General features: G+C 50.2%; 4 protein-coding genes across 17 annotated transcripts; 2 read left to right on the top strand and 2 right to left on the bottom strand.

The window, feature by feature from the left end:
• Positions 1–7045: 7045 nt before the first annotated feature.
• KIF12 (kinesin family member 12) lies at positions 7046–15216 on the bottom strand. 5 transcript variants are annotated; one of them, XM_053572940.1, is made up of 19 exons: positions 15077–15208; positions 14915–14980; positions 14745–14823; positions 14339–14466; positions 14123–14198; positions 13618–13752; positions 13336–13471; positions 12243–12334; positions 11902–12058; positions 11094–11212; positions 10904–11008; positions 10238–10340; positions 10066–10156; positions 9773–9859; positions 8769–8850; positions 8591–8695; positions 7952–8052; positions 7745–7863; positions 7046–7401 (listed from the first exon to the last, which is right to left on the bottom strand). In XM_053572940.1, the coding sequence occupies exons 1-19, from the start codon at positions 15103–15105 to the stop codon at positions 7202–7204; spliced, it is 2010 nt and encodes a 669-aa protein (XP_053428915.1). In that variant the 5' UTR covers positions 15106–15208; the 3' UTR covers positions 7046–7201. The 5 variants fall into 5 exon arrangements, 2 of the variants coding, with proteins under 2 accessions (XP_053428915.1, XP_053428925.1); XM_053572950.1 differs by having other exon boundaries at positions 7279–7401; positions 7646–7863; positions 15077–15212; XR_008376263.1 differs by lacking the exon at positions 7046–7401 and having other exon boundaries at positions 7816–7863; positions 7952–8309; positions 15077–15214.
• A 50350-nt stretch (positions 15217–65566) lies between these two features.
• Positions 65567–202885, top strand: COL27A1 (collagen type XXVII alpha 1 chain). 5 transcript variants are annotated; one of them, XM_053564874.1, is made up of 62 exons: positions 65567–65651; positions 73272–73342; positions 76689–78469; positions 86479–86532; positions 90494–90547; positions 99467–99520; positions 100985–101038; positions 109586–109630; positions 110240–110293; positions 110732–110776; positions 113981–114034; positions 115779–115823; positions 123418–123471; positions 125999–126043; positions 133797–133850; positions 134560–134604; positions 138045–138098; positions 139360–139413; positions 140064–140117; positions 143069–143122; positions 143289–143342; positions 144933–144977; positions 146109–146162; positions 147809–147853; positions 152849–152902; positions 155013–155066; positions 155291–155344; positions 159246–159299; positions 164362–164415; positions 164900–164944; positions 165039–165083; positions 165379–165432; positions 166418–166471; positions 167323–167376; positions 168605–168658; positions 170502–170555; positions 174729–174836; positions 179635–179688; positions 179785–179812; positions 180606–180672; positions 180822–180875; positions 181788–181841; positions 185130–185186; positions 185297–185350; positions 185496–185549; positions 185753–185876; positions 186747–186800; positions 186880–186987; positions 187445–187552; positions 188305–188412; positions 189888–189941; positions 190422–190484; positions 190833–190886; positions 191035–191070; positions 191184–191201; positions 191433–191468; positions 191791–191817; positions 193572–193637; positions 195577–195745; positions 196723–196832; positions 198750–198968; positions 200920–202885. In XM_053564874.1, exons 1-62 carry the CDS (start codon positions 65596–65598, stop codon positions 201064–201066), a joined length of 5640 nt encoding a protein of 1879 aa, XP_053420849.1. In that variant the 5' UTR covers positions 65567–65595; the 3' UTR covers positions 201067–202885. The 5 variants fall into 5 exon arrangements, 4 of the variants coding, with proteins under 4 accessions (XP_053420849.1, XP_053420839.1, XP_053420858.1 ...); XM_053564864.1 differs by lacking the exon at positions 65567–65651 and adding an exon at positions 66772–67306; XM_053564883.1 differs by lacking the exons at positions 65567–65651; positions 86479–86532 and adding an exon at positions 66772–67306.
• A 7503-nt stretch (positions 202886–210388) lies between these two features.
• ORM1 (orosomucoid 1) lies at positions 210389–213767 on the top strand. The gene is made up of 6 exons (XM_053578614.1): positions 210389–210546; positions 210913–211055; positions 211283–211353; positions 212120–212227; positions 212381–212484; positions 213597–213767. Exons 1-6 carry the CDS (start codon positions 210433–210435, stop codon positions 213717–213719), a joined length of 663 nt encoding a protein of 220 aa, XP_053434589.1. The 5' UTR covers positions 210389–210432; the 3' UTR covers positions 213720–213767.
• A 2099-nt stretch (positions 213768–215866) lies between these two features.
• On the bottom strand, positions 215867–280559 carry AKNA (AT-hook transcription factor). 6 transcript variants are annotated; one of them, XM_053564829.1, is made up of 22 exons: positions 279848–280559; positions 264255–264638; positions 260318–261381; positions 258027–258101; positions 252787–252943; positions 251928–252082; positions 245824–245883; positions 243810–243973; positions 243121–243328; positions 240821–240969; positions 240528–240728; positions 239441–239687; positions 238421–238527; positions 237535–237746; positions 233126–233285; positions 230177–230353; positions 229709–229824; positions 228937–229083; positions 226608–226703; positions 225012–225128; positions 224543–224735; positions 215867–216974 (listed from the first exon to the last, which is right to left on the bottom strand). In XM_053564829.1, the coding sequence occupies exons 2-22, from the start codon at positions 264523–264525 to the stop codon at positions 216743–216745; spliced, it is 4308 nt and encodes a 1435-aa protein (XP_053420804.1). In that variant the 5' UTR covers positions 264526–264638; positions 279848–280559; the 3' UTR covers positions 215867–216742. The 6 variants fall into 6 exon arrangements, with proteins under 6 accessions (XP_053420804.1, XP_053420785.1, XP_053420810.1 ...); XM_053564810.1 differs by lacking the exon at positions 279848–280559 and adding an exon at positions 270440–270579; XM_053564835.1 differs by lacking the exon at positions 279848–280559 and adding an exon at positions 270440–270579 and having other exon boundaries at positions 237535–237743.
• Between the last annotated feature and the right edge of the window lie 2641 nt (positions 280560–283200).

The following is a 283200-nucleotide window of genomic DNA, read 5'->3' as shown; positions in this document are numbered from 1 at the left end:
TTTGGAAAGTCCCACTGGCCTTTCTTCAATAAAGACAAATGAATTTATCTCAATCAGTTGCTTTGGGAAGGCAGTGGGAACTCTTCCCTGGCTTTTCCTCTTAGGCAGCAGAGTCCTGACTGGCTGCTTTTCTCTCCATGGAAGAATTCTCGTTAGAAGGGTCATACTATCAGATGGAGCCAGCAGAGCTGAATGTCAACAAGTTCATGAGTCTGCACTTGAAAGTCCAGATTTCAACATAATCCCTCCCCTGCAAGTACAGGAATGATAGAATGTACTGAGCACATCATTAGTGATAATAGTAATAGTAATAGTAACTAACATTTATTTTACACATGTGCTAGGCTCTGTCCTAAATAGTTTATATGAATTCAATTTTAATCTTCGTATCATCCCCTGCAAGCACTTGCAAACTCCTCACAGGATAAACCTCCATCTTACAGAGGAGGAAACTGAGGGTCAGCGAGGTTCACCACCTTTCCCAGACTCTTTCAGCTGGTAAGTTGGGCAGATGGGGGTTGAGAAAAGGGAGGGTTGGCTCAAGGTTCCACAGCCTAGAGACCCCCCAGGTCTCCCACTTCCCCTTTTGGGGTGCTGCCGGCAGGCTGGACTTTAGGGCTCCCCACCTAATTCTCTAGATTCCAGCCCAGGCTGCATAGAGTTCTGGGTCATTGGATAACTTGCAAAGAATTCCTTTGTTTTTTAGGAAAAAAAACAAAGGAATTCACTTTTTAGGGTAGTGAAGGTTCCTCCAGGGAGAAAAAAAGAGCTTAGAAAGGCCCTTCCTCATTTCATCAAACTGCCTGTGCATGGTTGGGACTTGCTGGGTTGTGCCAGGCTTTGGACCCCAACTCTATGCAGGCGGTCCTGAGCTGGATAGAAACTGCTCCTCTCTCGGTCCTTCCTCTGTGGCCCCTCTAGGTGGCACTTGATATTGTGGTTGAAAACACCTGTTCAGGAACCAGACCCACCCAGGTACAAATCCCAACTCTGCCATCTTCTTGCTGTGTGACCTTGGGGGAGTTCCTGAACCTCTTCATGCCTTGGGTTCCTCACTGCAAAATGAGAATCTGTATAGTATCTATTCCTCAGAGTAATACATGACTGGGAGCAGATAAACTTGCTAATTGTGATTCTTTATTCCACTGCCCCTGATTGTCCTTCCCCCCATCCCCAATGAGGCTGAAAGCTGCTTGAGAACAAGGCAGTGACTGGGGCTCAGCCTTGTGTTGCTTCTGCCCAGGAGAAGAGCCCCATCTTTGAGTAGGGACTTAGTAAACATGTGCTAAGTGAGAAATCATGTGACCAGAGCCATAAGCTGCATGAAGGCTCTTGGAAAAGACACTTCTCCTTGACTTTCAAAGGCCTTCCTTGGTGGCCCATCAGTGTAGATGTCAGTGAAGGCCAGGGACCTTTCTGACACACACAGTAGAGCTATAGCACAGCAGGCTTTGAATCCAGATCTCCTGACTTTGGTCCTGTTCTCCATCTCAACATTAGCTCATCTACAAGTTCCCATAGCTGCTCCTTGCCTCATCGCAAGACCATGCCTACCTTCCCAACCCTGCCCTGGCATGCTTGTTTACTTAAAATAAAGGAAGATGAGTTCTTGGGAGCTCAACAAGAAGATAGAAATAGAAAAAGTCATTTAAGAGAACACAAACTATCACATATGGGGCTGAAATTAAATATGAGTTGGAGGCAAATGTGTCATTAGGCAGAGAAGAAAGTCACTGAAGGAGAGAGAGCAGGGCCCACCTGGGATGCTGAGAAGAGGCCGGTGTGCCTGGAGCTACTAGATGCTGTTGGCAATAGGGGCTTCACAAACTCTCATGATGACTTCGACTCCCAGATGGGACCTCACTGCCTTTTAAACACAAGGATCCACAGGAATTCTCTTTCTGAAGCTTGTGCCATCCTACAGCAAGGCATCTTGCCATGCTCCCACTTCTGGATTTAGAACAGGCTGCAAGTTGGGGTTCCCAGGGATCTGGATATCCAGGTGACTCAAGATATGCCAGCATTCTAGAAACTCATGGGTGGCTGTCAAAGCACTGGTGACTATTCCTCCCTAGCCAAAGATTCCAGTGACTCCCTCCCAACATCTCACAAGTTCAGAGAGATCTTCTAGGGATTTGGAATTCTGGGAAATTCTTACAGTCCTCAGGATTTCCAAGACCATCCCCCAATTCTAATGTTTCGAGGTAGCAGAGATCTTTTAAATTGGAGGCTGACACAGTGGCTCATGCCTGTAATCTTAGCACTTTGGGAGGCTGAAGCAGATGGATTGCTTGAGCTCAGGAGTTCAAGACTAGCTTCAGCCAGAACAAGCCCTCATCTCTAAAAATAGCCGAGCATTGTAGTGGGTGCCTGTAGTCCTGGCCACTTGGGAGGCTGAGGCAAAAGAATCATTTGAACCCAAGAGTTTGAGGTTGCCGTGAGCTATGATGCTACAGCACTCAACCAAGGTGACAAAGTGAGACTCAGTCTCAAAAATAAAAATAAGGGCCGGGCGTGGTGGCTCACGCCTGTAATCCAAGCACTGTGGGAGGCTGAGGAGGGAGAATCGCTTGAGCTTAGGAGTTCGAGACTCGCCGGACTCATGAAAAAAATGGAAAAACCCAGCTGGGCGCCGTGGCGAGCGCCTGTAATCCCAGCGGCTTCCAGAGGCTGAGGCAGCGGGGTGCCCGCAGCCCGAGTCTGAGGTTGTGGTGAGCTACCACGCCCACTGCACTCTGCTCAGGGGCATAGGGTGGGACCCTGTCTCAACAACAACAAAAAAAATAAATAAAAATAAGGCTCAGCGCCTGTGGCTCAAGCAGCTAAGGCGCCAGCCTCATACATACTCCTGAACTGGCAGGTTCGAATCCAGCCTGGCCCTGCCAAAACAACGATGGCTGCAACCAAAAAAATAGCTGGGCGTTGTGGTGGGTGCCTGTAGTACCAGCTACTTGGAAGGCGGAGGCAGGAGAACTGCTTGAGCCTGGGAGTTGGAGGTTGTTGTGAGCAGTGATGCCACAGCACTCTACTCGGGGCAACTGCCTGAGGCTCTGTCTCAAAAATAAATAAATAAATAAATAAAAATCAAAAATCGCCAGATGTTGTGGTGGGTGTGTGTAGTCCCAGCTACTCAGAAAGCTGAGGCAGGATGATCACTTGAGCCCAGGAGTTTGAGGTTGCTGTGAGCTATGACGACACCACTGCACTCTAGTCCAGGTGACAAGAGCTAAATTCCTATCTCAAAACGAAATACACACATACATATATTTGACAGTTCTTAAGAACTACTACCATGTTTCAGTGGGTCAGAGAACTGTCCCTAAGTTCCAGCAACCTAAATAAGGCTTTCAGGGTCCCAGAAATGCCCTCTGCAGTCTAAAAGTTCTTGGTAAGAAGCAAATGGATTTCAGGAGCCTTGGTACATTACTGGGGATCTCCCCAGGGTTTAGGAAGCCTAGAAAAGTGGAAGTTCTAGAGTGAGGATGCTGGATTGAGAGATGTACACGTGGCTTATGAGATGGGGGCAGTGGTAGCTGACCCTTTGAACCCTGGGTTTATCACTGGAAAAGGATGTGGGGATTTTGCTGAGTGGGAGCATGAGCTGGAACTAGGAAACTGGAACATCATGGCCGACTCCAGCAGGAATCGTCCAAACACAAGTGAACGAGCAAAGGCCAGGATCCCCCTGGGTGGTCCGAGCATATCCTCCCGAGGCAGCTAAAGAAAGCTCTCACAGCTCTTAAGTTTAGTGCCAGGAGCTTCCCTTGCCTGAGACTGAAGACCTCCCAGCAAGCAGGACCAGTGAGATAAGGGTTCTGGAGAACATGGAGGAGCCTAAACATGAACCCACAAGAGCCACCCAAGCTGCTGCGGCATCAAAACAATCAATCTCAGAAACAAAGGGGTTTTTCCCCAGTGACCAAGCAGAGATGAAGGGGAAAAAAAGAAAAAGAAAAAGAAAAAAGAGGGACTCAGCACCTGTAGCTCAAGTGGCTAGGACACCAGCCACATATACTGGAGTTGGCAGGTTTGAATCCAGCCCGGGCCAAAAAATAGCTGGGCATTGTGGCAGGTGCCTATAGTCCCAGCTACTTGGGAGGCTGAGGCAAGAGAATCATTTGGGCCCAGGAGTTGGAGGTTGCTGTGAGTTGTGACACCACAGCACTCTACCCAGGGTGACAGCTTGAGACTCTGTCTCAAAAAGAAAAAAAAAAGAAAGAAAGAAAAAGGGTTTATGGCATTAAACAAGCTCACCGTCCCTGTCAGGTTGCTGTACAAATGTCACCTCCAGGAGGCCTTTCCAGAACTCCCTGTTCAGGGTTGCATCTCCCACCCTCCCCCTGGCGAGGCTCCACCCTCTTGCTCCGTTTTCATTCACAGCATCTATCGCCATCTGACATGCCATGTATTTTGCCCACTTTCTTGTTTGTTGTGTTCCGTGAGGGTAAAGATTCTTACGCATGAGTAGGTTCTCAATAAATATGTGTTGAATGATTATTTTTTGAACCTGTATTGTCAATTCCATCAAACCGTCACATTGCCTCAAAGTTGCTTATGGCTAAATTGTCTGCAATAGGCGAAGCCACATGCTGGACTCTTTCCACATGCCAGGGAATCTAGTCCACCCAGGTTTCATAAAGGGACACTATTGTGCCCTTTCTGGACACAAGGTGACCTGGGCTTGGAGCAGTTGCTTGCCCAGGGTCCCTCATGGATAAGTGATGCTACCAGGATTTGGCCTGGGTGGCTCAGTCTCATAGCCCACTATGCCTGGCACAGCTGCCTGTGGTGTCTGGCCGTCACCCTACATCCCCAGGCTCTGCCTCCATAGACCTGGGCTTTGCGGGAAGCTGCCACTGTCGAACGCCCCTCATGCCCAGTCACAAATTCGCCTCTCAGTTCCTGGCCACTGGTGGCTCTAACTTGGGCTCACACTGCTGGTCCCAGCTTTAGGGATCAGCCCTGCCGGGACCCTCAGGAGTCAGAGGTTAGCAGTGGAGAAGGCCCAGAAAAGCCCAGTACTCTGCCTCAAGTCATACAGCTCACTCAAGTTGCCTGGGGGAATGTTCCTTTTATTTTGGGGTCCTCACCCCTCTAGGGAAAAGGGCACACATTCCCAGAGCTACTTTCCAAAATGATGAGAAGAACACCAAGTCTCTCCTTGATTGGTCTTGCACTGGAGAGTGTGATGGGGGAAAGTGGTCCTATCTCCTCAGGCCAGGACCTCTGAACACAGTGATCCTCTAAGCACTGTTCCAGATGATGGCTATGACCTCCTTCCAGCATTCCTAGGCTCCCTAGCACTCTGCTCTCTGGCTGGCCCTCTGGCCTCAGCCTGTTCCTCCCCAGCATGCCCTAAGCCTGTGGCTAAGGTAGGGTCCATGGCTAAGGCCTCAGGCAAAGTCTGGTCTGACACCTGGCTCAGGTGCTGGCTGAGGTGTCTCACTCCCTCTCTGTGCTGGTCTCTTTATGGTGCCTGCCCCCAGCTCACCCTTGCCAGCCAGGCCACCTCCCATAAGTGGTCTGTGTCATCTAAATACAGATCTAGGCTGGGCTGTAATCCTAGCACTCTGGGAGGCAGAGGTAGGTGGACTGCCTGAGTTCAGGAGTTCCAGACCAGTCTGAGCAAAAGTGAGACCCCATCTCTACTAAAAATAGAAAAACTCACCAGGTGTTGTGGCAGGTACCGTGTAGTCCTAGTTATTTGGGGAACTGAGGCAAGAGGATCACTTGAACCCAAGAGCTTGAGGTTGCTGTGAGCTATGATGGCATAGCACTCTACCTGGGACAACAGACTAAGACTCTGTGTCAAAAAAAAAATAAAAAAGAAAGAAGGAAGAGAAGAAGAGAGGGAGGGAAGGAAAGAAAGAAAAAGAAAAGAAAAGAGAAGAAAAGGAAAGGAAAAGGAAAGAAAAGAAAAGAAAAAGAGAAACTAATGCAAATCTAGGCTGGTGACACCTTAAGAACCTTCCATAGCTCCCTTTTGCCTTTGCCAAGTACGAACTGTGGATGTGACCTAGAAAGCCTTGTACTTCCTGCCCTGACAATCTCTGTAAACTCAGGGGTCTCCAAGCCTTTGTCCCCACCACCCTGCACCCACCTTCCCTGGACTGAATGCTGCCCACCCTCTAAGCCAGCGGTTCTCAACCTGTGGGTTGAGACTCACAGGAACTGTATAAAGGGCCGCCACAGTAGGAAGGTTGAGAACCACTACTCTAAGCCTTCATCACAGCTTTCTTGGTAAACCTTCCCTGACTCCCTCCATAATCACAGACTGAGTAATCCTCCTCTGTGCCTCCACAAGTCTCCTGGCTCCTCTAGCAAAGCCCCGTGAGCTTGTAAACTTCTGTCCCCCACAGACTAGACTGTCGGCACACTGGGAAAACTCACCTTGGTCCTTGCTGATTATATTTTGCCACCTTACAGCTTGATTTGCAGTTGATGTCAGTGGTGTTTATTGAATGAATGAAAGATGTGGGTCTCAGTTTCTCTAACTATGAATGGGCAGATTAGGTTAGCCTCATGGCTGTCTGTAATGAGCCCCTTCCAACCCCACCCCAGTTCCTCATGTCACACCTGGACTTCTCCACTGTCACAGACCCACTGCATCCTATGGGCCCTTGTGCCAGGAATCATGTTTCTCACACCCTTGACCTTCACTAGACCACAAAGGGATGGGGAGCCACATCCACCATTTAACTGACTAAAGATGAGAAAGTGGTCCATGAAAAGCCAGGCCTCCTGAGCCCCACCAGCACATGCAACACAGAGTGAGTGAGTCCCCAAGCTCCTGTCTGCCCAGCCCATGGCCAGAGTGGTTTGCCTCATGCCTCCTTCATGGAGACATGCACCACTCAACTTCCCCATGACCCCCAGTGGCATGTAGTAGTTGCTCAATCAAAACTTATACAGTCCATGAAAGGAGATGGGAACCAGGGACCTCACAGACCAGGGGGGTGCACACCTGTGCTGAGAGTCCCAGCCCCTTCTCTCTTGGATTCCTGGCAGGGAAGCAACTGACTCTTCAGAACACAGAACCAACCAGGCCTGGACTGACGCCTCCTTCTTTATTCATATGTTCATCATCTGCTGCCTGGTTTCTCCTGAATTCAGTCTCATGTCTTGTGGTCTGGGGCAGCACCCTCCCCGTGCTCCCCTGAAAAAGCTGCTAATCCCATGCACTAGCTGGAGAGAGTGAGGCCTAGGGACGCAGAGCCCAGTCTGAGGTCACACAGCCATCTTCTGGGTTTCCACTCTGCCTTGAGCGGGGAGAGAGGACTGGGCCCGGGCTCCGTGCAACCTTGCTGTGGGGTGGCTGGCTCCGACCACGTCGCAGGGAACTACCAATCTGGTCTCTGAGGGCCTCCAGTCTCTGGGCCAGGTTTTGAACTCCAGCTCCACCTAAGAAGCAATGAGACTTGAGGCCTGCCTTTCCTTAGACCTTCCTTTCCTTGGACTTTCCCCGACCCACATCCATCTGGGTCCCAACATCCTCTAGGGAAGCCTCAGGGGTTAAGTACCCTCCATCCTTCCCTCTACCCTCACTATGGGCTCCAACGCACATCTGGGCATGCAGGTGGTCCTACAAAAAGAATCCTAAGTTTGGGAACTAGGAAGATTTTAGAAATCACCTCTCAACACCCACCCCATTTCAGCAGTGGGAAGACTGAGGCCTAGAGAGGATGGATTTCTGGCTCAAGATCACATGGAACACTAGGAGCCCTTCCCTTCCTTCCTTCTTCACCTCTCAGCACTGGTGATGTGCTCGGTGGCGCTGTGGGCAGGGGAGGTGCAGAGGGTACCACATCCTCCTCGGTCAGCATCTCCGCCAGGACTCTGGTCTGAGTCCAGTCTCTGTGGCTCCTGGGCCAGGGGAGTTGGGTGGTAGGAGGTGAGGCTTTGGGCCCAAGCCTCCTCCTCCCCGACCCCAGTGCCCTAGAGGTGGGCCCACCTCTCTCTTGGGCACTTGGCAGAGCTAGGGCTGCATGGTGGTGCCCAGAGTGGGGGTCGGGCAGACAGGGACCTGCCTCCTGGAGCCTCAGGGCCCAACACCTGTGGGAAAAACCAGAGCCCACAATGGTAACCCCAGCCTGCCTCTCTGTGTCCCACTTCCCTGGTAGTGACTGTAATCCTGGCCATGCCTGCCCACAGGGTGCCAAGAATGTCAGGTGGGCTAAAGGAGTGGCGTCTTGGTCACTTTCCTCTGTGGGCAGCAGAAAGTTTTCGTGACAGTCTCTTCTGAGAGCAGGAGCGCCTGAGGGCAGGAACCATGTCTAGCCATGTTCTGAGTGCCAGAGAGAGGTAGGCACCTAGCCAGGAGTGAAGGGAGAGTTACTGGTGGAGCGAGTGAATGTATCAGTGAGTAATGATGGAGTAAGTTCCCGAAAGAAGGCAGGGTGGGAGGAGGGTGAGTGAGGCGAGTAGTTATTCCAAACCCTGGGGGTGGGGAGACAGAAGCTAGCCATTCCCTCCCTGTGAGCCAGGCCTGGAGTCCGGGAAGCCCCTGCCTGGGAGCCTCCTGGACTGGGCTCTCCTAGACCAAGGTCTCTAGTGTTCCCACATCCCACATCCCCAGCCTGAACTTTCCTACCTGCTGCACGTGGCACTCCCCCCAAGGGCAGGCCCAGTGGGCCAGGGGCACTCGGCACAGCGGGCAAAGGTGACGCCAGGGGCAGGAGGAGAGGGGCGGCAGTACCTACAAGACAGGAAGTCAGAGGCGCCACAGCACCCCGGCTTGTCACCCCTCTAGGTTGGGTAGTGAGACTCACATGGCAGGAGGGAGCTGGTACCATCAAGCAGGGACACGGTGGTGCTGGGCCCGGTTGATGGTGGTAGCAGGCAGAGAGGCGCCTGGAAAGGATGCTGGGGTCTATGCCTGCAGCCCCAACCCGACCATCAGTCTGGCCTCCTGGAGACTCACCAGTTGCCAGGCTCGTTCTCAAGGTTTTACAAACCAACACATTCCTTCCAATCTTTTTTTTTTTTCTTTTGTAGAGACAGAGTCTCACTGTACAGAGTGCTGTGGCGTCACACGGCTCACAGCAACCTCTAACTCTTGGGCTACGCGAGTCTCTTGCCTCAGCCTCCAGAGCAGCTGGGACTACAGGCGCCCGCCACAATGCCCGGCCATTTGTTGCAGTTTGGCTGGGGCTGGGTTTGAACCCGCCACCCTCGGCATATGGGGCTGGGTTTGAACCCGCCACCCTTGGCATATGGGGCCGGCGCCCTACTCACTGAGACACAGGCGCCACCCTCCTTCCAATCTTTAAAACAAGCCTATAAGGCTGGGCGCGGTGGCTCAGGCCTGCAATCCCAGCACTCTGGGTGGCCACAGTGCACGGATTGCCTGAGTTTAGGAGTTTGAGACCAACCTGAGCCAGAGGGAGAGTCCACCTCTAAAAATAGCTGGGCGTTGTGGTGGGTGTCTGTAGTCCCAGCTACTCAGGAGGCTGAGGCAAGAGAATCACTTGAACCCAAGAGCCTGAGGTTGCTGTGAGCTAAGATGCCACAGCACTCTACTGAGGGTGACAGAGTAAGACTCTGTCTCAAAAACAAAAACAAAAACAAAAAACAACAACAAAAAACCAAGCCTACAGAGCAGGCACTATGATCCCCATTTTACATAAGAGGAAATCCAGGCAGGAGAGGTCAAAAAACTTGCCCAAGGTGATACATCTAGCAAGTGGCAGAGCTGGAAATGGAACTCAGCTGGTGTGGATCCAGAGGTCAGACCCTATCCCAGGCCTGGCTCTAGGCTGGTGGCCGCGCTCACCTCTCTAGCTCCTGGACCTGCTGGGCCAGGACCCGCTGCTCACTCTGGGCCAGGTCTCGGCTGCTCTGCAGCTGTCTCTTTTCTTTCCTGAAGGAGAGTAGACGCCAGGGATGGGACAGGAGGCAGGGCTGGCAGGGCTGTCAGTCAGCCTCTCCTCATTGCAGTGCAGTATCAGCCCAGGAGGCAGGTGGGGCAGAGTACAGCAAAGGACCAGAGAGGGGAAGCAGTGTGGCAGAAGCAGCCCAGCAGTGAGGGGTGGAGGACAGAGTCCCCTGGCTGAGGTCTGGACCTACCTGAGCCTCTCATTCTCCAGCATGAACTCCTGCAGCATCCCGTAGAGGTTCCGCTGGGCCCAGGCCATCTGGGTGCCACTGAGCCCTGAGGCTGCAGGGAATCAGGAAGTCACTGGATCCACAGGAGCCTTAGGCCTACCCACATCCCTCTCTGCCCCCAGGGAGCTCATACCTTTGCGTTCCATTTGGTCCAGCTGGAACTGCAGGTGACGGTTCTCCTCCTGGAGCTGCAGCCTATCAGTCTCCACACGCTGGGTCTGCTTTGCCACAGGGGACTGCAGAGACAGAGGCCCAGAATTGCCCCTTACAGTGGTACAAATTGTGCACTGCACAAGGGTTCCAGCCATGGGAAGTGAGTGAGGTCTAAAATCAAGCCCATGCTTCACCTGCCAGCCTTACCTCTTGGCACAAGGCTGCATCTATCTGGAGGGGACACCTTGTCCTAATTGCACCATCCTAAAAATCCCCACTCTGAGCTGGGCTTGGGTCAAGGCCAGCTCCAAACTCAGTTCTGTCCAAACTTTGGCCAAGATTCTGACCTCAAACAAGACTTATATCAGATCCTCCACTCAGCTCACACTTAGCCATGATACCATCTGGGATCCTGGCTACACCCTAATCATATCATAACTCAGACTCTAACCTACCTCCTGCTCTAAGCCCGGCCAGGACACAGGCTGGGACCCTGACCCCACCTTTCCCAATCATGGCACCATTTCCAAGATTCCAACCCTAACCCCAACTCTGACCCAGTTCTAGACTTCAATCACAATGTCATCTAAGGTTCCAACTATTGGCTGATCTCCCCAGCCTGTCCCTTGTGTCTCCCTTCAGTCACCTTGGGGGCCTGCGGCCGGGTGGTGACTCGCTGAGCTCGGCTTGCATATCGCAGGGTGCTGAGAGTTTCAGGAAGACACTGGGCTGAGGGGGACACGCAGGCCACCTGGGGAGGACTCCCCCTGAGTGCTGCTGTCTAGGAGCCCACTCCTCAGGACCCAGCCTTCCCTGCCACACCCCCCCTTGGATACCATGAGGGTGACCCCACGCCCCCCAAGGGAGTCTGCCAGCAACTTGGTGAGCTTGCTGTCCCGGAAAGGGATGTGGCTCTGCTTTCGCTGTGGGTCCAGCAGCAGGGAGATGCAGTGACCTGGGTGGGAGAGCAAGGCCCAGAAAGGTTACATCACTTGCCTGAGGCCACCCAGCTGGCCCCCTGCAGAGTGAGGATCTCCACCCAGGCCTGTGTGACTCTAAAAACCCATCTCTCCATGTGATGACATTACTCAGTCATATTGGTCTCCACCAGCTCATTGGGGCTCCTTATGGGGTAGAAATGGCCCTGTTACCCTTGATCCCCCAAAGGGCCTAGCACATAGCATGGGCTCAGGAAGTTTCCAGTGAATGGACTGAATGAGAAGGAGTTTTGTGAGCAGCTGTCATGCACACCACCAGGGAATGTGAGACCCCATCCCTTAAGGATCTCAAAGTCCAATAATCTAGAATGGGAGGTGAGGAGACAGGTCTTGTTACTGAGCCTCAGTCTTCTCAACAGCACAAGAGACAGGATGGACGTCTCTGAAGAGTCATCTTCTGACATTGAGTGTTTCTACACCCAAATTAAAATGTAACTATACATCCATAGAGTGTACAGACTCATAGATAATCGATGTTCTGAGAAGGGAGAAGCCAACAGGAGCTAAGGCCTCTGGTTCCTGGATCATAGCTCTGTCACCTCATCCGTGCACTATAACTCCTCTGGTGTTCCCCACTTTGGACAGAAATAGGCCAGGTGCCACAGAAGGGCTCAGAAAGTCAGACCAGCTGGCCCCCAGGTCTCACCCAGGGCCAGCAAGCTGCGGTTGATGCTGTTGGCCTCAAGCATCAGCTCCCCACGGGATCCTGTGGCTGTCACCTTCTCGCTGCCAGCCAGGTCTACGAAGCACAGCTTCCCACCAACAGGGGGCTCCCCAGGGCCCACAGGAGGCATCTGCTGAGCCTGGAAGATCAGGGATTCATGGGGACTTGGGAGGGACCATCCTTATCAAGGTCACAAGGTTCACAAGGCTAAAGGTTTCCATGATCACCCCACATGCATGCCTATGTTGGTTTATATAACCCGGTGCAGACCCTTGTGGCTGGGTGGCCCCAGGCCAGCTCCTTCCCCAAGCCAGGGCACTCACAGTTCGGCAGCTGATGTAGACAGTGAGCAGGGCATGGCTCCGGCTAGAGGCCTGGTTCAGGGTGTGAGCTGACCTCCTCCGACGGCTAAGACCTGGGAGGGAAAAACATCAGGAGTGGAACTTGGTAGGAAGAACAGGAAGAAAAAGGAACAAAGGAATCCTGAGAGCAGAGGGTGGGCCTGTGCAGAGACAGAGAGGCAGGAAAGTTAGTGTTGGTTCAGGAAACGATGGAATATTGGGGCAGATATCTCTAGCCCAGATAGGTGAAAGAGGGGATAGAGAGAACGGAGCAGAAGAATAACAGATCTGCATTTTTCTTTTTTTTCTGAAAGCATTTCAAGATGTCACCCTGGGTAGAGTGCCATGGCATCACAGCTCACAGCAACCTCAAACTCTTGGGCTTAAGCCATTCTCTTGCCTCAGCTTCCCAAGTAGCTGGGACTTACAGGCACCCGCCACAACGCCCAACTATTTTTTGTTTGTAGTTGTCATTGTTGTTTGGAGGGCCCAGGCTGGATTTGAACCTGCTAGCTCTGGTGTATGTGGCTGGAGCCCTAGCCGAATGAGGTACAGGCACTGAGCCGAGATCTGCATTTTATAAACATTTTATTGCTGTGCACAGGGAGGGAGAGAAAGTGAGGCAGAGAGATCAGCTGAGAGGTGTGGCATAGCATCCTCAGTGCCTATCAGAGGATGGGTGCCCAATGAATATTTGCTGAAAAAATGAATAAGACTGGAACAGAAGGGCTTTATAGCCTAGGCTGAGATCTGACCTTTATCCTCAAGGGTGGAGGGTTTGGAAAAGAGGGATGTGTTTTGCGAAATAGAGGAAAATGGATTGACAAGGGAGAGTCTGGAGATGCAGAGACCTCCCTAGGGAGCCAGGACTAGGCCTGGCTGAGGCAGAGGCCTGGGCTGGAGAGGAGTCTGCCTGGAAGGCAGAATCAGCAGGCTCTGGGCAGCGGTGGAGGTGGGGGACATCCTTGGGCTGTGCCTTTGAATTGCTGGTTTCTTGGTCCTTTTCCCCACAACAGTCACTTCTCAAGCCAAAGCTCCAGCTTGCCTGGCCCATACTCAGAGAAACAGCACGCACCCATCTGTAAAAGTTCCATCAGGGCCTCCAGACTCGAAAACTCCACGACCCGTAGTTGTTCCACGTAGAAGCCTCGGGTCTTATTCCAGCGAACAGGGAGAGGCCGGGGAGACCCCAGGCTCAGCAAGTCCTGAACCTGGGAGGTTAGAGAGGAGGGTGAGGGAAAGGACTCTCCGAGTCTCCGTGCCCCTCTCCCCCGACCTTCCTGACAACTGTCCCCAACTCCTTGGAAAGAAACTCCTGGGTAGCCTCGTGGGCTTTCAATCTCTCCTATTCCCTTACCTGATCATTGTAGATCTCCAGATAGGAGGCGCGGAGGGTGACAGGGGCAGGCAGGTGCTGCACGCGGTCTAACAGCCAGGCGAAGGTCCTCTGCATGATGCCAGCCAGGCTGGGGGGTACGGGCTCCCCCTCCCCCTAAGGGCCAAACCAGCTCAACCTGAGGCTGGTCATCTCCATCTTCACCACAATAATGATTACCCTTTGTAGAGCTGGAACCGCACCAAGTTCCCGTACAACAGCTCATGTAATTCTCACAGGTGGTACTGTAGCCTCCATTTTACAGGCAAAGAAACTGAGAGCTAGTTTAAGGGGCCAACACTTGAACCCAAATGCTCCAAATGGGGAAGCCCCTTCTGCTCTCTGGTCCTCCGTGTCCTTGTCTGCAAATCAACTGCGCGGGCTGCACGGTTCCAGCCACTTCTTTGTGAGAGTCGCGCTGCCTGCGGCTCCCCAAGCCCACAGAGGCCCGACGGGGGCTGGGGGAGCTCCCCAGCGCTCGGCTCACCTGGGGCGGGGGTCCAGTTAGGGTGTAGGTCTTCCCGGAGCCGGTTTGGCCAAAGGTGAAGACGGTGCAGGAGAAGCTGCGGGGAACAGGGGAAGGCCACGGGCGGCGGCCGGTGGTGGGCGTGGGTGAGAAGTTAGAGGGGTGGGCGACTAGGGGCCGGGGCGTGGTTGCGGGCAGGACTCCGCCGCGCTTTCCGCCCAGCCGCGCCCCACTCACCCGCGCAGCGCCAGCTCGCCCAGGCGCCGCACGCCGCAGGCCCGGAACACGTCCTCCTGCGTGCGCGCCCCGTCCAGCACCGCGCCGAAGCGGAAAGCCACCTCGGGGCCTCCGCCCGGAGGGCTCACCTGCGGAGGGGGCGGCAGAGGGGCGGGCACTCTGGTCGCCGCGGGCCACTCTGGGGCGGGGGGGCACTCTGGAGGGGCAGGGCATTCTTGGGGGGCCTCCAGGGAGGGCTGCACTCTGGAAGACCCGGCATTCCGGAGGGACTGAGCACTCTGAAGGGGCGGGGCACTCTGGAGGGGAACACTCTGGGGGGAGGCTTGATTCTAGGGCAAAGTTGCCTGGGCAAGCCCCGAGGATGGCCTTTCTTCCCGGGGTTGGGAGGAAGAGAGGGGTTCCTCACCTGCAGAGTCCGGGTCCCTGAGCAGTGCAGCACGCTCTGCTCCCCTCGACGCAGCTCCGCGGAGCTCATAGGACGCACCCTGGGGTCCGACAAGAAGGCGGATCGGTACGTCCTGACGTCTTCTTTGGTCCCTGCCTCGCCCGGGTGCCTCCCACCCAACCTACACCCACCTGAGCACTACTTGAATGGGCGTTTCCGGCCCCTCTGGTCCCAGCTCCAGGCTCCGCGCGGGGTCCCTAGGGCAGCAGCGCGAGTCACCTTCCCTGCCCCCAGCGGCTGGCTGTCGGCTGGGCGTTCAGGACCCCCCTGAACCTCTCTGAGGCGCTGCTTACCCGTCGGGTGACCCGCGTTCCTCCTCCATGTCCTGCTCCGCACACGGAGTTAGCTCCGCCTGAGTCTCCTTTCTTCCCCTCCCCAGTACCCTACCCCTCTCCTCGACGCTGCACTGTCTGCACACATCTTCCGCTCCCACCCCCATCCCCCATCCCAGGCAGCCATCCATCCGGAGAGGTTCCGGCCTGCCCAGGGCTAGCTAGTTAAAGATTTACCCACCCCACTGCAGTGGTGGAGAAAGTCTCTCCCAAGCCAGGGGACCCCTAGCCAGGGGGGTTCCGGAGTCTGAGGATTCCTTGCTCTTGCCCAGTCCCATCAGGAGGGACTGACCTATGGAACTCGTACACAGCTGAGGATACCTAAGCAGGGATGGAAAAACTCCACCAAGACCACAGAGGTAACCTGTGTAGAGCAAGGACAAGGCTCTTCCAACTCTCTCCACATATGCTCACCCTCCCCTCTGGTTTCATAGTCACCTTCCACCCCAGCAGCTGGGGTATCTTCTCAGCCCAGGGTCTAGGGAGGGGCCGAGGTCTCAGTTCTGGGGAAGACCTCGCTGGATTGAGTCTCCGAGCTGAGCTGAAAACACGTTTCCAAACATCTGGTTAAACACTGGGGCACCTGCTGTCTCTAATCCCAAGGTTAATACAAGGCCCAACACAGTTGTTTAACCCTCTCCTGGTCTGGCTTATGAGTGCAGCAGAGGCAGCTGCAAGTGTGTCGGGATGGAGCTATTGCTCATTCTGTGCCAGTCTCCTGGCTGGGCGTCTGGGCATAGGAATCACATACAGACTTGCCGCTTCCCAGCTCACAGTCTGGCTGGGGAGAGGGATAAGTTCAATCCAGTATGTAGGGCCTTTGAAGGAGTGCAGAGCCGTGTAGGAGCCAGGGAGGCAAGGAAGTGGAGCTGGCAGGTGAGGATGTTGCAAGAAGAAACTACTGGTGTGGGATGGGAGATGTGTGTGGCATAGGAGATGTGGTCTGAGGCTGGACCCAGCTCGTGGAGGGTATAGAAAAAGTCTGGACTCCTTAGAAAGCCATGGAGCCATTGAAAAATTACAAACAGGGATATAACACCATCAGATTGTTATTATTATTGCTGTTCTGGCTATCTCTGTATGCTCTGAATATTTTTGCAAACTCCCCCAAGCACACATTAGGGCAAATCCCTACAAATCATCTCCTCTCAATGTAATACACTTTATACCACCACAAATGATAGCCAACTATCAAAGCCACACTGCTGGGGAATAGGCTATCTTGGGTGGCAGTGAGCTCCCCGTGCACTGGAGGTATGCAAGAAAGAGCCAACTGACCTTTTGAATATAGGACTTTCTACCTGTATTTACAGGGAGAGTTCTGTAGAGCAAAGACCACTGCCTCCATATCTGTCACTAACTTCCCACAGAGCCTTGGTCTTTCTTAACCTGGCTTCTCTCGGTAAAAAGGGATTAATGATCTGTCTCCTATTTTACATGGTTGTTCTGAGACTTCAGTGGGACAGTATAATTGAAAGTGATTCATAAGTTGTAAATAACTACCTAAAAGCAAAAATAAAAATTCCTAGATGATCACTAAGATCCCTTTCAATTCTGAAGTTCCTCAATCTTTTATATTTTTGAATCATTGAGATGGATAGGAAAAGAGTTACCATCCCTGCTTTTCAAATTAAAAAACAGGAAAACAGGTAAGCAGGGGAGGTTGTCTAAGGCAAAAAGCAGCTATAAATGGCAAAACTGAGAATTAAAACCCAGAACTAAGTGCTCTAAGTCCTAATGCTGTCTGTTTTGGCAGGTTGCTTTTTTCAGTTGTAAACCCACTAAATACACAGGTTGCTCCTTTAAATGCCCTTAAAAATGTTAAAGACTATCACTCATCTGCATCTGAGAGTTCATTGGTTTAATCACATTGCTGTCCCTGCTCAAGCTGGACTGAGATGAGCCACATTGAAGGGATTTTATATGTGAATGTTGGGGATAAGGTGAGTTGGGCGGTGGGTACTTGTTCACTGGCCTTCCCAACCTGATCAGAATGTGTACATCAGTGGATGTCCACAGGCAAGCAAAGTCCTTGTTCTGTTCTGAGTGCAAACACCTGCTACCCTTAAACTGAGCACCCCTGAGCAATTTTTTATTAAGTCTTCTCTGGGTGCCAGGCTTGATCTAAATGACAAAACAGACACAAATCTAAAAATCCTGTCCTTGTGGAGCTCATCTCTAGTGAAGTGGGAGAGGCAGACAATAAACACGAGCATATAAATAATTTCCACAACATGTTACAAGCTGAGAAGTGCTATGAAAAGAAAAATCCGTCTGGATTGGGGTCGGGATTGAGAGTGCTGGAGATGGGAAAATGTGGTTTAAATAATACGGTCATGAAAACCTTAAGAAGGTGTCATTTGAGGAAGAACTTCAAGGAAGAGAGTGAGTTAGCCAAACAGACATTTTGGGGAAGATCATCCTATGCAGAAGAAACATCCCATGCAAAGGTCCTGATATGAAGCATCAGTGTGTTCAAGAAATTGAAGAAGGCCAGGGTAATAGGGACCTGATCACTGCAACCTTAGATACCCCTTTAAGGTCTTTGACTTTTGCTCTGGATTGATGATGAAGGTAATGAGAAGTGGTCAGATTTTTGAATATATTTTCACTACAGCGTCACAACGCTGAAGTGAAAGATGAATTAAAACTACTAGATTGATTAAAATGAGAAATATTGAAATATCGAGTGAAGCATGTGAAAAAATAAAGATAAATATAAAGAACCAGCTAGGGTATCTTAAACTGCTAAAAACCCCAGCAAAGAAAAATACTGGAAAAACAGCCACAGAGAGAGAGAGAGAGAGAGAAAAAAAAAAAAGACATAATGTTCAAAGCAGCACTAATAAGGCTAACAGCTACTTTAGAATAGAATTTTGGACACAAACAATATAATGACATCTTTAAAGTGCTGATATTTAAAAAGAAACCTAGAAAAGTGTTTTTCAGGAATGCAGGTAAATAGACACTTTGAACAAACAAAAGCTGAAAGAATTCACCTCCAGTTGATCACCACTATGAGAAATTCTAAAGGAAAAATTTTTAATGTTGAATGAAAATGACTCTATCTGGAAACATAAAACTGCAGGAAGGAATAAAGAACACCAGAAAGATTAAATACAGGGTGCATATAAAATCATTTTGACTGTTTAAGAAAAAGTAATACTAATTTCTTGCTGCAACTCTGCATGTAGTAAACATACCTGACACTAGTATAAAAAATAAGAGTGGTGAATGGAGTTAAGCTGCGGAATTGTAGAAGTGGTTCTTCAATTGTTCGGGAAATTTAAAGTAGACGGTGATAGATCAGGGATGCACAGTGACGTCTTCAAGGTAATTTCTATAAAAATAAAAGAGTTGCAACTAAGAAGGCAATGGTAGAAAAAGGTGAATTAAAACTACTAGATTGATTAAAACGAGAAGTAAAGGCACAAGGAAAAAATGGAACAAATTGGAAATAACAAGGTTTTATTAAAACCAATTAAATCAGTAAGGATATTAATCGTACATGGGCTAAGCATTCCAAATAAAAGACAGAGATTCTCAGACTAGATACAAAAACCAAAATATTACTCTGTATTAAAAAAAAAAAGCCTACATCAAATTAAAGAAAAGAAATAGATTCAAAGTAAAAGAATAGAAAAAGTTACACGGTATGGAAACCCTAACCAAAAAAAAAAAAAATGTGATGTAACTACGTTAAAACTAGGCTCTAAGGCAAGCTGATCAATGGAGAAGCATTTTATTATATGATTCAACAGGAAGACATAATAATCTTCAGTTGTATTCATCGAATAACAGAACTAGAAGGAAAATAGACAAATCCTTTATCACAGAATGTCATCTTAACACAACTCTTCTGGGAACTAACAACAACAGGTAAACATCCAATAAGAATATAGATTTGAACAACGTTGCTACCCACTTGATCTAAATGACAAATACAGAATACCAAACCCAATAACTGCAAAATGCACGTTCTCTTCAAGTTAACATGAAACATTTTCCAAAATAGATGCTAGGCTGTAAAGCCAGCCTTAACAATGTCAAGTGATTGAAGTCAGATTGCATCTGTTCTCTGACCATGGAGGAAATAACCTAGAATTAGTAAAGGAAAAGTAAATTAAAAATCTCCCAAATAATTCGGACATCCATCAAAAACACTTTAAAATGACCTCTGGATCAAAGAAAAAATAACAATGGTGCTTGGAAAATATTTTGAAATTAATAATAATGAAAGTACAATATGTAGTTAAGCAGTGCTTAGAGGAAATAGATAGCCCTGAATGCTCAGAAAAGAAAAGAGGTTGAAAAATCAATCATTGAAGTTTCCATCTCAGGAAACTTAGAATAGTACATTAAACCCAAAGAAGGAAGGAAAGAAATTACATAGCTAATAGCAAAAACCAATAAAAGAAATAGCTCATGTACAGTAGAAAACATTAACAAAGCCAAAACTTGTTTCTTTGATAAGATCAATAACCTATATAAGTATTTAGTAAATGAATAAAGACAATAAAAGAATATGCAAATTACCAATATAGAAAATAAAAAGATTTTGCTATATAGATCCTATAGACCAGTGCTTCTCAACCTGTGGGTCGTGACCCCTAAGACCATTGGAAAACACAACCTGCATATCAGATATTTACATTATGATTCATAACAGTACATTTTAGTATGGATAATAGAAAAGAGTGGAATATCCAAATAGTTTTATATCTGTTAAACACATTGGATATATAATTTAAAATCCCCCTGCAAAGAAAACTCTTGGCCTAGATGGCTTCACTGGGGAATCTTCTAATCATTTAAGGAAGTAGTAATATCAATCTTAGACAAATTTTCAGCAATAGAACCAGAGTGAGCATTTCCAAGTTCATTTTTTAAAAAAAATGAGGCCAGCTTAACCTGATATCTAATCCCTACAGTGACATCATAAAAAAAGAAAATTGCAGTCCGTTATCTCTCATGAATGCGAATGTTCAGATCCCAAATAATCATTAGTCAATCAAACCCAACAATATGTAAAATGCATAAAACATGTGGATTTATTCCAGTAACTCAAGGTTGCTTTAACATTGGAAAATCAATCAGTATATTTCAACACATTGATAGCATAAAAGAGAAAATCAAATTATCATCTCAATAGATACAGAAAAGACATTTAGTAAAATTTAACACTTGGTCATGATAACCAGCTCTCAACAAACTAGGGATACAATGGAAATTCCTTAATTTAACAAAGTTTACCTGCCCCCCAAAACTCCCTACAAATAACATCAATTTAATGATGAAAATAACTTCTTTTTTTTTAATTAATTAATTAATTTATTTATTTATTTGCAGTTTCTGGCCGGGGCTGGGTTTGAACCCGCCACCTCCGGCATATGGGGCCAGCGCCCTACTCCTTGAGCCCCAGGCGCCGCCCAACTTCTTCTTCTATCACTACCCTTCCAGTTAGTACAGTAAGTCAAGAAAAAGAAACAATGGTTGTAGCAACTGGAAAGAAAGAAGCCAAGTCAGTAAAACTGTCATTTTTCATAGTACATTCATACACAGATGTGTGTACATATTGAAAATTTAATGCTGGGGACATAGCAAGATCTCATCTCTACAAAAATAAGAAAAATTAGCTGAAGGTAGTGGTGTGTGTTTCTAGTCTCAGTAACTCAGGAGGCTGATACCAGAGGATCCCTTGAGCTCAGGAGTTTGACATTGCAGTCAGCTATGATCAGGTCACTGTGTTCCAGCCTAGATGACAGAGAAAGGCCCAGTACCTAAAAAAAAAAAAAAAAAAAAAGGACATTCACAAGAATCTCCAGACGAGATACTAGAACTATAATAGATGGATTTAGCAAATTCAGTGGGCATATATTATACGCTATTTGTTAGTTACATATAAAATGCACAATTGGGAATTAAAATTTTAATATTTAAAGCACCATCAAAAAATTAACTTGTTAGAAATAAATTTAATAAAAGATGTGCAAAACCTACACATTGAAAATAGCAAAACATTGCTAAGATATTTCAGAAGATCTAAATGGAAAGAATCACCACATTCATGAATTTGTAGATACAACATTGTGAAGTCATCACTTTTCTGCAAACTGACATGTGTAGATTCAAAGCAATTCTAATCAATACCCCAGCAGGGGCCTTTTTGAAAATTCACAAGCTGATTCTAAAATTTATATGAAAGTGCAAAGGACTACAACAGCCAAGATAACAAAGAAGAATAACCAAGCTGGTAGGTTTGTACTATCAGTTTTCAGGACTTAATGTAAAGCTAGAATAATCAAGACAATATTACCTGCCCCCCCAAACTCCCTGGTACAGGTGCAAGGACAGGTGAATGGAACAGAATAGGTTCAGGCAACACATTCATTCATGTGTATCACCCAATTTATGACGAAGGAAGAGCCATAATTCAGTTAGAAAAAAATGTTCTTTTCAATAAATTGGGCTGGATTAATTTTCTTTCCATATAGGGAAAGAAAAAATCCTTGACACCAAATTTCACATCATTCACAACATTAATTTCAATGAATGATGAACCAATTTTAGAAGAAAATTTGGATAATAGATAATACCTTCATGACACTGGGAAACAAACATTTCCTAAACAAATCACAAAAAAGCACTAACCATAAGGAAAGTATTGATGCATTGGACCACGATGAAATTAAAAACTTCTGTTTATCAAAAGACTTGTAAAAAGACAAGCCACAGGGTGGGAGAAATTACTAGTAATACATATATCTGACAAAGGACTTATATCCAAATCATATACAGAGCTCTTACAAGGCGATAAGAAATAGACTGAAGGCTCAGCGTCCGTAGATCAGTGGTGAGGGCGCCGGCCACATACACTGGGGTTGGCAGGTTTGAACCCAGCCTGGCCTACTAAACAATGGTGACAACAACAACAACAACAAAAAAAAAAATAGCCAGGCGTTGTGGCTGGCACCTGTAGTCCCAGCTACTCGGGAGGCTCAGGCAAGAGTTTGAGGTTGCTGTGAGCTATGACACCATGGCACTTTACTGAGGGTTGACAAAGACTCTGTTTCAAAAAAAAAAAAAGTAAAGAAAGAAATAGACTGAAATTGACCAAGGGATTTGAACTGGCATTTCACAAAAGGCAATAACCAGATGTCTAAAAACCATGAAAATGTGCCCAACATAGTCACCAGGGAAATAAAATTAAAACCATAGTAAGATACAATTACTACACACATACCAGAATGAACACAATTAAAACAATAGATAATACTAAGTGCTTGTGAATGATTTTCTGAAAACTGTTGAGCAATATCTACTAAAACGAAAAATATCTATCCTGGCAGCGCCTGTGGCTCAAAGGAGTAGGGCGCCCGCCCCATATGCTAGAGGTTGCGGGTTCAAACACAGCCCCAGCCAGAAACTGCAAAAAAAAAAATATCCTGTGATCCAGCAACTCCACTCTAGGTCTGTGCCTAAAAGAAATGAGTGCGCACCTCCAGCAATAGACAAGTGCAAAATGTTTACAGTAGCTTTCTAGGTCATATTAGCCACTTCCTCCATCACTGTTACTATCACCAACCCAGTCACCATAACCCCATCACCATTTTCACCAAAATTCTACCATCACCACCAATACCTGCAATAACCACCATAATCATTTAGTTACTGCCCCCACCATCATCAATATCTCTACTGTGACCACCACCATCATCACTATTATCATAATTACCTTCCTTTGGAATATGGGCTCATTAATTTGCGGATGCAGCAAGCACTTGGGCCTCCTGGCAGTGGTGACACCACCCTCACCCCCAGTATAGCCATCAACACCTATGATACTGCCTATTCCCATAGCTGGGACCGAGGTGCTGTGTGTCTCTCTCCCTTCTTCACCCTGTTTTGAGTCTGTCCTCTATTGGCAGACTGCATCCTTCCTGGAGAGCAGTGGGATCGCCCACAGTTGAGGGAGAGACAAGGGCAAGGCCTGCCAGGGAACTCAGCATCCTCTGAGGCTGACGGGGTCCTGTATGAGTACATCCAAGCCCCCACGAGAGGGCAGCAGAGCACCACACCACTGTGGCCCCAGCCCATCACAAAGGAAGCTTTGTGGAGTGGCCCTGCTCTTTCCATACTTCCCCTGAGCCTGTGCATTGTAACGGAGCTGACCAGGCCTTCCAGATGCACTTTCTGAGGTGGTTAATAAAGCAGCATTGACTGATCAGGGGACCCTTCCAACGATCCGCCTGCCCCTGGGTCCTTGCCCTTCAGTCCACTGTCCTGTCTTCAGTCCTGGCCATCCTCCCCTGGGAAAACCCTCCCCCGACTCCCTCGGGCTGTGAACACAGTCTGAGCTCCCCAGCCTGAGACTCAAGGCCGTTTGGGCTCTGTGTCTTGCTGACTCCTCTGGCTGTCCCTCTCCACTGCCCCCGCCCCTGTATCCTGTGTTCCTGTCCCTAAAGCTTTCCTTCAATCCATCTGTACTTGTGCCCATGTTTCCCCCCCACCCCCACCCCAGCTGCCAGGAGTGCTCCCCCCCACCCCCAGTGGACTCTCCTGCAAGCTTTCCCCTAAAAATCCTTCCCGGCTACTACACAGCAAGTCAGAGGACACAGCAGGTCAGGGGAGAGCCCACATCTGTGTCCCTGCAGCCTCCTGGGCTGACCTCGGCTGCAGGACTGATCATGCTGTGTTCTTCCTGTCTGTCAGGGGGCAGAGACTGTGACTGCTTCACCCTGTGGTCTCTGAGCCAGCACATACCAGGGGCTCCAGAAATGTGGGTGGAAGGAAGGAAGGGGCCAGGGAGGAGGGTGGGAGACGGGTTTGGGGGCTGTAGATGTACCACTGCAGCCCTCCTGCCCTCTATCTCCATTCCCTTCCTCTTGGGGCTAGCCACAAACACTCAACTCCATGATGGAAGGACTCACTCAAGCAGGGGCTCATTTATCACGGTGATCATCAGCTCCTGCCATAAAACGGCTCTAAATGTGCCCAGAAATGGGTGACATCCCAGCCTGGGCCAAGCTGGCCTCTCACAGCCAACCATCCGCCTTAAACACAGAATTCCCAGAGGGTGGGGGATAGATGTTTCTAGGCCCAGGTAAGCGCGTATGTCCCTGCCCTCTGTTGGTTCTAGCACATGGAGGGCTCGTCCCCATTTGCCAGGTGCAGAGACTGAGGTCTTAGTGGGAAAAGTCCTAGCCCAGTCTGTGGCCCACCCTCCAGACAGCATTGCTTGGCACTGAGGTGGAGCAGAGATGAGAAAGAAGGTCCACAAGGAAGGAGGTCCTCCCTTTATCACAAGATGCTCATTTTTCATTACTCCAATGCGCCCCCCTCCCAGTGGAGGAAAAGCCAGATGGGTCCAGGGCCTGCTGTAAAATTTTCCAAACAGAGCTTGCCAATGTCTTAATTAAAACATGAATGTAGGGTATAGGACTCATTTCATTTCACAAAATTCTCTAAAGCAGAAATCTTTAGAGATCATTGAATGAACTTGCATCTGGTGCCATACCCCATTTTATAGATGGAAAAACTAATGGGGCCAGTATGGGCTGGAGCAGCAATTGCATTCTTGGGAAAGAACAGGGATTTTAGAGAGAGAGGGAGAGAGCCATAGTAACCTGTTGGCACCCCTGGGGTATCAATCTTTCCCCTAAATGCCTGGTCCCTCTCCTCCCTAGTGGATGTTGGCAGCCATGCCAGGCTTTTCACTAGACAAAGAGCTTTGTGAGTGTGGAGATCACATCCCAGTGCCCAGACAGGGGCTGACGCAGCCAGGGGCAACCTCTAAATGTCTGTCTGATGGAGGGATGATGGACCAGCAAGAGGAAATACAAGACCTTCCCCTTTAGTGAGGATAAGCCTCTATAGGTGGTTGTGAAATCAAAAGACTCCAGGGTAGTTGAAACTGCCTGTCATTTCCAGGATGGAGCTTTTCTCCCCTGGGACCGTAGAAGGCTTTCCTCTGAGTCAAGGCTTACCCGCTGTTCATCCAGGAATAACTTACCTACGAGCTGGCTCGTTTCCTCTAAAAATGAGAACGTTACTATGTAAGAATGTTAAGGGGCATTAAGGACCATCTCTTGCACAAGGATGCCTTGTGTCCGGGACCTTCTGGGTATTGAACAATGGGTATTTTTTTCTATTTCATTTTAACTCATTATCAAAGCAAACCTCTACGTCTGGCACAACTGCCCTCATTTTACAGATTTGGAAACTGAGACTTGGATATGTTCAGTAGTGTGTCCAAAGAGTGGGGATCTTTCTGTCACCAGCACTTGGGTTCTGTCCTCTGTGCCCTGCAGCTCCTTCCGTGAGCTGTTTTTGTGCAGTAAAACCTCTTGGATAATTGAACCAAATCTCTTAGATAACTGAAGTTGACTTTTAACATGCAACTTGGCCTTCATCAACCATCTCTGTTGAAACATGTTTCCATATCGCCTTTCACATGGCCCTGCCTTCTTCCCTGGGGGATACTGAGTGAACCTTTAAACCAGTGGATCTTCATGCCAGCAGCAGATGACCTGGAGACCCTGAGATTCTGATTAATTGATTTGGGAGGTGGAGTCAAGGCATTTGTATTTTGAAAGCACCCTAGGTGATTCTAATGCCCAATCAGGGGTGACAACTGTGGCTTTGGGTTTTTCTCAGTGACCTAAGTCATCTCATCTAGTATATGTATTGGACTAGATTCTGATAGAGCTTTTTTGGGGGGGTCTTGTGAGAGATGTATGTCTGCCTTTCTAGCTCATCTACCCTTCTCTTGGGATCAAATCTCCTGTGAGCCATCCTAATGAGGCTCCTGCCTCCCTCTTTGCATTTCTAGCTTGGGATCCCAGTGGAAAATCACAAGCCAAACTGAGAAAAACTGCCCATAGGCCCTTCCTGAGTGGCCCTTGGGATCCTTTAAGAATTTTCCAGAACTCTCCTCCCTCCTAGGTTGCCTTCACACAGGTGACAGGAAGCTGTCAGAAGCACGATGTGCAGCTGCACATTCAATTGAATATGAATCTGGGACACCCCAAACACTATAATGTGTCCCAACTGACCTTGGGATCCACTGTATCATTTGGTTGTGAACAAAAGTAGCTGCATTCTCTTCCAAGAAGCCCTCCTGCTTTGGGATGGGGACCCCCCTCCGAGGCCCTGCAGCCTCCCACATTAACCAGCCCCATGTCCTCACATATTTGGTGGAAGTGGGGTAAGGTGTCAACATTTGTCTGCTTCAGAGAACGCTAAGCTCTCCGAGGGCAGGGACTGCTACGAGAATCTGAGTAGGTGCTCAGGGCATATCCATGAAGCTGAACTACTCTTACAGCTGGAACTGAATGCTGTGCGAGTACAGGAGAGGAGCGTGACTCCTGACCACAGAGCAAGTGCTGGGGAAGGCTTCCTGGAGGAGGTGGCATCGAGACAGGCTTGAAAACATGGATAGAAACTGAGACAGACAGAGGAGAGAACAAGGGTATTTCAGGCAAAAGGGACTAGTGCAAGCAAAGGCCCAGAGGTGAGAAAAGTTGAAATGTGGGATGGGAGGCTGGGAAGATTGGGCTCATACTTCAAACCTTCAGAGGACAGGCGCTTTCTGGGAAGTCTGAGAACAGTCCTGGCTCAACACTTGTTTCTACAACCCTCACTCTTGGGTAAACAGAGTGTGGGGATGCCTCGCCTTCAGGCTTTTCCCAGGAAGCCTCCACTCCCACCTGGTCTGCACAGAGGACACTGAGTTCCCTGGGGGCTGGGTGGGCTCCAGCCCTGTTGCTGACTTGCTGCTCTAGCAAAAGAAGCTAGAACGTGGGGCTGGGACTTGCACTGCCCAGCAGCCAAGCCCTCAAAGCTGGTCCCTCCCGGGCAGCAAAGAGCACATCCCCACAGCTGGAGTCATCATTCCCTGCTCTGTTGCTCAACGGAACCCCCAACATAGACAACCTCAGTGCCCCTGTAGGTTAAACAGAAGGAGGCTGGGCCAGAGGCATTGAAGGCCCCACCTGCTCCAGGGAGCTGGGATTTCCAGGAACAAACACTGCCTCTGCCTCCCAGGGAAAGTTGGGGTTGGGGGAAGACACAGTCCCCCAGAACCATGAGGCTCTCTTCAACCCCCAAGACAGAGCCCATATCCTCTCACCAAGCTTAAGTGGATTTGATTAGCACCAATTTAGGGGGCTCTGTACCCTTAGCCACACCTCTCTCCCGGCACGTGCGCTCACATTGGCATTCCCACTACCCCCACTGCTGCCACGACTCCTGCTACGATGGCCACGGCTGACCGCTAGTATGCTAGTGCTTTCCTACCGTCCCCCAGCACTTATTACTACCACCCCTGCCAGTACCTCTGCTACCATTAGTATGTAAGTATTAGTAGTACTTCTTACTATGCTACAACCAGTCCTGAACCACTACCGTGATCACTGGTGGTACTCCTACTACAATTACCACTAAAGCTTCTCCTCCAGCTACCGCTATTGCTTCTGTTAATATTTATACAACTGCTATTTTAGTATTGCTAACACAATGGTTACCACGTACTATGTGCTGCTCCTTCTAATATGGATATACACCAAGGGCCAAGGACCAAGCTAAACCCTCCATATCCATGAATGTAGTTAGATCATAGCGATAGGCTTCTGTGGTATGACTATTCTCCTGCCTTTACAGGTAGGGACACTGAGGCTAAGTAACTCGTCCAAAGTTGTAGGGACAGGAAAAGATTGAATCAAGACCTTCACCAGTAACCTGAGTATGAGGGCCAAGTGTGAGATCTGGAACCTTTCCTTATCCTTTGTCTGGGTTCATGAGTATGTCCTCATCCTGAAACTTCTGGAAAGAATTCTTTGAAGTAAAGAAGGAGAGGGACCTACCAGATGTCCAGAAGGGCGTGAGCAGTGTCCATGGTAGATTCTCAGTACATGTTGTTTGAATAAACTCGATTCTAACAAGAGCCTTTTGGGGTAGGGATGAGGACCCAGATGTTGCAGCTGGGGACATTGAGACTTTCAGTAATGCTATGAGCTATCCAGAAGGTGAAGTTGGGACTGGACGCTGGAACTCAGTCTTTTCGTGACCTCGACGGCAGAGTGAACTGTCCACCCCAACCCTGAGCCCTTCTGTGCACATCTCACTTGGATCTGCAAAGCTCCTGCGTCTGTGATCTAATTCTCACAACAACCCTCAGAGAGGTGATGGACTCCAGCATATAAATGAGGAAAATGAGGCTCAAAATCTTGAGGCAGCTTCCCAAGGACTCCTAAGGAGGCCTCAGTATGTCCAAGACTGAACTGACCCCTTCTCACTAGCCTAGGGGGTGCCTTCCATCTGGAAGAATCCAAGACGTCCCTCTTGGGATGGCCCTCATGCTGCTCCCTGTCCAGCCACCTCAGCCCCTGTAGTGGGCAAGCCCACAGCCCTTAGGAGAGAACTGGTTATTTCCAGCCTGGTACTTAAGGACTGGCCAGGGAGGAGAGTGTGGGCAGGCTGGTGGGTTCTGTCCTTCCAAGAGGGTCTGGCCTGAACTGTTGTCCAAGCCACCTTGGCTGCTGAAGCTGGGCGGGCATCCCTGGAGAGGATAGGCTGTGCCCTTCCCGCAAAGGCAAGAGTAAGCAGCGAAATGCACATGGGCAAGCTCGTTCAACCCTGGCAGCTTCTTGGCCTTGGCCTGGGGGGAGAGCCCCTCAGCTGGAGGCACTGCCCCTGCTGTACTCAAGAGATTGAAAGAGCACATGGCAGTTCTGACTGGGGCCTCAGGGTCAGTTAAGAGCAAACCCCTCCGGCTCTGAGCACCTACGTGGTGCCATTCTTCCTCCCACTAGCTCGAGTAAGGCAGAATTTACCCTCCTGGGTCCCTCTCTTTGTGTGAGGAATGCTATCACCACACTGACCCTCCAAAGCCCCCAGTGTTTCCTGCCTCAGGCCCTTTGCACATGCCGTTCCCTCTGCTGGAAGCTGTTCCTTGGCTGCTCGTATGATTGGCTCCTCTGTCTTCAGGTTTGAATTTAAAATGTTACCCCTCTAGTGATGACTTTCCCTGCTCCCTTGACTTCTAAGTTCCCCCACCTCACATACACATGGCTGGTCTCTGTCACCCTCCTCTGCTTTCTCCTCAGCATTCATGTTTATTTTTCTTGTTCGTCTCTCTCCCCTTGAGGGCAAGGACAAAGTATTTTATAGACTGTTGTGTCCCCAGATCCAGTGTAGGGCCTGGCACGTAGAATAAACTTTTATTGAATGAGCACAAAGAAGGGAAGTAAAGGTATTTGCCCCTGTTCTCACTGCGAGAGGGGGCATTCGAACTCAAGTCTGTGTCTAAAGGTACCACTAGGCCACCACATTCTTCACACACAGGGCTTAGCTCCTTCTCCAACCTCCCTCAACTCCTCCCACCTCTCCTTGCATATTTCCAAAAGACAAGGAGCTCATCCCATCTATTGCAATATTAGAAGGTCACTGCCAGTGCTCTGTGAACTTCAGAGTGATGGCATGGGTTATTCTTCACGATTTCCTCAAATGCTGAAGAGACTTTCTATCACTAGCACAAGTCTTCAGAATTTGACAACACACCTTTCTGGTTTGTTCATTTATTTTCTGAGTCCAAACCATGAACCAGGACCACAAAGTAGATAGCAAAAAAGCTGGTGATTGCCTTTCCAATGCTATTAAAGTCTGTTATGGCCTTTGAGTCATAGCACAGGCATAGGGGTGGTGGAAAGGGCAGGTGGTAATAGAGCGGGTGCGTGGTATAGATTAGATGCTTCTGGAAGTTTATTATGCACACAACTCACTCAGAGATCTAAAGATGCAAATTCAGGTATAGCAAATCTGGATAAGGATTCTGTGTTTCTCCCATTATCAGCTCTCAGGGAATGCTGATAATGCTGGGGTATGGACCACACTTTGAGTAGTAAGATATAGACTCATCTGACAGGTGGGCACAGTAAAGCCCAGAGTCAGTAAGGGATTTGCCCAAGGGTCACCTGGCCAGGCAGCAGGAGATAAGAAGGGATTGTCCACCTCCCCTGGCCAGGGCTCTGGAATTCCCGGGCCAGGCTGGGCTCAGTGTGCCTTTGTGAGAACAGCATACCTGGACTCACCCAGGCCGCCCGCCCCTGCCTGTGAATAGCGGGCCTCTTTCCTTTCTGCACAAGGCTGGGCGGGCGCAAGCCCACGGCTGCCCCCTCCACGCGCACGCTCACACACACTCACACACCCTGGCCGGCTCGGCTGCCCTCCCTGTTTGGGGAAAGTCAACAAGAGCATTTGAAAAGTCTTTCTGTGTGGAGAATCTGTTTGTATAGGGGGAGGAAACAGAGAGCTGGCCAATAGGTAGAAATATTAATGAAGCTTGTTATAAAGGGCCCATTCACGGCTCTCCGAGTAAATAGAGCTCTTGTCGGGCTGCCACGTTATCTGCCAAGTTCAAGAATGTGGTTTGAAAAAATAGAATTTAAAGGGGTGAGGTGGAGCCTTCAATGGCTGGCCTGCTAGAGCTGGAGCCAAGTACAGGAGTTGCCGCTGTTGTGGGGGGCTAGGGCTGGGGGTTCTGGGTGCTGGGTCTTGGGGTGGAGGCTGCCCAGGAAGGGGCTGGGGAGGGGAGTGGGCTGCTGGAATGGGCAGCCCAGAGAGAGTTCCCGTCCCCTGGCGTGGAATGCCCTGTGCCGTCCCTCTTTTCCTTTGGTGCTTGGCCCAGGGCTGGCAATTTCTCTGCTCAGCCCCCCAGCCAAGAGTACCTCAAATCCCCTGCCTGGAGATTTTGCCTCTTGGGTGCTGGTGGAGCGGGGGCATCTCTGAGTGGTAGGAAGAGGACTTTGTAGTAAATTTCAGCCTTAACTCCATGCTGGTCCACCAACCTCAGCCATCTTCTCCACCACTTCCAAAGTCCTACTTTGTAAATTGTTACCCAAATACTACTTAAGAAAGAGCATAAAAGTCTGAGATATTTGACTCAGAGAAGAGAATGACCAACTCAAGGTCACTTAGCAAGTCTACAGTAGAACTGGGACTTGCTTCCACAAGTCTCTTGTTGGATCAGTGTCCCTAGAACCAAAGACAGCGCCTGGCATGGAGGGGCTGCCTTGTCATTGCACACATATGATGTCTTATTTTCAGCCCTGTAATTAAAGCAATGTGTGAGCAAGTGTCGTGTCTTATGCTCACCCGGCACCTGGCCAGCTGTGTGGCCTTGGGCAGGTGACTTTGGCCCTCTGAGCCTCAGCTTCTCCATTGGTAAAATGGGGTCACTGAGGCTCCTCCTGTCTAGAAGACTCAATGAGAGAAAGTTGGTGAAGTGGGTGGCCCAGGAATGGCGGTTGAGAGCATTTCTTTTTCTGTCCCAACCTGTGATCCAAGGGTAGAGGCTCCAGGAAGACTGTCCCTTTGGCTTTGGGTTTCAGGGGATGGTTTCCACTTGGGCCCTAGAAGACTGGTCTGTGCTAAGGGTTACAGGAAGTTGGTCCATTGGGAGTCAAGGGCTTCTGTCAGGAGGCACGGCCACACCTGTGTGTGAACTATGACAAATGTCTGCGAAACTGGTCCTGCAGGAAGCCATAGCAACCAGTGATGACCTTCCATTCCCTCCCTTAGGGTTGCACAGAAGCCCCTGTGTCAGACCAAAGTCAACCTCTGTGGGGAGGGGACTGGCTTTCTTTGCAAAAAAACTAGAGGGAGGGGATGCCTGTAAAACAAAACAGAAATAATTAATGCAAAAATGAAAGAAATATTTTAAAGGACTCTGCCAGGAGCTTGTAGTGTGACCTTGAATGGTGAGGACTTAAGGGGAAATTGGTACCATCCCCTGTAAGGAGAGGTGGAATAGGCTATGGCCAAGAGCACAGGCTTTGGGGATCACAAACCCTGATTTAAACCTGGGCTCTGCTCCTCACTGTCTGTGTGACCTTGAGTAAATGATGGGCCTCTCTGAGTGTCCATTTCTTTGATCTGTACAAGAAAAGAGAAGAGAGAGTTAAAGTAGTTGAAGGCCCCTGGCACATCATGGCTGCTCATTAAATGTCAATTTCCTTTCCTTTCTGGGCCTCTTGGCAAGTTGAGGGGAAGCGTCTGACAGGTTTTACCAGCCAGACTTGAGAGAGACAGCTCTGCGGGCCTCAGTGCCTGCACACCAGCCTGGTAGCCTGATGCTGACTAAAGTCTACACAGCCCTTTACAGTTTGCAAAGCATCTGCCTACTTGCCTTCAGGGACTCATGAAAATCCCCTGAGGTGCTCGCGACAGCATTTAATACCCTAGGGCCCAGAAACTGAGAAAGGGTAAGGGGTAAGAACCCAGAGCTCTTGGGCAGGCCCAAATCTGCCTTTATTCCTTCAGCAAATATTGACTGAGAACTTGTTATGTGCCAAGCACTGTGCTTAGAGTAGGAGATATAATAGTGAGTAAAAACAGACACCCATGGATAGATAATGGATATATGAGGTAAGTAATGAATGGATGGATGGATGATGGATGGATGACGGGTGAATGGATAGATGGATGGATGGATGGATGGATAAATAAGTAAGTAAAAGAAGGATGAAAAGTTTCTTGAGGGAAAAGCTCTGGTCTATTCTTTCCACCACTGGATCTCTGATACTGAGGATGGTGCCTGGCACAGAGAGATTCTAACATAGCCACATTCTAACATACCACCTTCTTCGGTGGTATAGACTCAAGAACCAGGCTGCCTGGGGGTCTGAGACACAACTGCAGAACTTATCTGTGTGACCAACAGGAAGTTACTCAGGGTTCCTCAGTTTTCTCATTTAAAGTACAGTCGCAGGGGCTGACAGTACTTTATAGATTGTTGTGAGTATTAAATGAGTTCATACATGAAAAGCCCTCAGAACAGAGCTATGCCTGTTATACACATGAAGTGCCACGCAAGCATTGGTCATTGTTGTTATTTTTAGGGCTTCAGGTCTAAGCTCTTTCCTTCTCCTGAAAAGATGATAAATCCTCTGAAGGCAGGGCTCTGGGTACCCTACCTGGAATGCCTCTTAGTAAAAATATCTATTGATGCTGTAGCTTCAGAGAAGGAAAGATCTTAAATTCAGGGTCAAAAAAACTCCAGGGTACACATTCCATTGGGCCAAAGGCAGAGCTGGTTCCTGGCTGAGAGAGGGAGGGTGGCAGGATGGTCAGAGCTTTGGGCTGGGAGAGGAAAGGTCAAATTTCCACCCTGGCCCTGACGTGGCCCTTGTCACAGGGCCCAGCCTTCTTTGAGCCTGGGTCTCCCTAACTCAATATTACAAGAGATAGTCTGGTCTGAACCATTCAAGTCACAGGCTGAGAAAACATGAATCAGGCTATCTTCGGCTTCTCATCCTCAATTTTCTCTTCTTTGAATGGATTTTTCCGGATTGGAAAAACTGAGCCTTTGCTAGCCTTGGAACACACACACGCTCTCTCTCCCCACCAAAATGCTGTGTCAGCCCGTGGTTGAGGATGGCACCAGATGGAGTGCTCATTAACGCCCCCGAGCAGCGAGCCAGGGTCCCCCCGGGTCACCTCCCCAGAGCACACAGGCCAACCTTTCTCTCCGAGGGCCGCCCACAGTCCCACCTTGTCCTACCCCTGCGATTTACAGGAGCCAGTGGTTGACACCAGTTCCCGCCCGGCGTGGGCCCGTGGGCCCGTGGGCTCTGCTGGACGCCAAGAGCCACAGAGACAGCTCCCGCCCGCCTGCCCCTCACTCTGTAAGTGACTCACTGGGGTTTGGAGTGGGCCACCCTGGGGGTGGCTCCTTGTTGGAATAAGACAGTCACCCTCAAACAGAGCAGGCAAAGACGGCATGCCAAACCCCTCGCCTGGCAAGACTTCGGGCCAGAGGGCACCAAGACATCTCCTTCCAGCCAAGGAATTGCAGGCACTCGAGCTGGCACGGCTCTCCGGGAGTCTTGAGCTCAACTCCCCAGTTCAGAAGGGGAGACAGAGGCATAGTCAGAGAGGGGAGTTATTGAGGCCACCATCACATGGCAGAGCAAGAACCCTACAGATTGGGTTCAGGGACATCCCAGGCTCTGCTGGCAAAGGAATGGGAGTATCTCCTGGGCTGGCCTTCTGGGGGCCAGGTAGGGTGTCCTGATGTCTGGTTTTCAGGGCAGATTTCTGGGTCTTCTAGGCTTCCAAGCAGGCCAGTTTGATGCCCCCCTGTGGATGACAATAAGAGAAAGAGAAGTGGTGTGGGACAAAGGCTGGGCTTTGCAGTTGGGCACGCCTGGGTCTTAGTCCTGTCTCTGTAAGTTACTAACAGCATGATCACAGGCAGGTTACTTTAATCTCCCTGAGCCTCAGCTCCCTCACCTGTATGGTGGGGAACATGATTGCCTACACTTGGGGTTGTTAGGAGGATTATGTGATATCAAGCATCCAGCATGTAGTAGGCCCTCCATAATGGTAGCCACAGCCACAGCAAGGACTTCTGCTCCCCCTGGGTGGGGCAGCCTGAATGGAGTGGGTGGCTGGGACATAGAGCACCATCCACTAAGCACAGGCAGAAGAGCCGTGAGGATGAAAAACTGGTGGCCTACCAGGGTCACCAACTAGCTGGAGAATAATTAGTTGGCCAAGTCTCATAGCTCTCTAGGACTCAGGCTCCCCATCTGTGCAATGGGGTATCAGAACAGAGGACTAAGCACTTACTATTACAGACTCCAGGCTGGCCCAGCCAGCAGGGTGAGGACAGCAGCCCCACTGGGGCTGTTCTCGGTGTAAACTGATGTTTAAGGAGGTTGGGACGTGGAGCACACAGGCAGCAGGGGTCAGTGGGTGGGTTGGATGGGACTAGGCTGGCCTGACAGAGTGGGGCTCCTGTCTCAGTCCCCTATGCTGATCGTCCAAAAGGCAGTGAAAGCCCAGTCCTCTTGAACCAGAGGTACTCAGTGCCGAGGGCCCCTTACAACTGTGAGGAGAGAGCCTCCGCCTCTGCCTCTAGTGCTGGCTGTCCTGGGCTGCAGCCACCCTGGATTGGGGCTCAGGCCTGCCCCTCTAGGTTGTGCCCAAGCAGCCCTGTCGGGTCTCTAAGAAACAAGAAACACCCTAAGCAGCCTCAGGCCTCGTGGGCCAGGCTGTCACAGCCTCTCTGCCTGACAATTAAAGCCGCGCCTCTGTAGATTCACTGTCCTAAAGTGCAGTTTCAAGTCTGCCATCTCCTCAGCTCTAAAACCTTTAATGGCTCCCAAGGTCAGGAACTAACTTCCTCTTCTGTGTGTCTATGGCTCATGAAGGAGTTTCAGAAGCCTTGCTGTGGGTGCCAAACATTGGGCAGAATACTAGGGTTTCATCACTTTCACATGAAAACTACCCATGGACTGAAGTCTTAGCTCTTGGTTGGCATTCAAGGCCTTCCATAAGCTGGCCCCTGGCTAGATCCCCATGCCTCCACCACTCTGCCTCACCACCCGACTCACAGACTGCACTTTAGCCTGAACGGCTCCTGGCATTTGCTGACACTGGGCTCTCCCCTTGGTCGCTGTCCCTCCAGAAAGCTTTCCCTGACTTCTGGCACTTCTAAGCCCTCAAACACCAGGTGGACCCCTCCTTGACAGCCTTTCTCATAGCTGTCTTGTCCTCTCCACCTCATTGCTTCCACGGGGCTCAGACCTCACCATCTCTTGCCTGGACTCTTGCAGTAGCCTCTTGTCCACTTGCCGTGCTCTCCCCAACCCCCCAGCCAGGCCCCTTGGCCAACCTCACAGCTCATCTTATGTCACTTTCCTACCCTGGTCCCCTATCTCCTCTCAGGGGAGGTGAATGATAGGGAAGAGGGAGACAGAGGAGGTAGAGGAAAAGAGAGGCTGAAAGACAGAAACAGGAAGGGAAGGAGAGAGAGATGTTGGAGAGGAGAGAATAATGGAAAGTCAGAGGCAAAACGAGGCAGAAACAGAAAGATTCACAGAGAGAGATGGCGAGAAAAGGGGGAGGGGTGAAACAGGGAGACAGGATAGAGAGACAAAGGGAACTAGAGAGGGACTCAGACAGAAAGAGAAGTGCAGATGTCACAGACAGTCTGGGCCAGAACAAGAAGCCAGACAGGGAGAGAAAGGGGACTGAGGCTGGAGAGCCCTGCCTCTCCTAGGAAATGCCTCTCCAGCACTCCCACCCCTGGAGTCCAGCCCTCTTCTCCTCCTCCCCTTCTCTGAGCAACTGATCCTCCCCAGAGCCCAGCAGTGGGCAATGGAGCAAGGCCTGGTACCTGATCCTGCTGGCTGGAGGCTCCCCTGCCCTCCCCACTCTGGAGGCTGTGGGCTGGCCTCCTGTCTCAGACCCATGTGGGGTCTCCAGGAGCCTTCACACTGTCTCCCCACCTGTCAAGAAATATTCTTAATCTGGGTAAGTGTGTGGGTAGGTGGGTGTCACACAGTTCCAGAGTTAGGGCCCTCCAGGTTCAGAAAGCCCAACAGACCGCCAGAGGAGCTGTGTGACACTGGCCCAGGACCTTAACCTCTCTGAGTCTCTGGGGAAGCTGAAAGGCAGATTTGGTGTTATCTGGGAGGGACACTGAGAGAGCTTGTGTTACATGCCCCCCAGCCTGCCTGCTCCCACCTCCTTATGCCCTCCTGGTCCCAGGCGTGCTAGAGGCTGATCCTCTTTCACCATATCAGTGACCACTGCTCTGGAAGGCGGGAGAAGAAAGTGCTGGAGTGAGAGCGCCAGGCATTTAGCTGGGGAGCACACGGCCCAGGGCCTATCTCCCATTCCAGCCTCACCTCCGTGCTGGCCCCTGCCTCTGCCTCTGGGAGATGGGAGTTAAGTTACCTGTCACCAGACAGAGGCTGGTTAACTGTTTTTTGCCCGGGAGGATAGCCTGGTCCCTGCAAAGCCAAGGTCCTGTTGAGAAATCCGGCTGGGTTATGAACAACAGAAATAATAACAGTAATGATAAAAGTGGACTCTGTCTAGCACTGACTCTACTAATTTCAGTAACAGACCATGAGAGATGAGACCTCTGATTTTCCTGCAACAGTTAGGGAAACTGAGGCTCAGGGTTGGTAAATAGGTTGTGCCAGGATTCAACTCCAGGCAGCCTAACTTCAGAACACTCACACCCTGTTAAAGGATGTGACAAAAATGATACCGTTGTTGGTGCCACATCTAATCTGGGACTGCTTCAATGGACCCAGCCCAGTGCTGGGCCAGGTGGAGCAAGAGTCAGCAGCCCTACCCTATAAGCACTCACCACTCAGTGTGGCAAAAGGGACAGTGACCTCTTGGTGAGCTCCTGCTGTAGGTCAGGCTCTTTCAAGTACATGCAAGTGCAGGCTCGGACACCACTCTGCTGTGGTGACCTATAGCAAGTTACTTAACCTCTCTGTGCCCCCATTTCCTCATCTGCAAAATGCTTCAGGGTATAGAGTTGTTATGAGGGTGAAATCCACTGATTCCTAGTGGGCTTAGAGCTGCACTTGCCCTGTACCAAGGGTTTAGGCATGTTGCCCACATCATCTTCATTTTCCTCAGTCTTTTTTTGAGACTTCCAGCAATTCTATAACATTGGTATGGGCTGGGCATGGTAGCTCATGTGTATAATCCCAGCACTTTGGGAGACTGAGATGGGAGAACTTAAGGCCAAGAATTCAAGGCCAGCTGAGCAACATAGTGAGACCCCATCTCTATAAATATTTTTTAAAATTTAGTCGGGAGTTGAGGTGGGTACCAGTAGTCCCAGCTATTTGGGAAGCCGAAGCAGGAGAATCCCTTGAATCTAGGAGTTTGAGGTTGCTATGAGCTATGACGTTACCACTGTACTCTAGCCTGGGCAACAGAGTAAACAAACAACGCGAATAAACAAAAGATTGTCATGATAATCCCCATATTACAGATGAAGAATGTGAGGCTCAGAAAGGTAAAATGACTTGAGACTCAGGAAAGTAAAAGGCAGGGAACCAAGATTTGAACCCCGGATTATGGAAACGAGATCCTATATTCTTAATCAATGTTGTACATCGGAGAGAAAACCAGCCAACCCTCCCTCCCTTCCTCCCTCCCTTCCTTCTTCTCATCTCTCCTCTCCTCTCCACTCCTCCCCTCCCCTCCCCTCCCCTCCCATGCCATCCCCTCCGGTCCCCTCCTCTCCTCCCATCCCCTCTTATTCTTTTCCTTGCCAGGCCCTGCATTGGTTTGGAATTCCTGGCCTCCCTGGAGGATCTGGCTTCCCTGTGCTGACCCTGGGGACCAGAGCAAGGCTTTCTTCTGCTCATTCCTGAGTGGCTAGAGCTGAGGCCTCCTCCCCCTTGGCTGGCTGGAGCTGCAAAGGGAAGACAGCTTTGATTGGGCCCTGAAATTTGGGCGGCTGGGCTGGCCTGGAGGTATCCGGTTTTCCAAAGACAGGCGCCCCTGTGAACACTGCCTCCCTGTTTCTTCCTGGCTGTATTTATCTTACCGAGAGAGCTTACTAGTGAAGCCCTTGGGTAACTGGGTAAGACTTCATCTAGTGGGGCTAGCGAAAGGACGTCTGTGAGGACGGGCTGGTAACCAGGGATGCAAAGAAGGAGCTGACCCCAACCTGAGAAGCAGGAGCCTTTACCCAGGTCTGCTCTGGCTGTGGGCACTTGCCTGGGCACACAGGCCTGCGGGGTCTGAGTTCCAGAGGGGCCAGAGTGAGAAGTGTGTGCCCTAGGACTCAGTCCTCTGATGGGTGGTGTGGGCATGGAAGGGAGGGGTCTCCAATCACTAGCCCTCTACTCAAACACCCCTTCCTTCAGGAACCTCTCAAGCTGGGGCCCCTCCCATCACTCTTCAAGCCACTGCAGTATCCCTTGTCATGCGGATTAGAATTGCCGGGTGTTTGCTGCCTCCTCCTCACCTCTGGGCTTTGCCCTCATAGGCTCAGCTCTCTGCTTTCTTCATTCACTCCTTCCAGGATCTCTCCAAATGCTCCTCCCATCAAAGTGTCTTCCCTGGCCACCCTAACTAAACTAGCCTTGTGATGATTTTTAAAACATGACTGAATTCTCTCACCCACCTCCTATCAAGATGGGTCATGAAAGGCCATGGGATGGCTGCATTTTTTGCTGAAAAATATGTTCTTGGAGCTCTGAACTGCCATAACAAGTTCAGTCACCCTCTGAGGCTGCCATGCTGTGAGGAAGCCCAAGACACACGGAGAGGTCATGGGTAGGTGTTTGGGTCAGCTGTCCTTGCTAAGCTCATTTTTCAATTATTCTAGCCAAGGAATCAGACATACTTATATTAGCTTCCTCCGGCTGCTGCAGCAATTTCCATAACCTTAATGGTTTAAAACAACACAAATGTATTCACGTATACAGTTCTGAAGGTCAGAAGTTCAAAAGGGATCTCACTAGGCTGAAATTAAGGTATCATCAGGGACAATCTGTGTCTTTGCCTGTTCAGCTCCTAGAGGTCATCTGCTTTCCTTGGCTCATGGCCCCTTCCTATCTTCCAAGGCAATAGAGGGGCATCTTCTGACTTCTGCTTACAACCCCTGTTTCTGTTATCAGCAATTTTTCTGACTTTCCTGCCTCCTTCTTTCTCTTGTAAAGACACTCATAATCACTTTGGCTCCACCCCCATAATCCAGGAAAATCTCCTTATGTGAAAAATTTTCATTTAATCACATGTATAAATCCTTTTTTCCATGTAAGGTAGCATATTCACAGGTTCTAGGGAATAGGATGTGGACATCTTTAAGGAGGAATGGGGAGGGCATTATTCTGTCTACCATACATGAATACACCTCCAGATGATTAAGCCCCTATTGTCCCAGTCACCAACAGCCATTTGAGTTTTCCCAGGTAAGGCCCCAGACCTCATGGAGCTGATGTCTGCAAACCCTTCCACCACAGAATCCATGAGCATGGAACTGGCTGTCATGTTCCACCACTAAGGTTGTAGTTGTTTATTACAGAGCAATTGACAACTTTAACAAGCCCACTTAGCCTGCTTTGTTTTTCCTCACAGCACTTAGCAAATTGTATTATGCATTTATGGCTTTCCTTGTTTATTTTCTGTCTCCCCCAACTAAAATATAATGTCAGGGCAATCAGGAATGGTTGCTATATCCTAACCATGCCTGGCAGATATTTGTTCATTGAGTAGATTTGTGTCTCCCCTCTCAGGCTATAAGCTCCCTGAGGTTCAGTACTAGGTCTGTCTTGACAATCCTGTGTCCTCAGAATCCTGGCCGGGCTCAACACAGAGCAGGGCCTGAGTACGTAGTAAAGAAGTGACTCTTCTCTCCATTACACCTCTCCTTCCTTCGAATTGTGAAATCACAGGGGGCTTAGAAGGTCCACCTGTCCAGGCCTCCAGGGGCCAGCTGGGAACATAGGTCCAAACTGGACCAGTTGAACTATAAGGCAGTTGGGACTGCCAAGGCCTGGGGCCAAATGGTGGACACATTTAGACCACCAATTAACACACATATTTTCTGGTTATTCTCTTTCCTCTCTCTGGTACCCTTGTATTAGAGTTCTCCAGAGCAACAGTGCAATAGGATACACACACACACACACACACACATACACACACATGAGGGAGATTTATTATGAGGCATTGGCTCACATGATGGTGTAAATATCAGTCCAAGAACAGGAGATGACGTGTCCCAGCTTAAGCAGTGAGCAGCTAAAAAAGTGTGTGTGGAGGAATGTGAATTCCTCCTTCCTCTATCTTTTGTTCTTTTTTTTTAAGAGATGGTATCTTGCTCTATTGCAGGAGCTATGATGATAGCTTACTGTAATCCTGAACTCCTGGGCTCAAGGGATCCTGCACCTTTTGTCCTATTCAGTCTCTCGAACGACTGGATGGTACCATCCACACCAGGAGGGTTGTCTACTGTGCTTAATCCACTGATTCCAAGGCTAATCTCACAGACACTCCCAGAAGCAATGTTTAATATGGGCACTCATCGCCCAGGCAAGGTGCCACATAAAGTTACACATCACGAGCCCCATCCACTCTTTGCCCCAGCCAGTGCCCCAGGAGGCTGGCCTCTCCAGGCTACATTGTCTGGCCCTTGGCTCCCTTGTGCCCTGACCTCTGAATGGGTTGGGCCTATGGGAGGCACTGGCCAATCAGAGTGTGTGTGGGAGGGGCGAGGTCAACGCATTTGCTTCCTCTCCTTCCTGCCATAGCTTTGGTGATGGCTCCTCTCCTAAGGGCACACCTCCTTCTGGGCATCCCTTCTGTGGCTGGCATCTTGCCTTGCTCCAGTAAGACATTCCTTCCCTGTCATTCCAGGTTTGAGGGGCCAGGGCTTCCTGCTGTTGCTAACCTAGGATGCTTGGCTAGCCCAGGTTGGTGCCTATAAACTTGTCCACTCCTTTGTGGATGCCTTGCTTTGATTGTTTCCACTGAGAAGTCCATTCCTATTCTTTTTATTATAGTCAGTAGTGGTCGTATCATTATTTATAAGCTACTTGCTCTTTTTTTCTGGAGCATTAAATGCTCTTTCAGTTGACCCCTTTAGCGTATGCTGCCTCCTGCCAGGATCCTGAGTGCAACAACATCTGTAGACCTCATTTGGCCCTGGATTCTGGTCCAATTCCATACCTAGGCCAGAAGTTTCCCCTCAAATCTCTGCCAGAGAGTCACTGATTTCTGCATGCCCCTCCTGTTTTCAGGACCAGGGGTTTCCCACCTTTTATTTTCACCCTTTTGTTATTTGATCCCCTTTCTCATCATGAGCTTCCCAGACCGCATGGACCGTCTTATCATCTTATACAGGATGGCCAGCGCTGCCCTGTAGCGATCATGGCTGCCAGTCAGACTCCCTTGGAACTTTTCCTGTTCCTTGGAGGACCTCCCGTCTCTGCCTACTCCCATCTCCTATCTAGACTTACCATAGTTTGTCCATGTCTGTTTATTTTACTCCTAGGAATTGGTGACCAAGGGTCGAGGCAGAGACCAAGAGGTGGATGAGATATTTCTGCCCATGGCTTGGCCTGGGTTGGAGTTTTTGGTAATAGTGGCTGAGTCAGATTTCCATCAACAGACAGATTTCATCATCTTTGGAGACAACTTTCTTGTACACTTGGTTTTAATGCATGTAATCAATAAGTTCTCCATACCCTGATCTTCATATATTCCCCTACAACCAAGGCCAAGACTACTGGAATCCTGCCACTGTCCATATTGGTCTGCCATAGACCTGCCAAAGTGGGTGGGGACAGCTGTGTTTCGGGGACCCTTTCTGGGTTTCTGAGAGTCACTGTTATTATAGTTACTTTTGTTTTTTTGAAAAATGAAGTGTTTAGATTGCGTGTTTTTTTAGAAAGCCAATGTCTGAAATCCTCTGTATCTGGGTTCTCTTTTCCATAATGCTGTATCCACAGTGTAGGTTCCTACTTATATATATGTGTGGTCATCTGACAAGCGCCTGTCTCTCTGCTACACCATAGACTGTGCCAGGGTAGAGCCTTTTATTCTTGGGGTGTGGCACGTCATCTGCCAACTCTCGGTGTTCAATAAATGTTGGCTAAGTGAGTGACTGGTTGGCTGGTTGAATCAAAAAATGCCCTCCCCAGCTCAGCATGAGTAGAGATCCCAGTTTAGTTTTTCAGATCACCTGGGGACTCTGTTCGGGTCCCCATCCCAAAATGAGACACTCAAGAGCTTCCTTGGGGGAAGACAAAGTATTTTTTCCTGGTGGCCTGCCCGGCTGCCAGGCCTCCTTAAATGCCCCAGGAATATTCCTCTGAGGCTGTACTGATGGAACAGTCCAGAATTCTGTGAGGAGCTACATTGGGTTGCCTTTTTTTCTCTGCTGCCTCCTAATATTAACCTGGCGCTGGGCCCCTGGCCCCCACACAGTGATGGGAGGCCCTGGATGGAGCCAGCAAACGGATCCATCTGGAAATAGAAAAATAATCCCAACACTAGCGGTTTTGTCTGGCCTTCCCAGTGGGGTGTGGAGCAGGCCCGTGAAAGGGGCTTTGAGGGCCGGCCATGAGGGCTGTGAAAGGGAAAGCCTCTGCCCCAGCACCAGCTGGGTACCTGTGCCCAGGCCCCCAGGGCAAGGGACAAATCTGCAGGGAAGGGGACGTGCACAGCTTACTTGTCAGTGTTCTAGCTTGGTCTTGAATCTGTGGACTTCAAGCAAGTGGGTTAGCCTTCTAAGCCACATTGTCCCTGGATTGAAAATGGGGGTTCTAATGCCTATGCCTTGAAATTGATGTGACAGTTAAATAAGACTCCATAGCTAGAGCACCAGCACTGCCTATTACTGTTATTTCTAATTTCAAGGGGTACGTTGACAAAGCACATGCCATCTTACATGGTGACTTTGGGCAAACCCATTGGGTGTCCATCTTCCCATCTGGGTAATGAGAAATGGCTCAGGGCTGTCAAGTCCTGTGAGGGGACATTCAGCAGCTATTTGTCTGCCTCGGGGAGGGAAAGAGATGCCTCATTCCCCTAGCAGCCTGCCATGTGTACAGTGCTTAGACAGGCCTCTAGGGAGAGGGTAGGAGCTCCCAGGACATTGTCTCCAGATTCCAAGAGAGCACATAAGAGTCCTTGGGCCTATTCTAATTCTGCTCACTGGAGAGAGAGGGCTGGGCTGAGAGAAAGGTGTTGTTCCCAGAGAATCAAAAGGCCCAGGATGGGGACAGACATTGTCTTGGGTTGGCTTACGCCTGCTCCATACATGGAAGCCTATGAGGAAAGGAGCCCTGCGTCTGAGGTCCAGTTTCCTTGTGCATGTTTGTCCTTAGGCAAGTTATATCCTTCCTTGTTGAAGTTTTCCATTCACTCATTTATTCATTCATTCGGCAAACATGTGTTGAGTATCACTCCTTGCCAGATTCTGTCCTTGTCATTAGAAATATAAATAAATGACATAGTGTTTTCTCTCCTTGAGGGTGGGCAGATCACTATGACAGGTAACTTTTCATGGCAAGGGAGACCATTCAGGATGTGTTCTAGATTTCTGTCTGGGAAAATGGTTGGAATGGGGTGCCAGGAAGTGGGGTACAGGGAGATGACAGCTTAGTCTTAGACAGGTTGAGTCTGTGGTATCCATGGGAAAGCTGACAGGTATGAAGTTCATGGGTGATACTGTGCTGGAGACAAAGCACAGAACAGAAGAAGGACCTTTCCCAGACCCCTCTGCAGTGCTGGTGGTGAAGGCACTGATGATGATGGTGGTGATGGTGACAACGGTGATGATGTGATAACAGATATGTGTCAAAGACTCACTCAGTGTCAGGAGGACTCCATATTAAGTGCTTTGCATACCATCTGTCATTTAATAATCAAAACAACCCCAAAGAGCAGATCATCTTACCCACACTTTCAGAAAGAATTGAAGCTGAGAGGTGGGCACCTTTGTCTGAGTTCCCTAGAAACAAAGGCTGCAAGAGATTGGGATGTGTGGGGTTTGTTGATCAAACCCAGAAGCAAGTGATTGACAGCAAAGGGAAGCAGGAGAGGGAAGCAAAGGGAAGGGGCAGAGGCAAGAGCTCTGAGGCATAAACCGTGCACCTGGCATGGCTGGTCTTTTGTCCCCACATCAGACATTGGCATCTTCTCCAGAGTGTCTGGAGAAGTCCCGTGGACTTGTGTTAGCTCTGAGAGTGGTGCCTGTCGGTGATGAGGAGCAGCTAGCTCCTCAGTGGTCTGTACAAGTTCCCACAGCTCTTGAGGGACAAAGCCTTAAAGGCAGAGTCTGGGATAGTCTGTTCATGCTGAGTCAAGCATATGTTTAGGAGATGTTTGGAGAATGATGCCTGGAACTTTCCAAGAGTTCTGATCCAAGAAGCCCCTTTCTCTTGCTCTTCCTAGAGCACGGGACCTTTGACTCTCTGGAGAGGAGGTACTCCGGATACAAGACCTATCTCCTGGGCCTCCAGCTTCTGTCCCCATGTTGCCTGAGGGCACAGCCAAGTCCTCAGTTATCAGAGTCCTGATTGGCTGCCCAAGATTGGGCTAAGGGACTGTGCCTGGTGAGGAGGAAGATGTTGTGGGAGGAAGTCAGAGCCAGGGGCAGTAGGACAGCTTCCCCCCAGGCCCTGGGCTACCTTCATCCCTGGTGGCTGAAGGGAAGGGTTTTCTCACCCAGGGGTGTGATGGTCAACGTTCCCTGGCTGGTGAGAGCTAACTGGGCTCTCAGCATCTGGGGGCTTCTGGGGGGCCTCTGGAGGTCATCGCTAGTCTGGTGACCTGAGTGTAAAGGACCCTCCTGGCTCGAGGTCTAATCCTGTGCCGCCCTGACTATCCTCCTGGCCTGTCCTTGGAGTGTGAGTGTTTCTCTGTGTGTGCATTCTTGCCTTTCTCTCCTGGGTCTGCACGTCTCTCCACTTCCCCGAAAGTCTCTTCTCCCTTTGCAAATTCTCTTTCTCTTAGTGCCAGTCTATATTGCTTTTCTTTTTTTTATTGTTGGGGATTCATTGAGGGTACAATAAGCCAGGTTACACTGATTGCAATTGTTAGGTAAAGTCCCTCTTGCAATCATGTCTTGCCCCCATAAAGTGTGACACACACCAAGGCCCCACCCCCTCCCTCCGTCCCTCTTTCTGCTTCCCCCCCATAACCTTAATTGTCATTAATTGTCCTCATATCAAAATTGAGTACATAGGATTCATCCTTCTCCATTCTTGTGATGCTTTACTAAGAATAATGTCTTCCACTTCCATCCAGGTTAATACGAAGGATGTAAAGTCTCCATTTTTTTTAATGGCTGAATAGTATTCCGTGGTGTACATATACCACAGCTTGTGAATCCATTCCTGCGTTGGTGGGCATTTAGGCTGTTTCCACATTTTGGCGATTGTAAATTGAGCTGCAATAAACAGTCTAGTACAAGTGTCCTTATGATAAAAGGATTTCTTTCCTTCTGGGTAGATGCCCAGTAATGGGATTGCAGGATCAAATGGGAGGTCTAGCTTGAGTGCTTTGAGGTTTCTCCATACTTCCTTCCAGAAAGGTTGTACTAGTTTGCAGTCGCACCAGCAGTGTAAAAGTGTTCCCTTCTCTCCACATCCACGCCAGCATCTGCAGTTTTGAGATTTTGTGATGTGGGCCATTCTCACTGGGGTTAGATGATATCTCAGGGTTGTTTTGATTTGCATTTCTCTAATATATAGAGATGAACATTTTTTCATGTGTTTGTTAGCCATTCGTCTGTCATCTTTAGAGAAAGTTCTATTCATGTCTCTTGCCCATTGATATATGGGATTGTTGGCTTTTTTCATGTGGATTAGTTTGAGTTCTCTATAGATCCTAGTTATCAAGCTTTTGTCTGATTGAAAATATGCAAATATCCTTTCCCATTGTGTAAGTTGTCTCTTTGCTTTGGTTATTGTCTCCTTAGCTGTACAGAAGCTTTTCAGTTTAATGAAGTCCCATTTGTTTATTTTTGTTGTTGTTGCAATTGCCATGGCAGTCTTCTTCATGAAGTCTTTCCCCAGGCCAATATCTTCCAGTGTTTTTCCTATGCTTTCTTGGAGGATTTTTATTGTTTCATGCCTTAAATTTAAGTCCTTTATCCATCTTGAATCAATTTTTGTGAGTGGGGAAAGGTGTGGGTCCAGTTTCAGTCTTTTACAAGTAGACATCCAGTTCTCCCAACACCATTTATTGAATAGGGAGTCTTTCCCCCAAGGTATGTTCTTGTTTGGTTTATCGAAGATTAGGTGGTTGTAAGATGTTAGTTTCATTTCTTGGTTTTCAATTCGATTCCAAGCGTCTATGTCTCTGTTTTTGTGCCAGTACCATGCTGTCTTGAGCACTACGGCTTTGTAGTACAGACTAAAATCTGGTATGCTGATGCCCCCAGCTTTATTTTTATTACTAAGAACTGCCTTAGCTATACGGGGTTTTTTCCGGTTCCATACAAATTGCAGAATCATTTTTTCCAAATCTTGAAAGTACGATGTAGGTACTTTGATAGGAATGGCATTGAATAGGTAGATTGCTTTGGGAAGTATAGACATTTTAACAATGTTGATTCTTCCCATCCATGAGCATGGTATGTTCTTCCATTTGTTAATATCCTCTGCTATTTCCTTTCTGAGGATTTCATAGTTTTCTTTATAGAGGTCCTTCACCTCCTTCGTTAGGTATATTCCTAGGTATTTCATTTTCTTTGAAACTATGGTGAAGGGAGTTGTGTCTTTAATTAGCTTCTCATCTTGACTGTTATTGGTGTATACAGAGGCTACTGACTTGTGGACATTGATTTTATATCCTGAAACATTACTGTATTTTTTGATGACTTCTAGGAGTCTTGTGGTTAAGTCTTTGGGGTTCTCTAAGTAGAAGATCATGTCGTCAGCAAAGAGGGAGAGTTTGACCTCTGCTCCCAGTTGGATTCCCTTTATTTCCTTGTCTTGCCTAATTGTATTGGCTAGAACTTCCAGCACTATGTTGAATAGTAAAGGTGACAGAGGACAACCTTGTCTGGTTCCAGTTCAAAGGAAAAGCTTTCAGTTTTACTCCATTCAGTAAAATATTAGCTGTGGGTTTGTCATAGATAGCTTCAATCAGTTTTAGAAATGTGCCACCTATGCCTACACTTCAGTGTTCTAATTAGAAAAGGATGCTGGATTTTATCAAATGCTTTTTCTGCATCTATTGAGAGGATCATGTGATCTTTATTTTTTACCTCTGTTAATATGGTGGATAACGTTTATGGACTTGTGTATGTTAAACCAGCCTTGCATCCCTGGGATGAAGCCTACTTGATCATGATGAATGACTTTTTGATGATAAGCTGTAATCTATTGGCTAGGACTTTGTTGAGAATTTTTGCATCTATATTCATGAGTGAGATTAGTCTGAAATTCTCCTTTTTGTTTGGGTCTTTTCCTGGTTATGGTATCAGGTTGATGTTTGCTTCACAGAATGTGTTGGGGAAGATTCCTTCTTCCTCAATTTTTTGGGATAATTTCTGCAGTACAGGAATAAGCTCTTCCTTGAAGGTTTGATAGAATTCTGGAGTGAAGCCATCTGGACCAGGGCATTTTTTGGTTGGAAGATTTTTTATTGTTTCTTTAATCTCAGTGCTTGAAATTGGTCTGTTCAGGAGCTCTATTTCTTCCTGGCTAAGTCTAGGGAGAGGGTGTGATTCCAAATATTTATCCATTTCCTTCACATTGTCAAATTTCTGGGCATAGAGTTTCTGGTAGTATTCAGAGAGGATCTCTTGTATCTCTGTGGGATCAGTTGTTATTTCCCCTTTATCATTTCTGATTGAGGTTACTAGAGATTTTACTTTTCTATTCCTCATTAGTCTGGCCAATGGTTTATCTATTTTATTTATTTTTTCAAAAAACCAACTCCTTGTTTCATTAATTTTCTGAATGATTCTTTTGTTTTCAATTTCATTGATCTCTGATTTGATTTTGGATATTTCTTTTCTTCTACTGAGTTTAGGCTTAGATTGTTCTTCTTTTTCCAATTCCATAAGATCTCTTGTGAGATTGTTGATGTGCTCTCTTTCTGTTTTTCGAATGTAGGCATCTAAAGCAATGAATTTTCCTCTCAAAACTGCTTTTGCAGTATCCACAGGTTTTGGTAGCTTGAGTCTTCATTGTTGTTATGCTCAAGGAAGTTAATGATTTCCTGTTTTATTTCTTCCTGCACCCATCTGTTATTCAACAGACGATTGTTTAATTTCCATGCCTTTGGGTGGGGTCGAGCATTTTTGTTAGAGTTGAGTTCCACCTTTAGTGCCTTATGGTCTGAGAAGATACAAGGTAAAATTTCAATTCTTTTGATTCTGTTGATATTTGTTTTGTGTCCCAGGATATGATCAATTTTGGAGAATGTTCCATGGGGTGATGAGAAGAATGTATATTCTTTATCTTTGGGGTGGAGTGTTCTATATGCGTCTATCAAGCACAGTTGTTCTAGGGTCTCATTTAAATCTCTTATATCTTTGTTTAATTTCTGTTTAGAGGATCTGTCCAGCTCTGTAAGAGGAGTGTTAAAGTCCCCTGTTATGATGGTATTATCAGATATCATATTGCTCAGACTGAGTAAGGTCTGTTTCAAGAATCTGGGAGCATTTAAATTGGGTGCATAAATATTTAGAATTGAAATGTCTTCTTGTTGTATTTTTCCCTTGACCAATATAAAGTGACCATCGTTGTCTTTTTTGACTTTAGTTGCTTTAAATCCACATGTATCTGAAAATAAGATTGCAACTTTCTTCTGAATTCCATTTGCCTGAAAAATTGTCTTCCAACCGTTGACTCAGAGTTTTAATTTGTCTTTTGAAGCCAGGTGTGTTTCTTGCAGAGAGCAAATGGATGGCTTGTGTTTTTTAATCCAATCAGCCAATCTATGTCTCTTCAGTGGGGAATTCAAGCCATTAACATTTATTGAGATAATTGATAAGTGTGGTAGTATTCTATTTGTCTTATTTTGTGAGAGTCCATTGCTTAGTTTTATCTTTTGCATCAGCGTGGAGGTTAGGTTCTATCCTTTAATTTCTGAATTCTTACTTTGCTGCTGATCCATTGTGGTGGTCAGTGTGCAGAACAGGTTGAAGTATTTCCTGTAGAGCTCGTCTTGTTGTGGCGAATTTCCTCAATGTTTGTATATCCGTAAATGATTTGATTTCTCCATCAATTTTTAAGCTTAGCTTAGCAGGGTACAGAATTCTGGGCTGGAAATTGTTCTGTTTAAGTAGATTAAAGGTAGATGACCATTGTCTTCTTTCTTGGAAAGTTTCATTAGAGAAGTCTGCGGTCACTCTGATGAATTTGCCCCTGTAGGTCAACTGGCGCTTACTCCGGGCAGCTTGCAGAATCTTTTCTTTTGTCTTGACTGTGGACAGGTTCATCACAATGTGTCTTGGAGAAGCTCGGTTAGAGTTGAGGCGACCTGGGGTCCGATATCCCTCTGAAAGCAGTGTGTCAGAATCTTTGGTGATATTTGGGAAATTTTCTTTTATAATATTCTCTAGTATGGCTTCCATTCCTCTGGGGCATTCTTCTTCCCCTTCTGGAATTCCTATAACTCGTATGTTGGAATGCTTCATAAAGTCCCATAATTCTGACAGTGAACATTCTGCTTTCTCTCTCTTCTTTTCTGCCTCTTTTACTATCTGAGTTATCTCAAGAACTTTGTCTTCTACCTCTGAAATTCTTTCTTCTGCATGGTCTAACCTGTTGCTGATACTTTCCATTGCATCTTTAAGTTCCCTAATTGACTGTTTCAGTTCCTTCAGCTCTGCTATATCCTTTTTATATTCTTCATATCGTTCATCTCTGATTTGATTCTGTTTTTGGATTTCCTTTTGGTTATTTTCCACTTTATTAGAGTTTCCTTCATTGTTTCCATCATTTCTTTCATTGTTTTCAGCATGTGTATTCTAAATTCCCTTTCTGTCATTCCTAACATCTCTTTATAGGTGGAATCATATGCAGTAGCTACCTCATGGTCCCTTGGCGGGGTTGTTCTGGACTGGTTCTTCATGTTGCCTGGAGTTTTCTGCTGATTCTTCCTCATGAGTGATTTCTTTTATCTGTTTCCTTGCCTTAATTTTCCTTTCACTTCCTCTTGCTCTTTAAGTTCTCGTGCCTGCGGACTAAGGGTCACAGGACCAGAAGGGTGAGAAGATTGAAGAGCAAAAAAGGGATGAAAGAAAGGAGGACCGAGTGATAAGAAAAAAAAGAAAAATAGAGAAAGGAGAGGGGGTGGATAAAAGAATATTGACAAAAAGAAGAGAGGCACAGAAAGAGGGAGACAGAGCAATATAGGTGTACAGTAGGGTACTTTGACACAACCTTAAAAAAACCTCACCTTCTGGGGGTGCCCAGTTGGGTGGTTCCCTTGAGGTCAGCAGCTCTTTGCTAACCTGATCAGACACAGTACCCCACCTCCACCAAGTAGAGAGGAAAGACAAAAATGCTATAAATCAAACCAAAACAAGCAAACAGAAAACTTTAAGGGATAAAATTGGGTGAAAAACCAAATAATAACAGTAGAAACACTAGCAAAAATGAAGTTCTAGTTATTGAAAAAGGCAGTAATGGGAAATTATAATTAAACTAGAAAAATTGAGAAAGAAAAAGGATCTGTATGGAAAAGGTTGAAATTAAAAAACTAAACAACATCAACAACATCAAAATAAACAAAAAAAACAACCGAACCAAAAAAAAAAAAAACACAACCAAAAACAAAGCAGTATGTATATGTTATTGAATATTGTCTGGGCAACACGTGGTCTTCTGGGGTATGAGATGTTAATCACAGTTCTGATACGACTGGAGGCTGCTGATTTCTCAAACCCCAGCAGGTAGACACCCTAAATCTCTCTTCAGCCCACTTAAAAGGCACTTTGAACTTGTAAACTTGCTGAGCAGAAGCTTTCCCAGCTTTCTTGCTGGAATCACTGCTGAAGTGGCTATCCACTTACCCAGTGTGCCAAAACCGGTCTCACTCTGCCCCTGAGGGTTAGGGCTGCAAGGTGGCTCAGACCCCACTCTTAGGCTGCTTTGTCGCTGGGTTACCAGCTCCCACCCGATTCTAGCTCTGCGACCCTGAGGGTGCAGCTTGCCGGGGCAGATCGCTCACAATGGCTCCCTGTGACCCAGAGCCAAACACCATTAGCTCTGTCTGGCTCAGCGGCTCAGACTGGGGCCCTAGACAATGGCCAAAGTTCTCCGCACTCCCGCTCAGGCTCTCCCCAAGGCAGTTCAACTGAGTGCCAAGTCCAAAGACACCAAAACAGTTCACAGGTAAGGCCTTTCTGGTTTGCAGTCTTGTTGCTACTGAACTTACAGTTGCGGGCGGGTTTAGACGGATTGAACACATGCGACCACTTGCCATTTTTCCACTGTTTTAGTCCTCCTCTTGGGGTCCAGAAGTCTCTTGCTGACTCCCTGTATCCTCACAGGGGTGATGATAGGCAGATCCCACCAGCCAGAGATGCCTGGAGTCCTATCTCCCCAGACTCACGGTGCCCAGATGCAAGGAAGCTGTTACTCGGCTGCCATCTTGCTCCGCCTCTCCTATATTGCTTTTCTTTCTCTCTCTTTCTGCCTTTCTCTTTCTTCCAGGTAACTCTAACTCCTTAGCTGTCTTCTCTCTCTCCACCTCTCTTTCTGTTCCTGGCTCCCTTTCTGCCTTTGTCTTGCTTGAATTCAGCCTCTATCTGTCTTTGTCTCTATCTCTCTGTCTCTTTCTTTCCTGCTACTGCTCACAGCTGGCCATGATCCCATGTGGCTGGGCTCCTCAGGGTTCAGACAGGGACTAGTGATCTTAGTTGGGAGGGTGGGGGGTGCATAAAGGCGTGATGGGGCTGGGTCATAGGGACCTTGGAGCTTGTGAGGGCATGTGATGCCTGAGGGTGGCATTCAAGGCTCTGAAGTATTGACTCTTTGGTTGGCCTCCTTGTCAAGCATGGCTCACTGTCCTCCGGAGGGCCCAACTATGTTTGCATGTGGAAAGGGTAGTGTGTGTATGGAATGTGGGGGCCCAGCCTTGCCCTTGCATCAGGGTGGGGGGAGGACAAAGGAGCCAGGAGATGCAGCCACTTCTGATGGTGTAGGTGTGTGCCACCCCTTCCCAGCCACCCTTGAGCTGTGATTCCAGACCAGACTCCATCAGATAACATCCCTTGGCCAACTTTATTCAAGATGGCAAGAGGAATTCAATGGAGACCAAAGACAAAGATAGTGCCAGGTAGTCAGTTGGAGACATGCAATCATGGGCATCTTGTAATTAGGATCCAACCCTGCAGGAGAGGACAGCTTGTGTAGACCAATGCTCTTATTTACAGATGGAAAACCAGGTCCAGAGAGGGAACTTGTTCAAGGTCTCACCGTGAGCTACAGCAGATCCAGGGCCAGAAGTCAGGGCTCCTGACTCTAAACCCAGTGCTTTTGGCATAGCTGACAGGTCCCCCTGGACAGGTGTGGCTTTCTCTCTCCCTAACAGTGGTCAGGTCCCTCCCTAAGCCTTTAGGCAGAGCCTGGAGAAGGCTGAGTCAATCATGCCTCCCCAAATGGCCAGCCTCCCTTCTAGACCCCTCCTTCACAACAGTGCTACAGCCAGCTTTAATGTCCGCGAGAGCCCCAGTGCTCAGGCCTTGCCTCTTTGTTGACCCCACACCATGCTGCATCCCTCCAGCGCCCACCCAGCTCTTGTCTCTGTTAGCAGAGAGCCAGACAGCCACTCCAAGAAATCTTCCAAAATGATGTGCAAATAAATGTGTGTGGGGGGATAATTGTGTGCTTTTCCCTTCATTCCCAATTCAGGCACGTGGTCAGCCTTTGAGATATTATGGTTGCTGCAATTTTGGAAAAGCTGAAAGCTAGAGCTGCATGATGTTAAGTCTTTTGTGAGCTCAGTGAGGAGTGGAGGGTTGCAGAGGGGTAAGGAAGAGTCTGGTACCTTTCAAGGCAAGAAGAAGAGAAGGACCAGGTCCTTAGGAGGGTGGGGAGTGGGTAACAAAGCCTTGGGGATATGCTTCATGGTATCCCTGGGAAGGCTGGACCCAACTTACAGGTGTTCCAGCTTCAATAAAGCTTCTCATGTCCAAAGTGTGCCACTAGGTCACTGGGTATAAAGTGACATCTGGCACAATGAGCTCCTCAAGGGCCATAGGTGGGAGCAGAAGGACAGAGACCTCTTAGAATGTGTTATTCTGCATAAGACCCAGGACCTCTGCATAACCAGAGTAGGGGCTGTAAAGGGGCCTCAGTAATGACCAAGATGAATTTTCTGCCAGCATGGTGGTATCTTGACTCAAAGTAAGATTTTTGTTTATTAATGAAAAGAAAAGAAGGTCATATATGTATTTCACATGACCTGAGTTGCAGACTGAGATTTATCTCTCATGCATGTTGAATACACAATCCAGATGGTGAAAGAGGAATGAAGTGTCCCTGTCTCTCCTTTGGCTATAATAGTCTTTCCAGAGACCTCAGATAAGGGAACATCTCCCACAAATAGTGTTTCCACCACGGGTAGGGCATGGAAGGACTATTTTGAGGTTAAAAGAACCTCTAAATTACCCAGAGGTGGCCCTTCTGGTGCTGGATCAGGGCAATCAAGATGAAACCAGTTAGGACTAGGTCCAGGGACAAGCCCGTCTTCTCTGGTTTCTTTCTCCCTGCCCCATGGGAGTGGATGCTGATAGAGGGAGGCAAAGGCATTGGTGCCAACTGCTGCAGCATCTTTGCCCACACCTGTGACGTGGGTTAGGGAGTGGTAGTCATGTTTAAGTGGGGGGCAAGCGAGGGTATGTTCAGGAAAAGGTCAGAAGGTGAGTTGGGCTCTGGGAGCCTTGGGCCATGGAATGCTGCCCATCACAGCTGGAAGAGCGGTCAGCTGGCCCCACGGGGCTCCTCCACACGTCATCCTTGCTAGGAATGAATGCCCCCTTGTGTGAGGTCCTTGTCTGCCTTGAAATAGGTCACAAGGATCGCAGAAATCTTAGCCACAGAAGTGTGGAATCATAGAAGCTAAAAATCAGTGCCAGGTAGGATTCCAGGATTTTTTACCCTCTGAGCCCTGGCATCAACAGACATTAGAAGTCTAGCACTTTTGGCCTAAAATGTTATGGCTCAAGTGATCTAGGAACCACAGAATTTTAGAACCTTGCACTTAGTTGACCCTTAAAGGTACTCAAGTCTGATTGACCTTCAGATGAGGCATTTTTCCCTTTCGGAAATGTTCAGAAGGCTACAGATAGGCAAGGAGGTTATAGCAAGGAAGCTTTCTGTGGGGGGTGATTTTAGAAGTTCTGCGTCTGGACTTCTGATCCTATATGTCTTTGTCCCTGGCCATCACTGAAATTCTGCCATTAGCTGTTCTTTATTTGGATCTTGAAAATCTGTTAATCTCCAGTGTGCTAAGGACTGCCTCAACATGGCCCTAATGAACAAGCCAACCCAAGATCCAGGCAGCAACCCTAGGCCTCTCCCTGCCCGAGGCCTTGGGCCCTCTCCTTGCCCCCCAGTGCCATCTTCCAACCCCAGCGCCATATCCTTATCCCAAGGGCCATCTCTGGGTCCTCCTTCCCTTTGCTGTGACCACCCAGCTCTGGGCAGGAAACCAGCTGCCTGGGAGAGCTGCCTGTACCCTGAGGCCAGCCATAGTGGTGCAGTGTGGTCCCACCTCTAATCCCACCACCTCCTGGGGCAGACGGCATGGGCAGCAGCCTGTAATTTGGGGGTGGGAGATGGGACACATAGGTCAGCTTTGACCATGGAGTCCCTAGGGAAGGGAGTGGTCCAGTGGTTGGAGAATCAAAGCCTTCCTCTCAGCTCTCTTGGTGACCATGAAGATGAAAATATTTATGGACAATTTTCCTCACTCTGGGGACAGGCTGGGCACAGAATGGGACTGTTTTTTTCCCTGGCTCTGCCTGACTGCTTGGGATGGCAGGAGCTGAGACAAACACAGGTTGTTTACCAGGTCCACAGAAGCCCCAGAGAGACACGGCCGCATAAAGTTTCTCTTTTTCAACAGGGACGTGAGCCTCTGGAAAGTTGCCCAGAGGAACAAGGGTGGGTTTCTGTCCTCTGTTAGCTTAGTTCTTGGTGGGGTTGAAGGGAATTTTTTTTCTTCCCTGAGAGATGGGGCAAGGGTGTTTTGGTGAATAACATGTTTCCCATAATTTGCTTTTGAAAACACAAGGAAATTTGCGTATGTGGCTGAAACAGCTTGGACAGAGAGCCTTCTGGAGAGGCTGGCCCTTCATTTCCCCACCGTGTCAGGCTGCTCAAACTCAATAAACACTTGTTGACTGAATGAATGGGTCATAGAAATGGCAGATCAGAGCTGGAAGGAAGGCCCCATGGAAATTCTCCCAGCCAAACTGCTCAGGTTTCAGGCAGGGAAACTGAGGCCTGAAGAGAGGGAAAGATGGGGGAGGCATGCAATTTTAGATCTCACAGTTGATGGTGATGATGATGATAAAATCTTTCCCAGGCATTGGGTTTATTCCAATTTACTGAAAGCTTAGTCACTGGCCAGACTCCCAGTAAGACTATGGAGAAGGCAAGAGAAAGATTAGAATTCTCTGCGTGTGCACTTGGGACAAGAAGCTCAAAGATTTGAAGCTGCTTGCCCGCTCAAGCAGAAAGGGGTGATGTGCAGTCCAGCAACAAAGTCATGCCGTTTTCCATCATTCGACAGATACCCCAAAAGGAGAGATGTAGCTAAGCCTGAGTTTGAATTTCAGCTCTAACACATATGAGCCATTGAAACAGCTCCCTGCAACCATGTAAGCCTCAGTTTTCCTAGCTCTAATTCGAGGCTTACACTGATTACTCTGATGGCCTCGTCAACTGGTATAAACCTAGCATTAGAGAATGGATATGAACCATCCTTAGAAATTGTCAAGCAAGAGGGCTTGTCCTGATGTCAGTAGATCCCTCTATCCATCCATGAGAGACCGTGTTCCAATTCCAGCTCTTGAGATAAAAATAGCTGTAAGGGAGGAGGGGGAACGGCTCACTAGGATATATGGGCAGGATAAAAATAGGCCTCAAGGACAGCTGGCTCCTTTTCTTCACTTTGGTATTCACCCACAGTCTTCAGATCTCTTATTTGGTTTCCCAAGTTGACCTACCATCCCAGGCAAATGATCCTCCTTGTTCTGGGGCCAGGCAGTGGCAAATATATTCCAAGCTCTGAGAGTAGAAGCTTTGGAAGCGAGAAATATGGGTCCAATCCCAGTTCTGTTTACAACTCGCTGTGTGGCTCAAGGCGAGTCATCCTCAGAGTCCTCTCCCGCTCTTTCTCAGTACAGTGCTGTCCAACAGAACTTTCTGTGAGGCTGGAAATGTTTTACATCTGTACTGTCTGGTACAGAGGCTGCTGAGCGCTTATAATGTGGCTAATGCAACTAAAATTTATTTTCTATATATTTTTTTATTTTAAGGAATTGAAATTTAAATAGCTACATGTGGCTTGTGGCAACCATATTGGAAAATGCAAACCTTTAAACTGGGGATGGGAAAGTCCCTGCCTTCTCATCCTGGGGTTAAAGCACTCCTGATGTGTATACAGAGCCTGGCATGTGAGTGATGCTCACAGCTTCTGCATGCCCTTCCCCTCTTCTGGCCCCTCGAAATCAGAATTTGCAAGTGTCTTTGAGCTGAATAATCCCCATTTAGGGGCTTAGGGACATTCAACTCCCCATTGGAGACTGGCTGGAGAGGTAGATGGGGACCCTGGGGTCTTCTGTCATGGGTGGGTGGGAGAACAGGGAACATGTTTGGAGCAGGGCACAAGGCCAGGTTTTTGGCTTTCACAGGCACCATTGATGGAAACATTGAGGGAAAGCGGGTCCAGCTTAGAATTTCCTTTCCTTTGCATAGAGGTGTTTCAGATCACAGGTTGAAAATGTGATGGTTCTAGATCAATATTTCAGTTCCATGAATTACCAGCTGTGAGACTCTGGGCAAATTGCCAACCTCTGTTTCTTATGTGTAAAAGGGTAGAATAAGGACTCCATCTGAGGATTTTGTGAGCAATCAATAAGGTAATACATGTAAAACATTTTCCAGTGTGCTTAGCAGATATGAAGTTCTTAAGATACAGAAGCCATTTGTGGCTGCAGTGGTGTGTGCCTGTATTAACAGCTAATAGGGAGGCTGAGGCAGGAGATCACAAGTTGGAGCCAACACTGGGCAACCTAGTGAGACCCTGTCTCCAAAAGAAAAAAGAAAGACATGAAGGCCATGGCTTTAATGCCTGCCCCCATGCTGACTGTAGTCTAGTGAGACATCTTAAAAGCCAATGGTACCACATCTCCAGAGGACCTCAGTTTTGGTGGTCCTCAGAGTGAGGAAGTGGCTGGGCCCAGAAACTAGTTCTGGTGCCCTCAGATGCCAGATGACCCATCCAATTGTAGACTTGGAAGTCATCCTGCAGAATCTAGTGCTTTAATCACCTTTCCATTGTCCCTGCCAACCCAACCAGAGGCAGGAACTCTGCCACCTCCCGAGGCTTGGCCTTTCAGGGACGACTGCCTCTCTGTGACTTCCCATCCCAGTCCTAGTGTAGTCTCCACTTTCCAGACACAGCTTCCTTCCAATGCTGCCCCAGGCTGGAGGCATCTGCAGCTCAGCCCTGGTGAAAATGCCCAGCTCAGGAACTCCTAGGTCAGGAGGAGAGTTAATTTTTGTTGAATTGGAGCAGCTGGCACTCAAACACTCAACACCTGCCCCTGGTTAAAAGCAGAAGATGTCTTTCCTCAGCGTGTTATTTTATGGGAAAAGGAACTGAGTGTTCATCCATCTTCCATCTAGTCTGTGTCTGGGTAATAGTTATTGAGCGCCTACTGTGTGCTAAGTCCTAGGAACACAGGAATAATCCCTGTCCCCAAGCTTCATAGCCTGGTGGGGGAAACAGCTTTGCTGAAGGGAATTATAACAGTGTGATATGGATTCTTATGTCAGGGCCGGTCGCATCTCAGGAACGAAATTCAATGTGTGTCAAAAAAGTCAGTGATCAAGACAGATTATGTTTTAATGTGGTAGTCTTTTAAAACTCAAAATTAAAAAAGTTCCAACTTTTAAAGAGAGACAGGATAAGTGTTACTGATTTTTCCTTTTGCTCTAGGTTCCAATATAATCTGGCAGGATGTTGAATTATTTGGGAGGCATGGGGGGACTTTTGTGAGACAGAAAAGACCTCTGACCCAACCAGTGGTGTGCTGGGCCTGGCTCCGACCAGCTGGCATGCCTCTTCCCTAAAGTCACACTGAAGGACAGCATGTTAGTATCTTGAAATTGGACACCATGGGGATATTTACACCATGGAAACTGGCAGATACTAAAAATCAGGGCTGTTCCCTTGCTTTCTAGAGAGCTGCTGGTTAAATACTTACCAGCACACCACTCTATGCAGCATTCAGTGGGGGTGGGGTTGGGAGACTTTAAGGCTTCCCAGCGGAGATACCTTCTGAATCTTGCAGAATTAGAATCTAGAAGAGGAGAGAAAGAACATCCCCCCACAGAAGAAACTCAATACGAAAAGCACCAGAGTAAAAGAAATAACTATCAGCGGCACCTGTGGCTCAGTGGGTAGGGCGCTGGCCACATACACCAAGAGTGGCAGGTTCAAACCTGGTCCTGGCCAGCTAAACAACAATGACAACTGCAACAACAACAACAACAACAAAATAGCCGAGTGTTGTGGCAGTCGCCTGTAACCCAGCTACTCAGGAAGCTAAGGCAAGAGAATTGCTTAAGCCCAAGAGTTTGAGGTTGCTGTGAGCTATGACGCCACAGCACTCTACTCAGGGCAACATAGTGAGACTCTGTCTCAAAAAAAAAAAAAAAAATGAAAGAAAGAACTATTGTATTTAAGGCAGTGTAAAGAGCTGAGTGTAGCTGGAATGTGTGATGTTGCTAAGAAGGAACTTTTAAGAATGCAGAGAGGGTCACAGCACTAAATGATGTCCCCAGATTAAGATCTAGGTCTATGCTGAAGAAACAAGACTGTGGATCCAGAGGATGAAGATGCTCCCTGCTTCTGAAGGGCCGAGAGTACCAGCCCAGGTCAGAGACAGTACCAGCCCAGTGGTGAGCTAATTACTGCTTAATATTAGGTCTTAGGAGAAAAGAGCCCTGATTGATAGCATTTGCTAATGGCTAACTACTCCTACCACAGCCAATGTCAAGCTACCTGTGTGATGTCACTGAATGCTGAGTTGAGAAGAGACAGTCAGGAGTATATCATCATACATAGTTATTGCTACCCCTTATTACTATAGATATAAATGAGCTCCAGGGCACAGAATTAGTAAAATGTAGTAAAATGACTGGAAAGAGATGAGTTTGCAGTTTATTATCCCATATTTTTAATACATCTTACTTAATTGTAAGTTTATGCAATTTACTTTTTTTTTTTTTTTTGTAGAGACAGAGTCTCACTGTACCGCCCTCAGGTAGAGTGCCGTGGCGTCACACGGCTCACAGCAACCTCTAACTCTTGGGCTTACGCGATTCTCTTGCCTCAGCCTCCCGAGCAGCTGGGACTACAGGCGCCCGCCACAACGCCCGGCTATTTTTTTGGTTGCAGTTTGGCCGGGGCTGGGTTTGAACCCACCACCCTCTGCATATGGGGCCGGCGCCCTACTCACTGAGCCACAGGCGCCGCCCTGCAATTTACTTTTTAATGATAGCTTGTTTGATCAAAAAAAATCTTGAAAATTTATCTCACAAACCAGTTGGAGCAGGTATGAGCTGGTTCCAGGACACCACTGGGAGGGGAGATTTTGGTCGTGACTTGCTGCATTTCTACGGCAGTGTTGGGGGCTCCCCGACCCTGTGGGCTTCGTTTTGCCAACTTGAGGGACTAGACCGAGTTTATTAAAAAGGGCTCTTTTCTCTGACCCACTGTGCCTAGGGACGTGGATCTAAGCCTCTGGGTGGCTTCCTGGGGCAAGGAAGCAGTCCCTGGGACATCAAAGTTAAGAATGAATGATTCTCAGAGAGATTTTCATCTAGAAAAAGGAGCAGCCCAATGCCAGTTTTGGCAGAAGATTCGTGTTTTTATCAGGCGTTCATTCCAAGAATGCTGTTTTATTCTGAAGCCACTGGCACCTAACCCATCCGAGAGTGTGGCAGCAGCAGTAGTAAATACAACCTATATTTATTATACTTTTACCATGTCCTGCACACTGTTTTGAGGGCTTTATATATGTGTGTATACATTAACTGAATTAACCCTCAAATCATAGGCACAAGGTAGGTATTTTTAATATAACGCCAATATAAAAAAATGAGGATTTTATTACTGTTGCAACTCAAAAGATAGAGAAACTTGGGTACAAAAAGTTAAATGCTTGAGACCACAGTGACTGGATTAGAACTTGGATTTTCTTTTTTTTTCAATTATTAAATCATAGCTGTGTACATTTATGTGATCATGGGGCACCATACACTGGTTTTATAGACTGTTTGACACATTTTCATCACACTGGTTAACATAGCCTTCCTGGCATTTTCTTCGTTATTGTGTTAAGACATTTACATTCTACATTTACTAAGTTTCACATGTACCCTTGTAAGATGCACTGCAGGTGTTAGAACTGGGATTTTCATCAGGCAGCCATCTGTTGGCCGCTACCAACAGGGGAAAGAAGGAGGGCACTTCTGCAGGCCAAGGCAACCGGAGGAGACCCCGTTAGCTTGAGGGGCACATCATGCCAAGACCAGCTGGATTTGACCAGGTGACTTATCTCCCAGGATGGACAAAATTGGGAGAAATGGATAGTCACCATGGAGGTGCGGGTTAGTTACCCCAATTTCGTAGATGATGGAATAGGGTCAGAAGGGTAAAGGGAGTCTGTCTCCCAAAGTCCCATGACTAATATAAAGTGGTGCAGTGACATTAGCCCAGGTGTGTCAACTTGGTGGCACCTTACAGCCAGCCTCAGTGCTGGGAAGGCATGAGCTTCCTATAATGTCAAAGCTGTGGACAGATACCTATATTGGTGAGACCCCTACATGAGACTCTGGTTTAAAAACTTCAGAAAATAGGGGGAAACTACTCCCCAAGGAATAAATTCCCTGTTCTAAGAGAGGGGAGTGGTGAATTGCATCTCTCTGCTTACCTGTCAGAGCAATTATCACAGTTTCCTTTTTGCCTGCACAAATGCCTGTAGTAGGGTCCTGTGCTAAGAACAGCAGTTAGACAGGGCTCGTGCTAAAGAAGACTCACAGGACTCAAAATGACAACACTTACACATCTGTAGTTTTTTGCAGGAAAAGAGACAATACTGCAACTCACTGAATAAGAATGTGCTTTATAGACAAACTCTGCTTCACAGCAAGAAATCTGGAGAGGCTAATTGTCCTCCCCAGGGTGGACAGTACCAGGATGCATGTTCTCTCTCAGGTCAGGGGCCACTTGTGCACAGAATTCCTCAGAGCTAAGAAGCTAAGTGGTGTCTCGTCTGTGGTTTCTTATCTCCAGCTTGTAAGCATATTCTTGCTCTGTAAGAGCAGAGTCTTCTAGGCATCTCACCAAGACTGCATACAAATCATTAGTCTCATCATTATTAATAAATAATGCTGATGAGTTGGTACAAACTTCCCTAATCTCCTCAGACACATAGGTACAAAGTAACCCTATTAATCAGTATGTTTCATGCTTTCATTGGTGTTCAGTGCCATGCAGTCATAGACCCATAAGCCTCAAAGACAAGAAAAACATATTCATAGGCATTAGTCCAAATAGGCTAAAAGGATGGACCATACTTAATAAGGGCTCCATGCAGGGGGACAAAACACTACTGTCCCAGAAGAAGCACATGGGAAAGTCTTAGGGGTTCTTAGGTCATCAGCTTAGTGTGAATACTGTGGTATGGAAGTGAATATGCACTCAAGTTGTATTAACAGGAGCATAGACTATACATAAGAAGAGGTGATAGTCTTGCTCAACTCTGTGCTAGTCAAAGGCCACCCAAACTCTTGAGCTTTGCTCTGGTCACCTGGCAGTAGTTGTGAACTGAAAAGCTGCAATGACCATGGAGTAGACAAAGATGGAAGACATGAAGGGGGTGCTAGATTAGGAATGGCTGGAAGAAATGAGAATCCTGGGCCTGGAGAAAGGATGGCTTGGGGAAAGCAGGGGACTGTTGATTTCAGAGTGATTTCAGCTATAGAGTCAGCCTTTAGCTGATTTCAGATTTGTCTTTTTTAACAATGTCCAAGAGGCTTTGGCATGATACTAGTTGGAGATGAATCTGAAAAGCTCCTTGTGAAACTGGCTTCCTGGATAGAAGGCAGAGTGGTGTGTGTATGTGGCACCTCTGTCCTCACTTTGTGACAAAGGGAAGCATCCGAAGGTGTTTGCATTGGCCTACTTTTCCTGTAACTATCGCAAGCAGGAATATATTGCACCCTGTGGTCTGGGCATAGGGTAATGAGGCAGCAGGATCTTGGGGCTCAGACTGCAGCTGGTGGAGGGGGGTGATGAATCCCCTATACTGATGTCTCCCCAGTGAGTCTGACAGCAGATTTGCCACATGTGAGCTGACTGCCGAGATCATGGCACCTTGGAAGCCACTGTCTCCCTCCAGTTCCCTGGCATTGCTCTTTGCCCCAGAGATGGCTTGCTTAGGCTGGCTGGTGAGTGCCCTGCCCAGATGGTGTGCAACAGCTTAGTGTCTTCGAGACTCAATCTCCATTAGAACTGCTCATGCCCAGTCACTGGCTCTTTGCCAGGAAACTACTTGGCAGAAAGACTGGGATGAAGAGGCGGCAGAAGCAGAATGCAAGACCCCTTTTCTGGAATTCTGATCAGTGTCCATTCATGTCCCCTCTTTTCAGCTGACCGTGAGCTCTTAGACAGCTATGAGCCTCATTTCCCTCCCAACCTAGCAAAGTGCAGTTAGCTCTCAATAATGATTCACTTAATTGGGTGTATGATTGAATAACAGTGTCATACTCACAAGCTCAATGGCCCATGCAGATTATCCTGTCTGATGCACCTATTTTACAGATGAAGAGAGTGAGGCTCTGAGAGGGGATGCCTTCAATTCTTTTGGGTAGTCAAGGAGTCCCCATGGGTCTTTTTGGGCTGTTCTCAGTGGAACAGGTTTCCCTGGTACTGACCATTGCATACTAAGATTTGTGGGTGAGATTTGGAAAGGTCTTAGCACTCAGCCACTGACCTGCTGCCTGATCTTTAGGAAATACATACCCTGCCTGGAAATGGCTTTGTGGCCAGTGAATTGCATGGAGTCACCCATCTGGCATAGTAGGGAGAACTGGACAGTTTTCCCACTGGTCCCCTTCTCATTCTCCTGCCTGTCTGTGACTCTTCTGTCAGAGATGTCTCTCCACTATGGCTGCATATTTATCCAACATACCCTTTGGGATCCAAATACCACCTCTTCCTAGGAGCCTTCCTTGGTTTCTCTCTATATTTTTAATATGCTTGACAATTCAACTGATTCCATATCTCATTGATTGCATATATCACCTTCTCCTTATATTGTTATCTTTCTATCACAGTTTCCTTGTGTTATGTAATTGTAGGGGGTTATCCGTGACATACTGGTGTCTGACATCTCCCATTCAGACTCTCTTTCTTATCCCAAGTTGCCATGCAGTACAAATGCGGATGTGCCCATGCATTACAAGTGTGTATATGCCAAAGGTTAGACCATGTAGAAGTTTCTCGGTCCTTGTTTTCATAGTGGCAGACCCTCTTCCCCCAGAGCCTTGTTTGGGGGTTTGCATACTGTAGGATTTAAAAAACTAAGCATTAAAATTACCAATGGTTTGAGCATCTCCTGTGTCCCAGGCTCCATGCTGAGGTGGGGACACAGAGATGGATCTGACAATGACAACACCACGTAAGGGGTACTGTAATTCGGGAATGGGGCAGAGTAGCTAACCAGAGTCAAGTGAGCTTTGTGCTGTACTGAAAAGGATAACGAGGTTGTGTACAGGTAAAAATGGGGCAGAGGAGGATAACCTGGGAGGAAACGGTATGGACAAAGTCCTTGAAATGGCCAAGCCTGCCTTAGCCTGGGAGCAGACATCAGAAAGACTGGAGCTCAGGGGCAGGATATGAAGTTGGGGAGTCCAGGGTTGGGGGATCGATTTGGATGGTCATGCCAAAATGCAGAAGATAGGAGTTAGGCTACCTGTATTCAAATACCACTTCCACCATCTTCCAGCTATGTTAGCTTTTTCATGGACCAGGGTGTAGCAAATGCATATGCAAAATACCAGGGGAAGAAACTCAGTAATAAAGGTAAATATCTAACAAAGTGCCAAGAGAAATCCCTAACTAATCAAGATATATATGTATATTTTAATGCAATACTTTACGTGTCAAAAGTAATGCAAAAATTCCACAATGAGCAAAATATCAAAAATGTAAATAAAGACTGGCACAAAGTATGCAGCTCAGAGAACAGCTATGATTGGATGGGCACTTCTGAAAACCTGAGGAAAACACATGGCCCCTCTCCTCAGAAGAACGGAGGAACATGCACAATTTGTGCACAGTAATGGGGTGCTCCTTCACTCCCCGGGGTTCATCCACACGGAGGTTGGTAATTCTGCCAGCGGGGCTGGTGATGTTGGTGGTTCCAGGAGCCATACAGCCGCGGGCTGTTCTCCAGTACCACGCTGGGCCTCCCTCCTGGCAGCTGTGGGTGCTCTGCCCCCTGCAGGAAGCAGCGCACAGCTACGCGGCTCCCCGCATCTCCCGCCCCCCACCTCCCCTCTCTCTGGCTTGGGACTTTTCCTAAAGTTTGCTGAAACCAGACACCTTGCTCGACCGAGCCCGCGTGCAGCCGTGGTTTAAAAGGCTGCCTTCAGCGCCCCCTCCCCGCCCCCAGCGGAGACTTCAAAAGGCCCGGCGGGCGCCGCGGCCCCGGCACCTATGAGCCGCCCCCCGCACCCGGAGCCCGCACTGGAGTCCTTGGACGCAGACAGGCCGAAGTTTAAGCGCAGGCGGACCGGGCCGGCGGCGCAGTACCGCGCGCCCATGCCCCTCCCGGTGCCGCTGCGCTCCGTGCGCCCGCGCTGGGTTTAGGGAAGGGGACCTCGCACCCCCGCCCCCGCGCCCACGGCTGCGGGGACCCATGAATACAAATGCCGTTAGGCGCGGGAGGAAGGACGGACCCGCCAGCCTCGCAGTTAAGGACCCAGTAAGTGCCCGGGGCCTCTCTGAAGTGCGGGCTTTAGTGGGGTGTGTGAGGTGTGTGCGCGCACACACGCGCGTAAAGATGCGCGCTATGGGGGAGGTGAGTACACGCGTAGGGATTGAGTGTGCGCACGTGTACGGTGGGCGCTCTCGGATAGCTGTGTGCAATGGTTGTGTGCGCGCTTGAGTGTTTGCACTTCGGTTGTGCACGCACGTGGGGGGTGCGCCTGAGTGTGTAAGTTGAGGGGGATCTGGCGGGCATAGTGTGCATTTATTTGTGAGTGTGTAAGCATTTATGTGCATGCATTTCGGTGAGGGGAATCTCAGGGTGCGCTCCAGTCCAGACTTCAGAGGATATGTTTCGTGTGAGCCCGGGAAGAATGCGTGGCTGTGTCTATATGTGAATGAGGGTGAGTGCGTGTGTAGGGTATGGGGGAAGGTGTGTGTGTGTGTGTGTGTGCGCGCGCGCGCACACCATTGAATGAACGTGCGAATCTGTTTGCTCATAAACGAGTTATGGAGGTACAGGAGGAGCGGGCTGTACTGGGGTTCTGTGAGATTTGCCGGGGTGTTTGCAGTGGGTCGGATGTGCAGCTCTGCGCTCTACTGTGGGATCCGACCCTGGTGGCGGGGGTTAAGTTCCCATTTCTCACAAGGGAGGACGAAGAGAAGAGGGTGACTTTTAACCAGCCCACCTTGTAGTGGGGTTAGGGTTAGGACATTCTCCAGGACGCTCTGAATCTGGTGGTGTAATCTTTTTGGTGGGTGATGGAGGTTAGGAGACCAGTTGTCGTGAAAGTCTGGACACCAAGTCCTGGTCCTGGCTCTGTCCCTGGAACTCTAGGCTCCTTTCAGGAGTAGAATCTGTCCCCTTTCTCCTTCCATCTCTACCCACCAATTCGAGGACCCCGTCTCACAAGTCATAAGTTCCTAAAGTCGGATTGTGTCAGTCATGGTGCAGCCTTGGGCAACCCCTTCCTCTCCGAATGTTTGCCCATCTTTACAAGGGGAAGGGGGGCGGATGTCCCGGCGGGGCTGTCGCGGGCCAGCTGAGGCTGTATCCCTGGCTGCGGCCGGCAGGGGGCAGCAGGGGGGCAACAGAGGGCGGCCGGGCGCTGGGAGGAGGGAAGGTGGAGAGCCACAGCCGGCCGAGACTTTAAATCGCCTTCATTTCCCCCAAATCCTTCCTTTTCCTCTCCTCCCCCAGGCCGGCGGGGAGGCAGCTTTCACCGCCCTCCGCGCGCTTTCGCCCGGCGTTGCTCTGCCTCCGGGGGCCGCCAGCAGCCCGCCTCCAAAAGTTTGATTACCTCTCTCTCTCTTTTTCCTGCTTCTTCTTCCTTTTTGGTGGAAGCAGAAAAAGAGCGAGGCAGGGGCGAGCGCGGCGCCCGGACTCCTGGGACCATGGGCCTGGCGCGGGCGCCTGCGGGGCCCCAGCCGCGCTGCCTGTCTGCTCCGGCGCCCCTGGGCGCGGGGCTGCGCTGGGGGCGCGGGGGCCGCGCGCTCTGAGCCGGCCTGGCGCGGCGGGGCGGGGGGCTGGCGGCCCCATGGGGCGCGCCCACACTTGCCCCCCGGGCTCGGGAGCATGAAGTAGGGTCCTGCCATGGGAGCGGGATCGGCGCGGGGGTCTCGAGGCACAGAGACGGCGGCGGTGCGTGGGGGGTGAGTAAAATCGCTCCAAACTCTCCCTCCCCAGCTTCCTGCTGCTTCTATCTCTGGGAGGGCTGGGGTTCCCCGCCACGCGGACGCTTTCCCCGGAACGTCAGCTTCCTGTCCCTTCCTGTGCCCCTGCGAGGCGGCATGCCAAGGGTTAACAGGGGCTGCGCCCCCGGCGGGGCGAGGGTTGGCGACCGCTGCCCGCCCTGCCGCGCCTGGCCCGGCTGCCCGATCCTGCTGGGGCGGGGACAGAGCCAGCTCGGGGGTCGAGGGCGGGAGTGGGTGGTGGCGCCTGGAACGGCCTGCGAGGGGAGGGCGGAAAGGGGGGCTTTGGGGATACTTGGGGGAAGAGTGGGGTCTCCGTTTGGGGCTGTCTCGAGGTATTACGGTATCTCCGTGTCTGCAGGTTCCGAGCCTGGACGTCTTGGTTTCTATCTGTTCTTGTGAAATTGTCCGCAAGTTTCTAGGTCACCGGGTCTCGGGTTCTGCTCCGGTCTCCGTGTTTGTGTGGCTCTGCACGTCCCGGAGTTGCTGGAAACCTCCGTGTGTATGAGTCTGCCTGGGTCTGTGTGCCTCAGTGCTTCCTGCTTCTCCCGGGGAGCTCAGAGAGAGGAGTGAGAGCCAGTATGTCAGAGCAGCAAGGACCCTGGGACAGCACTAAGTGGAACCCTCATGGTACAGATGGAGAACCAGAGGGCCAGAGAGGAGGAGGGACTCAGGATTCCCAGCTCGTGCACGGGAGTTGTAAGAGAGTGATCCTGTGTGAGAGCGGTCCATGCCTGTGAGTGTGTGGGGGTGTGAGCGTATGGGAGCAGCCCTGCAGGCCCAGGGCTGCAGTTTAGGCATGGGAGTCCCTCCCCTCTGTCCATCCTGCCTCCAGGACCCCAGGACACGCCCAAGAGGCTGGTCAGGGCTATAGCTCTTCCCTGCCCCCTCTGAGCTGGGAGTCAGGGGGATGGTGCCCCCCTTCTTCCCCATGTCTTGGAAAAAGCTGGCTGGTTGAGATTCCCCCGCCCCCTCCCCACCGCAAAACACACACACACACACACACACACACACACAGCACCAGTGAGCACACTGCTGATTCATTTTCTCCAAAAGCCCCTGTGCCAGGGAAAATGCCAGCGGTTGGGCAGGGAAGTGGTACCAGGAAAGCACCCCATAGTGGGGCCCAAGCTTTGAGCAAGTGGGCAGTCACACTGCTTTGAGGCCCAGCCTCTGCCTTCTTCTCCCTCCCTGCATGTACTCAGGGCATCCTCCTTCCCTAGTGCTTCCACGTGCCCTGCTGTCCCATAGCAGCTGTCAGCTCCCCTGTGGTGGCCTGAAAGGGGCCTGCCCTCAAATGCAACCTATTTTCTCTGCCCCCTTGTTGGCATATTCTCTCCCTGATCCCTGTGTCCCACGCCCGGCTTTGCTCAGGGAGTGCCATATCAGTTGTCAATAGAGGGTGGTAGTAAAACACAGATTCACATCAGTGGACACAGGTGGTAGGGAGAAAGGAGTGAGCATTAGCCTTGCGGTCAGGCAGGGTCCGGTTTGAATCCTGACTCAGGCAAGCCAATCTCTGCTTCCCATTCCATCCACAGAATGGGCATCTTCATTCCCAGCTGGCCGGGTTTTGTGCAGATTAATGAGGCCATGCTTGTAAAGGGCTTAGAGCAGTGTCTGGCATGTAGTAAGTGCTCAATAAACAGCAGCTGTTTTTGTATTATTCCCTTCATCTTGAATGGGTGTGTGAGTCAATGGGAAAGTTCTGGGTTCCATCCTGTCCAGACAGATGACCTGTCTGTGTTCCCATGGAGGAAGTGGAAGGTGTGAAGAAAGCCTGGGCGTGGCTATATGGGCACAGGGGTTCTGGCCAGCCCATGGGTACAGGTGGGACAGGTCCACCCCCATTGTTGCTCCGTGGTTCCCAGCCAGCCCCAGCTTACCCGTGGGAGAAGAGTCATGTCCGGTGTCCACAGGGCCTCTTTCCATTTGTATTTCTGTGCCCTGGGCCTCAGTTCCGAGCTCTCAGTGACCGTTCAAGCTGGTATGGGTTTCCAGGATCCTGTGTGTTTCCAGGTAACAAGGATGAAAGAAAAACCATCCAAACAGGCTACAGGTTCTGGCAGCTCCGTTGTCCAGGGGTGGCCACGTTTGGTGCCCTGGCAGAGGGACTTTTGCAGGGCATGGAAACACCTGGGTTCCCTTCTTAGAGGGCTGTTTTTCCAATGCTCCTTCCCTTGTGGCTCCCGTTTTAGCTGCCTCCTGGCCTCCCTGGCCCCTGTGCTCTGGTCTTCCCGACATTCTGGAGCCCAGGGTTCACCGAGCCAAGGCCCATGAGGCAGTGGTGAAAACAGAAGTCTGGAAGAACAAAGCCCTGAGCCAGCGGAGGCACTAAACATTATTAGCAGTAGCCTAAACAGGATTGGAACGGGAGCAAAAGAATCAGCAGGGCCTCCCTGCAGGAGCCAACTTTCCAGGCCTGGAGCTTACTTAGATGGTTCAGTTGGCTCCCTGGGCTGCATCTCTGTTCCTGTTGGTGAAGCCTGGGACTTTGGTCTCTGGCAAGTAGGAAGTCCCAGGAAGTCTCTAATGTCTTCTCTGTGGGAGACAAGTCAAATGAAAAGGACTGTCTGTTAAGTCATAGAGTCAGAGCACTGTGTGACTTTGGGCAAGTCATTTCCCCTCTCTGGGCCTCAGTTGCCCATCTCTTTAAAGAGGCAAAGGGACTAGAGTCTGGACCCTGGATGCTCTCGAAGGACCTTCTCCCACTCAGATGTACTGTATACTTGGAAAGTTTGTGAGTCAAGTGCACACAGAATCCAAGTCCAAAAGGATCAGCTGCATTTGTGAAAGCGAATGACTAGGGGATGAAGACTTTAGTAATAGGTCTTCAGGGGTGAAATTCTGTAGTGGGAGGCCATGGCGTTAGGAAGCTTAATTAAAGAGAAGATTGTCATTCTGTGTTCCCTTTTTCTTTCTCCTGACCTTCAGGGATTAAAACTTTTCTCCCTGGTTTACCCACTAATTCTTACAGAGTAGTCACCTATGTATACCCACAGCCAGAAAAATTGACTGAGGACCCCTTTCTTTTCTCACCTGGCTTCTCTTTATCAGCTCGGAAAACAGCATAGGAAGGGTGGATGGGACATAATACAGGACTCACGGAGTGAGGGCAGATGCCCCGCAAGAACCAGAGAGGAAAGAGGCTGGACAGAAACCACAGAAACTGGTGGGGTCACAGGAACACAGGAAAGCAAGGGGCAGTGTCTCCTGAGGATGCATGCTCAGGATAAAGGAGTTCCATGGTCCTCTAAATTTGAGGACTGCTGAATGACAGAAAGTACAGTCAATTTCTTTCCTGCAGGACTTCTCAGAATGTTTGGTATGCAGTTGTGCTTTTGCAAACTGCCAAGGCTGGGATGCAGGAGGCAGCTCTTCCCCAGTGTATCTGCCCACAGTTTTTTGGGGTGTCTCTAATGGATGTGGGAAATAATACTGAAGACTTATGAGTCCATGGCTTGCACAGGGTGACTTTGAAGAGCCTTCTCTGAGCCTCAGTTTTCTCCATTTGTCAAATGAAACAAAGATGCCTATCATTTCTTTGCAGGGATGATGATATGGTCATTTACTTCAAGTGGGTGGTCATGCCAGAAGGATTAGCTCTATCCTTTTCTCCAGGAATACCCCTGGGCAGTTTGGCACACTGACCTTTAGTTGTTGCCCCTGCTAAGCCGGAGGACTGGTCCCATGAAAAAAAGCATTTTTATAGCAATGTCAGCAGATTGGAAAGGACAAAGAAGGACCAAGGATTATCCAGGAGCAACCCTGGAAATAGAATTGGGGGGTTAAGGCTTCAAGAAGATACTTTTGGAAGTCCACAGTCTTGTAATACCATGTAATATTTGTTCATCTTACAAAAATATACTGGACACTTACTATGTGCCTGCCAGGTGCTAGGAATATAAGAAGGAACAAGACATGTTCTTGCCCTTTTGGGACTTAGTCTAGAAAGGGAAATAGGAAAACAATGACTGTACATTTGATACACGCCGTGGTGAGATGTGTATAACATGCCGCAGGAGCTGACAGCTAAGCTGGGGTCTGACAGATGTATAGGAACTGACCAGGCAAAGGGGAGTGTCATGGGAACAGCATATGCAAAGGCCCAGAAGCTAGAGAAGGCTTTCCAGGGGCCGTCATCATCACTTGTGTGTGAGCTAGTTTGCTTTATGCTGCTAGCAACTGAAGACCTAACTTGAATGGCTTAAGAAGAGAGATACTACTTCCCTTATCAAGAGGTTCCAAGGAAGACCAGTACTAGTATTGGTTAACTCAGCATCTCAACCATGCCATCGAACAACCACTATTCTTCAGTTCTGCCATTCTCACGTACTCAAGGGGCTCGCTCCCTCATATGCACAAAATGCCTGCAGCAGCTCCAAACTGTATGTTCTCACTCAACAACATGCAAGGGCTAGAAAAAAATCATCTCGCTGTCCTTTTAAAATGCTTTTCTGGGGTCCATAACAGGTGTCCCTTATACCTCATTGGCCCCATTGGGGTCATATATGTATGCCTAAACCAGTCACTGGCATGAGAAATGAAATTCCCAGGATTGCCTAAGATGGATCCAGATTCATCCTCTGAAGTCCACCTTCATGAACAAGGAGGGAGGGAGGGATGACTGTAACCACTGGTGTCTTTCACAGCGCCCAAGTCATTGCTGCTATTGATCACGAATGATTGCTATTCAATTTGAAAGTAGGGGAAGTTGATAGGAGGTGTTAGCCTGTCCTTCAAGGTGCCCAAGGACCCTGGGTAGAACCTGGGGTTATGGACATCAGCCTTGGCAGATGGGTTTCCCGGATTATGTGAGTCCCCAGAAGCACACCATCCTAGCTTTCGTCTTAAAAATGCAACCTTGGCCTGTCTATCTCAGCCTTAGCCCTCACCACCCACCTGGTGCAGCTCTCTTGCCCAAGTCTTGGCCTTTTCTGGCCACGTGCCGCCCTCCCCTCTACCTGCCTGGGGATCAGATGCCCCCAGTGGCTTCAGGTGTCTCTGGTGGCTGCTCCCACAGGTAGATGAAATCTGATCATTGCCCTTGCCCATCTTGGCAGAAGCCACAGAGCAGAGCTTTAATCCATCTTGGCCCCAGAGCCTAGGGCCAGCAGAGACTGTCTAGGGAGCACTTTGTGGCTGGCTCTCAGCTGAGCCCTTAACATGCATGAGCTTATTTAATCCTCATGCTTGGTCTGCAAGTAGGGAGTGTCTGCCCATGTTGCAGAGGATGAGACAGGCTCAGGGAAGCTAAGCAACCCATCTGGGGTCAGAAAGCTGATAAGCGAGAGGGCCAGTTTTGCACCTGGGTGTGCATGACTCCTCCTTATCTTCTGTTTTCTTTCCTCCCCTTTCCTGTTAGAATAAAGCCTAGTAGGCAGCTGCCTTAGCGCTGGTCCTGGTTAGGGGGTATCCTTCCATTTTTGCCTTTTGAGAAGGTGGGTCATCCAAGCAGAACTGTCCGGTCTTCCCACTGACCTTGCAGCCCTGACCCTGCTGCCCATGGACTGGGGTCTTGGGGAAGGCCATAGTATAGATGGGAAGACAAATGAGTCAGCACCAGATTTTGGGAAAAGGTCTCAAGATATAGGGCCGTAGTACAGATGGGGAGACTGAGCCCCAGAGAGGGAAGGTGCTGGACCCTGGATCTCCTGAAGCCTAGGGCAGGGCTTCCTGTGTGCTGCTTCCTGCCTGATGTCCTTGTCTTGATCTGTGCAAAGTGAAGTGATGTTTGTACATGTGAGCAGGTCCTGATTGAGAGGCCATTCCTGAAGACCTGAGAGCCTGGGCCCAGCCTCCTGCCTCCTATGGGCGGGCCTGGGTGGGACTGGGTCTGGGCAGTCCACTCCCAGCACCCCTAGCCGGATCTGGGCGCAAAGGATGGAAGCTGATGCCACGTCTGCTTGTGTCTCCTGGTCTCTAGGGGGTTTCTCTTCTCCTGGATCGTAGTCTCGTTTGCTTGTCAACTGGCCTCCACCCAAGGAGTTCCTGAAGGTAATTCTCTCTTCTCTTTGTCCAGGGGCCAACAAAGGAGGAGGAAGGGGCCTAAAAACTCACAGATGAGAGACATCCGTGCCTCTAATCGGAACTCAGTGCCTCAGTTTTCCCATCAGTGGAATGGAGCCAATTGTTGGCAAATTCTCTCTGGGCTTAAAAGAATCATGCTTGGAGTTTTGTAAGGGGCAGGAAGGGCTCATGTGGAAATATGGAAGGGTGATCCTTGCATTTTGGTATGGGGCAGAGTTTGAGTGAGTCACTTTGCTTCGATAAGGCTCAGTTGCCCACATTTGTCCCATGGGTGCTCTAAAAACTGCTGAGGACACAACTGTCATTGCCCAAGCCTGGGATCCCACACACCCTTTCCCGTGAAATCCTTCTTTCCTCTCTCATCCCTGAAGAGCTGTCCAGGGGGCCAGGGTGGCAGTGGGCCAGCTCCACAGCTGCCCACAGAAACTGAGACCTCTCCCACATATGTTTGTCAAGCAGCCACAAAACCTCTAACATAACCACCCTTCCCCCTCCTTCGTGCCTGACCTGTGTGTTGGGACAGGCAGTGGGCATGCTGAGAATCTCTGTGGCCTGAGCTGGCCACCAGGCAGGGGAGGGCCGTGCCCAGAAGAGACTTCTGCTGCTTGGCAACATTTTGTGCAAATGTCATATTTTCCAAGCTTGCTGTTTCCCCCACAAAGTAGGTGAACAGCTGTCCAGAGTCCTGAGTCAGGCCCTGGGGGTGGGGTGGGGGTTTGGGGAGAGGCCGGAGCTGTGTGGAGCCAGGTTTATGTAATAAAGGGATCTGGCTAGGGCCAGCTGGCTTGGTCCGTCCATCTTGGTGTTGAACTGAATTCATTCCCCTGTCCCCATGTCCTTGGCCTTGATGGTATTCTGGATGTGTCTCCACCCTCCCTTCCCACAAGTCTGGAAGGCTCCAGAGCAGTATAACATTGTGCTTAAGAACACAGACCCTGGGGTCAGGTGGCTTGAGTTCAAACCCCTGCTGTACCTTTTTCCCCCCTTGCCTTTAATGGAGACCCCAGCTGTGCTTTTTATAGGCTGCATGGCTTTGGGCAAGCGCTTGTATCTAATTCATCTGAACCTCATCTATAAAAGGAGGATAACAGAAAAGACTCACCTTATAGATTGTTGAGAATCAAGTGAGATAATGCATGCAAAGTGCCTGGTATGTAGGAAGTGCTCAGTAAATATTCATTGTTATTATTGTTCATTATTAACTTGAGAAGTCTGAGCAAGAACCTCCTACAGGGGACAAAGACGCACAGCAGCTTTGCTCTGGCCACTTGTGCTGGGTGCCTGGTGTTCGGGGTTTTGCCCCTTAGTCACAGACACAGGTGGTCTTCAGGGGACACGTGGAGACTGGATGGTTGTCAACTTAGAAACTCACCTACAGAGGATGACAAGGGTTACCTTGTACCTGCCATATGGCTAGTTGTAGTTTTCTCCAGGTGGGTCCAAGCCAGCTCTAGGTGTCAGGGGTAGGGAGGGAGGTGAGCAGCCCAAGAGGCTCCCTGGGAGGCTGCTGAGGTAGGGCTCGGTGAAGGGGCCATATGGCTTCCTGCCCCCACCTCTTTTTCAACCAAGTGGCTCTTCCCATTCTAAGCTGCTGATAGTGAATATAGTTCATGATAGTAAGAGGGTTCCATGATTAGAACATAGAAGATTCACTAAGAGAAACCTTAAGTTTATTTTAGCTTACCACCTGGGGACAGACAGGTGGGAGAAAGGAGGAGGAGAGATCTGAAGTGAAATGAAAGGCCCTTTCTTGGTTCTAAGGAAGCATAAGCTCTCAAATCCAAGCCGTCCTGAACAACAGCATTGTGGAGCTATATAATTCTTGGAGCATTGTTAACACCTGTGTCATCTCAAGGTCTTGGTTCAGTTATCTCATCTTACAGCCAGGAAGAGACCCAGCAGAGTTGCCTGGTGTGAGGCTTGGGTGAGGAAGATGAGCAAGACTATTCATCTTCTTAGCACTCTTCTTAGCCTTATTTACAGTGAAAGGAAGTGAGGCTTAGCATCCAGGCTCACAGGTGGTCTTGTCTGGCTCTAAATTCTGGCTTTCTAACTCCAGAGCCTGCTATAGAAGTATATGCCATGTTGCCAGTGCCCCCTCCAGTCCCATCTATTTGTCCGTCTGTCCATCCATACATCCATCTCAGAATGTCGACTAAGGACCTCCAAAGAGCCAAGTGCTGCATTTAGCTGTCACTGCAGTCTTTGCCTGGGTGGTAGGAAAAGAGCATTCAGCACTCAGGGGCCAGCTTGCTGAGCTCAGGGAGGGGCCCTGAGGACCTGATCCAGACCCCAGTTCTGGAGGCAGCCCATCTTTCCTTGCTGAGATGGAACTCAGGAGCCTACTTCTGTACACACTGGCTGTTCAGCCAGCTGAAGAGGGTCCAATGGCCTGGCTGAGGCAAGGTCAGGAAGCCTTTCCATAAACACTCTGGAAACCCTCCTTTTGCTCTAGCAAGTCGCACCGATGTAATTACTGGGCAGATGTGACCTGGCCATTCCATGGTCAGATGTCCAAATGTTTCGCCAGAGGATAGAGGTTGCAGGGATGCCTTGATTACTCCTTAGGCTCTCCCCAGAGCTACACAGGGAGGAAGGGGAGCCAGTAGAAATGCCATCTCCCTTTTGATGGCAGAACATGCGGCTCCTCCAGCCTGCTCCAGCCAGAGAGAAACCTAAGGTCAGGGGGAAGGGACTGGTGGTAAAACCAGTCAGCCCCCTGCACATCCTTGCCAAGCTCTGTGGACACATCTATTCCTATCACAGTGGTCCCTCACTTACAGCTTGTCAGGTAGAGAAAAGAAGATATAACAAGTCCTTGCTGGGCAACCTCTCACACTTTTAGCACTAGCATTTGGTGATTACCATTATTTTTAGTGTTGGTAGCTGTTGTTGGAAAGTGCTTATTTTGTTCCAGGCACTTTTAAAAAAGCGTATTCCCTCATTTAATAGTCACAACATCCATTTGAGATTGGGACTGTTATTATCCCATTTAGTAGATGGCAAAACTGAGGCACAACACTCATAGGGTTAGTAAGTAGCAGAGCTGAGATTTGAATGCAGGACATTTGTCTCCAGAATCTATGTTTTTCACCCCAATATGCAACATCATGCAGCCAGACATGGTGTTGGTGTTTACACTGGACGGTGCCAACATTGCCCTTAGCCACCATCATGGGGCAGGGTTATTTTTAGATGAGTGAATAAATGACCAGGTAGCTGTGGGTGGACCGTCCACACTGCCCGTGTACCTGGGAGTGTCGGGGGCTAGAGCAGGCCCTGACTGTCTTTTCCCTTCTTCCCTTCCTCTTAGATGTGGACGTCCTCCAGCGACTGGGCCTCAGCTGGACAAAGGTCGGGGCCGGCTGGAGCCCCGCACCCATGGGGGTCATTCCGTTCCAGTCGGGCTTCATCTTTACGCAGCGGGCCCGGCTCCAGGCCCCTACAGCTGCTGTCATTCCTGCCACCCTGGGCACAGAGCTGGCGCTGGTGCTAAGTCTCTGCTCCCACCGGGTGAACCATGCCTTCCTCTTCGCCGTCCGCAGCCGGAAGCACAAGCTGCAGCTGGGCCTGCAGTTCCTCCCCGGCAAGACGGTCGTCCATCTGGGGCCCAGGCGCTCCGTGGCCTTCGACCTTGACATGCATGATGGGCGCTGGCACCACCTGGCCCTCGAGCTCCGCAGCCGCACAGTCACTCTGGTGACGGCCTGTGGGCAGCGCCGAGTGCCTGTCCCACTGCCTTTCCACAGGGACCCCATACTTGACCCGGAGGGCTCCTTCCTCTTTGGGAAGATGAGCCCGCATGCGGTCCAGTTTGAAGGTGCTCTGTGCCAGTTCAGTATCCACCCCGTGACGCGGGTCGCTCACGATTACTGTACCCACCTGAGAAAGCAGTGTGTCCAGGCTGACACATACCGGCCCCTGCTGGGACCCCTTCTACCCCAAGACTCTGGCAGAACCTTCACCTTCCGTACTAACCTTGCCCTGCAAGGGCTAGAGAACTTGACCACTGCCACACCCATCCTGTCTCAGCCAGCAGGCAGGGGGCCCAGGGTGACTGTGGCGCTCACCATGCCCCCCAAGCCCCTAAGGACTAGCCCTACAGCCCTTCACCAGCATATTGCAGCGGGAAGTCCAGCACAGCCCCCACTGCCACCTGCTAAGCTGTTAGTCAGTAATGCACTTGTCCCCGTGCCCCCAGCCTCTCTGGCCATCACCACCAGAATTCCTCTCCATGGAGCTATCCAACCATTGCCAAAGATCAAAGCCACCCAGATCCCCAAAAGTCTCCCTGCTGAGCCTCCAGCCTCCTCTCCTTCCGTTGCTCCCATCAAAAGCCGCAATCCTACCCAGAAAATAGCTCCGCCTTCATTCACAAAGTCAGCCCCACCCACCCAGAAGCTGGTGCCACCCACTTCCCATCCATTTCCTACCAAAATCTCCCGTCCCGTGGTGAAGCTAATCCAGAGGAACTCCATAATGGCCAGGCCCCCACTACCCAGCGCCCGGCCCCTACCTCCCACCACTGGCTCCTCTAAACAACCCATTCCCACAGCAGCCCAGACTGAGGCCAAGATGAGCAACCATGCCAGCAAGTCAGCCTCTGCCTACATCAGCACCCACAAACCGCCCCAGCCTACCGTCTTGCCCTCATCTCCTGTCCCCAGTCCTGGCTCCACCAGGGCTACCCAGCCAGCAGTCACAGCTGTGCCTCCAACATCACGCACCAGAACTCTCAGCACACGGCTTCCCACCCCAGCTGCTGGTTCACTCCCCGCTAGAAGCAAGAAACTCACTGGATCAGAAGCTTCAAAGAAAATCAGATCCAAGAGCAGCCCCCGGAAGCCCGTGCCTCTCAGGCCTGGGAAGGCAGCCAGGGATGCCCCGTTGAACGACATGACCACCAAGCTCAGCCCCATGCAGTCTCAGCCCCATCTGCAGACCACCTCGGCCTTGGTATTGGCCCCAGCACAGTTCCTATCCTCCAGCCCGCGGCCCACAAGCAGTGGCTATTCGTTTTTCCACCTAGCAGAACCTACACCTTTTCCTCTGCTGACGGGGCCTCCAGGGCCCAAGGGCGACTGTGGTTTGCCGGTAAGACTGGGTGGGGTAGGCATGCTGCTTGGTGCTCTGTTGGGTGACCGGGGCATGGGTCCTTCCTCCTGGAAAGGGGAGGGAGAAGGGGCAAGTAAGAGCAGGGAGGCGCTTATGGGCACAACCTTGACTTGGACCCAGGTACCGCCTCCTCTGCCTCTACTCTGTCCATTATTGCACACCTTGCTCCAGACTCATGGTCTCCTGGGATAGACTCAGGTCTGGGTGCCACCCCCAGGTGAAGAACACCCCTGGACTTTGGTTGCTTTATGTCCAAAGTCACTCTGCTAACCCAGTGCAAAGGTCAAATGGCTTAAGGAAAGTCACAGGCTAACTAGCCCCAGGTTATGCAGCAGGTGAGCAGCTGAGTAGCCTCCAAAGTCCAGCTCTCTCAGCTCATAGAGAAGGGCTCCCTCTGGCCCATCAGCTTGTCTAGGAGTTGCAGACAAAGGTCACACATGGGTGGCCTTGAATATGTTTTGTTTGGCACATGCATTATATTCTTTTTTTAAAAATCGAGTAAGTTACTAACATTTAAAAAATGTGAGAAATTTCTTATAAAAGATTGCCAATCAGCTTCTCTTGGAAAGTGGGAGAGGCTGTGGCCCTTGGGCCACCTGTAGAAAGGACAAGCCTGCCCTGTCTGCTCTGGTCCTCACTTCTCCTGACTGAGTCTTCCAACCAGAGTCCTTTTACCATTTATGCTACCTGTCTGGCTGGTGCCTGAAAGCATTTGATTTGCGGCTGCTGGTAGAGGAGTTTGGGATGAGGAAGGTCAGTGTGGTCCAGAAAGAACAAGGAAGAGAAAAAGAAAGAACATTCCAAGTGCAGGAGATGGTCTCCGGCTTGCCTGGGACCGTCTCCAGGGGCAACGACCTTCCCACAGCTGGAGGCCAATTCTTCCGGGTGGGGAATGATGGGATGGAGTTTCCAGAAGGCTTGGGCCTCAGCGCTATTCTCCCGCCTTAGGGATGACTACCATGGGGTGGCCTCTTTCTTGAAGCTGGCTTTCCCACTGGGCTGTGTTTTGGATTAGGCTTCCCTACTATGTGGAGATGGTGGCAGATGCTGGGAATTCCCAGGCCTTACAAACACACTTAATGAGTTTTAATAATCATTAGCAATAATATTTATTCAGACTGTCTCCAAGGGGACCAAGAGTCCACTTTTATTATAACCATATTGTAGAACTTATGGAAATTGTATGCATTGCTTTGCAATTATGTCAACATTCTGCTTAAGTTCTGTGCTGTGAAATTGGCAGCGTAGAGAGTTGGGAGCCACCACTTTCCCAAGGAGGGAACGAGGTATCCTTTTCACCTCTCTCAGCAACCCAGCCCAACTCTGGCACCAGGTGCTTTGGGCCCTTGATAGCTTTAGCTTCCCAAACTGTGTGTGTCCTGAGATTACTGGCTGTGAGGTTAAAAGCGGGTGAATTGTCCCCTCCTGGCAGAAAATGGTGAATCTGCGGTCTCAACCCTGGCTATACAGTATAACCTGGCTGAGTGGAGGAGGCCAGCCCTCCCTCCCAAGGCTGCATATGGTGTGGAGAAAGAAAGGGGCCAGCAGAGCTGGAGCAGGAGTGGTTTTGTAGAGTGTAACATCTGCCTTTGGGCCTGCTCTGTGCCTGAATCACATCCTTTTCCCTAGGGCTTGGGATTCCAGGTCAGCAGGAAGGGAGGCCTCCTGCCAAATGTCCTCTTCCAAAGGAGGTGCTGGGGTAAACCCGATCATTCAGTTCAACCCTCTCACCGGGCAGGTGGGGAGACAGGAGACTGCCCAGAGAGGGCCAGGACTTGACCAAGGCCACAAAGCACATGGGAGGCAGAGTTGAAGTTTATATCCCAGACTCTAGACTCCCAAGACTAGCACATTTTTGTCTCATATCCCTGAGTGTCCCCTCTGAGGCTTGGGAACTCAGGGATGGAGGCATGGGAGCTTCAGAGATGAGTTAGATCCTATCCTTGGCCCCAAAGTGAGAGCTCAATGTCTAAAGAATCTTCTGTTTCAATAACCTGCCAAGTTTATGATGCCACTTGTGTGGCATCTCCCTTTAGGTTTAGGATCTCAGGGAGGGCAGGATGTCTGTGCTCATTCCTGCCCTGCAGATGATTGAACAGGTTGGAGAGACAGAGGACTTGGCCAAGGGCACCCAGCATATTCCCAAAAGGTTCCACTTGGGGTCCCTGACTTCTAGCCAGAGCCAGAGTTCTTCCTGCTCCAGCCCTGACTGCTGAGGGTCAGAGGGAGGACATCAACCTGCCTGGGTGGCATCCCTGCCTCTCATTTTTTGCTGTCCCCTGTCTTTACCCTTCCCCACCTTGGGACCTAGCTTTATTCCAATAGGAATCCAGAAGTAGAATCTTTGTCCACTGGGTAGCAGGTGGCAAGCTGGTCACCTCTTTTTCACCAGATACCAGAATAACGTAATGGAAGTGGCATCTTTGAGCAGTGATTAAGCACGTAGACCTGAAATCAAGTCCTGGCTCTACTAGCTTCATGACTCTTAACTGCTCTGAGCCTCAGTTTCTGTAGAATGTAAGATAATAGAACCTTCCAACCTCCTCTTGGGAGGAGGACTGGAAAATTTACAGAGAATTTGCATATGAAGCTGTACTAGAAAGGAAGCAAGTTTTGCCTAGTGACTTTGAGGAATTCTTTCCTCCCCCTAGGGCTCAGTTTTCCCTGTTATGTTTTGGAAGAGCTTCCCCCTTAGAAATGACTAGGTCTTGCCAGTACCTAAGAGGGGTGCAGTGGCTGTGACTACACATGTGGGCCTGCTTCTCAGGGCTCTCAGGGTACACGAGACTAGCTGGCAGAGGCTGAGACAGGGTTCTGGGCTGAGCCAGCTGGGAGCTCTGTGGGAGCCCCAGGCGGGGGGAGCATGGAAAAGCTGAGCTTGGCCCTGGGTCAGTTGGGGTGGGGAGGCTGCGGGAGCTGCACAGAAGCTGCACAGAAGCCCCACGCCTGGGAGGAGGCGAGTCAAGACCTTATTTATTCACGATCAGGCCACTGGCATTTGCACGCCCTTGCACTTTTTGCAGGCGTCACCTCGGCTAAGAGCCTGGCCCACAGCAGATGCTCTGACTATGTGAAATGAATGAAAAAATTTGATCCTTACAAAGCAGGTTGTCCTGACTCACAGGCCGGACTCCTTGAGGTTATGCAGAACTCTCCCGTCAGGGCAACGAGGAGTCTGTATGCTACAGAAGCACGCAGCCTTTGGATTTGGAATGACCTGGGTTTGAACCATTCCCTTATCCTGCTGTCCACTCGTTCTGTGCATAAATGTTGATGGCAAGCCTTTTAGGGGCCAGGTGCTTTGTGGTCTTGGGCAAGTCACTGTGGCTGTAAAATGGGAATACGGTACCACCTACCTTTTCAGGGTCATTGTGTAGATTCACTGGGGTGAGGGATGTAAGCACACAGGGCTAGAACCTGGGTCCTAGTGGACTGTCATGGTTATGATTGTGGACTGATGGTGAGTGTGAAGGCAGGGACAGTGTTGCACTAGTAGAGAACAGCAGGCACTGAACAACAATCTCACATTTGTTTGGAGAACTGTGCTATGAAAATATTAACTAACCTGGGGCTTATCAGTAGCGCTCAGGAGCCTGAAGGATTAGGAGTTCCATGGCACTTGTCATCTGAGCAGGAGGAGCTTTCCCAACTCTATACTCATGGCTTCTCTCAAAGTTCTTGTCTTGTTTTCTTTTGCTTGTTTTTTCCAAAATAGCCCCACCCCAGGTTGTAGCTAGAGGGACATCTTGTTTTGTCTCGGAGCCTGCATGCTTTTGTTCATCAGCAATCTGAGCAGGATACTGAGAAATTCATCCCTATAAGGCAAGATCTAGAACTCAGGAGAATGGAGGGGTGGTTTGCTTTGTCTTTTGCGCATCATGTTCGAGCACCTACTGAGTGCTAAACAGTTTTCATGCTGTGTCCAGTCAGCTCCAGGCAGGGGCCAGGGGCACCAGGAAGAATTTAAGGGAGAGACTATTTCCAGAGGTATGGGCAGCATCAAAGGGACCAGCAGGGGCTGCTGAAGCACACCCCTATTACTACTCCCAGCCCTGAAGGTCCCAGGGGAAGGAAAGGTTGTTCCCAGATCCCAGCAAGAGTTACAGCCTTGATCAGGGGTCTCCCTGATGGGATCTGGGACCAAACCACAGCATGGCGAGGAGGGAGCAGGGAGAGAAAAATCCTGTTCTCTTTCTCCTACTCTGCAGCTTCTTTCCCAGGTCTCCCATTGAACAACCCAGCTGGAAGTTGGAGGGCAGGGAAACCTGGAAGTGTGGTCTGTAGCAGTCAGCGTCTCAAGGCACAGCATGGATCTGGGGAGTAAATGGGGAACAGCCAGCGTGCCTACAAGTTATCCCAGAAGGCATATGGTTCATGCCCATTTTGCAGCTGAGAAAACTGAGGCCTGGGCATAAGGAGATGCAGTCACTTGTTCAAGGCCTTCTGGAGCTGTATTTATGTTAAGAAGCCCTGTCCCATCAGGTCCATCCTAGGACAGAGACTGTGACAGGTTCAGTGTCCTGTGGTAATTCTTGGGAATAATCACATGCTTAGTTGGTCAGAGATGGGAAGCCCTTTCAGACCTCCTGCCTAACTCTATAAGGCTATAGACATAGATCATAGGCCCAGAGGCCCAAAGGTCATTGCTTAGGGTCACAAGGCAGTTAGCAGCATACCCGGGCCTGGACTCCAGTCCCCCAAATCTCAGGCCTATAAAATTTCTTATTGCTCACTGCCAGGGAAGATGCCAACCAGGACTTACTTCTTTCTATGAGGTTTGGCAGGCAGGCTGTTACAGCTGGACACAAGGGTGGACTTGTTCCGTGGGATGGGGTTTCCCTAGGTCTGGCTGTTGGAGGCCAGGACCCTTGGGGGAAGCCTAGTGGGGAGCTGCTTGTTTGTTTCCATGGCTCGGCTTGTGCACATGGAGCCCAGGCCTCCTCCACCTTCCCCAGACCGGCCTGCAGCCCCCGCTCCGCTCCCCCTCAGCTCTGAGCCCTCTCAGAGGCCCTGTTGTTTGCAGCGTGGAGTGGAAAATCCCACCCTGGCCTCGTGAATCATCCCAGAGTCACTCTCTCAGGCTTCAGGCCCTGGAAAGAAATGGCAGCGTTTTTCCACTGCATAGAGAACAGGCAGGGTCTTGGATAGGGAGGAGGGGGCGGGGGAGGCTCCTGCTCACCCACTACTGACTTGAGCAGTGAGTGGGGAAGGGTCAGGCCTGCTGCTGGAGCAGGGCAGCTGGTGGTGGAGTAGAGAGGCTGGCCAGGCCGCAGCTGGGGCCTGGGCTGCTATGTCAAGGGGCTGGCCCATGGGCTGACATCACCAGGCTGGACCTCGGGTCCTGACTGGCACTCAGTCTGCTCTGCAGATGTGATGGATGAGGTAAGAGTCTGGCCTGGATGCCCCATTTCTGGGGCAGAAAAAATGCCAAGGAGTGTTCAGGTCTCTGTCCCCATCAGGGCCCATATAATGCTTGATGTCCTTCGTATCCCTGAACATGCTGTTCCCTCTGCCTGGAGCACCCCAGGGCCCCAGGGAGTGGGTGGCCCGTGAGGGAGCAGCACTCCAGGGAGCCTGCCCCTCCTAGAGCCCTGGATGAGCCCTTCACCCCTCTGGACCTGGCCGTCCTTCTCATGTAAGACGGGAACTTACCTTTCCTCTCGCCCGATAACCTACTAGGGGAAATTACCAACTCTCCCCTCAATTCAGGAAATGCCAGTGCTGGATGTTCATTTCACCAGTGGCCACAGAGGGGAAGGGACTGACCCAAGGTCACTCACTTAGAGACACACCTGACCAAGATTGTCTGTGTGCATGCTGCCCAGAGTAGAAAAGGTCCAATGGTCCTGAATTGAATCTAGGCTTTACCTCTTATTAGCTGTGTGGCACTGGGCAAGTCACTTTGCCTCTCTGGTTTCTCATCTGTTGGTGTGGTAATCTTGCAGTAATGCTTACCCTTAGCCCCATGCCTTTCCCTTTAATTCTGGGTCGCCTAGGAGATTTGGATCAAGGAGGGCCTTCTAGGAAGGGACATTTTTTGCTATCCCTGTGAAACAGATGTGAAAAAGGTGACTTAACATTTTGAGTTCGGAGTTACCAGGAGATTGCTTAACAAAAATAACAGCTAACATTTTTTGAGCGTTAAGTGGGTGCTGGGCACTGAGATTGGCACCTTTTGTAGATTATCTGTTGGCTGGTTGCCATTATTATCCTCATTTTACAGTTATAGAGATGAAGACTCGGAGACTGGAAATAGCTTGTCCAAAGCTACCCCACTAGCAGGTGGGGTGCCAGTGTGACCCCAGGCCCCCAGCCTTACACTATACTCTACCACCCCTACCAAAGGCAGCTGGTGAGGAGAGGGTGTGGACTGGCCCAGAGTCATAAGCCTGCAGAATCAGACATGGGACCAGAGATTGTCACTCAGCCCCTGAGCTCTTGGTGGAAGGCAAGCTATTGCCGAGATACTGGGATGCCCAGAGGGTCTGGGATTTGCTTGAGGTCATGAGCAGTCCCTCCCCTCTCCCCTTGGGGCTCTTGCCTAGTGACTGTGGGCTGTTGGTGCCCATATCTGCCTGTCTGCATCTCCCCTCTGACTTTTATTCATGGACAAGCCAGCATGTGGTGTTCACAGGCCAGAATTGTGAGCTGTGGCTGCCCAGCATGAGATCTGGATTAATTACCAGCCAAACCGTACAGGGTTTTCAACACTGATTTTTAACTCTGGGCAGGAAACCTGGAATCTCATTGATGGTTATTTGAAACAAATGAATTTCCCAGGCCTCACACATCCTCGAAAGCCTGGCTTCCTTCGAAGGCTGCAAGCTCAATTCTTCACATCAGGCACTTAGTTAATCCTCATTTACTGCTTTGGGGTAGATGAGATAGTAACTATTGGACCCATTTTAAAAGGGAGCATCTGAGACGCAGACAGGTGGAAGGAAGTACACAAAGTCTCCAGCTATTAAACATGAAAACCAGGATTGAACAAAGGTCAGCCCGTAGCTTAGTAAGTCTTCTCAGCTGCCTCCCCCCCATGTGAAGGGAAAAGAGATGAGGCCAGACAGGTGCTGGGTTAGGCCTTTCTCTTGAGAGAAATGGGGAACCATTAAACCTTGTTGAGCAGGGGAATGCCTTGGAAAGGTGAATGAGATGTGTGTGGAGGGGGACTGGAGAGGGGAGGGAGTGAAGGAAGACAGGTAGAGGCAGGAGACCACTGAGGGGGCTGTGAAGGTTGCTCAGGAGTAATGCTGATGGCTGGACCAGACTGTGGCCTTAGGAACAGATCAAACATTTGCATACCAATGGTGTTCCAGGCACTGTGTTAAATATTTACCATCTCTCATATTGTCCTTAAAATAACCCTGTTATTGCCCCTATTTTTACCTGCCCCAACCTGGCATTCAGAAGACTATGTATGCGCATGCTCTCTTTGCTTCACCACCTCTCCATGTTGCAGAAAAGCTGAGTGTGACCTTGGCCTTGTCCCTGCTTTTGACTCTGCAGAGAACTTGGCTGAACTCTGAGGTCCTTTGCTGTTTTGTTATCAAACACTTGGCTGAGGCCCGGGATAGAGAGATGACTCACAACCCATTATTTCCTTTGAGGAGACCATGATGTGATGAGAGAGATAAACTTCGAAGCAGATAATTCCCCAAGCAATGTAGTAGTTTTTAAAATAGTATGAAAGAGGGAACTTGGCTCAACTTGGGGAAAGGATCAAGGGAGGCTTCTTGGAGGCAGTGACACCGTAAGTTAGCTGGGCAAAAAAAGATGAGGGCTTCAAAAACTAAGAAACAGCAGCTACAAAGGCCTGGAAGTTCCGAAGAGCATGAGTTCCTCAGGGCAGGGACCTCTGGAGAACCCCTCTTCTCAACCATGAGGTGTCCATGCCCAGAGCTCTGGACAGAATTGTTAAATGACTGCTTGAACCCATTTTCTCCTGCCACGTGACGCTGTCTGACACTGTCTTCTTGCTTTCTCTTCAGGGTCCCCCTGGGTTACCTGGGCTACCTGGATCCCCTGGTGCACGAGGGCCTCGGGTGAGTTATTGCACACTGTCCTGTGGCGCTCTGGCCGGCTCTTTGGCCTGCATTCCACTGCCCCTGAAATCCCAGGCTGGACTGTGTCCTAGGGCTTTTTTCTGCCCCTCTTTGGAACCTACTTTCCATTTAGAGTTCTTGGAGGTGCTTTCTGGACAGACTTGGCATGGGACAGCAGTGACTGCTTACAGGTCTCAGTTTTCCACTATGGGTATCACCCTTTGCTGCCTGGGGTGTGGAAGAGGCTCCTGAAGGCCACATCCCCTGAGCTGATGGGCTTCAGTATTTGTCTAGAAAAGAAAAAAATGACTTGGGAGGAAGCGACCCTTGCATTCCTCTTCCCCCTTCCCCCTTCTGCAGAACCATCCTGGGGTAGGGATGCTGATATAGGCACCTGGACGGGCCAAGGAGGAGGCAAGCTCCCCATGCTGGAGAGAGGCTGGAGGACAGCCTGGCAGGGCTGCAGTGGCTGATGTGAAAATAGCTGCTCTGTGTCTTGCCTGGCCTGTCACTTTATGCTGCCTAACTTGACCCTCCTACTCCACCCTGAACCCTTGCGGGCCAGTGTGATCATTCTCATTTTAGGGATGAGGAAACTGAGTAGAAAGTGGCAAAACCAGGCATGGAACCCAGGCTCTTACCCACATACTGGAACCTGGAGGGTCCTCTTGCAGAGAAATCTGCCTCCTTCCCCAGAGGGCTGAGACCAGCAGCACCCGGCGTCTGTGCCGAGGCTGAATCAGCCTTTCCCACGCTGGGTGCCTGGTGAGGCCCTGGCAGAGATAGCTGCCTGGGGCATATTTTTAGCTCTGAGCCTAGCGAATGGTTCTGGTTATGCAATTACCTAAGCCCTAGTTCCCTCCAGACCTGGCCCTGTGCTCCCTGGGCCCAGGGCTGTGGAATCTGCCTTCTGAAGCGGTATTTCCTCCTGGCTCCAGAGCCTTCATGAAGCACATGCCCTGGGGACGACATAGGTATAGCAGATGCTGCTAGTCCATGGGACCCTGCAGCCTGGGACTGGGAGGAGGTCTCTGACTAGCACTCCAGGCCCAGGCAATTGGCCCCCTTCCTTTAAGCTCCTCCGAAGCCGGCCAGTCTCTGCACCTTGGTCCTGACTATCCACTCTACCCCGCACGATGCCTCTGCAAACTCTCCTCTGGTCACAGCTAAGAGTAAAGGCCACTTCATTTCTGATAACCACCTGCTTCTTGGGGCTCCTGCAGCAGTTTATCTGTGTCATCTGAATGACAGGGGTCACTTTCTAAAAGCTCTTGCTAATTCTTGAACTCTGTATGCCAAGCTGCACATGCATGATCTCACTCCATCTTCCCAGCCATCCTGGGAAGCAGGTTCCAACGTTGAGTCCCATCTGATAGAGGAGGGAATGGGCTTAGACAGGTTCCGTTACTCTGGTTGAAGTCCAACATAATAAGTGACAGAGCTAGGGCTGAACCCAGGCAGTCTGACTCCAGGGCCTACCATCTTCATCATCTGTTGTCAATTTTTCTTCCTATTCAGCAGAGCCCCTTTGGGCCTTATTTATCTCTCTTAAATGATGCCTAGCAGAGTGCCCTTCATGCAGGAGGTGTTGGGCACATGGATGGTAATGAGTTCAATCTGGAAGTTGAGAACATCTCTACCAAGAAGCTGTGTGAGCTTAGGCAAGTCCCCTGCTTCCTCCAGGCCTCAGTTTCCCCATCTATAAAGCCTGGGATCATGGTAAGGCATTTCTAAGGTTCCTCCTGGCTCTGGGTAGATTGACTCTCCTGACAGGCTTCTAGGCTCTCTGCCTGTCCCAACCCCCATCATCCTGTTTCTAGACTGGAAATTCCATAGATCATAAAATTCCAAAGATAATGGAATGCTAGATTAAACAATCCCAGTTCCTCTCTGCATAGATGGCGGCTCTGGGGCTAAGGGAGGAGCAAGGACTTACCTGAGGTCACCTAAAGTTCTATGGCATACTCCTTCTCACCTCCACAGACTGCCCAGCCCACTGAGGGATCATTGGGAATCCCTGAGCCCTCCCCCATCTGGCTCTCTGGGCTGCAGCATTTATAGACTCGGTCTGCTTGGCTCCAGGTCAACTATGTGCCTTGTTTCTCTGCTAGGCAGTGGCTGAAGTGGGGTGGGGAGGTGGGGGCAGGAGAGCAGGAAGCCCCCACCTTCACAAGCTGTAGATGGGGTAGCTGAGAGCTCTAGCCCATCCTCTGTGAGGCATAACTGGGGAGAGGCAGCTAGCTACCTTTGACCTTGCACAGCCCACACATCTCTTTCTGGGAGAGCTGGGTGTCAGTAATCCCTTTTTTGGACACCCCTACCCAGGCTTTGCCCAATTCCAGCTGAGCTCTGTGCTTAAAACCCAGGGACCTGGGCTGGAGTGAACATCTGAAGTTTTTCAGATTCCTGAGGGACCTCTGGGTCCCAGTCATTCAGAGAGATGATTAGATGGAAGCTGGAGTGTCAGGGTGAGGCTCAGAACTAGGACCAGTTCTTGGCACTTCCAGGTTTTATCCAAGTGCCAGGAGACCATGTTCAGTGGTCTGTAGTGAGGAAAGGAGGGCTGGTTATTTCAGAGGGAGGGTCACACGTGGCATTTAGAAATTCCCCAGGCCGAGAGTACTCTGGACACCACTCCTTCCTGATATATCTGGAGAAGGGGAGGGTCCCAGTTTAGGCATGGAGGAAGAGCGGAAAAGGGAGGTGCCTTGGCTGGAATGTGACAGGCTGCAGCTGGGAAGCTGGCCTCTGTGAGGGAAAAAGGAAACGGTTCATATACAGATAGCCTGATGAGTCAAGAGGGACACGGGTGAGGGCAGCATGTCTAGCTGGTGGGGTGGAAGACCAGTAGACTCCTTGGGGTGCTTCTCCCCACCCCTCGTGCCCCGGATTATTCCTGCTGCAAAAGGACCTTTGAGTGTTACCTGACTCTCAGGGCTCTGTTTCTGTTTTGGCTGGAAGACTGTAGCCCAGCACCCTTGCTGGAGAAAGTGGACATAACAGGGCCCATCTGTTGTAGGAGGATTCAGATACAGCCTGGGAAAACCCAGTGCCATGAACAAGCTCTGGACTTGAAGCTACCAAGCCCAGGATGCTGATCTTTCTTGGCTATGACTCTCCCGTGTGACCTTGACCAAGTCTCTCACACTCTCTGGGTCCCGTCTTCCCAGCTGCTCCATGGTCTCTGGGAGGACCTTGCAAGCTTGGAGCTTGTAGGAGCCTAAGGGAGAGCTCTGACAACATGCTGTAGCCGCAGGAGGAGTGCATCTTGTTCCCAAGAGGTCAAGTGTACCCTTCCTTGAGCTTTCAACTCCAAAGGCTCAAAGAGAAGTCCATTTGGCGTCCCAAAGGTAAAAAGGCCATTTGAGCCTGGAGGAAGTCCTAGACGTTTCCCTGGAAGAGGTGGCATTTGAATCAGGCCTTGAAGGTTGGATTAGGTTTCAGCCAGAGGAGCTGGATGGGAAGGCATCTGGATGGCTGGAACAGTGTGGGAGAGGTGGCAAAGAGAGAAAGTACCAGGCATGCTGGACAGAAATCAATAGCTAAGTGTGGTTTGAGCCCAAGGAAGCCAGGAAGGGCTGATGGGACCAGACTAAGGAAGAGGTGGCCAAATTCAGGGGCCAGACATCTGAAGTCAAAGTCCAGCTCTGCTTCTTAGCAGCTGGGTGACCTGGGGCAGGTACAAACCTCTGTGAGCATCATCTTCTTCATCTTTAAAATGGGAATAATGGTGGCATCTACTTTGTGGGTTAGTCGGATGAGATGAGATGGCACATGGAAAGTGCCTTGTGCAGGGGACACTCCGGAGAGTAGATTTGTAGCCATGATGGTGCTGCTAAGACTTGGCTTGGAGAGGTGACCCTAAACCAGTGGGTGGAGAGAATATGCTGGGTGTTGCAGTCAGAAGCGGATGGCCCCTATTTTCTGTCACCTTTTTGTTTTTGTTTCTTTTTCCTTTTAGGGTCCTCCTGGGCCTTATGGAAATCCAGGTCTCCCTGGCCCTCCTGGAGCCAAAGTGAGTATTTACTGGAGCTCTGGCTGTGGAGTGGGTTTGGGTGCTGGGGCCTTGCTTGGGGTGTTTCCCAGGGGCTTCCAGTGGGAGAACCCCTGGAGCGCCTTCCCAGGGTTAGGTCACCTACCAGGCCTGGAGACATGGCAGGGAGTCCTGGGTTCAGTTTCTGGTTGGGAAATTGTGGGAGAAAGGGCAGCTAGAACCTAGAGCCTGGAAGGAGAGTGATTTGCTAAATAGAGAGGGCCTTGAATGTCAGACTAAGGACATGAGGTTTACTGGGTTGTAAGATGCACCCTGAGGAAGGACATGGAAAAATCACTGGATGCCACAAGGAGGATGAATTGGAGGGTGGGGCCCAGAGCCAAGGAGACCAGGGTGACGTGGGGGAGAGGGGAGTCCAGCCTGGGCCCTTAGGGTGTGGGAGGGGGTGAGATAGAGAGGTAGAGAGGATGGCAGTGGGTACAAGGAGACAGTGGCTCCCTGGCTTCAGCCTCAGTGACTGAGCTAAGAACCCAGGAGTAGTAAGACTTTGTATGTGGGAACCTGCAGCAGCCAGGTGGACATTGTTCATGACCAGGCATTCTGGAACTCAGGAGCTCTCTAAAGCTGGAGGTGGGAGAGTGTAGGTAGCCGGCACAGAGATGCTACCTCCCCCTGGGAGCCTTCTAGGAATACTCCAGTCAGTGATTAATGAGATCTTAGTGGCTGGTGCTCTGGTGACGCGGATACTCCAACCGCTAAGCTCCTCAATTCCTGGAGTTCCAGCAGAAGGCAAAGTTGTCAGGGGTTCTGTACTGGAAGTGAGAAGCTCAGAGGAGTGCCAGGGCCAGCCACATCTAGGTCGTGGGACAAAGGAGGCTGGGGTACGACTAGAGAGATGTGACGAGGGGAAGGAGTATGCAAAGTCACAGAAGCTAAGACAACAGCAACTGTGCCCAAGGAGCTGGGAGGGTCATAGAGGGCCTGTGTCTTCTGTAGGGTAACCGGGTCAAGAGCATCCCTGGGCTTTGATTGGCCTAGGCCCAAACCCAGCTGCAAAGGTGCATGACTTAAGGAAAGCCATTAACCGACTGGCTCCAGGCCACATGGAGTGAACAGCTGAGTGGCTTCTGAGGCCCAGCTCTCCTGGCTCCAGAGCAGGGCTCCTTCTGGACTATCAGCTTGTCTGTGATCTTTGGACAAAGTTTGCACATGGGTAGCCCCAGATATATGGACATGTGGCGCCAGAGTCTTCTGTGCAGAGGCTTTGCACAAAGCTGCAGGAACACCAGCTTCAGCTCCTCTAGGACTGTGACCCTTCAGTCAGGGCTGGGCTGGGCCCCTCCTTAGAAGACCTTGAGGGGCTCACAGCAGCTGCCCAGGGGTGCTGTGGGTTTTAGCAAGATGCACACTGATGATGGCAGCTGCCATGTACGGGTCCCTTCCCGTGTGCCAGGCACCACGCATGCACTTGATGTAGCTTACCTCATCTGATCCCCACAAAGCCCTAAGGAGATGGGCAGAGATACTGTACCCATTTACAGATGAGGAAACTGAGGTATAGGCAGATTAAGACACTGGCTAGGAAATGGAGCGGAACCTCCTAGGGAGAAGAAATCCTTTGGAAACTTGTGCTTTGCAGAGTCCGTGGGTACTTTAAAATGCTGCTTTGGGATGTTTTCCCCCACCCCTAGTCTGAGCTCCTGCTCCCAGAGCAGCAGATGGCCCATCAGCTACTACTCCTGTTCCTTGCTGGCCCTATTTACCCTCAGAGTTATGCCGGACCTCAGTGCGGGCCATGGTGGCACACCCCTGTCCTGCTAACAGATGCGCCATGGCAGGAAGGGGACCCCCCCAGCCGCTTCTCCCCCATTTTGAAAATACTCTGGGTGTGGCTCCTGAGGCTTATCTCCAGCAAGCAAGTCTTCCCGCCACCACACAGAGTTGGGAATTGTGTATCCGGGTCCCCATGGACTGGACTCCCACCTGCTTCTGTGCATAACAATCACCACTGGTGGGTTCCAGAAAACATACTAGAATCTAAAACTACTTCTCCTATCAGGATTTGTGTAAAACACCAAGGGGAAATGTCATGCTCTTTTGCCTGGACACTAGGCCCTGAGCCCAGGGGTGAGCAAAGGTTGCCCCAAGGCAGGCTGTTTGGGTGGGATGTCCAGGTTACTGAGCCTGAGCCCCACGCTGATCTGTGGCATGGGCAGGACATGGTTAAAGCAGGAGCTCTCCCTGGTGGAATTCAGGACTTGGCTGAGATAGAGCGAGAAAGCAGTGCCTCCACGTGAGTGGGTGGGATCCTTGGCAGAGAGTCCTCACTGTTCGCCAGATCCCCTCTGGGCTTGGGAGGTAACCTGGTGGGACTGTAGGGGTGGCCTCCCCCAGACCCGTCCCAGCTCCTCCTCTTCCAGGGTAGTGTCGGCTTCCAGAGCACGCTCTGGGGCCACCTACCTCTTCACCCACCTCCAGGCAACAGATGTGTGCTGAGCACCTGCTGTGGCCTGCCCTGGGGCGCGGAGCTTGCTCTCCTCTGATCAGCCTGTGCAGTCACCCCTGCAGGCCCCCAGGATCTGTGGTTTGTGGGAGAAAGATCCCCCTGCCAGACTCAAGGGTGGGAGAGACACCCTTGTTGAGGAAGATCAAGAAAGAAAGAAAGCAGAGGTGAGAGACCTCCTCCCTCCCAAGGGCGTAGAGGAGTGAAAGTCCAAAGGGCCATGGGCTATTGCCTGGGCCATGCACTCAGTAGTGAGCAGGTTGTATTTCGGACCCTTGGGTTTGGCTGTGGGATTATGTGTCAGGGTGCCCTAGCAGGTACAGGCCAGAGCCAGGCCTCACCCCCTGTACCTCCTCCTGCCCACATACCATAGACTTACATATCCCATCCCAAGTCTGGCAAGAAGAGGGCTCCTTAGCTCCTGAGAGTTGAGAGCCAAGGCTTTGAGAACAGGGCAGAGAAGCCAGAACCCTGGGAGGATTGTTTTGGCTGACCTCAGAGGCCCAGGGTTGAGTCACTGGGTTGAATCATTTGCCCAATCGACCTATATTTGTTGCTTCAGAAAAGCACAGCGATTAAGGGCACAGACTCTGGGAGCCCAGTGGCCCAAGTTCACATCCCGGCTTTGTTATCTCCTAGTTCTGTCACTCTGGGCAAATTATTTGAACTCCCTATGCATCATGAGTATTCTCTTCTGGAAAATGGGGTAGTAAGAGGAGCTGCCTCCCCAGATAATGGAGAGGAGTAGCTTAGAGCAGGGCTGGCCTGTGGCAGGCGTGGCAGAAGGGTCAGGTATCAGCACATGTGAAGGACTGGGACTATCAGCCACAGACAAGGCACAGTCCCTGCCCTTGGGGAATGCACAGGGGACTGAGAAAGAACAAGTCAACCACACTGACAAATGCCGACTCACACCTTGATTATGGCTCTAGGGCTCCCTGCTAGAGGCCTGGGCTGCCCAGAGACCCCCCAATGTGAGGTTTGATCTGGTCCAGGAAGGGAGGGACGCTTCGCAGAGGGTGGGGAATTGAACTGAGGTCTGAAGTGTAGCAAATGACCAGGCAAAAGGGCTAGAGGAGATTAGGGAGGGCAGCAGGCCTGGTAGTTGGTGGTAAGATTTTTAGACTTTATCCAAAGGGCAACAGGAAGAGCTGAAAAGGCTTTCAGTGGAGATGATTATTGTGAGGATTAAGCAGTATATGTGTGTGTGTATTTATGTATATATATGTCAGGACATATACCAAGATATATTATGTGTATACATAGACATTGATACATACATATGTGGAAATGATTTACATGAGGTTGTACACACATGAATATTTAGCTATTATTTTATTAGCAATTACCTCTAGAAAGGTTGAACCAATTCATGCGGTTGCTAGCATTAGAGGAATTGTTGTTTTTCAAGGCAGAGTCTTACTTTGTCACCCTTGGTAGAGTGCTGTGGCATCATAGCTCACAACAACCTCAAACTCTAGGGCTCAAACGATCCTCTAGCCTCAGCCTCCCAAATAGCTGGGACTACAGGTGCCAGCCACAACGCCTGGGTATTTTTAGAGACGGAGTCTCATTCTTGCTCAGGCTGGTCTCAAACTCTTGAGCTCAACCAAACCACCCTCTTTGGCCTCCCAGAGTGCTGAGATTACAGGGGTGAGCCACTGTGCCCAGCTGCATTAGAAGAGATTTTTAAAAAGAAGATAATTCATTACTGTTTTTACTTTATTTCATTGACCTTCTATGAGATGTTTTTCTTACATCTGTTTTCCATTTGCACTTCACCACTTATGAATTGGTTTATTTGGGGGGGGGGGTTATAGTGTTATCCTTTCTTAGTGATTTGTAAAAATTATATTTATATATTAAAGTCATTAAGGCGTCACTTACCTTACGAATATTTTCTAGTTTGTCATTTGACTCTTAATAATGTTTATGATGATTTTAACCAATGGAAGTGTTATCTTTTTTTTTTCGATACACGGGCTGTCTGGAAAATATCCAGCCATACACGCCTCTATTTTTTCGTAGCACATGGCTGGATACTTTCCGGACAGCCCTTGCATGTCACGATTTGGACAGGGCTCTACTGATCCGTAAACATATGGTTTCTAACTTTGCTTTTATACATACAATGTTTTTCCCATTTTAAGATCAAAGAACTATTCAGGTATATACCTTGTCATTTCATAATATCGTTTGTACTCTTAAAAATGTTAAAGCATCTGGAATTAATCGTGATGAGAGGATGGATATGAACTTGGGTTCTAACATTATTTTCCCCACAATAGGTAACTGTATTTATTAAACAATCTTTATCCACTGATTATTATATGATAGACAAGAGTTTCTATTACAGGCTGTTCTATTATGCTTCATTGTTTATTTTTATGCTAGTAAAATACTGTTCTGTGTGACATTTACTATCTTTACACTATTTGCCTTTCCTCTCTTCTTTTAAAATACTTCTGACTATTCTGTCAGATGAACTTTGTGCCTATCTTAACTATTTCCTTAAAAAATAAAAAAAACCCTTGGGATTATTACTGGCATTGTATGAAATATCTATATTACACATGTGTGAAGAATTATCATCTTTAAAACATTAAGTTTTCCTGTCTACGAACATGCCGTGTCTTCTTATTTGTTTGAATTTTTATGATGTCTCTTAGTAAACTTTTAATTTTTAGTGCATAAGTCCTGTACATTTCTTATTAAGTTTGTACTTAGAAATTTTATACTTTTTTTGTTATTACAAGTGGAATATTCTTCCTCATCATATTTTTTTCTAGCTTGTTCTTAGCTACTGAAGAAATCTGATTTTTTGTACTTTTTGCCCTTTGTGTTTTATTTACAACCATCCCCCTTACTGACTTATCTTATTCATTCTAATAGTATTTAGGTTAGTTCTCCTGGATTTTTTATCAGGAGAATAAGCACTCACACTGTGTGCAAGAAAAGAACATATTCTTGTCTCCTTTTCCTCTAAGGTTAGTAGTTTGTATTTCTTTTTCCTGTCTTATTGCATTGGCCAGAACTTGTAGACCCATGAAATAGTGGTTATAATGGGAGACCCAGTGAATCTTCAGAGGAAATTCTGGGACTAAAATCAGATCTGACTCTACCCTAGTCCTCGTGTCATCTCTTTGAGACTCCGTTCACCTATTTGCTCATTTGTGAAATAGTTTATGATGCCTTCCCTGGGCCCCAGGTCCTGTATTGGGTATTTGAGATCAGAGATGATTTACATAGGGGGCGTCTAGCCCAGTTTCCCAACCCCTGGTGATTGAGTCCTCCTTTGTCTCAGTTCCTCTCTGGGCCTCAGCCACCCAAGCCTTCTTCTATTCTCTCCACCTCCCAACCCACTGCAGGAAAGCAGCACAATAAAGTTCCCATTCCTGCTGCGTTCTTAGCTCTCAAGGTTCCCATCTGTCCTGTAGTCCCACATAGCTCTTTTAACTAGTCTCCTGTGCAGAGAGGGAAAGTGGCTTGCTTGAGGTCAAACTGCCTTGTTGGCTGGAGAGCTGGGTCTGGCAACCAGATGTAAATGATTACTTAGACTTTGTAAATGCCTTATATCTCTCATCGGGGGATTTGTCAGAGTCTGGCTGGGAAGACACATAGGCTTCTCTATCCCAGAAGTCATCCCTTTACCTGACTAGGGTACCTTGAGTATTTTTTTCTGGCTCGTCCTCCATCTTCCAGCCTCCGCCTGGCTGACACTCCCTTCAGGGATTTTCCTTCAGTCTAAGTGAAGTGCTCCCCAGCTCCCTCTTGTCCTCAACTTTTCCCAGGGTTCTAGTTCTTTTATCTGCTGCAATTAAAATGTAACAAGCTTGGTTACAAGTAGGGCTCTGCAACCATACTGTCCAAGTCTAAATCCCACTACTGATTACATGACCTTGGACAAGTGACTTATTCTTGTTCTTTAGTGTCCTTTTCTATAAAATGAGGGTAGTGGTGGTTGTTCCTTAAAAGTTTGGAAGATTAAATAAGTGAATGTTAGTGCCAATTATCATAACCAGTCCTGCTGGTTTCTCCCTTGCGAGTGCCCCATGTCTTTTCCTCACTGTAGTATTCCCTGGGTTCTGTTCATCTGGAGACTTGGCTTATAGCAAATGTTTGATAAATATCTGTACTTGTTAATATTATACTCACAGCAAGATCCCACCCCCAGCACTGTTCTGGCTGCTGAGAATGCAGACAGAGAAGTCCATGAAGAACTAAAATGCCAGGTAGGGACTTCAGGCAAGGGAGCAAGTCTATTATCTCTTTCAGTCTCAGTTTCCCCATTTTATTAAATGACATAATTGGATACACAAAGGCCCACCAGGAGAAAGGTTTTTAAGCCCAACTCCTCTGTCAGTTGCAGACTGAGGTGGGCAAGGGCGGGGTGAGGAAGAGTTGCTGTCCTTTTTTGGCCATTGGAATCCTTGGTAGCCCTGGGCCTGGCCTTGCATCACAGACATAAAAGGCATTAAGCTGGGTGGCTGAGGGTGGAGAGTACCCATGAGGAGAAGCTACTGTGCAAGGCAGAGCTCAGAGGTGAGGTTCTGTAGAAGTGATGTGGAGGAGCCGGGTACACAGAGAGTTGGGGTTCTGGGGCCTTCAGCCTGGGACAGCTGCAGGAAGGGAGAGGAAATGTGGAAGAAGCTTCCATGATTTGCAAATGGGGGCTTGGAAGTCAGACCTAACCTGGGGAGTCTTACCTACTGGGCCAGCCCAGGCTGTGAGTTAGGGTCTGTGAACCCACCTTCATCCTTCCTTGGGACAGGCCTATGCTATGAGGTCCAAAGGCATTGGTGCATTAGAGTGGGCCTAGCATAGTATCTACACACAAGAGGTGAGCAGCAAAAGGCTGTTCTTTCCCTTTTGGAGACTCTTTCTGGTTCAGAGTGCAGTGATTTCTGGTGGGGAGTGAGTGACCTAGTCAGGAATTGAAAGATCTGAATTCTGATGAAGAAAAGAACCAAGTGGGAATTAATTAAAGTCAGCCAAACCACCCCTCCCATGTGTCACGGCCATTATCCCACTGGCTCCTTGCCTGGAAACCTGGGAAACTGTTGTGTGTGTGTGTATACATGTGCTGTGTGGCCCCCATTTTTAAGGTGAGGAGTCTGAGGCTCTGAGAGGTGAAATGACTTGCCTGGGGTCCCACTGTGCATCTGTGGCAGGTCTGGGACTTCATGCCAGGACTGCTGACGCTGGCAGAAGTGGAGACAGAGAGGGGAGGGAGCCCAGGGCAACAGGGGAAGGCCCAGGGATCAGGAGATCTTAGAAGGTGACAACAGAGCAGACTGACTTTTCAAAAGGCTGTTTCCTGAGAAATTTAACCAGCTTGGCCAAGTGGGAGGAGCCGGGGCCTAGAGCACTCTTGGCCCTGTGACAGACATGGCTGGAGAACGCCATGGTACCTTTTCCTGAGCCCCAGGCTCTTAGGAGCAAGGCTCTGTGCGATAGGGACTGTCTCATATGCGAGGCACAAAGAGAGCTTGCCTCTGGCTGAGGACCCACTGCTTGTCAATTTCTCCCCAATTTACTGCCTGTTCTAATAACTCATCTGGTCACAGAATATTCTAGAACACAGGTCTAGGAGTCACAAATCCTGAGTTCTTGTCTCAGCTCTGCCAGTTTGGGGCCTGAGACATTCCCTTTCCTTCTCCTGGCTCCAGTTTCCCCGGTGTTAACAGGATAGTGATGCTTCTCTTGTCTGCTTCATCGGGCTATGGGGGGAATCTAATGATGTGTTGGGTATTGCAACCTGTGGAGGGCCGTACACAGATGTAGGTGCTTTGAGCTGTCAGTACACTGATGTTAGTGTACTAATGCACCGAGTCTCAGGTTATGAGATGCACGTCAGCATTCTGGAAAATTGAAGGATCAATGTGCCTCTTGGATGTATCTCTCAGAAAGTCCTGAGAGCCCCAGGGGAACATCTGGAGATGATCTGGCAACATGCACAGGCAAACACCTGCCACCTGTGTGGCGGGCCCAGAATCCTGCAAATCAGTTGGGGAGGGCATATTCCAGCTGCGTTTGCAGAGTGTTTGTGGTTTAGCTAATGATGATTGGAGGAGGGTTCCTGGGTGGGGGTGACTGCCCAGGGGAGAGCCTGGCAGAAGGATGGGCATGAGTGGGGGGTAGAGCAGAGGGGCTTTCTCTGTGGCTTGACTGAGGAAGGAGAGTTTAGTCTGGACGGCATGTTTGGGGCCAGATTACAGAAGACGTGGGACATCTTTGTCATCATGTAGGGAGTGGGGAGCTAAGAAAGGTGTTATAGCAGGGGGGTAATGGAATTGGAGAAGACCCCTCTGGCGGTGCGTGCATTGGGGAATGGGTGGGAAAGATTTAAGCAGAGGAACAGGACGTAGAGCAGAATTTGTTGGGAGACATCCTTTCCAGATGACTCGGTGGCCAAAGCGGAATTGTTTTTGTTTCAGGGTCAGAAAGGGGACCCGGGGCTCTCACCAGGAAAGGCTCACGATGGGGCAAAGGTAGGTTCCAGGGACCCCAGTGCTCAGGGAAGAGGGGAATGGACAGTAGTGAAACCGCTACGCCCTGTGGCGTGCTGTCTGACGGAGGCCATGCGTGACAGAGGCATGGCAGTGGGAAATCTCAGACGGGAGGTGGTTTGGATTTTTTTCTTCAACCTCTCCCAACACCAAACCTAACTGTCAGGCTCCTTTTTCCTGGCGTACAGCCTACAAAACTGGCAGAAGACTTAGCCTGTGGACACACCCTCGTGAGCGTCCATTTGCCTGTTGTCCTACATGGCTTTCTGTAGAGCCTGCTAGGTGACTCTGGGCATCCAGAAGCTTCTTGGGTAGCACCTGCTCAGGAAGCTTCTAACAGACATTCAAAGGCCTCCCTGAGCTTGTTAATTTGAGCAGACACATCTGTGGATTTCTAGAGGGTGGGAAGATAGGAGCTAGAGAATCAGGGCTCCCTCAATCTGAGGGTCTAAGAGACTGGAATGTTTGCCCAAGGAAAAGAAAGAAACAGTTTGACCAGAGGCCTTCATCCATGCCTGAAGCATCTACCCCAGAGACTGGGTGAGGGCCCTGGAGAGAGTGTGGAACAGGAGGTGGAAGAGGGAAGCCTAGAGCTTCAGCATCTCAGACATCCGTACGCTAGAAGCTCAGGTCTGTCTGGCTTTCTGTGTACATGGCCCATCCTAACAGACCACTGCTTCTCAACTCAGCCTCCTGACTTTGGGACCTGGAAGTAGCCACTTCTTTTGATTGCCTGAAGGCACGGGCAACTCATTACTTTACATCCTCCCTGCTAAGTGTTTACATTCAGCAAACACTTACTAGGTGACCCAGAGTCCCAAAACAGTGTCCACATGTGTACTCATCTGATACTTATCTTAACGTTACAAGCCAGGGCAGATGAGCCCAGCTTACAGATGAGAAAACAGGGGCCTTAGGTAGGGGTGGTTTGCTGGAGGACATGCAGCAGAATGACAGAATGGGATTTGTCCCTGGACCCAGGGGCCCAGGCTTCTCTCCTGCTCCTTGTGTGGCCTATTCATAGGTCTTGGGATGGTGGCAGAAATACCCCTTGCTTGGTGACCACCATGCCCAGTGGTGGGAAGGCATCTCAGGAATGAACACCAGGAGAGAGAGAGCTGATTGGTATGGGACAGACGAGGCCCCCATGTCCTCTGGAGTGTGGCTTTCAAACGTTTCAGTATTGGAACCCATTCTCCACACGGCATCTTCTACTGTAGCCCAGGATATTAAGGAGGTGAAGTGGAGCTACTGAGTGGAGTGGGAGGGGGCTGCGTACACTGCCCTCTCTTCTGCTCTCACCCTACTCGGTGCCCCGAGTCTCCTCTGAAGCCTCCAGTCCTCAGTAAAGCCTATCTAGAAACAAACATGGGATTCACACTTCCAACTTAAGGCGTGTCTCTGCTCCTCTTCCCCCACCTCACCTGCCTTGTCTGTGTCTTACAGGGTGACATAGGCTTGCCTGGGCTCTCCGGGAATCCAGGACCTCCAGGACGAAAGGTACACCTTGATTTTGATGCCTTGCCCAGGGGGCCTGCTAGCACACGGGGTCTTCAGGCAGGAACTAGGCAGGCCAACCTGCCTCTCCCATTCCTCAGCCTAGCTCGTGGCATGTGGCAGGAGGTGAGAGAGGTTTTGGAGGGTTGTGCTTGCTGGAGCCAGGGGGCACCTTGGCTTGGAGTCGGTGCCTCCCATCATGGTTAATGAGGCATGACCAGAAGTGTCTGTCCTTGCCTTGCCACTCCTGGGGAGGCTGCCTTCAAGAAAATGTGTGGTGGCCGGGCATGGTGGCTCACACCAATAATCCTAGCACTCTGGGAGGCTGAGGCAGGTGGATTGCTTGAGCTCAGGAGTTTGAGACCACTCTGGGAGGCTGAGGCAGGTGGATTGCTTGAGCTCAGGAGTTTGAGACCACTCTGGGAGGCTGAGGCAGGTGGATTGCTTGAGCTCAGGAGTTTGAGACCAGCCTGAGCAAGATTAAGACCCTGTCTCTACTAAAAATAGAAAAGTTAACTGGGCAAGGTGGCACATGCTTGTAGTCCCAGCTACTCAAGAGGTTAAGGCAAGGGGGTCATTTGAGCCTACGAGTTTGGGGTTGCAGTGAGCTATTAGGCCTTGGCACTCTAGCCTGGAGCAATAGAGTGAGACTGTCACACATACACACACACAAAAAAAAAAAAAAAGAGAGAGAGAGAGAAAAGAGAACTGTACAGATGGATGTGCTCTGTCTGCAGAGCTGGGAGGGCCCCGAATGGGCCCCAGCTCCACTGCCCACTGGCTGAGTGGCCTCTGGCCTGTGTCTCCCATCTCAGCCTCAGCCTCCTTCTTTGTGAGATAGACAGTGATCGCCCAGTCTCACGCTGACAGCCTGGGGCTGTCTGACCCAGGGCCAAGGATAGCAGAGCTCTTGCAGGAATGGGCTTGGGGGAGGGGGACCTGGGTCCTACTGCTGCCTCTACAATTTCCTAGTTGTGTGACCTTTGGCAAGCCAATGACCTCTCTGTGTCTAATATTTTCCTGCATGGATGTGCTGCAGGTGTAAGGGGGTGCTGTGAAGGCAGTGAGTACATTCCGGCTGTTTTTTTTTTTTTTTTTTTTTCCGTAGAGACAGAGTCTCACTGTACTGCCCTCGGGTAGAGTGCCGTGGTGTCACACGGCTCACAGCAACCTCTAACTCTTGGGCTTACACGATTCTCTTGCCTCAGCCTCCCGAGCAGCTGGGACTACAGGCGCCCGCCACAACGCCCGGCTATTTTTTTTTTGTTGTTGCAGTTTGGCCGGGGCTGGGTTTGAACCCACCACCCTCGGCATATGGGGCCGGCGCCCTACTCACTGAGCCACAGGCGCCGCCCTTTTCCGGCTGTTGTTATGGTGCCCTCCATCCTATGCCCTCTTCATCCATGCTGGGAAGAGTTACTTCTCCAAACACCTGTGGGGGGACAGACTACCCTGTCCTAGCTGGTGGGTCTCCATCTTACAGTGCTGCTGGGCTCCTCTCTGACTTCTCAAGCTGGAGTCTCTCTTCCAAAATGCTACTGTGGTTGTGCCTACTCCAGGAAGCCCTCCCAGAGCACCCAGCTTCAGGGACAATCCTCCCCTCTGCTCAAAGACACTCAGCTTATCTCAGCTTGGTTATTTTCAGCCCTGAGTGTGCCTCAGTAACCAGGGTGTGCAAATCCGGCTTGTTGCTCTCCTACTGAGCCTAGCATGGGGGCCTGTGCATAGCAGGTGTTCAGGAAATGGGAGGGCAATGCAGGCCAAGAGCCAGTTGCCTTTTGTAGGAAAATCTGCCACTGCTGATAGGTTGTCCAGTAGATACATCGGCCTAGTGCCATGGCTCAAGCTTCCGCCTTGGCTCCCAGCTGTAACCACAGCTGCCCTCTCTCTGGGCCATCTGGTTCTCATCTGGACAGCTGTGGTGTCTCCTGGCTCCATCCTGTCCTTGCTTCGAGAGCCCAGTGACATGGGGACTGGGAGGACCGTGTCTTCCATCCCCTTCTCTATTCTCCGTGGCCAGAACAGGCCATGCCTTCAGTCTAAGAGGCCAGCCCTAGACAGCAGCAGTGGCTGTAAGTTAGGAAATGTGGTCCCTTTCCCCACTCACTTCCCTTCTGGACTCTAGCACTTTCTGATGAATGAGGTGTGAGTGGAAAAGGCTCCTTCCATTCCCAGCTCATAAAGCAGCCTGTGGTGGTCTCGCTGTGCATGGCGGTGGCAGTCTAGCAGAGGTGGCAGGAGATGGGGAAACCAGACTTGGACCAGCTCCTTCCTGGAGTTCCAGGGCTCCTTGCACTCAGCAGATGTCCTAGAGGCAAGAGCCCCCAACAAACAGGAGCCAGCTCACTTGAGCAGCAAGAGGCAGCTAAGGAAGAGCCTCTGTGCCACTGGAGAACGATCTGGCAAAGCTAGTTGCTCTGAGTTCCCATCTGGCCCTGGCCCAGGCACACACAGAGGAATGTAGTCTCCATCACCCACACAGAGAGGATACTAGGCACAGCATCGGGGACTCAGGTCCTGACACAGGGACCCTTGCCTGGTGGGGTGGCATGAGTCAAAATAGAGAATGAATGGGGAAGAGAGCTCTCTTCCTACATACATCTTCGGTGACAATAGTTGCCACTTTGCCCTAATCCTTAAGTGTGACTTTTCTGCATGATCTCATGGGGAGCCTTGGGAGAGAAGGGCATGGGTGGCTGAGAGGTAAGGTCAGCTTCTCCTTTCTCATCAACAAGCCGAATTCTTGTGTCACTGTGAAGTGGTACCAATAATCCCATTCATTCCACTAGCTTAGAGGCTGCCAGCACCCCATGTGCACCTGCCATGCTCTGTCTCGTCCAACCTTCCTGCCTTCTTTCTTATAGACTGGTGGTCCTCACTCTAGAGTGATTTTGCCCTCTGGGGAACTGTTAGCAGTGTCTGGAGACATTAAAGCTGGGAGGAGGTGCTAGCAGCTTCTAGTGAGTACAAGCCAGAGATACTGCTAAACATCCTACTGTGCACAGGAGAGCTGCATCCCCCTACCACAGACCCTCCAAAGATGGATCCAGCCCACAATGCCGAGGTTGAGAACCCCTGCTGCATAGAAACCCTCACTCCATCCCATCCCATGTGTCCTGGGCCTTCCTGTCTCCCTGCATTTGCTCCTGCTGTGCCCTCCCCTGGTATGCTCTCTCCTCCACACTCATCTTCATACATCTGTCTCCTGGATCTGTTCTCAAATGCCACCTTCTCCAAGAGCACCTTCCTAGCACCTTCAGGCAGAAGTCATGCCTTCCATCCAGATGTGGTGGCATGTGCCTGTGGTCATAGCTACTTGGGAGGATCGCTTGAGTCCAGGAGTTCAAGGCCAGCCTGGGCAACATAGCAAGACCCTATTTCTCACACTTCTTTGGCCATCCAGCCCATCGTCTCACCTTCGTGGGGACTCTGCACTTTCTGGCTGCTGGGCAAACCTACTAGTGTTCTTGGCACATTGCTCAAACTAGAGCAAGTACACAGGGGATAGGACCCGACCTGTTCATCATTGTGTCCCCACATGGGGCTTAGCACAGCACTGGACATGCCCATCAGCTCCGTTTCTGTCCCCTTCCCTCCTTCCCTCTGGTGAGCATCACTGATGGATCTTTCTTGTCCAGCCCTGATGCTCCAGGTAGGTGAGACTTCTGGAATGAAATCAGGACTCAAGTTAAGTCTGACTTGCTTTCTCTAGCCTGACATCCCCCTGGCTCCCTCTGACTGCCCTCCCTGTGCTGTCTGAGTTGGCCACCATCTGTGGGAAGCTGTAATGAACTGGAGGGCAGAGGGGGGTCATCAGGGAGTGTGTGATTGAGGCTGCCTGTGATGATCTCCTGCCGTTTCATGTAACTGCTAGTTTTGCCTGAGGGTGGCATCCCCGGGTCCAGAGTGACCCTCTTGAGAATCTTCCCCAGGCTCCCTTGCTGTGGAGCTGCTCTGGGCTTCCACTGCTCATCACTGTGTGAATTCTTTCCTGTCCACCCCCTCCTCTCTAAGTCCTGTTCTCCCCACCCCAGCCTGGATCTACAAAGCTGCCACCCCCACTCTCTAGCGCTTGCTTCTTTGTTTTCATTCCACTTAATATGTGTTTCATGCCCACATCCAATTATTGAAGGGCGGAGATGAGTTTATTCTGTTCATCAGCATATCCCTAGGAGCCAGAGAGGGTCTTGGTCATCGTTAGGGCCAAGCAAACATTTGTTGACTGAATGAATAACTGGGTGAATGGAAGCATACCTTCCTGCCCTGCCCTGTCCCAGTTATCCAGTGAGCACTGAGCAAAGCCGAGTGTGGGGTTTTCCACCTGGCTGTGTCATGGTGGACCATGCTAGTTTCAGAATCCCACACTTTCTCGGCCAATTGGACATCCCTAGAGGCCAGCTGGGGAAACCAAGGCCCAGAGAGGTGCCTTGTCCAGTATCATGTAACAAGTCCCTCTTATCTCCTGGCAAGTGTTTTTACCTCTTTGGTTCTTGCTGCCCTGCTGACACCCTTTCCCTCTGTGAGATGTGTGCTGCCAAGGTGGTAGATAAAGTCAGGGGGAGGCTTCGTGGAAAGTAAGCAAGTTTGGTTGGTTCCATTTTACTAAAAGGGAAGCTGAGGCCTTGCACAAACTGAGGTAGAGTCTGGGTGAACAGCTGAGGTCTGGGCGCACACTGGTCCAGGACCCCCAGGCCAGGCCAGGACCTCTCCCCTCCCTGCCCTAAGCCCAAATAGCATCCCAGCCAGATGGGGAGACGGTCTGTAGCAACAGTGAGGTGATGTCTGGTTTCTCCTTGCGCATTGTAAGCAATGATTAATCTGGCTCCCAAACCAAAATATAGACCAAGTTCTATTATAAACACAGGTCCTGTGGAGACCCGCCTGTGGGGCAGCCAGAGGCCCCCTGCAGACACCCTGGTCCCTGGAGCTCCCCAGAGCATTCCCTCTCCCCCAGTTCCAGCCAGGCACCAATCACAAACTGGAAAAGCATTGCCTGTGGGTCCACCTTGCGGTCAGTGCCCACCTCATAATTGCTGGGGACGCAGAGAAGATAATGGCTTGGATCTTTCCAGGTCATGGGGCCCTGTCATTTGGAGTTATTTGCTGGCCCCAGTTTGGTAAACACCATTAAGGTGCTTTCAGGGAGCATGGGGACCTCCCCCTGTCACCTCCCACCTTGGCTATGCTTGGTCTTTGCTGCTCCCGCCTCCCAGGAGAAACTGGGGTGTTCATGGAAATGTTCGACATCCTTTAGGTTTCACTGATCAGGAGAGACTGAGGCACTATGGTCTTGTGGATAAAGCACATCCCAGTGAGTCTACAGTGCTAGGAAAGAGTCTGGGCTTGGCCATAACTTGCTAAGTAACTTTGGATAAGTTTCTTCCCTTCTCTGAGTCTTAGTTTCTCCATGTGTTCAATGAGAAAGGAGGTTGTCAAATGGATAGTGTAGGTCTCTTCCAACTCGATACCCCAGCGTTCTGTGACTGACTTCTGCCCCAATATGCTGCAGTGATCTAAGAGCTTCAGTGCCAGGGATGTGTGTCTGTAAGGGGATCTTTGCTTGGGGGACCCCGTGGCTCTTCCAGGCAGGCCTCAGGTCTCGAGAGTATGTCGCATCCCATGATTAGGTGGTTAAGGACCTAGGGATTGGAGTCACAGGCCTGGTGTCATTCCCGAAAAGCTGTGTGGCCTCAGGAAAGTCTCTTTACCTCTCTATGCCTCATTTTTCTCAACTAGCAAGTGTGCGTGGTAATTCCTACCTTCTAGGGGGTGATTGAAAAGAGTTAATGAGCCGATGTATTAAGGCTTTGGTGCTTTAGGCATAGGCCCAGCCACTGTATATGCCCCTAACGATCATTCACTGCCTTTTAGCTGCATCCTGAGCAAAAGGTTTATTTGAAATCTCCTCCTGGGATTTCACTGGGGACCCTTCTCTGCTTCTTTTGTGAGGGAGCTAAAGAATCCATTTTCAGCAGTGTTCTCTGTGGCTACAGAGGAAGCCACAGGAGCTGGTGATGGCTAAGGGTCCCCTGGACCCCATTTTGTGGTTCTCTTGGGTTCCTTACCCGGTCATTCCATTGACTCTTTGTAGTAACCCCTTGAGGCTGGCAGAAGATGGCAGACTGAGGTTCAGAGAGGATAATTGCCCGTGCTGAGTCCCACAGCCAAGAGTGCAGGGCTCAGTTCAGCTCTTCACAGGAAAAAGCTTGTTCCTCCTCATCTGCAAACTCCAAGTGGAACAATGATGACCATGGCTATTAGTCACATTGATCTCCTGTGGTGCTCTGATCTCCCGTCCCCCACCCCAGTCACTCTGTTCTCGTCACTCTTTTGCTTCCTCAGAACCACTGAAGAACATTCTCGTGTCAGGGCCTTTGCACCTGCTGCTCCCTGCCTGGATGGCCTTTCCTTCCCTGATGCCCCTCTAGGCACTGCCGTGCCTACATTGCCATTCTCTGTCCCTTCACTTTGCTTACTTTTCTTCATAGCACTGGCCACTACTGGATTCTCTCTCTCTTTTCAATTTTATTTTTCTTGTGGTAAAAAATATATAACATAAAATTTACCATCTTAACCATTTATAAGTGTACAGTTCAGTAGTGATAAGTATATTTACATTGTTGTGCAACCAGTCTCCAGAACTTTTTCCATCTCGTAAAACTGAAACTCTGTAATCGTTAAACAATTCCCCATGCCCCTCTCCCTGCACCCCAGACATTATTTTTATGTTTATTTTGTGTTTATAGCTCCTTAATGAGAATGTAAACTCCATTAAGGCAAAGGATATTGTCTGTCTCATTCTTCCTGTGCCCAGAACTGTGCCAGCGCATGCAAACTCAGTAACTGTTTATTGAATGAATGAATAAAAATGAAGATCATGATGATAACAGCAGCTAGTTGTTACAGGGCTGTTGAATTCATTGCTTTACATGCTTTATATCATGCAATCCCTGCTCCAATCTTATATCACCATTTTATAATTGAGATAAAGGGTATTCAGAGAGGTGAAGTCATTGGCTTTGGGTCATACAGCCAGCCAGTTGGTGGAGCAGCATCAGAAACCAGATCAGTTCTGCAACAAGAGATGGTAATCACTGCATGCTAGCTGCCAGGTAGAAGAATCTCACCCAGCCATGTTGCATCAATCTCCATAGGCCTCTGGATTTGAGATGCTATCATGTCGCTGAGGGGTCTTGAGGCGTGAGTAGGTACAAAAGGAATGCTTGTAAACTCCCCAGACCTCTCAGATCAAAGCATCTCTGTTTATAATTAAGAGTCCCCACTTCTTGGGAGTCTTCAGGGGGTGCTGAATGTGTGTGTGAGGGTACATGTGTGTGGCTGTGCATGCCTGGGGATGTTTGCAAGGCTCTCAGTGTGGCCTCAGGTGTCAGCAAGATCTGGTAATGAGTGGGCGCCTGCTGCTTCTTAGCAGTGGGACCCCAGGCAGATGGCTTCAGTTCTCCAAGACTCACTTTTCTCTTCTGTAAAATAGAGATGATAATTGCACCCTTTATGTCATCTGGCTGCCGTAAGGGCCCAGATGAAGTCACTGCCTACCTGTGTAGTTTCAGTCTCAGGCACTGCATAGAGAGGGTATATGGGAGTGTGAGTGTGTGTGTGTGTGCGCGCGCGCATTCTAAAGACTTGTCACGTATCTTGAGTCTCATGTGTATTTTAGATGCTAGGGGAGTCCACAAACTGCAGGGTTTTAAAATATCAGACCTGAAGGGGCTCAGAGTTCTAACTCCACCATCTGAGGTCCTAAGAAGTGCAGTAACCCACCCAAAGTTGCGTAGCAAGTCAGGGACAGGGAGTCTACTGGGGATCAGTGTGGTCACTGTCTGAAATGGAAGGCCCTTGCTCAGTCTTATTTTCACAATAGCCCTAAGGTGATGGAAGCTTGAAGTCTGGGGTTTCCCTCCATTCCTAATGCATGAAATGGCTTAGGTAGTCATCCCAGGGGCCTCCTGAAAGTGCACACTTGTCTTGACCTTCTTGGCCTGGAGACGTGGCCAGAAGCTGCCTTAGACCATGGTAGATGGGCAAAAGGTCAAGAGTGGTACTAGGGTGTTGCCGGAGTTCTTCTCGATCTGTACTTGGGTGGCCTTTTTCTCCCTGGAAGAGGAGCTGGGACTGGTGCGAGGAAGCGAAGCAGCTATTTTGGTTGCTAGATGTTTCCATGTGTGTTGGAGCAAGTCCTGATGAGTGGGAATCCCAGCATCACATGGCGATTGAAAGTATCACAGACTTTGCGCTCTACACAGTACCCCCCCAATCCACTGGCAAATCCTTCCATCCCTGAGATATGGTCTGATCCTCTCTCTGGATTCAGAAAAGGAATGGTGATACAGTGTCTTTTGGTCATAGTTGCTGCATCCCAATACAGCCAACAAACTCTGCCAAAGACGTACTGAGAACATAAATGAAATCGTAGGCTCTGCTGAGCCTCACATGGCATCTCCGTCCATTTGGGCAGACAGGGAGACTGGGCCCCGTGACCTGTATGTCTGGATGTGTCCTTCCTGCCTGATGCATTTCTCCCTCTCACAGGGACACAAGGGCTATCCTGGACCGGCAGGGCACCCTGGAGAACAGGTGAGGGCCTCGGCTTCAGCCCCAGGGCACTTGCTCCCTCCAGCCCCTCCCTGTCTCTGGCCTCCTCTCTGGATCCTGCTCTCTGAGCAAACCCAGAGCCAGGCCATTCTGCCTCCCATTCTGCTGGGGCCCCCAGCCCAGCCCGGCCCACCTCTCCCCTACCTACATTTGCCTGAGAGAGCCAGAGTCCACACCGGCCCAGTGCTGGCACGAGCCGCTCGGCTCTGTTTGGAGCCATGAATAGCTGGCCTGTTCCGGGCGATGTTAGGGGATATTATACATGCCGCCATGGGGTTTGCAGGAATTTTGGCTGCCCTGGCCCAAGTCAAACAGCAGCCCTGCCAGCATGGGAGAGCTAGCCAGGCCTCCTCAGTGATTTCTTATTCCTGGGCCGCAAGCAGAGGGATTTTTGTCCCTTCGAGCTGGTCTGACCGGTTCCACAGAGAGGTGGGCTTAGGGGCCCAGCACGCCCTGGCGCCCCCTTTCTCCTGTTCCATCTCACATTCCCCCCCATCTTTGTTCATTGTGAGCCCCAGTCCCCCACTGACCTGGGACCCAGAGCTGGGCAGGGTCTCTCCTTTCCTTATCGTCCTCTCTGTTCCTTTGCAGGGGCAGCTGGGACCTGAGGGCAGCCCAGGGGCCAAAGGTTACCCTGGCAGGCAGGTGCAGTATATGGCTTCTGGAAGCTCTGTGGCCATGGCCATGGTGGTGTGGAGATGGCCATGGGTGCCCCCAGGTGGAGGGAGGCGGTGGGCTGGGGGCCAAGGAGATGCACCCACCACGTGGGCCCTAAGGAAAGGGCTGTTGGGGACTGGGCCAAGGAAACCTCTTTTTGCAGGCAGAGGGACAAGGCTGCTCTAGTCCCTTGTAAGACCCTAGTAAGAGGGGTCCTTTCTGGTTCAGGGGGGCTTGGCCCCAGAGGCTCCTCTCACTCCGTCTCCCCTCACCAGAACCCTCAGGCTGTGGGGGCTCAGGTTGAAGACTGCTGGTCCAATCCCACCAAGGGAACAGCTGAGGCCCAAAGAGATAGGCGTCACTGCAGGATTGGCAGCAGCTGGAGCATCTCCATATGTCCTTGCCTTTCTGTCTTTTGTATTTCAGGGGTTACCTGGACCAGTAGGAGACTCCGGCCCCAAAGGCAGCCGGGTAAGTGGTCTTTGGCCAGAGATACACAGGTGGGGCCTAGGTGGGCATCTTCTGCCCCTCCAATGGGCTTGATGAGAGATCGGGGCTGTCAGACCACTACCCAGGCCCTCCCACCTGAGTGTTCCCTGGAGATCAGAGGGGCAGCAGGGGCCAGGTGATGGGCCCTTGAGCCTTGAGCCAAGTAAGCTGGCTTGGTTCCCGTGATAGAGCAGTCTGGTCAGGAAAGGCTCTTCTAGGCTTCCATGCAGTCTATCTGCAGACAGGCATTTGCTTGCTGTCCCTAACTCCTCCTTAGCCATCAGGGAGCCAAAGCCTGGGCCATTGGAATTGCCAGTCACTGGAATCTTCAGAGGCCTCTTCCTCCTCCCAGCTGAGGGCTGTTGGGGGCTATCCATTTTGGAGGGCAGTGGTGCCTGGTAGGTGAATTTTGCCCAGGCCTGGAGACTGGTGGAGTTCCTGATCTCCCCTTCCTTTAGGATCCCCACAGAGGAAACCTGAATAGCTATCAGCCTCCGTTTGCCTATCTTTATAATGGGAACAATGCCCACCCCTGCCTCTAGCTTGGTTATGGGGCTGCCAGGGATTTGACAGCAAGCGCCACTGAGGAGGAGGCAACCAGGTAGGGGAAACCCTGAATAGCCATCAGCCTCCATTTGCCTATCTTTACAATGGGAATGATGCCCACCCCTGCCTCTAGCTTGGTTATGGGGCTGCCAGGGATTTGACAGCAAGTGCCACTGAGGAGGGGGCAACCAGGTAGGGGCTCCCATGTGGGCCGTGGGGAAGCAGAGAAAGTTCAGGGTGAACTGAATGGGAGTAAATGGAGTTGAAAAGACTAGTAGCTGATCTGGTAGAATCTTTTCTTTTGCATACAAAGAAACTAGATTCACGGTGGGGACTGGGCCACTCCAGCTCACACTGCACGCCCAAGGGTGGAACTGGGATGAGGACCCATGTGTTCTGAGGCCTTAGGCTTGCTGCCTCTCTGGGAGCACTCAGCAACTGGGTCACATAGTCCTTGGTCAGAGCAGGTCGCATGTGACATCCTCTACCCGAGCTGTATCCTGGCAGGAGGGCAAGGTCAGAATGGCTGCAGTTTGGGCCCTGATCCCTGCAGGAGATGGTGACTGTTAGGAGAGTGTTGGGAAGTGGGTGGGTGAGTTCTCCAGGAGGTTATTGTGACAAATGGGCTCTGAGCAGGCTCCTGTCCTAGGATCTGGGCCCTCCTTCCTTTATACAGCTGCTCCCATGAGCTGTAGCCCCATAAAGGCCTGCTAAGCCTAGGGAGAGAGAGGGGTCTTCTCGGCCCGGCCGCAGGGCTCAATCCGCTAGGACGGGCAGTTCTGGGGCTTCTTGATTTGCTGTGTTGGTAGAATCTTGAAGCCACACACAGGGAGAGGACTGGTCTGGCCCCAGCACTGTTGTCTCCTTTGGGTCATAGGGCTCTGGGCAGCCTGGGCGAGCCAGGTGCTGCCCTTCAGCCCTGCCACTGCCAGCCTCATGTTTATGAAGTAGGCAAAGTACAGGCTGTGGCTTTGAGACCTACTCTGCCATTAACCAGCTGTGGGCCCTGGCGCAAGTCACTAGGCCTCTCTGATCCCATTTTCTTACCTGTGAATCTGGGATAGAAGCTGTCCTTGGAAGGGTCAGTAAATGTCCCTCTTTTTTTTTTTTTATTGTTGGGGGTTCATTGAGGGTACAATAAGCCAGGTTACACTGATTGCAATTGTTAGGTAAAGTCCCTCTTGCAATCATGTCTTGCCCCCATAAAGTGTGACACACACCAAGGCCCCACCCCCCTCCCTCCGTCCCTCTTTCTGCTGTCCTTGGAAGGGTCAGTAAATGTCCCTCTTTAACATCATGAATATTGAGCACACTGGATGCCAAGGAGGTGGCCCAGTGGCCTCCTGGCCTTTCAGTAGGAGAGGGATGACTGTGAGCCTCCAGAGGTTGCTTGTCTGTGGGAGGCAATATAGCAGAGAAATTAGGAGGCCGATGATGTGCATTCAAAAGCCAATTCTATCACACTGCAGCTGTGTGACTCTGGGCAAGTCACTTCACCTTTCTGCACCTAAAATTTCTCACTTGTAGCTGACCAATAACACCTATTTCCTCTGGTGTGATGAGGATGCTATAAATGTTTTAGTGCATGTAAAGCTCTGAGACTGGGCCTGGCCTGCAGTCTGTGCTTTAAAATCATTAGCTTTAGTTATTGTTAAATCACTCCACAAACATCTAGAGAGTGCAGATAGTGAGAGAAGCCCTGGGGCACCTCTCTGCCCTTGAGAAGTTTCCAGCTAGTGAGGACAGGAAGCATGCATGCAAATAAGAAGCGACAAGGGAGAAAGTGGGGAAGGTGATAGGTACAACTGACTCAGGTGGCTGGGGCATCAGGGATGGCAAGCGTCCCGAGGACAGTGCATTAGAGCCGGGCTTTCAAGGACTTGGCCCTGCAGTCACAAGGGGTGGGAAGAACATGCCTGGTGAGGGGACAGGCTAGGAGGCAGGAACTCAGAGGGATTCAAGGGGGACCCCCATCGTGTTGGAGAATCTGGTCTCTGGAGAGATGTGCCTTGAGAGGGAACACTCTGCTCTACTTCTGAGTAGCTGTGTTGCCTTAACTCTAGAGCCTCAGTTTCATTGTCTGTCCAGTGAGGAGCGTGATGGCCAATCCGTGGGCCCTCGTGAGGGTTTATTGCAGTAGCACATGCATGCCTGGTTGACGTCAGCATGCTGGGCTGGCACCTGCTATTAATGCCAGTGCTTAGGTGGATGTGAGCTCCATGTCTGGGGGACTTTCAAGGCCTAGGAGATGCTATTGCAGGGGCCATTGCCACCCGCAAGCATCCCTGCGGGTGGGCAGGACTTGGTGCCCCTCTGGCGCCTAACCCAGCCGAGAGCTTCCTTCCACAGGTCCTGGAGCCCCTGGCGCGGGGTGGGCCTCCCTCCCAGCGAGAGCCCGCGCCCTTCCCTGGCGTGAGGGTATGTGCCTTTGGACTACATCGTGGAAGCCAGCACCATGCAGTCCATGGGCATATACACTTGCCTCAAGGCCTATGTCATCGAGGAGCCACTGGAGTCACCACAGCCACCAGCGAGGAAGAGGAACCAGGGTGTGGGATGGCAGCAGTGGGTGGGCTGGGATGGGTTGGGCTGGCCACACACCCCACTCAACCTCTCTGACCCCCTTCTGCTTTTTCCTAGGGCTACATTGGACTCCCAGGGCTCTTTGGCCTGCCGGGCTCTGATGGAGAGCGAGTAAGTGTGCTGCTTTGGTTACTCACCTCCACCCACCCCACAGCCCATGCAAAGCAGAACCTGCCAGGTGCCAGCCCGGGGAAGTCATGGAATTCCTCCTGGAGGAGGCGCCCTTGAGCTGAGTAGGAATCTGCTACAGGGTCAAGTTGAGACAGACCCATTCCAGGCATAGGGAACAGCCCATGCACAGTACAGGATGTGTGATGGCTTGGCAAGTTTAACAGTCCACATCGTCAGAGTGCTGAATGAGAGGGCAAGAGTGTTGGGGATTGAGGCTGCAAGGGGGCCCTGGAGTGAAGTCATGCGGCACCCAGGCAGGAAGGTCAGGAAAGGGACTTTATTCTGGGGGAAAGGGGAGCCTCCTGAGGGTTTCAGCGAACAGGAAACAGGCCCACTTCATAGTCTAGGTCCGGAGTCTGCAAACTTTGGTCCATGGATCCAATCTAGCCAATTGTTTTTGTAAATACAGTTTTGTGGGACACAGCCATGCTTGTGTGGTTACTAGTCATCTGTGGCTGCTTTCTCACTATAGTGGCAGCACTGAGTAGTTGGGACAGAGACCTTGTGGCCTGCAGAGCCAAGAATAATCACTCTCTGCTCTTTGTAGAAACCACTTGCTGACCTGTGTCCTATGCAAATCAGTCTCTTTTCTGGGTTGGAGACAGGAGGAGCAGGTGGCCAGTGTGCTAGCAATTCAAGAACAAGGGGGTGCACTGTGCCTAGGTGGAGATAGTAGAACCAGGACTGGTTTTGGGGGACAGTGAAGACATGCCCTATAGACACAAGACAACTGGGAGACAGCTCTGTGGGGAAGCTGGTGGGTCTGGTCTGGGGGGAAAGTGAGTTCTAAGGTTTCCTAAGATGCCCTGTCCTTCTAGACCAAGTATCTATATCAGAGAAGCCCAGGGGTAGGGGCAGGAGCTCTCACACCCGCTGGACCAGCCTTGATGTCCACTAGAAGCCCCAGGTTGGAGGCCTCGGGACCTTCTTCCTTGTCCCCTCCCAGCCTGAGCCCATGTATAGGAACTCAGTTTGTAACTTTTTCTATAAGCTGAGTATAGGCCAGATGCGGTGGCTTACAACTGTAATCCTAGTACTCTGGGAGGCCGAGGTGGGTGCACCACCTGAGTTCAGAGGTTTGAGACCAACATGAGCAAGAGTGGTCATGGAAAAACTATTCTAGCAGGTGCCTGTAGTCCCAACTACTGGAGAGGCTGAGGCAAGAGGTTCGCTTGAGCCCTAGAGTTTGAGATTGCTGTGAGGTATGACACCACAGCATTATACCAGGGCAATAGTGAGACTTTTTTTCTTTAAAAAAAATAAGCTGTGGGCGGTGCCTGTGGCTCAAAGGAGTAGGGTGCTGGGCTCATATGCTGGAGGTGGTGGGTTCAAACCCAGTGCTGGCCAAAAACTGCAAAATAAATAAATAAATAATTAATAAATAAATAAATAAACAAACTGAGTATAGGGAATCTTAGGATTCTTAGAAAAATAGGAGACTGAGTACTTAGGAAGCATCTGCTGACTACAGGGGCATAGCATGTGCTTTCTTCTCTTGGCACTTCCCAAGCCTGCCATCCCTCTGTCGTGTGTGTGCATAGATGTGCATCCCACTATGTGTGGTGCATAGATCTCAGGGTCCATGCGCCTTTCTGCCATGGTGGCTCTGAGGTTGGTTTGGGAGCAAGCCTGGCTGACCCTGCTGGTCTTCTACCCTGACCTTTTCCCTTTCTCTCCCCCGCAGGGCCTGCCTGGTGTTCCTGGCAAGAGGGGCAAGATGGGTATGCCGGTAAAGATTTTCCGTGTCTATTATGCAGACTCTAGGGGGACCCCACCTCCCATGGCCACGCTGCTCTGGCCACCTACTGCCTGGAACCTTCTGCTTCTCCCTGCTTGGCCATGGCTCTGCTTTTGAGTGTGGGGGCTGCACACAGGGCTGTCTGGGCCATGAGTCCTGCTGGAATGCTGAAAGCCTGTAGCCTGGCTGGGGCTGGGGCTTCCTTGGGCTCTGGGCCTCCCTGGGATGGCTCTTCTCTCCCTGGGGCGACAGTGACTCTTGGCGCAGCAGTTTTGTGTCTGGGAAGCTTCTCTCTAGGGAATTTGTATCCACGGGCCTGGGGGACACCAGCCAGGCCAGGGGACCCTGCTCTCATCTCCCATGCAAACTCAGTCTCCATGTCGTCTGGGTGTTCCTCGGCTCTGTCTATTCTCTCTTCTGCACACACAGGGCCAGAGGACAGTAGGTATGTGGGCAGGTCCACAGCAGGCATGACCCCTAGAGGGGCTCAGTGGCGACCGCCAGCCCTCCAGCTTTGTCTATGAGATTCTCTATGGCAGTAGGACATTGTAGCCGTTGTCATTCCTATTTGTAGTTTCCTGGCTGGCTGAGGGGCTCTTTGTGTTGTGTGACTGAACCAGTGGGTCTGGTTTCCTATAGTTTAAGCTGCAGAGTGAGGCAGTTGACATACTTGGATTATCTCAGTCTAGCCCTGTTCCATCACCCAGGCCACCTCCAGAGCCACTGTTGGGGATTTATTCAGACTCCATTCTGGGAGCTTTGCCAAGGGCCAGGCATTGCCATGTAACAGATGAGGAGATGGAGGCTCAGAAGGTGAATGATTGGGCCAAGGACATGTGGCTGCTGAGAGTCAGAGCTAGGTTAGGAAGCAGTGAGAGCTTTCCTCTGGCTTCCGAGTATAGCTGATCAGAGTGGTGATTCTGTAGGCTCCTGGGCGTGGAAGGGGCAAGATGCTTAAAGCCCTGGATTCATCATGGCTTCTCCTCTAACCTGACACAACGAAGAATGTCAGCAGAGCCGTCATGCCTTAGATTTCCCCTCCCACCTGCTCTGCGTCTGCTTACCTCTCCTCCCAGGAGCTGACAGTCACTCGCTTCCTGGCAACTGCAGTCTGGGGTGCTGGGTACCACAACTCCATCTGTGTGTGAGATAAGGCTACTCATTTCATTTCTTATTCAACCAAGGTTTCCTGAGCACCTGCTGTATGCCAAGAGCTAGGGATAATGTTGTAGCCAAAATAGACAGAAAACTCTGTTGGAAATCAGCCAATATGTCTCCTGGCACGAAGGAGTTCAACTCATTCTCCTGACACTTCCTCTTCTTAATAAATGCCTTGAAATCATCTGGCCCAAAACTTGGACAAGGAGGTAAAACCATTCATGGAAGGAGCCCCTTGCCCACCAGGCAGATCAAGGGGTTGGGAGGACTGGTGACAGAGAGATGGCCCTGAAAACCACCCAGGGAATGTGTGGGCTGTGGGGTAAGGCAGACTTGGAGGCCAGGCCCAGGCAGAGGCAAAGCCCTCAGCTGATATGAAGTCCCATTACGTACATGTTAAATTATATCTGATGCAGACCATGCCAATTTGCTGGCCATGGTGGCTAGACCAGAGTCAAGAGTCTTTTCATGGCTCTCAAGAGTATTATGTGGGCAGAGAGCTGTTTGTCTGAAGAGATACGTCATGGACTTTAAGGTAAAGGGTGAGGACACTCAATAAACAGGATAAATAACCAGAAAAGAGTATTGCTGTGACCCTAAGTCCCCTTTAAGAGAAAGGAAGTGCCATTTATTAAGGCACTTTATGTGCTTGATATTGGAACCACATGGGAATCTCCTAATGAACTTTAAGGCAAAATTGATTATCCCTGTTTTCCAGATGAAAGAACTGAGGTTTAGATGGTCAAAGCTATTTGTCCAGAGACCCGCCAAGGCCTCACTAGACTTGAACCCCCACAACTAACAACTCCTCTGCTCCCTTGCTGCTTGACTTTAACTTCCTAAGATTCAGCCCTGACCTCTAGGATGGGGGTATTCCCTGGCACTGGGGTGTCAGACGTGGGTGGGAGGGAACGCCTTCTTCAGGCAAACAGCCCTATGCCCACGCAGTCCCCTCGAGAGCCATGAAAATGCCTTGGCTCTGTCAAACTGCCACAGCCAGCAAATCAGCAAGGTCTGTATCAGATCCAAACTAACAGGCACGTAACAGGACTTCATATTGGCTGAGTCCTGACAGCTTTGTCTCTGCCTCAGCTGGGTCTTCAGGGCCATCCTTCTGTTGCCCATGTTCCCAACCCCTTGATCTGCCTGATGGGGTGGAGGGGCTCCTTCCATACAAGGTTTTTCCTCCTGGTCTAAGTTTTGGGCCGGGCAATTTCTAGGCACTCTTATTAAGAAGAGGAAGTGTCAGGAGAAAGCTGAATTCCTTCGTGCCAGATTGCAGCTGGCCTCATTTCTGGCAGGGCTGGCGATGATCTTGCTGTAGTCAATCTTTCCCCAGCAGGCAAAACCTCAGGCCCATGCATGTGGCCTCCTCAGTATCTGATTTGGAAGGAGGGCATGAATCTTTTGCTCCTGGGAGCCAAGGAAGAGACAGAACTGCAAAAACCTTTGTGATGGGCTGGCCCAACCTCTTTGATAAGCAGATAGCCCAGGGAGTGCAAGTAACGTGCCCAGCAGACTCAGGACTTAAACCCAGGACCCTTACATGCTAGTTCAGGATGCCTTCTGCATAGCTTCCTTTTCTCTCTGCTGACATCTTCAGCCTCCAAAGGAAAATTTAGTCTATAGCTGTCATCCCTCCTCACATGCCCTGCTGGAAAGAGAATGTGTTGTGGCTGTCTGAGGAGGGGTCCTGTTATAAGATGTTACCAACTTGGCTGGAGCTGATTGGGTCCCTCTTGGCCTGTCCTAGCTTGTTCCAGGCGTGGCACAGTGTCACTTATAGTAGGAGTGACCGGCTGGGAAGATATTGAAGTGAACCCTCTTGCTCAAGCCTACTGCAATGCCTGGCAAGATTGACCAACATGCTCAGCTTTGCACACAGCCCTGGGCCAGGCCTGCAAAATTGGTCTCATGAAGTGTGTTGGGGGGGAAGACCCTGAAGCTTATAGGTGGAAGGGCCTGGCTGTGGCTCCAGTTCCCTTGGTCTATGGCTCAGAGAGGAGTGGGACTTGCCTAAGGCCACACAGCCTTCTGGGGTGGGACAGGGCTTCTAACTTGGTGCATTTTGTCTTCAAGTTCATGGCTCTTTCCAGCTCTCAGACTATGGGAAGCAAGGAGCCAAATGAGAGAGAACTCCTATTTCCAAGGGAGGGGGACCTGAGGCCAAAACAGATTGAAGTTCTTAGCTATGGTGATGCTGTGTGCTATGTGGTCTCCAGGCTCCCCAGGGTGAGCCGGAGCTGTCCTGGGGCTGTTGGTGCTTCTGGAATCCTGGTGAAAGCTCTTCCTACCTGTCTCCTCCTTGTTCCATGAAGTGAGTCTTCTTAGATGGATTCCTAGTGGAGTTCAGAAGGGCAGATTAAAAACACGTTCAGCATCATGAGAGAAGGGTACTGGGAGACCTCAAAGGTGCCTTCCATGTTAGTACACTTGGAATACACTCATCTAGAAAAGAATGTGGGCTGCTTCAAGTGCAATAGGAAGGATGCAGGTTAGACTTGTGCAGGAGCATCCAGACTTTGGAGAATTTATACCTTGTGAAGAGTTCTCCAAGATCCTTCTCCAGGTTCTTTCTAGAGGTTATTAAATATCCCCACTGTTGGTACAAACCCTAACTAGCATCGATGACTTACTAGAGTTGCCCAGGGGCTGGATTATAAGCATCTTACCCCTTCTTCAGCCTAGCCCTACCAGTGAGTGGGGCAGGGCTGAGTGTTTTGCAGGCCAGGGAGCTGGGCCTTGGAGGCATTCCCAAGATTCCGACTCCAGATGCTTTTTGCTTCCCTGCCTCTACATCTCATCCTCTGGAGCAGACCATGGATTGATACTTCCTGGAGCCTGGGGAGTTGATGAGAGCACCTTTGGGGTCGCCCCAGGCATTGGCTTCCTGCTTTGATGTGGTGACGAGGACTATTCCTCTCCTTACCACTATTCCTCTGAGACTTCGTAGCCAAGACAGAATGTGGAGTCTCACCCCTGAGCCTTGTTCTTTCTCCTCCTGGGCCTTGTACTATCTAAAGTATGAGGCGTTCAGAGGGGCCTGACCTAGGGAAGCAGAGAACCACGTGACTGGGGCCTCGGCAGGGAGGCGAGCTCATTCCTTGGGCCTCGGGCCAGCCTCCTGCGGCTAGGAGCTTGGGCATGCGGAGGAAGGTCCCTGCTGCTGGCCGGGCAAACCATGTGGTCACCTTACATGAGCAGGCGTGGCCAGAGGGAAGCAGACAGGGTAGAAGCAGGCGGCCGCACATCTAGCTTGGCAGCCATCTCTCTGAGATCCAGAGGGGCCAGGCCTCAGGGGCCCTGGGGTGATTGCTGGAAGTGACTCTGCTATTGGCAGTGGAGGGATGAGGCAAGCCAGTGGGGTGATGGGGCCTTGGGCGTGTTCTGGGCTGCAGCCCCACCCTCGGCATAATAAGGTGCTGGATATCAAGAATATCTAGGGTCTTTCTGTCTTAGACCATCTGTGATTGTTCCTATCAAAGATTTATTTTGGTGCTTTTAAAGCTCTATCTTTTTTCCAACTGCTGGACACTTAATTACAACCCCGAGATTCCTAGAGGTCATCTGCTTGACCCCTCCATAGGAAGGGAGACTGAAGCTGGAGAGAAGGGGCAGGTACTCAAGGCCACCAGCACACCCAAGCAGACCCAGTCCTCAGCCCCAGCAGTGACATTCCTTTTTGCGCATTAGCTCCGGGCTCTGAACCCTTTGAGAGCACACAGGCCTGCACTGGTTGGTTGTGTTCATGTGGTGTCTAGTCGTAGTTCAGAGAAAGGTTCTGGAGTCAGACTACCTGGGTTGATAGCCCCGCTCTGCTACCCTAGAGCCGTGCGACTTTGGACACATTCCCTAACCTCTCTAGATCTAACTTTCCGCACCTCTCAAATGGGGCCAGTAATAGGACCTATCTCCTGGGGTCACAGTTGGAGTTTGCTGTTGCTGCCATTGTCCTATCCCACCACATCACCCACTGGCTGTATGCAGCTGTATTTTGTCTATAGAAGTGACTTGCTTTGGGATTTTGAGTCAAAATTCTGATGACAATCTCTCCCTGGTTGATACCTAAGAGAGGTGCCCTCACATGGCTGCGGCATCTCAGCTCATCCTCATAGTACTCTCCACTGAACCGCAGAGAAAGCTGAGGCTTGCAGAGGCCCATGGGTGGTGCAGCCAGGACTGGCAGGGGGCAGCTGGGCCTGAGAGGAGTCCTTGAGCTGGCCTGAAGCAGCCTCTGAATTCAGGTTTGAGACACGCCTGATGACTGCTGGATGGAAACATATTGGGCATTACAGCCAGGATGAGTATTGGGGTGGGGTACTGTCAAAGTCTCCATCTTGCCCTCAGCTGGGTGGCACTCCTGTGATTAGGGGAAGAATTTCCTTCCTTCCAGGCTTTTCCTAAGGGTTGGGCCAAGCCGAAAGGGCCCTTATAGATCACGTCCCCCAACCTCATGGTCAGGTGAGGGCCTGCCCAAGGTCACACAACTAGCCAAGAGGAGAGTTAGGCTCATCTCTGGGCTGTCTCTAGATGCTGGACTTGGAGAACAGAGCAGGGACTTCTTGAGCCTTGTCCCTAGTAGGCCATGTGGGGGGGGCCAGGTGCCCTGCTGGACAGCATTCCTTGGTCCTCTGAAAGATTGCCCTCCTCTCCTGCTAGGCCTCTCCATCCCAGCCTCCAAAGGCCAGAGGGGGGAACTCAGTGCCTTCCAAAGGCGCTCCTGGCCACAGCCTGCCTGGCTCATATCTCCTGTCCCAGGAGGTGAGACAGCTCTGCCTTGTAGCATGCTCAGGAGGGGCTGGATTGGGGTGAGACAGGAATCTGATAGGGGAGACCCTGAGATGTGAGGAGAGGAAGCTTAGGGAGGGGCAGATGTGTCCTGTGCATATGAGTACACGCACAGGTGCACACATGATACCAGTACACCCTTCTGCCACCTTCTGCAACCAGTTGGACACGCATTCGAGCAGCTTCCACATGTCAGGCTTTGCCCATGCAAAGACTCATATGAATATGACAGAATCTAGAGAGGTGGGACCTGGGCTCAGTTTTGCAACAAACTTGTTATATAGCTTTGGCCAAATGACATTTCCTCTCTGAGCCTCAATTTCCCCATCTGTTAAGTGAGACAAATCATCTTTCCCCCAGTGGTAGATGTCAAAAGCAAATGACATTTTGCATGTGAAGTATCCAGTGTGGTCAGAATTTCATTATTGTGTCCTGAATGTAATCACACCTTTTGTTGGGTGAATGTCAACCCAGGAGGGCTTCCTGGCAGAGGAGGGGTTTGAAGGGAGCAGGACTGCTGGGCAAGCCACAGCTAAAGGCCTGGCCATAGACACACTTTTCACAGGTTCTTTGCTCATTCAATAGAGGCTCTGGTTTGGGTTTTGTTTTTAAGTTTGATCTTTTTGGTTTAATCTACTCACTGGATTCCCCTAGTATTAGAAACCAAAAATATGATTATCCTCCATGAGGAATCTTCACTGTTTGAACAGCTCAGGCATTCTTGGTCAGGAAAACATGTGCTTTGTTTTTTATTAAATTTCCCTGGAAAAACAATGATTTGAATTCAAGGAGGGAAGGAGAGTATAGGTTTCCCCCAACTCCAAGCTTGAGGACTTTCTTTTCCTTTTGAAGTAGAAATGGAGTTCTCTCCCTGGCCCCTGGAGGCGGCCCTGCAGCTGCTGTTTCTCCAGCTGCCTGTCTCCCCAGAGTGCAGAGAAGCCTCCAGAGTGGGGTCAAGGAGGGGGCAAGAAGGCCAGACCTGCGTGGGCTGGGCGGCTCTGCCTCTCTCTGAGTGGCTGAAACTCACCTACAGAGGCTGTGCTGACGTTCACTGGGAGCGTAAACTTATGGGACCCCGTGAGACCTTGTGTGACCTTGCCGGACCTTGCCACTTACCCTTTTGCAGCCTCATTTCCTTTATCTGTAAAATGGGGATCACAATTCCATGGGGTAGCTTTTGGAGAACGTGTCATAATCAGAGAAGGTCTGAGCTGGTAAATGCCACAGAGGCCATCCCTTCTTTGACCAGTGGGGAAACTGAGGTCCATAGGAGAAAAGGATGCTCTTAAAACTGGCCTAGACCCCAGCTTCCTGACCTCCACTTGTATCCTTCCCACTCTGTTAGGACCAGATCCCAGGCTGGGAGGTGGGTAGGTGGTGAGAAACCAGGTACTATTTTCTTTTCAGAGGCTCTGCATCAAAAAAAAAAAAGAGGGCTCCCTGGCCATGGCCTGCCCCTGGAAGTTTTTATGTGCAGGTGTTTGTTGATGGTAGGAGGTGACCCCACTGTCTGCCCAGAACCAAGAAGTGATACTGCTTGGACATTGTCCTTGCGTCCCCCCTGGAGATCTGGATCAAAGCTTACCCTGAAACTGTCAACACTAACCTACAGATGTTTGTTCTCTTTCATGCCGTCAAGGGGTTTCCTGGAGTCTTTGGGGAAAGAGGACCTCCAGGACTGGATGGAAACCCCGTAAGTATTTTAAGTTTTTAGGAGAAAGACAGAGACTTGGCAACTGTGGCTCAGTGGCTAGGGCACTGGCCATATACATCAGAGCTGGCAGGTTCAAACCCCGCCCAGGCCTGCTAAACAGCAATGACAACTACAACAAAAAAATAGCCGGGTGCTGTGGCAGGCACCTGTAGTCCCAGCTACATGGGAGACTGAGGCAAGAGAATCACTTAAGCCCAAGAGTTTGAGGTTGCTGTGAGCTGTGATGCCACAGCACTCTATGGAAGGTGGCATAGTAAGACTCTGTCTCAAAAAAAAAAAAAGAAAAAGACAGAGATTCAGAGTCCAAACTCTAGGGTCAGACAGACCTGGGGTGAATTCCAGCTCTGTGACCTCCTCGCAGGGTGTTCTTGAACACATTACATGACTTCTCTGAACTCCAGGCTCCTATCTCCTATGCATGTCTTGTGACCTCCCCAAGAGAGTTTCTAGTCCACTGAGTCCCTGGGCACAATGCCCCAGCCTGCACCCCATCCTCAGGGCTTCAGAAGGTTCGCGGGTCACCCCTACTGGAGAGGCCCTGCCTGCCACCATCTTACAAAGCATCAGAAATGTTTATGGTCTGGCAGAGGTCTGGAAAGGCAAATGGTTTACAGGCCCTGTTTGGAGAGAGGAGCTGAGTTCCAGAAGAGTCTTCACTACAGGCATGTTTATAGCATTTGTAAATAATCCGAGACCCAGGCTCTGTCCCGTCAAGGAGCCAGGTCAGCCTGCCCTAGGGAGCTGAGTCTGCCTTTGCCTTCTCTCCCAGGCTTCAGGCTCGGGTGAGAGAAGGTATTCATTCTTGGCCTGGGGATACAGACCATGTCCAGAGCTCTTTAGAAACACCTGTCATGGTCCCCCACCTCTCCTTGGAGGTTTCTGCCTAAGTGCCTGTACCAGCTATGCCCTCTGCAGAGGTGGCTGCTGAATCGACAATCAGCACCTGATTTTGTGTCAGTTCAATTCCACAAATGCTCCCTGAGCCTGACCTAGCCTAAGCCAGGCTGCTTGGGAGGTTAAAGCTTTGATCTCAGAGCCAGTCAGACAGACCTGTGTTTGAATCCTGCTACAACACTTATCAGACATATGAGCTTGGACAAATCCGTTCACCTTTCTGAATCTCAGTTTCTTACTTCTAAATCAGGAGGATCAGGATGCCAGCTTCATGAAGCTATAAACACTAACTTACTGATGTTTGTTGGAAGGAGGGCAGGCAAGGCGTCAGCCCCCTATACGGGTTCCATAGGTGAAGCTGTGTAAAATACTAGGAGATAAGGGGCACAGTCCCTGCCCTTGAGTTCACTGGCCACGGTCCCAGGCTGTTGCAGAAGACACAGTGAGATGGGTGTGATCAAAGAGGTCCTGGGTGCCCTGGAGGAGGGCACAGGAAGGCACTTGGAAAATCAGGATGAGGAAACAGGTGAGGGGACATCCCAGGAATGCCTGCAGAGGAGCAGGGAAATAAGACCCTTTATATCAATATGTCACTTATAGGATTAACTGGCACAATAGGTAGTGTCACTCTGGAATTTTCCAGGGGAGGCCCAGGGATGTCCAAGTGACCCTGGATGAGTCACTTCCCCTCACTATGCTCTGGTGTCCTCATTTAAAGCTGAGGCTCCTGTCTATCTCTTGGTTTCCTTGGTAGCTATAGTGACACCCTTCTGTCTGGGGAGACTGGGGATGGCACCCAGGGGGAAAACAACCACCCTGGGGATGTTGGCAATTCTCATTGCTAGTCACAATTTCTAGTCCCCAATTTTTATTCTCACCTTTCTGTTTTGACCTTGATCCAGACCCCTCCACCTGTCTTCTGGTGTGAGCAGGGAAAACTGAGGTTTAGAGGGAGCGATCCCAAACACAGCCTCATCTCCTGATGTGCAGGGATCTCCAGCCTGTCAGGGGCCCTGGAAGGAGGAAACCGGAACGTGTGGGGCTTGGGGAGGGTTTCCCAAGGGTCCCTCCACCACCTTCCTTCACCTCCCAGCTGAGAGAGGAAGACGACGGGCCTGGTGGCCCTTAACCTGGAGCCCTCACAGCTTTTTATTTCACTGCACATGACCTTGGTGCCTAGTACATAGTAAACACTCAAGAAGTATTAGTTATAATAGTAGTAGCTATTGTTTTATTACACACACATGTACACACATCACTTAAGCTCTGGAGCCTCAGTTTTACTGTCAATAAAGCAAGAATGAAGTGTCCAACACCTGCACATCTCCATTACCACGGTCAGGGTTCTGCCCATTTCTTCATACTTAGAATTGGAAGACACTAGATTTGCAAGGCCCAGCTCCTCATTTTACAGGCTAGGAAAGCTGATAGCAGAGGGGAGAAGGGTCTTGTTCAAGGCCAAGTACAGGAGGGTCACTGGACACTGTGATCAGGAACAAAGAAGGGTCGGCTCTGAAAGACACAACCAAGTGCAGCGTGGAGGGCGGCGTGAAGGAAGGGGCCCTGGAGGGAGATAGAACAAGTAACCACCCTGGTTTCTCTCTCTTTACAGGGAGAACTGGGCCTGCCAGGGCCCCCAGGAGTCCCTGGCCTCATTGTAAGTAAACGGGATACTGGGGGTGAGGGGAGGCAGGGTAGCACCAGGGCATGGGAAGCAAGTGGCAGGCCCTGCAGCCCTTCTCTCATCAAACCACAGGAGGGGCTGAGGGAACAGGACAGACCAGCCTGGGCAGGGGAACGAGGGAGGATAGCCCTGCTGTGTGACCTCAGATGGGTGACTTGCCTTCTCTAAGCCTGTTTTCTCATTAGTTAAATGGGATGGGCACTTGGAGCATGAGACTACCAATGTACTTTCACCCCTGCTGCCTGGCCATCATGACACATGAGCTCTGGGTAGGTGATGGGGCACCCACCAGGCAGGTCTGGAGTGGGGAGCTGGCCGCCAGAGAAGCTGAGCATCTGGAACACATTGGGCCATTTTCTGGGTTGCCTGGGTTCAAGTCCCAGCTCCACCACATCCTAGGCCAAGTCACTTACCCTCTCTGAGTCTTAATTTCCTCATCTGTATAACAGATGATAGTAGAATCCTGTAGTGGTTGCGAGGATTAAGTGAGACATCACATTTGCAGTCCTTGGCACAGAATCTGGTACCCAATAAGGGCTAGCAGAAAATACTGGTGTATTAATTATTGTTACCCCTCCTAAAAGGCCTAGCACTGAGAAAAGCCCATGTGCAGGGAGGTGGGAGGTGATCTGATCTCTGACTCTGTCCAGCCTGAGCATGCCTAGAGGACTGGTCCTATTAGCCCAAACCAGGGCTGCCTGCTGTGTCTCCAGGCACTGAGTCTTGACCTTGGCCAGCCCCATGGGCCAATGAGTGGCCAGAGTGTAACCCTACACTTTGATTTCCTCTCTGCTGTGTCCTCTGGGGCATTCCTCAGGGGCTTTGAGTCTGGGGGGCTGTGGAGGGACATGAGTTGGCTCTCCCCCAGCTTGAGAGATGGGCTGTCAGCAGCTACAACAGGAAATTGTGTTCTGAGGGAGGCTGGAGGAGGCCTCAGGGCTCATGAGAGGCCAGTCCTGGGGACAGGACGCAGAGATCCCTTGTGGTAATCTGCTTCTGCTCAGGTGCGTGAGAGCCTGGGTGGGGTACATAGGTCAGAGCCATCTGTGTCTGAATTTGGGCCTTGCTGCCTCCTGCTCTGTAAACTTCAGTTAGGAGCCTCAGGGACCACTCTGTAAAAGGGGATCATTGTACCCACTCTTATTAGGACCACAGATACACTCAGTTCAGCCTTGTCTAGTGGCTAAGAGGGCAGTTTCTGGAACCAGACCACCCAGGTTCAAATCCCAGCTTTACCACTCATTTAACAGGAATCTTGAGCAAATTTCTGAACCTCCATATGCCTTGATTTCTTCATCTATAAAATGGGAATAATTTTAGTACCAATTGGAGGATAGTAGTGAGGATTTAAAGGAATGAACACATTAAGAGGTGCCTATTACATAGTAAACACTCATGAAGTATTAGTTTAAATAGTAGTAGCTATTGTTATTGTTATATTATACACACACACGATATTTTATGCCTAGTAGTAGCTGTCTGGATTGCTGAATTGAGAAAGATTTCACAGTCACATTGGAACTTAGTGAGAGAGTGCTGCGATTGATTGGTGGTGTCTGCCCTGGTTGGGGATTAGGAAGTGTCAACACATGAGTCACAGACTTGTCGTTCCTGATGCCCATTCAACAGGACTTTGCTAAGCACCTTCTTTGGCACAAGGTGCTGACCTAAATGCTTTGGAAAAATAAATTTCTGCCATGAGAGTTAGAGGAGTCTCTAAAAGACTCTAAGCTCTGCAGGAATCGCTTTTGGAGCATTTTGGTCATATGGTCATTAAGTTGCAATTTGAACACCTCTGGTGTTAGAAACTCCCTGCTTCTCAGGAGCCCAGTTCATTTTACAGAACTCCCATTATTTGGTGTTTTCCTGGAGATTGAGCTCAAGTTGTCCTTGCTGTCCCCAAGGAGAAGATGGCCTTTCTCTGTGCTTCCCAACTCCTTCAGCCTAACCAATCTCAGTTCCCAAAGACTTTCCAAAGGAATGTTTTTATATCCTGGCTGCCATCCTTGGGACGTGTTCCTCTCTGTCATTTTCCTGGTGTCCACTAGGTTGGGTCCCTGATAGTGACAAGAATTTGCTTTTCTAAATAAGTATAGATTCTGGAGACTTGTACTAAACCATCTCAGTTCTTGACCTTCCAAATTCTTTATAAAGCTTGTTCCCACCTGTGCTGTCCTCTTTGCTGCAGTTTATAAAATATAAAGACACCCAGTTACATTTGAATGTCAGTGGCAGTCTTTAGAACACATTTATACTAAAATATCCCTCATTGTTTATCTGACATTCAAGTTTGACTGGGCATCCTGTCTTTTTACTTGTCCAATCTGGCAGCCCTATTCACAGTGTCTCTTAGGATAATCTTTTTTGGCACATGGGAAAATTGAGGCCTTTGGTCAAGGTCACATGTAAGGTAGGGAAGGATAGAGGCCTGTGAACAGGCCTCCCAGCTCCTGGTCAAGGGCACTTCTCTTCCTGCCCTCCTTCCAAGGGGGTCTGAGCTGGGATCTGAGCCCTGGCCACTCCTGTGTTTCTTGTTCCCTGCATGACACCCTCCCCCAAGAACTGATCTGTTCTACCCTGTGGCTCCCTCTTGCCCGTGTCTTTTTCTTGTTCCTTCAGCCTTAATTCTGTTTTTGGATTCTTTTCACTGCCAATGTGAATTTCTATCTCTTCTTGTGCCTAGAGGTCACAGGGCTAGACCCGAGCCCACCAAGGCACCTCTGCTCCTTCAGTGAATGCCCCCTCCCCACCCAGATTTTTGGGAGCAGCAGCTTCTGTGTCTGGGGAAAAATCTGTCTCCCCCAAAAAAATTGGAAAGGGAAGGAATTTTCTAACCAGGAGTTATAAGAGGAAGAGGAATTGTGAGTCACCTATGGTTTTCCAGAGGATGTGGGTTTTTAGCTGAGCGAATGGGAATTCCACATATTGATAATTATTTCAGTGGAGATTCAAATTTATTCAATGTCTTCTGTCTAGTCCGTTGAAGGGAGGGGGGAGGTTAGGGTGGAGGGAGGGTAATGGGTGGGGCCACACCTACGGTGCATCTTAGAATGGGTACAGGCGAAACTTACTAAAGGCAGAATACAAATGTCTACATACAATAACTAAGAAAATGCCATGAAGACTACCTTGAACAGTTTGATGAGAATATTTCAGATTGTATATGAAATCAGCACATTGTACCCCTTGATTGCACTAATGTACACAGCTATGATTTAACAATAAAAAATAATAATAATTTGCATGCAGACTGAAGCTGAACCTTCTCTCCATCCCTTGGGTACTCACAGCCCGGAGGCAGGGCGTGAAAGGGCAGACTAACATTTATTGAGCTTCTGTCTGCTCTGCGTGCGTGCATGTTTGACATGCACAAGGCTCAGAGCCTCGAGATGCCGAGGTCACCAGTCTGGAAGTGGACTCATCAGGCTTGTAGCTCAGGTCTGTGTGTCCTCAATCCCAATAAGCCACCAGTGGCCCCCTGCAGCCTCTGAGGTGAGAGTGTCTCAAAACAGTCTCTTCTGAGTAACTGAAAGCCTTTGGCAGGCCCTCAAGAAAACTGTGCCTGATTCCAGAATCTGCTCAACAAAGATAATTTCTGTCCTTTTTATTCAAAGTGACACAGAGGGAATTTTAGCTCCTCTATAATTTAATGAGACCCAAAGGCCAAAACCCTGCATGTGGGGTGCTAGATGGTCATCTGTCCTTGTTTCCTAAGTCAGAAAAGCAAAGTCAAGAGCCACACCACCTGATAGTCACCAAACCCCATGTGCCCGGCCCTGTGCTACGTGTTTGTCACAGCAGCCATCAGAGGGGAGGGAGTGGGATCCCAAATTTACAGTTAAGGAAACTGAGGCTCAGAGAGGATAAAGCACCTGTCCAAGATCACACAGCCGATGAGCTGGACCTGGCCTGTCCCCACACACAACTTGTACTCTACGCCACTGCACCATCCAGCCCCTCAGGGCTTCTGTGATGAGCAGAGACAGCAGATGCATGTGAGCTTGAACTAGGCAGTGCTAGGGCTGTTCTGGTGTGAGAGATGGTGCTTAGTAGGCCCACACAGGAACCAAGGCTGGCCATACCCCCCCAGGTCCCTTCGCCAGTTGGGGAGGGAGGGGTGTAAGTGAATTTCTTTTTCACCGTTTATTAAGTCACTTGTCCCAAGCACCTCCTTGGGGTCATGCTCTGTGCTAGGTACTGAGGTCACAGAGGTGAGATCCCCAGACTGGGCACCTGCTCTTGGAGGCCTCAGAGACACACTTATCAAGGATGGTCAGGGTGGGAAGGCATGGGCTCTGAGGCCTGACAGCATGGGCATGACTTGGTCTTAGGGTCAGACAGGTGATGTCATCTCTGGGGACCGAGGGACAAATTGTGTTACCGTGATGGAGGGCAGAGCACCCTGGACATAGGAAACAGCTTGAGCCAGGGTCTCGGGGGGTCAGTGGCTGAATATGTCACAATGAAAGGGGAACATGAACGATAGTTCCCAGAAGCACCCCAGGTTTTCCTTCAGGGCTCCGCGGGCTGAGGGACAGAACTCACACCTACTTGTGAGCATGCAGCTTGTCCTTATCACGCCTGTCACTTATGAATGACAGAAATAAGGAAGGACAGCCTTGGGTTCTCTATTAGCCAACAGCCAACCCAGGGCTTGAGAGCATGAACTGTGGGGTCAGACAGGCAGGCAGACCTGGGTTCTGGTCCCGCTTCTACCACATGTGGTGGCTCATCTTGGACGGTCACTTCACCTTTCCCTGAGCCTGGGTTTTCTCATCTGTAAAATGGAGTGGGAATGACAGTGGTGCTGACCTCATGGGGTTGCTGTGAGCAGCTGGTGAGTGTCTGAGCCATCAACATTGTCCCTGACATGGTGAATTTGCCCAAAGTAACATTTAGCTGTTGTTAATGAGGGTTCAGCGCGGGTAGCGTGGTGTCTGGCACACAGTAGGGGCTCGTTAAATGGTTACAGATGCGGTTGATGGTGTTCTTGGTGGGAGTCGGCGAGATGAAGGGCAAAGTGTGCCGCGCAGTGTCTGGAAGCTTAGAGAGTGGAAACAGGATCCAAATTAAGCGGCTTACTCATTGTTCTTTCTTGTGGGGACACGACATTCTGAGCGTCTCTGGCCAAGCTGCCCTCAAGGGCATCTCGTGTGCGTAGACAGATGCTCTTCCAGCTGCACCCAGGGGAAGGCGGCCTGGAGTTTTTCTCTCTTCTTTCCCCAGTTCTTGTATAACCCGGTCTGGGGGTCCTGCTGATAAGGGAACCTGCCCTACACAAGCTGCCTCCTTCTCTCAGTGGGCCCTGCAGCCAGGACCCCTTTGCTACAAATCCTGCCCACTTGGGGTTAGATGTCCCTGCCAGGTCCCTATCTCCACCACACACAGACCTTTTCAGAGAGGCCTGCAGAGGTGGCGAATGAGCCCCAATCCCCAAGCCTCCACACAGGTGATCTCCAGCCTGCACAGGATTCAGCCCCCACAGAACAAGACACCTCAGGCCTGGAGGGAGGAAGAATGAGCCTGTGTTCCCGAATCTGCTGGCTGGTCCTCTGCCCAAGGCCCTGCTGTGCTGGCCCCACTTGGAGCAGCAGAGCCTGCCTGTTTATTTGCACACCACAGGGAACTCTGGGCGGACCAGCCCTTGTTCCCTCCAATAGGGACGGAGGGGGGAAAGATGCATTGGCCAGAGGGTCCTGTAGGAATGCACTTTCTGAAGAGGGCCTCACCTTGGCCACTGATCTGGCTTCTTCACTCCCTTCTTCCTCCTCTCCAAAGGCTGCTTCAGAATTGCCTGGGAGCTCTGGATACAGGTCCTCTGGTGTAAATCCCAGTGCTTCCCCAGCTCTGTGAGTTTGCTGGAGCCCCAAGCTCCAGTTTCCTCATCTATAAAATGGGGAGAGTAGTAAAAGCAATCTTTGAGAAGAATAAGTTGAGGCGTGTGTTTATAGGCAACTAGTGTCAGCATTGTCGTCATCTGTGAAACTGAGCCCTCCCTTTCTCAATGAGAAGATTGCTTGATGGGATTTGAGAGCAGAATTTCTTAGCAAATGGTCAGCTGGGAGTTTTTGCTGAGAACCTAGTCAAGTGGAAATCCTGAAGTCCTGGGGGCGGGGCGGGGGGGAGTATTTGCCCCAGATCACAAAGCCATGGCATGGGTGAGTCCAGGCTCTGGGCATTCTGGGGGAGGGGCGCAGAGGCCAGACTGGTCATTCTGGAGGAGTCAAGGGGAGCAGAAATCAGCATTTCCTCAGCCAGGTCACCTGCTGTCTGTGAACTCTATGCTGTCCCTCTGAATTTCTCCTGGGGGACATTCCACTGCAGGGACCCCTGGGCCCTTCTTGCAGGAGGCAGGCAGGAATGTGATTTCTCATTTTCCGTCCAGCCTCCCTTCGAGACGTCTCCAGGCAGCTCAGATAGGAACTCAAGTCCCCATTCTCAAGCCAGGCTGCCTGGGGCAGCTTTTGTTCCTCTGTGGCTCCAGAACTGTGCCCCCACCATCCAGCCTGACTCGGGTAGTGGGAAACTGAGGCACATTGAGATCACACAGCAGCCAGACACTTAGATCAGTCACGGAGGGTAGACCAGAGAGAAGACAGTAAGGTCAGGCTCTCCCTTTCTGTGTTTGGCTCAAGGTCATGGCTGTGACTGAGCAGGGTACTGATGGGCTGGGCAGAGTCAGGAGAGCTGAAGGAAAGGGGAGGCTTAAAAAGAGAAATTTCAGTCTCTTCTTCACTCTAAAACAGGGTTTCTGGACCTCAGCAGTCTTGGCATTTGGGGCTGGATAATTCCTTGTTGCGGGGCTGTCCTGTGCACCATGGGGTATTCAGCAGCGTCCCTGGACTCTGTCCACTAGATGACAGTGGCACCTCTTCAGGTGTAACAACCAGAAATCCCTCCCAATGTTGCCAAACATTAATATTTGCACATGTTGAATCAGTTATTCCTCGAAACAAGGCGAGGAGGTACATAGTATTGTTAGCCCCCATTTGTTACACGAAGAAACCGAGGCATGGTGACATTGAACTCCCCAAATCACACTTTGGGAGAGTCACAGAAGAGAGTATGACTGGGTGGTACCCTCTCAGCCTTTCCAGAGCCCTCCTTGTAGAGCTCCCCCAGGGTTAGGAACTTCACTGTTCTCGCTTTGGACAATCTGATCTGATCTGAAGCTGGCTGGGTCTCTCCAGCCTGTGGTCCAGGGTCTGCCAGCTGATTGAAGTGTCCTACTGGCCCCATCACCAACCCTTGTGTTTCTAGAGTAGAAAAGCCCCTCTCCTCACTTGCTGCCCCCACCCTCCCAAGGAGACAGCCAAGCTTCTGGGAAGCAGAAAGTGCCCTCACCTCACATAACTGGAGGAATCGAAGCTCCTACTTATGTTTTATTTCATTCTTGCAGCAGCTCTAGGGGAGGGAGATTCATTTTATAGAGAGGGACACTGAGGTCCGAGAAAGTCGTATGTGAAGTCTTGCGTACCTTAGCTGGTATGAAAGGTAAGGGAGAGAAATATCTAGTATCCAATATGGAAAGAAATAGGGACAGGGGAGGGGCAACAATCAAGACGGGAACTTGGGAAAATGTCTCTGTGAGGTTTCTGCTAGCACTTTAGCTGAGGTGAACAGAATGAAGGACACTCTTATTCCATGATCAGTCTCATGGCCTTGCCTCCCAGGCCGGCCTCTTGGGGTCCCTCTCTCATGGATCCTCTTCTCTTTCTCTCCCCAGGGTGACTTGGGAGTGTTGGGTCCAATTGGCTACCCAGGACCCAAGGGCATGAAGGTAAACAAGGGCAGCCCCTGATTTTGGCCTCCTCCCAGCTGGGCACCCCTGGCCCATTTCAGCCCAGCAGGAGGGATGACCTCAGCCAATGTGGTGGAAGGGAGAATGAGGGATGCTCAGAGGGGTGCCGGGATTTGGGGGAAGCCAGGCAGGCCAAGAGCTCAGTCTTCTCCAGCCTGAGAGCGGTCATCATCTGTATATCATTAAGGCCAGACTGTCTTTACTGGACACTAATCCTCAAGCTAAGCATGTGTCTGACATGGTTCTGGGTCTCAGGGCACCGGAAGTCCAGTGGGAGACATCATCAGGGCCACAGAAACTATAATGCAAACCAGTGACCTCAGTCTGTCCCTGAGTGGGCTGGATATGCAGAGGACAGCAGGCCCAAACTGCTATGAGCATGTTCCGGGGACAACCATTTTGGCTAATGTGCATATGACACTGCCCATTAAGCCCTTCCCTCCCCATCAATACCTCCTTCCTCTGGACTAGCCCATGGTGCTGCGGTTCACTGGCCTGTCAACTGCCTCTTCTCATAGCTCCTTCAGTCTGCACCCTTGCCTATGAGATGGGGGAGGGGGGGAACTGAGCCCTGGGGCATGGAGATCATGTATGGGGTCTGCTGCAAGTTGGTGGGTTTAAGCCAGGACTCCTGACTTCAGTGGCTCGGCATCTCCATCACAGCTGACCTTGGGCCTTTGTCTTGTAGGGACTGATGGGCAGCGTGGGGGAGCCCGGACTGAAAGGTGATAAGGTGATCTGAATACTCCCTTATTGCACTGTGGTTTCTCTGCATGCCACCCCCCTCTCCGCTGGAGGCTGACACTGATTTCTCGCCAGGTCCACTCCCCTGCACTCTTCCTGCCTCCCCTCTAGCCCCCTAAATCTATGCTCCCAACTTCTTCCTGGTCACTCTGGGTAAGGCTCAGGCAGATGGTTCTGGGGGCCTGAAAACCTTGGCAGAAGTGCACGAGCAGCTGTTGCAGCACGGGTGGGGGGTAAGTTAAGGCAGGGTTCTGAATCCAGAGAGCAGGGCTGAGGCCAGTGTCAAGGCTTTAAGGGCAAAGCCACAGAGCAGGGAGGGTGGTGGTGGTAGCACAGGAGGAAAGCAACCCACATGGGTCATCCAACTTGGAATTAGGAACCCAACCCCACAGAGCATGCCAGCTTCTCCTCCAGCTGCCATGGGGGCAGTCACCCTTGTCACGTGCCCTCTGTATAGCTCTGTCACTGACCCCTTGCTATCCCAGCCCAGGCAAAGCCAGAGCTGGAGGTGGGTAGAGAGGCCCAACGTGGGGCAGGATCTGAATGGTGAAAGTAGGGCCCAGCCCTCCTTGTTTTCTGCCTGCCCCCGCTCAGACTCTCAGCAAACCAGGAACTCCAGAGAGGGGGACAGAGGGCTTTAAGACATTATTCCTAGTGTCCACGAGGGATCTGAGGGGATTATGCCACACAGCCACTCCTGTGGTCAGACTCCTTCTGCGCCTGTCTCCAGGGGACTCTGCTTTCCCCTACACCTGAGTCACAGGAACGGGTACCATGCGCAGGGCACTATCTGAGTGCTCTATGCAGATGAACCCACTAATCCTCCAACCTCAAGGCCACACAGCTCCTAAGTAAAGGGTTAGGAGTTGAACTCAGTTCGGGAACCTGTGTCTAGAGTCCTAAACCACAAAGCAGAACTGAGATCAGAAGGTTGGAACTAGCAAGGCTCTGGGAGGTCACATTGCACAATGCCTACATTTCACATCTGAGAAAACTGAGACCCAAAGAGGGGAAGAGAGTCATCAAAGGAAACTTGGGGATTTACTCAGGGAGGCAAGCTAGGCACCTGGACTCTTAGAAAATTAGAATTTTCTCCACTGGGTGGGGTGTCTCTTGCCTATAATCCCAGTACTCTGGGAGGCAGAGGCGAGTGGATTGCTTGAGCTCTGGAGTTGGAGCAGTCTGAGCAAGAGCGAGACCCTCATCTTTAAAAATAGCTTGGCGTTATGGTGGGTGCATGTAGTCCCAGCTACCTTGGAGGTTGAGGCAAGAGGATCTCTTAAGCCCAAGAGTTTGCGGTTGCTGTGAGCTATGATGCCACAGCACTCTACTGGGGGGGGTGGGTGGCAAGAAAGTGTGACTTTGTCTTAAAAAAAAACAAAAAGAAAAGTAAAAGAAAATTAGAGTTGCTAGGAGAAAAGGACACACTCAGATTATTTTATGCAAGCCCTCCATCACCCCCCACCCCCAGGTTGCCAGCTAAGTGCAATGCCAACTCAGGCCTTTCTCTAACTGTTTCTCCCTGTTTCGTCTCCTCCTGTCATGCCCACGCCTCCAGCTGCAGCCCACCTCTGCCCAGCTGCATCCCTCTGCCTGCTAAGCCCCTCTACGAGGGCCCTCCCTCTTTGAAGGGGCTTTCTGTTGGAGGTGTGTGTGTGGGTCTCCACACCTACCTGTTTATCACGAGGCTTGAGACATCAGTGCTCTGGTAATGTTGAAGCCATGGACGAGGAAGAAAGGCAGTTGGGGAAAATGAAAGCGTAGGCAGTGAGTTTTTTATAGGTCCTTTTGTGGAGCTGGCCTCAGCTCAGCATTGCTCCAGGAACATGGAAATAAATGTGTTACATAGAACTCGGCTGGCTCACTGGTGGGAGTTGCCTGGGACATTCAGAGATGTGAAAGCCCTGGGAAAAAAAAGGAGGAGGAAACTATGTTCATGCCCATAGTTTTTAGGAAAATCAAGTCTTTGGGATTAAAAGAAAAAGAGAAGTCTGTTTTCGGTCTCTGCGGGGGGTGGGGGGGAAGAGGCAGCACTCTCAATGTTGTGTTCTGATCGGCCACACCATACATATGTGCCCCGTGGCCCTCCCCAGATGACAGAGCCATCCCTTCGTGTTCTGAGTTCAGTCACTCCTGCCTAAAATCCCAGATTTTCCATGACCCAGTCTGGACTCAGTCCCACTTACAACCACTTGGCTCCTCCTAGCATGGAGGCGCATTCTAGAACCAAGGCGCCTGCTCTGGGCCCAGCTCTCTCCAAATACATTATTTGATTTTCTGGGTGCCTTTTAAATGTTCCTTTTTTTCCTGTTTTTTTTTTTTTTTTTTCCTTTAAGCCCCTCACTCCTCTTTTGGACATTAAAAAGAAAAAAGTTCTTTGGATTCCCAAACTCCTGGATGTTGTATACGGTTTTCCAAATTGGAAGAATCAAAGTAAATTAAAAAACAATTTTTTTTTAATTCTGGTTTTTGTTCTACTAAGAAAGTTCTTTTGCTGGGTCATGGCCTTAGCTGCACAATGTGGATTAGCAAAGATTATCCTTTCTTCTTGGGTTTTTCTTCTCATTTCCCCACTGCCATTCTCAGGGCTATGGATGTTTTCTGAGTCCCAGAACAAATAGACTGTCAGTCACGTCCGACATAGAGGGCTAGAGGTAATGAGGGCTGTGAGAGGTGGTTCCGGCCCTTAAGGGAGACATCTTCCAGTCTGGTCTGTAACTACGCACTTACCAGAACATGGCTAAAAACAGGCGGAGGGCGGAAGAGGTCTCCAGTGGCCAGAATCCATGCCACCAAGCTTATGTGATACATCGTTTTAGAAGAGAAACAACCAGACTTCAGTCAAGACTAGTTTACTGACTGTTTGCACATAGTCTTAACAACCTAGGAAATCTGGTTTTCTCCTGGTATAACCTATTAAAAGCTGCTAGTAAGAAGTAGACCAAAGCTGATTGCTGGCACAAAACTCCCCATAGAAGGAAGAAGTGACAGCTGACAGGCTGGTGTTAAACAATAACAAACTGCAGACGGAAGCTCTTAGAAGCTACAGTAGCTTGGGGCTCGTGTACAGGTTGTCCTTATCCGCGTGTGACAGCATCAGTTGATAATGAAGAGGTTGGAGGTTCAAGAAACAGTTCGTTTGCTCTGCAGGTGTCAGTTTTCCATGGAAGGCCAGGTGACACTGAGCAGCTTAGTTTCTGCCAGTGGTGTTTTTAGCCAGGCAGGACAAGCCACATGGGTAGCTCATCCGCCAGCACCTGAATCCCCTCCCTGGGGGCCCACCTGTTACTCTAACAAGGCTGCTGCTGGTCAGATCCGACTTGGGGAACAGCCTCAGCACAGCTGTACTCGCCAGTGGGTCTGGAATTGGGGGGGCTTACAGAGCCTGCATGGTCTCCATTGTAACCTTCTTTGCTGCTGTGTACTTAGGGTGAACAAGGGGTTCCAGGTGTGTCAGGAGATCCTGGATTCCAAGGAGACAAGGTAATTGCATCAGTCTCACCCCTGCCCCTGCCCTGCTGTTCTCCTGGTCCAGCTTCTTTTCTGGGCCCTGTCATGGGCCTGGACTCACCTGTGAGACTCACTCGTCCCTTTCAAACAGTCCTATCTTCACCATTCTCAGTTGACCCATGTGGCATCTCTTTCCTGGACTTTATAGTAGCCTCCTAACTTTTTTCCAGGCCTCCAGCTTTGCCTTCTCTTTGTCTTTCTCAGTGCCAGAGATCATTGCTCAGAGGGCATATCTCTGCTCTGTGCTCACACACCATCCATGGTTCCCTATTGCCTACAGGCTAATTGCACCCAGGCATTTTGGACCCCAGAGAGTGGGTGTCTCTGATACTCTACTGCCCCTTCCTTATAGCTCTGTGCTGCAAGCCTCCTGAGGTACCTACTGTGCCTTAGGCCTTGGCACCACTGCCACCCCTCCTAGAACACCCTCCACTGAGCCTCTCCTTACAGCCCTGCTCAGGGACCACTTTTCCCACCTGCTCAGAAAGTGGTTGCTTCCCTCTCTAAGTATCCGGAGCAGCATGTCTGCCCCCCCTCCACTTGTGGTGTCACCTTTCTCCCCTCCCTGGCTTTAGGGAACTTACCTGGGCTCAGCCCCCTGCCAAACAGTGGGCTTTCTGAGGACAGGGCCCCAGACTCCCCTGAGGGAGCCCGGCTCAGGGTCCTGCACTTAATAGTGAATATTTGGGATAAGTTTGGTAAGGGAGGGAGGGGGTGGCTGACCTACTAAGGGATGAACGGAGGTGCCCTTGACTTCCAGCACTCAGCTGTGGGCCTGCTGAGACCTGCTTCTCCTTGCCTGTGTCTTGCACCATGTGGCCACATCTAGACGTTTCTCCCCCAAACTCCTTCTCTGTATCCAACAGACCCAGATGTTTGCTAGCTTTCCCTTCCTCTTCCCTCCCTCCTCACTGGCCTATCTTGACCCAGCTTCAGTATCTCTGGGTTGTGAGCCATATAGGCTTGGCTGCCTCCTGCCGGGCCCGGTCTCAGAGCCCCCTGGATGTAAAGGATGATGCAGAGCCTGTTTGTAGTCCCATGGTCCTTGGTTTCTGGAGAGGACAGGAACTGCTTTTCCCTTTAGCATTTCTGGGGCCTGGCCTATTGGGGTGCCAGGCGGGTGTGATGGAAGCCGGAGCCTGCCGTGGAGATCGTCCAGCAGGAGGCCCAGGCTGCTGTTCGCCTGGCTGTTTCTGTTCCTTACTAACCCTGGCCTCCTCTGGGTCTTTTCCAGGGGAGCCAGGGGTTGCCAGGGTTCCCTGGTGCACGGGGGAAGCCAGGGCCTCTGGTAAGTACCTTTTCCAGCATCCCCCAAACTCCTTCTCTCCAATTGGTCATGGAATGTGGCTGGGAAGGCCTACAAAACCAGGATCTCATTTTTTCCTGCAACAGCCCTGGGGGCCAAGCAGAGCAGGGCAACAATGGTGATTTACTCATTTTATAGATGAGGACACTCAGGCCCAGAGTGGGAGCAATTCACCCAGAGTCACAGACAGGCCTTCATCACCGAGCACACTCTGATGGGAGTGTGGGGCTCCTGACGCCTTGTAAACAATAGCAGTGTTATCAGTAGCAGCAGGGGGTGTCATTTAGGAAGTGCTACTGTGCCTCAGACCCTTTGTGTACTGAGTCTCTTTGAAGGCTGCCAACAACCACAGGAGTTAGAGAATTATTATAGCTCCCAGATTTTTTACAGATGGGGAAAGCTAAGATTCTGAAAGATGAAGTGACTTTCCAGGGTCCCAGGGCTAGTAAGAGTAGGAGGCTGCATTTGAACAAATAGCTCCTTCTGGTTGTTTAGACAGATTTTATTCGTATGCTCCTGAACTTTCCAGCCACCCAGAGCCAGGGGGATAACACAAGGGGTGGTGGAAGGTCAGGTGGAAAAGCAGGCCCTTGCTTAGCCCTGCCTCCCCCCAACTCTCTCCTCTTCCACAGGGCAAAGTTGGAGACAAAGGATCTCTTGGGTTTCCTGGGCCCCCTGGACCCGAGGTACGTGACGCTCCATTTCTCTTTCTGACTACAGCTGGGACTGGTAGTTGTCTTTAGGAAGCTGAGGCCCAGAGATGGGGAGGGACTTGCTTGAGGTCATGCAGCAAATGAGAAATGAGGCAAAGTAGAAATTCCTAGATGATCAATCTTTTCTTTTTGCTTCTGCTTTTCCTGTATTACCCACGGGCTCCCAAAGGCAGAGGGGACAAAAAGCTGGCCCCAGAGTTCTTGCCCATCAGGAGAGCCCTGTGTGCCCATGACAGAAAGGGGACCTCATGACAGAGGGGGGCCCCAAGATGGAGGGTGGCCTCATGGGGAAGCCGCTGCATTCTCCTCTCTCCGACTCTCTCTCTGAGCCTGGGACCTTCCTAACCGCTCACAGATGCTTGGGAAAGGTTCAGGGCTCAGAGCTCCCAGGTATGAGGAGCAGGAAGTAAATGCAAAAATCTCATTTTGAAAGAAGAATGACACATAATGAAGGACAGATCTAGCAAATGATATAATAACTCTAGCCAAGTAAGGAGAGACCTGTGATAATAAGCACAGGTAGGCTAAACCTGAATTATCGACTTAGAATTCATATACAACGGCGTGAAGCAAGCCGGCTAAGTTCTTCCTGGCCCCCTTCTCTTATCCCAGTGTTTAGAGAACTGGGCTGAGCAGGAGCCAGGACTGTTGTTAGGCTCAGGGTTGCCAGCACTCAGGCCAACCCCAGCCAGAGCTGCCTACCCACCCGTTCATCCACCTGCATCTCCCTGGCCGTGGGTCTTCCTCATCCATGAAGTCTCTGTATCCAAGATAAAAGTTTGGCTTTGCAGGTTCTCCAGACCTTTCCAAAGATCACTCGTGGCATTGCCTGGATGATTGAGGGAATGTTTCCTAAAAGCTACAAGTTCTGACTTTCCACTGTGTTGACTTTGGCTGTGACGCAGCCCTATCTTTAGACAAATGCACTTGGCCTCTTCTCTGTGGCCCTGATTTCCTCCTCTGGTCACTGTGGAAAAAGACTTTCCCAGCAATCTGGCCAGGGAGGGTAGAAAGCACACTCCCTCGCATTTATTAGGCACCTTCTGGTGCCAGGATGCTGTTTAGTGTCTTCGAGATGAGAACTTGCTGAGTTGCTACCACAACCACAGGAGAGAGAGAGGTGACTGCCACTGTTTTACAGATAAGGAAACTGAGTCACACGGCAGCAAAGTGGCTTCCTCCATATCCCTCTGGTCCACTTTGGCCCTCTCCTGGGTCCCTGGACAAATCAAGAGTTTTCCTCCCCCGCCTTTGTGTTCTGTTTTGATTGGCCGCCTCTGTGACTGGGAGGTAGCTCTGCTGTGCTGAAGACAGAAGCTGATGAGTGTATCAGCACCTTCCCTGGTTCTTTGCTTGCTCAACCAGAGGCCATGGGAAGGGGCTGCAGCTCTCCAGCACCTGGGTGCATTGTCTTTTTCACTCTTCAGTGGGGCCTATAAGATGCACGGGAGTGGGAGGATTTGCTTAGCATCCTGATTGCCAAGTTCTCACTGGAGATGGGCCCACCCCAGGTAGACTTCTTTTCCTAGGACATAAGACCCAGAAGCATTTGGATGCAGATGTTTATTGAGCACTTACTAGGTGCCAGGCTCCAAACTAAGTGCTTTGCTTGCATTGTTCCATTTAAGGCTCAGCATAGCTTTGTAGGATGGGTGTTTTGGTCACCATTTTATTGATGAGGAAGTTGAGGTCCAGAGAGGCTAAGAAACTTGCCTGGGGTTGCACAGTGAGAGAGTGGCAGGATGAGATTTTGAGCCTCTTGTTTTCAGGAAAAAGACATGGGCTTCAGCTTCCTGTGTTAGTTCCAAATTCAGGACCATTCTTGCCTCTGGCAGTGAGAAAGGTGAGAAGGTCTTTGAGCCAAAATTTAACATAGAAGGTTAAAAGTGATAGGAAGAAAAAAAGCCAGCTTATGAAGATAAAGTGGGAAGGTACATTTTGGTCACAAGGACTCTTTAAAAAATGGATTTGATTTCTATCTGGCAGGAAACTGGAGGAATAGTGGGGCTACCTACAAAATTAATGGGGTTCTAGGCTAATTAAGAGAGGTATTACACCTAAAACAAGGAAGGGGATGTTCCTACACTGGCTTGTGCTGGTGATGCACACCCAGAGAAGCATGGGGGTCCTGGTGATCAGTAACAAGGGACACTGGATGACTAGAGACAGCCAGGCTGAGATACCCTGGGCCCTGACTAGAAGGACAAGCCTTTGGGAACTAGGTTTCTGGTCTCCAAATCATGCAAAGACCCTTGTAGGGAGAGAGAGCTCCTGTGCTTTGTGGAGCCCTGTGGGGCAGCACAAGGATGAGGAAGAAGGGAGGTGATTCTGCTCCTTGCCAGGAAGACCCTTCTGCTGTACACATCCCGTGACACAGGTCTCCTCGGGGAGCAGTGGCCTCCATGGGTGACGCAGGGCAGAGTCCAACTCACCTGGCCAGGGTGCAGCAGGGATTTCAGCTTCTGACAGGAGGAGCTGAGGTTAATTAAATCAGTACTTTCCAATGCTTTCAAGGTCATAGCAAACCCAAAACACAATCCTGTCTGTAGGGTCACTGCAGTCAAAGGACAGGACTTCTCAGAGTGGGATGTGGCTGTTTTTGGAAGCCATATCCCAGGACATAGCTTTGAACCGGTGGCAGCAAAGACCTTGGGAAATTCTGGGTTAGATGACCTTGTGTGTGGCCTTGCATGTGATGACCTGAATGCTTTCCTGCACAGTCTCATTTGTTCTCTCAGTAACTCTGAATTGTTAGGGCTGGAACTACGACCAGTTCCTGTTTTAGAATTGAAGATTGCAGGAGCCAGGTGGCTAACTGCCCTGGCCAAAGTTGTATCCCAACAGGATGGGATAGAAACACAGCTCCAAGACCCAGGCCTATAGCACAGCCCCCACCGGTGACCCTGCTCTCTGCTTTCTCGCAGGGATTCCCAGGAGACATTGGCCCCCCTGGGGACAATGGCCCAGAAGGCATAAAGGTGAGTCCCTGTCCACAGCAGCTCCAGTTGGAGAAGCTGACAGCCGTGCGGAAGCCACAAGCCTTTAGGGCTGGCTACTTGGCTTGGAAGTAGAGGGTATCTGGCCAGCCCATGATGAAGATACAGGTGCCGCCTCTGAGACCCCACTTTGTTCCTTTCTCCCCAGGGTAATCCTGGAGCTCGAGGCCTGCCGGGACCCTGTGGGCAGCTGGGGCCCGAGGTGAGACCACCTGGCTTTGCCCTCTGCCCATACCTGCAACTCCCCCTGGCCTGACCACAGACCCCCGCCTGTCCTGTCCTGGGGACTAGGGCCACCTCACACTTGCCCTCCAGCTCATCCTCTGCAGCTCTGCCCTGTGACTTTTCCAGGGATCTACTCTGCCCTGATGTTGTCCCTCCCAGGGCTGCTGCTGCCACCGCTCATAGTGGCTTCATTTATCTGGTCATTGATGGGAGGGTAGGAACTGTCCGCTCCCTTTTATAGGTGAGCCCACTGAGACCCAGAGATGTCAAGAAACTCTGTCGTGTCCCATGGTTAGTAGCAGGCAGGGCCACGATGCAAACCCAGTTCTGCTTGAGCCAAAGCCATGGCACAGGTCCTGTGCGGTTTACTTCTGTGCTCCTGGGAGCTGCCTGAGGCATCCCAGAGAATCGCCTGACTTGCACAGCTAGTAAGTGGCAAAGTAAAAATTTGCTAATTTATTTGCACTTGATGAAGGAGATTGGAAAGGGTCTCTGTGGGCCTGTTGGAGCAGCAGGTGGGCATTGCATGGGTGGGTCCCCAGTTTTGTCCTGTGCATGAGTCCCTGTCCCCTACCCTCCTTAGCTCAGGTCCCAGGCCCCAATGATACAAAGCTCTGGGTGAGGGTGCAGGAGATCCAGACTCACCGCAGCCACGGGTGGGCACCCGGCTGACATGGATCCCTTCTCAGGGCTGGTCCTGGGGCTGGCGGGGTCCCAAAACTGGCTCTGGGAGCCACCACATAGTTCTGTTTTCCTGAAAGCTGGGGGAGAGGAGTTCAGGTGGGGGCAGCTCTGGAGGGAGCCCTTTGGTCAGGCCTGGCATGCTGGAAGGAGCCAGTTTGGAGGCTGCCTGTGCTGGGAGGGGGTGGGGAAAGAAGGGAGGGGAGTCGGGAGAGTCCTGTGGGCCAGAGGTAGGAAGAGAAGAGAGAGAGGGAAGGGACAGCACCAGCCACATGCTTCTGTCTACACTCACATTACACTAGAGGAAACCCAGCCCTTCGTGGGCCTGCCGCTTCTCACGTCTTCATTAATTCATCCCTCACTCACTCATTTGTTCACCAAACGTCTGCCACACACTGCCCCATCTTGAGTGATGTTTGGGGCAGGTGAGGGGGCGCCTGCCAAAAAGAATAAGGCATCTTCACTGTTCTCTGGGAGTCAACTAAGATCCATCACCAACCTCTAGAATGATCTTCTGCACTCTGGGGACACAGAGGCACAGCAGGCTGAGGTCTGCCAGAAGGTCCATGGTGGAACTCAAAATAGAGCCCCTATCTTTGAGCTGCAGTCCACAGCTCAGTTCCTCACAGCACATGTGGGGTTTAACCCACCTGCTAAGGACTGCCATGATCCCAGGGGTCCCCATTCACATGTGGCCTGGCCTTGAGGGCATGACTGGTGGAGACCCTGCCTTGGGTAGGACCAGGCAAGTGAGCCAGGTCTTCCATTCTCTGTCCAGGAGGGCTCTCCTGTATCCACTCCTTCCCCTCCTTATAGGACAGGTTCTCCAAAAGTCCCACTGGATTAATTTCCCCCTTTTTTCCTCTCTCGTGTCTCCCAATTCTAGGGAGATGAGGGACCCATGGGGCCAGCAGGGGCCCCTGGCTTGGAGGTAAGTGTCACTGGCTTGGGGGAGGTGGGATTTGTTGCACCTGAATCAGCTGTGCACAAACTGGGCAGTATCTGGCCCATGCTCTGGAAAGAAGACATCAGTGAGGGCCTCGGGCCAGCCAGAGAGAGGTCGAGAACAGACCCTAGAGGAGAAAACCCAGGTCACTGCCCACTTGCTAGGTGGGGGTGCTTTGTATCCATTCTCTGTGTTGGTTCTCCCGTGAGAGAGGTGCTGCTTTTCCTGGTTTTGTTGGAGAGGAGGCACATGAACGCCCAGTTGGTGTCTCACAGCCAGCAAGTGGAGATGCCTTGCTGGGAACCTCTGTTTGAGTTCTCTCCACTGCTCCCAACAGCTTTGCAGAATTCACTTGTTCCACACCCACCCCCCACCCCCACTTTATCCCTGCAATTGCATAAACCAGCAATTCATGACTTTTGGTATCAGGACCTCTTTATACTCCTAAAAATGATTGAGGACCCAAAGAGCATTTGTTTGGGTGGGTTACATCTTCTGATATTTGTAATTAAAACCAAGAAACTTCAGATGTATTTATTAATTCATCGAAAATTAATAATAAACCCATTTTGTGGTAATACAAATGTTTTTATGAAAAATCTCTGTCTTTTCCAATGCGAGATAAGTGAGTGAGAAGAGTGGCATTGCTTTGCCATTTTTGCAAATCTCTTTAATGTCTGGCTTAATGTGAGTCAGCTGGATTCTCAGATTTGCTTCTGCGTCCAGGAGGCAGGTGATACCACATGTCAGCTCTGGAAACTCCACTTACACTCAGGAGAATGAGGGTGACAAAAGACATCTTATTGTTATTATGAAAATAGCTTGGAAAGGCCCACACTTGGAGGACCCCCCTGGACTCTGACATTCCCCCAAGTCCCTTCCCCTCCTCATTCCCTGAAGGCAGGTATCATCATCCCCATTTACAATGAAGAGACCAGCCCGGGGCGAGGAGGCTTCTCAGAGGTCATGCAGCTGGACCCTCCTTGTGTTCTGCGATAGCTGGCTCCCTGGTGGCATCTGGTCTCTATATCTCACCCTCCTGGGGTATAGGGGCTCTCTGCAGTCATAGACACTCCTACCCAGCTTCTCCCACTCACCTCTCTCTCTCTGTTGCAGGGTCAGCCTGGCAGGAAGGGGTTCCCTGGGAGGCCTGGGCTGGATGGTGCCAAGGTGAGGGGACCTAGGAATGGCTGGTGATAAGAGGAAAGCGGGGAGGTCTAACATATGTGGGCTCCAGAACAAGTTCTGAATTCCCTGGCCAGTTGTGAAAAGGGAGAAAGATTGGTCTCATTTATCATGAAGTGTGGACCTAAGAAATGAACATAACCTATGTGTCCAACAGTGGGAAATTGTTCAAGTAATGGGATACGGTACAGCCACACCACAAGACAGCGTTGTGGGAAGATGCCTGTGTGGGAGCAGGGGGGTGGTGTTGGGAGGCAGGTTATGAGACAGAATTTTAAATCATGAGCCTGTTGTAGGGACTGGGCTGCACCTGTTGCTGTATGCACAGGGCAGAGGCTAGACAGTTGTCAGGGGTTATCTCTGATAACCCCTAATAGGGGATTTTCATTTGCTTCTTTGGGCCTCTGTATTTTCCCCATTGTGAACAGTGAATAGGTATTACATTTGTTAACAAGTCTTTTTTTTTTTTTTTTTTTTTAAGTTATCAAACAAGGACTAGCCCAGGGCAGCAGAGTCATGATCCTCGACTCATAGGTGTCCTCAGCTAATGGCTTTCCAAGGATTCCCCCTGAGGGTTGGATTGTCCTAGCCATTCTGTGTAAATTTTGTTGGGTCAAGTTCACAGATGGGCAAACCCATAGCAAGTTGGAGCAGGACCAGTGGGAGCCTAGGTCGTGGTCTCCCTCCCTCAGGGGAATGGCCCGTTTCTCTGTCCTGACCTGTCTAGTTTCCATCAGCGTGAAGTCTGAGGAGTTTAAGAGGTGGATGAGACTCTAGCCGGGACGGCAGTGAGCCACATCCATCTTTGAGCCAAATTCCTGGCTAGTCTGAGCCTAGCTCCTGCCCTCCGAGGTCTCGGCCTCTCTCCCTCAGATACCAGCTAGGTTTCTGTGGTGGGAGCGCTGACCTAGTAGGGTGGATTTATCCCCCCTGTACGCTGTGGGGAGACCAGTACAGCTGTGGCTGCCAAGGAGCAGGAATTACCCCAGCAGGGGACAGAACTGATGGATAGGGCCACAATAGGCCACTGAATATAAATGCAGGCGATGGCAATGAAGACAAATTCCCTTATGTATAGCTGGGGAGAGCAGAGATGAGACCCTCCAAGGTCACCCATGAGCTGGTAGCAGAGCTCTGGTGGGTTGAGGTCTAGGGCCCAGGTGCCCTGACTCTCCAGTTCCCTGCTTTTCTTGCAGTAGGGGCCTCCTGATATGGCGGTCGGGGGCATTTCAGCCAGGCAGACCAATGTTCCAGTTGTAGCCCTGCCTCTCACTTGCTGTGTGACCTTGGGTAGGTCACTTCATCTCTCTGGGCTTCTTCCACCTCTATGAAATGCTATATGTTGTTGAAGGACCTGAATACAATGTACACATCATGGTGCTGAACAATTTGCCAAGAGCCACTCAGGGAATGATGTTATGGAGATAGGGAGTTATGTCCGGGGCTGTAGTTTCTGTCCTAGTGCCCCTTTGTCCCTGCTGTCTGCTTGGGGTCTTAAGGGCCAGATTCCAGAGATAAGGCCTCTGGTTCATCCCCACCGATTGCGAATAAGGCCATTAACCCTGGAGAGTTCCTTGAGAGGCTGAGACACTCAGCTCCATCCCAATCCATCCATCTCTGTTTCTTTGCAGGGGGAACCAGGAGACCCTGGACGGCCGGGGCCCGTGGGCGAGCAGGTAACTTAGTAATAGTCTCTGGACACAGTGGCTCCGTTTACTGTGTACCAAGTCCTTTGCTGTGCGTCCTACAACCACCACCTAATGTCATTCCAGAAGCAGCTTTGCTTCCTTGCCATTGATGTGGACTGTGGTGACTCTCAGGCAAGGGCTCTGAACGAGAAAGTTGTGAATCATAGTCACGATGGCCACTCCCCAAGGCCGGACTCTGACAGATGTTCTTGGTGCATTTGCCCACAGCGGTTATGTAACTTTGCTCCCAGGACGTTAAACCGGAGGAGCCCTTCACACTTTTTGCCCATGTTTCTCTGTGTTGATAGAGCAGGGAGCGAAGGCCACAGAAGTGTAACCACTTGCCAGGCATCCTTAAATTATAAAGAAAATGAAATTTAAATCAGTGGCTCTGGCTGATTGGGAAGTGAGGCCAAGGTCTGAAGAAGAGAGGAGGTTGCAACTAGTCATTTAAAAGGAGGTTTGATCACCTTTAATTATTAAAGTCCAGATTTCAGCTCTCAGCTAGGGGCAGACTGATAACTTCCATCCCTCCTCTTCAGCCCTCGCCCCTCCTGAAAGCTAAGTCTGTGGGCTTGGAGGAGGAAAGGTAGCAATCTCCTCTCCTCCTTTAAATACCAAACTCACCCTGAGAACCCTGGAAGGGGCTTCCGTAAGCCGGAAGGAGGAGCGATGTGGGGACCCAGCAGGATCTGGCTGCGCAGACAAGTACCATCAGTGGCGTGAGAGCCGCACACGATGGGCTTCCTCACCAGGCCTGCAACATCTGTTGGGGGAAGAAAGGAATTAAAGCAGGAGGAAGCCTGGATTTTTGAAATCTTGCCAGTGTCATCCGAGCATATTCTGTGGGAAGCCCAGGAGTTTGGAAAGGCTGCCGCGGCCTGGATGTATTTCCTGATTGGGAGGGAAAAAAAGGCAATATGATCAGCAAATTCAATTTCATAGTTATGCTAATGATAGGGCCCTTGGGGAAATAGATACTCAGAATCTAGACTGTCAGAACACAAAGGGTCCTTGGAAATAACTGTATCCAAAGGCTCTAACCACTTTTTGTGCTTTGGATTCTTTTACCACCAGCCGAGCGTGGACTTCCTTTTCAGAATAGAGTTTTTATTGTGTCATTGAGACAGGGTCTCAATTTATTGCCCCAGCTAGAGTGCAGTGGTCTCATCATAGTTCACATCAGCCTCTAACTTCTGGGCTCAAGTAATCTTCCTGCCTGAGTAGCTGGGATTACAGGCACATGCCACCATGCTAAGCTAATATTTCTAATTTTTGCAGAGACAGGGGCTTGCTCTTTCTTGCTGAGGCTGGTCTCAAACTCCTGAGCTCAAGCAATCTTCCCTCCTCAGCCTCCCAAAGTGCTAGGATTACAGGCATGAGCCACTATGCCCAGCCTGAGAATAGAGTTTTTAAATGTATAAAATAAAAAATTAAGTATTATAAAGGAAACCAGTTATACTGAAGTATAATTACAAAAATACATTAAAATGTGAGATATATACATATATGTGTTATTAATGCATTAAATGATAGGGTCTAGCAGCGGGTCTAAGAACCACCTCAGTTTTGAAGTGGTGACGAGCCTTAGAGTGTATTTTGAGATCTCTGCAGCAATGTTGTGTGTGACATGTCACTTTATGCAGCAGTGCTGTAATGTGAGATGTCACTACACTCGTATTTGATGGAAATGCTAAATTTCTATTAGAAAGTCATAAAAATTAAAGTTGTAATTTTTTCCATTCAAGTTCATAGATATGAATTCCACCCCTAGCACATGACAGAGACCCTAGGTTAGGAATCCCTAGATTCTAGTCCGCCTTGGCAACCTGGCATTCACAGAGGAGAAACAGGCTTGCACAGTGTGACCAAATGGGACAGTGACAGAGTTGGGACCAGGAGGGGTGGGGACCTGCCTGAGTCACCCCACTGTGCCCCAGGTAGCTTGGACCATATCAGGAAAGAGAGACAGAGCTGGGCCCTATGGCTACTATAAGGCACACTTGGGCACCACGCCGGCTGTTCCCTAGCCCCTCCCCTATGGTCACAGTGAAAGGGTGGGATTTCCTGTCCACCACAGAATCAGAGGATCCCTTGCAAAGAGTACTGACACTCGGGCCACAGGACCTCCTTATAATCCTAGTAATAGCTACACTTGCTGGTTACTTGTTTGATCCCAGGCTATATGCTGAACACTGTGTACACCATCACCTGAATTCCCTCCCTCCGTCTTAGGGCAATAGGTAGTATCATTCCTGTTTTGCAGGAAATTGAGTCTCTCAGAAGTTATGTTACTAACCCAAGGTCTCACAGGCAGTAGCATCACCATCAGAGACAAGATGACAGGGCTGCCTTCCCAAACCTGCCCTTAGGTCTGAGAAACTCTTTGCCCTTCTGAGCACTTGGTGTTTAAAAGAACATAGACAGCCCGACAGGCCCTGTCCTAGGTGCTGGGGACAGGCATGGGCCCTGTCTTCAAGCAGCTCTGTCCAGGGCAGGCCAAGCAAGTCAACACTTAACCCTGGGTCATCTGATCCAACTGAGGGCCCACAGCTATCTTGTTCTCATTTGTAGCCCAGTGATTAGCAGAATGTTATAAGAGAGAAAGGAGAGAGAGGAAGCAAAACTCCCCCTGTAGACAAAGGCCTTTTATCTGTAAGCAATGGGGTGACAGGTCCTGCTTGTGCAGTGCCTGCTGCAAGCAACGGTGTTGCCTCCTGCCTGTGCCCTCTTGCCAGCCTGCATGGAGCCAGCCATGCCCATGGCTATCAGAGCTGTTTTTCCACCCTGCCTGCCAGGTAGAAGCCCTGGGCCAGCCTCATCCCTGTCCACCAAGAGGATGTTCCAGGACAGTGCCTGGAGGTGGGGAGGTCCCAAGGGTGGCAGCTGGGGGAATGGGGCACTTACTGTAAGGCGCTTATTCATTAGGATCCTGTTTGGCTTCTTGTTTGAGGTTTAGGACCTGCCTGCCTTCCAGGACCTGACAACTCATAAATTTAAAGTAGCTATGAAATTTTTGTTTTCTGGGCCAGTGAGGCAGGGGCTTTCTAACAGAGCAGTTTTTATTCCCTTCATTTAACTCTCTGGATGTCTGACTGCTCCCTGTGGGAAGCTCCAGCCTTTGCCTTGCCTCAAGCCCTTTTAAGATGAACAAGGACGGGATAGGAGAGAACTGACTTCCTGGGGCTAGATATACCTGTCTTATCTCAAATGCTCAGAACAACACCAAGAGGGAGGGACCGACCTCTACTGTCTCCCATTCACCTGACAAGCAAATGACAATGATGTAGATAAAGTGCCAGGAACAGGGCTTTGCAAATAGGAAGGGCTCAGTATTTCCTGTTGTTATTAATATTACCATCACTTTGCAAATGCTCTTGTTAATTTTTTTAAATTAAGTTGTTGCAGAAGTCAAATACTTGTTTATTTTCTGTAACATGTTAGCCATGACCTTGTACCTCAACCCTCTCTCACCTTGTACTTCACTGTGGTAGGGTCCCTGGGTCCAAGGAACTGATGGCAGGCCTGCCTCTCCTCTCCCCCACAATGTATGGCACTGGTGCTGGGATGACTGGGAGACCTGCGTCCTGTTCACAGCCACATGATTTGGAGGCCTTGAAATGTGGGCTTTAGAGCCATGCAGACCACATCTCAGGCTACAGAAGCAAGTTGCCACTTTAAATCTGTCTTTGGATAAGGCACTGTGGGTCTCAGAGTTAAGCCTTGAGAATTGGAGGGTACCCTCTCACCCTAGTTGACTGACACCTGGGCCAGCTTTACTGCCTGAGTGTGCAACTTTTGGTCTGTTACTGAACCAAGATCCTGTTTCGGTCTAGCAGAGTTTGGGGGACAGGGAGCAGATTTTCTAGAACAAATCCACTCATCCCTCAGTTTTTCTTAATTCTCCCTGTATGTCTTAGCTGTAAATCTGGGTTGTTTCTTTTTTTTTTGTGGAGACAGAGTCTCACTTTATGGCCCTCAGTAGAGTGCCGTGGCCTCACACAGCTCACAGCAACCTCCAACTCCTGGGCTTAAGCGATTCTCTTGCCTCAGTCTCCCGAGTAGCTGGGACTACAGGCGCCCGCCACAACGCCCGGCTATTTTTTTTTTTTTGGTTGCAGTTTGGCGGGGGCCGGGTTTGAACCCGCCACCCTCGGTATATGGGGCCAGCGCCTTACCAACTGAGCCACAGGCGCCGCTCAAATCTGGGTTGTTTCAAAGCTGCTTTTTGCACTCCTGAGCCACATAAGACCCCCCTGCCCCTGCTTGCATTTTCCTTAGCATGGAAGTGGGTGGGACCCAAATAAGAAATTGATCTACCTTCCTGGGTGACCATTCTAAACTATTCCCTCTCACTGTGTGTGTACGCCCGCTCAGCCACCTAGAAGAACCCCCTGGAACACAGAGGCAAGTTGTCACCCAGTGGAGTTAAAAAGAGCAACAGGAGCCACTCTGTGCGTGTGTGTGTGTGTGTGTGCTCTCTCAGAAATAGGTGAGGAAGGCTTTCAGAAGACAGTAAAGAGCTCTTGGCGGAGACTGTTACAGTATTTCTATCCCAGCCAGCAGGTTTGTTTCTCTCTTTGAAACAGACCCAGAGCCCCAAAAGATGGGGACAGATGGCCTCTTCCCAGCACAGCTTAAGGGCCACCCCCACCCCACCCCCCACACACCCCAGCTCTCCAAATGTGGCAGCCTCCCAGCCTGCTTCTGGCGCGGGAAGAATGTGTGGCGCTCCCAGGGATGTTGGCAGCGGCCCCACCGCTTGGCTCCGAAATCAGAACCATCTGGTGGAGTGAGGGAAGTCAGGACGGTGCCTGGAGAGAGGCAGTGCTCTCCTCAGTGGCAGCTGGTTGGATTACCAGGCACTGCGCAGGAGACCCCTGGGAGCTTGAGCTCTAGAGGAAGGGAAATGCAGAGAATTGCCTTGAAACTCAGCACTTCCCGAATTCACGGTATATCCTCTTTTGCTAATGTGTCTCGTAGGGACTTATGGGATTCATTGGTCTGGTCGGGGAGCCAGGAATCGTGGGAGAAAAGGTGAGTTGTACTAGAGGAAGATGATGAACGGGTAGAGGTTGGGTCTCCAAATTTTAAAAAGGTGAAAGGGCCTGTTGTCCTGGGCATTCCAAGATCACCCTCCCCTAGTCTTTCTCCTGACCTAGCACCTGGGACCTTCCAGGGACCATTGCCATCTTTCCTGTCATCCCTCAGGCCTCCCAAGGCCTTCCAGTTGTCACCCTCAAGCAGAATACGGCAACCAGTGGTGCATGTGACCTGGGCCCCTCATGCTACCCAAGGGCTCTGTACAGGGGCAAACAATAGAGGGGAGGGAATATCCATCTTTTAAAAAGATGAAGGAGGAATGTTTCCTTAGCTGCTGTGTTAGCCCTCTGAGCAGCTGTTTTACAGATGAGATAACAGAGGCTCAGACAGGGGAGGCTGCTTGCTCAAGGTCACCCAGACAGTAAGTGGTGGAGCTGGGATTTGAACCAGGTTCTTTACCAAAGGGCACCTTTGCCCACTGACACACTATCTCCTGTTGGCTCCAGCTTAGAAACAACTGTGCCTTCCCATTTCCCCATAGAGGGCAGTCTGGGAGAGCCAATGTGATTCCCATGGGCTGGATAGAGAAACTGAGGTCCAGAGGGAAGAAGAATCCACCCCCATCTGGCCCCGCCTACCTTTCCAAGCGAATCTTGGCATCGCTCTTCATCCCTCTCTGTGTCCCAGACCTCTGGCCTCTGCCTTTCTCTCCTCCTCTTCCTCTTTCTTCTTCCTCCTCCCCCTCCTCCTCCTCTTTTTAAATTTACTTTTTTTTTTTTTTTGTAGAGACAGAGTCTCACTGTACCGCCCTCGGGTAGAGTTCCGTGGCGTCACACGGCTCACAGCAACCTCTAACTCCTGGGCTTCCGCGATTCTCTTGCCTCAGCCTCCCTAGTAGCTGGGACTACAGGCGCCCGCCACAACGCCCGGCTATTTTTTGTTGTTGTTGCAGTTTGACCGGGGCTGGGTTTGAACCCGCCACCCTCGGCATGTGGGGCCGGCGCCCTACTCGCTGAGCCACAGGCGCCGCCCTAAATTTACTTTTTATTTTGAAATAATTTAAAGATTCACAAGAAGTTGCAACAAATACTACAGAAAGCTCCCACGTTCACCCTTTTTCCTCCAGTGGTAACATCTTACATAACTACAGTACAACATCGAAGCCAACTCTGGCCTTCTTTTGTTGCTTAAATGTCCCATGTCCCTCCTCATGTACAAACTATTGCCCAGACCATTCCCATATACTCTTCCTTCTCCCACCCGCCTCCACCCTTTTTGCCTAGCTAACTCTTAATTTCCTTCAGCCCTTAGTTCAAGCAAACTTCAGGAGAGAAGCTTTCCCTGACCACCCCTACTTCCAGGCAGGTCATATCTGCTATTATAATGCCTTAGTGCTGTGACCCCCTCCCTCTGGGCAGCTGCCCTGGTTGGATCTCCCCTCCAACACTCGGACCTTCTTGTTCCAAGGGAGCCTGTCTGTTTATGTCTGCTCACCATGGTAGATTCAGGGTCTGGCATATGGTGCCCAGAACGTAATAGGTGCTCAATAAATATTTGCTGGCTAGGCAGATACAAGAAACAGGGCCTCACAAAAACAGAGCCAAGATTTGAACTCAGAGCCCCTGCCTTTTGACCAAGCCCTGTCTACTACACTTGTCATCTCTGCCCAGTCTGGGTTGCTGAGAAGAAATGAATTTATTCTCTGATTCTCCAAAACCTTTTGTAGTTTGAATAGGGGGCAAGGAGAGTAAAGGAAATGCCTTCTTTTGCCATTTGTGTCTTAGCAAGTTCTGCCCAGGGGATTCCAAGCCCAATGAGGAGTGGGTGGGCCAGGCTCAAAGGAACAGTGGTATTAGCACATCCAAGCTCGGAGGGGTATGTCCTCGCATGTCAACCTGCAGGGAGTGCTTAGGCCTCCCAGGCCTTTCTAGAGGTCTTGGTTTCCACTCAGTGAAATTCTAGATCTCTACCTGGACGATGTGGCCATGAGTCAGACAGGGCCTCTCCTGCCTCTCTTTGGGCCTCTGGATGGTCCTCTGCACATCCCGACCACAGAGACCCCACAGCCATAGCTGACCTCCCTGCATTGCTTTCTCCATCACAGGGTGATCGCGGCATGATGGGACCCCCAGGCGCACCTGGACCCAAGGGGGTGATGGTAAGGAGTAAGTCTACGTCCTCTTGCCTTCCTCTGTGGCTCCTGGGGTGCCAGCTCTGTTCTCCTCTGCCACCGTGTACTCCAGATGTTCAGGGTGATGGGCTCACCCTTTCTCTGAGTGGCCTAGGCTGGGGCTGAGCCAGCTGGGATGGAACTGGAGGAGGAAGAGGACCCTCCAGAGCCGATGCCCCCCGTGCCTTCTCTCTCTCTCTCTCTCTTGCCAGGGTCATCCTGGAACACCTGGTGATGTTGGGACCCCTGGAGAGCCTGGACCCCCGGTAAGCAAAGTCTCCTGTTCAAATACACTGTCAAATAAGAATCACACAGACCTTGGTATGAGTCCCAGCTCATCATCGAACTCCTCTGAGCCTGAATTTTGCTTGTCTGAGAAAGAAAATAATCATCGTCATAACAGCGTGATTGTGTGGGTTAAATGAAACCGGGGCTAGTGTTCCCTACACAGTGATGCTCATTCCTGGGGAGCACCTCAGTCATTAGACTGTTGTCCGTTCACTCAGTAAATGCATAGTACTGAGTAATAAGTGCCCAGGCAGGTGCAGGAGCTGGGATGTGCTGTGAAGCAAATCGGAAGGCAGGCCCTGCCTTCAGAGCTCATGCTCTGGCGTGGGGGGTGCGGTAGAAAGAACTGGATAAGTGATGCTCGCTGGAAGGAAGCAGGCACTGGGATAGGAATGCTGTGGGAAAAGAGGATCAAGGGTCTGAGCTGAGGGACCCAGGGGTCCTGGGTCTTGTGATAGCCAAGGGAGCAAGACTGTTCCTATGATCTTGATGGAGAGTGGTGAGAAAGGTGGGGATGAGTGTGGCTGGAGCACCCATGTTCAGGGGCCCTTTTCCCTCACCAGGGTAATGGGGGATGGGTTGCTCACATTTGGAGCAGGTGGAGCTTGCTTCAGGGCTCTCTGCTGCTGCCGGTGGGGGATGGAAAACTGGGAAAGGCTCTTGGTTCAGTGTAGGTCAGGGCCCAGGACTGGGAGCCCCCTGCTGAGTGTGGGCAGAGGGCACCAGCCCAGGCTCAGATCCTGAGTTTCTGCAAAGCCCAGGTCCCTGCCAAGGCTATGCTGAGGAGTTCCCTGGGGTCTAATGAGGAGGGCCAGGAGCCTCCAGAGGTTTGAACCCAAGGGAAGTTCACCTAGACTTGTTCTCTGCATCAATGAGGGAAGCAAGGCCAACTCATTTCTCAGGTTTTCATGCACCAACTGGGTGCTGGGCATATGCTCAGCCCTGAAGGTGCAGACGTGGTAAGACAGAGATCCTGCTCTTAAGACTCTCTCTTTCTAGCAAGGTGTCAAGTCTAAACATTCTCCCAGACTAATTGAGCACCTACTATGTGGCAAGCCATGGGTGCTGAGGAGGGATAGAGAGGGGCTGGTCCAAGGGTGAGAAGCCTGGGCCTAGGTAACCGTCATTCATTGAAGATGGTGCCAAGTGCCAGGTGGCTCTGTCCAGGCTCACGATCCTTTTGAGAGATGGAACGTTCCACAGAGCCGAGCACTCTGGGCTCATGGAGACGTGTTTTTTACCCCTGTTCATGAGGAGGAGGAATAGCCTGGCCCAGAACTGGAGAATCTGGCGATGTGCACATGGGACTGTTGGGGGTAGAGGCAGGCGGTCGGAGGACCAGCGACTACTGGGTGGGGCTCACATGGTGGCTGAAGCGCCCAGTTCAGAATTCAGGTGTCTAGCCCCCCAATCTGAAGGCTGCTGCCCAGCCCCCTTCCCAGTGGGCAGAGATGGAGTGACTGGAGCCTGTCAGTGTGGGCAGTGCCTGGGTAGGGCTGAAAGGAAGAACAAGGGTGTTTGGGTCCATCATTAAATTCTGTCTGCTGAGCGCCTGGACCTCAGCGTCCCTGTGCCGCAGTCTCTCCATCTGTCTAGGGGGAGGAGGAAAGCCTGGAAAGGAGTCATTGGGACAAAATGGAAGGCCAGTGGGGGATGGGAAAATAGTGAAGACATTTAGGCCAGTGCAGAGAAGGAAGGTGCCGGCCCGCTCTGAATCCCACCTCCCTGGCCCCACTCCCAGCCCCACCCTGCTTCCTGTGTGCTTCCACCTGTTCAGTGAGTTGGCTCAGAATTTGTGAAATTGGATGGTCACTTTCTGCTTTTGGCAAGTGTTTTCTCCCCTACTACAGCTTGGGGCGGGTCCCTTGGATCTCAGGTTTCAGAACTTCTGGCCAACCCCTTCTCCTACTGCCACCAAAGAAGCAGGCCAGCCCAGAGTCCTAGAAAACTGGCTTCAGGATCAGGCACATAGGGGTGAAATCCTGGCTCCCCCGCTTACCAGCTGAGAGATTATTGCCAACTTTCCTAGCTCCTCTGAGCCTCAGTTTCCTCATCTGTAAGGCAGCATGACATACCTTGACGGTGAGCTTGTGAGAAAGGGTATAGTGCACGACTTTGTGCTGGCAAACTGCCTGCATGTACTCTGTGCTCAATGAATGGTGAGCGCTATTTGTTAGAGATGATCATTACCACTGTTACTGGCAAATCTGTTACCACTGAAGTGATGTTTCTGGTGATGCTGCTTGGCATTTTCCCACTACTCCAGTCACTTTAACATGTTCTCCTATGGTCCACTGAGGTCAGTCGAGGTTATTATCCCTAGTATTGGGAGGCCCCAGGGTCCTTCAGTGGCCAGAGCTGGATCAAGCATCCTGTCCTGACATCTTGCCACTTTGAGCGAGCAGGTAGCTACCTCTTACTGAAGACTTGCCTTGTCATTTCATCTGCTCCGTAGCCCACTTTCGTAGATGATGAAACTGAGGTCCAGTGAGTTTTTGTGCCTAACATGGCACAAAGAATAGTGGTAGAGACAGGATTTGAACCCAGGTTCTCTGGTATGACACCCTGCTTTTCTGAACACTCTACAGCCTGACACCAACACTTGGCTCTTGGGATTTCCCAGTGGTGGGTTGCATGCCTTCTGTACTCTGAGATCACTCTATAAAATGGTCCATCCTCACCCAGTTTGTGTTCTCCACTAGCTGGAAGGCAGTTCTGTTTTTGTTGGGCCAAGCAGTGGCCACACCCTGCCAGCTGTCCTGACAGGGATCAGCCTGGAACGCAGCCCCTCATATCAGCCTCTCTGTAGCAGTGTCAGAGGATGAGTGAGTGATAGCAGCTGGGTTTGCACCGCGAGGCTGTGGGGAGACAGAAATGGGAGCAGCAAGAGTGGGGCTGGGCCTCTCCCTGGTATTTGGAGGGGGGATGGACGAGGCTGGCTCTGCCTTCTAAAAGGCACGCCCAGCCTGAGCATCACTGCGGAGCTGGCAGAGGGTCCTGGCCGGCCAGTGGAGGAAGTCACTGCTCCAGGTCAGTCAGAGAAGTTCGGCAGCAGGGCAGCCTGCTTCTGCTCTTTGTCTTCTCTGCTCCCTTCCTCCCCTCACCCTCCTCATCACTCATGGGGCCCTTTTTCATTCAACAGATTCCTGAGTACTTGCCGTGTGTCTGTGCCTGGCCAGGTGCTGAGAATTCAGAGCAGAGCTGCCCTCCTTCCTGTTCCTCTCCTGGCCTCCCCCCTGCTCCTTCTTACACCAGGGTGCTGGGCCACGCCTGTGCCTTCTCGGTGCCTCCCCCACCTGCCTCCCTCCTCCTGACCCTCTCCCATCAGAGCAGGTTCTCCCTCTTCCTCTGCTCTAAGGGGATATATTTGGGGCTCTACTGGCCATCAGGACAGAACTTGGCGGCCATATTCTCCTTGCTGATGGTGGAGAAGAAAAGGGATGGGAATTTAAAGAGGGAGGCCTTTTGTCAGAGGTGCCATCGTAACTTCTGATTGATTAGAGAGAAAGAAGGAGGAGGTGGCTCACCTGGGGGCCTTCTCCCCACTAGCCGGATTCCCAGGAATGATTAAGGCTGAGCTCCATGTAACCCCAGGCAGGGACTATGCCCAGGACTGGGGCTTGGCGGCTGCTTTCCCAATAGGTCAGGTGCTCCTGTACTTCAGACAGACACGGTAGGCTGGGCTGCTCCTGAGCAGCCTATCTGAGGGCTGTGGGAGTGATTGGAGCAGCTGTTCTCAACCTGTGGGTCACAACCCCTTTTTAACAATGAAAATACATTACGGCATTAGGAAGGTTGAGAACCACTGGATTAGAGAGAAAGAAGCCCACTGCACTTCTTTAATAGGGGGCTTCTCCAAACCCTTCCTCTTTCCACCAGGGTCCTCCAGGATCTCGAGGTCCACCAGGCATGAAGGGACCAAAGGGACGTCAGGTAAGTCGGGCCCAGCCCCCGGGGCTGATGCTGGTGGGAGGGGACATGCTTGGAACAGAGATACCTGCTGGAGATCACCTCCCAGTCCCTGCCCCTACCTTGCTCTGAGAGCTGTGATGTTTGCAGCACCTCTTGCTGTGGGCCTGGCTCTTGGTGTCACCACATACCCCCCCCATCTTTTCAGCCCTTTCCCAAGCCTTGTCATCCAGCGGGCACAGATAGTCTCTCTGGTACTAGTGCTTTGTTCATTTATGCATCCAACCACCATTTATTTAGCACCTACTATGTGCCAGCCACTGTTGGTGGTTCTGCAGATACAGAGGTGAGCTATCTGGCAGACACAGACGGTACAGTACAAGGTCATCCATGTGTGGATAGGGGGCTTCCAGAGTTTGGAAGAGGGCAGTTCTGGACCTGATGCCAGGTTTCAGGTGGAGCACTAGCAGGAAAGATGAGAAGGTATGGTACATTTAGCGTCACCGGAGGGGAGCAGGGAGAGGGATGGGGCCAAGACGTAGCAGACACCAAACCAGTCAGGGCCTCAGAAACCATAGCAATGCTCCAAAGGCAGTGGGAAGGTCTTAAACAAGGGCTGGCCTGAGCATGGTAACAAGAGGTCACTGCCAGCACTTGCTGTGTGTCAAGTTCTGCCTGTCACATGCATGAGCCCATTTAATCCTCAACACATCCTTGTCGTAAGTGCTATTCTTATCCTCATTTTATAGATGAGGAAAGGGAGGCACAGAGAAGGTTAAGTCACTTGCCTAAAGTTGCACAGCTGGAAAGTAGCAGGGTTGGGATTCCAACTCAGGGAATCTAGCTCTTTTGTGTGTGGAATTCAGCCTTATTTTCAATCATACAGGCAGGGTCGATGGAATGGCCTTCTGCTGCCAACTGGTGTATAGGTACCGGGCCACACAGCCTTGGCACAGAGAGGAAAGATGGTGCAGTGGAGCAGGCAGCCTGGGCCTGATAGCCAAGCTCTGTGCAGGGGATCTGTGATAATTATTCTCCTCTTGGCTGGATTTCAAGTGGTTTTAAAATTTCCCCCAGACCAGATGGCCCAAGCAGCCGGCCTGGGAGAGGGGAGATTAAGAGGCATTCCTCCAGCCAGCCCATCTAGTGCCTGTATCCTCTGAGTCTCTGAGTGGGTTGTGGCTCCAGGGCAGCCAAGTTCCATCCTAATCCTGGATACATGACCTCTCACCCCAGGAAGCCAGATTTGCTGATGGGTGAGCTGTGTTGGCCCAGGCCCCCAGCCCGGCCCCAGATGTGAGACTCAGACCCCTCTCAACGCACTGGGCTCCCCCCATCACCGACCTTCTCCATCGCCCCTTCCCAGCAGTGGCTTGAAAAATGCCTCTCCTGCTTGAGGAAACCCAGGCTTCCAACCACATCAAAGACTGTGAGGCTGAAGGGGGAGCATCAGGAAAATGATGCCCTCTCCCTGCTCGGTTGGCAGGAATGCAAAACCTGTAGAATCAGCCCCCACCCCAGTCCCCTGCCCAGTAGGCTGCCCTTGGCCACCTCCCCAATGGGGTCACTGAGGTGATAACCCAGAGGGGCACCCCCTGAGCTTGTGAAAGAGCTCACTTCTGGGCACCTGGCTTGCCCTGTGCCTTTCGAAAGGCCTTGTGACACTCTGTACCTCAGTTCCCTCATATGTGCCATGGGAGATGGGCCCGGAGGTGTGCAAGGCCCTGCCTGTCTTCCTGCACCTGTGTGGGAAGCATCAGGAAGGGCAAGCCCTGAGGCTTTGTGCCCAGGGTCAGGGAGTGCTAGGGCTGCTGACTAGGGCCTGAGCTCACTGGCCCCAGTCGTAATGAGGGGGCTCTGGGGTCAGACAGGCCTGGAGGCAAGTCTCAGCCAGCACACTTACCGGCTTTGATGCCTCAGCCTGGTTTCTTAACCTCTCTGAGCCCTCTTCTCATATGGTCAAGTGGTGACTAATTCCTCCTTCCAGGGGGGCTGTGAGGATTCTGAGGTGTGCTTCAGGCCGATGTTGCTCCTGTAAGGTGGAGGTAGAGTTTAGCGGCCCTGGCCTCAAATCCTCTTAAACCTTAGGCAACTGATTTCCCCTCCCTGGGCCTCTAGTGCTTTCTCTGTAAAATGGGTGAGCAACAGATCCAGCCTGGTGGGCTGGCTGCAGGAGTTCAGTAACTTAATGAGGACCTTGAAGCTGGTGAACACCACTTGGGCAGCAGCAAAAAGTCACATGTGTCATTCCCTCTCATCTGTCCCTTTTTCATAAGAATTGTGGCTGGCAGATTTCCTGGCTGGCAGGAGCTCTTCCCCACCAAGCCTGACCCTGGGCCTGGCTGGAGGGAAGCCCCAGCCGAGACTGCAAACATCTTCCTTGGGGAGCAGATACAAGAGAGTAGACTTGTGGCTCAGATGGAAATCCAGGCCTGCCTCCAATGGGGCGGGGCGGGTCTGCCCCCGTTCATTGAGGAAGGTGGGGCAGGCTCCTCCGCAGAGTGGCCAGAGCTAGGGTCGGAATATGCAGCTTCCTTGCTCCTCCCCCGGGCAAGGGAGCTGGAAGGGAGGGGACAAGGTGGCTGGAGGTCTCCTCCCTCCCAAGCCAGGCTAGCTCTTTCCTGAGCTCTCTGGTGCTCCTGCTTTGATAGTAGTTTCTCCCACGTAACAGGGATTATAGACATTTCTCCTCTCCAACACCCTGTCCCAGTGCTCAACCTCCCTAGACTCCTAGACTCTGACTTGCACACCCCCAGTGACAGGGAACTTCCTTCTTTTCTGATAAACAGTGGCCCCGTAGAGGTGAAAAAAATGGGCATCCAGCTGACTTCCAAATTCTACCTCTTCCCCTTACTAGCCGTGTGCCCACAGGCAAGTTCATCTCTATTCTGAGCCTGTATCCTTATTTGTAAAATGAGGACAAAGCTTTTTACTATTACTTGCTGTTGCTGCTGTTACTGTTATTGTTAGATCACTTCATCAAATCGGAAGGCTTTGATTCCTAGGACAAGCAGGGTGCTGTGTGATTCAGGCTAGGTCCTAAACTCCTCTGAGCCTCCATGCCATTCCCAGAGCTACCCATCAGCTAGACATAGAGCCCGAGCCCAGATGCCACCTCTCAGGAGGGCTCAGGTGTCTACCATAAGCTCCACCTCCGTCCCAGCTCCCTTGACCTGGAACATCCCACCCCAATCTGGCTCCAGGCCTGTGGCCATGAGATCAGGGTGTTAAGTCTAACACATGGTCTGACTGTATCTATGGGACCATGAGACTGAGGCCCAGAGAGGGAAAGGGGCTTTTCTGGGGTCACCTAGCACACCAGCTGCTATACCAGAACTAGCACCCAGGCCCTGTGATGCCCACTGGAGATGGCTTGTTCTGCTGGAACCTGGCCTGTTCTCTCTTCATCGAACTTCTTGACTCTGTGAAAATGCTCAGCTGGTTTTGTCTGGCATAATATAAGCTGCCTATTCTGAGGAAGGGACTGAGCCTAGTTTCGCCAAGCCACTCTTCCATGTCCCTGCCTCCAGGGAGCCTGCAACTTTCTCTGGCAGAACCCAGCAGAAACAGAACCGGCCCTTACTGAGCACTTCCTACACGGCAGGCACTGAGCTGTCTGCGCGTTCTCTCCTGCCTCCAGGGAGAAGTGAGAAACTGAGGCTCAGTAAGGAGCAGTCATTTGTCCCCAAGACACATTTCCTGAGCTCCCTTATGTCTAGCTCCGGACCTCATGATGGAGCCTGCGCCTGAGCTGCTGGCCTTGGCCCATGGCCTTCAGTCCCTGGTTTATTTAACTATTTCTGGTCTGTTTAAGGCTGTGTGAGAATCTGAGGCATTGGAAGCTCCAGACAGTTGAGAAGTAGGATTTTCACTTTTTCTGGCTCACTGATTAATTGAAAATTCATTTATTTGATTTTTCTTTTTTTTTTTTTTTGTAGAGACAGAGTCTCACTTTATGGCCCTCTGTAGAGTGCCGTGGCCTCACACAGCTCACAGCAACCTCCAACTCCTGGGCTTAAGCGATTCTCTTGCCTTAGCCTCCCGAGCAGCTGGGACTACAGGCGCCTGCCACAACGCCCAGCTATTTCATTTATTTGATTTTTCAATAATTTTTCTTTGTTTAGTTTTCTCATTTGTCATCCTGCCTTTACCCAGACACTTCCCAGGTCCTTTTGTCTGAGGGCATATTACAGGCTGGTCTCTTGGGCTCCTATGCTGGAGTGGAACAGCCTCTTCTTGTCCCCCCAACACGGGTCTTTTCTGGCCCCTGCAGAACAAACCCCACACTGTTCTCTAGGGACCTCTGCTTGGAGACCCCATCCCATCTGCAGCAGTCCCCATGGAGGGGATACTGAGGGACCTTGGACAAGCTACTTCCCTTGTCTGGGACTTAGTGCTCCCATCTGTGCAGTGGAAGGCCGTGCTGGACTTCACCTGTCCCCAGGGTACCGTACCCTATCTCAGGGGTCCAACCTGAGCCCAGGGCTGCAGGGAACAGCAGCCTGATTCTTGCTGCATTGTCACACCCCTGCTCCACCCCTGCCTCCTCCTTATGTCAGATTGTCCTCTGTGAGGTGGCCATCTCGCTTGTACATCTGGCTAGAGAGGGGGCTGATGTACACATCTGGCCACATGCAGACCCTCCCAGGTCCTGCCCCTTTACTTTCCCCAAAGGTCTGTGCTCCACACACATTTCTGTCTCACGAATGCTCTGGGAAGACCATGTAGCAGCAGAGTCTGAAGAATGGTCAGTGGGGACCTGGCCATGTGTATCTTTACTCTGGCCCTCAGTCTCCACATCTGTGAAATGGGTTGGCTGGTTGACCTCCCCCCCCCCCAATAAAAGGTCTCTTTAAATAGGGCTGCTCATGTACCAGCCCTGTTCCAGAAGGGTTGAGTCTACCTGCAGAGTAATCTCAGCAGGCACTGCACGAGGGTGGCCTCAATCAGGTGGGAGGTGGGAGGAAGGGGGAGCCCAGGCTGGTGCAGAGAAAGGCCCACAGTTGGGAGCAACCCTACCTTCCTGGTTCCCAGCCCAAGGGAGACCCCTGCTGTCCAGTGTGCTAGTCTCTTTTTCCTATTTCAGGGCCCCCGAGGACCAGACGGACCAGCTGGGGAGCAGGGGTCCAGGGGCCTGAAGGTACCTACCTCTGTGACCTGCTCTTGCTCACACCTCTGAGACTGGGCCAGGAATCCAAGAACCAAGGCTCACACTGTTCCCAGTGCCAGGCCACCTAGGATGCAGGAAGCCCCTGAGAAGCTGCAGGGCATGTTCCGGGGAGCTCCATCCTTCCCCTCCCCTGACCCCCTGTGTAAGCCTAGAACAAGTGGAAGCAAGAGAGAGAGAGAGAGAAGGAATCATTTATGTCCTGGGACCCATTTTCTACACTCCACTCCCCACCAGGACCCCGGGAGCTGAGATGGCCTCTGGCAGCCCATCAGTAAGAGGGTCCTTGGTGCCCCACCCAGAGCCCAGTGAGCCACTCCTCTCGCTGGGCCTTAGTTGTTCCACCTGTATGATAGGGAAAGGGGTGGACTCTGTGATCTCGTAGGTTCTTTTGATCTCCCATGGAGGGGTCCTCCAAAACACCCACCCCCTTCTTCCTGTGCTCTGCTTCCTGCAGGGCCCTCCAGGACCACAGGGCAGACTGGGTCGGCCTGGACAGCAGGTATGTCAGGCCATGGCCGAGCAGGCAGCCGCCGGGCCCCTCCCTGTTCCCTGCTCTGTCATAAGTGCCTTTAATGACCCACATGTGCTTCCAGGGTGTGGCTGGTGAGCGAGGCCACTTGGGCCTGCGTGGCTTTTCTGTAAGTAGCCCCAGTTCTTGAAATTCTTTCTGGGGGCTTTTGGGGCGTAGGTGATAGCCACTTTAACCAAGGTTCCATCCTCCTATGGAAATTCCAAAGGCTGTAGCTGCCCACCCCCTGCACAGAAGCCCCTTCAGCATGTCTCATCTCCAGGGTCTCAGCCTTCCCATCTGTCACCTGGCAGAGCGGGGGTGGACCCTAATGCCCTACAACCAAGGCTTCCCTGAGGTTAACTGGACAGGAGGGTGCAGCAGGCTGTAGTGGGACTACAGTCACCTTTGCCTTGTCTCTGCAGGGCATCCCAGGTCCTTCGGGCCCCCCAGGCACCAAGGGCCTCCCAGGAGAACCGGTGAGTTTGCTTCCCTCCCTTCCTAGCATCTTTGGCCCTTGCACCTGTGGGTATAGGCCAGGTGCTCAGACGAGGAGGCAGGTGGACTGGGACTCCCACAGGGCCAGGCCTCAGCTGGTAGAGAGAGCGCTAAGCTAGGAACTCTGGGTTGGATTCTCAGATCACTCACCCTCCAGTCTGTTTTCTTGCAAGCAAATGGAGGCAAATGTCTCTACCTTGCCATTCTGTTGTGAAGATGAAATGAGAAAATAGAGAATGCTTAGCACAGTGAAAGACAGAAGGAATGAAAGAAGGACGGAGGGAGGTGGGAGGGAAGATAAGAACAAACTAACAAGCTGACCAGGAGCTGCAGAGTCAAGCATGACTGGAGCAGGGAGAGTAGGACCTCATGGAGGCGGGAGGAGGCACACAGCATCTGCTCCTTCTGTCAGGGAAACGGGGAGCCATTGAAGGGCTTGAAGCAGAGGGAGCGATCAGCTTGCCCTTCAGAAGATGCCCCTAGCAGGACAGGTGCAGGGGACTGTTGGGGAACCCCAGGAGAAGGCTGAAAAGTAGTGTTCGTGTAGGTGGTGAGGACAGAGGCTTCTACCCCCAGAACACTGCTGCATTCCCACATCTGAAGGCCCAAGGAGTTGGCCTTTTGAACAATGGATTGGCTGGGGATGGGTGTGGGTGCAGATTTCTAGAGTAAGATCCAAAGTGGAAGGGCACAGAGTGGGCAAGGCTCGAGAGCTGGGAGGTTTCTGTGCAAGGGAGAGCACAGGTAGGAGGACAGGCGTGCCTGCAACTGAATCAGAGGGATACGACAGGGATCAGTGGTGAGGGGGCGCTGCAGACACCAGGACCCTCAGTGTAGCTGGGGTAGGCTGTAGAGTCCTAGGTCTGGGGTCGTCTCCCTTACTCACCCCTTCAAGCTGCAGTATCATACCTCACACACCAAAGAGGGCCTAGGGTGGCTTCTCCCAACTGTGTATGTGTCTTTCAGGGCCCTCAGGGACCCCAGGGGCCAATCGGGCCTCCAGGAGAGATGGGACCCACGGTGAGTGTAAGGGACCCTTGGTCATCCTGTGATGCCACCAAGGATGCATCAGTCCCTGCCAACCCTCCTCCCATGTGCAGTTCCCTGTGCCAGCCCCAAATTGTTGCGAGCCGTACACTGTAGAGATTGAAGGGTGGACACCCTGGCAGAGAGGGTAGATCCATCCCTGTGGCTTAGAGCAAGGCTCTAGACTCAGGGACACTGGTGGGATGCAGGGGTGCCGGCGTCCTCGTGGGAGATCAGCAGTGCTTTTGGCACCACTAAAAGCAGCACTGCCTCCTGTGTATGACCTGGCTGGGGCTTTACCTCAGCACAGAGGTTTAACCAAAGACCCAGCCCCTGGGGGTTGTGCAGCAAGGAGCTTGGAAGGGGCCCCAGACACCCCTGCCTTATCCAGAGGGAAAACGGCCTGGGGTTTCTGCCAGGGCTGCAGCCCTGCCCGTGCTGATTCCTCAGAACCCCTCCCACCCAGCGTCCTGGCTGCAGAGAAGGGTAGGATCACTTGGCCCCGAGCATAGCATCCTTTGGCTTCCTCCCCTGTCGTTATGTGAACCATGAAATTTTCCTCCTCGAGCTTGCCAAGGGGTTCCTAATGTGGTAAACCACACTCCTGGGGAGGGAGAGGATCTAGCAGCCTCTGGGTAACTCGAGGCTCAGCCCCTGTGGGCCCAAGCCCCACCCCCAGTCCCAGCTCTGAGCTCTGAGAAGCATCAGCCTGCTCCCATCTCTGCATCTCTCATGCTGTATGACCTCAGGCTCGTCTCTTGCTCTCTCTGGGCCTCAGTTATTCACTTGCTTACAACCAGGGACCAGTTCTTACTCTAGGAGGAACCAATGGCATTTTCTTGCAGGGGCCACCGGGTGCAGTGGGAGAACCAGGCCTTCCTGGGGAAGCCGGGATGAAGGTGAGATGGGATAAAAGAAGAGAAAAAAGACTTGTTGAAACCAACTCCCAGCTGGTGGCCATATCCTCCCCACGGCAGAGAAATGGGCCTTTCTTGTGCCCAGGATAATGGGTTCTCTGTACTCCCTCCTGGGGAGCCGGGGCATGGCCGTGGCCACAGTGGAGCCCAAGCGGGCTCAGAGCCCCCACCTGCCCCTACCCACTGCCCAGCAATGTTTTCTTGGGCACCTGCCCCAACCTTGTACGATACCATCTGCATTTCAGCACCAGCCCTCCTTGTTACCTGCCAAGAAACAGGCGCTCATTGATAACCTGGGCTCTGGGGATAGCTCCCCCCTGTTCTGCAGTTGGAAGACGACCCTATTCCCTATGCAGGCCCCAGAGCCGATGAGTGATCCTGGCTAGCCTAAGGACATTGTTGAGGCAGGGCCTGGGTAGCTGGCAGACCACCCCCCAATCTGTGCCTGAGTCTCCCTGCCTTTCAGGAAGGGAGTTGGACCAGGCTTGGTGCTGTTGGACTTGACCTAGTTCCAGAATCCTTTCCTAAAACACGGATGAAGGAAAACACCCCAAATGCAAACCTGATAGAAGTGGGGTTGATCCAGTTGGAAGAGGACTGGGGGTTCAGAGCTCTGCCTCCTCCTTGTGCCCCCAGATGCCCACAGTGAGAATAGCTTGGAAATCTCTAGATGACAAAGACCCTTTTAGGGGCTATGGCGGGGAGGAGGTAACATTTACTCTTGCTCATTTAGGGCTTCTTCCTTGTTTGGGTTTTCAAGTCTTTCGAGGGAAAGTAAAGAAGGTGACTGGTTATGTAGTTACCATCCCTGCATCTGACACTCCCGGAACCAAACTGCCCAGGTTTAGACCCTGAATCATGAGAACTTGGGCTGCTAACTTCACCCCCCAGGGCCTTTGTTTCTTGTCTCTAAAAGAAGAACACCTCTCCATGCAGACTTGTTGTAGAAGTCAGTGTGTTAATACCAGAAAATCCGTGGAGCAGGGCTGTGTGTTAGTGATGACGGTGTTGGTGGCACTAGAGGACCTTCTGCCCTGGCATAGGAGAAGCCCATGGCTGGAGCAGGGGCTTGGTTTGATATTTTACCATTTCTCTTTGGTCCTTGGTTCTCCTCCCCAGCCCAAGTCAGAGCTGGTGGAAACAGGAAGGGATGGTGAGAGGTGTGATTGGCCCTACCCACCCTCATGGACTTGTGTTTGGCCTCTCCTAGGGTGACCTTGGACCCCTGGGCACCCCTGGGGAGCAGGGCCTCCTTGGACAGCGGGTAAGTTGAAGCAATTCATTCTCCCTGAAAAGCTTCTAAGGTATTTGGGTGCAGGGTTGTTGGGTGGGTGGGGGGGTGGCTAGAAGATTTTTACTGACTCTCCTTTGAGTCTCAGTTTCCTCAGCTGAAAAAATAAACTATGAATCTATAGCCTCATCCAGTCCCTCTTGATAGGCCATTATTCCCGCAATATAGAGAAAAAAATTTTTGTGGTTAAAATGTTGGAACAGTATTTCCACTTACACATTAACAGCATTTTCAAGGCTCTGAGAAGTCCTGCAATCAAGAAATTGGTTTCTTTTGGATGAGTCCAGGGGCTTCAAACTTACTTGATCTCTAAGTGCCTTCATTGAAAAACATGTATTCTCCTCAAAAACAATCTCACAGGAGGTTGTCTTCCACCTTTTCAAAAGAAATCCACACTGTCTTGCTCTGAGGCAGTCTATAGGCCCCGTGTCACCCTCTCTGTGCAGTGTGCTGGTTTTTCAGGTCCCTGCCTGAATGAAGACACCTGGGGCACTGTGAGGATACAGAGAAGGCATCCTGTAGCCCCTGACAGACGTGGGAGGTGGAGCTCAAGAGGGAGGGGGAGTTAGCATGGGCCTCAGTTCCTGGGGCCACCAGGACCCCAACCCAAGTCTGCTTGTTTCTTCCCTTTTTTCCCATGCCTCATACAGGCGCTCATACTACTTATGACACAAAGGTTACTGAGGCTAAACTGAGTTAAGACCTAGGATGAAAAAGAAGGCCATAGGGCAAGAGAAAATGAGTGTGGAGCTCAAAGCTGCAAGATGGAAAATCTTTTGTGTTAACAAAGTTTGATCAGTAGAGTCTAAGGATCATGTTAAGAAAGATCCTGAGGCCCAACTGAGGGTCAGTAGGAAAGAGAACGATGAGCACATATCTCATGCCCATGCATGTCAGGCATTTTTCCCAAGGCACTGGGAATGTAGCAGCGAGTACCAGGAGGCCTGTCTCTGGAGCTTATGTTCCAGTAGATTGATTAGTGATGTCTGCTATGGGAACAATGGTAGATGCACACCTGTTACATCTTTGCCATCCCTGCATCTAATGACCTCTAAGGCCCCTTCTAGCTCAAACAGCTATGAGTTCCAGAAGCAGAGAGAGAGAGAGACCCAAACTTAATTTTCTGGCCACTAGAGAACTGATCCTTGCAGAGGGGAGGGTCAAGGGCATCTCTAGAGCTGGAAGGACAAGACTGGTTGAGGATCAGATGAGGCCTCAGGGTTCCTGCTGTCATTCCTGAATTTTTGGCAAGAAAGTTTAAAGACTGGCTTCACTTTCCTCATCTAAGAAATGGGATTCCACCAAGGGGTTCCATAGAACTTTAAGTTCCAGTAATAATATCACAAATGTACCATTTGTGTGGTACCCACACTGTGCCTTAGAGAAACCCTGAAGGAAGTAGTGTCAGCCCCATTTTTCAGATGCAAAACCAGAGTCCCATGGGACTAAGTAGTTTGCTTCTAGTCAAACAGCCAGTGAACGGAAAGCCTTGACGTGGCACTGGGGTCTGTCTGAATGTCAGAGATGTTCTTAACTAACAGGCTTCACTGCCTCCCTGAGCACATCCTAACTCATGCCCTCATGGAGCCCCCACACCGCAACACCCTGTGAACAGAGCCATCTGTGGCCCTGGGGGGAAGTTCGACCCTCCTAGTCACTCAGCCCCTGACAACGTGCACTCGCTGTGTGCCAGGGCCTCCAGATCCCACTGTCTGGAGATCTGGGGGTCAGGGTCCTGCCTTTGAGGGGGAGCAGGAAAAGCACAGTTGTTTCCCTTTCACAGTAATAGCTCTGTCTTTGCCCATTACCGTTGCAGGGAGAGCCAGGCCTAGAGGGTGACAGCGGCCTCGCAGGGCCTGATGGACTGAAGGTAAGGAGACTTACCCTTCAGCCCATAAGGAGTCTGGGGAAAACCAATGTTCTGGCCGGGCATTGCCCTTCCAAAACCTAAGTTTCCTCCCCGAAGCACCATGTTCCAATAAAGCTCTGGGGTCAGACCTCCAGCTCCCATTGAGAGCAGTGTAGGGGTGAGTCAGCAGTGTCCAGTGGCTGCCCCCACCCTGCCCATGGGCTGCCTGCTCAGCTGGCTCTGGGAGCTATCACCTCCTTCCAGTCTTCCTTGCTGCCCTTCTTGAAAGGTCAGCTTCTCTTGACTAAGCTTGGTTCCTGAGCACCCCACTGTATGCCAGGCCCAGAGCCAGAAGCTTTGATGTCTATTATCTTCCAAATATCTTAAAAGATCAGAAAAATAATAATCACCACGAATGACCTATAGACTAGTCACACATGTACCAAGTACTATGCTAAGCCTTTTATATGTACCACCTTGATCAGTACTACGAGGTAAGTTGTCTCTTTAAATGAGGAAACTGAGATCCGGAGAAGTTAATCAATTTGCCCAAGGACACACAGATAGTAATTGGCACACCCAGGACCCACGTCTGACTCCAAATCCTTGGCTTATTTTGCTGCACCATGTACCCATGCTAAAGGTGAAAAGACTGAGCCTCGCAGGAAGACTGAGATTTATTCATCCAGAGTCTATGGCTGTAAGTGGAGGTTCTGAAATGCAAACCCTTGGCTCACAGATCTCAAAGCCTGTTGGACTAATTTGGCCCTGCTGCTTCCCATAGGTCTTCTATCAGTAGCAAACGTGGGAGCAAATGTAGGCTCACCTGAACTGCCAGTGGGTACTGCTGTCTGACTTACCAACCCCCACCTCCAGCCCAGCCCTGCCCCTGGCCCCCCTAGTGGGGACTTCCCCAGGGTTTACCTGTCACCCTGTGCAAGTCAGTTCCCCAGCTCTGGGTCCTGAGTGCCATTCCCAGGATCCCTTCCCTTACCCACCTCCTATCTTTGTGACTTCAGATAAGCTCCCCTTTCTCTGGGTCTGGAGCTTCCTGTCTCCCAGGGTGCCTTGGTGACTGGCCCCTGCTGGCTCCGTGTTTTCTAGCAAGGGTGAGAGTGCCCCCTGCCTGTCACCTGCGTCCCTTCTCTTGCCCTCACCTTCCTGTATCATATGGGACAGCTGGGTCCTGGCCCCGGAGACCTGGAACACTTGACGGCCCCTCCATGCCCTTTGCCGAGTGCCCACTACATGGTGGGCTGCTGATGAACATTGTGGCTAAAAAGCTTTGCACACTTGCCATGTGCCGAGCATCACCCGCCTTAAGGGTTTTACGTGAATCAACCCATCTAATCCTTCCAGCAACTCTCTGGAGCTAGACACATTGCCCTCCCCACTTGACAGATGAGGAGACTGAGGCATGATGCATCAGCCTCCTCACCCCACTTCTGGGTGGCTACCTTTTCCTCCTAGGAGGCTGCCAGGATGGGAAAGGAGGGGGGTCTTCCAGGCTGGGTGCCTCATGCAGGTCTTCTTTCTCCACTTGTCATGCTTCCTTGGCCTGAGCTTCATCCTCTTTTATTCCCTCCAAAGCCAGTTCTACCCCAGTCCTTAGACCAGAGTAGTCGCTCAGATGCACAGCACGTCCTTGTGTGAATCCCAGGAGACACTGTTATCTTTATGGTGTTTGTTCAGGAATCACCTCACGGGGGTGTGTGCACTTTATAAGAGTATTTTTATGCCTATATCTCCTTGCTGACAACCAACTGATGGTGGTGGTGACTAATGTTAACCTTTATCCAGCACTCATGCACCAGATGCTATGCTAAGCTATTTATGTGGTTTATCTCTTTCAATCCTCTCAGTAATCCTTTGATCCTTATTTTACAAATGAGGGAACTTGCCCAGGGTCACACAGCTATTGAGTGTTGGCAGTAAGATTTGAACTTAGGCAGGATAACCCCAGGGATGAGGGGATATTGTCCCCTGAGCAGAGAACTGCAGAATTAGAAAGAGTCAGAACCCTAGATTCTCATCTGTGCTTTGCCACTGACTTACATGTGGTGTTGGGGAGCCCCCACCTCTCTCTGGGTCTCAGTTTACCCATTACAAGAACCTTACAGGCAACTTGTAAGGTTCTTCTGAGCAACGGCAGATGTCTAAGGACTTTGGGCATCTCCAGGACCCGCCCCCAGGCCCATTCTGCATGGGATCCACAAGAATGTCCCCCCAGGGGTCCAGGTAGTCATGCAGGGCCCTTTGTTGAAAATCCATCCAACTACCCAGGATAGGCTGCCTACCTCCGGGAGTTAGGAGAGTGGGTAGCTGGGGTGACAAGCCAGAAGTGGAGTCCTGGGGCCAGGGAAGTTCACAGGAGAGTCTTCTGGGCCAGCCCCTGTCTCCATGCCAGACTGTGCTTGGAATCTAAGAATGTCAGTGGGAAAGGACCTCAGAAACCCACCTGGTGCCCAGATCTGCTCTGTGTGGGCCCATGCTTCCCTTTGGAGTCTCCCTCCCTCATATTTGCTATCTGCAGACCCACTCCATTGGAAAATCCTCCCAACTGAGCTAGAAACTGCCCCAGAACCCCCAGACACCTGCCTCCTGCCTAAGCCCAGGCCCCAGTAGGCCCTGCCTGCCAGGACAAGCTCCTAGCAGTCACACCCTTAGAACTCTCCTTTCAGGCAAGCTGAGCCCAAATTCCAGCTTTATGCCCTCCACACCCTGCTGTCTCTTCTCTGGACACACTCCAGTTTGTCACCATCCCCCATAAAGCTTGGTACCAGAAGACAAAACTGGCAAAGACACCCTTCACTTTTCCAAGCCTGCCACCACCCTCCTTCCTGCACTGCCCATTCCTGTGACATCATGCCCTCTCCCACGGGCCTCCCTGAACAGTCATAGCCGAGCCATATGCAGACTGGCCACAGGCCCACCAGGCCAGCCAGTCCTGATGGGGACAACCTTCTGATGGATACCACCCTGCGGCCACACCCATGTTACCCCTCCCACCTGCTCTGCCTGCAGTGGCAAAGAGCCTGCCTGTCCCCACTCTCCCCAGGAACACGTGGAGATGGCAGTGATGGAGGTTGCAAGCTCAGCAAGACACTGGCTGTTGGTTTTAAAACTCCTTTGCAAAGCCAGCCTTGCCTTCTTAAGGAAATAACCTCAGGTCCCCCAAATCCCAGGAAAACCTTGCTTATACCCCTACTAACTGCGAAGAGGGCATCTTCGGGCTCCAAGCAATCAGCAACTGACCAAGTGTGTAAGTGCCCACTTCAAATTCCAGCTCTTTCGCTAGCAATTTGTGGGACTTTGGGCCAGAAGACTTAGCTTAGCTCTGCCTCAGTTTCCTTATCTGTAAAATGGGGAAAAGAAAACCTACCAAGGATTAAGTCATTTAATACAAGTAAAGGTTCCAGAATATGGTGGAGACGTGGTGAGTGGATTAAAATGTTAGCTGCCATCCACCCGACAGAGAATGTTCTACAGCCAATAAGAATGATAACCACCCATTCACTACAGAGCAAAACATTAATAACATCAAAAAGATGGCATCCTGCAGTCTGGTCAGATTGTGCCTTACAAATTTAGTTTACTGCTAACGAGCTTCATTGCCTTGGAACAGTTGCTTCCCTGCTCTGGGCCTGGTATACAAGCAATCAAAATTGTTACTTCTTATTTGTTTTTATTATTATTATTGTACACAGTTTTTGTGTCAGCAAGGGTTGAAAATGTAACAGGAAAATGGAAATAGTTGGTTCTGAGAGGTAGAATGGGGTGGATTTTTTTTTTTCTTGATGAAAATGTCTTTGAGCTTATTGAGACTCTTGTCCTGCCAGTGTGTCTAAGTTGGGAAAAATTGCCCTTGTCTCCCAAACCCGACTCCTTCCTGTGAGTCCATAGGGTGTGTATGGTCAGGATTCTGGCTTCTCTCTGAGCCACCCTGTCGCCACCCTGGCCTGGGCCTGGCAGGGACATGCGGAAACCACGTGAGGATGTTTCCTGCGCCAGCCTGGCTGTGCCAGCCCTGACCCTATTGGCAGCTCAGGAAACTGTCAGGAGGGTCTGTGGCTGGTTGGCTGTGGACACTGTAATGGATCCCTGCGGTGTGGGGCCTCTGATGGGCTTATGACTAATTTATTCTCTCTCTCCCTCTCTTTCTCCCTCTCTCCCCCACCTCGCCCTCCCACCCAGGGAGACAGGGGTGACCCAGGGCCTGATGGCGAACATGGCGAGAAAGGCCAGGAAGGGCTGATGGGTGAGGATGGGCCCCCGGGGCCCCCTGGCATCACTGGTGTCCGGGTGAGTGTGCAGATGTGTCAGCACCTGGGGTTCCAGGGGACACAGAATGTCCGTGCCTGTATAGGTGGCTGGGTGAGAGGTCTTTTGGCAGCAGCCACCTAAGGGGTCTTCCGGTCTGTTTCTTTCTTCACCTGGGAGGTTGCCAGAAGACCCGTCTGAACACATCTGTCCCCTACTTCGCCCTCATGGCTCCTAGGAACAACATCTTTTCCTTATTAGTCTTGCTTCCTTGTCTGGCATAGACCTGGCCCCTGCCCACCTCCTCCCATCCAGCCCCACATCTAAACAGTTCTTTGGATGAGCCATGGCTTATACCCCTGGGCCTTTGCACATGCCTTTCCCCAGACACACTCCCTTCCTCACTGCCCTGGCACCTGCTTAATTCCTGTTTGGCTTTCAGCCATCATTGTGGATATCACTCATCCCACAAAGCCATCCCTGAGTGCCAGGCCGGGCCTGAGCCTCCAGGGCTGTGCGTAACACCCAGTGTATATCTTGGCCCCACAAAGGCTAAGACCTTGTCTGTACACACTTATATCTTTAACATGCAGCCCAGTGCTTGGAGGACAGAATGTGACCAAATTCAGTTTGTTGACTGAAAAGATAAGTCAGAGAAGCTGTGCTCTTCTCCCCCAGTAGAAATGTATTTAGTCCATAAATGCTTCTGAGTGTCTTCCCTGAACCAGGTTCCCTGAGACTGTAGAGATAATCACAAAGTATCCCCGCCCTTGAGGGACATATAACCTGGTAGAGAAAGGGACAGAATTGTCCTGTTCCAATATGTATAGACAACTTGCTCAGTGCTTTCCAAAGTGTCCCCTCTTTGATACTGATAGTAACCCTTAGGACTTGGAAAATTGTAGAGGTAAAGGAACTTGCCCAGGCTCACACAGTAAGAAATGGTGGAGCTGGGATTTGGACTGACCTGCTTGCCTCTACACATACCGCCTGGAGTCAGGGACTGGGTGTTGCAGGGCTGGGAGGATGAGGCTGGGAGGCAGGTAGAAACCCGATTTTATAGTGCCTCAAATACTAGAACCCAGTGACTTGGAACTTGACTTTGTAGGTAGACTTTCACAGTTGAGCAGGGTGTGAGGCCTGTTCAGCTGAACTGCTTGGGACCAGTGAAGATTAGGTGGCCCTGCAGACAAGCCACCCAGATGCACAGGCCTGCTGCCATGTAGGCAGGTGCTGAGAGCTCATACCTCTGCAGCCGGCCTGTCTCCCTGGCTGCACGTTTCACCCTTCACCCCCCAGCAGAGAGATTGATGCCGTTACCTGGACACAGAATTCCAGTTTTATTAAGGCCTGTCCTTGACAATCTTTTCCCTCTCAAAGTGTTTATATGACTAACCCCCAATAGATCCAAATTAGCCTGCAATGAACTATGGTTGTGGGAAAATATTTGTTTCCTAAAAATAGCACCGAAGTGCTAATTCTCCCTAACAGCTGCAGCAGAATGAGCTCACAGCAACTAGAAGACTCCGAGGGAGGCTCTGTCAGACTTGCCATGCCAGGAGGCTTCCCCAGGCTTGACTCAGCACAGGGGAAATGGGCCAGGGGAATTTTGCAGGAGGGGGGCAGGCCTGATTCTCCATCAGTAACTTGCTCTGCGACCTTTCACTTGCCCCTTATCCTCTCTGGTCTTGCCCTTGGTCTGTTGAAGGATTTGGAAGGAATGTGTGCTAAGATTACTTTGAGTTCCAGTATCCCAGGGACCCTCTTTTAATGAGTTTGGAGTGTCTTGACTGTGGGATGAGCAGCAACATGTGGCAAAAATAGCCTTGGAACCAGAATTCAAAGGTTGAACATGAGTTTGTGGCTTGAGCAGCCCATTCTCTGTGTGAATTTAAGAAAATCATTGCCCCTCTCTGAGGCTTGGTTTTCTCATCTATAGAGTAAGTGAAATTTGGGGTGGGAAAGCACATTTAAAAATGCACCAGAAATGTAAAAGTTTGTCTTTATAAATTTGGAGGATAAAATGACTAGAAGCTGTTGTGGTGGTGGTGACGGTGACAGTGTTGATAATGATGGTGGTGGGGGTGGTGGTGGTAACGGTGGTGCTGGTGAAGATGCTGATGTTGGTGACGGTGATGGCGGGATGGTGATGGTATGGTGGTGATGGTGGTGCTAGTGGTGGTAGCAGTGGTTGAGGCAATGGCCATGGTGATGGTGGTGGTTTTATTGGTGGTGGTAGCAGGGTGAAGGTCAGTATTTTTCGTCACTCTCAATTCTCCTATGCCAGCACTGGAAAGAAAGTCAGTGGGGTCAGGCTGAGTGTGTGTCGGGGTCATGGAGGCAGTGAGAGGCCTGTATTGAGTCTCTTTGGCATCAGGACTGCAGAACAAATACCTCCCACTCTGTGGCCTGGAAGCAGTCAAATATTTAAAAATAGAATTTTATGAGCCATCAGAGCCTTTCTAGTAATGCATCTATATGGATGAGGCCCAGTCAGAGTCTTCTTTCCAGGCCCAGAGCCTCTTCCACTGGATGCTCCAGCCCTGTTATACTCAGGGCTGTCCACCATAGGGGTGCACTTAGCTGGGGACAAACAATCAGAACAAGAGGCCATCTGGGCAGAGACCCAGTCTCCCATCTCCTTGACCCTATAACCAGATGCTTTGGTGCTGACTCATCTCTCCTCTGACAGGGGACCGGTCAGCCATTGCAGTCACTTTTGCACTGGCAAATTCCACCGTCCAGTGTCTCATGAGTTCACCATTGCCCAGTGAGGATCGGCCAGGGCCAAGAAACTGAGGATCCATGTCTCAGTTCTCCCTTAGCTGGGAGGCCCACACAGAGCACTTAATCCACTGAGCCTCAGTTTCTCTAGCTCTAAAATGGGGTAAATAATCCCTTCCTCCCAACACTGGTGAGAATGTGATGAGAATAAGTAGAGTGGAAACACAGTACCTGGCGCCTGGTCAAGGTTGCGATGATTATTAGTATTTCACCACCAAAGAGACCTTGAGATTGCCTTGCATTGTCCAATAAAAACAGAATACAAGCCACATATATAATTTTAAATTTTCTCATAGACACATTTTTAAAAAGTAAAAAGAAATAGGTGACATTAATTTTAATAATATAATTCATTTAGCCCAGTATATCCAAACTATTATAATTTCAACATGGAATTAATATAAAAAATCACTTGCGAAATATTTTGCTCTTTTTTGTAGCAAATCTTTGAAATCTGACGTGTAGCTTACACCCACAGCATATCTCAATTAAGATGTAGATTTTCATTAGAAATGTTTGATCTGTATTTAGATTTCATTAAATTCAGTCAAAAATGTGGATTCCTATACCCAAGTTGCTCCAAATGTACTTGAAAATTTTTCAGTAACTGAATTAGGTATCAGCTTTTAAATTTAATTTTAAGGTAATTAAAGTTAAATAAAATGAAGAATTTGGTTCCTCAGTCACAGTAACCGCATTTCAAGTGCTCATGACTGGAGGCTACTATCAAAGCCAGTGTCCCCATAATTTCTGTACGCTGGCCACCCACTGCTGTCCTGTACACCAGCTGCAGAAATCTGCATGCAGGAATCAAGTCCCTCTGGCTCTTTCCAGGTGTTTCCTTGTTCCTCTAGGGCCCCCCTCTTCCTGCCCCTCTTTCACCACAATTAGTGCATCCTCTTAAAGTGCAACACCTATTCTAAGATGGAACTGTCACCTCCCTCATTCCACAGATTATGCCTCTGTTAATGCAGCTAGAGGAATTGCAGCACACCAGCTCTTTAGTGCTTGCCAGGAGCACAGATGTTCTTTCCAGTTCCCATGAGGCCTGTAGTCAGGAAGCCCCCTCCAGCCCAGACACACTGCCGACCCTACTCCCTGCATCTGGGCCTAGTGTGGCTCAGGGTTTGCACTCTCCTCTGTCTCTGTGTCCAAGCCCACACATGCACACTTACACACACTCACCCCTGCTGAGCAATCTCCCTCACTGCTGTGGAGACAAAGCAGCACTGGCCTTTCCCTGGGGCAGTGTGGGTGAAGGCAGCATTTTGGGCTGACCTGTTGGGGGGTGCAGAGTGGCCTGCTAGAAGGAATGGCCTGAGGACCCCAGGGGGAATGTTGGAGGGCGGTTGACCTTCACAGCACAATGGCCTGAGGCCCCCCCAGCTCAGTTCCTGAGAGAGGACAATCCTGGCGGTGGGGCTTGGCCTCAGCGATTGTACAGAAGTGATGCACAACATCTCAGAGATGGGGGGAGAACCTGCCTTGCACCATCAGTGGGGACCCTGGGGGTGTGGGGAAGAGGTGCAAAGGACTCTGGGCATGGAGCCAGACAAAGCTGGGATTGAACCAGGGCCCCGTGCTGGGACCCTGGGCAAGTTATCTCACCTTTGGGAACTTGGCTGCCCTAGTCTGCGGAAGGTGGTCTTGCTGGGGCCTAACATTCAGGGTCGTGGGGAGGATGGAACAGTGTGGAGCCCCACAGAGAGATCAGTGCAGAGAGCTGCTCCCATAAGGACGGGCCTGGACACTTAACAGGAACCAGGACGGCAGTGACACCAGCACTAGAAGCCTGGGGTTGCAGAAGCCACATCCGACTTTAACCAGTCACTTCCTACGGGCCAGACACCATTGTCAGCATGTTCCCATGTCACTAACTGCACAGCAGAGGGCATTGAGCACAGGAGCTTAGGCAGGCGCGAGGTCACACGGGTACCAAGTGGCAGGATCAGCTCTGCCTCGCCTGTCTCTGAAGCTAACCGTCCAACCGCTTTGAATCCACCTCAATTTCCTCTCAGTTCTTATCTTTCTCTTGTTCTTCCCCCTCTCCCTTCAGGGTCCTGAAGGAAAGTCAGGGAAGCTAGGCGAGAAGGGCCGGACTGGAGCCAAGGTAGGACCCCCCCGTCCTGAGGGGCACAAGTCTCCCTTGGTCCCCCAGTGACTTCTGCTGGGACCTGCTGACAACTTGTCTCTCCTCCTGCTGCAGGGTGCCAAGGGCTACCAAGGACAGCTGGGTGAGATGGGCGCCCCTGGAGACCCCGGATCCCCTGGCACCCCAGGCCCTAAGGGGTCCCGGGGCAGCCTGGGACCTACGGTGAGGACTCTCTGGCTGGGGTGGGGGAGTTAGGCATGGAATAGAGGGGACCAAGGGCAGAAAAAGAGGCACCAGGTCGCCCTGCGCCAGTGCACCTGGCTTCACTATGGCTGGATGCGTAGCTGTTTGTTGTCCCAGCCACCTCTTTTGAATCATGGATCGCTTTAGAAACCTACAGAAAGTTCCAGCCCTCCACTCGAAAAGTATACACAACACCAAATATTTCTTCTTGCAATTTGAAGAGATAGATTTTTTTCATTAGAAATAGATAAATTGCTATAGAATGCCTGGATGACTCCAGGGGTCTCTCAGGGCACTGCTGGGCCACCCTGAAGGAAGTGGGCAGGAAGGTTTCAAATACCTGCAAGGAGGTGAAGACCCTGTCCCCTCCAAGCTGGCTCTATAGTGCTGGCTTGTGGCATTTACCACTTTCCATGATGTAAATGGTCCCTCCATGGCTGACGTAGGCTACCTGTGTGCTGTCACATTCGCAGAGTTGGGGAGACGTGCAGTAGCTCCCCATTCTATAGTGTTCCCCCCATGCAGATTCAGTGGATGGAAATGGCTTCAGGAGCATAGGTGGTAGGAAAATGATCAGGAAGAGAGACGTTTCGAATGTTATCTTTGTTTTTAATAAAATTGATGTAAGTCCATACAATTTAATTTTTAATACAGTTCTGTTTAACTGGCTTGTTAAAGTTCTGAAAATTTAGCAATCAGCTGCCTTGAACCTCTGGAACCTGGAAGAGGAGGGGCTGGAGCAGGAGTAGGGGGCTCCAGGTGATGCCCTTTGCTTTCTGCCTTGGTTCTGGGCAGTGTGGACGTGCCAGGTTGCTGGCGGAGCAGGGCTGGAGCCTGGGGGAGAGACTGCCTGTGTCCCCACTGGGGGACCCAAACTCTATACCAACGAGGGTCTCCTCCTCTTGTAGGGTGCTCCAGGACGGATGGGGGCCCAAGGAGAACCAGGACTGGCTGGTTACGATGTAAGCAGATGGCACCTTGGAGCAATCTTGTCTCCTCTGTCCCCAACTGTCCCCAACTTTGTCCTGCAGGCCTGGCCTGCCTCAGCCTCCATTCCCAGCTGAGGGCTGGGCCCTGAGCCACTGAAGATATGGGGTCTCACTTGGACCCATAGTGGAGGTGGGGTTGGAGGACCACAGATGTGAGGGGGTGGTCAAAGTGAGATCAGCCATCCCTAAGCCCTCCTGAGTCTCTTCTGCAGGAATGGGCACTCATGTGCCTCAGGGGGCCCCATGGTGCTCTCTGTGCAAGGGAATAGGGCTCTCTGTGCAGCCCATTTTTGTATCCAAGTTGGCACCTCCTTAGAGGTGGCTGGGCCATACCCCTGTTACATGTTTGAGGAGACCAGAGCTCAAAGAAGGAGGGGTCTTACACAGAAAGGGAAACAGTCTCAGACAGGCCTGACAGCTTGCTACACGTGGAGGTGGGGTCCTATCCCTGACCTGTGGCTAGATCCAGTGTCTGAAGGAGGGGCTGCAGGGAAGGGGGCACAGAAGATGGGGGCACGGAGATGGCGGCACTGGGAGCCAAGGGAGATGTCTGCCCCTGCAGTCCTGGCGGCAGTCTGTCGTACCAGGCACTTTGCCTCCATTTCTCTCCCTGACCCAGAGGACAAAGCTGGCTCTCCCAAGCTCCCCTCTGTGTCTGCTCCTGGGCAGGGCCATCAGGGCCACAGACCATCCAAACTAGAACACCCTGAGGGGCGTGTCTGGAAGGCTGGGGCCCAGAGAGGCACAGGACTTGCTCAGAGCCACACAGTGAGTTGGGGCAAATCTGGACCCACCTTCACAGCTCAGTGTCCCCATCTCTGAGTCTCCGTCCTTTATCCCTCTTGAGTCCTAACTCCCTATCCTCTCTATCTTGTGTTCCTACAGGGGCACAAAGGTATCATGGGACCCCTTGGACCTCCTGGACCAAAAGGCGAAAAGGTGGGTGTTTGGTCTAGGGAGCAGCTGTGCCCTTGTACCTGGGGCCAAGGTCAATTCTGGGGTCAACAGGCACAACTTCTAGGGTACCTGTGGCTGGGGAAGTGTGGCTCACTTCCTGCTCACACCACGGCTAGCTGGGGGCAGCCACTGCAGCCAGTGTCCCAGCTGCTGTGCCCAGGAGGCAGGAGCTCTTAGGTCCTCCTTCAATACTGTGTAAGGGGTGTCATCTCTGTACCCAGCACTGGACTAGATAATGCAATCCTGCCCTCGTGGGGCTTACAGTCAGTCACATGGTGACTAGCTCTGTAATCCCATCATCTACGTGAACTTGGGAACTGAGGACTTGCTCGGGAATGAAATACCCTTGAGAGCGAGGAACCCCAAAGATTAGGGGAGGTGTATGCAGTCTTCACCCTGTGGCTCCAGGTTTGGTAGAGGAGGGGAATTGCTGGAAGGAGCCTCAGTGATCACTGGACCCTGCCCCACCATGCAGGTTGGGACATGGAAGGCCAGAAAGGCCACGGCATTGGCCCTGGGTGCCATCCCAAGGCAATGCCAAGAGGGGCCCAGACCCCAAGTAATGTCTGAGTCCTACATTAGCAGGTCCGAGTCCCCCTTCCCCCCTTCCCATCCCTCATTGCTCAGCTAGAAGGTACGGCTGCTGCTGTCTTTCACTGCCCCCTCCCCCACTTCCCCAGCCTTCCTTTCTTCTGCTGAGTCAGCTTCCCACTAACTAAACCCTGCTGTTGGGTGAGTAAGCTGGCCTGGCTTGTTGTCTAGCCGGCCCCTTCCTCCTCCTGCTCCGAGGAGCACACATCTGCATTTGGAGTGGGCCGCAGGCTCCAACAGCTGCCACAGGTGGCTGCAGAAAGTGGCACTAGGTACCTGAAGCCCCTCCTGGACCCTCACACTCACACTGCCAGGAAGGGGTTAACAAGGAGCCTGGAACCAGGAGGAGCTGGTACCCCCAGGGCCTCTGCTCTGGGTCCTCTGTAGCAGGCTGCTGAGAGTGAAGCCCTGATCCTAAATCTGCCCCAAGTTCTTGGGATCCTCAGTGGGTCCCCAGGATTCCCTGAGCCTTGATCTCCTCATCTATTATGTGGTGGAGACCTTAACGAGACTTGTGTCAGCCAATGTGTATGTGATGCATTTTCTGACTTACCAGATGTTACCACATTAGTTCATTCCTTCAGCTCTCCAGGTATTCAGGGAGGACATAGTGTATTCTAAGCCCTGAGCTAAGCGGCTGGGAAAGATGCTCTAAAGAGCTCAGAAATAGAAATCGTCTCACGAATGAATAGCCAAGTGCAAGGTCAGTGTTGCTGGGAAGACCCACCAGAGCACACAGCCCTGTGCAAAGCTCCCTCCCCAGCTTTTCTGATAATCCTCCAAGACCCCAGCAACCCCAGCGTGTAGGTGTCACTGTTCTACAGGCCAGGTGGGGAAACCGACTCTCCATGATGCTCAGTGACTACCTTAGAAGCAGGAGAAGGAGGTGGCGGGGCCGGGACTCAGACCCCTTCTGTTTGACACCAGGGCCTACTCCCCTAATCAAAAATACCCCGGATGAGGAACCAACATGCTATTTAACCTGAACCCCCATGGGGCACATGTCTATAGAGCTGGTGGCCAGGGGATGGGATAAGACTGAAAATGGGGTCCGTGGAGGGAGGGTTCTACCACTTTCTGGTACTAAAACATACCCTCAAACTATATCCACATGTGGGAATCAGCAAAGCTGGCTTTTGGTCCAGACTACCCCTGTATTCCTGAGTGGTGTTGGCTAAGACCCTTCCTTCCCTAGGCCTCAGTTTTGCCAGCTTTAAAGTATGGATGATACTCCCTAGCATCGGGGTGCTATATGGATTCTGTGACACAGTGTACAGAGTGGCTGGCAGAGCATAGTATGTAAACACAGGCCCCTGTCCCCAGCCCCCAGTTTAGCTGCTTCCTCCTGAGTGCCAGGTCAGGGAGCCATGGAGAGTGGACAAGGAGGAGAGGGAATTCCTTAGGTACAGCTGGTTCTAGGCCTCAGGCCAAGTCCCACCTGCCTCCAGCCTCCACCCATAGGAACCCCAGAGGCCTGGGACCAAGGTGTCATAGCCACCAGCCCTCAGATCCTCTGGCCAGGGGTGACCTATGTTCCAGGCCCTGGTCTCTTCTCTCTTGCCTATTGGGGCCCCTCTTTGATCCCTCTGGACAACCAGGATCTTCAGGGGTGCCCTCACTTGAGTCTCCTGCCAGAATGGGCTCCCAGGGAGCTTTCTGGGCTGCAGTCTTCTGAGCCCTGTGGTTTGCAATTCACCTATCCACCTTCTCTGTCATTGGCAAGTGGCATCCGTCTAGCCACCGCAATGGCTGCCTCCTGGTCCTGTGAGCAGGCCTGGGCCTTGAGTGGCCATGGCACCAAGATCTGAGTTCACAACTCAGCTCTGTCCCCATCTGTCTCTGCTCACATCCTGGGACACATCCTCACTGCTGTCATTGTTAACAGGTATCACAATTTTAATGGCCATTTACTGAGCCCTACTATGTGGGCAACAGTGTGCCAAGCACTTACTGTGCTTTTCCTCACCCAGTCTGCAGCACAGCACAGGACACATCCCAGTCCCACTCTGCACACAGGAAGCTCTCAGGGACAAGCCCCCGAGCTGGCTGGCTACTGAGTGCAACTTGGGGCTTCTATGGAAGGCTGGGGAGTTCGTCCTCAAGCTGGTCCTTTGTCCACTTCCTCCCAGCAAGGATCAGAGACTCTGACGGAGTGTGAATAACTCAGAGCAGGTCATATCACCCTCTGTGCCTCAGTGTCCTCATCTGTCAAATGGTGATGATGCAGAGAGAGCCACGAGTTGGCCTGTCTGGCCATGTGTGCCAGCTGTTGGAATTATTGGTACTTCCTACAAGGCATTGTGAAATCCTCACCAGCCCCTTTGCTCCACCCCAGCAGTCCCCAATCCCCACATGAGCCAGAGACAGAAAGGGGTTAGTGTTAGGGTTAGGGTTAGGGTTAGCCTCTCTCTGAGGGCTCTCTTAACTCTAGAGTTCAGGCTGAGGGGTGCCCAGTAGGATGGAGGGCATAGAGCTCTCTTCCGTGTTCCACAGTCCTGGTTCCACACCACAGCAGGGACTGGCTCAGACATGCCTACCCTACCCTCTCTGGCCTCAGTCTCCCCATTTGTGACCCAAAATAGGTTAGACTTTGTCTCTGATGAAGCTCTTTCTGTCTGGAATTTGCCAGATTCCCCCAGGAGCAGGTGGTTTGTCCTAAAACTGGTTCTGTGTCCACAGGGAGAACAGGGAGAGGATGGCAAGGCCGAGGGGCCCCCCGGGCGGCCTGGAGATCGGGTAAGCACCCTCACCCCCAGGAGGGAAGCCCTGAGAGAGATCTCTAGGGAGTATGACCAGCATCCTTTGAGCCTGGTGGCACCAATTTTTCTCTTCTCCTTGTCATTCAGGGCCCTGTGGGTGATCGAGGAGACCGTGGGGAACCAGGGGACCCCGGATACCCTGTAAGTATCAGGAGTATCCTTCTGGCAGGATCAGGAGTGTCCAGGATGATGACACATGGCTAGAAAGAACAAGAAATTTCCCAGCTCCTGCCCTGCCCAGCCCCTCCAAGGTGGGCCCTCTTCATCTGTCTCTCTTTGCTTCTAGGGACAGGAGGGTGTTCCAGGCCTCCGTGGAAAGACAGGCCAACAGGGGCAACCTGTGAGTGGCATTTCCTGTCCCATCCCCTGTCTGGTCCTGATGCGAGTAGGGCAGCGGGAATTAAAGAACTGGGCCCTTTAAAGCTTAAAGGGACCCTCCCCTGCAGGAGGGCCTGGGGCGGCCATTCTGTTTTTTCCTGCCCTGACCCTGGGGGCACCCCCAGAGCCTGCACCCCCAACCCCCTCCCCACCCTCCCTCTCCAGGTGGAGATTGGCCACCCTCCCCGGGAGAGAGTCCTGGGGCTGCCTTGTGTCATCTCACCTTGGTTTGCAGGGGCATCCAGGACCCCGGGGGCGGCCGGGACCCAAAGGATCGAAAGGCGCAGAGGTAAGAAGCTGGATGTTCACCAGGGAAACTGAGTCCCAGAGATGGGAGGAGCTTGCCTAAGGTCAAACAGCTATTGAGAATCCTGCACGGTGCTCTGGCCCGGGTCCCATATCCCTTCAAATAGCCTGAGGAGGAGGGATGATCAGCCCATTTCTCTGGGGCCCCAGGATAGACACCACCTGAGGTTAGCCAGTGGACTTGAAGCCAGTGCACAATGCAGAAAGACAAGAGCGGTCTAGAGAGAGTAGAGAGAGACAAGGGTGCTCATGGAGCAGGAGCTTTCTCCCTCGGATCTTGGGCCCCTGCACCTCCCTCTGCCAAGGTAGGGCCAGTGCTGCTAATGCCCCTTCCTTATTGCACCCCCTCTACGTGCACCCTCTAGGGCAGTGGTTCTCAACCTGTGGGTCGCCTAAATACATCCTGCATATCAGATATTTATATTATGATTCATAACAGTAGCAAAATTACAGTTACGAAGTAGCAACAAAAATAATTTTATGGTTGGGGGTCACCACAACATGAGGAGCTGTATTAAAGGGTCACGGCATTAGGAAGGTTGAGAACCACGGCTCTAGGAGATCAGATGGAGCTATGGGCTAGGGCTCCAACCAAGAGATGGTTAAGGTGAGGGCCTCTGAGTGTAGGAGCCAGTGAGGGTACCTCCCAGCCTGGAGCAGGCTCCATGGCAAGTCTCCAGGCTGACCCTGAACCTGGCCCTGACCCTGGGCTTCCAAGCCAACATGCTTTAAAGCCCCTTTGTGGAACCTGATGCTCACACAGGGCCCACGTACTCAATACCTCCCTCCCAGAGCCCCTAGGGTCCTGTACCTCCTCCTAGTAGCCTCCAATATGTGGTCATTTATTTTTCAGGGGCCAAAGGGAAAGCAAGGCAAGGCCGGGGCACCAGGCCGGAGGGGGGTCCAGGTGAGTGACCACAGCTGCTGCTTTCCCATCAGCCTGCTCACCCCCACCACAGCCTCATCAGCTTCTTATGTACCCCCAGGGCCTACAGGGGCTGCCAGGACCCCAGGGTGTGGTGGGGAGACAGGGCCCTGAGGGCATCGCTGGACCAGATGGGCTTCCTGGCAGGGACGGGCAAGCGGGACAGCAGGTAAGCAGGGCTTGGTGTTAGCAGATGGCATCTCCAATTGGGATGAGAGATGGGGAGACTTCCACAGGCCATTTACCAGGGGAGCTGCTTTAGAATCATGGGAGGGGCAGAACAACATACCCAGAAGTTTTCCTTCAATGCCCTGGGGTGGGCATTTGTCACATCCCTTGGGACCTGGTGCATACCAGCACCCAGGTTTCATTTAGTTCCTCCCCTGCCCAGTGGATAGAGCTCCTAGGTTGTAAGAGGCATCCCCTCCTCACTGACAGACCCTCAGCTCCTCCTGTCCCCCTGGGCTTGTTCCCTCACACATAGGCAGTCTGGCCTCTGTTCTGGGGTGTCACCTCCACCTCCTCCCTCCTGCTGCACCTGAAGTTCAGCTGGGCTTTGAGCCATCCAGTCTTCCTGGCTATTTCCTGAAACATATAAGACCCTCCTTTGCTTACTTTCTTTCCAGGGGGAGCAGGGAGATGACGGGGATCCCGGCCCCATGGGCCCTGCTGGGAAGAGAGGAAATCCAGGTGTGGCCGGCTTACCTGGAGCACAGGGGCCCCCAGGATTCAAGGTCAGACACTTCCTGGTGCACCCATGTCCCAGGGCCTGTGGGTAAATGAAATGCATACTGTTGCCTTTTCTTGGGGTTCCCTGCCCCAAGCTTGTACCAGATCTAAAGGATAGTCTTGTCCAGGAAGCTGTAATTCTGCCACCCCCTCTACCAACTAGATCCTCAAAACCTTCAACTGGTTGTTGCATTATCCATAGGTGCCCTCTTGTGGGCATCTTTGGAACAACAGATGTTGCTTGTGGCCAGGATCCTTCAAAGCTGCCTCTAGTCACTTCAGTGGGGGAGGTTGATGTGAGTCAGTCTGAGCCCCGGCTAGGCACTAAAGGGAGGATTCAGATGGATGACCCAGATGTGGTTCTGGCCCTCCCTGAGCCTGAGGTGTAGCTGGGGAAAGGTTGGATCCCCTTAGGAGGAGGCAGGCAGAGTGAAAGATGGCCTTGACCCAGGGAGGATCTGAATGAGAAAAGAAGGGGAGAAGACAGTCTAGGTGAGAAGAGGGTTTGGGCAACTGCTTGCTGGTGGGCAGAAACAATAAAGCAGAGAGGCAGAATGGGAGGGGAAGGGGAGGTAGGACCCTGAGTGTCAGAGTGGGGAAAGAGACCTTCCTCTTCAAGAGGAACACCCCACTGCCAGGCCTCCATCTGTTGCCCCAGCATCCTGAGATCTCAGGGGACTCCGTGGAATCACTGTTCTGCTTTTCTTAACTGCCCCCCTTCCCTTCATGACTGGTTATTTTGGTGTGTTTCTTTAAGGGTGAAAGTGGGTTACCAGGACAGCTGGGCCCCCCTGGCAAGCGAGGGACAGAGGGCGGAACAGGGCTTCCTGGGAGCCAGGGGGAGCCTGGATCCAAAGGCCAGCCAGTGAGTATGTCCCAAGGAATGCACATGCCCCAGACTCACATGTACATTCTTGTGTACACACATGGATTCTCATGTGTACACACTTTTGCACACAAAAATAGACCTAGAAGCCACCTCCCTGCGCTGTGACAAGGGCTGAATGACATACTCTCTGGATACCAAATACTGTTCTCCCTCTGCTGAGTTGGATGGTGGGGAAGGCTGAAAAGAGAGACCTGAATGATCCTTTCAAGATGAGAAGAGGTGCCTATGTGCCTTTGAGCAAGTCCCTGCCCTCTCTGAGATGCAGATTCCTCCTCTGTGAACAGGGTATAGCGTATCTCCCTGATGTGGGAACATAGAATTCATGGTGGTGCCTATAAAGCACCTGGCCCATGGCAGGTCTCAGGGAATGGGGTTACTTTTAAGGGATCATTTCCTCTTCTTCTTTTTTTTTTTTTTGAGACAGAGTCTCATTTTGTCTCCCTCGGTAGAGTGCTATGGGGTCATCATAGGTCACAGCAACCTTAAACTCCTGGGTTCAAGCAGTCCTCTTGCCTTGGCCTCGCGGAGTGCTAGGATTATAGGCATGGAGGATGGAGGGGAGGGGATCCTTTTTTTCTTTCTTTCTTTCTTTTTTTTTTTTTTGAGACAGAATCTCACTTTGTCGCTCTTGGTAGAGTGGCGTGGCATCATAGCTCACAGCAACCTCAAACTCTCAGGCTCAAGCGATTCTCTTGCCTCAGCTTCCTGAGTAGCTTGGACTACAGGCACCCATCACAACGCCCAGCTATTTTTTTTAGAGACAAGGTCTTGCTCTGGCTCAGGCTGGTCTCAAACCAGTGAGTTCAGGCAGTCTACCGGCCTTGGCCTCCCAGAGTTCTAGGATTACAGGCATGAGCCACTGCACCTGGGATCATTTCTTTTTCTTTCTTTTTTTTTTTTTTTTGTAGAGACAGAGTCTCACTGTACCGCCCTTGGGTAGAGTGCCGTGGCATCACACGGCTCACAGCAACCTCCAACTCTTGGGCTTACGTGATTCTCTTGCCTCAGCCTCCCGAGCAGCTGGGACTACAGGTGCCTGCCACAACGCCCGGCTATTTTTTTGTTGCAGTTTGGCCGGGGCTGGGTTTGAACCCACCACCCTTTGCATATGAGGCCAGCGCCCTACTCACTGAGCCACAGGATAGAGCTTTTTGGACAGGTCGGGGGAGTCTGCGGGTCCTTTCCTTCTCTCCCCTGAAGCTGTAGGACAGGTACTCCTGAGTCTCATGGAGCCTTCCCTGTACAATACCTGGATAGGGCCCCCAACGTGACAGGGCACAGGCTGACTGGGGTCTAGTTTGTGAGCTGTTTGCCCTCATCTGGTCACCTCTCAGTGGAGTCACTGCTATCCTTGGAGAGGGCAGGAAGGAGGAGGCAGGTTCAGGGTCCTAGGGGACTGGCTGGGCACACTGGCTGACCCCACATGCCCTCTCTTCCTGTTCTCCCTGCAGGGCGACTCCGGTGAGATGGGCTTCCCAGGAATAGCTGGTCTCTTTGGGCCCAAGGTACAGACTCCCCCTCCTTACTGGTCTTGTGGGGTCCCATTCATCCACCTACTCATTCATTCATTTATTCATTCAACAAACATTTATTGAATACTTAAAAATGTGGGCGGGAGTGCAGCTGGGATCAAGCATGAACATCACTCTCCCCCACCCCTCTACGCCCAGCAACTGGCACTTCAGCAGACCCAGCTTCCAAGCCCAGCTGTTTTGTGCCTCAGGCCCATCATTTAGTCTCTCTAAGCCTTGCTTTCCTCATCTGTAATGTGAGAATAATAACTTTAGAGGATTGTTATAAAAACTAAGACAAGAGGCGTATACCACCGAGCACTGAGTCAGCATGCTGCTGGCACCTGGTAGAATAATTGTGGGCATTCATTCCTCCTGGGGCCCCTCAGGTAAGGGCTCCCTTGACAGGGAGGGTGAGGGTTGGCAGACCCCAGGGTGAGGGAACTGCCAGGACCCTTCCTCTGCCTCCTGCAGGGCCCTCCTGGAGACATCGGCTTCAAAGGCATCCAAGGCCCTCGGGGGCCTCCTGGTTTGATGGTGAGTCCCCTCCCTGTCTGTCCCTGCAAGTACATCAGCTGGTCACACGGCCTCACCCTCTTCTTGCTCCTTGAGTGCCCTCTGCCCACCGTCCTTGTTCCTTCCTCTACACCTTTGCTCATGCTGTTCACCCCCAACTCCCCCCCCGAGCTGCCGTCCGTCCCTCCTTCCTCTCCACTTCACCCTACTCTTGATGGAGAGCTCAGGAGATGCATGGCCTGGCCCCTGCTTGTGGCAGTTTCCCCCTACCCCTGTGGGACACTCACGCTGCCATCCACCCTGCTGTCGCTGTGACTCTATTCACCAGGCCCTGGAATAAGGACACATAAGCCTTTCTGTCTCCTTTAGGGAAAGGAAGGTATCATCGGGCCCCTCGGAATCCTGGGACCTTCTGGACTCCCGGTAGGTGTAGGGGCTGGGCAGGAAGACTGCTGGGTCCCCTTCCCTTCCTGGCTCCAGATGATCTCCGTGATCCAAGGCCAATCTGAACCTCACAGTCCCCATCTGGGCCCCTCTGAGCACTGTTTCACTGGGCTGTATTCTATTGCAGGGTCCAAAGGGCGACAAAGGCAGCCGTGGAGACTGGGTGAGTGGATGAGCGGGGGGCAGTGCTGCAGGGGCAGGGGCGGGGTGGGCTGTTGGGATGGTCCTGGCTCTGCCAGGTCCCCTAACTCTTTCCCCACTTCTGTCTCCCTCCAGGGTTTGCAAGGTCCGAGGGTGAGTGGGCTGGGCCTGGGGGGCTGTGGCTGGGCACTCTTGGGTCCCCTCCCCATGACTGCTGATGTCCCTGGGTGTGTCCTCTCCCACTGGACCTCCATTGTCCCATCTATCCTTGTGTGTGCCAGGGGAACCGCTGTCCTTGGGTCTCAGGTCTGCCTGGAGAGGGCTGGGATGGGGTGATGGAAGGCCCTCAGGGACCAGGATCTCACTCTTCTCCTATTCCTCCAGGGTCCTCCTGGCCCAAGAGGGCAGCCCGGCCCCCCGGTAGGTAACTCAGTGCTGGAGCCTTTTGTGTTCCCGGGGTAGGAGACGGAGTTCTCGTGGATGAGACACAAGGCTTTTTAGGCAGATTAAGCCTAAACCCTGACTCTCCTGGGACTCCCATGCTTTTTGTAGTTCACAGACTGGTGGGGCTGGACCTCTGGGGGAGTATAGTCCAGCCCAGTGGAACCATCCAGGCCTTCAGGGGAGCAGAGACCAGCTTGGCAGGTCCTGCCTTGCTGGGCAACCTCTCCCATCTCCTGATAGCCTCTGAGACTCTAGCACACAGTCCCTGTCAAATATTAACCTATCTTCTTCTTTTCAGGGTCCTCCAGGGCGTCCTATCCACTTTGTAAGTTGGAAAACATTCTCTTTTCCTCCTCAGGGCAGGGCCTAGTGGGTGGGAGGGAGGGAGGGAGAGGCAGTCAACCCTCTCTGGGCCCTGTGGCTAGAACCTCAAGCTGGGTCTGGGAATACCCATGTCCTTTTCTCACTTCTTACTGGAACCCTGGACCCTGAAGCAACAGAAAGAGCCCTGGGCCAGAAGGAACCCAGGAAGATGTTCCAGCCACTGGGTTCCTGGTCCTGTCCATGTATTCTACACAGATGGGCTGATTGTTGAGGTCCCTTTGTCTCAGATTCCGAGTCCAAGAAGGGATAGGCATGGGGGCACATTGGGGCCCCTGCATTCCCTAGGGGGTCCACAGCCCTGTCTGAGAGCACAGCCCCACCGAGCCCTATGATGGCTCCATCCCCGTTTTACCGTTTCTTTGCTTGCTGGTTGGAATTAGGCCCAACAGCATCCCAAGGTGTGGCCACAGGGAGAAACTGGGCAGGGCAGGAGCCCCTGGGACGCATCACTCAGAATCTGCACTTTCTCCTTCCACTCTTACTGTCTCTCTCCCTGCCCTGTCCTCAAAGACAGAGGGACAGTCCTAGCCTCTTCCTCTGCTGCCTTCCCTTGTCCTTCTCATCCATAAGAAAGATGGCTAGGGGAAAGTGTAGGAATCCAGGAAAAATGGAAAATTAGAGTATTTTGAATGTCTGCTGCATGCTTGTTCTATGCTGAACATCTTGAGCAGTGCTTTTTTGTATTAACTCATGGGTTCCTTCCAACAGTTCTATGAGAGCGTCTTATTACCTGGCCTATTTTCAAGATGAGGGAACTGAGGCAAAGACAGGTTAAACAATGTGCCCCAGATTGTGGTGGGGCTGGAGTGTCACCCTAGAGCTACCCCCAGAGTCCAGACCCTAAACCTGGGCTTTTGTTGCATTTCTGGCAAGACCACAGCTACACTTCTGCCGAGCCTGGTGTTGTGATTGGAGATATAGGTTTAGATCAGGCCATTACAGTGCAAGGCAAGGGAAAAACACAGGGACTGGGGACAGAGAGATGAGTCCTCCTCCAACCTAAGGGCAGGAGCCTTGGGAAAGGTGTTCCACTGCAACTGACATCTGCAGGATGGGTGGAAGGCAGGGTTTCTTAACCTGTTTTCATAATTCTTTGCTGCAAGTGACTTGCATGTAAATCATGCCCCTCCCCCACTTGGAACAATCAACAATGTCTCCAGATATTCCTTCATGTCCCCCAAGGGCATCATTGCCCCAAGGTGGGATCCTCTGGTACAGGAGGTAGACAGATTACCAATTGCATGGGAGGGAGGAAGAGTTTTCCAGGCTATGGGAGCAGCAGGTGCAGAGGCCCCATGGCAAGCTAGAACATGGCATATAGGAACCTGAAGTCTGTCGTGTGTCTGGTGCTCGGACACGTGGGGGGTGGGGGTGGGGGTGGGGGGGAAGAGATAGCTCGAGAGCACAGTACTCACACTGGGTCTTGTAACCATGATGAGGAGTTTGAACTTAATCCTGAGGGCAATGGGGAGCTATGGACGTGCCTGGAGGAAGGGAGTGGCACGGTGAGGTTTGACTCTGTCTGCAAGGGGAGAAAAGACAGAGAGTTCTGCAGAGGGCACATGACTTGGCCAAGATCCCTGTGGGAAAGATAGGGAGAGATAGGGGGTCATTGGGCCCTGGGGCTCCCACTTAGTGGATCTGGGGGACTTTAAGGAGGGGACAGGATAAACACCTTGTCTTTTCCCTGCACAGCAACAAGATGACCTTGGGGCAGCTTTCCAGACGTGGATGGACACCAATGGAGCACTCAGACCAGAGGTACCTCCAGGAGCTAGACCTACATGGAATCCCTTTCAGGGGAAAACACAAATAATGTCCCACTGGTGGTCACTTCTCTCTATGTGGCTTGCACCAAGCATGTCAAAACCCTGTGGACGTTGTCTCACACCACAGACTGGGCTTGTTGCTGAGACTTAGCATGGGCAGCAGCAAGTCCAAGGTCCCACGGCCAGTGCAAGCAGAATAGGGCCAGAGCAAGGCCAGTTTCAGGCCCCAAGCCCTTGAGCTTTCTCCAAAGGCCTCTCAGAATTCAAAGCTCTTGCTGGCCAGAGTCAGGGAGAAACATTTGCCTGGACCCAGAGCCCACCCTGCTTCTCAGCATTCACCCCCTAGGAGCAAGAAGCTCACAGTCAGCCCACAGGACTTGGCTAAGACCCCAAGTTGAGGACAGCACCTCAATTCCAAGATGCCGCACCGAGAAAGGCCTTCTGTGTCCTTTAGTCCAACCTCTATTGGGAGCTTGCCTCCTTCCCATGACAGGGAACTCACTGCCCATAGCTCCGACGTCCTATAAACATTTCCATCTGGCCCCTGGGCAGGGTGCTGGGGCAGGCAGATGCCTGGAGACAGCCTTGACTTTCTGAAGGCTCACAGTCCAGGGGGAAAGACAGCATGGACAAGACCCTTACCATCTGTTTAGGGAGGTCAGTGGAAAGGCAGGGACATCCAAGACTCAGTATGACCATATCCAGAGATCAGTTAAGCTGCACGCAAGGGGAGCGCTGACCTGCAGCCGTCCTTACTGTTATTAATGGAAGGAGCCCCACCATGCAGCGCCTTCCACCTGCTCTTCATGGGCTACAGAACAAAGTAGAAGTTTGTTTCTTGTGCACATAAAAGGTAATTAATTGGCTTGTTAATGAGGGAGCTCGCCTGCCTATCAGGGGCTCTGTCCTCTTCTTCTCCATTGGTCCCCAGTGTCACCTCCTGTCATGAGAAGAGAGACTGGGGAATCACGCCGGGGGTGCTTTGTGCCAGGCTGTTAGGATTTACACTGCTCTGTTCCCATGCCATGGTCTGGAGTGTGGTCAGAGGAGTTGGGAAGTGTGGTCTGTGTGTCCAGACAGAAGAAATAGGTCGAGCAGCTGCCTGTCTCTGATGTACACACGCACATGCCACCTCTGCCACCTCCTGTGGGGGGAGAGTTTATTTAGCTCTGATGTGTAGTTCTGGAAGCTGAGGCTTGAAGTCACACAGGAGGAAGCTCTCTGGTCAGGGTTGCTTTGACGCCTGGCTCTTTAGCACTCTGAGATCCCCACCTCCCCACTAGTGGTGACCTGCTCCCAGGGGGACCTGCTAATAGGGGGAGACCTGCTCCTAGAAGGACCTTCTCCTAGAGGGGACCTGTTCCTGGGGGCATCTACTCCTGGGGGGACCTCTTCCTAGGGGGGACCTGCTCCTCGGGGGTCCTATTCCTAGTAGACCTGTTCTGGGGGGACCTACCCAGGGAGGACCTGCTCCTTCTCCGAGTGGACATCATCTTTCTAGCCTCGTGACTGCTGGCCCCTGTTCCAACTCCTGGTGCCTCCGTGGAGCCCCCACTTATACCACAGGGGAGCCCAGAGGGGCTCTCTCCATACTTCCTCCATGGACACTTTCTGGATAGGGATTCAGGGCCACTCCCCAGTATCCTGTGCACCTTTGCCTGCCTTACAGGGACTGTGCCTGCCCTTTGGGAGGACATAGGCTGACCCCACAATCTTCTCAAGGCTCTGATCCACTGTGGCAGCCCCACCTCCCACATCTTGTTCCTGGACCCCAGTTTCTTATTTGTGAAATGGAGGGAAACCTACTCCCTGCCCAAGTCATGACCTGGGACCTCGGCGGCATCTTCCAAGGAGCCTGGGGCTGTAGTGGCTGGGACAGTGGACAGGCCACGACCTTACGGGCTGGTGGCTACTCCCTCTCTGTGTGGCAGGGCTACAGCTACCCCGACCGGCTGGTGCTGGACCAGGGAGGGGAGATCTTTAAAACCTTACACTACCTCAGCAACCTCATCCAGAGCATTAAAACACCCCTGGGCACCAAAGAGAACCCCGCCCGCGTGTGCAGGGACCTGATGGACTGTGAGCAGAAGATGGCAGATGGTGAGCGGGCTTCCTGCCCAGCAGGGGCTAGGGCTGGCCTGGGGGTTTGGGGAGGACTGGGGAAGGTGGAGTTCTTGATACTCTCTCTCCTTGGCCAAGGTTCTGTCCCCGGGAGACAGCATGTGGGTAGTCTATCTACTAATTTATTCATTCAACACTGAGCCTTGTGCTGTGCTCGGCTTTGTGCTTCTGGAAGGTGGGGTGTAGTGGGGACCACCAAGGAGTGGCCTCACCCTTCCAGAGTTCCAGGTCCACAGCTGGGGTTACCATTTAGTGCAGTGAGACAAGAGTTTTGATAGAAAAAGCCTCCAAGAGTCCCAGCACCTGGGGGCCGGTACATCAGGCTTCCCCATCTGTCTTCACCTTACTGAACTCTCTCATCTATGAGGACAGGTGGTTCTGGCAGGTTCCAGCATCAGCCCTTCTTTAAATAGACCCTGAGCCCAGCAAGCTGTGGCCTAGCCCAGGCCACCCTTACCTCCCCAGCTGCAGAGTGACTGGTCATCCCACTCTCCAACTGCAGAGCCCCTGGCTCCCTGGGAAGCCCACTGGGGAAGCCCGATGTGAGCAGCAGTGCCCAGCTGGCAGGGTAGAAGCCCTAACCCCACCCACCCCTGGCCAGTCCTAGGAGGAGCCTGAGGCCTGGGAAAATCCGCTCAGCTAAATAACCTGTCAGACTCTAGGACAAGTGGCTCAGCCTCTCGCAACCTCAGTTGTCTCCTCTATTAAATCGACATGTCCCAGTAGCAACCAAGCCAAATGCTTAGCTGTGTGACCCCCTCCAGGGGCTCTGCCAGCTGTGAGCTCTGTCCAAACCTTCCATCTCTGAGGCTTGAGGGACCCCTTTTCTACTTATCCACCCTGACTTCATGCCAAGCTGGGGCTCAATGGGTCACAAGGTGCGGTGCCCACTGCAGAACCCAAGCTTCGCCTCCCCCCACCTCCAGATACATCCTCTCCTCCCCTGCTACCCCTAGGTACCTACTGGGTGGATCCCAACCTAGGCTGCTCCTCCGACACCATCGAAGTCTCCTGCAACTTCACACATGGCGGACAGACATGCCTCAAGCCCATCACGACCTCCAAGGTACCTGTCTGCTCCCTACCACGCACCAGGCTGTCGCTCTCTGCCCCCAACCCTGCCTCAGGCTGTAACAAAACCAGGTTCTATCCTGAGGCCTTCTTGCCTTCCTGCACGGCCTTGGCAAAGTCATCTCCTCTTTCTGAGACTCAGTTTCCTTACCTATCAGTTAGGGATGAGCTGGACGCCTCTATGGTCTCCAAACCCTTTCAAGTCGTATGATGTTGATGATTCCTTCTTCAAATAGAATCTTCTAATATCTAAAGCAGAATAGTTGGCTGAGCTGGCCTGCCTTGGAGATCCATGAATCATCACGGAGTTGTGTATACAAATGTTTGAGTCATGGTGAGTGCCTGCTCACCATGTGCCTGTCTCTGGGCTAGGCATTTTAGGTGGCAGAGGGAAGCTAAACAGCAAACCAAGGTAGTGGTGGCAGTGGGACATGATGGCTCCACTGCCCTGGGACCCCTCAATAGGTTGTGAGTCTGTGTGGGAGGTTGATAGGTTGATTTCTCTGTGGGGCACCCCACCTCAATCCTGGGGTATTTAGGGGAAAGCCTGCAGATGGGCAATCCCTGGGGTATCTTCAAAACCACAGAAGATAAAAGGAGCCCAGAGGCACCCAGACAGGCCTGCCTAGAGTTCAAGCGTCAACAAGTAGACGGGATTAAACTCTGAACTTTTGATAGTTAGATTAGGAAACCTGGTTTACTTCCCCTGTGGGGATAGAATTAGCTTCTAAAGACCCCCTGCCAGTTCACCCAGCTTCTCTATCCAATCTTTCTGGAAAGTTGGGATTCTTTAACCCCATCTTTTGGCATTTTTACATTTTGCATATGCACCTTTGTTAGGAATCAATAAAAGCCTTCTGAAGAGGCCGGAGAGGGGCTGCTTTTTCTCCGTTTACTCAGCCTGAGTTAATGTAAGCCTTCTCTAGGCATTCTCAGGCATTATGTTTTAAACTGGTGTGAGTTAATTATTTTCAGTGTAGTTTTCCCAGTCTGCTTTCAAAGCAAGTTAGGGTTTGCATGCAAAGACACCCCCCCACCACCCCCGCCACAAGTCTGCAGTTCCACTGAGCCCTGCGCATTTGGGGCCAGTTCATGCCATAATAAGAAGGGGGGTGCAGAGTCCCTTGTATCCCATTTCATCAGCCACATGCTCTGGGGGCCTCCAAGAGGTGCTTGTGCTGAGCCCTGGAGTTTGACAATCTCTGAGCAAGGCAGTCTGTCATCCAGCCAGTCAATGAGTTTTTGTTGGCTCACTACCATGAACCAGGTGCAGGGAGGTTAGACTTCACTGCACCTGCAGCCAGAGATCATGTCCCAGCAGAGACTTGGTGACCTCTGCAGGCCCTCATCCCCCGTGACTTGAAGAATCTGCTTGGTGGAGGGGTGAGGCCCGAGCTGGCACTTGGGTTGACAGCTGAGTGCCCATCTGGGTCACCATCCACATCAGAAACCGTCCTGGCTCTGTGTGGGGAAGTGCTGAGCCGTAAATCTGTTTGTTCTCAGGTCTACTGTTTCTGGCAGCTCCTGCCCTACCTCACAGGGATCTTGGAACTTAGGAAGGCTGTGGAAATCTCATTTTTTCTGCCCTTTAAGAGCCTCTTAATCTTGGGCAAGACCCATTTCTCTCTCTGGGCCCCTGGATTCCAGCTCAGCCCCAAAGGCAGCCCCTACAGTGGGGGAGTGAATCAGATTACATCAAGACCCTTGAAGCTCTGGCTGTGGAATTAGGCATGCCCTTTCTGGTTACATAGCCAAGAACTTGTGGGACCCCCCCCCCCACAAACCTCAGTTTCCCTGTCTTGCACGTTGGCACATGTCCGGGAGCATGGCAAACAATGCTTACCAGGAAAGGAATTCTGAGAGTTGCAGGCAGCCCAGCCTGAGCTTCCTTGATGCTGTGTCATCCCCACAGGTCGAGTTTGCTGTCAGCCGGGTCCAGATGAATTTTCTGCACCTGCTCAGCTCCGAGGTGACACAGCAAATCACCATCCACTGCCTGAACATGACCGTGTGGCAGGAGGGCACAGGGCGGACTCCAGCCAAGCAGGCTGTGCGCTTCCGGGCCTGGAATGGGCAGATTTTTGAAGCTGGGGGTCAGTTCAGGCCCGAGGTGTCCATGGACGGCTGCAAGGTGACTTTTGGAGCCCCTCAAGGCTCCTCACGTGGGGACAAGTGGAAAAACTTGTTTTTGTTATAAGATTCTATCTAATGATTTTATACTAGAATGGATTAATGCGATATATATCTTTTATCTTTGTATAATAATTTTATAACAAGTTTATAAAAAATTATTTTTATTTATTTTCTTTTCTGGGAAATTTATGAACGAAGATCTGGGCTGGTAAAAATTCTACAGGCTGGTAGATCCCTTACTACTTGGAAGGCTGCTTACAAGAGGATATATTTCTTCTCTTTTCTCTGTCCTGTCCCTAGTCAGGCTAATTTTTTCTCTTAACATTTTTGGTAATTTTCAAATGCCCTGAATAGGGTGAGTTGTCAAAGGAGGGGAGACAGAAAGTTGTCAAAAGACAAAATACCAGTTTCACAAAATTAAATAAAACTGATGGCTTTGTACCCGTAGCACAGTAATTATGGCATTAGCCACATACATCAAGGATGGTGGGTTTGAACCCAGCCCAGGCCTACTAAACATCAATGACAACTGCAACACAAAAAATAGCTGGGCATTGTGGCAGGCGCCTGTAGTCCCAGCTACTTGGGAGGCGGAGGCAAGAGAATCACTAAAGCCCAAGAGTCTGAGTGCGCTGTGAGCTGTGATGCCATGTCACTCTACCGAGGATGACATAGTAAGACTCCGTCTCAAAAAAAAACCCTGATAATACACAGTATTTGTGGGGATTTGGGGAAACCAACACTATCCCATGAAGCTACTGGAAAAAATAAATCAGTAGAAGCTTTCTGGATAGCAGCTTTTATCTAATATACAGAGGGTGCCAAAAATATGCATATAATTTTTTTTTTTTTTTGAGCTAGAGTCTTACTTTGTTGCCCTCAGTAGAGTGCTATGGCATCATAGCTCACAGCAATCTCAAACTCTTGGGCTCAAGTGATCCTCTTGCCTCAGCCTTCCAAGTAGCTGACACTACAGGCTCCTCCCACAACAACTGGCTGTTTTTTGGAGACGGGGTCTCACTCTTGCTCAGGTTGGTCTCGAACTCCTGAGCTTAGGCAATCCACCCGCTTCAGCCTCCCAAAGTGTTAGGATTACCAGCGTGAGCAACTGCACCCAGCCTGCATACACATTGTAAGAAAGGAAAAATTCAATTAAAATTATAACAATTTGGCTGGGTTCAGTGGTGGCTCATGCCTATAATCCTAACACTCTGGGAGGCCAAGGCAGGTGGATTGCCTGAGCTCACGAGTTGGACACAAGTCTGAGCAAAAAGTGAGACCCCCATCTCTACTAAAAATAGAAAAACTGAGGCAAGAGGATGATACTCTTGCCTGGGCATGAGTATCCTTGGCTAGTGTGGTGGCTCATACCTATAATCCGAGACCCCATTTCTACTAAAAATAGAAAAACTGAGGCAAGAGGATCGCTTGAGCCCAAGAGTTGGAGGTTGCTATAAGCTATGACGCTATGGCACTCTACCCAGGGTGACAGCTTGAATCTCTGTCTAAAAAAGAAAAGAAAAAATTGTAATACTTGATATATACCAATAACAAAAGGTGAATACAAGTCATTTTTGACTGTTGCAATTATAAGAGGTGTTTAAAGTATATGCTCCATAATATATACTATACAGATAACATCCCTTATGGGCCACGCTGGTCTATCCAAAACCTTAGACATGCATCTGTTCTTTGAACCAGCAATTCTGCTTCTAGAATTTGTTCCAGAGAGATAATTAAGAACTGTGTACAAAGGCTCAGCTTATATCATCATAGTATTAAATAAGAGAGTCAAAAATTAGAAGTAATCTAAAATGTGCAGATATAGGTCATTACTACAGTGAAATACTACGTAGCCACTAATAATCGTGAGGAAAGGTTGGGGAGGCACACACTGGAGGACAGAAACCATGCTGGATATATGTGTGCCCTTTTCCCTCTACCCTCAGGTCCAGGATGGCCGCTGGCATTGGACACTCTTCACCTTCAGGACCCAAGACCCCCAGCAACTGCCCATTGTTAGTGTGGACAACCTTCCTCCTGCCTCATCAGGGAAGCAGTACCGCCTTGAAGTTGGACCTGCATGCTTCCTCTGACCTCTGACCTCTGACTTTCTGGCTCCTCTAGGCCTCATGGGGGAGGGAAGAGGAGGAGGCAAGGGGAGGATATTGAGGGGCCAGTGGCTCCAGGAGAAGCAGCTCCCCTTGCCCAAGGATTCTTGGGCAGACCCCAGCTGTTGTCTGCCCGGTAGAAGTGGGCGAGAGGGTAGCAGAGGACAGGGTGTCCTTGGGAACAATGAGTCCCAGCTTAGCCCCAAAGACCAACCAAAGAGCCAGCCAGAGCAAGCTGGACCTGCAACCCGCCTGAGCCCCGTGGCCTGTCTCCCAGCTCTGTGGCCACCCCTTCCCTTCCCAGCTTCCTGCCCAAAGAGCCCCACGTTCAAGCCAACTTGAGGGAAGGGGGTATCTCGTCAGCTGGTCCCTGCCTGGGAGCTTTTGATGTGCAATATTAGAAAGGAGACATGAAAAAAGGAGAAAAGGAAAGAAAGAAAGAAAGTATATATATATTATTTAAACAAAGAGAAGGTGTGTTACTATTTGCTTCACCTGGGAAAGAGGTGAGAGGATGAGGAGGAGCAGCCAGGAGTGGGAAGAGGCGAGATCCTCGGGGCTGGGACTGGCCACGTTTGCTACCTCCCACTGTGAAATCGCTGGTGCTCATAATTGTCTCTCATAGCATATGTGATGTTTTTAAGGAAAAAAAAAAAACCTCTTATTTAAGATTCTGAAGGTGCTACCATTTTTGCCACAGACTTTGAAGAAACTTTTTGATGTGGGGTATCATCCACATCTTTCTCTAGCCTCCAAATGACAAAAGTTGGGGGAATTTTTGAATTTTCCTAGCATCACCCTTGTGCTTATCTGGTAAAACCCAAAAATGCTAAGGATGAAGAAAGAAAAGAAAAAAAGAAAAATGCAAAAATAAATAATAATAATAATAAATAAATAAAAATCTTTAAAAAACAAAACAAAAAAATCCTACCAGAAACCAGAAGTAGAGAGATTTACCTTTTAATTTATGGACTTTGAAATGTCTGTCCTTTTGAGGCAGCAGGGAGGCCTGGGTATGAGGCATTTTGCATGGCCTTTCATGGCCCTGGAGGGAGGTTAGGCTTGCCTTGGGAGGCATCCTCTGAAGAGGTCCTAGGTGAAGCCTTGACCTTGAAGGATCCAATTACAAGAGCAGTGTTGGGTCAAGGCTGGCCTTGGAGTTGGAATATAAATGTCAAACCATCTCACGAAGCTGCGTCGCATCTCCAATGCCCTCACTTCCAGGATCCCATCCTTCTAAATGCCATCCCTGCTTTTTCATTGTCATTAGATTCTATAGAAAGCCACTGTCGCTAGCTCCGAGTGTAAATTTGGGCTGAGGGGAAAGAGTAATTATGGGAATCTCAGAGTTCAACACAAGCCAGTGCCCGAATTGGATTTCGAAGTTATTTTAACTATGAAATTATTTTTATAGAAGGGGAAAATTTTATGTGAAAATCTCTATTTGTGTATTTCTGTCCTAAAGTCATGTCTCTTCGGGAATTGGATTTGATTTTCATTATTTAATACCTCACTCTGGCCCAGCCCCACTCGGGGACGCTTCCTGTATTCCTCATCCTCCGCCCAGCCTGGACGCTGCTGCCCCACACCCTCTCCGTGGAAGTGCGTTCTTGTAGCAGCTTGGGTCTCAGTGCTCTGTCCCCTCCGCCACCACCAGTCTCCTCTGGCCTCTGTCTCATTTTTGGGTTTTTCTGCTGTCCTCGTTTATGTCTCTGTCCACGTCGATGTGTTAAAACCCCGGTGGGTTCCATTTCTCCTTTTCCCTTCTGGATTTTAAATAAATATTTAAAACTGAGGCAATGGAATGATGCGTCTGTGGCTATGTGCTTCTTCCTAAAGCTCGGACTTTCACTCAGTTTCGGGAGGTGGGAGGGGGTGGGAGGAAGATGTTCACAGGATGCCTGCCTTATGCCATAAAGAGTACCACAAACTAGGAGGATCCAAACAACAGAAATGTTTTCTCTCATCGTTCTAGAAGTCAGGAGTCTGAGATTGAGGTGTTGCTGGGGCTATGCTCCCTCCAAAGCCAATAGGGGAGGGTCTTTTCTTGCCTTTCCTGGGGCAGCACCAGGCCTTCCCTGGCTTGCAGGGACAGCACTTCAGTCTCTGCCTCTGTCGCAGGGCACTCACCCTCCCCTCCCAGATCGGCTCTCTGTTCCCATCTTCTTTTTATAAGGGTGCCAGTCAGACGGCATTAGGGCCCACGCTCATCTTCTCTTGATTACATCAGCCAAGGCCCTGTCTCCAAATAAGACCACATTCATAGGTACTGGGAAATAAAGATTTCAACATATTTTGGCGGGGGGCAGGGGAGGGAAACACAATTCAACCCCTCACACTTAGGGAGGAGGTACAGTGAGGCTAAAACAACCAATTTGTTATTATTATTATTATTGTGGTAGAATACACAGAAGACCATTGATGACGTTTGGTACAGTCACAGTGGCGTGCAGTGGTTATACCTTGATATGCCTAGGTATCCCTACCTATACTTTTTTAATATAGGTATGCTGCATGCAGTACAGTGGTGCACAAATATCACCACTATGTATATTTGTGTATCATTTTCATCATCCTCAAAGGAAACTTGTACCCACTCCCTCTTTCTCCCTGCCTCAATCCCTGGAAAACCTCCAATCTGCTTTTCTCTAGGGCTTTGCCTATTCCGGAATCATACAATACGTGGCCTTTTGTGACATTAGCTTCTTTCACTCAGCATAATATCAAGATTCATCCATGTTGCAGCTGGTAATCAGACTTCATTCCTTCTTATGGCTGAGTAGTGCTCCATGGTGTGAGTAGAACACATTTCATTTACCTGTTTGTAAGTTGATGGTCATGTGGGCTATTTTCCACCTTTGGGCTACTGTAATGCTTCAGAATGAGAACTTCCTGCCCATCAGATTCTTGAGAGAAGTCATAATAGTGCTGCCTTGGAAAAAGTGGGTGAGTGGGAGTTGGGAGAGAGGGTTGCCAAATTTATAAAAATATAGGATTCCCAGATAAATTTTAATTTCAGATAAACAATAAATACTTTTTTAATATAGGTATGCTGCATGCAATATTTGGGATGCTTTAAAAAAATGTATTTGTTATTTATCTGAAATTTAAATTTATCTGGGTGCTCTGGCCTGGGACCCTGATTTCCTGGCCCTTGTTTCAGACCTCTTTCTTCCTTAGCTTATTCCTTCTTCCCTGCAACGTTGAATGAATCAGAACTTTTCTGCCCTTCACTCAGGAAGGAGAAAGAACAAATAACAAGCCTTTTGTTTAAAAACTTGTGCTGAGTGTCCAGCTTATCTGTCCACATACAGCGTGGTCTTCTCTGCACATAGTTAGAAATGAAATGGAGACAGAATGGCCCATTTCCTGATGTCTACCCCCAAATATTGTCACACACACCCCAAAAGTTTTCCTGGCTGTTTGAGAATGCCTCTCATTTTGTACATGGGAATATTGAGTCACTTCACTGTCTGTTGTCCCCATAGAAAGCCCTGTGAGGGCAGAGGACACATTCTGTCCCCTGCTGTAGCCACAGAGCACTCACATTGCTCAGCACTTTTTGAGTAATTGGTCATCTTCATTTCCACTATGTGTGTATATCGACCACCTTCCCTGTGCCAAGTTGTGTGTGGACACTGTAGTGACAGGGACAGATCTGCACCTGAGTGGCTCTGAGTCTGGGGGAGGGGCTGGGCCTTGTGTAGTTAAGGGATTAGGGAGGAGGGAAGGGGCATAGTTGATAAAATCTCAGCAGGAATTCAGGAAATCCTGGGGGAGGACAGGTAGGAGATGACCCCTGGATTGGTCAGGGTTCTCCAAAGAAACCACCCACTAGGATAAATGAAGGAATTTGTTATATGGAATTGGCTCATGCAGTTATGAAAGCTAAGTCCCAAGATCTGCTGGCACCAAGCTGGAGACTCGGGAGAGTCAATGGCATAGTTCCAATCCAAAGGTTGGCAAGCTCAAGACCCAGGAACAGCCAATGTTTCAGTACAAGTCCAAGGGCAGGAAGAAAAAAAATCTACATCCCAGTTTGAAGAAACTCAGGTAGAAGGAATTCAGTCAGCCTTTTTGTTCTGTTTGGACCTTCTCCTGATTGGATAAGGCCCACCATATCAGGGAGGACCATCTGTTTTACTCAGACCACCCTCCTGAATGTTAATTTCATCCAAAACTGCCCTCATAGACACACCCAGAATAATGTTTAGCCAAATATCTGGGCACCCTGTGGCTCAGTCAAGTTGCTATGTAAATAAAATTAATTAAATCACACTCCCCATGCTGAGGCTGAAAGAGAATAAGTTAGCCGGAGGGGAAGAGCATCATGGAGGGAGGGCCAAGCACTTGCCAAGGCCAGCAACAGCAAGTGGCTCCGTGTGGCGCTACAGAGTGTAGTGTAGGAGGCTGGGTGCTGAGCTGGGAACAAGATAAGCCACAGGTTATGTAGAATAGCAGGGGTTTGGGTTGGCACACTGGCCCTGGAGCAGAACCACCCAGCAGGCAGACGGCTGATCTGGAAGGACAGGAGAGTGGTCTGCATTGTGGTTAGAGCTCTGGAGGCATCAGTGCCATCTGCATGGCTTAGAAGACAGAGCAGGGGATAACAAAGGCAGCAAGAAGTGCCAGAGGTGATGACAAGAAGCATCGTGTTAGAACTGTTACTCTAACAACTCTTGGCCTGGTCTCTAATCCCAGCTCGTCATTTGGGGCCTGGCCAGTGAAGATACTGGGGCCTATTCCCGGCAAAGACAGGTAGGAAGTTGTTGGGACGGAAGGTAGCTCTCCCTGAACCGGCAGCGCCCATAGTTCCCAATTTTCCATTGCACAACTGTCAGGAAACAGCCTATGTGGACTCACTAGGCTGAGCCAATTCCCGGGGAAAGCCCAGGCTGGCCTGTGTTTGCTCTGTACACAATGAATCAAGCCCCGGTTGTGGACAGTCACACCCCCCAATGACCAGCAAGCAGCACAGTGTTGGAAAAGTGAGGGACAGAAGAACAAGAAGGGGAGAGACAGGGGTGGGTTCTAATTCCTGACTATAGGACATGGCCCTGGACAGGTAGGCCATTCATTCCTTCTAGGCCTTAATTTCCCTTTCTGTAAAATGGGGATGATATGCCCTGTCCTGATTTCCCACCACAGAGAGGGCTATTTTTCAATAATAGTAGGATGAACTGCATGAAATGGAATGATATTCAATTGCTTTTGGACCTACATCATCCAAAAGTTTCATATGGTGCAATCCAATAACAGCACCATTCAGAAGAATGACTACAATTTTTTGCGCACTGATCATGCACCAGGTACCGTGTGGAGTATGATACATTTTCATCTCAGGCACAACCTAGTGAGAAATGTATTGTAACCCTGGCTTTTCAGATGATAAAAGTGATGTCCAAAGAGATTACCTAAGTTGCCCAACATCACAAAACAGGATTTAAATTTGAGCAAGTCTTTTTGGGTCTTTCCTCAGCCAGGAAACATTATCTCAGTGAATGTATTCTCTGTGGTTATTCATGAGGAAAGAGCTCAGTGTTCCTGGCTTTGACAAAGAAAGGCCAGCAAGTCTAAAGCCAGGACAGTGCACCACCAACATCCTATACTGCCCTGAGGGCTTTTCTGTCTCTTGCTCCTGCCAAACTTCTGTTGATACTGTGCCAGGGCCAGATGGATAGATAAGCCAGGGAGGACGGCTCAGAACCTCAACTCATAGAGGCACTCAAGGATCCCTGAGATGTAAGGAGATGGAAAAAACTGGACAGTGTCAGGGTGGGTTCTAAGTGCACTTGGAGGAATTACCTGGGGAGGTTCTTAATTGAAGAGTGAGACCCTCAAAGGGCATCCTGAGTGGCAGTGAGGACACGAAGGACCATTTACTCCTTCCTAGGAGAGGACTTCGTTGACTCACAGCTTGAGGCTTTGCTTCTGTTCACACTTCCCCAATGCCAGCTACCCCTGGAATTTCTGCACATGAACAAATGGAAGCCCATAGACTGTTGACCTAAGTACCCAAAAATTATAAATCAAAAGATTTTAAATAAAACTGACATTCTAAATCTAAGTTTTAGAAATTCAATTAGTTAATCTTTTTTTTTTTTTTTGAGACAGAGTCTCAAGCTGTCGCCCTGCGTAGAGATCCATGGCGTCACAGCTCACAGCAACCTCAAACTCTTGGGCTTAAGTGATTCTCTTCCCTCAGCCTCCCAACTAGCTGGGACGACAGGTGCCCACCACAATGCCTGGCTATTTTTTTGTTGTAGTTGTCATTGTTTGGCAGGCCCGGGCTAGATTTGAACCCGCCAGCTCTGGTGTATGTGGCTGGCACCCTAACCACTGAGCACAGGCATCAAGCCATCAACTAGTTAATCTTGTCCCAAAGTTTTGCACAGCTAAAAATTATTCACAAGGCTAGCATTCGACCTCTATTTGCCAAGGTCAAGTGTGTTGTGGGTGTGTGTGCGTGCGTGCACGCACAGGGATGTGAGCTAGTAGTGCATGATATGCCTCAGCAACCATGTGTAATTATTGCAAATACTGCCTATTTCCAACCCAGAAGGACCTCTTCAACCACACATTATACGAAAATGGACTTATAGTATTACTAGGAAAATAGGAGTTGATAATACAAGAATTCATTGCATTTATGCTGACAGAGAAGAACTAGAACATTAATTAAGTAGTCTTTTCTCTTATCCCTTCACTCAAATCCTCCCTGAACCCTAAAGCAGTGCCTGTATCCTACGTCAGTAGCAAACAGTATATAGAGAGAGAAGAGGGAGAATAAGAGAGTGTGAAAGAGAGAGAGATGTGGACCCTCTAAATCTCTGGACTCTAAGCAAGAGCCTAGTTGTCCGGGTCTGAATGTGGTGTTCAGCTGCTCTACAAAATAAACAGTGTCTGGAATGTGTCCCCATCATTTCATTCCTGGGCCACTGCACCAGCCTCCAACTACTCTCCCAAGGCTGTTCTCCCCACTCTTCCCATGCAGACAGATAGAGCGATCTTACTAAAGAGCAAATCTGATTATGCACACCCCTCACCCCACTTCAAATCTTCAAATTTCTTTCTCTCAACACCTCTTAGAGTCCAGCAAACTCCTCAGCCCTGGTTTCTGTGCCCTGCAGGCTCAGGCTCCTGCTAATCTTAACACCATCAAGTCCAGACACTCTGACCCAAGAACATGTTCCAGCCCCATAGAACTTCTGGTTCCCTGACTGATATACATTATACTCTCTCCCCTCCAATCACCTCCAATCATTGTTTCAAGCCTCAGATTAGACAATGCCAATTCAAAAAATAAAATGAGCTGGGGGAGGAAGGAAGGAGAGAAGGAAGGAAAGAGGAAAATTCCAGTTTTGACAAGGAGATAAAAAAAGAGACTCACTTGTGCATTGCCATACAGGCACAGCATTCAAAATTATTATTGTTTTTGGGACAGGTGCAGTGGCTCACAACTGGGAGACTGAGACCAGAAACACACTTGCGCTCAGGAGTTCAAGATCAGCCTGAGCAGGAGGGAGACCCTGTCTCTACTAAAAGTAGAAAAATTAGTCGAGTGGTGTGGCAGGTGCCTGTAATCCCAGCTACTTGGGAGGTTGAGGCAGGAGGATCCTTTGAACCCAGGAGGCTGAGGTTGCTGTGAACTAGGCTGCTTTCACAGTACTCTAGCCTTGGTGACAGAGCAATACTCAAAAATAAAGAAAGAAAGAAATATTATGATTGCTTTTGGATTTTTCATGGTTTTTTTCCTCTGGGAGGAAGATTTTTTTAAACATCAACTTTGTTGAGGTAGAATAGATAAAATGTACACATTTTAGGCTTACAATTCAATGAGTTTTGGTAAGTCATATACGTATGGATGTAACCACCACCACAATGGAAATGTAGAACGTTACCATCTACTTCAGAAAGTTCTCTCATGCCCTTTCACCATCAAATCATCCTCCTTGCCTCAGGCAACCGCAGATCTGATTTCTAAAATTATAGATTCTTTTGGGGTTGTTCAGCAGCTTGGCATTAATGGAATTGCAGAGTAGGCGCTCCATTATTTCTCGTTTCTTTCACTGGGCATAATGCTTTTGAGATTCATCCATGTTATATGTACCAGTGGTTCATTTATTTTTATTGCTAAGTAACACGCCTTTGTATGAAAATGCTGCCATTTGTTTTTCCATTTTCCTGTTGATGGATGTTTGAGTTGTTTCTAGTTTTAGCTAATTTGCATAATGCTGCTATGAACATTAGTGTCCAAGTCTTTATGCATGACACGCACTTTTCTTCCTCCTGTGTGGAAATTTTAGAAGGCAGCTTGGGTACTCTCTGACATATCAGAGGAAAAATCGCAACAAAAAATGCTATAAGCATACTTGTAAAAAGGGATATGATTAAGTTAGACTATAGTAAATGAATGAAAAGGTAAGCATTCACTAAATTTTTAACTCCAGACTCCACTGAAACACGAATCATTCAAATCGTATGACATGGATGAGAACACGGAAGTGTAAGCATATCATAATGATACTTTTTGAAAGTGTCTTTCGTATGGATAAAGACTTGCCCCTTCAGATAGAAATGCAAACAGGCAGTAGAATCGTTAGCCCCACAGCATTCACCTGGTGTCCACTGTGGGCTGGACCCTGCTGTAGGATTGGGCATGTGTTGACAGAGAGGCAAGCTCCACACTCAGATGGCAGGGATCAGGGACAAGAAGAAGACCATTTCCTCTTTCAAATGTCTGAGATTGGGAAAAGAGACTCAGCTTGAATGCCCCTTTTTGGGAATGTGCCTGCCTCTGGGGCTTGGTTGGGGCCCTACTGAACTTTGGCTCTTGCACAGTTGTTACCACATTCAGTGGAATTGGATCTATATTTGCCCCCACCTCAGCCCCACCCCTGTGCACACATCCTGCATGAGCCTGGGGACTCTCTAAGGTGTCTTTGGCACGTGATTTACGGCTGGGTCCTGAGAAGTCTTTGTGCTCAATGAGACAGGAGTTGGATGAAAACATGAGAGATTGCAGCATGAGAGCCCTCTATTGAAATCCATGGACTCACAAATGTCAACTAACATCCCTCCAGCCCCACACCCACTATGGCCTTGAATAAGCCAAACACGAGGCTTTTGTAACCTCTCCAGGTCAGGAACCCAGATTTGGAGGCTCTACCTTTGAGCTGGCTTTAAGGGCAGTTTTTGTGCAAAGCATTTCCCAAGCACTGACAGGATTGTGTCATAGACACAAAGCAAACCCTTGCTGGGCACTGGGGGCCCGCCCACAGCTTGCTATAAATGTCGCTGGGCCCTCCAGCCACCAGCTCTGCCTGGCTCTTGCTGCCTCCTCCACTCAGCATGGCGCTGCCTTGGGTCCTTGCAGTCCTGAGCCTCCTGCCTCTGATGGACGCCCACAGCCCAGTGTGTGCTAACCTGACAGCGGTGCCCATCACCAATGCTACCCTGGACCGGGTGAGCACCTGGGCCAGAGCAGCTGCCTCCCCTTTCTGGGCTTCCCTTTCCCTGCCGGCTATGGCCAGGCCCCTGCTCCTGGCTCTGATCTTTCTTCTGCTGGGGTCTTGGGGTGAAATTCCTACCAGCCCTGCTTTCAAACTTTGCTGCCTCCCTTCAGAGTTTCACAGCAGGGACGTTCTTTGTTGGGCATGAAGGGGACTGATGACTGATCCTCAAGGCCAGCTCCTACATGTGCACTGTCCACTGGGGGCCTAAGTCTCTTCGTTTGCAAAACAGAAGGAGAGATGTGTCTGAGTCTCGTCTTGGCTGACTGTCGAGGCTTCAGCATCAAGCCCCTCTCACCTGCTCCTTCCTTCCTCATAGGTCTCTGGCAAGTGGTTTTACATTGCTTCGGCCTTACGAGAGCCTGAGTATAAAAAGGCATCTCTGGAGATCTCAGCAGACTTCTTTTACTTTGCTCCCAACAAGACGGAGGATAAGATAGAACTCAGAGAGTACCAGACCGTGTGAGACCCCCACCCCTGCCTGCCCCAGCCTCAGCTTCTGGCTTCTACTCCTAGAGACTGGAACCCAGCAAGTCCCTCCCTCTTCCTAGCCATGGCCTTCTCAACTGTGGGATGGGGAGGGCTGACTCTAATCTCCACCTGACTCTTGCCCTTGGTCTGTGATGGGCAGTTTTCTACATCTCCTTGACTGTTTCATTGTTTTCCTTCCACCTTCTGCCTGGCTTTAGCAATGATAAGTGCGTCTATAACTTCAGCTATCTGAATGTCCAGCGGGAGAATGGGACTATCTCCAGATACGGTGAGAGGCGGCCCTCTGGCAGGAGGGTCTACCCTGTTGAATGGGGTGGGTTGGCTAAAGGAAGGGGTTGGGACGAAGAACTTGAGGCTTTAGGCACAAAGAATACACAGGACACAGCCACTTCTAGCTCCATGATTGCAGTGCCCCACCACTGCAATAATCACAGTAATAACCATCAATGTTTTTGAGCTCCTACTATATGCCAGGCACTGTCTGACCCACTTAATACTCACGAACGACCCTAAGAACACACTGCAATAATCAGATAAACAGAAGAGCTGAGAGTTGTTTTTCTCAGGTTGTTTCCCTGAGGCCACACAACTTGTGTTTCAACTAGAACAGAAATCCAAGGCTAGCTCCAGACCTGCCTCTCTCTCAACCAATCTTTGAGATCCTCAGGAAGCTAAGAGTGGAGCCCATGTGTTGGGCATGTGGTGACTTTACCTATGTCCCCACCGTCACTGCAGAGATGGCACATGGTAGGGGCACACAAAGGCTCATGGAACTGAGCAACACCATTTTTCAGCCTGAAGCTCCTCTCTGGGCTCCATTTCCCTCATCTGTAAAATAGGGAGAAAGATCCTGCCAGCTACAGTCTACAAGAGGCTCCTATGATCCCACACACCTGAAGTGCTCAGCATGTGGCCTGGCGCACAGCAGGGGCTGGGAACTGTGTGGCCCTGGGCACGCCCACACTTCCTCACCAGTGAGATGGGGACTATTGTGCCATCTCACGTTCTCACCCAGAGGTTCTTTTCTCCTTCAGAGTGGGGCAAAGAACATTTTGCTCAGCTTGTGCTCCTCAGGGACCCCAAGACCTTCGTCTTTGCCTTCTTCCTGGAAGATGAGCAGAACCGGGGACTGACCCTCTACGGTAGGCGTCCTTGGCACCCTGAGCTCCCTCCCCACCCAGGCCTTGCCCCAGGCTCACCCACCCCTGGAGCTGAGCCCCTGGGACCCCAGCCCTCCCTGGCCTCTCTCCTGGGCCCTGCAGCATGGTCACCCAGCCTCCCACTCTCCTCTGCAGCTGACAAACCGGAGGCCACAGAGGAGCAACTGGAGGAGTACTATGAAGCACTCGCCTGCGCCGGCATGTTGAAGTCTGAAGTCGTGTACACTGACTGGAAAAAGGTAAACACAAGGGATTGGACAATGCTCGCCCCGTCCATTGCCCCACCCCTCTGGGCAACATAAGAGGCCCAGAGAGGGAAAGCTGCCAGCCAAGGCCACACAGCAAGGCACCTGCCTCACCCCAGCTGAGCTGCACAGAGGCCCAGGGGTGGTGGATGAGAGCCCAGGGGAAAAAGTCCCTGCAAAAGCGGGTAGGACCCTGCAGCAGGTGGGGGATGTGGAAGGCTAACAGGAAGAAGCAGCATGAGCTGGGGGGTGGTGGAGGGAGTGGGTGGAGAGACACCTGGGGAGTCACTATCCACAAAGCTTCCCACACTCCAGGCTGTTACCCACAACGCCCCTCTCATTTTTAATACCTGTGTGGCAGGGAATTGGTATTGTGGTTTTCAGTGTCATCCAAACTGCCCCAAGTCCAGGACCGTATCTCGATTATTACTATCAATGAGAATTACCTGTGGTGATGATCTTCCTGAAACTTTTATTTAAACCTGTGTTAAATGAAAGGCTTTCCTTGGTGGTATCTGTGAAATCGCAGAGCTGATGAGCTGCTTATACTTTTCTTTTGATAAATGTGAAATACTTTCATAACTATTAAAATAAAAATGTCTTCCTATTCATTTGCCACCTGAGGTTATCTCCCATGACCACTGGTGGTGTCAACTGTCCCATCTCTGGCCCCAGGGGCCTGGGAAAGGGCTTATGAACACAGCCACTGGGGTCAGCTCATCTGGCCCACAGCCTGTGCTCCCATTGACCTGCTATGGGGCTTCAGGTGGGTCACATGGCTGCCCTGAGCCTCAGTGACATTATCTGCGAATTGGGGGTGGTAGTAAGGGGCCCAGGAGCGGCGGTGTAAGGGCCTGGCAGGTCATAAGTGCTTAGTAAGTGCCAGTTGGTTTTAAGGGTCTGATCTCCTATTTTAGAGGTGATAAGCTGAGGCTCAGAGAGGGAAATGATTTGCCCAAGATCACCCAGCTGGGAAGTGGCAGAGCCACGGCTGTGGGCCCAAGTTGGGCTGGTTCCCCAGGTCAGAGTGCATTCCATCCCCCCCCTCCAGAAGGCTACTACCGTTTCCCCATTACTTTGTCATCCCCCGCCCCACTACCTTCCAGGATGTGTGTGAGCCGGTGGAGAAGCAGCACAAGAAGGAGGAGGAGGAGAGGAGGAAGGAAAAGGACCCCAAGGAGGATACAGCCTCAGGGCAGGACCTCGGGGATGCAGCCCGCCCTTCATGACTCCTCTCCTCCCCCCACTTGTATCAATAAAACATCTGCATTGGAATAGCCAGGTTGTTAGCCATGTATTCATTTGCTCATTCATTCATTCATTCATCCATTCATTCATTCACATTGAAGCCTGCACTGAGTTGAGTGCTGCTGGGAGATGGGTAAGACCATATTCCTGGTTGGAAGAGCCTCTCCTGTAATACCCGGCACATGGGGTGGACAGTGACGGGCACAACATACCGTGGTAGCCCAACACAGGGATGGCTCCTTATAAATGGGTAAGTCTGGGAAGTCTTCCTGGAAGGGGCACCTGAACCAATCTAGAAAGATAAGGAGCTGATGAACCCGCTGCTCCTGAACACGATGTATCCGATCAAAGTGCACGTTAACGGATGCATCCTTCCCCTCCAACACCCATCACTGCTCTGTGCTGGGAACACTCAACAGCACACTGCACCCCATGTGTATGTACATTATGTATTGATTTGAAATAACAAAAGCTCCCCAGAGTGAATTTCTAAACTGAGACTACTGTTAAGACCTTAATCCCCTACAGAAAAATTGTAATACAACTTTAGTCATTAAAACAAAAAACCCACTTGCTGTTCCTGCCGCAATCAAGGACACGAGAGGACATATTTGAGGAAAGCTGAGGCAGAGGAAGTCAGCTTCATAGGATGGGGAGTGGATACAGGTGGGGAGGATTGGCATGCGGTGCCAGTGTGGCCATCTAGGGAGGTGAGGGGGGTGGGGCCAGGCTGGAGCAGGAAGGCTGCTGTGGGCACCCCAGCAAGGGGGGACTGCCTGGGCCAGGGCAGGGCTGAGCAAGACTTGGGTGATGCAGAGGACTTGGGGCTCAGGTCAGAGGGTCTGGTGGGTCCGTGGGCATGTCCTCAGGGAGCTCAGCTGATAAACCCAGGAGACAACACACATGTAGGGGTGAGGTTGGGCCCTAGAAACCAGCTGACATCTGCAAATGTGCCTGGAGCCCTTGATATGGAGTCTCGCTCTCAGTGGGCAAGGGAGGGCGGCCTCCACCATATCAGAGGGGTCCATGATCAACAGCCTCTTGTCACGTGTGAGAGGTGGCACTATTGGAGGGGCACGAAAGTAGGGGTTGAATTGTTCAGGCACTTCTGCATGCGCGCAGCTACCTGTGCTGTCCAGAGAGACAGGACAAGCCCAGTGTCCTGCCCAGGTCCTCACGTACCACCACCTTCTTGCCCCGCTACCAAGAGCCGAGCTCTATAGGGCCCAAGACCCCAGCACTCTGTTCAATGCCTGGGGCTGCTGCTGTGCCCACAGCAATGAGGCTGGGACATGACCCTGGGCTTTGGGCTGATGTCCTGATGTCCTCAGAACACAAGCACATGGAGTGGCCTCTGGGCACCCAGAAGGGCGTGGACCTAAGGCCCAGAAGTGACAAGAAATCCATTGAAATTCCATTTCACTTAGACTTTCAGCTAGATTGAAGGGAATCTGCTGAAAAATAAAATAGGAGTGAGTTGCGGTAGGCAGGGAGGAGGGAGAGGAGAGGTGGAAGAGGTGGAAGAAAAAAGCCAAGAGAGGAAGAAAAAGGAGTTGGAGAGAAAAAAATTCATGGAGCCATGGGGAGCAAAAGCTGTGCCCAGTGTGAACTTAGGAGCCAAAAACTCAGGCTCTCCCTGGAAGCAAGCTTGAGCAGAGGGCCCAGTGGAAACTCCCTCTGCTCAGTGAAATGGGGGCACAGCGGGAGTCTGGGGGTGGACTGTGTGGAACAGGACATGCTGAGTCCTTTGTGCAGGGACCCAGGTCCAGCAGGTGCTCAGTAAATGACAACTGTTGTTCACTATTAAAAGGAGCACTGGAAAGTGAGTCCAGGCATATGCTCTGTGGACACTAACATGCTGCGGGTCTCATAACATCTCTGGCCTCAGTAAAAAGGGGCTTTTCCAGACAGCCCCTCCTTGCAGGCCTCTCCAGTGGAAAGATTTATGGCTCTGAGATAGATAGGCAGACGGAAAGCCTGAGACAGAAGTCACCAGAGGGAGGCAGGCAGATCCTCTGATAGGTCCCTCGTGGGGGGGCTTGGCTGGGTGTCAAATGATCCACCCCACAAACTTGACTTCAGAAATCAAAAGCTAATGACACACACCACAGACACGAACAGCTTTGGGTATTTTTTTCTTTTTGCCTCCTTTTTTAAAAAAGATCAACATTCATTCTTCATTTGTTCTTGTAACGAAAATAGATTTTTAAATGCCTCAAATATACAAATATCATTGGTGCACACACATTCCAGAAATGCTGAGGTACGTGCTGCAACGGGGTGGGGAGCAGGAGGCAGCCTGGCCTCACGGCTGCAGATTGTGCCTGGCAGGTAGCTGGCCACTAGCAATGCCACTTAGATCTGGAGGTAGGGGGGCCCAGGGCCTTGGGTTGAGGTACTGAAAGGGCCCTCTCCAGCCTGTCCCCATCCCAGTAGGCCTGCAGGAAAGGCCTCTGCCATCGTGGAGAAGCCAGGTGTGCCACATTGGGACCCTGACATCCTAAAATGCCCCACTAAAATACCACCAGTCACTAGGAGAAAGGTCTTTAGCCACGCCCTTTCCAGAGATGCCTGCTCCAGAGTGGCTGTCCCACGTGAGGGACAGTTAGCTCCCAAACTCTAGACCTTTCCTTTCTTATCTGGCCTCCTATGGAGGGTCCAAGATCAGGAAAATTCCCCATTTTAAAACAAATATGTCCATCTGTATAAAATACCTATTATTAGCTGAGGGGAATAAGAACAGGACTAGATGAGACTGCCAGAGGGGCCATCTGGGCTGAGGGTAGCCTTGGTACCAGTGTCTCCACCAGGGGGCTTATGGCTCTGGCAAGTCACTTTGATGACCAGCCGACACCGGCTCCACTCAGACAGTGGGACTGAGCAGGCCAGGCCTGTGATGGAGGGAGACACCCCTGGTGAGGAACAATGCAGCCTTCTGGGCCTCAGTGGCTCCAGCCATCTCCTGGCCCTCTGCCCAGCCATCTGTCCCTGGGCCTCCAGTGAGTCAGAAGAGACAGGAACCCCGTAGGCTGCGAGCCTGGCGCAGGTCGGCAGACAGTGAGCGGCTCATCTGCTTGGTGGCAGAGCGGACGCTCTCAGCAGCCTGGACGGCCTGGCTCAGGGCCCTGTTGAGGTCCTCCAGGTCATCCAGGTCAAGTTGGATGGAGCGCCGGTGTCCTCGGGCTGGCCGGGATGAAGCTGAGGGGGCTGAGGTAGGTCCTGTGGCTGCGTAGTACCTGAGGAGAGAAGTAAGCATGCTCACTAACCCCGGAAGAGCTGGAGTGTGGCCCCGGCCGGGCCATTGGCCCTAGTTCTCTAGGTCTCAGTTTCTTTACCTCTAAAATGGGAATTATAAGCACACGTCAAGGGATTTACTGGAAAGATGAAGGAGAGGCACACACATGAGCGCCTGACCCAGAACCAGTGTTCCAGGACAGTTGGCTTAGCCTATCTGCCAGCCAGTGTGCTGGGCTCTGGGGAGGCAAGGAAATAAGCAAATGTGGACCCCTGCAGCTCATCAGAAGCCAGATCTCAGGGAGCCCAGGATCACCCCAGGCTTAGCAGCAAAGCCCTTTACTGGGCCAGGCACAGTGACTCACAACTCCCTAGCACTCTGGAAGGCCAAGGCAGGTGAATTGCTTTAGCTCAGGAGTTTGAGACCAACCTGAGCAAGAGCCCACACTGCCTCTACTAAAAATACAAAAACTAGGCAGGCATTGTGGTGGGTGCCTGTAAGTCCTAGCTACTCCAGAGGCTGAGGCAAGCGGATCTCTTGAGCACAGGAGTTTGAGGTTGCTGTGAGCTATGACGCCATGGCATTCAACCCTGGGTGACAGAGCAAGACTCTGTCTCAAAACAAAACAAACAAAAAAAGGCCCCTTCACTGGAGAGGCAATATAGGAGTCCCATTTGCCAAGTGTGGGCTGCTGGAGAAGGTAATGTTATTAAGATTCTGCAAGAGTGGGAGGGTCTGGTTCCATTTATCCAGGGTACTAGGGGGAAGGGTGTCATTCCCAGCCTGGGCCTGCAGGAATATGGGGTCTGTTTTAAAGTGCTGGGGGAGTGCACTGACAAGCCATGAGATGAAGCATAAATTTCCTTAAGAAGTGACTACCTCATTCATCAGGGCTACTACATTTAGGGTTCAAAGAAACCAGCACTGGGCAAGATGGGGTGTGGCCTGTGTGTTGTTGAATAAAGTGTGTGTGGTAGGGAGAGGGGGGATGAGGAAGTATTTGCCTAAATAAAGCAGGAATGTGTTTAGGGGGACCTAGCAGAGTCAGTCACTGGCATCTTGCTTGGCACACTGTAGACTCTGGTCTCATTCTGAGCCCCCACATTTTACTTTGCATTATTGTATGGTGTGTAAAAATCTATTGGCTAAGATCTGAAAAGATATTTCTCCAAAGAAAATATGCAAATGGTAAACAAGCAGGTGAAAAGACGCACATTATTGCCATCAGGAAAAAAGTCAGAATCACATGAGATGCCACTTCTCATACCTCACCTCCACTAAGATGCAAAAAAGACAGACCCATTCGATTCCAAGTGTCTATGTCTCTGTTTTTGTGCCAGTACCATGCTGTCTTGAGCACTATGGCTTTGTAGTACAGACTAAAATCTGGTATGCTGATGCCCCCAGCTTTATTTTTATTACAGAGAACTGCCTTAGCTATACGGGGTTTTTTCCGGTTCCATACAAAACGCAGAATCATTTTTTCCAAATCTTGACAGTACGATGTTGGTATTTTGATAGGAATGGCATTGAATAGGTAGATTGCTTTGGGAAGTATGGACATTTTAACAATGTTGATTCTTCCCATCCATGAGCATGGTATGTTCTTCCATTTGTTAATATCCTCTGCTATTTCCTTTCTGAGGATTTCATAGTTTTCTTTATAGAGGTCCTTCACCTCCTTCGTTAGGTATATTCCTAGGTATTTCATTTTCTTTGAAACTATGGTGAACGGAGTTGTGTCCTTAATTAGCTTCTCATCTTGACTGTTATTGGTGTACACAAAGGCTACTGACTTGTGGACATTGATTTTATATCCTGAAACATTACTGTATTTTTTGATGACTTCTAGGAGTCTTGTGGTTGAGTCTTTGGGGTTCTCTAAGTATAAGATCATGTCATCAGCAAAGAGGGAGAGTTTGACCTCCTCTGCTCCCATTTGGATTCCCTTTATTTCCTTGTCTTGCCTAATTGTATTGGCTAGAACTTCCAGCACTATGTTGAATAGTAAAGGTGACAGAGGACAACCTTGTCTGGTTCCAGTTCTAAGAGGAAAAGCTTTCAGTTTTACTCCATTCAGTAAAATCTTGGCTGTGGGTTTGTCATAGATAGCTTCAACCAGTTTTAGAAATGTGCCACCTATGCCTATACTCTTCAGAGTTCTAATTAGAAAAGGATGCTGGATTTTATCAAATGCTTTTTCTGCATCTATTGAGAGGATCATGTGATCTTTATTTTTGCCTCTGTTAATATGGTGGATAACGTTTACGGACTTGCGTATGTTAAACCAGCCTTGCATCCCTGGGATGAAGCCTACTTGATCATGATGAATGACTTTTTTGATGATAAGCTGTAATCTATTGGCTAGGATTTTGTTGAGAATTTTTGCGTCTATGTTCATGAGTGAGATTGGTCTGAAATTCTCCTTTTTGTTTGGGTCTTTTCCTGGTTTTGGTATCAGGGTGATGTTTGCTTCATAGAATGTGTTGGGGAAGATTCCTTCTTCCTCAATTTTTTGGAATAATTTCTGCAGTACAGGAATAAGCTCTTCCTTGAAGGTTTGATAGAATTCTGGAGTGAAGCCATCTGGACCAGGGCATTTTTTGGTTGGAAGCTTTTTTATTGTTTCTTTGATCTCAGTGCTTGAAATTGGTCTGTTCAGGAGCTCTATTTCTTCCTGGCTGAGTCTAGGGAGAGGGTGTGATTCCAAATATTGATCCATTTCTTTCACATTGTCAAATTTCTGAGCATAGAGTTTCTGGTAGTATTCAGAGATGATCTCTTGTATCTCTGTGGGATCAGTTGTTATTTCCCCTTTATCATTTCTGATTGAGGTTACTAGAGATTTTACTTTTCTATTCCTCGTTAGTCTGGCCAATGGTTCGGCCAATGGAATCGAATGGAAAACCAAGAAATGAAACTAACATTTTACAACCACCTAATCTTTGATAAACCAAACAAGAACATACCTTGGGGGAAAGACTCCCTGTTCAATAAATGGTGCTGGGAGAACTGGATGTCTACATGTAAAAGACTGAAACTGGACCCACACCTTTCCCCACTCACAAAAATTGATTCAAGATGGATAAAGGACTTAAACTTAAGGCATGAAACAATAAAAATCCTCCAAGAAAGCATAGGAAAAACACTGGAAGATATTGGCCTGGGGAAAGACTTCATGAAGAAGACTGCCATGGCAATTGCAACAACAACAAAAATAAACAAATGGGACTTCATTAAACTGAAAAGCTTCTGTACAGCTAAGGAGACAATAACCAAAGCAAAGAGACAACCTACACAATGGGAAAGGATATTTGCATATTTTCAATCAGACAAAAGCTTGATAACTAGGATCTATAGAGAACTCAAATTAATCCACATGAAAAAAGCCAACAATCCCTTATATCAATGGGCAAGAGACATGAATAGAACTTTCTCTAAAGACGACAGACGAATGGCTAACAAACACATGAAAAAATGTTCATCATCTCTATATATTAGAGAAATGCAAATCAAAACAACCCTGAGATATCATCTAACCCCAGTGAAAATGGCCCACATCACAAAATCTCAAAACTGCAGATGCTGGCGTGGATGTGGAGAGAAGGGAACACTTTTACACTGCTGGTGGGACTGCAAACTAGTACAACCTTTCTGGAAGGAAGTATGGAGAATCCTCAAAGCACTCAAGCTAGACCTCCCATTTGATCCTGCAATCCCATTACTGGGCATCTACCCAGAAGGAAAGAAATCCTTTTATCATAAGGACACTTGTACTAGACTGTTTATTGCAGCTCAATTTACAGTCGCCAAAATGTGGAAACAGCCTAAATGCCCACCAACCCAGGAATGGATTAACAAGCTGTGGTATATGTATACCATGGAATACTATTCAGCCATTAAAAAAAATGGAGACTTTACGTCCTTCGTATTAACCTGGATGGACGTGGAAGATATTATTCTTAGTAAAGCATCACAAGAATGGAGAAGCATGAATCCTATGTACTCAATTTTGATATAAGGACAATTAATGACAATTATGGTTATGGGGGGGGAAACAGAAAGAGGGAAGGAGGGAGGTGGGTGGGGCCTTGGTGTGTGTCACACTTTATGGGGGCAAGACATGATTGCAAGAGGGACTTTACCTAACAATTGCAATCAGTGTAACCTGGCTTATTGTACACTCAATGAATCCCCAACAATAAAAAAAAAAAAAAAAAAAAAAAAGACAGACCCGATATGGTGGCTCACACCTGTAATCCTAACACACTGGGAGGCCAAGGTGGGTGGATTGCTTCTGCTCAGGAGTTCAAGACCAGCCTAAGCAAGAGTGAGACCCCATCGCTACTGAAAATACAAAAACTTAGCTGGGCATAGTGGTATATGCCTATAGTCCCAGCTACATACGAGGCTCAGATAAGAGGATCACTCAAGCCCCCCAAATTAAAGGTTGCTGTGAGCTATGATGCCACGGCACTCTACCCAGGGTGACAGAGTGAAACTCTGTCTCTAAATACATACATACATACTTACATACATACAAGCAGAAAAGATAGCAGCAAGTGTTGCCAAGGATGCGGAGACTGGAACCTTCATGTACTGCTGGTGGGAATATAAGTGGGGCAGCGGCTTTGGAAAACAGCCTGGCAGTTTCTCAAACAGTTAACCCTGTGCCTTGCCTGGGGCTGACGGCCTCTTCTGTGGTACCCATGCACTAGTTGGTGCCACTATCTTTATTTTGCAGGTAAGCACAGTGGAACTCAGAGAAGCTACAGGATTCAGGAAGCAGTATAATGCACTGGCCTTACCAGCTTGGGCCCTGGAGGCCTGCCCCAAATCCCAATCATTGTGCTGGATCAGCCGTGAGACCCTGGGCAAGCTAAGTCACTTTCCAAGGCCTCCGTTTTACCTACCTCCCAGCATAGAACCAACGGGACAATTCCAGTGAAAAGCTTTGCACCACCTGGCCCTCATCAGGGTTCTATAAGGCCCAGGGTCAGAGAGCTGGACAGGCAGCGCCAGAGTCACAACCAGACCTACCTCTCCCCTGCATCTCTAATGTGTGATCAGCACACAGTGGGTGCTGACAAATGTCACCACAATTGAGTGAATGGGGTCCCTGAATCCAATAAACAGCAGCCTACATTCCCTCCTTGAGAAACCATCTGGTGTAACTACAGATGTTCTCTGTTTACAATGGAGTTACATCCCTATAAATCCATCGTAAAGTTGAAAAAATTGTAAGTCAAACAACCATCTGTACTGGGTTTCTACACAACCCCACATTCTGTTAATTTGATGACCAGCTTGGCCTGAAAGTTACTCAAAACTCCCCCTAGGGAAGAAGCTGCAAAAAAATACCTCTCGGCTAGAAAGTCTGGCTGTAGAGACCGCAGGGCAGCTGGCCAGCAAGGGCAGCAGAGGCATATTCAGCTTTCTGAAGAGTGTGCGAGCCTCAGCCACTGAGCATGCTCCAAATTCCAGCAGTTTTAGAAGCATGGTGGTTATTGGCCACCTTACGCTTTCTTTTTTTTTTTTTGAGACAGAGTTTGACTTTGTCGCCTTTGGTAGAATGCCATGGTGTCATAATTCACGGCAATCTCAAACTCTTAGGCTAGGTCAGCGGTTCTCAAGCTGTGGAACTGTATTAAAGGGTCGCAGAATTAGGAAGGTTGAGAACCACTGGGCTAGGGGATCCTCTTGCCTCAGCCGCCCGAGTGGCTGGGACTACAGGCACCTGCCATAACACCTGGCTGATTTTTCTATTTTTAGCAGAAACGGGGTCTTGCTCTTACTCAGGCTGGTCTCAATCTCCTGAGCTCAGCTGATCTGCCTGCCTTGGCCTTCCAGAGTATTAGGATTACAGGCATGAGCTACTGCACCTGCCCTCACTGTAGGCTTTCCATGCATTAATTCATTTATTCCTCACCACAACCCATTCCACAGAAGAGAAAACAGAGACATAGAGGAGTGAAGTGACTTGCCTAGGGTTATACGGCTACTGCTGGCCACTCAAATCGAGCCTTTCCCCTTTCCTATGTCCCAGACCAGGGGACAGCAACCCAGTCAGTTCTGCTTGAAGGTGTGAGACTGGAAGGGCCTCAGAAGTAAAGAGACCCCACGGCTACCATAGGGACACTGAATTCCAGGCAAAACCTTTCCTGCCCAGTGAGTCGGAACATGGGCAGGTGTTTTCACCCACATCTGCCGGAGGCCTGAACAGGCAGCATGGGCTCTCATCACTGCCGGAGCAGAAAGTTCCTTAATGACTTGCCTAGACTCAGCTGAGAGGGCAGAAGAACCTGCATTTATAGCCCTGGCCCCAGAGGACCAAGCAGGTCTGCATGGTGCCTTGGCCCTATTCCTACCAGCACCTGCCTCCCGGTGACTGGCCCTCACTCCCATGGGTACGGCTGCTGACAATACAGCCGGCGATGACACTGAGTCCCAGACGACTCATTTCACAACACGGGAAACTGAGGAAGAGAATTAGCCTGTAACAGTTGGGACAAGAAGACAAGTCTCCTAACTCCAAGGTCCAGGCTTTTTTCCCTTACACAATTCTGTCATGCTGAACCCACTTTTACTTGTTTCTCTCCTCTCTAGTGACAATATTGAACAGTAACGATATTCTCTGCCATGGTGAAGCTTTCAGTTGTTTAGCCTGCACTGTGCTACTAACTGCACAGATATCTCATTTGCTTCTTGCCACATGCCTCTCTTAATCCTCACACAACAATACACAATTGACACCATTTGCCCATTTAACAGATGGGTAAGTTGAGGCTCAGAGAGAACTAGCTGCGCCAAGGCTAGTTGGGTTACCTGGGATTCCAATGGATCTCTGTCTGACTCTAAACTTGAGTCTTGACTGCCGAATCTCTCCTGCCTTCGCTGATGTTACATCTAAAGTCTGTGCTGAAAGTCTTACAATCTACCTGACCAAGACTCAAAAATTGCCATTAAAACCAAGGAAAGTCTGAGAGAAACTTTCATAGCCATGAGGAGCCTACAGGGGGATGGCCATGTGGTGTGGGATTCTAGAAGAGAGAAAAGACTTGGTTAAAAACTGAGGAGACCTGAATAAACTATGGACATTAGCTATAATAACGCGTTCATGCTGGCTCGCTAATGGTGGCCAAGGTGCCAGTTAACGTACGACATTACTAATGGGGAGCTGTGTGTGCAGGGGTAGGAGTATGTGGGATCTCTCTCTGTTATCTGCTCAGTTCCTCTGTATATCTATAAAACTATTCTAAGAAATAAAGTCTATTTTTAAAAAGCGAACATTCATCACTTGCATGCTAAGAAGACCCACACGGAACTAGAAGATAGGATTCTCGGTCCCCACAAACCTTTAACCTCCCAAAGGGCAGAGCACTCTCCTTGGTACATGGGTTTGTTGAGTGATACGTGAGTGTTGGGCTTGTCCTGTGCACTGTCCTCGTTGGGATAAAACACAGGAGCACATGGCATCTGGGTTCCCAGCTGCCCAACACAGGTCTGAAAGTTAATGTATTCAGAGATCCAGAAAAAGGGGTTAAGAAGGTTGGAACGAAAAGTTCTTACACAGTGGCTGGTGGGTAAGGCATGACGGGAACCGAGGAGACGTAGGCAAAGGCCGGAGGGGCTGGTGATGAGGGTGCGGCTGCCAAGTACCACAGCCCAGGGGGTGGCCAGGGCGGCGACCCTGCCTGCTTGCTCCTCTGCTTGAGGCTGGAAGTTGCAGGTGCATTTCTCCTTGTGGCTGCCTTCTCTGTACCTGTCAGGGAGGGACACAACAGAGCGACAAAGTCTGACCATTTGGGAAGACCCAGCTGAGCTTGGAGGGCCTGAGCATCCCCTCCCCTGGGAGAGCTGGACACTAGGCTGACCACGCTTGGGAGCATCACCATTGGGGAAACCAATCTTCCGCCCCAACTGTTCTGCTCCCAGACTGGACAGAGCAGACACCCCAGCCAAACTCGCCCAGGTTCCCAAACCCTGGTCAAAGAGAGATAAGGGTCTAGCTGGGAAGAAACAGACCACCCGTTCCTACCAGAGGTGGCAGGGCTTGTGCCATCTCCCTCTTGGGTGGGTCCAGTTCGACCACACAGGGGACAGCGAACGGCAGCAGCGGGAGCTGGTTCCAGCAGGTCCCTGGCAGCAGCACCAACTGGAAGAGGAGGGACAGATGTCAGGAGAGGACTGTGTCTAATTCATAGACCTTCTGTTGCACTGAGCTTTCTGCAGGAACTACTGCAGAGGAGACAAGCCACCTCTGTGTGGGTGACGACCATGTCACAACCAACCATGGTGGTGAGAGCAAGCACTCTGCCCTCCTCTGCTGAGGGCCTTCCTGCTTTGTTTTATCAAATCCAACAAGCCACTGGGCTAGCTACTATCCTCATGCCACCAGTGCACAGCTGGGAAACCAAGGTGCCAAAGGGGTGAGTAATTTGCCAAGGTCTCAGAGCTGGGGAGTGGTGGTCCTCGGATCCCAAGCCTGGGCCCTCCCAACTGCAGCCCTCGTTCAGCCCCAGTGAAACAGACCCATTCTCCATGTGGGAACAGCCCAAAACAGCCCTCTGGGGAGCCAGGGAGTCAGCAGAGGCCTAAGGGAGCAGGAGGAGAGTGGGCGCTGTTGCTCTCTTCCCACACAAATCCCCAGTGCCGTGTCTGAGTAAGTCCCAGAGCTGCTCTGTTTCTCTTCCAGGCCTCAGCTCAGTCATCCCACTGATTGAACCTGAGTCATGCACCCCCCAGCCCCACCCATGCTCCCCTACCCAGCTTTGACCACTGTGTTTTGTCATATATTCCTTGGGAATAGGGTTCAGGGCCTGGTATGGGTAGGTGCTGCATGAATGAATGAATGAATGAATGAACAGAGAGGCCTGCTGGGACTTCAATTCTAGCAAAGGCAGAAAAACATGGTGGTAAAGTGACTCTAGAGACACAAAGACCTGAGTTCAAATCCTGTCTTTACCATGTGTAGGCTGTGTGCCCTTGGACAAGTTGCTTAATCTCTCTGAGTCTCAGTGTCCTTACCTGTAAAATGGATATACTAGTACTATATTACTTACTTCATAGAATTGTGAGGATTATGCATGTAAAACTCTTAGCATGATGCCTTTTCTGCAGCAGGGGCTTAATAATGGCAGCTCATTATCATGAGTCACGATCATTGCCTAAATAGACCTCAGAGGCTATCTCCTCCATTGTGGACATAGAACTTGAGGCTCAGAGAAGTCAAGGAACTGTCCTCAGGTCACACGTCAAGTCAGTGGCAGAGCTGGAACTAGAATGTAGTGCCCAGATTCTCAGGCCACTGATCTCCCCACTACGCCTCCCTACATTGTTTGAGGGAAAGGATGAGGAGTGAACAGAGGATGGAGGGGAGATAAAATGCAATCACTGCAGCCAGCTCCCCTGCTGCCAAGAGTCCCCCTATCCTGACCTTCAGAAACCTCTGAAATCAAGGAGGGTGGCTTCGGCAGCAGCACCTGAAGCAATAGGTGTGGTGGCAGGCCACCCAGATAATTCTGCTCCCTTGTGTGTACCGACAACCCACATCTGGCCCAGCCACACACTGCCCTGAGAGCAAGAAGCTGCAGCCATGGCCGCCATGGCCAGTTTCCCAGGCACCATGCCTCACCTGCATCCTGGGTCTGAACTGGCTGGCAGTGGGGACAGGAGACTGTGCTATTGCTTTTTGGGACAGTCTTAGGGGATGGAAGATGGTACTCCTGGCCTGGGGAAGAAACCAGAAGAGTCAGTATCAGCCCTCTGCATAGATGCAGAATTGGGAAGGATTCTGGTATGATGATTTCTCTCCTCTTCCTCCAAATGGTTTTAATAGTCTCTCTCACGTGAGTGCACACACATCATGTATGTGCACAAATATGTACACGTATAAACATGTACATACATATCTACCTATGTATCAATGCACATTTTATTTTAAGACAGAGTCTCATGTTGTCGTCCTCAGTAGAGTGCTATGATGTCACAGCTCACAGCAACCTCAAACTCTTGGGCTCACATGATTCTCTTGCCTCAGCCTCCCAAGTAGCTGGGACTGTAGGAGTCCACCACAGTGCCTGGCTATTTTTAGAGACAGGGTCTTGTTCTTGCACAGGCTGATCTCGAACTCGTGAGCTCAAGTAATCCACCTGCCTTGGCCTCCCAGAGTGCTGGGATTACAGGCGTGAGCCACCATGCCCAGCCTCCAACATGCATCGTAAAATCCTTTATTGTAAACTCTCTCCAGACTCCTGCTCTGCTTCATTTCAGCTCCAAGCTCCTGACACACATAGCAACCAAGGAGCCCAAGTCAGTCAGGATTTGAGAGTGGCCAGGAAGAAATAGGTGATGAGATTTCCTGACCCTGACCTGAAGGCTTGGGTGGGGGGTCAGTAGCATTTTCTCCCCATGTGGAGTGGCTGTGGCGTGGGGGTAATCATAGCACCAGTGTCATGGTCTGGGAGGACTGAACAGGGCCGCATCGGTGAGGTTCTCTGCCCACTGCCTGGCAGATGGAAGCACTCAGTGTCACTAGGAAGCTGGTCCTCCCAATGCCTGCGTTATCCACCCCACAGCTCAAATAAGACCTTCAGGATGTTGCCTGAAGCCAGTGTGGATGGAGAGGCTCATCTTCTCCCCACCCGGTGTGATTCCGCCTGTGTCATGGGGGCTCACACTGGAGGTCCCCGGACTTCCTGACACTCTTATTTCTAATTCCTCAGTGTGCTTCTGGTTTCCTGCCTCATCCCTGGTAACTGACATTGGTGGTCCCCCCAACTTGGCCAGATATCAGTGACAGACGCGTCACTCCGTTGTTATTGTCTTCTCTGCTATGTAGTCAGATTTATGAAGGTGGGAACTATACCCATATATATTGTTTTAACATGAAGCTTTTGAAATACTACATGTCAGGGGCCGGGCACAGTGGCTCACGCCTGTAATCCTAGCACTCTGGGAGGCCAATGCGGGCAGATCGCTTGAGCTCAGGAGTTCCATACCAGCCTGAGCAACAATGAGACCCTGTTTCCAAAAATAGCCGGGCATTGTGACAGGCACCTGTAGTCCCAGCAACTCAGGAGGCTGAGGCAAGAGAATCATTTGAGTCCAAGAGTTTGAGGTTGCTATGAGCTATGATGCCATGGCACTCTACCGAGGGTGACAAAGTAAGACTTTGTTTAAAAAAAGAAAAGAAGAAAAGAAATACTACATGTCATCTCTTCTTAAAAAAACACTTTTTAAAATTATTTTATTTTTTTAGAGACAGGGTCTTCCTCTGTCACGTAGGCGAGAGTGCAGTGACATCATCATAGCTCACTGAAGCCTCGAACTTCTGGGTTCAAAGTGACCCTCCCACCTCAGCCTCTTGAGTAGCTGAGACTGTAGGTTCCTGCCACCATGTCCAGCTAATTTTTCTCATTTTTTTTTTTTTTATAGATGAGGTTTCATTGTGTTGCACACGTTAGTCTTGAACTCTTGGCCTCAAACAATTCTCCTGGCTCAGCCTCCCAAAGTCCTGGGACTACGGGCGTCAGTCACCACTAGCACCTGTGTGTCATCTCAAGTTTTCCTCTGTGCCAGGTCCCTAGTTCATGAGATAGGAAGGTCCGTCGGGGCATCAGAACCTGGAGGAAAACCAGGTGTAAATGACACCTGACTCAGTGTTCACCCTGTACGCCCTGGCCTGGCAAAGAGAAGGTGACCATAAACCTGTTTATGATCAGCTGGCTTCCCAGAACCAAATGTGCGCCCTGCCAGAGGGGATGCATCAGAAACCACTAAATGAATGAACGAACACACTGAGATTCCTGGAGGCGATGCTCCCTGCTGGTTTTCATATCACTGAAGGCATAGAAAATGACAATATTTGAATGGCTCACTGGTAAACAGAAAAGGCTTCTCATAATAGAGGAGACCACCCTGGGGACAGCTCTCACTCTGGCCCTGCCTCCCTGGAGGCCTACCTGTGTACTGGCCCCGGAAGGTGACTCTATCTGGACGTCCGGTGCTGCCCACCCAACTCTTTCCATCCCGAGCTGCCCGAGGACTGTCCTTGCTGGTCCTGCTCTTCTCAGAGAACAGTCGGGGGGAGGGTGGCTCACATTCTGAACCTGAGTACAAAGAGTTGGGGTGTCAGAGGGGGCAGGGGTGGGGTCACACTACTCAAGGAGTGGATGTATCAAGAGTTTAGGATCTGGGGCAGGTGCCTGAATTTTAATCTTCTTAGTCATAAGAGCTAATGTCAGATGCTGACCCCATGCTAAGCGCTAGCCTGGATAGTCTGTGTGGGCTGTGTCACACACCTGAGCAGAGAAATCCTGCCAGGTGGACACTGTTATCACCGCCCAGTTACTGTCCCTTTAACTGCTCAAGTAGGTAAACAACATGGCTGAGGACGAGTGGAGGTGAGCTGGGGTTTAATCCCAGCCACTGACTCCAGAGCTATGTCCCTGCAGGCATGTCCCTTGTGCTCCCTTGGCTTCAGCGTCCCTATCTACAGAGTGTGAATAATACGATCATCTTGCAAGGATGGTATTTTACAAAGCCCTTACAGACACCTTACACAAGCAGGTGTGCAGTACATTAGCAGTGCCCTGTACTCCAAATAGCCTGAAACAGATGCACCCAAAACCTCTGAGCTGCCTTGAACTCTCGAGTTGCTGTGGTCCTTGACCATTGAGCCAACATGCTCAGACTGTGGCCTCCAGAAATTGGTCCTGGAAGGTGGTCACTTACTCAGGGGTAGTCGGGGCACCTCCCGAGGCACTGAGGAGGACCTGGGTCGCTGCCTTCCTGAGGAGACAGTCTGTTCTTCACCTCTCAGCTCACCAGACGATCTTTCTGTGGATTTACTAGCAAAAGGAAAGAGGGATGGGATTGCTGTGTGAGGTTTTATGCAGCCTTTAAAGATGACCTGTGAGAAGGTCAGCCTGGAGAAATGTTTATAACACAATGGAAGAGATCACAGAAGTCAAAACCAAACACTCTGGATTCACTCTCACAGAAAATGGCTCTGAGCCTTTCTGACCCTCGGTTTCCTCATCTGTCAAATGAGATAACATTTGTTCAGTACACTACACAGTGAACATGAGCGAGAGAAGAATGTAGCAGTGACTAGTCCACATGTCTGGGAGTACCAGAGGCCAAGCCCATCCTCTGAGGCTACCACCAGGGCAGAGAGGTAGAAGGTTGGAGGTCACCCACCTGCCATAGTGGGAGCTCCAGGAGGTTAAGGAATCTGCTGGCTGGTCCCGGGTCTGGGTGGGGCAGTCAACGGCAGATGCTGGGTGTGCAGAACTGCGCTGGTGTGGCCGGTGCAGGCTGTCCTCCAGCCGCACACGGAGCCGGGACACCTCTTCTTGCAGCTCACGGATGGCCTGGCTAGAGTTGGGGTGGAGACAGAAATGAGAACAGATGCATGATGAACAGAGCTGAAGCAACCCCCCAAAATGTGCCCGGATGCAGTGGCCTTTGTCCGTTCCCAGCAGGTACGGGGTCCAGTTCTGCTGCCAGATGATTCTAGAAGTTCCCCGTGCATCCCTTTTCTTGCTACACATCTCGACACCTTTTTGAATTTATATCCCTGTGCATTTGGGGAACAAAAGAGAACCTTTCTAACACACAGAGTCTGAGTTGCTAGTCAGAAACACCAGTGATAAATTCTTAAGATAGAAAAGAGGATGCTGAAGAAAGAGGGTACTGGCTGAGGTTCTGTTTTAGAATTTCAACCCCTCTCTTTGTTCCAGGCCTGGCTCCTCCTTGCCATGCTCAGCAGCTCCCTCTGGGTTGCACAGAGAAGTTTCCTGCCACTGTTCAAGCCCACCTCTCACACCTGGAAGATGATGCCCACCCATCTGTGTCCCACCCAGACAGGGAGCCTGGCAGGCAGCCGGAAGCAGGTTTCCCCATCTCAGAGCCCCCGAGGCCCTACACCTCACAGGTGCTCAGGCAATATCACAGAACCAGATCCAGGCTTCAAGAGGGAGCAGAGTATCGTATGCAGGGAGAGGATAAGGAGGTTCCTTGGCAGGATGCTGTCTGCAAGGTCTGGGTGGAACCCCCCAAACACAGCCCAATCTCTAGCCACGAGCATCTGTGGAGCAAATCAGGTTTGCATTTCTTTCCAATTGGTCCCTGCATTGCCAGGGGCCCGCTCCCTGGGCATGGCTGGCACTGTGGCAGCCAATCCCACCCAGACCCCCTCTCCATGAGACCCCTACACACGGAGCAGTGGCAGAGTCTGTAATGGGCATGGCTGTCCTGCCGGCTGCTGTGGGCTCTACATCTACTCCGGGGCTGGTTTCCGGGCGAGGCTCTCCTCAGGGTCGGTGCTTGCCTGGTGAACCCTGGACTTGTGGGTGAGTGTCTCCTGGTGCCACCTCAGGCAAACATAAACTCTCCAGTGAGTGTGCCAGAAGGAGTGGAGACCTCTTACAGGCTTTGTCCCAGCACTATGCGTCCAAAGGCAGTGGGTTCCCTTGGCAATCTCCCGGGAGACTGGGGTTTCCAAGGCAAACCAGGAGGGCCAGCCATGAGAGCTCAGTCCCTAGTTAACCCCTGAAGGAGGCTCTGGCCCCCTGTGTTAGGCCTGAGGCTGGGGAGTCACCTTCTATCCAGAGTTCAGGCTTCCCAACTTAACCTCTTGGTTGCTGGATGCCGACTGGCACTGAAAACTCATTTTTCTCTGCAAACTTACTTTCCCATCTCCATGCAAGGTATCAGGATCCAACCGACTGGCCAGTCAGAAATGTGTCGTTCTAGACTCTTCTCCCCTAAACACCTCCTGATGTATTAATCAGCTACCCAGTCCTCTGGGCCCAATCACCTAAATATCTCTTTCGAGTTATCCCTCCTTCCCTTCCCTGGGGTCCTCCCGGAGAGCCCACGCCCTACCACCTCTCTCTTAGCTGAGGCAGCCTTCTCAGCAGCGTCTCAATCCCTGTTCTCACCTTCCTAGCAACCAGAGAACTCTTTCTACAACATACATCTGACATCACCACTCCCCTGCTTAAAATACCCCTCGCTGTCCTCATGATGTAGATGATTCAGTGAACGTCTCTTTGGAGGTGAGCCCCAGTCTAAACTTCTCAGTGTGGCCTTTAAGGCTCCGTAAGATCTCTCCCGGGTCTCCCCGCCTACCCCTTTGCTTCTGTTACTCAACCCCCCTCTCCTGCATCATACTCGAGAATCCAGCCATAAGGAATATCTGGCTCCGCAAAGGTGACAACCACTTTCTCATCTCTTAAGCCTTTGCACATGCCGTTCCCTCTGCTGAAGACACTCTTCCACCTCTCTTCCTTCTGATCTTAGCTGAGCTACCACTTCCTCCAGGAAGCCTTCCCTGAGGCCTTGAACTAAGCTAGATGCCCATTTTCTGCACTCCCACAGTCCTTGAGACTTCTGCCATCACTGTACTTTTCACACTGGGGATGTAATGCCTGTTTATTTGTCTGTAGCTTCATGATGCCAAGGACAGGGTGTTGTGCATTATTTATTCCTAGGATCTGGCATACCACCAACAAATAAGCCTCTCCTTCCTACATGGAAGGCTGCAGAGGAAGACGAATTCAACTCAGACCAGGAAGCCAAACACCAGCAGCTAGACATGACTTTGCAATCAGCAACATGACAGCCTCGTGATTGCATGGGACAAGGAAGCCTCAGGTTGGTTACTGAGAAGCAGGCTCCCCAGTGCAACCGGGACAGATGCCCCACCCAGCAAAGGTGGGTAAATGAGTATTGGTCACAAGCAAATACAAAAGGGCAGGTGAGAGGACTGACTAACCTATCTTCCCATTTCTGTGCAACCAGGTAAGGAACAACTTTCTTAGTAGAAAAACTCCAGGTGGATTGAAAAACCAAAAACCACAGTAGCTTCTTAATTCATACAAAAAATGAATGAAAAAAATGCAGAAAACATATCCCTGGCAAGTGCAAGCTCGTCTAGGAAGGGAGATGTAAGATGGGGCTGAGCCTCTAGGTCATTTCCCACTTTGAGGAGAAGTGTCTGTCCTTGAAGTCCAGGTCAACGAGGTCCCACTGAAACAGCCCTGAGCCTTGAGCAGAGCACCCAGGTCCATCTGGCCCCAGGATATCAACCCCGTGGGCATCACACTCCCAGCTGCATGATGATAGCCCAAGCATCCAACTTACTCTCGCCCTGCCCTGGTGAGGAGGAGGTCAGGGGTGGTCTCGGCTGGTCCACGGGGCACAGGAACAGCTGTTGGGGCCTGGGTGGGGGGTAAGTTGACTGTCCTGCGGGGCACTTGTTCAGAAATCTGATTTCGTCCCTTGAATTCTGAGCCAGGGACTGCTAGGGAAGCAGAGAGAGACCAAAGTGAGTTTAGGCAAAGAGAACACGGGCGGTGCCTGTGGCTCAGTCGGTAAGGCGCCAGCCCCATATACCAAGGATAGCGGGTTCAAACCTGGCCCCGGCCAAACTGCAACCAAAAAATAGCCGGGCGTTGTGGCAGGCGCCTGTAGTCCCAGCTACTCGGGAGGCTGAAGCAAGAGAATCGCTTAAGCCCAGGAGTTGGAGGTTGCTGTGAGCTGTGTGATGCCACGGCACTCTACCGAGGGCCATAAAGCGAGACTCTGTCTCCACAAAAAAAAAAAAAAAGAGAGAACACTAAAGCTCAAACTTGTGTAGGTGGAATGATTGGGGGAGGAATGGAGAGACAGTGCCCAGGTCAAGGTAACAAATGAAGTTCCTGGGACACCAGGGACCCAATGACCTCAAAACCAGATCTGGTTTTTGCTGATAGTGGGGCATGGGGAACTGGTCCTGCCCAGCTGCTTCTAACTAGAAACCCTTGTCCCACCACTGTCACACCCTCCTCTCCAAGTCGTCAGGACCTTCACCTGCAAGGAGTTAATTGCTCCTTCATTCCCCCAAGATTTTGTCACTATCTCACCAAGCAGCTCTGAGACTGGCCTCCACACCCCTCTGAAATTACAGTCACACCTTCATAAGTGTGTGTGTTTCGGGTATAGCATTAATAACCTTTAACTAACCTCTGAAAGGGGTAGGTGAGCAAAGGTTAAAGACCATTAATCTGGCCCAGGCATTAAAAATAAGGAACTCCTTGGACTACCACTTAGCAACATATAAAGAAATGAACTATAGTAAACTCCCTTTACCCAGAACTCAAGCAACTGGCAAGTGACCTGCCCCCAACCAAATCAGAGTTTAAACTTGGTGTGCCCCTGCCACAGTAAGTCCCTGCTTCGTGCAGCACGCCGAAGGCTCCCAGGTGTTCTCTGTAACAGTTTTAAATGTTAATGTGAGTTACTTGAAGTTAAAAAAATATGGCAAAGAAGTTGAAAAGTGTATTGACTGCCATTGAACTAAAATTGTATATTGCATTTACAAAGATGTTTTATAATACAGTTTATTTATTTAAACACAGTTTATATAACACAGTTTATTAAACTGTGTTACAGTAAGTGAAGTTTATTTGTCTTAATTTGCTTTTAATTAGTGTATTTCAATATTCATATTGAGTCAATAAAGAGTTTATGGTATGGTATGGTAGAGTACGGGGTATAGAACTAGTTAGGCTTATTTTTAATAGTAACTCTCAAATAACCAGAAACTACATTTATCCAGAGTCTGCCAATCCCTGTGAGTGCTAGATAATGGGCAGATTACTGTGCTGATACATGGACCAACCAGATAAATTTCCAGAGAATTATGCTTAGTGGAAAAGCCAATCCTGAAATGTTATATGATTCCATTTACATAACATTCTTGAAATAACAAAATTATAGAAATGGAGAACAGACTAGTGGTTACCAGGTTACCAGGCACATGATGGTCCCTGTGGGGATGGAAATGTTTTTTATCTTGACTGTAGCAATGGTGACATATGACTGGGACACTGTACTATGGTTTTAAAGATACTCTACTGAGTTAAGATACACGCACTATTTGGGTATAATATTCTCTACAGCTGTGTGTGAATCTATAATTATCTCAAGATAAAAAGTTTAATTAAAAACAATTTTACACAATGTACCTTAAAAAGAGGCAAAGCAAATCTGAGATGTTAGAGGTCAGAACAGTGGTTATACGTGGGGAGGGGGCAGTGACTGGGAGGTGGTTAAGTGGGGTCCTGGGGTACCTGTTGAGGGCCTTGGTCTGTGTTCAATTTGTAAAAATTCACTAATTTGAAGCCTTTGCATATGTTTATTTCAATCAAAAGTTCATGTGCATTTCTACAGGTAAAAAACTGAATCACATACAGATTTTATTATAGATATGGGAAGTGTTCATTATTCAATGTTTAGTGAAGAAGAGATTACCAAACATTCACACATAATAAGATCCTATTCCTGTTTGAAGTGGAATCGCACATCACTTAACTTCAGGGCTATATGCTGAGAGATATATCCTTTGGCAATTGCACAGTTGTGTGGACAGCGCAGAGCGTACCCCCACAAATCTAGATGGTGCAGCCTACTACACTCCTAGGTTACCAGGCATAGCCTACTGCTCCTAGGCCACACAGCTGCACAGCACGTTAGCGTGCAAAACACTATAGGATAGTAAATACTCCTGTATCTATACATATCTAAACATAGGAAAGGGACAGGAAAAATACGGTCTAAAACAGTAATTTTCAACTGGTGTGTGCTATGAGACGATCTTAGGCATACTGAGCAAATTTTTAAAGATCATTAATTAAATTATTTTTGAAAGAAGTTCAAAGCACAGTAAGTATAGTCTCTTTTTTTTTTTACTTTCTTTTTTGATCAACATAATGTAATTGTGCTGTAAAAGTTTAACTATAAGTTCAAGTGCGCCATTGAGATTTTACAAAAAGGTTGAAAAACACTGGTCTAAAAGATTAAAAAAAGAAAAAAAAAGCCGAGCAAGGTTTTTTTTACATAATATTCTTGAAATAATAAAATTATAGAAATGGAGAACAGACTAGTGGTTATTGGGGCCTATGTAAGTGGGGGCAGGAGGGCAGGGTGTGCCTCCCAGAGGGCACTTGAGCGTCTCCGTCTCCGTGGAGATGGATCACACCTGTAATCTTAGCACTCTGGGAGGCCAAGGCGGGTGGATTGCTTGAGCTCATGAGTTTGAGACCAGCCTGAGCAAAAGCGAGACCCTGTCTCTACTGAAAAAAAAAAAAAAACATAGAAAAACTGAGGCAAGAAGATCGCTTCCCAAGAGTTGGATGTTGCTGTAAGCTATGACACCACGGCACTTTACCTAGAATGACAGCTGAAGACTCTGTCTCAAAAAATAAATAAATAAAAAAAGGCACACCTGTATAGGGTCCTTACCATGAATGGAGCTCACAGGACTGGAAGTTGCTCTGAGTGAGTCAGTGAGTGAGTGGCCCAACAATCTGAAGGCCTAGGCTGGCACCGGACACTACTATAGACTTTATAAACATTATACACCTAGGCTAGACTAAGTTTATTTAAAAAATTTTTCTTTCTTCAGTAATAACTTTTTTTACTTTCAACAGTAACTTGTTTCCTTCAAAGACATTTTTGCCCTTTTAACTCCCTTTTACTCTGGTTGTGATAACACAGTTTATAATGCACACACATTATAGAGCTGTACAAAAATACTTTTTCTTTACATTCTTTTTTTTTTTTTTTTGCAGTTTTTGGCCAGGGCTGGGTTTGAACCCACCACCTCTGGCATATGGGGCCGGTGCCCTACCCCTTTGAGCCACAGGCACCGCCCTTTACATTCTTATTCTATAAAGTTTTTCCTGCTTTTAAACATTTTTTTTTTTAACTCTTTCGACTTTTTATTAACCACTGAGACACACACACACGTTAGCCGAGGCCTACACAGGTCAGGATCATCAACGTCTGTCCTTCACCTCTATACTTTTCCCCCTAGAAGGTTTTTAGGGGAAGTAACACACATGGAGCTGTCATCTCCTATAACAATGGCTTCTTCTAGAATTTCTCCTGAAGAGATATTAAAGTTAACTTTTTAAAATCTCTAATTAAAAGGAGTACACTGTAACCTAACAATAAAAAGGTATAATATAGTAAGTACACAAACCAATAACATAGTCACTTATCATAATTATCAAGTATTATGTGTGATATGTAATTGTACACGCTATTCTGGCCTTTAATATGTGGCAGCGCAGTAGTTTGTTTATACCAGCATCACCACAAACATGTCAGTAACACACAAAAACATGAGTAATGCATTGTACCAGCATGGCTGCAATGCCCATATCCATAGGAATTTTTCAGCTCCATTCAAATCTTATGGGACCACCACTGTAATTGCAGTCTGTCCTTGACTGAAATGTTGTGATGCAGTGTGTGATTGTATAGGAAAATAAATACCCATCTATGTCAGCATAGAAAACAGCCCATAGATTTTATACCAAATGTTTGCGCTGACAGGTCCAGCATATTTTTGCCTTTTCCCCTCTCTTTCCCACCTCATTTCTAATTTCAAACTTTCCTGTAATGAGCCTCTATAATACTTCATATCTTAAAGGGTAATGCAAGTTTTCCTGTTTGATCTTTCAGTCCCTGCAGCCCAGCCACCCCAGAGCCATCCATCCACTTACTGATCCCGGCCGCCAAGGCCTGTTCCTGGCGGAAGCTGGGTGCCCTCTGCTGGAGAAGCCTGCCTGGGCTGGAGAGGTGCCTCTGGTCTCTGCTCCTAGATGTGCTGGGCTCAGCGGCTCTTCTGGGGACTGGAGAACCCCTGGCCTTGGGGTGGGAAGCTCCATGCAACGGCACAGTCGCAGTGAGGGGCTGTGTTAATGTTCCTGGGCTGCTGGGGGGCCATGGAGGGAGAGAGAGGCCCTCAGGCTGCAGGGTCAGAGCCCTCTACCCACTAACCCGACACAGTGAGCTCCCAACCTTTGGGATTCCACGCACCTGGTGGTACACTATTTCCCAGGATGCACCCACATTATGCATCCACTTTTTTTACCATCTGTATGGCAATGCACCTGCCAATCCATGTAGGCAAAATAATAAAGCTCAATTTATTTTTCAGAATATATAAAGAGAAATAGAATTTCTAATCCTTTCTTTGCATGCACCCTTGGGTTGCATGTCTGTTTCCCAAGGAGCCTGCACTTAACCTTGGAGGCCACTGTCTACGAGGAGGCGCCATCACACCACTGTTCACTCACATCTCTCTGCCCTCTCCCTTCTCTCAGGGTTCCATGCAGACACCCTGAGCACCCTTTGTCCTGTGTCCTGTTCACGTCATACTATCCTCTCGGCAATTTTCATTCATTTGATCATTCATGCATTCATTTGCTCCACAAAAGTAATTTCCCTGTCTGTTGCTAACTGGTTATGTGAGACTGGATAAGTCACAGCCACTCTGAACCCATAAGATGAGAATGAGGAACTATTGCTGGGGTGTCAGAGGCACTTTGATCTCAGGCTACCCTAGGTCTGTGGCACTGACGGGACAATTGTGGGATCCTAGGATACCTGATGTGTGAGATCCGGTGCTCTGGGGTCCGAGTAACAGGTGATATTCTGCTGGTTTCTGAGCCCACAAAGCCACTGTCTGTCTCTGGGGATGCCATCCAGGTCTCCTGAAAGAGGCAGTGTCCCTGTAAGTCTGGGGAATGTGCCCAAGGTACCTTCCAAAATCCTGGCCTGGGCTGCACCTCCCAGGGGTTCCTAGACCGGAGAGGCTGGTTCAGCTCCCAGCAGCCAGGTCCAAGGGGTGAGGGTCCTGAGGCCACAGCACAAGACAGCAGAGACTTCATACCCTGAGGGGACCCTGAACAAGTCCTGCCTCCCCAAGGAGGGGCAGCCACAGACCTTGGGAGACATAGTGGCAGATAAGGACTAGCCAAAGAAGGAGAAAGCCTTACTTCTAGTTTCTTCTGGTTGGGGCCGAGAACACCATGGTGTCCTAAATGCTCAGGCCCAGTGCTCTGGGAAAACAAACCCATCAAACATGTATATCTCCCACCCACTGGGTTTAACACACAGCTCAAAGACCAGAAACAGAGCAACACAGGTACCTGCTCTCAGTGAGTTCATGGTCTAGTGCAGATTCCTGACTTGTTCAGGCTCATTAGGACTCAGGAGTGTGTGTGTGTGTGTCTATGTGTGCGCATGTTTGTGTATGTGCATGTGTGTGTGCATGTGTGAGCGTGCACAGGCATATATAGCATCGTTCCATAAGGCGGTGCAGTAGTTTGGGGTTGTTGCTCTAATGGCACAAAGGGCATACAGTCAAGAGCAGCACCCTGGCTGTGCTGAGCCACCTCCCAGAAATAACAGGCAGTGGGCTACAAGCTCTCAGAAGGGGTACAGAGCTTTGGCAGAGGGATGGGCTGAGGGAGGCACTGGACATAGCCCTGCACGTCAGGTAAGAGAGTGGCTCACAGGGACAAGGGCAGCAGGCATTCTGAGAAGGAATAGCACAAGCAAAGTCCTGGAGGCAGAAAACTGAGGAGACCTGGAGATGGTCCAGGCCCCCATGTGGACACTCACCTCCAGGTGGGGTCTGCCAGCTGGGTGCAGAGACTTCTGTGGAAGGTGCTCAGAGATGCCGCTTCCCTCCAGGCTGGTCATACTGCTCTGGTGGGATGCTATGGACTTGCTGCTCAGAGGGTGGGGTAGTGTGTCAGGGCCTGGGGGAGCTGCCTTGGCCTTGTGTGGGCCCAGCATATGCCTGTCCCTGGCTTGAGATGTCTGCAAGCCTGGTGGCTCCACAGGTACCATCTGCTCCATGGCCTCCCTGGCAGGGGAAGAGAAGAGCATCCCTGAGCCCTGCCACAAGCCAGATAGCGCTGACCTGGGGCTCAGCCTGTCCCTGGAGCCAAGGTGCCTGGGGCGTAAGCTCTAGAGTCAGGTACTCCTGGGTGTCTGGTTCTGCCACCTTTTAGCTAAGTGACACTGGGCAAGACACTTCCCGTTTCAACCTCACTTTTCTCAACTGTAAATGGGGATGCTAACAAAAACCATCCAATGCACCACAGAGGGAGTTTGTGAAAACCAGTAAGCTAAAGCGGTGGTTCCCAGCCTCATGCAGTTGTAGCCCCCTCCCCTCTCTATTTCAGCCGTTTCCATAAACTTCCATCTTCTTAAAAGACTGGAGGTCATTATTATTAACAGAGGACCAGTATGTCATGTTACCAATAGAAGCTAACTTGAAAATAAATACAGAAAATCAGAAACAACATTATTATATTGGAATATCTCCTATTGCCTCCTGTTAAAGCTCTGGGCCTGAGGCTGGCTTCCACGCTCACCGGAGCATTTCTCTCTCTCCCCCTCTCTTTCTCTCTCAGAGAGGCATTACACTAACTGAGACTTTCTCCCTGGTGTCATCAGAAGGGCAGAGACTGACAGGAGAATCACGTTATTTATCACTGCATCTGTCCTAGTGAAGATTGAGTCTCACTCCGCCCTGAATCGTTCCCTGGGCTATCAGTGGTACGTGCTCCACACTGTGGAGAGACAGGACAGGCAAGCCAAGTCTACGCTGTCAAGTGCTGTCTAAGTCACCCTGACAATGATCACCCTTCTGGTTTCAGAGTGGTCCAGGATACTCTGTAGGGAAGGCTCAGGGACTTACTCAAGGGAGGCACTGTGACTTTTCTTAGCCTGTGCCGGGTGCTGCCTGCGGGGAGCCCTGGTGGCCTCTGCTTTTTCTGGAGCCAGAGACAGCCCATCAACTTCCAGGCTGTGGCCTTCCTCCTCCCCTTCCTCCTCTTCTCCCTCCTCGACTTCCTCCTCCATCCTCATGGCTTCTGGGAGAGACTTCACACTGAGGTACCTGCAAAAGAACATACAGAGGGGCCTGGCCTCTGGGCAGCAGGGGCAGCCAGGATCCAACGGCTGGCCGAATCAGGTCTGAGGGGCACTCACTGCTCCAGGAGGCCGGAGAAATCTTGCTCCATGTGCAGTTCCTTGTGCCTGTGCGGGGTCGGGCGGTCCTGAGGCCTGTCCTCTACCTCACTGCTGCCAGAGCTCACCTTCATGTTCAATGAGCAGGAGCCAGTGGTGGCAGCATCAGGCTGGGGCCAAAAAGTGGAGGGACAGAGATTCAGCAGATACTTAAACAACTTTTAAGCACTAACGTCATGCCAGGCTTGTGCTGTGTGTTGAATAGTAAGAAATGTGGCTGGGTGCAGTGGCTCACACCTGTAATCCTAACTCTGTGGGAGGCTAGGTGGGTGGATTGCTTGAGCTCAGGAGTTCAAGACCAGACTGAGCAAGAGCGAGACCCTGTCTCTACTAAAAATAGGAAAACTAGCCAGGTGTCATGTGGAGGCCTGTAGTCCCAGCCACTTGGGAGACTGAGGCAAGAGCCTGTGCCTAGGAGTTTGGGGTTGCTGTGAGCTATGATGCCATGGCACTCAACCCAGGGTGACAAAGTGACAGAGTGAGACTCTGTCTTAAAAAAAGAAAAGTAAGAAATACGTTATGGTCACTCACTCCACCCTTTTTTGAGATAGGGGCCTTGTTCTGTCACACAGGCTGGAGTTCATTGGCACAATCATAGCTCACTGCAGTCTCCAATTCCTGAGATCAAGTGATCCTCATGCCTCAGCCTCCAAAGTGGCTGGGACAATAGGCACACCTGCCACCACACCTGGCTAATTTAAAAGGTGTTTTTTCTCTCAAGACAGGGTCTTGTTATGTTGCCCATGCTGGCCTCAAACTCCTGGCCTCAAATGATCTTCCTAACTCAGCTTCCCAAAGTGCTGAGATTACAGGTATGAGCCGCCACACCTAGCCTCACCACCCTTTCATTCATGTGCAAAATGTAGAGACAGAACCATGTGATTTTCAATCCTGCCTGCCATGAACAGAGTGAACTATGTGCCATACAGCACACAGACAGCACTTCACAATCATCTCACCAGTATGGTTATTACAACCTACACACAGGTAACTGAGGCTCAAATGATTTGCCCAAAGTTACATAGTGAGGGGCAGAGCTAAGATTTGAATCCAGATTTCCAACCAGAAGCATCTCTCCTGATTCCTCTCCATTCCAGCATGGCCACCCAGTCTTCCAAACACCTTCACTGCAAGAGCACAGGGCCCCATCAAGGCAACCTGCTCATGTCCCCCCGGCCCCACTTCATGCATGTGATGCCACCTGCTGGGTTTCTTTACCCTCCAGGGCAGAGCACAGTGTGAGAGGACTCCCCCAACCAGCGGGCCAGCAAGACCTTGGCTGGCACAGATACCCTCCCAGTGCCCCACCCTAAGGCTCCAGGCCCTCTTTCCTGTTCCCATTTTCCACAGACAAGCCTTTACAGCACAGGCAACAAAAGTTTGGAGGTGTAGATACCCCACTGTGGTCATCTGTGCAACCATACCACACTCAGTTTGTTAAAAATGGAGAGAGTGATCATCTCTCAAGGAGGTGTGGTGCAGGCTGGGGAGACTTCCACAAGGCCCCTACCCATGTGTGGCCTTGTCTAGGCCTCACCCTTCATCCCACAGAACTACACACAAAGCCTGCAGGTCACCCTTGCCTCCCTTCCCTCTCACGTCACTCTCAGGCCAGTCAAACCCACCTATGGTCCTCTCTCAAGTCCACACATGCCTCTGCCTCTGCCCCACCACCTCCTCACCCCCAGCCTCAGACTGGGCTACCCACAAATCTCCTGCTGAAAAACCAGCAGAGCTTAAGGCCACACTCTTGCTGACTGACAAGCCCTTCCATCATGGGGTCCCTGCTGCCTCTCCAGCCACATCTTGTACTATTACTCCCCCTCACTTTCCATATCCTAACCACAGGGCCTCTGCACAGGCTGCTTCCCCTGCTGGATGCTTTCTCCTTTTGTACCTTCAGTTCCTACTGACCCTCAGGCCTCATTTAAATATTATTTCTTTGGGGAAAGTTTCACTGAAGTCCCACCCAAACTCCATCATGTTACCCTGTTACCTACTATCATAGAATATCATAATTTTTCTTCAGAGCACTGATCAAAATTATAATTAAATAATGGTGTAAATAGGTTAACTATATGAAAAACTCCACAAGGGTAGAGGCCACGTTCCCTACCTCTGCCCACCCCACTGAGTCCCCATCATGTGTCTTCTTTGGTCCTGGTTATGGTACATACTTAATAAATAAGCAATAAAGAAATGAATTAATAAAGAAATCAATGCATGGAGGAAGAGTTCAATATGGTTGAACAAAGAGGTACCTCAGGGTAGAGGGTCTTGAAGGCTGGTGTGGGGGCTTGTTCCGAGGGAGCAGGCAGGTGTGTTGGCTGGTGGGGGAGGGGTATGGCTGAGGAGCTGTCCAGAGCTGGGTCTGACCTGGATGGCTCAGACTCTTGCTGGGTCTGGTTCATGTGGTCTTTCAGCTCTTCCAGGCAAATTCCCAGGTGGTATATCTCCGCCTCCAGCTCCCTGGAACCCAGGATGGCAGTTACATCAGGCAGGCCCAGGAGCATGTGTCACAGCAGAGGCCCCAGGGAATGCCCATGTAGGATCCCCTTAGTGTCACCATTCAGATGATGTTGAGAACTCAAAATAAAGACGATGAAAGAAGGCTCTGCTGGGAATTAGGAGGCCCCAGGCGGAGTCCCCTCTGCCATCCACAGGTTGTGGGGCCTTAAGTAAATCCTGTGCCCCTCTGCCTCAGTTTCCCAAGAGTCTGACAAGGAGTTTCAGCTCTTTATCTCCCAGGTGACTTCTCATAGCATCCACAGGGACATAACCCACAGCTTTCAAATATTCCACCATTTGCCTATGTTGCTAATTGGGATAGGAGTTCTCTCTGTTCCTCTTGTGTACAAATTATGAGAACAAAGTGCCTCCCTTCTGGAGACAGAGGGAACCCAAGGGCCCGTCCCATCTGCCCTTCTGGGCATCTCTCCCCAGCATGTACCTGCTAGGATCAAATTCGCCAGATGTCCCCTCAGAGCTGGAAGGCTGCTGCTCCCTGGAGGCCTTCAGATACTCTTCCTCCAAGGCCGCATGGGCATCTTTCAGCTGCTGAAAACCCTGAAACCAGACCAGGGAGGCCTGAGTGCTCAGCCACTGACCCCGTCTCTGTAGACACAGTGGATGAGACAATTTGTGGGAAGCCATGGGACTAGAGAGAAGCTGGGGCTGGGGACCTCTGGAGGCTGCCAGCCCTGGCCACCTCTCTGCCATCAGACTGGCATAGGAGAGGCACAACTTAGAGCTTTGGCACCAGCTCCCGGGAGTACCAGCCCTTCCTGGGTAGACTCCTAAGAACCCCAATGCACCATGACAGCCACAGCATCAAGTATGCTATCACTATGTCCCTGTAAGGACCTGGCATTTGAGAGACTCTGGATCTTTATCCTTGAAGTACAAAACTATGGGTTTCAGGAAATTAGGCACTCTTTTCCCAAGACTTCATAGATTATCAAGACAGATGACGTCTTGTCACGTCAAGGCAGTTGAGCACTGGACTTGCGTTTGCTGAGCCCTGAGGCTCTGCAATAAGGCACTTTGTATTTATCCACTTCATCTTCCATGTAATCATAATGAGAGGGGTAAGTTATCATCTTCATTTAAAAAGGATGAAACTCAGGCACAGAGAGGTTATTTAAGTTGATGAAGGTCACAGAGTGAGTGAGCTGCAGGGCCAAGATGGGAACCCGGGTCTTCTGACTCCCCAGCTCCCGGTCCGGACACTTCCACCAGGCTCCCACAGCAAACATGAGCACATTTAGGACATGGCCCAAACTACAGGCAGTGGCATCCTCATCCCTGTCTTTGTATCATCTCCATCCCACTCAGCCCTGGGGATAGACAGAAGCCAAGGATAACCGAGAATCCAGCCCCTGGGTCACATGTGTGTTCCATCTCCCTGAATATGGGGAATTAGCACAGCAAGGAAGAAAGTGAATGGTTCTAATTTCCAAGATCCTTGATCATCCTCGTGATGATATAATATGGTGCATGTCACACATTTTGTAATTGGAAAGTGGACATGGCATGTCTATAACCACATAGGAAAATACTCAATGCCATAACAATATTTTACAAATTAGGCACACTGCCTCTGCCCCCGCAGACCCTTTCTCAGCTCCACCCTGCTCTCTGCCCCAAGCATCATGGTCTCCCTAACTGTGATGGGTGTCCAGTAGGAGGAGCTGGAGACCTGGGAGTGGGAATGGATCCCAGCAGTCACAACTCCCTGGGGACCCCAGCCTTGCTGGGTCCTGAGGCTGCCACATCTGTGCTGACGGTCCCCTACCTTGACCCTGACACTCCAGCCTGGTGACCTCCACCTGCTCTTCACAGGGCCCTGGCTGCTGCAGCAGGAATCTAAATTGTATATATAGAGTTATCTAAAACTCCAAAGTCCAAAAGGAAATAAGCCAATCATTGTTCTCTTAAGGGTCTCTTTGCCTTTTTTTAATCCTAGTTTGTCAACTACTTTTACTTTTTTTTTAAAGAGATTTTTAAAAAGGAAAGGCCCTTTTCTGGCTGCTGAGAGGCAGGACAATGGGTAGGAAGCAGTACAGGACAATGACTATGACCTTGGAGTTGGGAGGCAGAAAAAGACCTGGTTTCAGGCTTGGGTGCCAATAGCTGAATCCCTTTTGTGTTGCCCCTCTGGGATTCAGCTCCATCCTGGCTAAGGAGTGGTAATGACTGTAACTGCCTCCCCATGTTTTAAAATAATGTGCCCTAAAGGTTTACCAAAGTGCCCAGTATACCACTATGATTACTTAATAAATGGTAACTATTGTGATATAATGACTGTCATCATGGGACACTATGCAAGAGCTGTTTGCTCTAAAAGGAAACACTGTGTCTGGGATTCTCTAGTCTGTCTTGCAGTAAAAGATGCTTCAGAGCCTTATCCATGGGAGACAGTGGCTGTCCAGCAGCTCATGTGCATCTCCTGAATTGGATGATACCTTGAGTTGGTCCCAGGCTGTGAGCCATCCTGCCCTTATCAGTCTTTCAAAGGATTCCACCTGGACATGGGGACAGAAAAGAAATATGCCCTATTAATTGAGTCCTTCAGACTCCCACAGTCAGCCACATTTGCACTACACAAGAGGAGCTGGGTCTGGCCTCAGGATGTGGCATTTCTGCCAAGCATGGAGAGGCGGGTGCTAGAAACAAACTCTACTGTTGGTCTTAGCCATGGCAGCCTGGGGAAAGATCAAGAAGGAACCTGAGGAATATATCGACAACAAAGCACACTCGTGTGCATGACGATCTGTGAACCAGGGTATATACTGCAGCATGTATGGTGGGTGGGGGCAACTGGAAATTGCCTAAATCTCTGTGCATGGAATAGCAGCAGCCATCAACAAGACGAAGGTACATGTGTATGTTCTGAGCAACAAGTGCCCCAAGACCTATTTTTCAGTGTCAAATCAAGGTACAGAGCAATGTTTATTATGCTACAGCTGTATAAAACATACAGGGAATAAAAAGGGGAAATATAAATATTTTTATATATGACAAACTATCTCTAGCAGGATTCAAGAAACTAAAACATGAATTGCTTCTGGGGAGTGGCTGGCGGACGGGAATGGGAGTGAGATTTCCTACTCCATGTTCTCTATATCCTTTGAACAATGGGAATTCATTGCCTACCCAAAAATAAATGTCCAAATTCAGGATATTAAGAGAGTCAAGGCACAGTACTATAAATGCATATGTGTGCATTCAACAGTTGTGCATGGGTGGGAGAAAAAGACTTATTTTTAGCTGAATATGTCCTTTGTCCTGAGTGTGTGATGGTCTTTACCACAAGCATCTATTATCTTTCCTCCCAAAATGCTTTAATTAGGGAAAAAAAAGAAAGGGATTTGGGATTTAATTTTAGAAATGAATATAATTATATTATATGTAATAAAAATGTATAAACTATACATGTAATTAAAAATTTTCTAGTAGCATCATTAAAAGTGTAAAAAGAAACAAATGAAATCAATTTTAATAATATATTTTATTTAATACCAGCTATTATTTCAACATGTGATCAATATAAAAATTATTAAGGGTATAGCACTGCAAGCCTTCCTCAAGAGAACGGAAAGAGAGGAAGTTAACAACTTAATGGGACATCTCAAGCAACTGGAAAAGGAAGAACATTCCAACCCCAAACCCAGTAGAAGAAAAGAACCAAAATTAGAGCAGAATTAAATGAAATTGAAAACAAAAGAATTATACAACAGATCAATAAATCAAAAAGTTGGTTTTTTGAAAAGGTCAATAAAATAGATAAACCTTTGGCTAACCTAACCAGGAAAAAAAGAGTAAAATCTCTAATCCCATCAATCAGAAACGACGAAGACGAAATAACAGCAGACTCCTCAGAAATTCAAAAAATCCTTAATGATTATTATAAGAAACTTTATTCTCAGAAATATGAAAATCTGAAGGAAATTGACCAATACTTGGAAGCATGTCACCTTTCAAGACTTAGCTGGAATCAAGTGGAAATGTTGAACAGGCCAATATCAAGTTCTGAAATAGCATCAACCATACAAAATCTTCCTAAAAAGAAAAGCCCGGGACCAGATGGCTTCACTTCAGAATGCTACCAAAACTTTAAAGAGGAGCTAGTACCTATATTACTCAACCTGTTCCAAAATGTACAACCTGTTCTCAAAATGTTCCAAAAAGAAGGAAGACTACCCAACACATTCTATGAAGCAAACATCACCCTGATTCTCAAACCAGGAAAAGACCCAACAAGAAAAGAAAATTATAGACCAATATCACTAAGGAATATAGATGCAAAAATATTCAACAAGATCCTAACAAACAGAATCCAGCAACACATCAAACAAATTATACATCATGACCAAGTCGGTTTTATCCTAGGGTCTCAAGATTGGTTCAATATACATAAATCTATAAGTATAATTCAGCACATAAACTAAAAAACAAAGACCATATGATTCTCTCAATTGATGCAGAAAAAGCTTTTGATAATATCCAGCATCCCTTCATGATCAGAACACTTAAGAAAATTGGTATAGAAGGGACATTTCTTAAACTGATAGAGGTCATCTACAGCAAACCTACAGCCAATATCGTATTGAATGGAGTTAAATTGAAATCATTTCCACTCAGATCAGGAACCAGACAAGGCTGCCCATTGTCTCCACTGCTCTTTAACATTGTAAGGAAAGTTTTAGCCACCACAATTAGGGAAGAAAAGGTGATCAAGGGTATCCATATAGGGTCAGAAGAGATCAAACTTTCGCTCTTCGCAGATGATATGATTGTATATCTGGAAAACACCAGGGATTCTACTACAAAACTCTTAGAAGTGATCAAGGAATACAGCAGCGTCTCAGGTTACAAAATCAACATTCATAAATTGGTAGCCTTTATATATACCAACAATAGTCAAGCTGAAAAAACAGTTAAGGACTCTATTCCATTCACAGTAGTGCCAAAGAAGATGAAATATTTGGGAGTTTATCTAAAAAAGGACGTGAAAGATCTCTATAAAGAGAACTATGAAACTCTAAGAAAAGAAATAGCTGAAAATGTTAACAAATGGAAAAACATACCATGCTCATGGCTGGGAAGAATCAACATTGTTAAAATGTCCATACTACCCAAAGCAATATACAATTTTAATGCAATCCCTATTAAAGCTCCACTGTCATATTTTAAAGATCTTGAAAAAATAATACTTCATTTTATATGGAATCAGAAAAAAACCTCGAATAGCCAAGACATTACTCAGAAATAAAAACAAAGCAGGAGGAATCACGCTACCAGACCTCAGACTATACTACTAATCAATAGTGATCAAAACAGCATGGTATTGGCACAAAAACAGAGAAGTAGATGTCTGGAATAGAATAGAGAACTAAGAGATGAATCCAGCTACTTACCGTTATTTGATCTTTGACAAGCCAATTAAAAACATTCAGTGGGGAAAAGATTCCCTATTTAACAAATGGTGCTGGGTGAACTGGCTGGCAATCTGTAGAAGACTGAAACTGGACCCACACCTTTCACCATTAACTGGATAATGGTGAAATAGATAGACTCTCACTGGATTAAAGATTTAAACTTAAGTCATGAAACTATAAAAATACTAGAAGAGAGTGCAGAGAAAACCCTTGAAGGAATCAATCTGGGCGAGTATTTTATGAAGAGGAACCCCCACCCCTGGGCAATTGAAGCAGCTTCAAAATACACTACTGGGATCTGATCAAACTATAAAGCTTCTGCACAGCCAAGAACACAGTAAGTAAAGCAAGCAAACAGCCCTCAGAATGGGAGAGGATATTTGCAGGTTATGTCTCTGACAAAGGTTTAATAACCAGAATCCACAGAGAACTCAAACGTATAAGCAAGAAAAAACAAGTGATCTCATCTCAGGCTGGGCAAGGGACTTGAAGAGAAACTTCTCTGAAGAAGACAGGTGCACGGCCTACAAACATATGAAAAAATGCTCATCATCTTTAATCATCAGAGAAATGCAAATCAAAACTACCTTGAGATACCATCTAACTCCAGTAAGATTAGCCCAAATCACAAAATCCCAAGACCAGAGATGTTGGCGTGGATGTGGAGAAAAGGGAACACTTCTACACTGCTGGTGGGAATGCAAATCAATACATTCCTTTTGGAAAGATGTTTGGAGAACACTTAGAAATCTAAAAATAGATCTGCCATTCAATCCTATAATTCCTCTACTAGGTTTATACCCAGAAGACCAAAAATCACATTATAACAAAGATATTTATACCAGAATGCTTATTGCCACCCAATTCATAATTGCTAAGTCATGGAAAAAGCCCAAGTGCCCATAGATCCACGAATGGATTAATAAATTGTGGTATATGTACACCATGGAATATTATGCAGCCTTAAAGAAAGATCGAGACTTTGCCTCTTTCATGTTTACATGGATGGAGCTGGAACATATTCTTCTTAGTAAAGTATCTCAAGAATGGAAGAAAAAGTATCCAATGTACTCAGCCCTACTATGAAGCTAATTTATGGCTTTCATATGAAAGCTATAACCCAGTTATAACTTAAGAATATGGGGAAGGGGGAGAGGGAGGGGAGGGAAGGGGGAAGATGGGCGGAGGGAGGGTGATTGGTGGGATTACACCTGCGGTGCATCTTACAAGGGTACATGTGAAACTTAGTAAATGTAGAATATAAATGTCTTAACACAATAATTAAGAAAATGCCAGGAAGGCTATGTTAACCAGTGTGATGAAAATGTGTCAAACGATCTATAAAACCAGTGTATGGTACCCCATGATTGCATTAATGTACACCGCTATGATTTAATAGTTAAAAAATATATATATATAAATAAAAATTAGGAAGGGAATATATTATACTCTTTTCACACTACATTTTTGAAATCTGGGGTGTGTTTTACGTTCATTGCACATTTCAGTTTGGAATGGACCATGTCACGTATTCAATGGCCACAAATGGCCCATGGCTCCCATATTGGACAGCCCAGCCTTGCTCACCTAGTACCTGCTCCTGCGGTATGTGACCTGACTTTGCTTTATTTTATGGATAAAGAAGAAAGGTCTCTGGAGTTATAGGACCAAGAATGGTGGTAATAAACATGAATAAAGTACTTGAGCGTGTCACTCCAGCATGGATGAGCCTTGAAAACATCATGATAAGTAAAAGAAGTCAGGCACAAAAGGGCAAATATTCTTTGAATCTATTTATATGAAATGCCCAGAAAAGGTAAGTCCATAGAGACAGAAGGCAGACCAGCAGCTGTCTGAGGTTGGGGGAAAAGGGAATGGGGAGTGATTGCTCAATAGAGATGGGATTTCTTATTGGGTGATGAAAACATTCTAAAAACTGTTTGTGGCGATGGTTGAGTGAGCTGTGAATACACTGAAAACCACTCAAGCATCCACTTCAAATGAGTGGATCGTATGTTATAGGAATTATGTTTCAATAAAACTATCACTAAAAAGAAAAGAAAGGGAAGAGGAAAAGAAAAGAGTATAGCAAAGAAAAAGAAAAAATAAGGAATGTTTCTCTTAAGGAATTTGTAGACAGGGTGGTACATGTAACTATTGTATTTCCCTTTTTGCATCAGCAACTAGGAAGCTCAAAGCTAAATGTGTGACTGGATAAAGTGCTCAGGGTCCAATAACACATTTTGTTCACTCTCTTCACCCTAAGTTAATTGTTTTTCTACTCTACTTCCCTTCTGCTTCAGTTTCCTCATTTCCATTTTCAGAATGAGGTTAAAATGTACGTATTTTCATAAGCTGCTTTAAAGCACTTTTGGAATAAAGCCAAATATATAGTTATAAATAGACCTGCAAAGAATTCACCATTACCTGGACTGTTTGGTGAAAATATAAAGGCCCTTTGAGAGGTAACTGAAAATTGATTGCTATAATAAAATAAACTAAGAAAGTGGGGGAAAAAAAAAAGGCTCAGCACCTGTGGCTCAAACAGCTAAGGTGCCAGCCAAATACACCTGAGCTGGCGGGTTCGAATTCAGCCCGGGCTCACCAAACAACAATGATGGCTGCGACCAAAAACTGCCTTGTGGCAGACACCTGTAGTCCCAGCTACTTGGGAGGCGAAGGCAGGAGAATTGCTTGAGCCCAGGAGTTGGAGGTTGCTGTGAGCTGTGATGCCACAGCACTCTACCCAGGGTGACAGCTTGAGGCTCTGTCTTAGAAAAAAAAAAAAAGAAAGTGGGGAGGTGGAGTGGAAGGTCTGTTACCCTTCCAGAATCCTGGAAGAGCTTCCTGGAAGCCCACCAGGAAACAATTTTAAGCACAACTGGAGGCATTTTGATGTGATGCCCTAAAGGAGGCATTAAACCTAGTACTGAATGACAAGGAGGCCAGAGTTTGTGGCCTCTAAAATCAGGGGAGAGGCACATATTTTTGAGATGGCTGAGTTAACTCCGTACAGAGACTGGGAATGGCAAGTGAGTATCCCAGAGAGCCTCTTGTCCACGGTGGGTCAAGTCTGCTCTCTCCAGGTGGGTTAAGTTTCTCCAGAGCAAAGTTAGGATTCCACTCACCTTGGCCAGGAACTGGCTGGCCTGAGAAGCCAGTGCCTGAGTCCGCTCTGCTGAGGGCTGGTCCTGGGCATTGCCTCGGTTCTCCAGGAGCTGCCTTGGGATGGGCACAGTGGTAGGTGAGGAGGGGCTCAGGTCTCCTGCAGTCAACAGCCACCCTGGAATATACAAACACTGAAACCTGGGCCCAGAACAGTCCTTCCAGGGTCTGAAGGACAGCCTGAACCTCAAAATCACCATCTCCATCGTCTTGTGGGCCATCTTCACACTGGCAGAGGCAGTAGGCTGGGCAGAGTGCCATTTCTCATGTACAGCAGAGAACATATTCTGGATCTGCCCTGATTCACTCTGCTAGAAGGAGTAGGGCCATGCCAAGCTTTTGGGGTTCCTGCCACTACTGCATGCTGTAACTCAGGAGTTGTGGGATCAAGGCTCAGCCCTTCCCCTTCCTAGTTGTGTGACCTTCAGCACGTCCTCACCTGTCCAAGCCTTGGTCTCCTTAACTGTCATAGGGTACAATGTGTATACCTCACGGGGTTAATGTGGGGATTAACTGAGATCAACTTGTCAAGGCTTCCTACAGGGCCTGGCCCTGATATGGCCTCCCCAAGGACAACTTTCATTGTTATGCAATGCACCCAGATCACCAACATGCTGAGCCCTAGAGCCAGGGCTTCACCCTAGAGTGGGACTCTTTCCACATCACTATTTGACCTTTTCCAGTCAAAGAGCACAGAGTGAGGCCTTGCTTCTCATTCCCCTGGCCTGAAGCCGGTGCCATCCTCAGACAAACCAAGTCCCCTCTAAGAGCAGAATCACAGGCAGAAGCAGCCTTCCAGACACGCTCCCCTCCCAGGCTCACCTGAGGCCTCAGAAGCCTGGGCATCCTCCGTGGGGCCCGGCCGCCACTCCACTGAGCAGGGCTGTGGGATGGTGAAGGACAAGACCTTGGTCCCCTGGGGCACTGTTCCTGTGCGGATGCTGTGGCTGGGCCGGGGTGGGTCTGAGTACAGGTTCACCTGTGAAAGAGGAGGCACGAGAAGAGCTTCAGGATGGGACCACCCACCAAAAGACCTATCTTCATTCACTGCTTCATGTAAGTGCTCAACAAACATGCCCCGCAGTAACAAATATGACCTGTCAGTGGTGCTCTTGCAGAGGCCAACCCTGGGCCAGGGGCTTACACACATGCCTTTTCAGCTTACCTTTACGGCAGTCCTGAAAGGGTGACAGGCCCACAGCAATCATCTCCTCTGAGACTCAGAGAGGTTAAGAAATTTACTCAAAATCTCCAGCTTATAAATCCTTAGACTAAGATTATAGCATTGCATGCAGTACATAACCCCAAAGCCTACGATTTCCCGCTACTGACAATAATTTTTACTAGTAATATTTGTTATGTTATATTTTATATATATTATGTATCATATATCATATATTAATTTTATTATATATAATTACACAATGTAATATATTATATTTATTTATATATTATATATTTATATATAAAATATATATCATATTTACTAGTAATATTTGTTATATACATATCTTATAATATATAACATAATTCTTTCTTAGTAACAAATATAAATATTTCCACTAATAATTATTAAACTGATAATAATGGCAACTAATGGCTATTTGAGCCAATGACCGAACCACCAGAGAACAGATTCATCTGTCATTGGCAGCACATCTGCACCACCTGAGGAGAGATTTAATAGGCAAATAGCCCAGTTTGTGAGAGAGAAGTCTGGAGTCAGCCCGATGACCAAGGAAGACCTTTTGAAACTCAAAAGTAGAAGGAAGCCATGAACCATACAATGGTTTGCAACAGAGTTTGGAGAACTATGGTCTGTTTTTGTAAATAGGGTTTATTGAATACTACCATGACTATTTACGTATCATTTATAGCTGCTTTACACCCTAGCAGCAGAGTGGAATAGTTGGAACAGACTATCTGGTCCACAAAGCTGAAAATATTCACCATCTGGCCCTTTACAGAGATATTTGCCAACTGTGGCTTAGTGTGTGGGCTCTGTGGTCAGAGCCCAGGTTCATGTCCAGGCTCCATCACTGCATACCTCTGAACGCTAGTTGACTTAATTAACCTCTCTGAGCACAGAGTAAGTGCTCAATAAACAGCAGTCACCACACTTACATACATTGTCATATTCCCCATCACCATCCTCATCGTCACCCATTAGCACCCTCACTGTCACTGTCACCATCACCATCATTCTCACCATAACTGTCCGGCACCATCGCCACTATCATCATCACCACCCTCACCATTACGGCCATCACCATAATCACTCTCACCCACACCCTCAACCCCACCGTCATCTTTATCACCTGCGCCATCATCACCACCACCACCACCATCACCATCACTAATTGCACACCCACCATGGAGGCAGGTCTATGGAAAAGCCACATTCTGCCTCAGTGGCTCTTGCTCATTGTAATGTCTGGTGGTTTATCTCAACTGCTTGCTGCTTCCCCAAGGTCAGGAGTGGGTAGTTCAGGGTGTGTCTGGTGGAGGAAGCTCCTTGGCCCCCAGATAGGCAGACTTTCTTGCTTAAGCTGCTCTTCAGCTCCAGAATCTACTCTGAGTATGGCATGGGCCCTGCTGCCTCCCCCTCTCAGCCCAGACTCTAGATGAAAACAAAGCTGGATTTTCATAATCCCCTCAGCCATCTGCTCAGACCTGCCTGTGGGGACTTGTCATCAGCACCCCTTTCCTCCTCAGATGACCCCAATCCTGAGGGAGGCCCTCTGACACATTTCCCTACATGGGGAGTAGAGGGAAAAGCAGCTCTGAGCTGAGTGGGCTGGGGAAGCCAGGAGACCACTTTGTTTGAGGGATTGAGGAGGAGCCACAGGCCACAGCCTGCGAAGCCACATGAAGTGGGGAGTGGGTGTGGGTGTGTGGCACCTGCTGGCTGCTCAGGCCTGTCTCACCCAGGACCAGTCTCCTTGGACATAGCTGTAGCCACCCTGGGAGGCTAGGGGCACACCTAGCCTCACCCCTTTTAAGGCAGGGTGTCCCTTGGTTCTCCCTGAGCCTGGAGTAGCCCCTCACGCATTCTGTGAAGCGCATGAGGATTCTCTAAGGAGCAGACCAGCAGTCTGGGAAAGATGGGGTTAAACAAATGAATATTCTCTGCACAGATAGATCTCTCACAGCCTTTAAAATGCTAATGAGCTTTGTGAATGGGGCAGGAGGAGAGGGGCAGGGTGTGGAGGGAGCCCCCAACTCCTCCTAACATGGACCTCCCTATTCCATCCCTACCAGCAGCTTCTGGACCAACTAGTGGACATCAGAACACACAGAAAAAGGTGGTTTTATGCTATTCCCTTAATTCTTTCTGGGGGTAACTTCTGGTCACCTCAGCTCTTCCAGATGTCCCTGCAGCTGAAATGGGGGAGAGGGACAGGGGGAGGTACCAAATGGCAGCCTAGGAGTGAGATCACCATAAACTCTGGCCAGAGGCCAGTGTACAGGACAGAGCCACCAGTGACTACTGGATAGTTCCGGCTCCTTGCCCGCAGCTGGGCTCTCTGGCTCTGCCCCACCCCTGGGCCCCACATCCACTGGTGGTCCCAGGCCAGGCCTTGGTCAGCCTCCCATGCTGCTGTTATTTAGTCTATTTCTGCTGGAGAGGGTGGTGTGAACAGTGGGCTTCGGAGTCAGGGGGCTGGGTTCAAACTCCTGCACTGGTACCTGCTTGTTGAGTCACTTAACCTCTCGGTGTCTCAGCTTCCCCAACTGCAAATTACTTAGGACAGTGGTCATCACTTATTAGCATCTTATGGCTATAACCACCATCAAGCTGCCTCATCCCTATGCCTCCTCCTCACCCCAGGACCAAGGCCTGAGACGGGCTTACCCAGGTAAGGGGAAGGGGACACCTATTCTGGAATCAGGCAGGTTTGAGTCCCAACTTTGCCTCTTGTACCAGCTGCAGGATGTTGAACTGGCTGAGCCTCAGTTTCTGCATGTGGTGAGGCTCAGACGAGAGGACCTTTAGCCTAGGGTTGGCACTTTTTGCTTCTCAGCCAATGTCAGTCTCCTTCTGTGGGTCCCTAGCCACTGCTACCCACTCACTCTCCGGGCCTTGCCTGGGTGTCTAAGACTACATGCCCAGCCCTCGCCAGTGGGCTTTCTGAGCACAGCAAGGGGCCTCAGAAGTGCTGAGGAGGCCACTGTCCACCTGCTCAGCTGAGGGGCAGGAGGGCCTCTGGGAACTGGGCTCCCTGATGAGTGCTCTGACAGGGTTGGGGTGCCGTCCCATCCCGCGTCTCCTGAGCCTTGGGGTGACAGAGCCCTGGAGAGAATATGGAAGCCAAGTCAGCTGGACTTGGGCGAGCCCCTTCCTGGCTCTGGGGCTCCTGTCCACCTCTTCATCTTGGGACTGGAAGACTGCCCTGTATTTCTCCAGGGCGCCTGTGAGATTGGGGGGCAAGGGTAGAGTCCAAGTGAACCGTGTTCACCCTTCTCTTAAGAAGAGCTTTCAGGGCAAGCAGTCATTTTTTCAGAAAGTGGGAGTAAGCGAGCTGGTGGCAGCCTAGGAGTGAGATCACCTAGGAGTGAACCACCTCCCTTTCCCTCCTGGGATGCTGTCTCTGTCTCTCTCTCACAAACACACACACAAGCCAGGACACCCGGGTGCCCACATGTGGGGAAGGCCCTGAGATCCCATGAGAGGAGGCACCATGGCTGTTCTCCCTGCCTGTGCCTGTCCCTGGGCCTGGCACACATGAGCACTCAGTAAACCCCATTTACTAACTAGTGATATTCTCTAACTGTTGAAGAACTTCTCATATACTGACTGGTGCCTATAAATGTGCACAGGAGAACAAGGGAGGAGGGGGCCCAGGGCACTCCATCTCCACCCCTGCCCGCCCCGTGACCTTTTGCAGCCTCTACCCCCCAACTGGGGTCCCAGTTCCCTAGACTGTAAAATGGGGAAGCTAAAGGATTTGGTTCCTTTCTCCTTGGATCTTCTAGGAGGCTGTGGCCATGAGAAAGTGGTTTCCCCGGAGAGGATGGGTTCCTTGCTTCCCTCCCAGACTCCTCGTCCTTTGCATCCCTGGATCTGGCTCAGCAGTTGGGAGTACTGGAAGGAGCCTCCCTGGCATCCAGGAGGAAGGGGTGATTCGCCCCCATTTACAGATGTGCCCAGTGAGACCCAGGAGGCAGACTCCACCTGTGCTAGGGAATAGGTGTCAGGACATAGAGGACGCCTGGCTCTAGAACAGGGCCCCTTCCGTTTCTCACCATGGCTACCTCCGCCCATGTACCCCAGAAGCACCTCTAGATGCTGAGAGCAGCAGCTGTGGTGGGGGAGGGGTCGGGGCAAGGTAGGGAGAAGGCGGGGTGGGGTGTCTGTATCTCTGTGCCTTTCTCCTCCACTGAGGCCTGATGGGGCAAGAGTGGGCAGGGGAAGGCAGGAAGCCGTGAGGCACCCCAGCAAGCCCACTTCCTGCCTCAGCCCAGAAAAGAGGAAGGTCCCAAGTGTAGAATTCACAGCCTCCTCCCAAGGCAGGGTGGAGGCTGGGCAGCGGCTCTCTGGGGTGGTGAGTGCCCCTTGTACGCTCTCTGTCCTCACGCTGGCATTCAAGTGAGGAGAGAGGCTGTGGGCCAGATGGTGGGGAAAGAGAAAGGCAAAAGTGTGATCCAGAAAGAACAAGGCCCAGAAAACAAGCAACAGGGCTGAGCAGATGTTCTGTGCCACTCCCTCGAGGCTCAGAGAGCCCAAGTGATGTCTTTAAGATCACACAGTTGGTCCACAGATGGGATCTGGAATTGAACCTGGGTGACCTTATTCCAGAGCACAACTAGAAGAAGAGAGCACTCTGGATTCCAGCATTCAAGGATATCCAAGCTCATCAATGGCAATGGAGATAGCCCAGGGAGGGCAAGGTCACTGCTCAAGGTCACAGAGGGATGTTGGGGTAGAATGAGGCCTAGGGTTCTCCCATCTCCAGGGCCTCACTGGATGTAGAAGGCAGAAGCCATTCTCTAGGACTTTGGGGAAGCATCATCTCCTGGGGGCCCCAGTGTCATGCCTCCACCCCACCCCAGCCAGGTACCTTGGCCCCAAGGCGCAGCTGGTCGATGGTGTTCTCTGCCTCTGCATACTTGGTGAGGAGCTTGTGGTAGTCTTCCTACAGAGAGAGAGCAATGCAGTCACACCCAGGCACACAACACACCCTTCCTTGCTGAGAGACCTGGCAGGCAACACGCCCTTCATGGGAGCTTCTGGGTTCCTCGGAGTATAAGCATCAGTGGTGGGAGCTGAGCAGAGCATGCAATACAGACCTCCACGCCCAAGTTCTGGAACATCAGAGGCAGCAAGACAACTCATTTACCACCCCTGATGACAAGTCTGCAAAGAGGGCCTCTGGCTGGTTGACTTTGATGCATAACCCCATCACAGAGGGCTGCCTCTACTCTATACATCCAAATCCCCTGTCCGTCAGCTGGCTCCACAGGGCGAGGCATATATCCATCTTCCCCACTACTCTATTGCCAGTGCCTAAGTAGTATGTGCTTAAGTATTTTTGAAAGGCTAATTAAATGAATCAATCCACAAGTCCTATGGTAGAAAAATAGAAGACTCGAAAATCACAGTTCCACCTACTCAGAGTCACTTGCCTTAAACTAACCCTAAGAGCTTCATTAAAAGCAGTCATTACAGAGAAAAAGCAAAAGCAAATGTCACCGGTCACCTTTGAGGGATGTGAGGGAGCTGACTCATTGTTCTGAAATGAGGGCAGAATTGGGCAACTCTTTCATCTTTCCCTTATAAACTAGAACTTGGTAATTAAATAGATGATGAGGGAATTTTTACTTCTTAGATTTCCAGCAATCAATGCAGGAGGAACGATGGTATTAGAATATTACCATTTTGTCACCCCAAACGAAGGAAAGATAGGGTCTGGGCAATGACCGCGGGGAGCTGCTAACATCACAAATGTGACTCCTGAAGGAAGCACACAGGCCACCCATGCTCTGGTCAAAATTCCATGCCCCCTCGGAGCTCATAGTGTAGACAGGAAACAGTCACGTAAACAGATGCTTCCAGTCCGAAAAATCTCCTAAACCTACAGATAGCCAGGACAAAGAGAGGACAATAGGATGCAAAAAGAGACACCAGAGTGTACATCAGCAAAGTCCAAGATGTGGGCAACTCCCACGGACGACTGATTTTCTCAACAAGTAAATTATATGGAAGAAGTAAAAGAGAGAAAAGACAGAGTACAAGAGATTTCAAAAAAGAAATGCAAACAAAACAAAAACAAAAAAAGGGAGCAGAGACTTGAAAGGCGCAATGACCAAATGCAGCAAAAGAGCCCTGTTCAGATTCTGATCCGGACAAACAGAAATGAGCAAGCCATTCGTGAGACACCAGAGATCTGAATGCTGGCTCCATATTTGATAATATTAAGGAACTGGTATAAATGTTTAGTATCGATAATGGTATTGTGGTTGTGCTTCAAATAAGGTCTTTCTCTTCAGACATACACACACTCGAGTATTTTTGATAAAATGACTAGATGCCTGAAATCTTGCTTCAAAATAATCCAGTGGAAGGCTGGGGACAGTGGATTGCTTGAGCTCAGGAGTTTGAGACCAACAAGAGTGAGACTCTGAGCAAGAGTGAGACCCTGTCTCTATCAAAAAAAAACAAAAACAAAAACAAAAACTAGCTGAACATGGTGGGTGCCTATAGTCTCACTACTTGGGGAGCTGAGGCAAGGGGATGGCTTGGCTCAAGAGTTTCATGTTGCTGTGAGCTATCATGACTCTACAGTGCTCTAGCCTGGTCAACAGAATGAGACTCTGTCTCAAAAAACAAAAACAAAAACAAAAACGACAGGGGTGGCACCTGTGGCTCAAAGGAGTAGGGCACTAGCACCATATACCAAAGGTGGCAGGCCGCTGCCAAAAAAACTGCAAAAAAAAAAACAAAAACAAAAACAAAAAAAACTCCCGACAATAACACCCCCCCTCCCCAAAGACTCAAATAACCTGGTAGGGGTGAGTGGGGAAGTGGGGGCCATGGACAAGGAATGTCAGTAGGAGCTGCTAACCGGGTTGCTGGGTGCTGGTGGATGGGGGTACATTGTACTATTCTCTCTCCTGCATATGTTTGAATCTTTTCATAGCAGAAGTTGAAAATAAACAGATCATCCTTGAAATGGGAGTACAATCACTGCTGGTTTTGAGCAATGGGCCTGGATCCAGCTCATGGCTCTGGAACATCCCCCTCCACCAGCAAGGGGCTTGGGACCCAGCCCTAAGGCCTCCCCAGCTCAACTGGCCTCCATCCCAGGCCAACAGGTGCCTTGGTGACACCCACGTACATAAGTCTGCTTACCTGGAGCTGATGGACCAGCTTAGTGGCTTGTTCTGGAGTCTGGAACTCTTGGGGTACCCTGGTAACAAGGTGGGCAGGTGGCGGCTCCTTCACCAGGGATGCTTCTCCACTGCTCAGCAGCACCTCCTGTACAATCTCGGCTGGTGACTTGAAGATAAGGGGTCTGGCAGGGCCCTCAGGGTGCTTTTTGTGACTACGGGACTTGGGGGGATGGTAGCTTTCATCTTTGGGAAATCGCACCCGGGGCCCCACCTTGGAGAAATCGGGGAGTGGATAGTTCAGCCGCCCTTGGCCATACTTGGGGGCATCAGAAGTGGAGCGGCCAGCCAGAGTGGCTCCCTGCCTGGGTGATGGCCTGTCCTGCTGGACTGGCCTAGGCTGAGGATTCAGGGGGCTGATGGAGCCAGTGAATCGGGAAGGGAGCGGCTTAGGTGGTGTCTTTGTCTGCTTCCAGGTTTGGTCATCGGCCGGAGGGCAGGAGGGGCTGGGAGGTCCTTTCCTCCATCCGTCTGTGGCACGGTGGGGGCTCTGGGCTGGGGCTACTGAGGGGTCCTGGAATTCTGTGGGGGTTGCCCAAGCAACGCTGCCTCCAGTTCTGTCGTCTGGGTTTAGGAAGTGGCTGGGGATCTGTGGCAAGGTGTCTGCCAGGGCAGTGGGCTGGGGGACATTTGTCTCCCCATCCCAGGTGGAGTCAAAGCTATTATTAGGGTGGCCGAGGATCATAGTCTCACTGCTCCAAGACCTTGTGGGGCTGAGTTCAATGAACGGGTTGACCTCAGAATGTTCTGAAGGTTTGTTTCCACCGGCTTGTTTGTCAGAGACCACCCAGCTTCTGGCCTGCCCCTGCCCCAGGGCCACGGGGCTGGTGTTCCCATCACTCTTTGAGCTGAGACTGGCCTCAGAACATGTCTTTGGGGAGCCCTCTCCAGCTTCCTCAACCTCAGGACTTCCGAGGACCCCATCTCGCTCCTCTTCAGTCATGTCCAAGTGACGGTCCTGCTGGGGGAGCCAGTGGAAAGGCAAGCTGGAACTTTCTGGGCTGTCCACATCCTCCGCTTCAATCTCTGAAAAGACAGGTCCTTCACTGCTTAGCACACACCAGGTCTGTACCCACTGTGTAATGTCACCCCAAGTCACTTGGACTTTCTGGCTTTCACCTCCTCATCATGTGGGATGGCAGGAACCCCAGTGAGCCCCCCAAAACAGACAAGTGCTTGTCTGACACCTCCTCTGTTTGTCACAGAGGTCTCTCAACCTCAAACCCCAAATCCAGCAGTCCCTCCAAGGTCTCTGACCTCAGCAGAAGCCATCTAAGCCAGAGGCCTGGGAGGTGTCTTTGCCATCTCTCTTCCCCAACCCCTCCCAATCCAGTCTGTCACCTGGTCCTGCCACATGGCCTCCTACCGAGCCCCAAGGCTCATCCATTGCTCTGAATCCCACCACCACCACTTACGTTCATGCCACGTCCTCTCCTGCCTGGACCCCTGCACCAGTCACCTAATTGATTCCTTGTTTCTCTGTCTTCACCTTTATCCCCGCTCTGAAAACTCATCTGTGTCTTTCTCTTGTTCCCAGAACAAAAGCAGAAGCGTTACTATGGTCCTACAGTCCCTGTCACTCCATCTAGCAGCTCTCCTGATCCATCTCCCTCCATGGCCTCCCTCAGGTCTCCCTGCTGCTCCAGCTGGACCATGTACACCTGGGTAGTCAAGGCTGCCACTAGGGTGGTCGACGCTCTCGGTCCCACTGCTCTAGGACCACCACGGGGACTGTGATTGTGCTCATTCCTCTGCTGGTCCCCGGTTGGGGTGCTCCCTCCCTCTCTGTGCCTAGTTAACACCTTCTGCCCTTCAGGCATTAACTCAACCTTTCCTGCATCAAGGAAGTCTTAGGTCTCTCTGACTAGCTCAAATTCTCCCTTTTGTCAGATCTTGTATGACTGGCTACCTTCCTTTGTACTTCTTATTACAGTGACAGTTTTCCATTCATTTATGTGCTGTTTCATTAACATTCGTCTCTTCCACTACACAAGCTTCATGAGGGCAGAATCACTACTTTCGTTCACTGCTGCATTTGCAGAGTTAGTACCCAACACTCCCCCGTTTCCCCGAAAATAAGACATCCTCTGAAAATAAGACCTACTTACAGGAAAGATAAGACGTCCCCTGAAAATAAGACCTAGTGCATCTTTGGGAGCACACCTTAAAATAAGACACTGTCTCATTTTCGGGGAAACAGGGTATTTGTTGACTGAACAGAAAGAAGGAAAGAAGAGAGAGAAGGAAAGAGGTAAATAAGCTATGTAAAGCTACCAGGAAATGGATAGTTGTAGAAATTATTACATAGCAGGTACTCAAGAAATATTTATCTATCACCCACCCATCTAGCCAATCATCCTTCCTTTCAATCACCCATCTACTTACCCACCTGCTCGCCTGTCCATCATCCTCCCATCCATCCGACCCTCCCTGCCTCCCCCAGCTATCCATCACCCATACAGCCAGTGTCTATTGAGCTGCTTATCTCTTCGTGACCCTGTGTTGGCCTCTGGGATAGGTCCAAGGGTTGATGAGACACAGTTTAGGGGCCATCAAGCCCGGACTCTGCTATAACCCTTTCATTCCTCTCTGTTCCTTGGTGCTCCTTTTACTACCCCTGACATCTCTACATCGCTTACCCACCTACGTCACCCATTGGTGGCAGCACACCTGATGCCCAGAGAGGAAAAGAATCTGAATCACACAGTGGTTCAGAATAGTCCCTGACATTAGGACCCAAGCCCCAACCATGCAGGTGAGTTTGCTTCTGCCACTGAGGGCCATGGAGTGTGGTGATAATGTGGGCTTTGAGGCCTGGGAAGCCTGGATTTAATCTTGGCTCCTCTGACCCCTCACTGGGACCATCAAAAAGATGACCTAACAGTCCTTATTCAAACTTGAGGTTAGACCTTCCTACCTGGCTGAGGGTGGTGAGGAGGGAAGGAGAGAGGGATGGGTGGAAGGTGAGACTGACCACACAGCTGTGTCCCTTACTGGTTGGCACATAGTAAAGACACAGGGCATAGAAGCAGTTGTTGCATCATAGCAGGGGGTTACCACATGACCCTAGAAAGAGATCAGTTCATCTCCGTCACCATGATGGAGAGCTCAGAAGTGGTTCCAGATGGGCAGCAGTGGGTGAACCAGGCAGGCAGATAAGGCATGGAAAACTGTGGGTAATAGAATCCACTACAAGCTTGGTAGCTTCTCGACCCTCCACATGGCACCTCCACGATTCACAGGATCCTGTATCTCATCCATAATCTAAGTGTAACAGCCACCACGTATCAAGCTTTTACTATTCTCAATGGTATTCTTACTCCCATTTCACAGGTGGGGAGGTTCAGAGAGGAGGGACTTACCAAACAAAACTAGGAATTTCATCTAATTTGGTCTCTATGCAAAGAGATCACAGTTATAGAAAACAAGCAAACAAAAACGCCAACATTCTCATTGCTAATTGGGATTTTTTTTAAATCTTAAAGACTGGCATAAGCCTGGATCAAAGATACTATGGAGTGTGCAAAGATGTTAAATGATCTTTGGACGTTAAATGTCTTTAGAAATGACCTGTGCAAGAAGATTGGGTGTGTTGGGAAAATGTTCATGCCTGTTAAGTTAAAAAAACAAGTTACAATAGAGTATATATTCGTATTGCATTAGCACATCTATACCTGGGGAGTAGAGTAGTTATCTAGGATGAGATGCAATTTTTAATTTTATATATTTTTTGCTTATATTTTCTGATTTTTCTGCCATTGAAATCTTCAAAATTTTTAAATTATAGATTTTACAGAATTTTTTTAGAAAACATGAAGCTCTCTGTACTCCCGCCCCTTGTCAGCAGGTGGAGTGTTTGGGGGACAGACATTCCTGTCGGAGTGGAGGGTCGTTCTCACCTCCTGAAGACTCCCCCGACTCAGAGTCCTGATGTCCCTCAGACTGCAGGTTTGGGTCCCATTCCAGGGGCAGTAGGCCCCGCTGGGCCAGGCGAAAGTCCTCCAGGAGCTCAGGGCTAGAGGCATTGGCAGAGGGCTCCTCTTCCTCCCAGTCTTGCGTGCCACTTCTACCTGCATTCTTCTCCTCCTCGGCCCAGGCCCAGCGTCGCCGCTGGGGCCCCTTCCCCAGGCCGGGCTCAGTCCAGTGGATCTCAGTCCCTGAGCTGGCCATTGAGTGTGGCCTGGGCTTCACCTGGGCCGCTTCATCTTTAGGAGACAGAGCTGCCACTGGAGGCCCAAAGGTCACCTCCAGCTCCGCTCAGCACCAGCCATCCTGCCTGTGACCTGTTGGGGACACAATGAAGGGGTGCATTACTCCTCAGGTCCCCTCCTTTATTCAGAATAAGAAGTCACCAGCAAGACCTCTGGAATCAGACAGCCCTGTTCACCTCGCAGCTCCATCCTCCCAAAGCTGTGTGACCTTGGGCAAGTCATTTTGTCTTCATTTTCTTTACCAGTAAAAAGAATAATTCCTGTTTGCCTCCAGGGTTTTATAAAGTACTTGAGCCATAGGAAGAAAGGCCCAGCAGCAGGCACACCAAACAACAGTTCAATGAGGGCCAGCTACTGTTACTGCGCACATGTGCGCGGCCCTGCTCTCAGGAGCCCAGGAGGAACCGGACAGACAACCAGCACCTACAAATCCAGGTGAGATGTGATGGAGGAGGCACAGGGGCTCGGCCGGGAGGTGAGGACGGTCTCAGTTTATAAGTTACTTCCTCTAGAAACCTTTCCTAACCTTCCTTCAGTAAGAATTCAGATTAAGAAGAGGAGAATGGTGAAAAGAGCATCCCGGTACCCCAAATAACTGAAAACGGGTACTCCAACACATATGTGTCCACACAAGTTCAGAATGGCACTGCTCACAACAGCCAAAGGTGGAAGTGCCCCAAATGTCCGTCCATGAATGGATGGATAAACAATTTGTGGTATCTACAAATAATATTATTCAGCCATAAAAAGAAATGAGGGAAGGAATGAAGTCCTTACACCTGCTGCCATATGGACAAAGTTCAAAAACATGCAGAATGAAAGATGCCAGACTACAAAAGGCCACATAGAGTGAGGTACCTGGATATGAAGTGTCCAGACTAGGGAAACCCAGAGAGAGAGAGAAGCAGATTAGCCTTCACCAGGGGCTGGGAGGGGAGAGTGGGCATCACTGCTTAATTGGGTACGGGGTTTCCTTTTGCAGTGATCAAAGTGTTTTGTAACCAGAGGTGGTGAAGATGCACCATTGTGAATATACTAAATGCCATGGAACTGTTCACCTTAAATGGTTATTTTTATGTTATTATCTGAATTTCACCTCAATTACCAAAAAGAAAAAGTATTCCATAGTCCCAGCTGCTCGGGAGGCTGAGGCAAGAGAATCGCTCTAAGCCCAAGAGTTAGAGGTTGCTGTGAGCCGTGTGACGCCACGGCACTCTACCCGAGGGCGGTACAGTGAGACTCTGTCTCTACAAAAAAAAAAAAAAAAAGGAAAAAGTATTCCAGAAGCAGCACAGAAGAAGTGCTTGGGGGAATAGTGGGGGGAGGGGTGGGGAAAGAAGGAGGTGAAAGAAGATGAGGGGGAGAAGGAGAGACAGGGAAAGAAGCCTCCCAGGGAGTCTCTTAGATGTGGACGTTGTCTCCTCAATGCTGTGGTATGGACACAGGGGTGGGTGACATCACCCGCAGGGACTGTGGGCAGAGCAGGGGTTAGCCACACCCGGGGGAGGGGGCCTCTCAGGGCTTAGATGTACCTCCTGTGCAATGAGACCCCCCGTCACAGGTGTCTTAGAAGTTTCCCTCGACTGCTCTGAAAGAATGAGCCAGGACAGGAAAGCCTGACCATGTAGGGACTTCAGGCAGCTGCGGCAGGGGCAGGGTGGTGGGGAAAAGCTTTCCCCTCCTCTGCCTTCTTTCCCTGCCTCTCCTTCTCCCCCTCATCTTCTTTCATCTCCTTCTTTCCCCACCCCTCCCCCCACTATTCCCCCAAGCACTTCTTCTGTGCCTCACACTGTGCCAGGCCCAGAAACACAAGTTAACCTAGAGTAGGCAGGGTCCCACCTGGGCGCTCCCAGCCACAAAAGGTTTCAAAGGACTGCAGCACTCTGGCATGGCAGGGTCCCCCAGGTCAGCTGATACAAAAGCCTTCTTTTATAGGTGGGGAAACTGAGGTCCAGAGGGACAGGAGGGACCGTGCCCAAAGCCACACATGGGTCAAGCTGGGATGAAAGTCAGCCTCCTGGTCCATGGTCTGGGCTCTTCCCTTCATGCTGTGGCCAAGCGGAATATGACTCCAGGCCTCTGAGGACAGACGTGTCTGTGTTTATCCCTCCAGCCTCGTGAGTGCTTGGATCCTGCTCAGGAACTTTGATTTGTATGGCTGGGAAATGTCAGCAGGCAACTATTTCTGGAAAGAAAGTTCCCCAGGGAACAGTGTAGCCAGAGGAGCCCTGCCTTCTTAAGGGGTGGGGTAGGGACAGAGAATAACATTCTTCCCTTCTTGGCTGCAACCCCTGTTCTGTGAACAGGGCTCAGAATTTCTATCCTCTTCCCCTGCCCAGTCTTCTTGTCTGTCCCCCCAAATGCAGAGCCCCAGAATTTCCTCCAGATTGCCCTGTGTGTTGCTCCCAGCCCCCCCATCCCTACCACATGTGGTGTGCCCCCTGTGCGCTGCTCTGGCTAGAAGTTTTACCCACGTGTTCCCAATCTACCCTCCCACAAACATGTATGGGTATGTCATAGGCAAACTATGTTTCACACTACAAAACTGAGTTTAGCATGGAATAATGACTTAGCCACGATCACCCAGCTGCTAAGTGTCAGAGCAAGACTTGTAACTATCAATGTTGGTCCAACTGCCTCCAGTGTTTGCTTTTCCTTTTTTAGTCACACAGCTCATTAAAAGGATATTGGTTTGCACACCAACATATACATTCCTTGCAACTCTGTATCCATGTATTCCTATACTAATAGATTATTAGAAACGATATTTCTAAAAGTAAATTTAAAAAGATGCAATGGAAAATAAATACAGCTGACCCTTGAACATGAGTTTGAACTGCACGAGTCCACTCCAACGTGGATTTTCCTCCTCCTCTGTCACCCCTGAGATAGTAAGACCAACGCCTCCTCGGCCTGCTCAGTGTGAAGACACAGAGAACAAAGACCTTCCTGACGATACACTTGCACTGAATGAATAGCAAATACATTGCCTCTTCCTTATGAGTATCTTTTTTTTTGGCCGGGGCTGGGCTTGAACCCACCACCTTTGGCATATGGGGCCAGTGCCCGACTCCTTTGAGCCACAGGTGCCTCCCCCTTATGAGTATCTTAATAACATTTTCTTTTCTCTAGCTTACTTTATTGTAAGAACAAAGTATATAATACATATAACACACAAAATAGTGTTAGTCAACTGTTTATGTTATCAGTAAGGCTACTTAATATTTTTTTGCGAATCAAAAATTATATATAGATCTTTGACTGCATGAGAGTTGGCACCCCCGACCCCCACCTTGTTCAAAGCTCAACTGAATTTTAACTAGAAGCTCTAACCCTTGCTTCCCATACCTCTGCAGAGCCCGTGCCCCTCTTGGAAATCTCTGCCAGTGATCTTAAGCTTCAGCGTGCTCAAGAATCTTCTAAGCATGCAGATTCTTGGGTCAGCCTGCAGAGAGCCTGCCTCAGTTGCCCAGGGCATGGCCTTGGGTAGGACGCACCCTTTGAAGCTCACTAACTAACTCCTGCTTCTGTAGCAGGTGTGAGAGGTGTTATATTTTAGCTGTTGTTTTTCTAAAGTCTCTGCTGAGGAAGGGGCGGGGGTGGTGGTGGTGGTGTGTGGTTTTCTGACTTTTGAAAGGGCTTTTTTCTAGCCCTGCCACAGAACAGCCTGCCCAATCACAGAGGCCTCTGGGTGCACAAAGCAGAACATCTTGTCTCCTGGGATGACTCAGTCTTTGCAGAAATCTCACTGCAACCAGGGGAAGCAGCACGTCAGAGGCAGCTGCGGTTACTGGCTGGAGTTTTGCAGCCCCTAATACACTTAACGTGTCCACCTTTCCTGAGCAAGGCCTCTGTCTTCCATGCAAGCCATGGTCCTTGAAGCCATGGAGCCTGGGACCAGCCAGTCAGCTAGTCAGTCAACAAACACACTTTAATGCCAACCTCAGTATGGGATGGTACCGTGACAAAAAAACAGATGACCAGCTTCATCTTATGGCGCACGGCAGGGCTTAAATTGTGTTCACTACAGAATACAGAAAACACTACCTGCTCTTGCTACTGCAAAGGGATATCCCACTGCTAGGGTAGGTTGGGAGGCAGGGGACAGGGCTAAAAGAATTTTGAAGTTCCCAGTTGATTCAGCTCCTGAAGGCAAAAGCCTCAGAACTGTTAACCTCCTTCCTGCTCTCTGAGGTCACATTTCAAAGTATCAAAGGTATATACTGAGCACCCAGTTGGTACAATTAACTCAAAAAAAAAAAAGAAGCAAAAACCATCTATGACTTCTTTCTAGATGCCAGACACAACATGAGACACAAGGAATATGGAAAAGAGCAAAAGGGTTCCAAGACTTCAAATGGTAGGGGGTGGTGCAATACGGAAGGAGTTATTGAAGAAGGAAGCTTTAAGATCGCCTTGAAAAAAGAATAATATTTGGTGGAGAGGAAAGGGGGAGGGCACTCCAGGGAGAGGGAACAGCATCAGCAAAGCACAGAGGTCTGAAAGTATGAATTGCGAGGGACCTTGAATGCCAGACAAAGGCAGGGCTCGCTAGGTCAGCCACTGTGAGGGCAGTGGAGTCTGCTGAAGGCTCCAGCCATGTGAGCTGACCCCTTTAGGATTAAGTCCTCCTAAGGAGGGCTGTTGGGCTCAGGGTCAACCTTGGAGAAACTGCTCCCTCCTCTGTCCATCTCCCCAGCCTTCTGCCACCCCTGTGGCCCTGGCTTACTCAGGGGTCTAACAAATCCCTTCCCCTAAGGCAGTGGTTCTCAACCTTCCTAATGCCGTGGCCCTTTAATACAGTTCCTGTGGGTCGAGACCCACAGGTTGAGAACTGCTGCCCTAAGACGTCCTTCTTCAGTTCCTCGTGGGACACTCTTCTTCCCCACCTCCCCTACAGGGCTCCTCTGCCTGCCCTCCCCCACAACCATTCCTGAACTGAGGACCCTTCCCTTTAGAGCTCGATCACTCAGAGCTGCTCAGACACCCAGATCCTTTTTTGCCAGCAGAGCCAGGCAGCCCATCACCCCTTTCCTATGCCCCTGAAACATCTGGCCAAGGCTGTCCAGGGCACTCCCCTGTCCCCACTGCTGCCCCAATACCTGCCAGATGAGGAAACTGAGGCACAGACAAGTGCAGCCCAGGGACTCAACACTGGGGTACTGTGACTCTGAAAGCAAGGAAGGGGAAGGAAGACTCCCCATATCAAGTAGCTGGGGCCTCCAAAAAGGCTGGGTTGTTGGGCTCAGTACCCCCTGCATCACCCCTTCAGGGGTTCCCAGCAGCTGTGTGGAAATTAGCCCCACTAGCAAGCGCCAGCCACTCCCCCTCTGCAAGTCCCCTCCCTGCCTCCAGCTTGCCCAAGCAGCAGAGGCTGAAGAGAAAGAAATGGTGCCCTGTTGTTGCCGCTCTGATTTCACCACCCTCAAGAGCTGAGCTGGGTCTGCTGGCCCCTGGACAGCTTGGGCATCTCATCTTACCCTTATGGGGCAACATCTACTGTGGGGAACCCTGCTGCCTCCTGACCTGCTCGCCATGCCTGCATCATCACTGAGGCCCCTTAGCAATGGATGGGACTCTCACATCCACGTGAGGATACCAGGCAGAGCGGGCCCAACGCTTGCCCAAGTTCACAAGACGTGGGAGTCAGGGCTGGGGCTAGAATCTAGTGCTCTAAGGCTTAGAGAAATCCCCTGAAAATCCACCCTTACACAGGGGACTGAAATCCCCTAAGCTGAGAGAAGTGGTACAGCTGCCACAGCTGCAACTTCCTGGCTGGGCCGGTCCAGCTGCAGGGATTGTCTCAGAGTCTGTGACTGGACAGTCCAGAGGAAGGCAGACTCCCCGGCCCTCCTCCATCCCCAACCCCTTACCTCTCTCAGGCTCCACCACCATCCTGCCTGCTCAGGTTCAGGGGACCTGCCAGAGGGGTCTTTGTTCCAAACCTGGGGAGCCCCCTGCCTCCATTGCACCCTGGCCCGCCTCCAGGCCCGCTCTGCCAGCTGGGGCTGCCGCTCACAGACAGCATGGCTCCCCACCTCTCCCCGCCCCTGCAGGAAGCGCCCAGCCTGATTTCCTACAAGTGTTTGTCAGAAGGAGGGGGTTTGTCTGCGGTGCAGAGCCAGAGCTGAGCTTAACCCCTTGCAGCCCTCTGCATGTCTATGCTGCCCAGGAAAGGATTCCCGGAAACTTCTGATGCCTGGAGCTTGGGACTATCTCCACGAAGGCCCTCGAGGTACCTACAGAAAGGGACATTGAAGCTCAGAGAAGGTCAGCGGCTTGGCCAAGATCACACAGCATGCTGAGTCTGGGAGGAAGTCTCTAGCTGCCTTTCCTCAGCCCTTTTCAACTATGGCATGACCTTGGCGGAGGCTCCCTTTTCACTAGGCCTTGGGGACCATTGGCACAATGGGAGCACAGACAGAGGCTGCTGTGCCCCTCCAGCTCTGACTCCGTGCCCTGTCTGCCAATGTGCAATTCGACACCTGGGGGAGGCTGCAACTATTCCTGCCCACCTCACCCACTGCCATCACCCTGAGGGGGGCTTGCAGCCAGCGTGGGGCTTTCTAGGGCCCATGGAGGTGGTGAAGTGGCTGATCGGGAATTTCGCCTATTGTAAGTATCCTCGCAGGGCTCACCAGCTATCAGGGGACAGATTTATCCTGATGGACACACTGCCTTTTCCCAAGCCCTGCTCCACCTAGTCCTTCATTCATAGGTACTCACTGAGCTCCTGCTGTGTGTCAGCTGGTGATGGAGTGGGCAATCCATATCCCAGGCTGCTTTTGGTAGTAGCAATGCCTAGGGCCAGACCAACAGAACCAATCTCTGGGCATCAGTGATTAAGTTTCCCAGGTGAGGCTCAGGCAGGGAGTAATGGGTCAGGGAGGAGGTTATGGGATGATCAGGAAGGTCTCTGTGAAAAGGCAACATTCATTCAAAAAAGGCACTGGCAGGAAAAGGGAGCACAGCTGGCCACAGAAGGCTGGGGCAGTGTTCTGGAACAGTAAGTGCAGAGGCCCAAGGTGGGTGCCAGCTGGACTTTCCCTGAGAGCAGCCAGGCCTGAGTCCCCCATAACAGAGTGTGCCACCTAGGAGAGGCCAGCACTGGGGCAGAGGAGAGAGCCCAGGACCTGGACCCTACACACATGGATGGCTCCCAACTCTGCCTCACCAGTGATTCAGGAAACAAATAGAAAAAGGGACAATTCAGGCTTCACTTTGCCCCCCAAACCCTCCAGGTGATTCTGATAAATGGGCAGGACAGAATAGGACAGAAAAATGAATGTCAGAATCCACCCATTGTTGTAGACCTGGGTTCGAATCCCAGCCCCACCTCCTGCCTACTCTGATGGTTGAGGCTTCACCTCTCTAAGCCTCAGTTCGTATCTGTCTGTGAAACAGGGATATGAAGATTGGCCACCCCTTGGAGCAGTTATCAAGATTCAATGAGGTAATGCCTGCCAGTGCAGAAGGGACCTGGAATGTGGCTGTCATTTATTGGGGATTTTATTCCTACTACTTAGGTACAAGTCTTTGGTTTCCTCCAAAGGCTGGACCTTAATATCTCTGTGTGCCTGGCACGCTGATTGTGCCTGATGAATGTGTTTGCTGAAGGAGTAAATGAATGAATGGACTTTCCCAAGGTCAGTTTGCAAGTGCTGGGTAGAGCCCAGGCTACAGCCCGGCCCTCACAGTGCAGTAATCACCCCCCTCCCGCCCCCTTCCCTCTCTTTTACCCACATCTGGGTGGCAGGGCTCTACCCCTCAGCTCAATGTAGAGCAAAGCCAGACCCTAATGAGGCTCCTCCTTGCTGGCTCTGGTGACCATGTGGGCCATTGTGTGAGGGGCGGGCTCCCCTGACACCCTGTCACTCACTCACTCTCCTTCCCTGGTCATTAGCGCAGGCAGCAGCCAGGGCTGCCGTCAACGCCAGGTGCCTGTCACTACTGGGCACGCCCCGTGGCCGCTGGATAACCCCAAGCTCATCTTAAGGGCAGCCACTTCACCCCAAGGACAACAGCCTCCAGGGCACTCTGTTCCACCTCCTCGCCACCCTCAAGCCTGACCACTCTCCTCTCTGCCTTTGCTTATGTGGTGCTCCCTTTTGGAACACCATCCCCACCCACAGGCCAAATTCTACCTAACCAAAGCAACATGTCCAAACCTGAGCTCAAGACACCATCACCCGCTAAACCCATCCCTCCCTAGCTGGGCCCATCTTTCACCTGGGTACACAGCCAGAATTGAGTATCATCCTGGACACTTCCCTCTTCCTCACATCCCATGACTGATCCATTATTAACTTCTGGTGATTTTATTTCCTAAACCTCACCAGAATCTCTGCCCATCTCTGCACCCCCACGCAACCTCCTGCAACAGTCTTGCTTGGAAAGCTCTCCGGTCCTCTCATCCACTCCCCACACTGCACCAAGCCTCTTCTCTCGCCATCTGCTCTGGCCCTTGCCCAGCATGTTCCTGCCACAGTGTTCCCGGGACAGATGTGCCTGCCTCTGCTCCTCACCCAACCCCACTTCTCCTCCCTGCTAACTAATATCCAGGGTACCTGGCAACCCGCAGACCTCAGCACCAGCATGCTGTCCTCAGGGGCCTGCCGTTTGGAATGGTACTTAGTGTGTGATTATTTGACTACCATTTCTCTCATAACTCAATTGGGAACTCTGTGAGGCACTCACTGTCATATCCCAGGACCCAGCACACAGGCCCTGGTGCACAACAGAAATGCTGGATGATCCACTAAACCCCAGCCCCACTCAGCCCTCGAGACAACCCAGGGAGGCTGGTGTGACATTCCCATTGACAGCTGGGTAAAAGAGGTCCCTAGAGCCCAAGCAACTTGCTCAGGGTCACAGAGTTGATGAGCTCCAGTAGTTTCAAAAGCACAAAGACCCAGCTACTGATGAACAAGCACGGTGCTCACACCAGGGCAGCCTGCAGAGATAATGAATACCCTCCAGGATGAAATGCAGGGTGGAGCTTATTACCAGCAAATTGCAACGTAGTAAGCCAACCTTCTGGCTTTGTACGAGGTTCTGGTCCTACACAGAGCCTTTCGGTTTTCCAAAGTGCTTTCTCATCTGCACTCCCACACTTCCCAATGCTGTGTTTAAGTATCGAGTGCTGTGTTTAAGTATCGAGTGCTGTGTTTAAGTATCAGCACTCGATACTTAAACACAGCATTGGGAAGTGTGGGAGTGTTACTCCATTTATAGGTGAGGAAACTGAGGCCCAGAGAAGGGAGGAGGTTAGATCCTGATCACCCAGAAAAGAAATAAGAACAAAAGAAAACAAAACAATAAATTGGCCCCTCCTGCTAGGGGTCCAGTACCTTCACCAGTTACAGGCCTATGTGTGGCTGTGCCAGCTCTGCCACAGGACCCTAGCAATCCTTCAGACATCTGCTCCCTCCAGGCTCTCGGCCATGAAGTTCTAACATTGTAGTGACCATTTCTCTCCCACGTTCTCACTGCCCATGCAATCAACCGTCCCTTCCCTCTTTCCCTCCCTCCACAATCATTTCTGAGTCCCACGTGAGTGCCAGCTAATTAACCAGACTGGAAGGTAGTTTTATTTTTTTCCCCTTTAAGTTTACCCGTGATGCCCAGGCCATGCCCTAGGACTGAGATGGGCCATAGTTGGTGACATGATGAGCCTGAGTCATCCCCTCGCAACAGGTCCTGAGGCCCAGGGCTACCATGGAGCCACCAGGCTTCCCAGCCACTCCCCATGGAAATCAAGAGGTGGCAGCTTCAGGAGCCCCGGGGGCTGAAGCCTATGTTATTCCATCTTCTGTCCCTTACTGAGCTTCCTGCCCTCCCTTCCCTGAAAAAGATGTGAAAATCCACTGTAAGGTCCCCCAACTTCTTCCTGCCCAGGCTGCTGAGTTTAGCCCTGTAGTTAGAAAGTCCGCAGAAAGTCTGAGGGAGAGAGGAGGCAGGTGAGGATTTCAGGAATGGACCAAGAGGAACAAACCAAAGCCTGGCTTAGGAAGTGGAGACACAAGTTCTAGCCGAGTGACCTGGAACAAGTGCCTTCCCTGTTCTGAGTTTTGGAACCTGGGGGTTTAAGGAGATTACCTTTGAGGTTATCAGAGATTATCTTTAACACTAAACCTCCTGGATTCTACATTCTTTTTTCCCCTCAGGCAGAAATGCCATTCTAATGGCACCAGGAGAGGCTGCAAGGTGCAGGGGTTTAAGGCACAAGGACCTGTGGGCAAGCAGAGAACTTCAGGGAGAACCCTTGGAAACGGTGTGGTCTTGGGCAAGTCATTAACCTCTCTGAACTCCAGGTTCTGCAATTGTAAAATGAGGGGGAGTAATGCATGAATGACTCTGCCTTAACAGTGAAACTCCAATATGGCCTGCTCCCTGTAGGGCTGAGTTTAATTTTCCTTACCCTGGAGCTTTCCCAGTATCAATTTAGTCCTGGACACAAACAGGGACAGGGAGAGGCAGACCTCCCAAGTGCAGGGGAATGTTGCCTGTGGCCTTCTTCCCTGTGGCCTCCCACCAGTTCTAGAACTCACTGACTCAATTAGAAACCGTGTCTGGCTGGGCGCTGGATCACACTGTAATCCTAGCACTCTGGGAGGCTGAGGCAGGTGGACTGCTTGAGTTCAGGAGTTCAAGGCCAGTCTGAGTCTCTACTTTTTTTAGTAGACACCGTCTCTACTAAAAAAAAAAAAAAAAAAGAAAAGAAAAATTAGCCAGGTTCTGTGGTGAGGGGCTATAGTCCCAGCTACTGGAGAGGCTGAGGCAGGAGGATCGCTTGAGCCCAAAGTTAGAGGTTGCTGTGAGCTATGATGATGCCATGGCACTCAACCCCAGGGCAATAGAGTGAGACTGTCTCCCCTACCCCCTCCACCAAAAAGAAAAGAAACCGTGTCCCCACCCTGAGCTCTGAGCAGTTAAGGAGGGAGGAAACAGGTTTTCCTCAGCCAACTGAGACTTGGGTTATGAAGAGGGTGTGGCCTTAGTGAGAAAAATACACACACTGTCAAATTGATGCTCTTTTAAAGAGTCAAATAAAAAAAATTGTGCATGTGCCAGGAATGTATTGCTAACAGCAGGCTTTATTGAGCACCTATTCGGTGTCAAATAGCTTGTAAAAGCCTCTTTATAAATTAAGATATCATTATTTAATACTCATCCCAATCTAGGGAGGGAGAAATTATTATGCCCATTTCCAGGCAAGGAAGCTGAGTTTGAACTAAGCTGCCTGAATCCAGAAAGCACTATCGTAATCACTTCATGACTGAAGCCTGCAGTAGGTAAAAAGGCTGGAAACAACCTCAGTGCTCAATAATAGGGGGTCATTGAGACAAATTACAGTATTTCCACTCAAAGCAACATTATGCAGCTATTAATAGTTATGCTATAGAAGAATGTGAAATGATAAAAAAAGAATATGAAATGATAAAAAATTGTGATGTGCTAGGTGAATAAACCAGTTATAAAATAATATATATCTAGTTTGAGTCTATAAAGAATAAAGTAGTAAAATATGGAAGAGAAAGAGAGAAGGATGTGCCCCCAAATGTTTCTAATAATTATTACTAGGTAGTCAGATTATAGACAAGTTTATCATTTTTCCCATTAAAAATAACAGCAGTTTTAAAAACAAGAGTAAAATGAACATTTACTACTCTTAAGACAAACCAAACAAACGCTGCCTCACACCTGTGTGGTGCTTCATGCTCATGAGGGACTTTGGGCACCTCCTGCCTCAGTTTTCACCTGTGAAAGTTGAAAAGCAAGGTTGGGCTCTTTTAGGCCCTTTTCAGGTCTGACATTCTATAACCCCCAACACACACAGTTTCTCCTCTTTTTTAATTCTGATACCATGTGCTATTTTCTGCACATACAGCCATGATGGAACCTGTGGGGACATGTGGAAATGACAAAAAGGAAACCATCAGCCCTCAGTCTCAGCTACTTTAACAGTCTGGGTCCTGGCATGTGCTGCCTGATGGGCTCCTTATAAATAATTAGGCATTTAACAGGTGATGAAAGGGTCAGAGAGCTTACATACTTTGCCTAAAGTCACACAGCACATAGGACAGAGTTGGGTCTGCATCCACAAATATAGCATTATCCTTCAGATGAACCCCTTACTTGGAGGGGCTGAGTGTAGCCTCCTGGACCCTCCCCTACACAGTTCTTGGTCTTTGGCTGCAGTCCTAGGGCCCCGAGGAGACTAACAGCTGGGTACCCCACTCTGGCCTTGATCCTCAGCCCCTCCCTCAGAATAGGCTCAGCAGGGAGAATGCTGGCAAGGACCTACGAGTAGTGTGGGATCAGCCTTGGAAGCCGAGATTCTCACTTGGCAATCAATCTGGAGTTCAGCTGACATTGGCGAGGAAGCCCAGAGCCAAGATGAGACTATGGGCTGGGAAGCAAGACAGACAAAGGAGTGAAAAATGTGAGGCTTGTGGGCAAGAAAGCCTGGGTTCTCACCAATAGACAGGACAATGCTTCTCTAGGTGGTGTGTGCGTGTGTGTGTGTGTAAAATAACAGATAGTATGTTAGCACACAGGACGCGCTCAGAAAGTGAGAGGCTGCTGTTAGACTCCTCCTGGCTCCCTGGCCAACTGCAGAGCCTCCTCTCAGCCACTCACCCCTACATACCCTCCAACCCCTCAGTACAATGAAGAAATGTCAGAGCACCATTCTGATCAGGCTCTTCCCCTGATTAACCACCATTGATGGTTCCTGTCACTTGCAGGTTAAAGGCCAGATGTTCTGGCCTGGAATTCAGGCTCACACTGACCTTCCCTAAGTCAGATGGTTGCTGCACAGCACAACTCACATCACAGACTATGAGCCTCATCTCATAAAGGCTTCCTTCCCAAAGCCCACACTTCAGGGGAGCAGGCCTTCTGGCGTGGCTCCCTTGAACTCCTTGCATTACCAGGAATCCCAGCTGCCAGGTAGAAGGAAGGATGTCATTCCATCCCCCAACACCCTTCACATGCAGCTCTTTTAAAAAATGAAAAATAAGAGGACAAGAGAAAGACCCGACTTGTGGTAGTGACTGATTTCCATGGTGTAAATATCCAATATGGTGTCAGTGGATGCAGCACTGTGAAGAAATGAGCACAAGCAGTTGTCATGAGCTGACACCAGCACACACCCACACATACCAAAGTAAGGACCAGGTAACCCCGGTGAAGAGCTGTGTGACTTTAGTCAAGTGACTTGACCTCTCTGAACCAAAGGCTTCACATCCATAGATGGGGACAACAATAACACCCACCTCAATGACACCATGTAACTAAGTGATATAATCTACATGATTGGCAACAATGTATTGAGTACCTACTATGAGCAGGGCTCTGTACTAGACACTGGGAGCGACAGTAGAGACGAAATGGGTAAGAGCTCTTACCCTCCCGACCTCACTCCTTGCACTATTTATTTATTTATTTATTGTTTTGCAGTTTTTGGCCGGGGCTGGGTTGCATTATTATCAATGGTATTATTGTCATCATCCCTTCCTTTCTCTGGGCCTCAATGCCCCTATTTCCAAATTTATAATGTGGACTGAACAAAAGCTTTCTATGCCACCTCAGTTGAGCCTTACAATGAAGCTAAAATGGACCTTACCGACCTCATTCTATAGAAGGGAAAAATGAAGCTCTCAACTAAAGATGGGGTAGAGATTTGAACGCAGGTCTTCTTACTCCTGCTTTCTAGATCCCATCATCCAGGACTGAGAAAACATAAAAAAGGACCTGGCATTCCCCTTTCTACCCCCTCATGGGGGTAAACTGAAACGTTGTGCATCAATTTCCAAAATGTGCTCTCAGCATGAAGGTCCTGCAGTTTTGGGACTGCTCCCAGTCTCTCTGGAAACCCCAATCTGGGGCAGAGTCTGTAGGATGGTGGGAGCTGATGAAATCCCTTTGCAAGAAATAGCCCAAATCACATGTTTCAACGGGCTAAACTTTGGGAGGCAGAGGCTTCCTGTGGGTATCTTCTTCCTGAACTGAGACTGCCTCTGAATATAAACCCAAAGAGAGTCCCTAAAACACCGTAGCTTCCATCTCCCTGTTGGTAAGTAAACCAGATTTAGGCCCCCACAGATGGGCAGCCATTCTGTTTTCTTAATAAAACAAAACAGTGAAAAAAAAAACAGAACCCACCAACTTTAAAGGAGGTGCCTGGAAAGTGCTTTTGGGAAGTCCCTGTATGTATCTAACTTCAGTCCCTCATGCTTCAGTTTCATCGCATTTCTTCTTCTGTTCTAGAGGACAGGAACAGTGTCTCTTTTCATTGCAGCCCGTCTTGGCTTCTCTCTTCAGCTCCAAAACAGCCTCGGTTTGTTATCAGCAACTTCCCTTTCCAACTTTCTCAGGTTTTTAAACATAGGTAATGATCCACTCCAACCTGTCATTTCTTTCAACGAAAGCCCAGGAAAAGAGCACTGGAGGAGTGTAGCCCAAGGTCACACAGCAAGCAGTCTCTGCCTCTGCCCGCGCTGGCCCTATCACACAGGGGAGAGAAGAGCTCTGAGCCTCCCTGCTGTGTGGCATTGATCAAACCGCGCCCTCTCTCTCAACCTTAGTCTGCAAAAGTACACCAAGAGGGGACTGACTTTATTTCTGCAACCGCTTAAAGTTCCTACCATTGACGAGGCTGCGCACCCAACACTGGCCCTCGCTCTACCTCCCTCCCCCTACCAAAAAAGAGGAAAAGAAACCTGCGTTAGGCGTCCAGGGAGGGCGCGCGATTCGGAGCCAAAGGGCTGAGCGGGTTGTTGCTGGGTGAGCGAACCTCACAAATCCCAGGACAGAAAAGCCCCACCTCACCAGTAACCACAGCAACCCGGGCCCCGCCTCCAGCCCAAACACAGCCCGAGGCCCCGCCAAGGACCACTCCCGGGCTCCCTGGGGATCACTCCTCTGCCAGCGACCAGCCCCAGCAGCAGAAAGAGGAAAAGCCAACGACCCCATTGTGCGGAGGTGGAGACTGAGGCCCCATAGCGGAGACTGCGGAACCCCGTAGCCGGCGGGGTTTGGACTCGGGCCCCGATCGCCGGTCCAGGGCTCCCCTCCATTCCTGAAGCAGCGATCCGTCTCCTTCCCGTGCGCGTGGGGTTTTCACGTGGGAGAGACAGAAAGCAGCGTCGTCCCTAAGGAGCCGAGCCCACTGGCACTGTCACTCCCCCTTCCCATTCTCCCGACCGAGAAACTGAGACCCAGCGAGGGGCTGGGACCCGCCCCGAACCCCCCGCGAGCCCCTCCCAGTGTCTTACCTGCCAGCGGCTGCCGCGCCCGCGGTTTCCTGGAGTTGAGCGGCAAACAAAGGCCTCCAATCCGGACGCGGGGCGGGGCGGAGGCCTCTTTGCATAACCCCCAGGGCCCGCCCGCGACTACGGGGGGCGGTCCCTGGAGGTGGGGCCTATGGAAGCTCCACCAATCCAAGAGAGGCAGCTGTACTCTGCGGCCCGCCCCCAGGGACTCCAGCTCCGGGGAGCCGGGGAGACGGCTCTAGGCTCCAGGATCTAAGATCCAAATCTGGGAGGCTGCACATCGCTTCTGGAATCAGCCCAACCGCGGACAGGGAGATTGAGGCACGGAAGCGGAGAGTAATGCATTTGTGCAAGTTCTCAAAGAGCCACAGTGAGGAAGAAATCAAACTTTTTTCTTTTGAGACACAGTCTCACTCTGTCACCCTGGGTAGAGTGCCATGAGTTTGCTCACAGCAACCTTGAACTCTTAGACCCAATAGATATTCTTGCCTCAGCCTCCCAAGTCGCTGGGACCAGCACCCACGACGAAGCCTGGCTTTACTATTTTTGGTAGAGATGGTTTGCTCACTTCATGGGGTTGCTGAGAGAAATAAATAAACATAGCTCCAAGCCCATAAGAAACAAATCACTAATTTAAAGTGCACCTGGACTGACCCTATTCCACCAGGAGGGGCTGGATGGGGACAGTTAATGGGCAAGAAGTGACTTGCCCAGATGGGCTGGTCTGAAACTCCTGAGCTCAATAAAATTAAACTTTTATGGTTGAAACGGACTGGTTGATAACATTAACAATAATGAACTTTTATTGAACAGTGATTAGGTGTCACTGTTATAAGTTCTCACGATGCTCAGTCCTCTCCTATGAGGTGGGCAGGTGTTGTCATTACATTCAGGTATATTCCAGTCCCAAACTTCGTTACCTCATTAGACAAGCATGAAAACCTGGGCCCCAAAGCCAAAAAAGAACTTGCACTGAATCTCACTATGAGTACAGGACAGGTACGGCCCATTGTCCTCCTTGAAGAATGGTGGTGTATGGTGTCACACTGACCTAGGCTCTCGCCCCAGTTCTGCCACGCGGCTGCTGCTGAACCTCAGGCAAATAAGATTCGTACTCCCCACTTCCTGGGGTTGCTGAGAGAAATAAATAAATAAATTTAGCGCCAAGCCCATAAGAAACAAATCACTAATTTAAAGTGCCCCTGGACTGACCCTATTCCACCAGGACGGGCTGGATGAGGGCAGTTAATGGGCAAGCAGTGACTTGCCCAAAGTCCCTCATTCAGCTGTAGCTCTCTCCTCCTGGTAGAAAGCTCTTCCTAGTTACTCCCTGGACACAGATCTACAGGCATCAAAGCAGCAAGCTTCTCTTCACTAATGGTTTAGGGCAGGGACAAACATTTTAACTAATCCTTCTGGAATCGCCTAGTGACTTGCCCAGGGTCCCTCTTTCAGCTGTAACTCATTCCTCCTGGTAGAAAGCTCTTCCCAGTTACTCCCTGGACACAGATCTACAGGCATCATAGCAGCAGCTTCTCTTCGCTAATGGCTTATGGCAGGGACAAATGTTTTAGCTAATCCTTCTGGGAATGGCCCTGAAATATCAGGGCAGGAAGGGCCCAAGGTGCATTTTCATACTGCCATAGATGTGTACTGTGTCCCTGGGATTGTCAGTCTTGTTTGAGAGCCTCCTGATCAGAAGAGGAAACTGAGGCTGGGTACACTGCATCACCTGCCCAGGGTTCCACAGCAGAGGAGCAGACCCTGAGAGCCTATGTAGTTTTCCCCTTCTCTCCTCCCCACTTCAGCATCATGAGTAAAGATGTCAGGGCTACAGGGTGGACCTCTGACACCCCCCACCCCCACCCAGAACTCACAGCTGCCTTAGCCACCACAATGTGCCCCTCCCTTCAAAAGACATCAAGACAGGTGCTTATCCTGGGGCTTGATGTTGAAAGAGCAGGCCCAGGCTTCAGGCAGCTGTGGGTCCAAGCTTGTCCTTTACAAAAGGGGGTCTTCACACTCAATGGACCACAGCCCCAGAGCAACACATCCAGAAACTCCTTGCTCTACTCTCAGAGTACAGACATGAGACCGTGGGCAGCCACTGCTGGGGGCAGTTTCCCTGTTGAGTTTGTTTCCTATGGCCACTGTAACAAATTGCCATGTTTCTTCTCCCACAAAGAGAGGTCAGAGGTCTGAATCAGTCACACTGGGCTAACATCAAGGCATTAGGAGGGCAGGTTCCCTCTGAATGCTCTGCCTTTTGCAGCTGCCTACATTTCTTGGCTTGTAGTCTCTTCCCCTATCTTCGTAGCATATCACTACAACATCTCTGATTCTATCAGCACAACACCTTCTCTTCTGTGTCAGACCTTCCCTGCCTCCCTCTTATAAGCGTCCTTTGATTATATTGGGCCCACCCCAACTCATGACCATAACTTAATCACATCTGTAGAATCCTTTTTGCAATATAAATCAACACACAAAAGTTCCAGGAATTGGAATCTTGTTATCTTTGGGGGTTATTATTTAACCCACCAAACCCATTTTCCAGATGGGGATCTTGAGGCTCAATTTCCCAAGACCACACTAGCTTTGGAGTCTAATGTGGGGGAAAGATGGCAAAGTTCTCTTGCAGTGAGGTGGGAGTCACTCCCTGCAGAGGGACCAAGCCTCCATCCTTGGCATAGAGGCCTTCAGGGATGCCAGCTGCCTCAGGTGAATCCATGGCCCTGGCCTCAGGGGTCTTTCTTGGCTGGAAAGTGAACAGGAACAATCAAGAGAAAGATCTGGGATAAGAGCGTGGAGCCAACTGCCCCCCTATCACAGACCTCCAGACACGAGCAAAGCAGGACTTCTTGAACTCTTCTTCCACCAGACAAGTCCTGGGGCCCAGATGAAATGGGCATTTCAGCTAGCAACTGAAGCCACAGAGCAGACCATGTTGTGCCACTTTCTCCAACCTGCCACCCTGTATGTTTTGCTTCTAATGCCCACTGTTCTCAGCTGCTGGAACAGCTTGATTTGCCCAGGCAGAAAGCAGGAAGTGATTGGGAATCTATTGCCTCTTCTGATATGCATGAATGCCCAATGCCCCTGCCTTGAATGGAGACAACTCTAGGCCTAGTTACCCCAGGGTCTCCTGTGGGATGGGGTTGAAGCTTCCCACTGTGGACTGTCTGAAATCCTACCCTCACTTAGCTTCTTCCCCTTCCGTGTTCTGTGTTCCTACTCCCTACGGGTCTCCCCTGGGAGCACTTCCTTAATGAATTGCTTGCAAACAAATCCTTATCTCAGTGTTGGCTTCTGCAAACTAACCTTAGGCCGCATCTGGGTTTTAAAACATTCACTTC

This window comes from Nycticebus coucang, chromosome 2 (assembly GCF_027406575.1).
Source record: "Nycticebus coucang isolate mNycCou1 chromosome 2, mNycCou1.pri, whole genome shotgun sequence".
NCBI classification, from domain to species: Eukaryota; Metazoa; Chordata; class Mammalia; order Primates; family Lorisidae; genus Nycticebus; species Nycticebus coucang.
The sequence above is the reverse complement of the archived record's forward strand: the minus strand, read 5'-3'. Positions and strand labels throughout refer to the sequence as shown.

Coding starts and splice junctions, on each gene's coding strand:
- AKNA (XM_053564829.1), bottom strand. CDS start 264,525: ATGGCCAGCTCAGGGACTGAGATCCACTGGACTGAGCCCGGCCTGGGG. Junction 243,974..245,823: donor CAGCCTGGGACCAACTCAAG/GTATCATCCAAT, acceptor CTGTGTCTACAG/AGACGGGGTCAGTGGCTGAG. Junction 230,354..233,125: donor CTCACCAGGGCAGGGCGAGA/GTAAGTTGGATG, acceptor CCCCAACTCTAG/CCAGGCCATCCGTGAGCTGC.
- KIF12 (XM_053572940.1), bottom strand. CDS start 15,105: ATGGAGGAGGAACGCGGGTCACCCGACGG. Junction 14,981..15,076: donor GAACGCGGGTCACCCGACGG/GTAAGCAGCGCC, acceptor CTGCTGCCCTAG/GGACCCCGCGCGGAGCCTGG. Junction 10,341..10,903: donor CCCGGCCGCAGGCCCCCAAG/GTGACTGAAGGG, acceptor CTGTCTCTGCAG/TCCCCTGTGGCAAAGCAGAC.
- ORM1 (XM_053578614.1), top strand. CDS start 210,433: ATGGCGCTGCCTTGGGTCCTTGCAGTCCTGAGCCTCCTGCCTCTGATG. Junction 212,228..212,380: donor CCGGGGACTGACCCTCTACG/GTAGGCGTCCTT, acceptor TCTCCTCTGCAG/CTGACAAACCGGAGGCCACA. Junction 212,485..213,596: donor TGTACACTGACTGGAAAAAG/GTAAACACAAGG, acceptor ACTACCTTCCAG/GATGTGTGTGAGCCGGTGGA.
- COL27A1 (XM_053564864.1), top strand. CDS start 67,248: ATGGGAGCGGGATCGGCGCGGGGGTCTCGAGGCACAGAGACGGCGGCG. Junction 126,044..133,796: donor CAGGAGTCCCTGGCCTCATT/GTAAGTAAACGG, acceptor TTCTCTCCCCAG/GGTGACTTGGGAGTGTTGGG. Junction 164,416..164,899: donor AGGGGTCCAGGGGCCTGAAG/GTACCTACCTCT, acceptor TGCTTCCTGCAG/GGCCCTCCAGGACCACAGGG.